At 38.9% G+C, this 288,358-nt stretch overlaps 2 protein-coding genes across 4 annotated transcripts; one reads left to right on the forward strand and one right to left on the reverse strand.

Annotated features, from left to right (window-relative positions):
• The first annotated feature begins 37,186 nt into the window (after positions 1–37,186).
• Positions 37,187–238,415, forward strand: SNX24 (sorting nexin 24). 3 transcript variants are annotated; one of them, XM_037801800.1, is made up of 7 exons: positions 37,187–37,511; positions 122,602–122,685; positions 143,571–143,675; positions 216,886–216,980; positions 218,308–218,340; positions 218,873–218,934; positions 237,737–238,415. In XM_037801800.1, the coding sequence occupies exons 1-7, from the start codon at positions 37,452–37,454 to the stop codon at positions 237,802–237,804; spliced, it is 507 nt and encodes a 168-aa protein (XP_037657728.1). In that variant the 5' UTR covers positions 37,187–37,451; the 3' UTR covers positions 237,805–238,415. The 3 variants fall into 3 exon arrangements, with proteins under 3 accessions (XP_037657728.1, XP_037657727.1, XP_037657729.1); XM_037801799.1 differs by having other exon boundaries at positions 37,191–37,511; positions 218,870–218,934; XM_037801801.1 differs by lacking the exon at positions 37,187–37,511 and adding an exon at positions 106,955–107,118 and having other exon boundaries at positions 218,870–218,934.
• An 11,006-nt stretch (positions 238,416–249,421) lies between these two features.
• PPIC (peptidylprolyl isomerase C) lies at positions 249,422–263,623 on the reverse strand. Its single transcript, XM_037801793.1, has 5 exons — positions 263,444–263,623; positions 255,299–255,412; positions 254,818–254,911; positions 252,625–252,809; positions 249,422–250,061 (listed from the first exon to the last, which is right to left on the reverse strand). Exons 1-5 carry the CDS (start codon positions 263,558–263,560, stop codon positions 249,933–249,935), a joined length of 639 nt encoding a protein of 212 aa, XP_037657721.1. The 5' UTR covers positions 263,561–263,623; the 3' UTR covers positions 249,422–249,932.
• Between the last annotated feature and the right edge of the window lie 24,735 nt (positions 263,624–288,358).

Consider the following 288,358-nt stretch of genomic DNA (forward strand, 5'->3'; position numbering starts at 1 on the left):
AAGAGGAAGGTTACAGTCATATACATCACCAGAAGGAAAGCTAGAGGATAAAAATGAACTGTATGACTTAGTGAAACTTAGAGTGGGCAATGATGGTGGTTAGTTGAGGAAATAAAAGAAAGTCCTTACATGAACTAGAACAAACATACATCACTATTACAAGGTGTTAATAATAGGGTGGTATACAGGAAGAAAAAAAATTAATGTAAACTAAGTTCTATAGTAAACAGTAACATTGTAATATTCTTGAATTAACTGCAATAAAGGCACTATATACCAAGAGTCATTGATTGTACACTTTAGAATAGATTATACAGTGTGTGAATAAAACTTCAAAACAAAAATGAAGAGGGTATAAGGGGTGTGCCAGTTTGAATGTATTATGTCCCCCAAAACATCATCTTTGATGCAATCTTGTGTGGGCAGATGTGTTAGTGTTGATTAGATTGTAATTCTTTGAGTGTTTCCATGGAGACATGACCCACCCAACTTCAGGTGATAACTCTGATTAGATAATTTCCTTGGAGGTGTGGCCCCGCCCATTCACCATGGGCCTTCATTAGTTTACTAGATAACTATACAAGCTCAGACAGGAGTGAGCTTGCTACAGCCAAGAGGGATACTTTGAAGAATGCACAGGAGCTGAGAGAGGAGCTGCAGATGAGAGACAGTTTGAAGATGGCTGCTTAAAGCAGAGGGCAACCACATGCCTTCCAAGCTAACAGGTTTTCCGGATGCCATTGGCCATCCATCAGTGAAGGTAGCCCCTTACCTTGGACACTTTATGGGCTTAAGACTGTAACTTTGTAACCAAATAAGCCCCCTTTATAAAAGCCAATCCATTTCTGGTGTTTTGGTTAATGGGAGCATTAGCAAACTGGAACAGATTTTGGTACCAGAGAAGTGGGGTGCTGCTGAACTTGCAAATAGCAAACATGTTGGAATGGCTTCTTTTTTTTTTTTTTTAATTGAGATTGTTCACATACCATCCAATTATCCAAAGATCCAAAGTGTACAGTTGCCCATGGTACCATCATACAGCTGTGCATCCATCACCACAATTTTTTTTCCAATTTTGAGAACATTGTCATTACTCCAGAAAAGAAACAAAGACAAAAAAAGGAAACTCAAAACCTCCCATACCCCTAACCACCCCCCATCCATTGTTGATTCATAGTTTTGGCATAGTACATTTGTTACTGTTGATGAAAGAATGTTAAAATACTACTAAATGTAGTATATCATTTGCAATAGGTATATTTTTTTCCTATATGCCCCTCTGTTCTAGTTTGCTAATGCTGCCAGAATGCAAAACACCAGAAATGGATTGGCTTTTATAAACAGGGGTTTATTTGGTTACAATGTTATAGTCTTAAGGCCATAAAGTGTCCATCAACAAAGGGTACCTTCACTGAAGGATGGCCAATGGTGCCTGGAAAATCTCTGTTAGGTGGGAAGGCATGCAGCTAGTGTCTTCTCCAAAGTTCTGGGGTCAAAATGGCTTTCTCCCAGGACGTTCCTCTCTAGGCTGCACTTCCTCAAAAATGTTACTCTTAGTTGTTCTTGGGGTGTTTGTCCTCTCGTAGCTTCTCCAGAGCAAGAGTCTGCTTTCAACGGCCATATTCAAAATGTCACTCGCAGCTGCACTGAGTTCCTTCTGTCAGCTCATTTATATGTCTCCAGTGATTTAATTTAGAACCACCCTAAATGGGTGGGGTAACACCTCCATGGAAATTATCCAATCAGAGTCATCACCCACAGTTGGGTGAGGCGCATCTCCAGGGAAACCCTCAAAGAATTACAATCTAATCAACACTGACATGTCTGCCCACACAAGATTACATCAAAGATAATGGCATTTTGGGGGACATAATACATTCAAACCAGCACACCCTCTAATACTAACTTCTAGTTATAGTGTCATACATTTGTTCTAGTTCAGGAGAGAGATTTCTAATATTTGTACAGTTAATCACAGACATTGTCCACAAGATTCACTGTTTTATACATTCCCATCTTTTAACCTCCAACTTTCCTTCTGGTGACATACGTGGCTCTGACCTTATCCTTTCCACCACATTCACTCACCATTCAGCACTGTTAGTTATTCTCACAATGTGCTACCGTCACCTCTGTCCATTTCCAAATGTTTAAGTTCACCCTAGTTGAACACTCTGCTTATAATAAGCAACTGCTCCCCATTCTTTAGCCTTGTTCAGTATCCTCGTAACTTATATTTCATGTCTATGAGTTGACATATTATAATTAGTTCATATCGGTAAGACCCTGCAAAATTTGTGCTCATGTGTCTGACTTATTTCACTCAATATAGTGCCCTCAAGGTTTCTTCATCAACCCATTTTTTTAAGACGGTTTTGTTCACACACCATACATTCCATCCTAAGTAAACAATCGTTGGTTCCCTGTTATAGTCACGTATTTATGTATTCAGCACCATCACCACTATCTAAGGACATCCCCATTTCTTCCACAAAGAAGTGTCAAAGAAGGTAGAGAGACAAATGAAAAAGAAAAAAGGGAGAGAGAAGAAAAAAATAACAGCTAGAAAGCAACAAAAGGAAAGATAGCATTAAACTAAAGTAGAATAAAGAGTCAGACAACATCACCAATGCCAGGAGTCCCATACCCTTCCCCTATGTGCCCCCCCCATATGCATTTAGCTTTGGTATACTGCCTTTGTATATTAAAGGAAGCATAGTACAATGTTTCTGTTAATTATAGTCTCCAGTTTGCATTGATTATATTTTCCCCCCAATCCCACCCTATTTTTAACACCTTGCAATGCTGACATTTATTTGTTCTACCTCATGTAAAAACATATTTGTACCTTTTATTACAATCGTTGAGCCCCCTAGGTTTCACTGAATTATACAGTCACAGTCTTTATCTTTTGTCTTTCGTTCTGGTGTCCCACATGCTCCTAACCTTCCTATTTCAACCATCTCAGAGTCATCTTTGTTCAGTGTACTTACATTGCTGTGCTACTATCTTCCAAAAGTGTGTCCCAAACTTCTCACTCCTGTCTTTTCCCTTCTGTCTGTAGTGCTCCCTTTAGTGTTTCCTGTAGAGCAAGTATCTTCTTCACAAACTCTGTCATTGTCTGTTTGTCAGAGAATATTTTAAGCTCTCCTTCATATTTGAAGGACAGTTTTGCCAGATACAGGAATCTTGGTTGGTGGTTTTTCTCTTTCAATATTTTAAATATATCACCCCACTTCCTTCTTGCCTCCATGGTTTCTATTGAGAAATCCGCACATAGCCTTATTAAGCTTCCTTTGTATGTGATGCATTGCTTTTCTCTTGTTGCTTTCAGGATTCTCTCATTGTCTTTGACATTTGATAATCTGATTATTAAATGTCTTGGCATAGGCCTATTTAGATCTGTTCTGTTTGGGGTATGCTGCGCTTCTTGGAGCCATAATTTTATGTCTTTCATAAGAGATGGGAAATTTTCATTGATTATTTCCTCTATTATTGCTTCTGCCCTTTTTCCCTTCTCTTCTCCTTCTGGGACACCAATGACACATACATTCCTACATTTCGTGTTGTCCTTCAATTCCCAGAGATGTTGCTCATATTTTTCCATTCTTTTCTCTATCTGTTCTTTTGTGTGTAGGCTTTCAGGTGCCTTGTTCTCCAGTTTCTGAGTGTTTTCTTCTGCCTCTTGAGATATGCTGTTATATGTTTCCCTTGTGTCTTTCATCTCTTGTGTTGTGCCTTTCATTTCCATAGATTCTGCCAGTTTTTTCAAACTTTCAATCTCTGCCTTATGTATGCCCAGTGTTTTCATTATAGCCTTTAACTCTTTTGCCATATCTTGCCTAAACTTTCTGAATTGATTTAGCATTAGTTGTTTAAATTCCTGTATCTCAGTTGAAGTGTAAGTTTGTTCCTTTGACTGGGCCATAACTTCATTTTTCTTACTGTAGGTTGTAGTTTTCTGTTGTCCTGGCATCTGGCCTCCTTGGCCACCCCAATCAGGTTTTCCCAGACAAGAAAAGGCTCAGGTCCAAGAAGGAAGAAATATTCTGTATCCGGTTTCCCAGATGGTGTGTCTTGAAGAATTGACACACTCTGTGCTGTTCTGCCAGGCAGGTGGTGCCTGTCAGCCTGTCACTCCAGACTGGTGTAAGGAGGTATGGCCCATGCCTGTTTCCCCCCAGGCTCTGGGATCTGTTTCTGAATGTAAGGCAGGTAGTAGAGTTGGCACCACCTTCTTCCTCTTAGGGAAAATACATCCCCTAGAGAGAGGTCATTTGCATATAAATAGATTTTTTTGTTTCTCTGACTCTGCTATATCCACCCCTGTCTGGGTCAGAGTGCTGTGAGTTTAAAATGGCTGAAGCTTTCTCTACTGCAGAGCACTGCAAGCTGAAAATGCCTGAGGCTCTCTCCACTGAGCTGTCCAGGTTGAGAGAGAGAGAAAGGGACAGAAAGCCCCCTTTCAGGGTCAGTCTACAGCCTCCAGAGTCACAGCTTTGCAGTTCAGGCCTTGTGGGGAGGGAGCTGAAGGCTTGGATCTGCAGTTTTACTTACAGATTTTTTTGCTGTGATCTCGGGCATTCCTCCCAATTCAGGTTGGTGTATGATGAGTGGACAGTCACATTTGTCCCCTCACAGTTACTCCAGATTATTTACTAGTTGTTCCTGGTTATTAGTTGGCCAGAGATAGCACCTGATCCTTTGGGGTCTCCATCTTGAGACAGATACGTTCCCTGACTCTCTCTCAGTCATAACTAAAAGCCTCTGTCTTCTATTTGGGGATTCATAGTTTGTATTGAGCAGTTAACACTTGTTAATTAAAACCCTAGTTGGAGCTGTGCTGATTACATTTCCTTGTTCAGAGAATGCTGCTCTCTATCACAGCAAGGCTTTGCAGTTCAGGCTACCATGAGGGAGGGGCTCTCAGCTCAGTTCCACAGTGTTTACCTTCAGATTTTATGCTGCAATCTCGGGCATTTCTTCCAATCTAGATTGTTGCACGATATGTGGACAGTCACAATTGTCTCCCAGCAGTTATTCCAGATCTTTTACTAGTTGTTCCTGGTTTTTTATTAGTTGCTCTGGGGGGACTAACTAATTTCCACGCCTCTCTATGCTGCTATCTTCTTTGGAAGCCTCTTCCCTAAACTTTTTGAACCAATTTAGCATTAGTTATTTAAATTCCTGTATCTCAGTTGAAGTGTAGTTTGTTCCTTTAACTGGGCCACAGCTTTGTTTTTCTTAGTATAGGTTGTAGTTTTCTGTTGTCTAGGCATCTGGTTTCCTTGGTTACTCCAATCAGGTTTTCCCAGACCAGAAGGGGCTCAGGTCTTGGAAGAATGAAATAATATTCTTAGAAGATTTATACACCCTGTGAGGCCTCAAGGCACTGTCCTTTTCTGCCCAGCAGGTGGAGCCTGTAAGCCTGTAGCTCCTGACTAGTGTAAGGAGTTGTGGCCCGTGCCTATTTTCCCCCAGGCTCTGGGGTCCAGTTCTGAATGGAAGGCAAGTAGTAGAGTTTGGCACCACCTTCTTCCTCTTAAGGAAGATACACCCCTAGGGTATCTACATTTACATTCGAATAGTCTCCTGCCTGTGATATCTCCACCTTGTCTGGGTCAGAGCACTGGGAACTGAAAATGGCTGAGGCTTTCTCCACTGAGCTGAAAAAGGGACAGAAAGCCCCATTCAGGGCCAGTCCATGGCCACCCTCCAGCTCTCCAAGGTCAGTTATCACCAAAAGCCTCTGTCTGCTTTTTGGGGATTCATAACTTATATTGAGCAGTCCACATTTGTTAATTAAAACCCCAGTTGGAGCTCAGCTGAGATATATTCGCTTGCTTGGAGAGAGCTGCTCTCTAGTGCTGCAAGGCTTTGCAGTTCAGGCCTTGTGGGGAGGGGGCTCAAGGCTTGGATCCACAGTTTTACTTACAGATTTTTTGCTGTGATCTCGGGCATTCCTCCCAATTCAGGTTGGTGTATGATGAGCGGACAGTCACATTTGTCCCCTCACAGTTATTCCAGATTATTTACTAGTTGTTTCTGGTTATTAGTTGTTTCCAGGGGACAAACTAGCTTCCACTCCTCTCTATGCCACCATCTACTTCTTCCTGGAACAGCTTTTTAAATGGATAAGGGGAAGATTCTGGAACAATTGTGAGGAACCTGATAGAAAAGGTCTAAACTGCTTTGAAGAGACTGTTTGTGGAAAAATGGACTCTAAAGATACTTTTTATGAGGCCTTGAGCAGAAATGATGAATGTGTTGTTGTGAACTGGAAGAAAGGAAATCCTTGTTTTAAAGTGGCAGAGAATTTGGCAAAATTGAGTCCTGGTGTCGGATGGAAGGAAGAATTTGAGAGCAACAAGCTGGGATACTTGGCTGATGAGGTTTTTTTTTTTTTTTTTTTTTTTTTTCTGTTTTATAGATGCAGTTTATTCAATCAATAAGCATTTAGACATTTCCTGAATTTTACAAATACAAATAATGTAGCAGTGAATAATCTTGTGCATTGTTTTTGTATTATTAGAGGTATATCTTCAGGGTAAATTTCTTTTTGCTGGGTCAAACAGTGAATACTTCTGTAATTTTGTTACATAATACCAAATTCTCCACCTTAACTTGCTGGACCATTTTGCATGCCCCGCAACAATGTGCAAAAGTGGTTGTGACTTTGTAGCCTGCCAAAAGTGTGTGTTGTCACATTGAAAGTTTTTGCCAGTCTGATAGGTGAGGAATGGTGTCTTAGTTTCAATTTGTACTGTTTTAATCTGCATTTCACTTGTAAGCAAAGTTGAACGTGATCTATGTGTAAGGGCCGTTTTTATATCTTCTCAAATAGTTTGTCGATATTTATTGCCCATTTTTCTATTGGATTTTTTTTTTCTGTAGTTGTTGAGAGTTCTTTATATATTGAGGATACTAGCCCTTTATTTGTGATATTTGCTTCACATGTTTCCCTGGTTTGTCTTTTGTCTTTGATTGTGATGTTTTTGCCATGCAAACTTTTTTATTTTTATGTGGTCAGTCTTAGCAATTTTTTCTTTGGTTGTGTCTAGATTTTATCTGTTACATGTATTTTATCATGTTAAGAAACTCCATAAATTCCTATTTTCTTGAGGTTTTTATTAGAAATGTGTATTGAATTTTTCGGTGTCTGTGGAGATAATATGATTTTCCCCCTTCTGTTAAGGGATTTATATTATTGGAATTCTTAATACTGAACTGTCCTTGTGTTCCTTGAATAGCCTCAATTCATTATGATACATTATTTTTTTAATGTGGTGTGGATTCCTGCCTACTAATATTTTATTTAGGATTTTTGGATCAGTAGTCAACCAGGTGGTAGTAGCCTACAGTTTTGTGTTTTGTGCTATCTTTATTAAGCTGTAGTTACAAATGTTATGCTTTGCTGCCTTGGTAAAGTTTAGGTAGTAATGTTACAGATCCTTCATTCTCTGTGCTCTGGGCAATTTTTAGCATTGGGGCCATCTGATCTTTGAAGATTTGGTTGAGTAACCCCCATGAAACCTTTTGGGTCTTGGTACTTTTTTGTAGAGTTAGTTCCTTAATAATTTTCTCTATTTTTCCTATGGAAATGGCTTGTTTAAGCTTCCTATCTCTGTTGGAGTCAGTTTTTGTAAATATTTGTCCTAGGATATTATTCATTTCATCTAGGTTTTCAGCTGTCTTTTTTTTTTTTTTTTTTTTTTTTAAATCATCATTTTATTGAGATATATTCACATACCATGCAGTCATACAAAACAAATTGTACTTTCGATTGTTTACAGTACCATTACATAGTTGTACATTCATCACCTAAATCAATCCCTGACACCTTCATTAGCACACACACAAAAATAACAAGAATAATAATTAGAGTGAAAAAGAGCAATTGAAGTAAAAAAGAACACTGGGTACCTTTGTCTGTTTGTTTCCTTCCCCTACTTTTCTACACATCCATCCATAAACTAGACAAAGTGGTGTTTGGTCCTTATGGCTTTCCCAATCCCATTGTCACCCCTCATAAGCTACATTTTTATACAACTGTCTTCGAGATTCATGGGTTCTGGGTTGTAGTTTGATAGTTTCAGGTATCCACCACCAGCTACCCCAATTCTTTAGAACCTAAAAAGGGTTGTCTAAAGTGTGCATAAGAGTGCCCACCAGAGTGACCTCTCGGCTCCTTTTGGAATCTCTCTGCCACTGAAGCTTATTTCATTTCCTTTCACATCCCCCTTTTGGTCAAGAAGATGTTCTCCATCCCACGGTGCCAGGTCTACATTCCTCCCTGGGAGTCATATTCCACGTTGCCAGGGAGATTCACTTCCCTGGGTGTCTGATCCCACGTAGGGGGGAGGGCAGTGATTTCACCTTTCAAGTTGGCTTAGCCAGAGAGAGAGGGCCACATCTGAGCAACAAAGAGGCATTCAGGAGGAGACTCTTAGGCACAAATACCGGGAGGCCTAGCCTCTCCTTTGCAGCAACCGTCTTCCCAAGGGTAAAACTTATGGTAGAGGGCTCAACCCATCAAACCACCAGTCCCCTATGTCTGTGGTCATGTTAGCAACCATGGAGGTGGGGTAGGCGAATACCCCTGCATTCTCCACAGGCTCCTCAAGGGGGCACTACATCTTTTTTTTTTTTTTTTTTTTCCCCTTGTTTGTCTTTTTTCTTTTTTTTTTTTTTTTTTTAACTTTCCCTTCTTTTTTCAAATCACCTGTATGAAAAAAAAAGTTAAAAAGAAAACAAACATACAATAAAAGAGCATTTCAAAGAGACCATAGCAAGGGAGTAAGAAAAAGACAACTAACCTAAGATAACTGCTTAACTTCCAACATGTTCCTACTTTACCCCAAGAAAGTTACATAATATAGCAACATTTCAGTGAACTTGTTCCTACTACAACTATCAGAAATTAACAGACCATAGTCATTTCTGGGCATCCCCAGAACGTTAAATAGCTTATCTGTTCTTCCTGGATTATTGTTCCCCCTTCCTTAATTGCTCTCTACTGCTAGTTCCCCTACATTCTACATTATAAACCATTTGTTTTACATTTTTCAAAGTTCACATTAGTGGTAGCATATAATATTTCTCTTTTTGTGCCTGGCTTATTTCGCTCAGCATTATGTCTTCAAGGTTCATCCATGTTGTCATATGTTTCACCAGATCGTTCCTTCTTACTGCCGCGTAGTATTCCATCGTGTGTATATACCACATTTTATTTATCCACTCATCTGTTGAAGGACATTTGGGTTGTTTCCATCTCTTGGCAATTGTGAATAATGCTGCTATGAACATTGGCGTGCAGATATCTGTTCGTGTCACTGCTTTCCGATCTTCCGGGTATATACCGAGGAGTGCAATCGCTGGATCGAATGGTAGCTCTATATCTAGTTTTCTAAGGAACTGCCAGACTGACTTCCAGAGTGGCTGAACCATTATACAGTCCCACCAACAATGAATAAGAGTTCCAATTTCTCCACATCCCCTCCAGCATTTGTAGTTTCCTGTTTGTTTAATGGCAGCCATTCTAACCGGTGTTAGATGGTATCTCATTGTGGTCTTAATTTGCATCTCTCTAATAGCTAGTGAAGCTGAACATTTTTTCATGTGTTTCTTGGTCATTTGTATTTCCTCTTCAGAGAACTGTCTTTTCATATCTTTTGCCCATTTTATAATTGGGCTGTCTGTACTATTGTCATTGAGTTGTAGGATTTCTTTGTATATGCAAGATATCAGTCTTTTGTCAGATACATGGTTTCCAAAAATTTTTTCCCATTGAGTTGGCTGCCTCTTTACCTTTTTGAGAAATTCCTTTGAGGTGCAGAAACTTCTAAGCTTGAGGAGTTCCCATTTATCTATTTTCTCTTTTGTTGCTTGTGCTTTGGGTGTAAAGTCTAGGAAGTGGCCTCCTAATACAAGGTCTTGAAGATGTTTTCCTACATTATCTTCTAGGAGTTTTATGGTACTTTCTTTTATATTGAGATCTTTGGTCCATTTTGAGTTAATTTTTGTGTAGGGGGTGAGGTAGGGGTCCTCTTTCATTCTTTTGGATATGGATATCCAACTCTCCCAGCCCCATTTGTTGAAAAGACCATTATGGCTCAGTTCGGTGACTTTGGGGGCCTTATCAAAGATCAGTCGGCCATAGATCTGAGGGTCTATCTCTGAATTCTCAATTCGATTCCATTGATCTATATGTCTATCTTTGTGCCAGTACCATGCTGTCTTGGCAACTGTGGCTTTATAATAAGCTTCAAAGTCAGGGAGTGTAAGTCCTCCCACTTCGTTTTTCTTTTTTAGAGTGTCTTTAGCAATTCGAGGCATCTTCCCTTTCCAAATAAATTTGATAACTAGCTTTTCCAAGTCTGCAAAGTAGGTTGTTGGAATTTTGATTGGGATTGCATTGAATCTGTAGATGAGTTTGGGTAGAATTGACATCTTAATGACATTTAGCCTTCCTATCCATGAACATGGAATATTTTTCCAGGCTGATGAGGTTTTTAAACTAAAAGTTGTGGATATAGCATGGCTTCTCCTTGCAGCTTACAGTAAAATGTGAGCAGAGAGAGATAAACTTAGAACTGAAGTCTTGGGTTCAAAGAAACCAGAAACTGATGGTTTGGAAAATTCTGGGCTTCCAGGGGATGGAATCTCAGAAGCTACAGTCCCACATGAGGATTTAACCAAACATGGAATTCAACTGCCATTTCAGTAGAAGCCAAGATTGGAGATGTTGTTATCCAGAAGGATTTGTAGAAAGTCCTATTGTCTGATGGCTTTGACCCCTGTGTGCTTTATGTGAAGCCAGCAGAATTTTTGCGAGATCTTTATAGATGGAGCTCTTGCTGGTCTGGACTGGAGGAGACAGACAAGGAACAAATTGAAGGAAAAATTTCTTCAAAGACAGAGCCATGGAGGTTGAGGTCTGGATTCAAGAGGTCTCGGGCTGGGAGAGCAGAGTGGCCCACACGCATGGAAAGGGTGTTTGCCCCAGAGTTTGAGGGTGGGCTTTCCATCTCGATGTTCAGGAAGTGCTCTCACCCCAGGCCTCAGATAGAGTGGAGCACATTCCCGGGGAATTGGGGAGATCCTGGCTGCCACCCCTGTTCTGAAGGGGTTGAGCGTGTGCCCTGGAGATTGAAGAAAATTCGGGTGCTGCCCTGAAGTTTGAGGAGGGTGGGGCCAAGAAGGTGGTCTCCCCAATGTGTGGATATGTTGGAGCACTCACCCAAGCATTTGGAGAGAAAAGGGCTGCCACGTAGGCCCTTGGAAAGTGTGGAAAAGCCGATCTCTCAAGCTCTAAGGATAAAAAGTCATTCTGTAAATGACTCTCAGACTTTGAAATCTAATCGAGTTTGCCCTATGGGTTTTAGGAACTGTTTTGGTCCTTTAAACCCCATTTTCTTTACTGTTTCTCCTTCTGGCAATGGGAATGTTTATCCTACGAATGTCCCTCCTTTATACATTGAACCAGATAACTTGTTCTAAGTTTCACAGGTCCAGAGCCAGATGGGAAATTTGCCTTAGGACAGACCATGCCTCTATCTGATTTTGATGGGATTTTGTACTTAACTATTGCTACTGAAATGATTTAAGTTTCTGTGATATTGTGGTGGGATGAATCTATTTTGTATATGAAAAGATCATGTCATTTTGGGGTCCAGGGGGTGGAATATGCCAGTTTGAATGTATTATGTCCCCCAAAACATCATTATCTTTTTTGCAATCTTGTGTGGGCAGACGTATTAGTGTTGATTAGATTATAATTCTTTGAGTGTTTCCTTGGAGATGCAACCCACCCAACTGTAGGTGATAACTCTGATTAGATAATTTCCATGAAAGTGTGGCCCTGCCCATGGGCCTTGATTAGTTTACTAGATCACTATATAAGCTCAGGCAGAAGGAGCAAGCTTGCCACAGCCAAGAGGGATACTTTGAAGAATGCACAGGAGCTGGGAGAGGAGCTGCAGATGAGAGACAGTTTGAAGATGGCTGTTTAAAGCAGACAGCAGCCATGTGCCTTACCAGCTAACAGTGGTTTTCCGGATGCTGTTGGTCATCCTTCAGTGAAGGTAGCCCCTTACCTTGGACACTTTATGGACTTAAGATTGTAACTTTGTAACCAAATAAACCCCCTTTATAAAAGCCAATCCAGTTCTGGTGTTTTGCTTAACGGCAGCATTAGCAAACTGGAACAAGCGTTAAGGAATATTTTGGGTTTTCTTTTTAATTTTTCTTTCTTTCTGTTTTTTTTTTTTTTTTTTTTTTTTTTGAGTAATGAAAATGTTCTAAGGTTGATTGTGGTGATGAATACCCAGCTATGTGATGATGCTGGTAGCCACTGATTATATATTTTGAATGGATTATATGGTGTGTGAATATATCTCAATAAAAATGCATAAAATATACTAGAGGCATACAACAGTGATTTGAACAGGCAAATGGAAGAATCAGCAGACTAGAAGACAGGACTATAGTAATCTAACAGGCAGAAGAAGAGACAGAGTAAAGAATGGAAAAAAAATGAGCAGGGACTCAGGGAATTAAGTGACAGCACAAAACACACAAACATACAAGTCATGGGTATCCCAGAAGGAGAAGAGAAGGGAAAAGAGGCAGAAAGAGTATTTGAGGAAAGTTTAGTCAAAAATTTCCCAATTCTTATGAAAGACACAAATATACATGTCTAAGAAGCACAACATACTCCAAACAAAAAAAATCCTAAGAGACCTACTCTGAGATATATATAAATCATAATATCAAATGCCAAAGATAGAATCCTGAAAGCAGCAAGAGAAAAGTGATTTGTCACATCTAAATGAGGGAACCTCATTAAGACTAAGAGTTGATTTCTCATCAGAAACCATGGAGGTGAAAAGGCATGATATATTTAAAATACTGAAACAGAAAAACTGCCAACCAAGTATTCTTTATCCAGCAAAACTGTCCTTCAAAAATGAGAGTGTATAAATGAAGATTATTGGTAAGAGTAACTAAAAGGTAAAAAGAGAGACAAAAATATGATATGACATATAAAATCCAAAGGATAAAAGGGCTAAAGTAAGTACTGCCTTTACAGTAACAACATTGAATGTTAATGGATTAAACTCCCCAAACAAAAGACACAGATTGGCAAAATGCATAAAAAAAGTATGATCCAACTATTTGCTGACTACAAGAGACTCACCTTATGCCAAAAGACACAAATAGGTTGCAAGTGTAAGGTTGGAAAAAGATATTACACACAAACAATAACCAAAAAAAGAGCAGACGTAACTGTACTAATATCAGAAGAAATATACTTTAAATGCAAAAATCATATAAGAAACAAAGAAGGACATTATTTATTAATAAAAGGAGAAATCCCCCAAGAAGACATAGTGATTAAAATATTTATGCACCTAAACAGGGTGCCAAAAATATATGAGGCAAACAGTGGCAAAACTGAAATGAAGAAATAGATATCACTGCAGAGAAATGATATTTGGAAACTTCAATACATCACTCTGATCAACTGATAGAACATCTAGAGGGAAGATCAATAAGGAAACAGAGAACTTGTATAATATGATAAATGAACTGGATCTAACAGACATATACAGAACACTGCACCCTCAAACAGCAGGATATACATTCTTCTCATGTGCTCATGGATCACTCTCTGGCATGGACCACATGCTAGGTCACAAAATAATTCTCAATAAATACAAATTCATTGAAATTATACAAAGCAGTTTCTCTGACCATATGAAATAAAGCTTGAAATCAATAGCGGGTGGAGAACCAGAAAATTCACATATATATGGACATTAAACAGCACACTCTTAATCAGTGAGTCAAAGAAGAAATTGCAAGAGTATTTAGTAAATAACTTGAGATGAATGAAAATGAGAACAAAACATATCAAAACATATGGGTTGCAGTGAAGGTAGTGCTGAGAGAGAAAAACTAATAATCCTAAATGCATACATTTAAAAAGAACTAAAGTTAAAGACCTAACTGCATACCTGGAGGAAGTAAGAAAAGAACAGAAAACTAGACCAAAGCAAACAGAAAGAAATAAAGAACAAAGATTAGAGAAGAAATAAAGGAAATTGAGAACAACAACAATAAAAAACAGTAGAGAGAATTGACAAAACCAAAAGTTGGTTCTTTGAGAAGATCAATAAAATTGACAAACCCTTAGCTAGACTGACAAAGAAAAAAGCAGAGACGAGGTAAATAAATAAAATCAGAAATGACAAGGGGGCCATTACTATTGACCCCATAGAAATAAAAAGGATCATAAGAAGATACTATGAAGAAGTGTATGACAACAAATTAGAGAACTTAGATGAAATGGACAAATTCCTAGAAATACACAAACATCTACACTGACTCTTCAAGAAATGGAAGACCATAACAGACCAGTTACAAGAGATTGAGTTAGCCATCAAAAACCTCCCCCAAAAGTAAAGCCAAGGACCAGATGGCTTCACAGGTGAATTCTACCAATAATTCCAAGAACAATTAATACCAATCCTGCTATTACTCTTCCAAAAAACTGAAGAGGAGGAAACACTACCTAACACATTCTATGAAACCAACATCATCCTAATGCCAAAGCCAGATAAAGGTACTACAAGAAAAGAAAATTACAGGCCAGTCTCTCTAATGAGTATAGATGCAAAAATCCTCATCAACATACTTGCAAATTGAATCAAACAGCACATTAAAAGAATTATATACCATGACCAAGTGGGTTTTATCCCAGGGATTCAAGGATGGTTCAACAGAAGAAAATCAATTAATGTAATACATCATACTAACAAATCAAAGCAGAAAAAACACATGATCATCTCAATTGGTGCAGAAAAGGCATTTGACAATTTCCAACATCCTTTCATGATAAGAACACTTCAAAAGATAGGAATCGAAGGAAATATCCTCAACATGATAAAGGACATATATGAAAAACCTACAGCTAACATTGTACTCAGTGGTGAAAGACTGAAAGCTTTCCCTCTAAGATCAGGAAGAAGACAAGGATGCCCACTGTCACCACTGTTATTCAACATTGTCCTGGAAGTTCCAGTCAGAGCAATTAGTCAATAAAAAGAAATAAAAGGCATCCAATTGGAAAGGAAGAAGTAAAACTTTAACCATTTGCAGATGACATGATCTTGTATATAGAAAATCCCCCAAAACCTACAACAAAGCTACTAGAGTGATTAAATGAGTTCAGCAAAGGGGCAGGGTACAAGATGAAAATGCAAAAGTCAGTAGTGTTTCTATGCTCAAGTAATGAGCAATCTGAGGAGGAAACCAAGAAAAAAAATTCCTTTTACAATAGCAACTAAAATAATAAAATATCTAGGAATAAATTTAACCATGGATATAAAGGACCTGTACACAGAAAAGTATAAAACATAGCTAAAAGAAATCAAGGAAAAGCTAAATAAATAGAACATTCTAGATTCACGTATTGGAAGACTAAATATAGTTAGGATGTCAATTCTACCAAAATTACTTTACAGATTCAATACAATACTAATTAAGATTCCAGCAGCTTACTTTGCAGAAATGGAAAAACCAAACATTAAATTTATTTGGAAATGCAATGTGCCCCAAATAACCAAAAACATCTTGAGAAAGAAAAAATGAAGTTGGAGGACTCACACTTCCTGACTTTAAAGCATATTATAAGCTACAGTAGTCAAAACAGCATGGTACTTGCATAAGAATTAGATATATTGACCAATAGAATCAAATTCAGTTTCAGAAATAGACTTTCACATCTGTGGTCAACTGATTTTTAACAAGGCAGCCAAGTGCACTCAACTGGAACAGAACAATCTCTTCAACAAATGGTGCTAGAACTGGATATCCATATCCAAAAAAAATGAAAGGGGACCCACATCTCACAGCTTGCAAAAAATTAAATCAAAATGGATCAAAGATCTAAACAGTCAAGTTAGGACCATAAAACTCCTAGAAGAAAATGTAAGGAAGCATCTTCAAGATCTTGTGGCAGAAGGTGATTTCTTTACACTGAAAACACAAGCAATAAAAGAAAAAAAATAGATAATTGAGACCTCCACAAAATTTAATACTTTTGTTCATCAAAGGACTTTGTCAAAAAGGTGCAAACGTAGCCTACTCAATGGGAGAAAATATTTGGAAACCACATATCTGATAAGGGTTTAATATCCAGAGTATCTAAAGAAATCCTACAACTCAAGGCAAATGACCCAATTAAATGACCCAATTAAAAAAGGTAAATGACCCAATTAAAAAATGGGCAGAAGTCTTGAATTTTTCCAAAAGGGAAATACAAATGGCTAATAGACATGAAAAGATGTTCAATTTCTCTAGCTATCAGGGAAATGGAAATAAAAATCACAAGATAACATTTCACACCTACTAGAATCACCACTATTAAAAAAACAGAAATTTACAGGTGTTGGAGAGGATGTGGAGAAATAGGAACACTCGTTCCCTGCTGGTGAGAAGGTAAAATGGTAGCGCCATTGTGGAAGACAGTTTGGCAGTTCCTCAGAAAGCTAAGTATTGAATTGCCACATGATCTGGCAATCCCACTTCTAGGTGTATAACCAGAACTGAAAGCAGGGACTCAAAACAGATATTTTCACACTTGTGTTCATAGCAGCTTTATTTCCAATTTCCAAAAGATGGAAGCAACCCAAGTGTCCATCAACCAATGAATAGAAAAACAAAATGTGGTATATACATACAAGGGGATATTATTCAGTTGTAAAAAGGAATGAAGTCCTGATGCATGTGACAACATGTATGAACCTTCAGGATATTATGTTGAGTGAAATAAGCCAGACACAAAAGGACAACTATTGTATGATCTCACTGATATGAACTAATTATAATAAGCAAACTCAGAGAGTTAAAATCTAGACCATAAGTTACCATGGGATAAAATGGGTGTAGAGAATGGTGGGGTGGTGATTCTTAATTTGTGCAGTATTTATATTTAGGTTGATTTTAAATGTTTGGAAATGGATGGTGGTGATGGTAGCACATAATTGTGAGTGCAATTAACAGTGCTGAATTATGTATGTGAATGTGGTTGAAAGGGGAAATTTTGGGTCCTATCTGTTACTAGAAGGAAAGTTAGAAGATGAAACATGGGACTGTATAACACAGTGAACCCTGTTTGGACTGATGGACGTTGTTTAAAGTACAAATATAAGAATGTTCTTTCATGACTTACAATAAACGTACAACACTATTACAAGATGTTAATAAAGGGTTAGTATATGGCAAAAATACCCCTAATGTAAACTATGGACTATAGTTAACAGTAATATTTTAATATTCTTTTATCAATTGTTACAAAAGTACCACACTAATCAAAGGGTCAACAATGGGAAGGGGGTATATGGGAACACTGTATTTTTTACATGCCTTTTTTGTAAACCTATGACTTCACTAATTAAGAGTAAAAAACAATAATTAAAAAATTATGCTAAATGAAAGAAATAAGATACAACATACTATATATTGTATGAGTCCATTTATATAAAATGTAAATATAAGTGAATCTTTAGAGACAGAATTGGATTAGTGGTTATGTAGGGCTGGGGAAGGAAAGGGATTGAGAGATGATTGCTAAAGGGTATGGTTTTTCTTTTTGGGGTAATGACAGTGTTCTAAAATTGATTAAGGTGATGAATGTACAACTCGGCAATTATGCTAAGAGCCACTGATTGTACACTTTAAACAGATTGTATGGTATGTGAAAATATCTCAATAAAACTTTTATTAAAAAAAAAGGAAAAAGAATGGCTGTAATCCTAGTTTGAATCCTGGCTCAGGAACCTACAGTGTTGACCTGGAGCAAGTTACTTAACTTCTCTAAATCTTAGTTTCCCTTTCCATCAATGGAAAGGGTAATAATTGTATCTGTTCATATGCTCCTTAAGAGGATTAAGATAACTGATGTGAATTTCCTAGTAATACTAAGTGCTTAATAAATATACATTCTTTATTATATCCCCCATAAATGTTTACTGAATACTCAACATCTCAGTTGGAAAAAAGCAACTTCACTTTGATTATTCCACCAGTCTTTATGGCTTCTTTAAAATAGTGGGTGTATTCTTGACTAAGGTATAAATGGCTTACCAGAGTGTTGCCTTCCAGAACAGAGTCTGCCCCTGACATCTGCTCTTGGAGCCCTCAGGCTAAGCATCAAAGATGATGGGCCAGAATTCATGCAGATTAAGTAGTTTAAAACTGTACCCCTACAAAGGTACTCCACTGTAGTTGAGTGTCAGGAGATGAGCTGGAGACCTTAAAGAAGCTTGGGGATGAAGGAAGGAAAGAGTGAGGTACAAATGTAGCAATTGCTTAGTGAAAGAGAAATTTATTTCCACACACAAACACACACAGACAATAGCATTGAATATGTTGTAGTATTCAATGAAGAGAGGAAGGGGAAAGGGACACAGTAGTCAATGAAGAGAAAAGAAGGAGAATAAAAAAATCATGAGAACAATTGATAGAAAAGAAATCATCCAGCCAAGGGATGGTGAAGGCCTGAACCACAGCAGTGGAAATCGGAAAGGAGGCAGCTTGGGGAAATGGAAATAAAAATGGGCACATTTCATTCATTCATTCATTCAATAAATATGTGTTCGGCCTCTACTATGCCAGGTACTGAAGCAACTGGGTATTGGAGGGACAAGAAATAGTTGTCTAGGATGATGCCTGGAGAAGTCAGGACTAGATATTGAAATCAGGGCATAATAAACTTAGAACTGGTGGATAAAACTATGATTGTTAATGAAGACATCTTCAGTGATAAATAGAATGAGATGATCAGCATGCCGAGGACAAAATATCTAAGGGAAGTATGGAAGAGAAGACAAATAAATGGAAAGAGTCTTTTAAATAGGGATATTTCTTCCTCTGGACAAAAGGAAAGGGGAGGATATGTATATTTGGAAATGAAAAAGAAATGTATGAGTTCAAGCCTGAAAGCTTTTATGTTCTTGATGAACTGGGAAGTTAAGCCATCACAGGGAGTGATGCCAGCAGAAATTCAGAGCGTACAGATCAAAGATGAATGGTACATGTTTATAAAAAAGAAATAGAGATGAATAAGAGGACTACTGGACACTGATTTTTGAATGAGTTTGGGAATCATGAATCTACCATTAAGTCAACCAACAAAAGTATCCACTTCTTTAGTCTTCAGGAAGCAGGACCTAAAACAGATAATTGGATTAATTCAGGATTGGAGACTTGTAGTGGGTGTGATAGAACGTCAGGAGGGAAAAGCTTATGAAATAAAGTTAAAGACTTAAGGTTGGATTGAGATAAATAAAGGCAAGAGAGATGACAGGCACAAATTGGATGATTGAGATGTAAGAATGAAGTATAAGACAAATTTGCTTGTAATGAGAGCACAGAAGTCAAAGGAGGAACCTCAGTTTCAGAGATGACGACATTACTTTTTAGTATATTGGCACTTTTTTCATTTTTAAAGAACAACTGCCTAGGGGTCTTTATTTAAAATTCAGTTTTATTGAGATAAATCCACATATCCTATAATCATCCACAGTTTACAATTAATTGTTCACAGTGTCATCATATAGTTGTGCATTCATCACCACAATCAATTTTTGAATATTTTCATTACTCCAAAAAAATAAAAATAAGAATAAAAATACAAGTAAAAAAGAACACCCAAAACATCCCATCCCCCCATTATTCATTTAATTTTTGTTCCCATTTTTCTACTCATCTATCCATGCACTGCACAAAGGGACTGTGAGTCACAAGGTTTTTACAATCACAGTCACACTGTGTAAGCTATATAGGTATATAATCGTCTTCAAGAATCAAGGCTACTTGGTTGCAGTTCAACAATTTCAGGTATTTCCTTCTGGCTATTCCAATACACTAAAAACTAAAAAGGGATAGCTATATAATGCATAAGAATAATCTCCAGAATGACCCTTGACTCCACTTGAAATCTTTCAGCCACTGAAACTTTGTTTTGTTTCTTTTCCCCTTTTCTTCAAGAAGGTATTCTCAGTCCCATGATGCCAGGGCCAGGCTTGTCTCTGGGAGTCAAGTCCCACGTAGGGGAGAGGGTAATGAGTTTACCTGCCAGGTTAGCTTAGAGAGAGAAGCCACATCTGAGCAACAAAAGAGGTTCTCTGGGGGTGACTCTTAGGTACAATTTTAAGTAGGCTTAGCCTCTCCTTTGCAGTAACAAGCTTCATAAGGGCAAGCACCAAGATCGAGGGCTGAGCCTTCTAAACTGGTAGCCCCCAATGCTTGTGAGAATATTATTAATTCCCCATGTGGGGAAATTTAACATTTCCACATTTTCCTCCAGTCCCTCAAGGGGGCTTTGCAAGTACATCTTTACTTTCTGCCCAGATTACTCTGGGATGTATTGGGCTTCACTAACCCATACAATCCAACCAGATCTCAGGAACTATTCAAAGTTCCATGTAATTATGGTGTTTGAATAACTGACCATATAAATTAAACTATATAGTGTGCTACAGAAAATATAGATTTTGCACCAAATAAACATCCCTTCCTTTGGTCCCACACAGAAGTTGAAGTTTTAAAAACTGTTAATATTGTCCTTTACCCTTTAGTCTGATTTGCCTTAGTCCTAACCAGATTTGCTTCATTCATATCGCTAATTGAGGTCTGAAGTCTTTTTCAGCTTTTTAAACTGTTGCTGTATGGGGTAATACTGACATTTACATCTGCTGAACTCTAGCTGAGTCTCAGGTGTCACACAGATACCCAAAGTTCCAGAGACTGACCAGGTTATACACAAAGAACTCAGCATCTCAGAATTTAGAGATAACCATTACAACTCAGGAATAGATGTGACTGCTGTAAGACTCAATCTAGGGACCTTTACAATAAGCCTTTTCCTGATAATCTGTGCCGTAACAATCAATTCTCAGAGTCTGCACATTATAGTTAGTCCATATCAGTAAGGCATTATAATGTTTGTCTTTTCATTTCTGGCTTATTTCACTCAAAATGCTGTCTTCAAGGTCCATTCACCTAGCTGGATGCCTCACAACTTCATTCCTTCCCTAGGGTCCTTTTGTAGTGCCATTCGGTTATTTCTGTGGTATTACTGGAAGTTGTTTTTTTTATTTACCAATATGTCTTAAAATTTTTTGCATGTCAGTACCTAAAAATCTACTTCAGTCTTCTAATTTTTAAATTAATGCTTATTTCATCAAATAATGAGTACACATAGTTTGAAAACTCACCTAGCATTGGGAAGGCTAAAGAACAAAATACATGTCCCACCCATCCTGTTTCCCCAATCCTTTTCCTCAAAGGAGATGTAAAATAACTTAGAATGTTGAAAATCCTTTTCAATCTTGTTGTATTATATCTTTTGGCTCATCAATTTACACATTATCTGTTTCTCTTTTGTGATGATCGTGATAAGGGTTTAGTTCTTTCACACCGCCATACTCTCTGTTTCACCCCACTTCACCCCATCTTACCAATGTAGTTGTATTAAACGTTTTGGTTAAATCAAAACTTGATAATTGCATTATTATGCATATACAAATGTTCACAGGTGAAAGTTTTAGTGTATTTGATGATGATCTTCCTTTTAAAAAAAAACTTTATTTTTAAGAACAGTTATATTTACAGAAAAGTTTCAAAGATAGTACATATAGAGTTCCCATATCTTCTGCACCCAATTTCCCCTATTAACATCTTACATTATCATAATACATTTGTTATACTTAATGAACTAATACTGATACATTATCATTAACTAAACTCATACTTTGTTTAGATTTCCTTAATTTTTATGTAATGTCATTTCTCTGTTCCAAGATCCTATTAAGATACCACGTTACATTTAGTCATGTCTCCATGTCTGTAGTGCTTTCTTGGACTTTGCTTGCTTTCCCTGACCGTACCAGAGTGCTCTTCCTATCTTTCTGTGTGTGTATGTGTGTGATAAAACATGCCTTGATTTTTCATCAGTGTTTTTTCCATGTCTTCTCATGGTCTCTCGGTATATTTTCCCACAAGCCCCTTCACATCAGGTAATCTAGCCATTCCAATTGTTTCCTTGTCACCCTGTCTCCTGAGGACTTCCAGTCTTTTCTCTAGGCCTGTGCTCTTTGGGCCTGCTGCACAGTATTATCCTTGGACTTTACTTGCTCTCAACTTTGGCACTGTCTTTATGTTCTCCAGGGATATATTCCCTGTATCTTGGATCCCATACCTTCCTGTTTCCTGGCTTATTACTTGTTGGTGCAGTATACACTCCAGTAGTTACTTTAGGTTAAAAAGAAGCTATGACAGGAGACCATTGTGAAAACAGCCCTCAAAATTCCTGCCTCCTGAGTCACTGTTCCAGTCTGGATTGGTTACCTTTTATGCCTGGTGCAAAGCAGTGATCCTGAGATTCCCTTTGCTTCTCTCCTAGAGTGAATTTCCTGCCTTCTGTACCCTCTTTCTTTGATTTATTCCTTCATTTTGGTGGACATACCAAGTGGGTTCCCGAGAATGCGTGTATGGAAGGTATATATTTTAGAATTTATTTTATCGTAATACTTGATAGATAATTTGACTGAGTATAAGTTGGAAGTCAGAAATTTGAAGACACTGCTCCATTGTCTGCTTCCATGTTGCTACTGAGAATTCCAAATCCAAATTCTGACCTCTGATCCTTTGTACACAAGCTGTTTTTTCCCTCCACTGTAGAGACTTGCAGGATTTTTTCATTCCCAGTGCTCTGAAATCACATAGAAATGTGCTATGGTGTGTGTGTTTGTTTTCATTATGCGGGCTCTTTCAATCAGGAAAACACGTCATTCAGTTCTAGAAACTGTCTTGAGCTATTTCACTGATGCTTTCCTGTCTTCTGTATTCTCTTTCTGGAAGTTCTACTATTTGGATACTGAATGTCTTGGACTGTTCCTCTAATTTTCTTATATATTTTTTCTCTCTTATTCTCTGTCTCTCACTTTGCTCTACTTTCTGGGAGTTCTCTTCCTGTTTTTAGATTGTTCCTATTTTTTAATAGCTCTCTGTTGTTTCATAGATGCAATGCCTTCCTATATCTCTCTGTGGATATTAGTGATAGTTTACTTGTTAAGACTTTTCCTCCCTGTTTCTGTTTCCTCTAAATTATTTTTCCTATTTTGGTCTTTCTTCCATGTTAGAAATTGTCTTCAGATATCTGTTAATCCTTGGATGTCTACTCATGATTAGCAATGAGAATTGAAAGCTATTGGAAACTCTGAGTGTAGTCGTGGGGCTTGTGAACTTTGAGCGTCACTGAAGAGTGATCTTCCTGGGCTGTTTGTAGGGGACTTCCAATGTTGGTATCTCCATGTTTTTCCTCTTGAGCAGGTCAGATTCCCCAGGAAGTAGGTAGGTGGGTAAGTAAGCACATACATCTGAATGGTGAATGCTGAAACATTCAGTGAGCTCCCAGAGGCTGGCAGCCATACCTTTTCTTTCCCAAGAGGAAACAGGAAAACTACTCCCTGTTTTCATGCCCTTCGCTAGGCCAGTTGACTCCCAATCCAAAGACTCTCTTACCCTATCCAATGGAAAAGTCTTTCAGAATTCTACAGGGTTGGAGGAGGGGATCAAGTGATCATCCTCCTTATTTTAGCCAATTAATTCCACTTTATAGGGACAAGTTCCATGTTGCTGAGCCTTTTGACTATTGTGCTGTGTAAATCAGGTTGGTTTTCAACTTCTCCACTCCTGCTTTAAGATTTGGTTTTCTGATGTTTGCTAAAACAGTAGTCATCCATTTGCTTTCCAGCTTACAAAAACTTGATGCTGTCTCTCCTTTCCTGTTCTTCCTCTTCTGAGTCAAAAAAAAAAAAAAAAAAAAAGAGGAAAACCTCTTGACTTTTAACTGGGGTGTGCCAGTTTGAATGTATCATGTCCCCCCAAATGCCATTATCTTTGATGTAGTCTTGTGTGGGCAGACGTATTAATGGGAATTAAGTTGGAACATTTGGATTAGGTTGTTTACATGGAAATGTGCCCCACCCAACTGTAGGTGATAACTCTGATGAGATATTTCCATGGAGGCGAGGCCCCACCCATTCAGGGTGGGCCTTGATCAGTGGAGCCATATAAATGGGCTGACAAACAGAGGAAATCAATGCAGTGCAGCTGTGAGTGACATTCTGAAGAGGAGCTACAGCCAAGAGGGACACCTTAAAGAAAGCACAGGAGCTACATATGAGAGACAGTTTGAAGATGGCCATTGAAAGCAGACTCTTGCTCCGGAGAAGCTGAGAGAGGACAAATATCCCAAGTGCAACTAAGAGTGACATTTTTGAGGAACTGCAGCCTAGAGAGGAATGTCCTGGGAGAAAGCCATTTTGAAACCAGAACTTTGGAGCAGATGCCAGCCACGTGCCTTCCCAGCTAACAGAGGTTTTCTGGACACCACTAGCCATCCTCCAGTGAAGGTACTCGATTGCTGATGTGTTACCTTGGACACTTTATGGCCTTAAGACTGTAACTATGTAACCAAATAAACCCCCTTTATTAAAGCCGATCCATTTCTGGTGTTTTTGCATTCCGGCAGCATTAGCAAACTAGAACATGGGGGTTGTAAGAAGGGGTGAAATTAGTTACGTACGTTAAATTTGCCGTTTTAACCCAGAAATCCCTTCATTAGTCTTTTTAACTGCATTATAATATTAATAGTATAGATATACCAACACATTTTTATCCATTCCCCATTAATGGAATTTAAGGTCATTTCCAAAATTTGCCATCACAAACAATGCAGTGTTCTTAAACATACCTTCCCCCCAACATCACATATGGAAATCTTTCCAGAAGTGAAATTTCTGGATTGAATATATGCATTTTCATTTGTATTTCCTAGATTACTACTGGATTTGAGCATCTCTGCTCATGGTTATGTGGTAGCTAGCTTCCATGATGGCCCCAGTTAATTCTTCCTCCTGGGAAGAACTGTGCTGTCCCCTACCATGCTGAATAGGGCTATCCTGTGTAACCAACAGGATTTTGCAGAAATAGTGGGGTATGGCTTCTGAGGCTAGGTCATAAGTTATTGTGGCTTCTGCCTTGTGCTCTTTTGCGGAAGCCAGCCTTGATGTCTTCAGGACATTAAAACAGCTCTTTAGAGAAGTTCACATGGCAAGGAACTGAGGTTTCTGTCAAAAACCAGTACTAACTTGCCAGGCATGTGAATGAGCCACCATGGAAGTGGATTCTGCAGCCCCGTTGAGTGTTGAAATGCCTGCAGCTTTGGCTGACATCTTGACTGCAATATAAGCTGCTCCCAGATTTCTGGCCCACAGAAACTGTGGGAGATAAATATTTATTAATTTAAGCAGCTAAGATTTGGGGTAATTTGTGACATAGTAAGAGGTAACTAATACACATTATTTTTGTCCATTTGCATTCCTCTGGGAATTGCTTATTCACACTCAGTTTATTTTCCTATTGGGTCATTCTCTTTTTTAAAAGTTATGTACTGGAGAGGTGGGGCAAGATGGCGGCATGGTGAGGTGTATGATTTAGTTACTTCTCCAGGGAAGAAGGTAGAAAGCCAGGAACTGTGTGGACTGGATACCGCAGAGCAATTTGACTATGGGCATACTTCATACAACACTCATGAACACGTGGAACTGCTGAGATCAGCGAAATCTGTAAGTTTTTGTGGCCAGGGGACCCGCGCCCCTCCCTGCCAGGCTCAGTCCTGTGGGAGGAGGGGCCCTCAGCGCTGGGAACGAGAAGGGAGAACTGCAGTGGTGGCTCGTATCGGAAACTCATTCTACTGATCCAAACTCCAATCACAGATAGACTGAGACCAGACACCAGAAAATCCAGGAGCAGCCAGCCTGGCGGAGAGGAGATAGGGATAGCAAAAACAGCAAGAAAAACCCAAAAATAAAAGCAGAGGCTTTTTGGAGTTCTGGTGAATATAGAAAGGGGAAGGCCCTGAGGCTCATATGCAAATCCAGAAGAAAAACCGTCTCTCTGCCCCCTGGACCTTTCCTTAATGGCCCTAATTGGTTTGTCTCTTAGCATTTCAATAACCCAGTAGATATGCAAGGAGGGCTTTTTTTTTTTTTAATCTTTTTTTCTTTTTCTAAAACAATTACTCTAAGAAGCCCAATACAGAAAGCCTCAAAGAGTTGCAATTTGGGCAGGTCAAGATGAGAGCAGAATTCAGAGAGCTCTGAGACAAAAGGCAATAAACCAGTGGCTGAGAAAATTTACTAAACACAACTTCCCAAGAAAAGGGCGGTGTCCTCTCACAGCCATCATGCTGGTGAACAGGGAACACTCCTGCCCATTGCCAGCCCCATAGCCCAGAGCTGCCCCAGACAACCCAGTGTGACGGAAGTGCTTTCAATAACATGCACACACCACAAAATCAGGTGTGGACATTAGCCTCCCCTGCACCCTCAGCTGGTTGTCCCAGAGTTGGGAAGGTGGAGCAGTGTGAATTAACACCCCCCATTCAGCCATCCTTTCAGCAGACTGGGAGCCTCCCTACACAGCCCTGCAGCCCAGAACCGCCCTGGGGGGATGGCACTCAGCTGTGACATATCAGAGTTATCCCTCAACAGAGGATCTGGGGGTGCACAGCCTGGAAGAGGGAACCACTCGAAGTCTCAGGGGCCATATGGCAGTACCAAGGACTTGTGGGTCAGCGGCAGAGACAAACTGTGGCAGGACTGAACTGAAGGATTAGCCTATTGCAGCAGCTTTAAAACTCCAGGAACACCAGGGAGATTTGATTGTTAGAGCCGCTCCCCCACTCCCTGACCGCCCAGACACACGCCCCATATACAGGGCGGGCAACACCAACTACACACGCAAGGTTGGTACACGAATTGGACCCCACAAGACTCACTCCCCCACTCACCACAAAGACAAAACGGGGAAGAATTGGCTTGAGGGGAACAGGTGGCTCGCGGACGCCACCTGCTGGTTAGAGAAACTATACTCCACGGAGCTGCAGATCTGACAAACTAGAGATAAGGATTTCAATCGGTCTACAAATCCTAAAAGAACCCTATCAAGTTAAGCAAATGCCAAGAGGCCAAAAACAACAGAAAATTTTAAAGCATATGAAAAAAACCAGACGATATGGATAACCCAAGCCCAAGCACCCAAATCAAAAGCTCAGAGGAGACACAGTACCTGGAGCAATTAATCAAAGAACTAAAGATGAACGACAAGACCATGGCACAGGATATAAAGGACATGAAGAAGAGTATGGCACAGGATATCAAGGACATCAAGAAGACCCTAGAAGAGCATAAAGAAGACATTGCAAGAGTAAATAAAAAAACAGATGATCATATGGAAATTAAAGAAACTGTGGACCAAATTAAAAAGATTCTGGATACTCACAGTACAAGACTAGAGGAAGTTGAACAACGAATCAGAGACCTGGAAGATGACAGAACAGAAAATGAAAGAACAAAAGAAAGAATGGGGAAAAAAATTGAAAAAATTGAAATGGACCTCAGGGATATGATAGATAAAATAAAACGTCCAAATATAAGACTCATTGGTGTTCCAGAAAGGGAAGAGAAGGGTAAAGGTCTAGGAAGAGTATGCAAAGAAATTGTTGGGGAAAACTTCCCAAATCTTCTAAACATCATAAATACATAAATCATAAATGCCCAGCGAACTCCAAATAGAATAAATCCAAATAAACCCACTCCAAGACATATTCTGATCACACTATCAAATACAGAAGAGAAGGAGCAAGTTCTGAAAGCAGCAAGAGAAAAGCAATTCCCCACATATAAAGGAAACAGCATAAGACTAAGTAGTGACTACTCAGCAGCCACCATGGAGGTGAGAAGGCAGCGGCATGACATATTTAAAATTCTGAGAGAGAAAAATTGCCAACCAAGAATACTTTATCCAGCAAAGCTCTCCTTCAAATTTGAGGGAAAGCTTAAATTTTTCACAGACAAATAAATGCTGAGAGAATTTGCTAACAAGAGACCTGACCTACTAGAGATACTAAAGGGAGCCCTACAGACAGAGAAACAAAGAAAGGAGAGAGAGACATGGAGAAAGGTTCTGCACTAAAGAGATTCAGTATGGGTACATTAAAGGATATTAATAGAGAGAGGGAAAAAATGTATATGACAAACATAAACCTAAGGATAAGATGGCTGATTCAAGAAATGCCTTCATGGTTATAACGTTGAATGTGAATGGATTAAACTCCCCAATTAAAAGATATAGATTCACAGAATGGATAAAAAAAATGAATCATCAATATGTTGCATACAAGAGACTCATCTTAGACATAGGGACACAAAGAAATTGAAAGTGAAAGGATGGAAAAAAATATTTCATGCAAGCTACAACCAAAAGAAACCACGTGTAGCAATATTAATCTCAGATAAAATAGACTTTAAATGCAAGGATGTTATGAGAGACAAGGAAGACCACTACATAATAATAAAAGGGGCAATTCAACAAGGAGAAATAACAATCATACATGTTTATGCACCCAATCAAGGTGCCACAAAATACATGAGAGAAACACTGGCAAAACTAAAGGAAGCAATTGATGTTTCCACAATAATTGTGGGAGACTCCAACACATCACTCTCTCCTATAGATAGATCAATCAGACAGAAGACCAATAACGAAATTGAAAACCTAAACAATCTGATATATGAATTGGATTTAACAGACATATATAGAACATTACATCCCAAATCACCAGGATACACATTCTTCTCTACTGCTCACGGAACTTTCTCCAGAATAGATCATATGCTGGGACATAAAACAAGGCTTAATACATTTAAAAAGATTGAAATTATACAAAGCACATTCTCTCATCACAACGGAGTACAATTAGAAGTCAATAACAATCAGAGACTTAGTAAATCCACAAATACCTGGAGGTTAAACAACACGCTCCTAAACAATCAGTGGGTTAAAGAAGAAATAGCAAGAGAAACTGCTAAATATACACAGATGAATGAAAATGAGAACACAACATAACAAAACCTATGGGATGCAGCAAAAGCAGTACTGAGGGGGAAATTTATAGCACTAAACTCATATATTAAAATGGAAGAAAGAGCCAAAATCAAAGAACTAATGGATCAACTGAAGAAGCTAGAAAATGAACAGCAAATCAATCCTAAACTAAGTAGAAGAAAAGAAATAACAAGGATTAAAGCAGAAATAAATGACATAGAGAACAAACAAACAATAGAGAGGATAAATATCACCAAAAGTTGGCTCTTGGAGAAGATCCACAAGACTGAGAAGCCCCTAGCTAGACTGACAAAATCAAAAAGAGAGAAGACCCATATAAACAAAATAGTGAATGAAAAAGGTGACATAACTGCAGATCCTGAAGAAATTAAAAAAATTATAAGAGGATACTATGAACAACTGTATGGCAAATAAACTGGATAATGTAGAGGAAATGGACAACTTCCTGGAAACATATGAACAACCTAGACTGACCAGAGAAGAAATAGAAGACCTCAACCAACCAATCACAAGCAAAGAGATCCAATCAGTCATCAAAAAGCTTCCCACAAATAAATGCCCAGGGCCAGATGGCTTCACAGGGGAATTCTACCAAACTTTCCAAAAGGAACTGACACCAATCTTACTTAAAGTCTTTCAAAACATCGAAGAAAATGGAACACTACCTAACTCATTTTATGAAGCTAACATCAATCTAATACCAAAACCAGGCAAAGATGCTACAAAAAAGGAAAACTACTGGCCAATCTCCCTAATGAATATAGATGCAAAATCTTCAACAAAATACTTGCAAATAAAATCCAAAGACACATTAAAAAAATCATACATGATGACCAAGTGGGGTTCATTCCAGGCATGCAAGGATGCTTCAATATAAGAAAATCAATCAATGTACTGCAACACATTAACAAATCAAAAGGGAAAAATCAAATGATCATCTTAATAGATGCTGAAAAAGCCTTCGACAAAACTCAACATCCCTTTTTGATAAAAACACTTCAAAAGATAGGAATTGAAGGAAACTTCCTCAATATGATAAAGAGCATATATAAAAAACCCACAGCCAGCATAGTAGTCAATGGTGAGAGACTGAAAGCCCTCCCTCTAAGATCAGGAACAAGACAAGGAGGCTCGCTATCACCACTGTTATTCAACATTGTGCTGGAAGTGCTAGCCAGGGCAATCCGGCAAGACAAAGAAATAAAAGGCATCCAAATTGGAAAAGAAGAAGTAAAACTGTCATTGTTTGCAGATGATATGATCTTATATCTGGAAAACCCTGAGAAATCGACGATACAGCTACTAGAGCTAATAAACAAATTTAGCAAAGTAGCAGCATACAACCTTAATGCACATAAGTCAGTAATGTTTCTCTATGCTAGAAATGAACAAACTGAAGAGACGCTCAAGAAAAAGATACCATTTTCAATAGCAACTAAAAAAATCAAGTACCCAGGAATAAACTTAACCAAAGATGTAAAAGACCTATAGAAAGAAAACTACATAACTCTACTAAAAGAAATAGAAGGGGACCTTAAAAAATGGAAAAATATTCCATGTTCATGGATAGGAAGGCTAATGTCATTAAGATGTCAATTCTACCCAAACTCATCTACAGATTCAATGCAATCCCAATCAAAATTCCAACAACCTACTTTGCAGACTTGGAAAAGCTAGTTATCAAATTTATTTGGAAAGGGAAGATGCCTCGAATTGTTAAAGACACTCTAAAAAAGAAAAACAAAGTGGGAGAACTTACACTCCCTGACTTTGAAGCTCATTATAAAGCCACAGTTGTCAAAACAGCATGGTACTGGCACAAAGATACACATATTGATCAATGGAATCGAATTGAGAATTCGGAGATAGACCCTCAGATCTATGGCCGACTGATCTTTGATAAGGCCCCCAAAGTCACTGAACTGAGTCATAATGGTCTTTTCAACAAATGGGGCTGGGAGAGTTGGATATCCATATCCAAAAGAATGAAAGAGGACCCCTACCTCACCCCCTACACAAAAATTAACTCAAAATGGATCAAAGATCTCAATATAAAAGAAAGTACCATTAAACTCCTAGAAGATAATGTAGGGAAACATCTTCAAGACCTTGTATTAGGCGGCCACTTCCTAGATTTTACACCCAAAGCACAAGCAACAAAAGAAAAAATAGATAAATGGGAACTCCTCAAGCTTAGAAGTTTCTGTACCTCAAAGGAATTTCTCAAAAAGGTAAAGAGGCAGCCAACTCAATGGGAAAAAATTTTTGGAAACCATGTATCTGACAAAGGACTGATATCTTGCACATATAAAGAAATCCTACAACTCAGTGACGATACTACAGACAGCCCAATTATAAAATGGACAAAAGATACGAAAAGACAGTTCTCTGAAGAGGAAATACAAATGGCCAAGAAACACATGAAAAAATGTTCAGCTTCACTAGCTATTAGAGAGATGCAAATTAAGACCACAATGAGATACCATCTCACACCAATTAGAATGGCTGCCATTAAACAAACAGGAAAGTACAAATGCTGGAGAGGATGTGGAGAAATTGGAACTCTTATTCATTGTTGGTGGGACTGTATAATGGTTCAGCTACTCTGGAAGTTAGTCTGGCACTTCCTCAGAAAACTAGATATAGAGTTACCCTTCGATCCAGCGATTGCACTTCTCGGTATATACCTGGAGGATCAGAAAGCAGTGACATGAACAGATATCTGCACGCCAATGTTCATAGCAGCATTATTCACAATTGCCAAGAGATGGAAACAACCCAAATGTCCTTCAACAGATGAGTGGATAAATAAAATGTGGTATATACACACGATGGAATACTATGCGGCCGTAAAAAGGAACGATGTTGTGAAATTTATGACAACATGGATGAACCTTGAGGACATAATGCTCAGTGAAATAAGCCAGTCAGAAAAAGAGAAATATTATATGCTACCACTAATGTGAACTTTGAAAAATGTAAAACAAATGGTTTATAATGTATAATGTAGGGGAACTAGTGATAGAGAGCAATTAAGGAAGGGGGAACAATAATCCAATAAGAACAGATAAGCTATCGTGGATAAATTTAACATTATGGGAATGCCCAGGAGTGACTATGGTCTGTTAATTTCTGATGGGTATAGAAGGAACAAGTTCATAGAAATGTTGCTACATTAGGTTACTTTCTTGGGGTAGAGTAGGAACATGTTGGAAGTAAAGTAGTTATCTTAGGTGAGTTGTCTTTTTCTTATTCCCTCGTTATGGGCTCTTTGAAATGTTCTTTTATTGTATGTTTTTTTTTTAATTTTTAAAATTTTTTATTTTTTTATACAGCTGATTAAAAAAAAAAAGTTTAAAAAAACAAACAAGGAAAAAATATGCAGGCCCCCTTGAGGAGCTGGTGGAGAATGCAGGGGTATTGGCCTGCCCCACCTCAATGGTTGCTAATGTGCTCACGGACATAGGGAACTGGTGGTTTGATGGGTTGAGTCCTCTACCACAGGACTTGCCCTTGGGAAGACTATTGCTGCAAAGGAGAGGCTAGGCCTCCTTATAACTGTGCCTAAGAGCCTCCTCCCGAATGCCTCTTTGTTGCTCAGATGTGGCCCTCTCTCTCTAGCTAAGCCAACTTGAAAGGTGAAATCACTGCCCTCCCTACTACGTGGGATCAGACACCAGGGGAGTGAATCTCCCTGGCAATGTGGAATATGACTCCCGGGGAGGAATGTAGACCTGGCATCATGGATGGAGAACATCTTCTTGACCAAAAGGGGGAAATGAAAGGAAATGAAATAAGCTTCAGTGGCAGAGAGATTCCAAAAGAAGCCAAGAGGTCACTCTGGTGGGCACTCTTACACACAATACAGACAACCCTTTTTAGGTTCTAATGAATTGGGGTAGCTGGTGGTAGATACCTGAAACTATCAAACTACAGCCCATAACCCTTGAATCTTGAAGATGATTGTATAAAAATGTAGCTTATGAGGGGTGACAATGGGATTGGGAAAGCCATAAGAACCACACTCCCCTTTGTCTAGTTTATGGATGGATGAGTAGAAAAATGGGGGAAGGAAACAAACAAACAAACAGACAAAAGCACCCAGTGTTCTTTTTTACTTTAATTGCTCTTTTTCACTCTAATTATTCTTCTTGTTATTTTTGTGTGTGTGGTAATGAAGGTGTCAGGGGTTGATTTTGGTGATGAATGTACAACTCTGTAATGGTACTGTCAACAATCGAATGTATGATTTGTTTTGAATGACTGTGTGGTATGTGAACATATCTTAATAAAATGAATTTTAAAAAATTATGTACTTATTCTTTATATTTAATATAGGTATGAATCCTTTGTGACATATATTGAAAATTTTTTCTCAGTTATTGAATGTTTTTTAAATTTGATCTTTGGTTTACATTAATTTCAAATCTCATCTAGTGTAAAATATAATCCTTCCTTTAATGTCTTTGTCCTTCTATATTCTATTTCATAAGAAGCCTTTGCCTACCTTAAGTTTATAAAAATACTCCCTTATATTTTATAGCTTTGTTTTTTCATTGACCTTTTTCCTGTATATGGAAATCAGTCTTTCGTGTGGTGTGAAGTAGAAACCTTATTTTACTTTTCTTCCAAATGGATAGCCAGTTACCCCAACACCATTTATTGAATAATCCATTTTTTACACCCACTAATTTGAAATGCCACATTTGTTTTATACTAAATTCCCATATATTCAGCGATATATTTCAAGACTATATGGTTCCCTTGGTCATTTTGTCAAAATCTACTAAAGGATCACACTTATTTAATTACTATGGCTTTATAGAATGTTTTGATAGTCTATAGGGTAGTTATCCCCTCATCCATTTTTGTTCTTATTCAAAATTGCTCTGAATATTCTTGTGCATTTGTTTTTCAAATGAGTTTTAAAACCAGCTTGTCACCTTCCTTAACTTGGTGGGGCTTTGATTGTATTAACCTTACAAATTATTTTGGCAAAAGCTTACAAATTTGAAATATTGATTCCTCCCACCAGGAACATGATATAACTCTCAGGTCTTATTTTATGTCCTTTAGTAAAGTTTTAAAATGTTCATCATATAGGTCTTACACATTTTTAATTACACTTATCCTTAAATATTTTACAGTTTATTTTAATGAAATCTTTTTATTTTCCCTATTTATAGTTGAAATTAGCGATTGTTGGTGTAAAGGCTATTGTATACGAAATTTATTGATTTCTTATGTTGATTTAGTATCTGGAATTTTATAAAACTTTTATCAGTTCTAATAATTTTTAGTTAATTCTGTTCTATGTAGATAATTATTTCATCTACAAATAGTCTTACTAGTTTTTCTTCCTATTCAACATCTGTACTTTTTATTTCTTTTACTTATTGCACTGGCAAGGGCCTCCAGCAAAACGTCAAACATTAGTTGTGATTAAAGTTATTGACTTTATATGATGCTTCCTTGAATAATGTTGAATATGGTTATTTGCTGTGAAGTTATGATAGTTAACTTTTATCACATTAAAGGTGTTTCTTGCTATCTCTAGCCAGTTAAGAATTATTAGCAACAGGTATACTGTTTTATTAAAAAAAAATTTCAGCATCTCTTGAGGTATCTTTTTCTTTTGTAATCTGACAATGTTGATAAATACATCAACAGATTTCCTAATGTTTAACCATCTTCACATCTCCGGAGAAAGTCTTACTTGGCCAAAATGTCATTCTTATAACTGAATGCTGAATGTGTAACACATTCTATATAGTTTTGGACAAAACATCTAAAATAAGATGGTACTTAAAGCAGCTCATTATTCAATTTGCTGGACTATATTCCTATCCAATCATGGATAAATGTGCTATTTTTAGTGTAAGAATTTTATACCCAGATTCCAGAATTTTATTCTCTTGCTTTTGTAAACTATTTGCTTTTATTTACAGAAATTTAACTGTTCAATGTCTTATCTTTCTGTATTTGGTATATATTTTTAATAATGTTCCAGGAAACATATTTAGCTTGTCTGCCACAGGTTGTACAGGTAGACTAAAAGATGTGTAGGAACAACAGAAAAATATATGTCCCTTCTCCATTACTTTGGTGTCGCTCTTTCCTCTCCTTCTTTAGTGGTTGGAGGATGAGCTTTGAAGTGACACATAACTTGATTAGGAATCTGGCTCTTCTAATTATTAGCTAATAATTTCATAGCTACTTACCCTCTCTGAGCTCATTAATACCATCTGTAATGATGGAAATTATAACAACACCCTATCTGGCTGGGTTAATATACCCTCAAGAACACAACACACATTAATGGCTTCTATGTATTTTCAGCAAGGCAAAAGCAAATTATACATAGCTATTAGTGGAATACAGCAAATTAGCTTCATTTGTACCATTTGTCAGCTCTTCATGGACCCATCCATCCCTAACTTTTATATCTAATGAGTTAATAGGTGAGCCATGATAGTACAAAAATATATATGTGAGACTACTGGCAGCATGCTGTTGTGGAGGGATAGTATAAAAATCCTATTAAAAGCTTACTCAGCAATCTGTGGCTCAAGGATTTCATGAGTATATAATCCTGGTTTACATTACCCTCCAGACTTCAACAATCTGTTTCCACTTAATCTTGAAATTGTTTTGGGGGTCTTCTGCTATCATCACTTACTATTATCTTTAAAATTAAAAAATGAAATACTATTTCCCAACCTTGAAAAGTCTTATTACATCTGACTACACATAACACTTCTTCAAGGAGTTGTTCTTTAGATTAAATGAGACAAGGTACATGACAACATCTGACAGAGTACCTACCACAATCCACTGGTTTTGTAAAGATGAGTATTTAAATGTTTATACAAGGCTTTAAAGAAAAATGTGCCAGGCATTATGCTAGAAACGGGATAAAGAGATTTTTTTTTTAAAAAGGTATTTGCTTTAAAACCTTGTGGGCAAGGCAGATGAGTAAATCACAATACAATGTGATAAGTCAGCACAGAGGCTTAAGGAAGCCAACAAGCTGGGCTCTGAGCTCAGCATGGAGGCCACTGGGCTGCTGAGTTAAATCAGGAGTTGCTGACCCGTAGGAAAAAAAGAGGAAGGTATCTCCAGTCACAGGGTACGGCTTATACAAGGCAAGGAATTTTGTGAGGACATATCTTGGAGTCACAAGTGAATGTGTGCAGGTTAAAAAGGATGAGTCCTCAGATGAAACTATTATAGACAGCATTGTAGGACCCACATCAGGCACGTTCTTAAAGGAAGGGGCCTGATTATTCCTTTCCAAGACTTAGGGTCCAGAGCTGGTGAGGCTGAAATGTCCCCTACCCTCAAGGGCAAACAGTTACCAGTGGCTGTTTGCCTACAGCCCAGGAAACTCGGGATTCTACACTTTCTGGGCTGGTCACTTTTTTTTTTTTATCGCTGGCTGAATTCACTTTTCAGTGACCCACAAGTCACCTCCAAGTTTCAACTCGGCTCTGTGCTCTAACCTAGAGAGGAACCTGAATGTTTAAAAGGCAACTTGATAACCGAGTTTCCTTACCTGAGAGATTTAATCTTTCTGATAATGTCAGGCTACTAGGCCCTGATCCTAGGGGCAGGTTCCCGTCCTCACCCTATTTTTTCGTCTTTTATTTTCTCTCAGAGTTAAAAAACCCTTTACAGTTCCCTAGAAGCAGCATTTTAGAACTAGACTAAGACACCGGAGCTTTTATTTCCGCGACTGGCCGACTTTCGGGCTCTGTACTATACTACTATTCTCAGGTTCGACGGATTATGTCAGACCTAGATGCTGACCCTCAAATCGAGGGGAAACAGGAAAGCCTGGTAAAGTAGAGGGGTTCACTGCTGTTAAGACCAGCCAAGAGTAAAAAGGAAAATTTCACCCGACCCAAACAAACCAAAAGCTCCATGCTTTTCTGTTCTTAGCTGTCTTGCAATGTGTTAGGGGTGGCGTCTTGCATAGGGCAAACCAGGCACCAGACCGAGCCCGACAGGCGAGTTTCGCGTCCGGGTGCAGCCCAGTCCCTGGCGCCCGGCGGGGTGGCGCACACCCCTTTTCTGCAGACTCACAGGTTTCCAGGCCCCGCCTCCTTCGGGCTCAGCTGATCACCGCCGCCCATCAGCCCGGAATTGCGGCACGCGGCGCCCTCGGCTCCCGAGCCCCCTCCTAGCGCCCCAGGCCCGCCCTGAGCGCAGTGGGCGTCGGGGTCAGCGCGTGGGTCGGAGTTCCCGCCGCTAGGCCTCTGGAGTCCGCCGGGCGCAGGGCGCTGGGAGGCGGGCCGGGGAGGCGGGGCGGGCCGGGCCGGGGGGCGGAGCGGTGGCCGCAGTCCTGAGCCCACCCCCGCCCGCCTGCCCGCCCTCGGCCCGTCCTCCGCCGGCCGGCTGGCGCGGCCATGGAGGTCTACATCCCTTCCTTTCGCTACGAGGAGAGTGACCTGGAGCGGGGATACACGGTAGGCGCGGGCCACGGCCGAGCAGACCCCCGGGAGCCGGGCCTGCGGCTGCTAAACCCGAGAAGCCCCCGTCGCCGCCGCCGCCCGGGCTCCAGGGGCTCGCCTCGCTCCCCTCCCCTCCCCCGGCCGGGAGGAAGGGCTGCGCTCCGGCGCGGTTGTCAAGGAAACGGGCGCCCCTCCCCCGCGCAGCGGCTGCTGGCGCCGGGATCTGGATGCCAATGCGGCGGTTGTCTTGCTCCCAGAGATCGGCCCTTTCCCCTTCCCGGTCCCGCTCCCGGCTTTGAGGCAGGAGCGCCGGGAACGGAATCCCCGGACTTGGCCCTTTCGTTTCTCCCGTGTTCTGGAGGCCAGAATGGACTGCGTTTCTGGCACTGCTGTCCCCTCTGCCCAGACAGAAGTGGTTTTGCGGCATTCATATTGGCTTTCAAGTTCTGTAGGATTCATTCAGATGGAAAATACGTTAATTTTTAAAAAATCATCGTGTGTAGCTGTTTATTAACCAAAGTTGTTTTAGGTGGTTTCCAGAGTTTTTTCTAGTTCTGCAGTGCCATGAAATGGTAAAATCAGGTACTTACTGAGCACCTGTTCCATTCTTAGGATTGTGGTCACTTAAGTGTGAAACAAGTCCCCTGCTTGAGAAGAGACTGGAATCTTTGGGTAACAGGTTTAGTAAGTAGATGTGTAGATGATTGGCTTCCCAGTGAATCTAAACATCTTTAAGCGCATTGGTAGAGGGAGAAACGCCTCAGGCTGGGTAGACCTTGGAAGAATTTATTTCCAGTTGTTAAAGAACAGGTAGGGTTTGGGAATGATTGCATAGGGCATTCTGAAAGGATTGTTACTTTACTTACTGCGAATCCACTCACATGCTAAACTCCAGTTGCTGTACATTAGTTTAGCAGAGAAGTACTTTAAACTCTCTCCCTTCCTCTAAATATTGTTGGTATTTGACGACAGTCTCTTTGGATCCTTGTGTTTTCATATTGAAGGTTAAATCACTATCACAAAAGAAGATTTAGAATTAAGAACAGTGATTAAAAAAAAAAAAACGGTCCGACGAATATGTGAGCTTTTAGAATTGAGTAGATTGCCAAGTCCAAGCGTCCTAAAACAATACTCACTTCAGGAGACTTCCTTGGAGGGAGGGGGGAGGGACTGCAACCAAGAGGGAGCTTAACTTAATAGTGGCTGTTATTTCTATAAATGATCCTTGCCAGTGCATTAACGTTTTGTTAAACATGCTATATCTTCCTTAAAAAAACAAAAAAACAAAACAAAACAAAAAAAAAACAAAACGATTGAAAAACATTGAATCTAAACTTGAACCTGTGCAACCTCAAGGCTTTTTCAGCTTAAGTTTGTATCCAAGTCTCTTAGGCCTAAAACCTTGGCTGTCTTTCATTCTTTGTGTTAGTTATCTCACCTCTCCCAACAGCATCAACAGTCATGGAGAGCCTACCATCTTCAGGGCATTCTTGTAGGATCTGAAAATTAAAAGGCTGCTTGTTAGGACCTTGTTCTCAGCAGCAGTCTTAGTAGTCCAAGCTAAAGTTAATTACTTGAAGAATAAGCACTTTTACATAGATCAAAATTAAGGTTCATTGCCCATTATTGATTTTCTTCTATTAGAGGATCTGTGTTTTCCTCCCAAAGTTTTTGTTATCTGTATTTATGACCAGGCATGTGCCAGACTCCAAGTTGTTAATTAAACAAATTTGGAAAGTACTCTTTTCTTAGTGAACTTGGTAATTTGAAGCTTGCTTATGTGATAAGAGTTTGTGCACTCTTCAAAAGTTTACTTTTAAAGAAAATCCTAACTCATTTAGATTGGTAACCATGCTGTAAGAGACCTGCTGCAAGTGATTTTTTTCCTTTATCAGTTTTTGAAGCAGCTATTAGATGCTTTACTCCCTCTGAGCAACAATTGTATAATTGTACAGCAATTTATTCATTCAACAAATATTTACTGAGTGCCTGCGGTGTTTCTCATTCAAAGTGCTGGGGATATAGCAGTGAATAATATTTTAGCTTAAAAAAACAGAGTTTTAAAAATAGAATCTCAGTTTTCTAGATAAGAAACTGGTAAAATAATATGCCCTTTAGTATTAAATATTCCTCTTTCACTCTAGTGATTTTGTTTGTGTTTTAGATGATAAAAATTTTGCATCCACTTTCTCACGTAATCAGTGATAGGAAGTTTAAAGTAAAAAAGATGGTTCTTCTTCCCTACTTCTATTCTCATGCCCCCAAAATAACCACTGTTAATGTGTCAGGGTCTGTTCCTAGAGGAGTTGTTACTATGCCATGAAAATGTATGCTTTTTTCAATTTGACTGTAGTTAGTCAAATTTTTCTGTTAGTATGACTACAGAAAGGTCTGCCTCCTTTTAACTATGGATTTGCTGTAATTTGCAGGGGTGTCTTTTGAGAGCCGTTGACGTTTATTTCCAATTTTTATCAACTATCGCTAATGCTGAAATAGACATCCTTGTAAGTGCCTTTTTATGCCGGCTACTAGGATTTCTCTAGGACACTAACTACAGTCCATATTATCTGTATGTTTGTGACTGACTGCCAGGTCTTTTTAAATTTTGATAGCTTTTGTTCTGTTGCTCTTCAAAAAGTTTATGGAATCTCTGGCCAATATAGAAAGTAATTTACCTTAAAAAAGTTTTTCCCTTTTAACACTTAAACATTTGCTGTGGGCTTGCTCTGTCTTTGGTGGGAATTGAAAGGTGGAAGGGTGTTGCTGTGTTCTCCGGAGTTGTCAGTGCATCCAGGAGGGGCTCAGAGTGAGTGAGGTAGAGATAGGGTGCTTGATGGCATTCTGAGCTGTGAATCTTCGGGGCTTGGGAAGGAGAGGTCAGTCCTGCTCTGCCTTAGAGTGTCATGCTTGGAATAGGGGTAGAGATGCCTAGGAATGCTGAATTTGAAATCCAATTAGGTTTTGTTGGGATTGTGCCTTTGAGAAAGAGGAAATGCAGGGTGAAATCTCATTTCAGGGAAAAGGCATTTTAAGCTTACTGATTCACCAAAAACGGTGGAGGGGAGTCACTTATAAATCATTTTAGCTTACAACAGAGTATGGCATAGTCCTGTCATGAAGAGGTAAATGAGGGCGTTATTTTTAAAATACAGATGAACTCAGATATGACTTCGTATGAAGTTATTATCTGACACCCCCCCCATCCCTGCTGCTTAATATCTGTTTCTTCTGAAAGCCAGGGACAGTGTCCATCTCCATTGCTCTATGCTAATGCAGATCCTGTCACATAGTAAAAATTCAGTATGAGTTTGCTGAATAAATAATGAGTGATTGAATCGTCCAGTAGAAGAAGAAAATCAAAAGAGCAATGATCCTGAGGCATGAAGCAGTTCAGTGGGCTGGGTGGGGGTGAGAAGTACAGACTGGAGTTTAGAGTAAGTAACTGAAAGAGAAGTGGTGACGGAGACACCAGCTCACTAGCCTTGAGAGCCAAGCCAGGGAGTATGGACTTTAACGTCAGACAGTGGGGGAATCACTGGAGAGTTTTAAGGAAGGAAATAACATGGTTAATTTTGCATTTTAGAAAGCTGACACTGGCAAATGGGCAGGAAGGAGATGATGAAGGCCTGAACTGAGGCATTAGCCTTGGACATGGAAAGGAAGGGATGACTATAAGAATTTCCAGGGCCTGGAGACCATATGTGCGGCAGCCGGGTGACTCCTGAGGATGTGGATGCTGGTAACCAAATAAGAACCAGAAGGGTCATCAAAGAGATTTCTTTTGGGGACCTACTGAGTTTTTGGTGGTGACTGTGGCTATTTGATTCTGGAGCTCAGGATGGGTAGATGGAGGTTTGGTCTAGAAATAGGGCTCCACGGGTCATTCAGCATAAAAGATGAAAAGCACAGAAGTTGATTCTTCCTTCCCAAGAAGAATATGCAGAGTGAGGAAAGAGGAAGGACTGAAGGTAAAGTTCTAGAACTTGGATGAGCAAAGAAGTTCCAGCACAGTATCCAGAGGGAAGAGGAAAACCAGGGATGTCGAGGCTGGAAGAGAAAGGGCAGGAGATGCTCTTCAAGAAGGAAAGTGCCAGCTGCTGCTGAGTGTTGTGGTTAAGGCGACGACGGACAATAGTCTGTCGAACCCGAGGATTACCAGTCCTGGGTGTCCGTTGCTGCAGTGTCCGTGGAGGAGTGGTGGGTAAAGGACGAGCAGAGGCAAGGAAATAGAGGTGTAAACCATCCTGATTTTTGTATAAGCTAAAATTTTAGATACGTTGTTGGTAAAAGCAACAAAAGTAGAATTACTAGTTAGGGAACAAGGCAAAAGTTTGAATGTATTAGATTTTAGTGTTTGTAGCTGTAAAAATTAAAGTATGAATTAGATGGTTTCTCAGGTTTATGTCTATGACTGGGTGTATTCTGCTATTACAAATATGTATTTTCTTGGGATCTGGAATCCATCATTGTTTTACTTGGTAAATACTTAGAAATGTATCATGCTGTTCAATACATAGGGCAGCTATATCCTAATACTGTGATATATGAAGGAATCATTTAAAATTTTTTTATTATGATTACAATATATGTAGAATAGAGAGAGCAATATAATGAACTATCATTTACCCATCCCTCACTTTCATTATTTTACAGTTCTTGTTTCATTTGCCACCCGCACATTCTCCCCATCTCTTTTTTCTTGGAGTGTTTTAAAGCAGAATCAAGACAAAATTCATCTATAATATCAAAGACTTTTTTACATAACCAAAATGTAAATATTGCCACAAAATTAGCAATAGTACGTTAATGTATTGAAACATTACATTGCAGTGCCCAGTTGTTATTGCTCTTTACATATCCACAATGTACGTATTTCCTCAGAGTTAACAATGATTTGCAGGAACTATTACTGCCATTTTATATTTGTGAGAACTTCAGTTTTCTAGCTTTATTTGTTACATTTGTCTTTTTTTCCCTTCATGATCCATAGCAACTAGTTTTATTTTATTTGAAATAGTATTTTTAGGTAAATGATTACAGTGTATCATAGAGGTCATATGGATACATATTCAGCTTGCCTTGTCCATTCTCTTTCACCCTCCACCTCACTCCTCCAAAATAAAGGTGCTGTAAGGCTCATTCTTAGCATTCTACTAGTTTTCCTAGTAATCACTGAGTTTTTAAATAGAATATCCTGTTCTTCTGCTTATACATGTCTATAGTGTGCTATTTTTCAATTGTTGTCTTGCTCCTTATACCTTTTAAAATTTAACTGTTTTTGTGTGTGTGTGTGTGGAAAATTTCAACTTATACCTCAGTAGAGAGCATAATGACCCCATTACTGTTTTCAAGCTTTTACGTAAGCTCATAGGCAAGTTTGTTCTCTATTCTTAACCATGATTCCCTACATACCCCTTCCCCATTTTAATTTGAAGCAAATCTCAGACATATTTGTAAATATTTCAGTTTGTATATTTAAAAGACTTGAGGTTTCTCTTTTAAAATGTAACTAAAATATCGTTATCACACTGCCTTAAAATGAATAATAATACATTAGTATCATGTCAATTTTTACATTTCCTTAATTTCTCCTTGCATTTTTGTGTTTGTTTGTTATTGTTGTTTTTTTTTTGTTGTTGTTGTTTCTTGATAATAGTTTGCTTAAAATGGGATTGTAACTAGGTCCATATAATATAATTGCTTAATGTTTTCTAAGTGTTTTTACATCTTTAAATTCTCTTTTCACCTTACTTTTATTTTCCATTTACAGTGATTTTGTTGTATAAACTGTGAAACTTGTCCTGTAGAATTTCCCACGCTGGATTTTGCTGATTGTATCCTCCCTTGTGGCATTAATTACACATTTTTTGGTTCCCTGAATTTCTTATAAAAAGGAAGAGACTTGATCATTTTCAGATTTGATTTCTTTTTTGGCAAAACTACTTCATAGGTGTGTGTATGTGTAACGTGTCTTCTTGTCTTTCCTTTTGTGATGTTAGCAGCCATTGACGAATGGTGCCTAAATCCATTAATTCATTAGGGGTTACTAAATGGGGATATTCTAATGTTATCATTTCTTCTGTATGATTTATTGGTTGAAATATAGCTATAAAGAGAAACCTCATAAACCATTTACTCAAAGGTGTAGTTTATTTATGGGAAAGTCAGGATTAATTTTTCTTCTGTTTTTAAAAATTTTTCAAAATAATGAATTGGTTCCCTCCAAAGATGATCACAAACTGAAGATGTTTAAAGAGGCTTTTTAAAACAAAAAAATTAGTATCATTATGGATTTAATGATGTAAGCATATTTGATGTATTTCAAGCCATTGCAGTTATCATTCTTGTATACTCTTTGTCCCATCTTTGGCCACTTTCAAGTCTGGCCTTTTCAAGTTGGGTCCTGCATCCTTAACACAATCTTAGGTAGTCTTTGTTAACTTCCCTACTTTCTAGGAATAAAAAGATATTCATGGTACATCTTTTACATTTAATTTCCTTCCCTGGATCTTGAATTAGCCATTTCTCCAAGGATCTTTGGTTCCATTTCATGGGAAGTGATATTGAGAGACCATGGTCTGGGCACAGGGTTTCTACATTGCCACTGGGTTTGTGAAGGTTTCTAGATCTTTTCAGTGGTCAAAGCTCGGAATTTTTTTTTTTTTTCCTAAGACGATGAATTCAGGAAAACAGGATTTTTTTCTTAGTCTCTTCTATCTTTAACTGTATCTTCTTCCTCCTAAGTTCAGAATCTTGGTTCTTTGGTGCTGAGAATAATAGAATTAGAATATCACATGATTAATAATTTGCTTCATCCCACATTGCACATGTAGTATGCCTTAATTATAATACCAATTATACTACCAGTACTACCTTCACAACATGATTACTGAATACAGTTTAAAACTTTTTTTTTTTTAACATTTCTTTTGTTCTTAGTTATACCTTCCTACTAGGAACGTACAATCAATGATTCTGTTTTTTTTTTTTTTTTTTTAATTCGGTTTTATTGAAATACATTCACACACCATACAATCATCCATGATATACAATCCACTGTCCACAGTATGATAACATAGTTATGCGTTCACCACAATCTATCTCTGAACATTTTCCTTACATCAGAAAGAACCAGAACAAGAATAAAAAATAAAAGTGAAAAAAGAACACCCATATCATCCCCCCATCCCACCCTATTTGTCCTTTAGTTTTTTTTTTTATCATAAAATTGCACATTTATCACCACAATCAGCACTTGAACATATTGATTACTACAAGAAAAATTGTTTGGTTTTTTTTAGCAAAAAGAAAAAAATGATAGAAAAATAACATGTCATACACTACAATATACTAGTAAGGACAGCAAATAATACCACTACCAAGAATCCCATATTCCTCCACTATATCCCCCTCTCATATACATTTAGCATTGGCATATTGCCTTTGTTACATTTAATGGAGGTATATTACAATGTTACTGTTGACCATAGACTCCAGTTTGCTTTATGTTTTTTTCCTGAATACCATCCCCTTTTCAACTCTCTACATGGGTGACATTCATTTGCTTTCCCACATACAAAAACATTTTTACCTTGTATCTTTTTTTTTATCTTCATTTTATTGAGATATATTCACACACCACGCAGTCATACAAAACAAATCGCACTTTCGATTGTTCACAGTACCATTACATAGTTGTACATTCATCACCTAAATCAATCCCTGACACCTTCCTTAGCATGCACACAAAAATAACAAGAATAATAATTAGAGTGAAAAAGAGCAATTGAAGTAAAAAAGAACACTGGGTACCTTTGTCTGTTTGTTTCCTTCCCCTATTTTTCTACTCATCCATCCATAAACTAGACAAAGTGGAGTGTGGTCCTTATGGCTTTCCCAATCCCATTGTCACCCCTCATAAGCTACATTTTTATACAATTGTCTTCGAGATTCATGGGTTCTGGGTTGTAGTTTGATAGTTTCAGGTATCCACCACCAGCTACCCCAATTCTTCAGAACCTAAAAAGGGTTGTCTAAATTGTGCGTAAGAGTGCCCACCAGAGTGACCTCTCGGCTCCTTTTGGAATCTGTCTGCCACTGAAGTTTATTTCATTTCCTTTCACATCCCCCTTTTGGTCAAGAAGATGTTCTCCGTCCCATGATGCCAGGTCTACATTCCTCCCCGGGAGTCATATTCCACGTTGCCAGGGAGATTCACTCCCCTGGGTGTCTGATCCCACGTAGCGGGGAGGGCAGTGATTTCACCTTTCAAGTTGGCTTAGCTAGAGAGAGAGGGCCACATCTGAGCAACAAAGAGGCATTCGGGAGGAGGCTCTTAGGCACAATTATAGGGAGGCCTAGCCTCTCCTTTGCAGCAACCGTCTTCCCAAGGGTAAAACCTATGGTAGAGGGCTCAACCCATCAAACCACCAGTCCCCTATGTCTGTGGTCATGTTAGCAACCATCGAGGTGGGGTAGGCCAATACCCCTGCATTCTCCACAGGCTCCTCAAGGGTAGCCTCTCCTTTGCAGCAACAGTCTTCCCAAGGGCAAGTCCTGTGGTAGAGGGCTCAGCCCATCAAACCACCAGTCCCCTATGTCTGTGAGCACATCAGCGACCATCGAGGTGGGGAAGCCCGACACCCCTGCATAGAAGAATGCATATTAAAGGGAAGATTTCTACCGTGAAGAGTTCTGTATTCGAATCCAGCTTTCATGGAGATTCCTGGGAGGAATCTTAACACAAGTCACCCCATGGGACTGGATAGTCTAGTGACTTACTGATGAAACTAAGCACCCAAAAGGACATTGTGTCCCAGGCTGCTGGTCAGCTGTGGAGTCTCGGGGTTCTTAGTGGAAGCATCGTATGTCTTCAGAAGTAATTTCCATACTTGCACACTCAGGCTTTGGTACTTTTGACCTGAAGCACACAAAACCTTGGGTGGCAGAGGGGAGACTCTTCAGAAAGGAAATGTTGTAGTTTGTGTAGTAGGCAGATGAAAGGGCTGTACTAACCCTAAGGACTGTCTGGAGAATTCGGAGTTGTCTAACTTTGGGATGATGATGCTTGCAGGTGAAATAATAATATTATCACATGTGAGAGATAATGTAGTAAAAATCAAAAGATATGGAGACTTTCAGGTAGCTAATAAATACTCCAAAACATTTCTTGATTGATCTGCATTCTAGGGAAACACAGGGGCAAGGAAGTCTTAACAGTTCACTTGGCAAAATGAAGGCCAGTAGTTGGCTCATGAAAACAAGCAAGTGAACAGGAACAAAGAGATGTCTAACTGGTATATGTATGTAAATTTGTGCTTTGAAAGTAGGCAACCAGGTAAATGCAGAAATAATTAGTAATTACTGTAACTTCCCTGAAGGCAATGACCGTGTCTGTTTCAACAGCTTTGTTTTCCAGATACTGTGCAAGGATTTTGTAGTTGAGTTAATGAATGAATCGTTGAAATGTCTTAACATGAAGGTTAATGTTGAAGGGAAAGGAAAAAATTAACTTGAGGCATGGACTTACCAGTGATGTGCTTTACATGTGTGAGTTCCCTGTGTATAGCACTTCTGATCTCATTGTCCTAGCTCAAAGGCTGTGCTTATTATCTGTGCCTGTTTGGATATATTATGTCCCCCCAAATGCCATACTCTTTAATGCAATCTTGTGGGGGCAGACTGATTAGTCTGTTGATTAGGGTGGAAATGTTTGATTAAAGTATTTCCATGGAGATGTGACTCCGCCCATTCAGGGTGGGTCTTGATTAGTTCACTGCAGTATTTAAGAGAGAAGCTAAGAGCCAACACAGACCCAGATGCTTGCTGATGCTTAGAGATGCTTGGACAGAAGGATGTTTGGGGATGCTAAACTAAGAGATGAAGCCCAGAGTCTGCCCCAGAGAAGCTAAGAGAGGACTCCCAGATGCTTAGAGAGAAAGCCAGTGGAATTAGAAGCTGAAAGCAACACAAGCTGGGAGCAAAGGACCAGCGGATGCCGGCCATGTACCTTCCCAACTGACAGAGGTGTTCTGGACGCCATTGGCCTTTCTTCAGTGAAGGTATCCTGTCATTGATGCCTTAGTTTGGACACTTTTATGGCCTTAGGACTGTAAATTTGTAACCAAATAAACCCCCTTTGTAAAAGCCAGTCCTTTTCTGGTATTTTGCATAACGGCAGCTCTAGCAAACCAGAACATTGTCTTTAGCCTCCTCTAAACTTTGAAGGAATATTACTTTTTTTTTCCTCCTTTCATAGAGCTAGATTAGCCTGGTAGCAGGTGGAGGGGCATTATGACAATGAGAGGTGCATCCAGCATTTTTAACGGTTTGTAAAGAGTAAAGGATATGTGTTTTAAAAGCTGTATTATCTGTGACAGTAGGAAAATGCCATGTCACAGTAACTGAGAGTTAATTTTAGTTTCATTCAGGTGAGCTTTTTCGCTATTTCCCTTTATGTTCCAAAACTAGTAAGTGAATGCAGTTAATGATTTAGGAAAACCCTGAGAGGTAGGAATTATTTCCTTCACCTTTCAGAAAAATCTTAGGAGGAAGTGATAACTTTCTGTAAAGTCAAAAAGCCCTCAGATCCCATGTAGCTTACTGGCTGAAATTTTCATTACTAGATTAGGGATATTTGAAACATGCTACTAGTCTCTTCTAGTTGCTTTTTTTTTTTTTTTTTAATAAATTTTTGAGGGGAGTGGGTCAGTATTTAAAATATGCAATTTTCCTTTTCTTGTTTTTTTTTTTTTTTTCCTGCTATATGCTTTGTATTAGTTTCCCGGCTACTAAAAAAAAAAAGATACCATATAATAGGTTGGCTGAACAACAGGAATTTATTGGCTCACGGTTTGAAGTTAGGAGAAGTCCAAAATCAAGTCGTCAGCAAGGCAATGCCTTCTCCCCAAAGACTGGCATTCTGGGGCTAGCTGTGGGTGATCCTTGGTCCTTGGCTTTTCTGTTACATGACAGTGCACATGACAGCATCTTCTTTCTCTTCCGGATTCTGTGGTTTCCAGCTCTTTGCTCCTCTTGAAGCTTTTTTTTCTTTTTCTTTTTTTTTCCTGTTTGCAATTTTCTTTGCATATGAAGACTTCAGCCATATTGGATCAAGGCTCACCCTCATTCAATTTGGACATACCTTAACTAGTAACATCTTCAAAAGTCCTATTTACAAATGGGTTCACACTTACAGGACCAGGACCAGGAACTGAACATGCCTTTTGTGGGTAACATGATTGAGTCTTCAACCTGCATCAGCAAATGAATCTCAGGAACATAAAGAAAAAAGCAAGTCAAAAGGCAGAATACATAGTTTGATACCTTATATAAAGTTCAAAAGATGAACAACCAAACAAAGTATTACTGAAGGACACATCCAAATGTGATAAAGGAAAAATCATGATTCTGGATTTCTTTTTGGGGATGGGGGAGTGAGGGGGATGCATTGGAGAGAAACGAGAGCCTCAAAAGTATTGTAATATTTGACCTCCAGCTGAGTGGAAGGTAATGGGTATTCATATTTATGGTTTTTCTTTATAACTTACGTATACATTGCTCAAACTCTTAATAGGAAGCTTTACATAATTTTTTTAATATTCATTTTATTGAGATATATTCACATACCATGCAGTCATAAAAAACAAATCATACATTCGATTGTTCACAGTACCATTACATAGTTGTACATTCATCACCAAAATCAATCCCTGACACCTTCATTATCACACACACAAAAATAACAAGAAGAATAATTAATGTGAAAAAGAGCAATTAAAGTAAAAAAGAACACTGGGTGCCTTTGTCTGTTTGTTTGTTTCCTTCCCCTATTTTTCTACTCATCCATCCATAAACTAGACAAAGGGGAGTGTGGTCCTTATGGCTTTCCCAATCCCATTGTCACCCCTCATAAGCTACGTTTTTATACAATTGTCTTCAAGATTCATGGGTTCTGGGTTGTAGTTTGATAGTTTCAGATATCTGCCAACAGCTACCCCAATTCATTAGAACCTTAAAAGGGTTGTCTATATTGTGCGTAAGAGTGCGCACCAGAGTGACCTCTCGGCTCCTTTTGGAATCTCTCTGCCACTGAAGTTTATTTCATTTCCATTCACATCCCCCTTTTGGTCAAGAAGATGTTCTCCATCCCAAGATGCCAGGTCTACATTCCTCCCTGGGAGTCATATTCCACATTGCCAGGGAGATTCACTCCCCTAGGTGTCTGATCCCACGTAGCGGGGAGGGCAGTGATTTCACCTTTCAAGTTGGCTTAGCTAGAGAGAGGGCCACATCTAAGCAACAAAGAGGCATTTGGGAGGAGGCTCTTAGGCACAATTATAGGGAGGCCTAGCCTCTCCTTTGCAGCAACAGTCTTCCCAAGGGCAAGTCCTGTGGTAGAGGGCTCAGCCCATCAAACCACCAGTGCCCTATGTCTGTGGGCATGTTAGCAGCCATCGTGATGGGGCAGGCCAATACCCCTGCATTCTCCCCAGCTCCTCAAGGGGGCTCTGCATATTTTTTTCCTTGTTTGTTTTTTTAACTTTTTTTAAAAAATCAACTGTATGAAAATAAAAAAAATTAAAAATTAAAAAAATGCAATAAAAGAACATTTCAAAGAGATGATAACAAGGGAGTAAGAAAAAGACAACTAACCTAAGCTAACTAATTTACTTCCAACATATTCCTACTCTACCCCAAGAAAGTAACCTAATATAGCAACATTTCTGTGAACTTGTTCCTACTATACGCATCAGAAATTAACAGACCATAGTCATTCCTGGGCATTCCCAGAACATTAAATTTACCCACGATAGCTTATCTGTTCTTATTGGATTATTGTTCCCCCTTCCTTAATTACTCTCTACCGCTAGTTCCCCTACATTCTACATTATAAACCATTTGTTTTACATTTTTCAAAGTTCGCATTAGTGGTAGCATATAATATTTGTCTTTTTCTGCTTGGCTTATTTCACTCAGCATTATGTCCTCAAGGTTCATCCATGTTGTCATAATGTTCACAACATCGTTCCTTCTTACGGCCGCATAGTATTCCATCGTGTGTATGTACCACATTTTATTTATCCACTCATCTGTTGAAGGACATTTGGGTTGTTTCCATCTCTTGGCAATTGTGAATAATGCTGCTATGTACATTGGCGTGCAGATATCTGTTCGTGTCACTGTTTTCCGATCCTCCGGGTATATACCGAGAAGTGCAATCGCTGGATCGAACAGTAACTCTATATCTAGTTTTCTGAGGAACTGCCAGACTGACTTCCAGAGTGGCTGAACCATTATACAGTCCCACCAACAATGAATAAGAGTTCCAATTTCTCCACATCCCCTCCAGCATTTGTAGTTTCCTGTTTGTTTAATGGCAGCCATTCTAATTGGTGTGAGATGGTATCTCATTGTGGTCTTAATTTGCATCTCTCTAATAGCTAGTGAAGCTGAACATTTTTTCATGTGTTTCTTGGCCATTTGTATTTCCTCTTCAGAGAACTCTATTTTTTTTGCTAAAAAAAAATGGGATTCCTTATTTTAAGGAAAAGGCAATATGTAAGTTGAGTATTTCACCAGACGTCTTTCCTCTTTTTTTTTTTTTTTTTTTTTTTTTGGCTATTTATATATCTGTTTTGTATTTTACAAAATTGGTTAACATACAGTTTTGTATTCTCCTCTTCTGACTGAACATTTTATTGTAAGATTTTTCATGTTGAATGTTTTTCAAAGACATGACTTGTTATGCTTCACAATTGTCATTCATGCAGGTGTACTGTAGTTTATTTAAGCATTCACCTATTTTTAGGCATTTTCATTGTTTCCATTTTTCCTTCTTGATTATGTCCTTAGAAGAAATTTCTAAAGTTGAACTCCTAAGTCAAAGAGCTCTTGACACACGTTGTTAAACTGCAATCCAGAAGAAATGTACTGATTTACTGTGCATATTACCATTTCATCTCACTTTTGTGAAATTGGGTATTATCATAAAAAGAAACTTTGCTAATTTTATAGGTATAAAATGTCTTCTCACTACTTTTTAAATTTTACTTGCATTCATTTGATTACTCGTAAAACTAAATATGTTTTCACATGCTTATTGATATTTAAAATCCTTGTATGAGTTATTAGCTTAATTTGTGGTCTTGGTCTTATTTGAATGTTGCTCAGATTTCAGAGGAACTGTACTAAATGGCCCACACAATATTATTGCTCTCAGAATTTATGTTAATCAAACAACATTATGATTACTAATATTATGTTTTTATGTAAGCATCTTTACTCAGTGCTTGCTTCTCTCATGGAGCAGCGATAAACAAAAGGTGTCAGCACAGCTGCTTGTATATTAAAAAATACAGACTTCAATTGCCCTCCATTATCTTCCATGAGACTAGTTGAGCCTAAAAGGATCGTGATACAGAAAATGAGAATTACAGAAGATAAATCTTCATGTTTAGTAGTAAGTGCTCTCTGTAGTAATTAGAATAATTATATTACATGGTTCTGCAAAGGCAGGGAACGAGTCTTTCTATTTCACTGTGTGTGTATGTGTGTGTGTGTCTGTGACCAGGCCAGGAGGCAAGGGGCATATACTCAGCCTTGGGCTGGGAGTTGGAATGTCTGGATCCCAGTCCCAGCTCAACCTCTAAGATCATCTCTAGGCTCACTTATCCTGGAGCTTGAAACAGGCCCTGGATATCTTGCAAATAACCCACTTACTTTACAGATGAGGAAACTGAGGTTCTGGGAGCAGAAGGGTATTGGCCAAGGTTACGAGTTTCTTTTTTATGGAAACAACTATTTTGAAAATGGGCTATTAGTCTATCTGGATTGTTGGTGCAGACAGTGTACTAGAACAACAGTGGATGCAGCCACGGGTCATTTGCTCATACACCCAGGGGTCTACCCAGGTGATCCCTGAGGTTTTTTCCAAGCTCTGATACTCTGTGGGTCATTGATGGGAAGGTTATCTTTGTATTCCAGGCACAGACTAAGTTCCAGTCTTGTATAAGGGTTTCACATACTGTAGTCCCTGGGGGAACTAGTTTGTAGGTAGCTGTTCATCATTACCAGAAAAACAAATGGAACTTTTGTGGAGTTTTTTTTTGTCTCATGGACAAATCAGTGGTGCCACCTTCACAGTGTACAGCAAGCACCTTAAATTTGCTTACAAACTGCCCTGCAACTTTAAAATTTGGATCAAATCAGCAAAGGGAGCCCCTCCAGCTCACCAGAAAATAATGGAGACTGTCCTTCCATGGGCCTTCAGCTTCTGCGGGGGCTGCTGGGACATAAACACCCTCAGTTCAGGAGAACATGTTCTTAGGAAGTGTGTAAAGTGAGAGCTTTGTATCAAACACTGCAGAGGCTGCTTCACTCTGTTACAAGAAAGCATTATTAACATTCAGAGGGGGAAGATAAGACATGTGGAGGAAGGCAATGGCAGTCTTCAACTCTCCGAAGGTCCATGTGGTTCAGGTCAGATTAGGTTTGTTCTGTATGGCCTCAGAGGGCAGGGCCACAACCAAGGGAGGAAGTGGCTGGAAGGCAGAGCTGGGGACACGGCTCTGAATGGCATCCCAGGAAGCTCCTCATGAAGGCAGAGTTCTCTGGGAACTTCCAAAGTTCCAGAGTTCTCTGGAAAAAGAATGCGAAGGCCTCTTCTAAACCTGGAGAAACTGAGTGATATCCTGCTTCCCCCCACTGATGTCCACAGTCTTCAAGCTGATCACAGAATCACAGAGCATCAATCCTGGAAGGAACTTTAGAGACCTGCCAATCCAAGCCCTCATTTTACATATATGGGCACTGGAGTCTTTATGAAGCTCTGTTTTTCCTAAGATGAGAAAATATCCTTGTGGGTTTCTACTTATTGGCTTTGATCAGGCATGTTTGCATCCTAAAAATTTCATAAAGGTTGGAGGCAGGGTATGGAAAATGGACACTGGCAGCCTTATCTTTGCTTCATGTTTCTGGGTGGGATGGGGGTGAAAAATCAACCTCCAACCTCCACAGGGAGATGGCTGGAAATTAGTGTGTCCCTCAGTTCTTTTAATTTAGATGAATTTAGGAATTTAGAAATTGTTTTGAAAATGCAAAACTTCTTTCTCTCCTACACCCTCACCCTTCCTTCTGTTTACCTTGCTAATGGAGAGTCATCTTATTGTCAAGGTTACATAAGACAGGTAGAGCAGAAATTTGTTCTTGTAATCATTTTGTATCTACCCTGTCCTGGACATTGGATTGGGAATGGGGATGTAGGTGACAAGTCAGCATGTTCTTGTTCTCAAATTTATCAGTTTGAGAAAGGCAGGAAAAACATTTCAGGTTCAAGGAAGGGCATGGGGAATAATAAGAAGTATGGGTTGTAGGTAAAGAGAGTGAGTGGTGTTGCTGGTGTTGGGGTTGAAGAGGGTTGGGTTATTTCACTGGGACTGTAAATGCCAGCAAAAATGTTTGCATATTTTCCTAGAAGCAGCTCCAGGTAATGGAAGTAGTGTTTGTTTTGAGAAGAGAGATACATCAGAGATATTCAATCTCAGTAGAAATTAGAGAGAGCAAATTAAAAAATTTTTTTTTTCCATTTGCTAGGGAAAAATGAAAAAGAGTGAGGGAGGATAGTTTCTCTTAAACACTGTCGGTGACACTGTAAATTGGAAGGTCAATTGGAAGTCAATTTGGCAATATTTACTAAATATTTATTTAAACTCAACCTTTCCACCCTTTGGTCTATATCCACAAATACATTGGATATAAATATTAAGTTGTTCATTGTAGCATTGTTTATAATATCAAAAGAAAATGAGAAGAAATCATTCACTTACTTAACAGATATTGACCACTTACTAACTGACAGGCACCCATCTGCATGCTGGGGAAACAAAAGGGAAAAAATCAGTCAAGTGTCTACCCTCAAGGAGGTAGATATAAGCAAGATAAATAAATTATACATAGTAACTCAGTGATAAGCACTGTGGAATAAATAAACAAGGGAAGGGGAATAGGAGTGCTGGGGATCATCACTGAGAAGGTGACAGTAGAACAAAGACCTGAAGGAGATGTGGGGGTGAGGCATGAGATTATCTAGGGGAAGAGTGTAATTGACAGAAGGAACAGCAAGTACAGAGGACCTGAGGTGGGAGTATAGCTGGTGTATTTGGGGTTGGAATGGAGTAAGGGAATAGAGGATGGTAGGAGATGAGGTTACTGGTAGAGCGGTGGGCGGGGGCAGTGTGAGGCGGTGTGAAGAATAGACTATAGGAGGGCTGGGTGTTGGCAGGAAGCTCAGATAGGCAGCTGTTGTAGTGACCCAGGTAAAACACCATAGAGGCTTGGACCAGGACCGTAGGTGGAAATGATGGAAAACAGCTGGATTCTGAATAGATTTTGATAGCAGAACCAATAGGATTCACTAATGGACTGGATTTGAGGTGTGAGGAAAAGTGAAGAGCAAGGATGACTCCAAAGTTTTTAGCCTGAGAAGGCTAATAGCACCATTTACTTGGAGGTTGAAGGATGTGGACGGAGCAAATTTGGGGGAAAAGATCAGAAGTCCCATTTTTGGACATACTTAATTTGAAATGCCTAATGACATCAAGTGGAGATGCTAAATAGGGAGTTATATGTATGATTCTGGAGTTCAGAAGAGGGTCCAAACTGGAGTTAAAATTTTGAGTATCAACACATAAATAGTATTTAAAGCCATGAGACTGGATGAGATCATCAGGAGACTGAGTATCATTTAGCAAAGTAGGTATCTGGGGACATACCCCTGGAGTCTGTCCAGTCTGTCTCCAGTGTTAGAGGTTGGGAAAATGAAATGGAGCAAACAAAGGCAACGTAGAAGTAGTTGCCAGTGAGTTAGGAGGAAAGCCAGGAGACAATGGTGTCTTGGAAGCCAAGTGTAGACTGTGTTTCTGGAAGAAGTGATCACCTGTGTCTAATGTTATGGATAGGAAAGAAAGATGAGGACTGGGAATTGACCATTGGGTTTAGCACTGTGTCCTTGACAGGCAGTTTGGGTGGAGTGGTGAGCAGAAAGCCTGATCAAAATGTCCATCCATAGGAGGTTGTTAAATTTTGTCCCATTGGTATTGTTCAATACTGTGCAACTGCTTCAAAGATTGCGGTAGATCCCTGTGTACTGACTGGGAAATGTGTCCATGGCATGATGTTTTCTCTCATCTTTTTCTATGCCTATTGGGTTGTAGAAGAAGCTCTTTGTGATGATTTAAACCAAAGAACTTTTCTTCCATTTATCTTCACATTACCTATAATAATAATAATAGTGATAATAACCATAAGCACTTGGCATTATCTCAGCTAATCCTCACAGCAGACCTCATGAAAACAGCTACTTTTATGACCGTCATTTTCAAATGAAGAGCCAGGAATAGGCAGGGTGCACAGACTACACAGCTAAGAAGTGGCTTGTTGGGGATTTTTACTTTGATGCTTAAGTATCTGTTCTGCAGACTCTCTTTTGACTCAGCTAATATATTCCTTTCATTCCATGTCTAAAAACCCATGTTGTATTTTTTTTTTGGAGGAAAAGTTCTCTTCAAACATGGTGGCATCGCCTAGTCCTGCGCCTGCCATCTTCACAGATGGCAAGCATTGTCCTTTGAGACTGCATATTGGAAGAGGGAGTTGGGTGGACTATTTTAAATCTAGGTCTTCTTTTCTTTCAGTGAGAAAAAAAAGTTTATTTTAATCCCATTCAAAAAGCAAAATATACTCTTCATTCATAAAGAAACGTACTGTTTCATTCCCTTTGGTTTTATTTTGGATGAACATATCATGAGAAAACAGGCTGTTATATTCTATTATCTTATAATTATTTTAAACTGCATTTCATCCTTCCTGCATTTGGAAGGATTTTCCTCAGATGCCTATCTAAGGAAAGTTTGTGTCCCAGTTTTAAAAAGTGATCATAGTGCAGGGAATAAAAGTTTATAGAAAAGGTTTGTTTTCCTTGTTTATCAGTGAACAATTAGATCTCACTGTCAGTAAAAATTGATGACTGCAGCTTCCAAACTATTGAGCCTGTGCTAATAAATGCAACAGTTGTTCATAATTTGGTGGTAAATGACCTTTAGAAGTAGACGTTTAGGGAGGCTGTCCTTGGGGAACAATTTAACTTCCAAATGACACCCATGAGTACTTGTTATTATTTAAATATGCTTCCTTTTGTCAATAACAGAATAACAAATACTAGTTAGATTTCTAATGTTGATTCAGATACCAGGAAACCTGCAGAATAAATTAGTGTACATTTGATTTATATTGACCAAAATTTTTTACATTGCTGTGTTACAGGTCAGGGTGACATGCATTTAAATGCATTGTAGAACAGAGGTCATGTTTGACTGACGTGAATGCTTATGCTGGTTTTAATTAACTTTTAAATATTATCCTAAAATCCTTTCTCAAATACCATTTATTAGGAACAGGGTTGAAATTAACTTGGGACATTAGTGGGGACCTTATTTTAAAAGTCTATAATCTTGATTTTCCCCATAAAAATTATTGGAGTAAATTATGGCTACATTTTATCTTATAATTTGTGGGAAAATCAGGGCTGCATTTTCCATCCTGGACCCTGAATTCATTCTCTGTGGTTTTTCCACTGATAGTTTTGCAGAAATAATCTGAGACAGCACTGAAGAAGCAAGTAATGAACAAAGTCTTACCTAGTACAGGAAGTACTTTATCAAACAAATGCATTTTCTTAGTACTATGGAGTTTTTCGTTGATGCTTTTGTGTTTGTGGAAGAAGGGAGTTTTGCAGGGTGAGGGTGCAGATTAATTTTGTCAGCCATTCATTAGTAGTCCAAAGTAGTATATGTTTTAGGGAAGCTTTAATCAACCCCTGATTTGCCCTTTGAGAGAATATCTTCACACTTAATGCAGCTTCTTTTGCATCTAGATACTGTTGGATAAAAAGCAGTTTGCTTTCAGTGTAGAATATTTTTCATTTATGCCCATGTAAGAAGGTTTGCATATTTAAAAGTTTAGGGCTGAGATGTTCAAGGGTTTTTATTCTTCTCAACCATGAGGCTCTTTGGTGTTAATAAAAAAAGTGTGCTTTGGGAATGCAGGATAACCTTCTGAACTTTACTTCTGGAGAACTGCATGTAATCAAAAGGTGGCACAAAGCTCCTCTACTTTAAAATTTTGTATTATGAACCTTTGCAAATGCAAGTAGAGCTACCTTCTGGGGCAAAAGGAACATAGACTCTGCCTGCCTCTGGTGAACGGTAGAGATCCCATGTCAGTTTGGTTTCAGCCACACTGTGGTTCCTTAGCCTGTGATTGTGCCTAGATTTAAAATACTTTATGAGCGTCATTAATCCCATATTGTCCATGGGGAGCATAAGAAGTAACAGTTTTGAAAGTGCTAATAAGAGAAAAAAGGAAGTGGAGATAGTAACATTGAAAGTGGTGAGAGAATGACAGATGCTGCATGTGCGTATGGGATGAATCATTCAGCGGGAGGAACCATTCTGAAGGAGAGAGAGGCAAGTCATGCAGCATTTCTCTTAAGTGGACAGACATATGTGCAAGAAGTCAGGGGAAGAGTCTGAGAAAATGGAAGGACACCTGGGTGTCAGCACCAACTTCGGTTGCTTGATACTGGGTGTGAAGGCAGGGAATTTGAGAAAAAGGCTCATTATCAAGGGAAAGCACTGCTGGCCGATACACTGGAACACCATCCCAGCGAGGGCTTGGGCTCTCATGCAGACGGCTAGCTGCTAAAGCCAAGGGGCTCATCCTTGGCTGCACTTTGGAGTCACTTGGAGAGCTTTACAAAATACTGATGCCTGGGTTCTGCCCCCAGGGTGTCTGTGAAGATTCTTGGGTACAGTGTGATCATCAGAATTTTTAAAAGGTTCCTAGGTGATTCTAATGAGCAGTCGAAGTTGAGACCTCTGCACTCAAGATGTCCTCAAAATGATTGTGGAGATCGTTAAGAAGGGTTACTTGTCCCCTAATAATGCCTCTTAATAGTGTAGATTAGTGGTTCTTTGGGAGCATTTGAAAATGCAGATTTTCAGGCCCCTGTCCCAAAGATTCTGATGTAATTGGGGCCCAGGCTTGAAAAAGTAACCCTATAGAGTGTGTATATTCAGCAAGGAGGAAAACTGTCAGCTTTGTTTTACACCTTTAAAGGCCTGGTTCATATTCTGATTCAGCGAAAGTGCATCTGGAGCTTAAACCTCTCTTAACTTTTGGATTCCTAAACAAATGAATTTAAGAAAAGATTTTCTGACCTCAGCCTGTTTGAGGAACTTCTAAGGAGTGATGGTACTGAGCTTTGGGGCCAGACCGACTTGGTTCCACATTCTAGTTCTTTTACTTACTAGCAAGGGAACTGGAGCCTCATTTCCCAAAATGCCGTTTTCATAAGATTCTCACAGTGGTCAAATGTAAGTACCAGGTACATAGTAAGAACTCACTGTGCCTGGCAGCTATTTTTATTTCTAATATTTCTAATTAAATTTTTGCCAGTTGGGATATATATCGTCATATATTTTACCTTTTATCTAGTATGAAATACATGAGATTACAATTTTTTTTTCCTCACCTTTGAATATTTCTGCTTTAAATGAAATCTTTTTAAGAAGGGGTGTCAAAAGACCCTTGCCTTGCTTTCAAATTAGAGAATGACATCTGTGTGTCCCAGTCACCTCATATGTAAGAACAAATTAAGAACTTTGGTTATGTGGCTTAATAGCCAGTTGTTGACAACAGCTATTTATCGATCACCAAATGCTTCAATGGAATTCCAGCCACCTTTCTTTGCTTTAGTCTCCTAAAAGTGTTCCCAGGTAAAACCTTGAATTGGTCTCCTACTTTCTGCAGATTTAACAGGCCAGATTGCCAATCGTAAATTTGTAAGGATTTCAGTGTGTGGCTCTAGCAGAGCAAGGGAGCTGGGGCCAGTCCCTATCCAGACCCCTTCTTGTGTGCTTTGCTCTGAGCAGTAGAACTTCTGACTTCTGACTCCTCAGCATTTGTGTTCAGCTATGGGTGGAGCCAATTTTTACAAGTGTCATTTTAACCTAGAGATTTGCTTTTGAAGCAGTTTGTGCAGTCAGGGTTTACTCCTTCAGCAATTTCAAGGTCTAACAAAGTTCTGGGGTGCTTATCTTTCTATGGCTCAAAGGATTCCCCATGCCTGGTAGGGAGGCTGGCAGTCTGTTTAACTGGAGATTTGGCTCAGAGCTTACACAATCTACTGTGAGCCTGTTTGCGTGCTGGGTGCTTTGAAGCCCTGGCAAGGGAGCATGGCAGGGAGGCTGAAGTGCTAAGCAGATGCCGTGAGAGATGGCAGTGGATGAGGGCTAGGTGAAAGCTCCAAGATGTGTAGTGTGAGGCACAATTATATCCACCCAGATATTTACTTAGATTCATTTATTCAACCAATAGATTTTGAAGGTCTGCAGTACACCAGGCACTGGACTGGGCTCTGGGGATGCCATCACTTTTAGCTGTTTCTCTCCAGGACCCTCATGAAATTACAGAACTCTCTTGAAGGGGAGCTTCCTATCTGTGAATCTAGAGTTAAATCAAGTTAGCTTATATTGCTCCATGGAGAGCTGAACATTAAATACATATATTAGCAAGCTTAAATATGAACAACTATTAACCTCAGTTTCCTTTAAAATCATTTAGCAGTAGGACCTAGTCAGTAAGTCATTGCCAATATCCTATGAAATAATGCATCTGAAATGCCTGGCAAGGTGTTTGCCTCAGATCACAATTAGCTCAGTAAGTATCAGCTGCTATTGTTAGGCCTCTTTCTGCCTTCAGGATCTTGGTGCAATCCCTTCTCTAAAGGCCAGGCACTAAAATATGGGTCAAATAAAGGAGGTGAAAGGCAGGAAGGCAGCTGGATGAGATATCCTGAGAGAGGACCACATAGCATTAGAGCCAGCTGTTGTGAATCAGGCAGAGGTAGAAATATAGATATATTCTATACATATAAAAAAAAATGTATCCCCATATATATATATACATATTATAAAGTTTTAGTCACATACCATACATTTCATCCAAAGTGTACAATCAGTGGCTCTTGGTATAATCACAAAGTTTTGTATTTACCACCACAGTCAATTTGAGAACATTCTCATTTCTCCAAAACAAAACAAAAAAATCCCATATCCCTTATATCCCCCTATTATTGACGCTTAGGTTTGGAATAGAACGTTTGTTACAATTGATGAAAGAACAGTACAATGTTACTGTTAACTATAGACCTTAGTTTACATTAATTGCATTTCCCCATATACCACCCTTATTATTATATTACTATTATTATTAACACCTTGTAATAGTGATGTACATTTGTTCTAGTTCATGTAAGAACTTTCTTATATTTGTACAATTAAGCACAGTCATCATCCACAATAGGTTTTGCTATGTTAAACAGTCCTGTGTTTTATTCTCTAGCTTTCCGTCTAGAGGCATATACAACCCTATACTTCCCCTTTCAAACATACTCACACTCAGCATTGTTAATTACAATTACAGTATTGTGCTACCATTTCGTCTATTTCTGAACATTTATAATCAACCTATTAAACATTCTGTACACCTTAAGCCTTATCTGCCCCTTCCCCTATGCTTTCTTCTCCTTGAAACCTATACTCTAGCTTTTAACTCCCAGAGTTTGCATATTATAATTAATTCAGATAGTGAGATCATACAATATTTGTCCTTTTGTGTTTGACTTATTTCACTCAACATAATGTCCTCAAGGTTCACCCACGTTGTTGCATGCCTCAGGACTTCATTCCTTCTCACAGCTGCATCATATTCCATCATATGTATATACCACAGTTTGTTTATCCACCCATTGGTTGATGGACACTTGGGCTGTTTCCATCTTTTGACAATTGTGAATAATGCCACTATAAACATTGGTGTGTAAATGTCTTCTCATGTCCCCACTTTTAGTTCTCCTCAGTATATTCCTAGTAAGAGGATTGCCAGATCATATGGCAGTTGTATACTTAATTTCTTAAGGGACTAGGATTATATTTATTCTGTAAACTTGAACTCTTTAGGGGGCGGGAGAGGGGGGTGGTGGTTCTGTGAGAAGGGAAGTAGCAACATGGGTAAAGAGTGGACTTTGGCATTGCTGAGACCTGGACAGGCTCCTGGCACTGCTGCTTTCTAACCATGCGCTTAAGGGCAACCAGTTGCTTAAGTGTACTGAGCCTTGGTTCCCTAAATGGGGATAACAAGACCTGCTTCATAACCAATAAGGGTTGTTTTAATCAAATGAAATAATAGGTGTGAAGCTCTTAAAACATGGTTGGTGTATAGTAGCTAGTCTTTGTATTTGTTATAAAATTGAAATTTTTTTTTTTTTTAATTTCTTTGGAGAGTTCCCTGAGGCTTGTGTGGGATTTCTGATCTGAGTACAGATAATACCATCCTACAGAACCACATCACTAAATGCCTCTCCTGTTCCTTTACTTTACCACCAAAGCAAAAGAAAAACAACAAAGATAATATCTTGCAAGTAAACCTTTGACAAATTCAGTATAGCAAAGGAATTTGGGACTCATGAAGTTGTATTTAATAGCATTTGACCTATGTTTATTTTATCCATGAACTGTTTGGAATTGCTCCTTGTGTCCAGTAGAGACACTCTATCAAAACCTATTATTGAAATAGTTTCAACAAATGCAAAATACGATGTCATGAAGAAACATTACCCAGAACTCCAGAGCTCTCGCATATTGAGACTTCAGTTTTAAAAGAGGAAGAAGTATGTAAGTATTATGGATAGCCCATGCAAATATGCACTTCTTAAGAAACTAGTCATCTTTTCATATTTTGCCATCATTTGCTGGAGATTTATGTAGTTAGAGGGAGTGCAGCCGTGTAGAAAGTGTCTGGGTTCCAAGGTCAGCCAGACCTGAGTGCTTGCCCACTTCCCCTCAGCGAGGTGGTGAATGGTGCCACCTGCCGCCGGCTCCTCGTGTTAAGATGTGGGGGCGGCACAATATCCCTGAGAGCTGTGAGAATAGAAACATAATTGAGATAAATGAAAAGTGCAAAACATGTACTAAAAATGGTTGCTGTTATTATCTTTTATCTAAAAAGCTGTGAGAAAAAGGTAAGTTCTCTATTTTGCAGGTCATGAGAAACACTTCTGTTACCTTTTCTTTTTACCCTTTCCTTTGGCCTGGGCACCCCGGCTCTCTTGCTCAGTGACCCCTGCTCAGGAGCCCATGGTCTTTTGGAATTTACACCGTGTAGGAAGAAGGTGCAAGCAGCTTACCTGCCAGGTAGATTGCAAGTGATATACAATCTGGAGATTGTAGTGCGGCCTGCTGTGACTTGGGTGCTGTGGGAGGCCTGGCTGCTGTGCAGAGGTGTCTTTACTGGACCAGAGGAGGTGCCGGCAGCCCCAGTGCCGGGATCCCACCTCAACCAGATGAGTCCCAAGAGCTCTGGCTTTGCTGCTGCTGGAGTGGTCTGGTGGAAGGGTCAGCGTAAGGCCTGATGGGGATGTTCCTATGCATATACAGGACTCAGAAGTATGTGGAAAATGCACCCAATTCAGTGTGGGATAATTCAGGCAGCAAAAGAGAGGTTTCTAGTATTGTCTGTGAACATAAGAGCACTTGAAACAGAAACTTAGTATAAAGGATGATCCATGGTACAGTGCATTTGAGGAGGTGTTTTGTGAGCTTAAATGCCCCAAAAATGTGTCGTGTTAGAATACAGAATATATTTCACATTTCAAGAAAGGGATAAAGAACTTGAAATGCCAGAAACTTACTTATTAAATAATAGTGGTGAAAAATGATTTGAAATCTTGTGTTTTGTTTTAATGTCAGAAATCTTAAAGGCGGCCTTAAACATTTCAGCTGTATTATATGTCCCTTTGTCTACTCTGGGTTTCTGTAAAGGGCACCCATTGTATGACAGAGGATTATAGAACAGTGAACTTTCCTCCTGAATTTATTATGGACACTTTGTTTTTTGCATGTATAAACAGTCCCATTGTTTTCTGCAAGTGCTGTACAGACTATTCCTAAATGAATTTGGGTATGCATTGTGCTTTTGAGTTGGCTACATTACTGTCATCTTGAAAGTGTATATGTATTTACAAGTCTTTAGTTGTGGAAAGTTTCTTTTTTTAAGCAACATTTTCTTTATGTTAGAGATCTATTTTCATTGGCTATTCATAATAGTGTCAGTTTATAAAAATGAGGAAAGTTTAGTCTTTGAAAGCACTTTAACATATTTTGAACCGATTAATTGCTTACTTGATATTTGTGGAGTTAATTTTAAGGGATAGTTTCATAAAAGGATTATTAAAGATCTGTGCTATTTAACCTCTTGTACTGTTGGTCTCAACACGCAATGGAACTAAAGCATTTATCTGTTATAAAGTAGCATAATTAATAAATGTAATTCAGCACTCAAGAATTTGATTGCATGCTTTGTGCCAGTTTTAGGTAGTTGACAACTATAAGGCATGTTTCTTGCCCTCAAGGACTTTGCAAGTTAGCTCTGCACAAAATGACACAGTACCCAGGAAGCAATAATGAGTGCTTTGTAGTAGTATATAGCCAAATGGTAAATGGTTTTAGAAAGGAGATTCTGAGGAGAATCTGGAGTACTTGGAAGACTTCTTGCAAGAGATGGTGCTCAAGCTGCATTTTGAAGGCTAGGTAGGACTTAGATAAGCAGATGGAAAGGATAGGGGCCCCTTCCCAGTAAGGTAGAAAGATATAAATGAGCATTGTATGAGCAGGGATGGGAAGAGAGCAGTGCCCTATGAGTAGGAGGTCAGTGATGGGTTAGAGAATATGGAAACATTTTGGACAGATAGGGCAGAGTCAGACTGCAGAGGTTCCTTTGAAGACTGCCTTTTTTGGAGGGTCAACAGCTACCAGTATTGGAGTTATTACTACTTTAATGAGGGGTGAGAGAAGGAGGCACATTCTAGTAGGTGGAGTGTATGAGGTGCTTTGTGTTGGGAGAGTTGGGGTGGAGAGGAGAGAATGGTCCATCACTGGCACTATTTGAACAGTATCAGTAGGAACCACCATGGGTGTTTTGGGGAATGGTGTCTTAGTAAGAGTAGGACAAGAAACTCTCAAATCTGTTAACTTTGTGCAGAAATAAACAGGACCATATAGAATATTTCTGAACAGCAGAGTGACATGAAAATGAGGAAATCATGTGCTTAACCTTATCCTGGTGTACAGAATGTTTCCAAAGGGGGTTGATTGGAGTCAGGTTTTGGACTGTGGCTGTGGCACAAGAGGATTGACAAAGGGCCAGTGTGAAAGTCTGGACTGGGATTGTAGCATATGATAGAGAGAGGGATGGATGTGGTAGATTCTGAAGGGAACATTGATGAGCTTTAGAAGCTGTCTGGAATTGGTAGAGAAAAGAAAAGGATGAGTAGAAAAGAAAATTTAGTGTCTTCTGTGTCATGTCTTATCTCTCCTGCCCTATGGTCATCAAATGCCCCCCACTGCTGGAGGACCCTCATCTTCCCATGCCTCTGAGTCTTTGCACTTGATTTCCTGCTCATGGGAAGCATATCCCCTGCCCCTTTAGTTGGTTAGGTTGTGTTTGAGGTGCTCTTTATTCCTTTGACTGAGTCTTCAGAGCCTATTAGCCAGTGAGTGATGATTCTCCACTGTACTCTCTTGGAGGAGAGGGTTTGGTGAAGAGGTAGCCGTGCTCCAATAGCCAGGATCCCGCGGGCTGTGCTCTGAAAGGTGTCTGCTACACGTGGCTGGATGTCCTCTCTGTTCACATGGTGCTTGAAACTCAACCTCGTTCTGACTTTTCGTGAATGGAAAGGTGGGGCCCTACACAGCCGAATGATGGCTGGTCTGGGAGGATCTATGACCAACACAGCTGCAGTGAGCCACATCTGCCTTGCACAAAAGAATTTCTAGATAATGAGAGAAATTTTCCTGTCAGGAAAACTTACAGATCTGTGCTGATGCATACAACATTTGGGATTAAGAAATTAGTTTTGAGCAGCATTGCCCAATAGAAATATAATGCGAGCCACAAATACAAGCCACATAGGGATTTTAAATTTTCTAGTAGCCATACTTAAAAAAATAAAAAGGGAAACAGATAAAATTACTTGTAGAATATATTTTATTTAACCCAATATATTAAAAATATTACTATTTCAAAATTAATCAATATGACAATTATTAAGGAGCTATTTTACATTATTTTCGTACTAATTGTAATCTGTTGTGTTTTACACTTACAGCTCATCTTAATTCAGGCTAGCCACATTTCAAATGCTCAGTAGCCACACAGGCTAGTGCTACTGGATTGGGCAGTGCAAGTTTAGAGAACATGAGGGGTCCACCTTATAGCAGAACATGTAGTGAGGCAGGAATAAAGGTATCCAGTTTCAGGAGCTGAATTCTCAAGCTTTGGGGAATAGCTTCTTTAGCTACTGTTGAGAATTCAATCTCACTTTTATTTGTCTACACTGTTAACCAGAGTACTCTTCAGGCTCCTAGTTTCAGCATAGCTGAGGTCTGTTGTGCTTGTGGTTGCTCTGTCCATAAGTAAATGGAGCTGTGGAACCGGGAAGCAGCTGGACTCAAATGGCAGCTCTACCTCTTACTTGCTGTGAGACCTTGAGCAAATTACTGTTCCTTTCTGTGCCTTGGTTTCCTTATATCTGAAGTAGGGATAGTAGTGCTTGTGAGATAATGTAAAGATAAATGATATATATGTAAAAAGAGCTTAGTACATAGTAGACATTCAATGTGGTAACTGCTACCATAGTAATAGTTATCACCATAATAATTATTTAATGTGATTAACGGTATCTACCACTGTTGCAGTTTAGACTTAATAAATATATTAAATTTTAAAAGAAAATGTTTAGATTACCTTTTTTGAATCAAAGTTAATTGTCATGTTAGATTTCTAAAAATAATTTTCCTAAGGACTGAAACTTTATGAAATATTATTTAAAGCCTAAGTTTAAATAAAAAATTGTCTCCTTCAATCTTGTGTTTTCCTTTTAAAAACTTTCAAAACATGAAGTTTCCAATTTACTAAATTAAAATATGTTGAGCAGTAATCAATATGTTGTTCTTAGGAGCTGCCTTCATGTGGGAGAAGTACCCTTTACAATCTTTCACAGATGGAATAGCAAGCATGAATCTGAAAATTCTGGTATTTCTGAGAAGTGTGTCACTGATATAAGGCAGCTTTGTTTTAATTACATATCAAGCTGGAAAAACTTTTTCATTAAGAATTCTGAATGAAGAGACTGTTAGGATGGAGCTGGGATGGGCATAGAAGAGAAGTAGAAGCTTTGTAAAAGCTGTTCCCCATATGCCCTCTATCTGCTAGAGACCAAGTAATCAATGAACCATTTTTCAAATGAGCTTTTACAATAACCAGATAGTTGACTTACATCCCTAAGTGAGGATGCATGAACCTGCTGGCTTATGTCCAACTCAACCCTGCTAACTGAGCCCAAAGTTGGTTTTTGTGTATAAAAGTGGAAAATGGTCCTGATAAAAATGTTAAATCTGTAGGGGCTCATTTTATTTATCACATCAAAAAAGAACAATGTTTTGTTGTGTTGTGGTCAGAATAGAAGCCGACCTTACTTGTTCACAAAAGCTCAAATCCTAGAGATAAGGGGGGCAAAATAATAGAGTACAATGGAGAGAGTAGAGTGTAATTATTTGTAGCTTGTCAAGTGAAGCCCTTTCAAGCCCCAAGTGATTCAAATCTGGGAACTCGGCACAATTCTGTAAACTAACCACCACTAGCATCAGACAAATCTCCTCTGGCCTGCAGACAGTGCTGAAATTGCATCAGTTTGTCATGCACCGAGCATGCCAGCCCCACACAATATCATTTGGTTGCAAATGGGCCTGCCCCCAAAGCCCTGAAACACATTCTGTGGTATCTGACTCTTGGCCTGCGATTTGTCATGTCCCTGCTGCTATCAGTGTACTGTAATTTTAATAGATTCTGATAGTTTCCTTGCAGAAACACAGAATGTATCTGGTTTGGGCATAGGGCACAGAAGTGACTTTCTGGCTGAAGACAACCACCAGAGTATGTGCAGAAAAGTTGGAAATTATTTTTATTTCATTAAAAAACTGGTTATAGAGTTGACTGTAGAATTGTGTTTTCTTATTTTAAAAATTCACTGCACAGTTTGATATATGTAAGACATCATTTGTTTTTATCTTTAAAGTAGTTGCCTATTTGGACGCATATGGCAGCAGTCTGAACTTTTGAGAAGTCACAGCTGTAGGTATGGCATCAGTCCAGTGCGGTGGTTTAGCCCCTTGCCACTCAGCATATGGTCCATGGACCAGGAGCATTGGTGAGAGTTTGTTAGAAATACAGACTCTCAGGTCCCAACCCAGACCTACAGAATTAGAGTTCCATTTTCACAAGGTTCCCAGGGGATTCCCATGCACATTACATTTGAGAAGCTGAGGAGCTCGGGCTTAGAACACAGGCTTTAGAGTCAGAGAGATCTGTGTTTGTTCGTATTACATCTTTATCACTTAGTATGCTTGACATTGGGCAATACCGTCAGTTCTGCTAAGCTTCCAATTCCTCATCTGTAGAGGGGATCAAAATAATTACACCATGTGGTTGTTTTAGTATTAAATTATACATGTATATATGTATGTATGTATTATGTATTCATTTATTGTTGCTTTGCACAGAGAAAGCATACAATAAATGAAAGGTGGTTATAGTGGTAGCCCCATGGACTTTACCTTAAGAGCATTAAAATTTGTGTAATTGTGAAATAATTCATCTGCAAAAATTTCCATGAGAGAGATTGTAGATTTTATAGGTGAACCTGAGGAAACTGGCTGAATTTAGTGTTATGGTGCCTCTACTCTTTCTCCACATAAGCACGTATTTTGTTAACCTTTGTCTTATAGCATCGTTCTGTCTTGATTTCGAGTATATGGTGGAGCCATAGACAATGCCGACTGCATGGAGAAGTGTATAAAGTGTATGTGCCTACTCCCAGTGATTGGACTTGGTAGCCTCACTGGGTTGGCTAAGTTCTGGATCAAGAGCCCTCTCCTTGGCCTCTGAGCCTTGGCCTTCTGCCAAGCTCCTGCCCTGCAATCTAGACCCACTGTGGGTACTTGCGATAGCCACTGGGGCTCTCTGTGTCTCTAAAAGCCCCTGGCTTGTCACAGGCAAGTATGCAAGCACTTTTTCTTAGTATGGACCTGTGGGAAAAAATACAAAGACAAAAATTAAGGACCTAATATAAAACAACTTAGTTTTTTCTTGGAAAATACTATTTCTTGTTTCTTTTTCCTTACCTTCCTCTCTTTCTCACAATTACTCTCTCTCTCTCAGTATCTGCCTGTCTCTCTCTAAAGAGTAAACTATAAAACTTTGAGCTATTGGCTATTAAAATTTTTAATAGTGATAAAAACTTAATTAGGTTATACCAAATTCACAATGTATTTCTATATCTTGACCAGTTAAGGAAATGGAAGTGAGGGAGTCTATAGGAAGAAATGGGAGTGGACGAGGAATTGGGGAAAGCTGGGAAGGGAGGGAAGGAATGGGGTGGAGGAATAGATGGAGCAAATCCAGGGAAAGAGTAACAGAGAAACCCAAAGTGGAAACAGAGCAGGGAAGTGTAGAGGCTGAAAGGAGGAATCAGCTCGGCTACAGAGGTTTGTTCAGTATCTGTAAACAAACTCATCAGTGTTTCAAAAGGTTGGAGGCAGCTGTTCTTCAACAGGGGATCCTAATCTTGAAATTGCATGCAAAATTGTATGTGTTGCCACAGAGCTCTTCAGATTTTCAAATCAGTGATGACCCTGAGAATCACTTACTCCATATCAGTATTACAAATGGCATTCTTGCCACAGCTGAAACTGTTCTCTGAGTTGTATTTCTGTATATTTAAGGGCTTCCTTCTTTGTTAAGCATGGTTATTAATGTAACAGCATTTGCCTGTATTTGTTCATAAATTCTAGACCAATAATTAATTAGTATTTAGTTAAATCTCTTGATTCGTTTTGAAATGGCTAAACATCATATCTTCCTGAATATTACTGTTACACTTTTGTCTTTTCGGATTTTAAATTGACTTGATTAATTGGTTCCTTTTGTTATGGTTAGCTTTTGCCAAAGCTCTGTGAGCATATGCATAATGTTTTTGCATTACCTTAAGGTATTAATGCATCCAGTAAGCTTTCATACCTGTCAGGAATTTATTACTCAAGATTGTCACATCATTGATTCTTACATTAGAATTTTGCTCAGGTGGATTGATAAATATTTTCTGTGTTAATCTCATTGGTCCTCTAGAGGAAGCAGATTCAGTGTCCGGGTGTTAACGAACACTTTGATTTATTCAACTGAATATATAAATGTCCATTTTAACTTACGAAATTAGAATTCAGAAAGTCATATGAAACACATTTTCTAACTTTTCTTTGGAGTTAGAAGGGGTGAGTTGGTCTTCTTTGAATTCTGGATCTTCTCCCTATTTTTTGGTGTATTGAATTGCCCTTGATTGTTTCTCTGACAAAACATATGCCAGACAATCAGTTTCTCTCAGTAAAGTCTGTATTCAATAATTATAGCCCAAACTGCAATTGACTGACCTTGAACTTTAGTAATAGAGAGTGAGCAATAAGAGAGTGTAAATTATGTTGGAGGTGAGTCTGCTAGAAGTATCCTGAAGGGGAACTCTGAGGACTTAGGTTCTGACAGAGGTGTGGGGCGTGCTGTTGAATTCCAGGTGTCAAGGAGTGGGGTGCTCTGTCGTTACCACGGGTGGAGAGCACCTCTCTACTGAGGGGTCTGTGGTCTAGTGGAATGTAAATAGCCTGTCTGAATAAAGATTTGTACACAGCTTCTCGGAAAAATGCATCCACCGTATATGATGTTGGCAAAATGGTGATTTTCTAACACCATTATTCCTTCTCTGCAAGGAAGAGGTTTCCCTTTAGAGGGGATTTTTAAAAATATACTCTTTCATTTATTAGAGAAGTTGTAAGTTTACAGAGAAATCATGAAGAAAATACAGAGTTCCCATATAAACCCTATTATTAACACTTGGCATTAATGTGGTACCTTTGTTACAATTGATGAAAGAATATTACTATAATTGTACTATTAATTGTAGTCTATAGTTTACATTAGGATTTATTGTTTTTTTGGTACCATCCTGTTTTTTAAAAATTGTTATTCTAGTAACATATATACAAACTAAAATTTTCCTTAACAGCATTCAAATATATAGTTAGTTTTGTTAATTACATTCACAATATTGTGCTACCCTCACCACTATTCCCCAAATTTTCCCATCACCCCAAATAGAATTTCTATACCAATTAAGCATCAACTCCCCATTCCCAACCCTACCCCAGCTGGCCCCTGGTTTCTGGCATTATGAATTTCCTTATTCTAATTATTTCATGTCAGTGAGATTATACAATATTTGTCCTTTTGTGTCTGGCTTATTTCATTCTGCATGATGTCTTCACGGTTCATCCATGCTATTGCATGTATCAGAACTTCATTCCTTTTTGTGGCTGAATAATATTCCATTGTATATACCACATTTTGTTTTTATAAGTTGCTTGGGTTTCACTTGGGTTGCTTCCATCTTTTGACAATTGTGAATAATGCCACTATAAATATCAGTGTACAAATACCTGTTTGAGTTCCTGCTTTCAGAGTTTTGGGCTATATACCTAGAAGTAGAATTGCTGGTTCATATGGTAGTTCTATACTTAGCTTTCTGAGGAGCTGCCAAACTGTTTTCCACAGCAGCTACACCATTTTACGTTCCCACCAACAATAAACAAGTGTTCCTATTTCTCCACATCTTCTCCAACACTTGTTATTTATTTATTTTTTTAATAGTAGCCATTCTAGTGGGTATGAAAATAGAGAGGATTTTTAAAGCATGAACTTACAGCCCTACCTTGACCATTACGTCCCCAAAGCTATCTTTTCTCTAAGTACAACTGATTGTTTTTAAGAAAAAGAGCCTTAATTGAGTAGTGGATTTAACATCTATCCTTTTTGTACCTATTCGAAACATTATTATTTAAAACTTTTATTCCTTTGGTAGGTTTCTGCAAAAATTACAAAGCAAAATTTCTCTAACAGAAGTGTATGAAAGTAAAAACCAAAAGTCTCCTTCTCTTCTCTCTCTCTCACTCTCAGAGGTAATAGTTTGGTAGTGCCCTTGTGGCTAAAAATAGAATCATAGTAATTATTGTCCTGAAAATTGCTTTTTTAAATTGAGGATTTACATATCAAATGTTTTTGACTTTATAAAACTTTACTCAACACTTTTTACCTGAGGACATTTTATCTGGTTGAAATTGTTTAAGAGCATTGATTTTACAATAATTGTCTTAATTTATTCTAATATAAACATATTCTATTTTTTATATGGCAGGTAGTATTAAGAACTCTCTAAGGCAGAATGTTAAAAAAAGCAAGTTGCCAAATGGTATGTATAGTATTATAAGACTCTGTGGGGAAAAGCAACAAGTCAATTTTATCAATTTTATTTTTGTATTACACATAAGCAAATTGTATTTGTGGTTATGTGAGGAAGATGGTTTAAGGGAGGTTAAAATGGGGAAATTTTAACTTTGTCGTTTGCATATTTTACAATAATATATTCATTTTTAATGTTTATTAAACAAAACAAATGTGTTTAAAATGAGGTTGCCTCTGGGTAGAGCAGGATACTGTTACTTTAGCTTATAATTACTTGTCTATGCATCTCATCTGGTGTGCTACTATGTGGGTGAATTACATTAATTTAAAAATTTTAAGGAAAGTTTAAAGAAAGTTATGAAAGAGAAGTATAGAGGAGAAAATAATCACATATAATCTCAAAACCTAGGGGATAGGTTTAACTACTATTTGTTCTCTAATTATCCCATTTTTGTTAATTTTAAGTAAAACATCTTAATTTTAATGTGATGTCATCTCTAACCAGTGGAATACAATAGAACCAGGTTTAACAATCAAATAATTTCCTGGTTGAGTGTTCATTCCTGTAGGAGTTAGCCCCCCTGAGATAATTCACACCGTATTGTATCCCATATCCCACACCTTGGCCCGAGGGGGCACAGTGAGTCCTGGTGACTTGACTCAGAGACACCTGTGGGCTGTGTTCTTTTCTAGTGGAAGGTGGGATTATGTTAAAGACCCTTGACAGAGCAGATTGGGGGTCTCTGCTCTCAGGAGAGAGTTCGCCAGGTGTTGTACACGAGTGCCACCAGCCATTCCCTTTCCAGGCCAGCGTGAGCCGCCTCAGCGATCATCCTGCCACCCTGCCATGCTTCTCCAGCTATCCAAAGAAAAGCTCCCTTCCCATTAGTCAAGATAGGGCTGTTTTCAAAATAAATTCACTGGGAAACAAAGAGAAAGTCTAAATACAAAAACAAAAAAATTCAAACAGTATAGACATGAATGAGTTTATGAATATAAGTTTTTCTTCTTATTATTTTTTTTTAATCTTAGGGTAATGAGGTTGTCACTATTTGGCACATGTTGTAATTCCCCTCCAAACCCGCGGCAGACATTGCTAGTTGATCCCAGCACTCTAGTCTCTATTCTGGACTCAGCCTTGGAAACCTGAGCTGTATAGTCTAATCTGGTCTAGTCAGTCAAAGTCTGGCCTGTGAAATGTATACCCTGTTCTTAAGATAATTTAATTCTGTCAATAAGGTGGCTTCACAGGCAGAATTTACCACGTCCGTATTCACGTCATTCTGTCTGGCCTGACTGTGGCAGATTCAGCCGCTGCTGGCTGAGGCTGGGTCTGCACACACACCTTGGTGGCCTCACGGCAGCCTCGATTGCTGTGGTCTCTGAAACCTCCCATTGTGTCTAACTCCAAACCCTTGTATTTTATTTCTATTTTAAAGTTAGCTACCTAGACCACCTATAGATTACCAGATTTCTGATGGATGCTTTACCCACTTGTATATACTTTTTCCCAGTTGCTTCATTTTGAGTGTATTTCTCTCCCTAGGGCCAAATTCAACAATAGCATGCGTACAGTCATGAAGGGGCCTTAGTCTTACCTTGTTTCAGTGATAGACCACAGCTTATTTATAATAGGCCACAGCTTGTTTATAATAGGCCACAGCTTGTTTATAAAACATCTGACTCCTCCCAACTACTATTTTCTTGGTTTATATGGTTTTTAAAAATTATCACATTATGAGACTGCCCTTAACCAAACCTACTGACTTTAGGGAGGTCTGAGGTTTAACTTTAACCATCAAAAATAAATTCTTTCGGCTTTTGAAAAATGTGAACTGAACACAAAAGTAAAGCTTCCAAAACTCTGTGTGTGTCAGTCCCATGGTGCTCAGTAACTTAAAATTGGAAGACAGAAGAGGCTATCCTCTTGTTTGTTTCTAATAGTAGATTAATAGAGCAATTGGGTGTACTTATCTGATGTGTCACTGAGTCAGAGATGCGTGGACATACCTATTTCAGAGGCCTTTGTCTGTGATGAATTTTCCAGTCTTCTCTTCGTTGCCTCATCAGTATGCCAGTAGGTGTCACTGTGTACATTAAGTGGAAATCAAAGATGTCATTAAGTGAATTTCAAAAATTTTCAGTTTTTTCAAAAAGAGAGATCCCAACGGTAAGCAAGAATATTTATACTCCTTTTTTTTTTGATTTTTAAAAATTATCTTCTTAGGCTATTTTAATAAAACATGACAGCATTTATTCTTTGCCCCCAACCTGTTACCTTATGTGTACTTTTATATACATTAAAAAATTGTTTTGAGTATATTCATAGGAATCAGGTGTTAATATGTAGCCCAACATACTGAATTGAAGGAGTGGTTGTTTTGCATGTGAGTACGTCATTCTCCTGGTATAGAAACCTTTTAGGGGTAGGGGGAAGGATTTCTTCACTTAAATATTTAGTGTGACAATACAAGAGCATTTTTAAATAACTACTAACAAGGTGCACGTGAATGTTTGCCACCTGATGATTTTTTTAACAAGTATTTTTAGATACTCTGCATATTTTATTAGACTATCCATTTTCATATGTATTTACATATACACATCTTTTTTTTTTTTTTTTACCCCCCAAAATGGGATTATACTGTATATATTGATCTGCAGCTTATCTTTTCCACTTAATAATATGCCTGAGAGACCTTTCCAGGTCAAGCATGTGGTTCAGTCTCATTCTTCTCATCTTTGCATTTGCACATACCACGCTTTAGCCCCTCCTCTGATGGTCTTGGGAGAACCTGCAGTAAACATACGTGTGCTTATTTTTCTGTTTGCATTTGTGAGAGTTTCCGTAGGAGGGTCCTAGAAGTGGGATTACTGGGCCAAAGGGCACACAGTTTAAATCTGGAAAGTGACTGCCAAATGATCTTCTGGAGAAGGCTCCAGTACTAGGTTGTTTCTGAAACTCTTTCCAACGTGAAGTTTTCTTTGAACCCTTCAGGGTTCAAAGGAAGGAGGGGTGCCTTTAGACAAGTTTTTTTTTTTGTTTGTTTGCTTTTTAACCTCTCTGATCTTTTGTTTGCTTGTCTGTAAAATGGGAAACCTATGGCAATATACATGAAAATGCCTTGGAGGTGGTAAAGTCCTGTTAAATGGGAGGTATTAAAATTGTCTTTAATATTGGGAGGCTCAGCAACTGGACACCCTCACCTCTCCCCATCCCTCTTTCCCACCTTATGCAGAAGCCAGAACAAGAGGCTTGGGAAAAGGGATGCTGTCTTATATAATGTACCTACTGTGTTCCAGGCACATGCACATTAGACCAGTGGTTCTCAACAGGGTCAGAGGGGGCAGGGTAGTGATCCCCCCCACTGATCCCCAGGGATACCTAGCAATGTCTGGAGAAATTTGGGGTGGTCATAACTGGGGAGCAGGGGGTACTACTGGCATCTAGTGGATAGAGTACAGGTGTGATGCTAAACATCCTGCAATCCACTTGACAGTCCCCCCGCCCCCTCCCCCCCCCCACACACAACAAAGAAACATCCATGCTCAAATGTCAATAGTGCTGAAATGGTGAAACCCTGCTTTAGACCTGTTTCATGTCTGATGCCCATCTTCCAACAAACTCCATTCAAAGATGAGAAAACAGACTCAGAGAGGTGAAGGACTTGCCCATGGCTCCCCAGCAGCACCAGGAGTCCGCTTTCAGTTCCATCTGACTTCAGAACTTCAGAGTCTGTGCTGTCCACGCTGTCTCTGGGAAGACGTCACCCTTGTCTCTAACTGGCTGCCAAGTTGTTTGCTGCCTTTGCCCCTGGCAGGAGATTATCTACAGCACAGGTTACCCTATTGCAGCTTGAGTTTCAGCTGTTTCCCCCAACTGAGTCCCCAGGGAAAGAAGCTGGGCTCTGAGCTGCCAGGAATTCGGGGCCAGAGGTAGAGTGCAGGGGCCAAGAGGGAAGGGGCCCCAGAGGGCCAGGCAGGGATGTGATTTCCCACCTGAGGGACTTCAGCATCTGTCTAAAATTCCAGGAGAAAACCCAGCTATGCAGTTGAGGTTCGTGCAGCAGTCTGCTCAGGCATCCTGCAACTGATCTTTTGTGGATCCGTTTGGATTTTGGCAAGATTGGATTTGGTGGTTGGTTCCATGAAAGGATCACATGATGTGCAGACACCAGGAATGGAACCTGCAAGATGGGCTGATGGAGCCTCAGCACTTCAACTGACGAGTGGGGACAGCAGTACCAGGCCATCCAGTGTACCTCTATAGACCAGAGCTAGTACACGGGAACTGCAGCACCCCACTGGCTCTCAAGAGATTGTGGCTGACTTTGCTACCCCTTCGCTGGCTGACCTTGAGCAAGTCTCTTCCCTTCTTTGTGCCTCCATCCTGGCCATTTTTGAGAGCTCCTTTTTCTGGATGATGTTCTCTTGATTTGAAAGCTTTGCTCTTTGCCAGTCCTGTTGAAGTAACTGTCACGACCTGCCTCCATACTCTGCTGAGACCTCTGTCTCACCGGAGGAAGCCCAGTCTTCTCTGCTCTTTCTCTGCTATAGTTTTTGGCATACACCTGGCTGGGGGTGATGTTGACTTTGGGTCTGGAGTAATAAATCCCATACATTTGGTAGGGTTCTGGCAACAGATGTTTTACGGGGAGGGTTGGCGCTGGCTGTGGCAACAGTAGCTTGAGTGAACTTACTGCTTCAGCTATCACGGATTCAATGAAATTTACCATTTGCACCATAAAAAGTTGTTTAACACATAGTCTATCGGCAGTGCTTCTGTTAATATAAAATTCCTTCAACACTCACTTGAGCATTGACTCTGCTACGTGCTTGATACAATGATGATGAAATTCAGTGAAATTTTAGATTTCAAGAGCAACATATGTTCTTTTGTCGGAGTAAATTCTCATAGCAGAGTGTGGGAAAGTTTTTCTTATTAAGAATGATTAGGAGGCGGGGCAAGATGGCAGACTGGTGAGCTGTATGTTTTAGTTACTCCTCCAGGAAAGTAGGTAAAAAGCCAGGAACTGCGTGGACTGGACACCACAGAGCAATCTGTCTTTGGGCATACTTCATACAACACTCATGAAAACGTGGAACTGCTGAGATCAGCGAAATCTGTAAGTTTTTGCGGCCAGGGGACCCGCGCCCCTCCCTGCCAGGCTCAGTCCCGGGGGAGGAGGGGCTGTCAGCTCCAGGAAGGAGAAGGGAGAATTGCAGTGGCTGCTCTTATCGGAAACTCATTCTACTGATTCAAACTCCAACCATAGATAGACTGAGGCCAGACACCAGAGACTCTGAGAGCAGCCAGCCCAGCAGAGAGGAGACAGGCATAGAAAAAAAACAACACGAAAAACTCCAAAATAAAAGCAGAGGATTTTTGGAGTTCTGGTGAACACAGAAAGGGGAAGGGCGGAGATCAGGCCTTGAGGCGCATATGCAAATCCCGAAGCAAGGCTGATCTCTCTGCCCTGTGCACCTTTCCTTAATGGCCCTGGTTGCTTTGTCTATTAGCATTTCAATAACCCATTAGATCTCTGAGGAGGGCCGTTTTTTTTTTTTTTTTTTTTTTAAATACTTTTTGCTTTTTCTAAAACAATTACTCTAAGAAGCTCAATACAGAAAGCTTCAAAGAATTGAAATTTGGGCACGTCAAGTCAAGAGCAGAACTAAGAGAGCTCTGAGACAAAAGGCAATAATCCAGTGGCTGAGAAAATTCACTAAACAACACAACTTCCCAAGAAAAGGGGGGTGTCCGCTCACAGCCACCATCCTGGTGGACAGGAAACACTCCTGCCCATCGCCAGCCCCATAGCCCAGAGCTGCCCCAGACAACCCAGTGTGACGGAAGTGCTTCAAATAACAGGCACACACCACAAAACTGGGCGTGGACATTAGCCTTCCCTGCAACCTCAGCTGAATGTCCCAGAGCTGGGAAGGGGGAGCACTGTGAATTAACAGAGCCCCATTCAGCCATCATTTGAGCAGACTGGGAGCCTCCCAACACAGCCCAGCAGCCCAGAACTGCCCTGGGGGGACGGCACTCACCTGTGACATAGCACAGTCATCCCTCAACAGAGGACCCGGGGTGCACAGCCTGGAAGAGGGGCCCACTTGCAAGTCTCAGGAGCCATACGCCAATACCAAAGACTTGTGGGTCAGTGGCAGAGACAAACTGTGGCAGGACTGAACTGAAGGATTAGACTATTGCAGTAGCTTTAAAACTCTAGGATCATCAGGGAGATTTGATTGTTAGGGCCACCCCCCCTCCCCGACTGCCCAGAAACACGCCCCACATACAGGGCAGGCAACACCAACTACACACGCAAGCTTGGGACACCAATTGGGCCCCACAAGACTCACTCCCCCACTCACCAAAAAGGCTAAGCAGGGGAGATCTGGCTAATGGAGAACAGGTGGCTCGTGGACGCCACCTGCTGGTTAGTTAGAGAAAGTGTACTCCACGAAGCTGTAGATCTGATAAATTAGAGATAAGGACTTCAACTGGTCTACAAACCCTAAAAGAACCCTATCAAGGTCAGCAAATGCCACGAGGCCAAAAACAACAGAAAATTATAAAGCATATGAAAAAACCAGACGATATGGATAACCCAAGCCCAAGCACCCAAATCAAAAGACCAGAAGAGACACACCTAGAGCAGCTACTCAAAGAACTAAAGATGAACAATGAGACCATAGTACGGGATATGAAGGAAATCAAGAAGACCCTAGAAGAGCATAAAGAAGACATTGCAAGACTAAATAAAAAAATGGATGATCTTATGGAAATTAAAGAAACTGTTGACCAAATTAAAAAGATTCTGGACACTCATAGTACAAGACTAGAGGAAGTTGAACAACGAATCAGTGACCTGGAAGATGACAGAATGGAAAATGAAAGCATAAAAGAAAGAATGGGGAAAAAAATTGAAAAACTCGAAATGGACCTCAGGGATATGATAGATAATATGAAACGTCCGAATATAAGACTCATTGGTGTCCCAGAAGGGGAAGAAAAGGGTAAAGGTCTAGGAAGAGTATTCAAAGAAATTGTTGGGGAAAACTTCCCAAATCTTCTAAACAACATAAATACACAAATCATAAATGCTCAGCGAACTCCAAATAGAATAAATCCAAAAAAACCCACTTCGAGACATATACTGATCACACTGTCAAACATAGAAGAGAAGGAGCAAGTTCTGAAAGCAGCAAGAGAAAAGCAATTCACCACATACAAAGGAAACAGCATAAGACTAAGTAGTGACTACTCAGCAGCCACCATGGAGGCGAGAAGGCAGTGGCACGATATATTTAAAATTCTGAGTGAGAGGAATTTCCAGCCAAGAATACTTTATCCAGCAAAGCTCTCCTTCAAATTTGAGGGAGAGCTTAAATTTTTCACAGACAAAGAAATGCTGAGAGAATTTGCTAACAAGAGACCTGCCCTACTGGAGATACTAAAGGGAGCCCTACAGACAGAGAAACAAAGACAGGACAGAGAGACTTGGAGAAAGGTTCAGTACTAAAGAGATTCGGTATGGGTACAATAAAGGATATTAATAGAGAGAGGGAAAAATATGGCAAACATAATCCAAAGGATAAGATGGCCGATTCAAGAAATGCCTTCACGGTTTTAACGTTGAATGTAAATGGATTAAACTCCCCAATTAAAAGATATAGATTCGCAGAATGGATCAAAAAAAATGAACCATCAATATGTTGCATACAAGAGACTCATCTTAGACACAGGGACACAAAGAAACTGAAAGTGAAAGGATGGAAAAAAATATTTCATGCAAGCTACAGCCAAAAGAAAGCAGGTGTAGCAATATTAATCTCAGATAAAATAGACTTCAAATGCAGGGATGTTTTGAGAGACAAAGAAGGCCACTACATACTAATAAAAGGGGCAATTCAGCAAGAAGAAATAACAATCATAAATGTCTATGCACCCAATCAAGGTGCCACAAAATACATGAGAGAAACATTGGCAAAACTAAAGGAAGCAATTGATGTTTCCACAATAATTGTGGGAGACTTCAACACATCACTCTCTCCTATAGATAGATCAACCAGACAGAAGACCAATAAGGAAATTGAAAACCTAAACAATCTGATAAATGAATTAGATTTAACAGACATCTACAGGACATTACATCCCAAATCACCAGGATACACATACTTTTCTAGTGCTCACGGAACTTTCTCCAGAATAGATCATATGCTGGGACATAAAACAAGCCTCAATAAATTTAAAAAGATTGAAATTATTCAAAGCACATTCTCTGACCACAATGGAATACAATTAGAAGTCAATAACCATCAGAGACTTAGAAAATTCACAAATACCTGGAGGTTAAACAACACACTCCTAAACAATCAGTGGGTTAAAGAAGAAATAGCAAGAGAAATTGCTAAATATATAGAGACGAATGAAAATGAGAACACAACATACCAAAACCTATGGGATGCAGCAAAAGCAGTGCTAAGGGGGAAATTTATAGCACTAAACGCATATATTAGAAAGGAAGAAAGAGCCAAAATCAAAGAACTAATGGATCAACTGAAGAAGCTAGAAAATGAACAGCAAACCAATCCTAAACCAAGTACAAGAAAAGAAATAACAAGGATTAAAGCAGAAATAAATGACATAGAGAACAAAAAAACAATAGAAAGGATAAATATCACCAAAAGTTGGTTCTTTGAGAAGATCAACAAGATTGACAAGCCCCTAGCTAGACTGACAAAATCAAAAAGAGAGAAGACCCATATAAACAAAATAATGAATGAAAAAGGTGACATAACTGCAGATCCTGAAGAAATTAAAAAAATTATAAGAGGATATTATGAACAACTGTATGGCAACAAACTGGATAATGTAGAAGAAATGGACAATTTCCTGGAAACATATGAACAACCTAGACTGACCAGAGAAGAAATAGAAGACCTCAACCAACCCATCACAAGCAAAGAGATCCAATCAGTCATCAAAAATCTTCCCACAAATAAATGCCCAGGGCCAGATGGCTTCACAGGGGAATTCTACCAAACTTTCCAGAAAGAACTGACACCAGTCTTACTCAAACTCTTTCAAAACATTGAAGAAAATGGAACACTACCTAACTCATTTTATGAAGCTAACATCAATCTAATACCAAAACCAGGCAAAGATGCTACAATAAAGGAAAACTACCGGCCAATCTCCCTAATGAATATAGATGCAAAAATCCTCAACAAAATACTTGCAAATCGAATCCAAAGACACATTAAAAAAATCATACACCATGACCAAGTGGGGTTCATTCCAGGCATGCAAGGATGGTTCAACATAAGAAAAACAATCAATGTATTACAACACATTAAAAACTCGAAAGGGAAAAATCAATTGATCATCTCAATAGATGCTGAAAAAGCATTTGACAAAATCCAACATCCGTTTTTGATAAAAACACTTCAAAAGGTAGGAATTGAAGGAAACTTCCTCAACATGATAAAGAGCATATATGAAAAACCCACAGCCAGCATAGTACTCAATGGTGAGAGACTGAAAGCCTTCCCTCTAAGATCAGGAACAAGACAAGGATGCCCGCTGTCACCACTGTTATTCAACATTGTGCTGGAAGTGCTAGCCAGGGCAATCCGGCAAGACAAAGAAATAAAAGGCATCCAAATTGGAAAAGAAGAAGTAAAACTGTCATTGTTTGCAGATGATATGATCTTATATCTAGAAAACCCTGAGAAATCAACGATACACCTACTAGAGCTAATAAACAAATTTAGCAAAGTAGCGGGATACAAGATTAATGCACATAAGTCAGTAATGTTTCTATATGCTAGAAATGAACAAACTGAAGAGACACTCAAGAAAAAGATACCATTTTCAATAGCAACTAAAAAAATCAAGTACCTAGGAATAAACTTAACCAAAGATGTAAAAGACCTATACAAAGAAAACTACATAACTCTACTAAAAGAAATAGAAGGGGACCTTAAAAGATGGAAAAATATTCCATGTTCATGGATAGGAAGGCTAAATGTCATTAAGATGTCAATTCTACCCAAACTCATCTACAGATTCAATGCAATCCCAATCAAAATTCCAACAACCTACTTTGCAGACTTGGAAAAGCTAGTTATCAAATTTATTTGGAAAGGGAAGATGCCTCGAATTGCTAAAGACACTCTAAAAAAGAAAAACGAAGTGGGAGGACTTACACTCCCTGACTTTGAAGCTTATTATAAAGCCACAGTTGCCAAAACAGCATGGTACTGGCACAAAGATAGACATATAGATCAATGGAATCGAATTGAGAATTCAGAGATAGACCCTCAGATCTATGGCCGACTGATCTTTGATAAGGCCCCCAGAGTCACCGAACTGAGCCATAATGGTCTTTTCAACAAATGGGGCTGGGAGAGTTGGATATCCATATCCAAAAGAATGAAAGAGGACCCCTACCTCACCCCCTACACAAAAATTAACTCAAAATGGACCAAAGATCTCAATATAAAAGAAAGTACCATAAAACTCCTAGAAGATAATGTAGGAAAACATCTTCAAGACCTTGTATTAGGAGGCCACTTCCTAGACTTTACACCCAAAGCACAAGCAACAAAAGAGAAAATAGATAAATGGGAACTCCTCAAGCTTAGAAGTTTCTGCACCTCAAAGGAATTTCTCAAAAAGGTAAAGAGGCAGCCAACTCAATGGGAAAAAATTTTTGGAAACCATGTATCTGACAAAAGACTGATATCTTGCATATACAAAGAAATCCTACAACTCAATGACAATAGTACAGACAGCCCAATTATAAAATGGGCAAAAGATATGAAAAGACAGTTCTCTGAAGAGGAAATACAAATGGCCAAGAAACACATGAAAAAATGTTCAGCTTCACTAGCTATTAGAGAGATGCAAATTAAGACCACAATGAGATACCATCTAACACCGGTTAGAATGGCTGCCATTAAAGAAACAGGAAACTACAAATGCTGGAGGGGATGTGGAGAAATTGGAACTCTTACTCATTGTTGGTGGGACTGTATAATGGTTCAGCCACTCTGGAAGTCAGTCTGGCAGTTCCTTAGAAAACTAGATATAGAGCTACCATTCGATCCAGCGATTGCACTTCTCGGTATATACCCGGAAGATCGGAAAGCAGTGACACGAACAGATATCTGCACGCCAATGTTCATAGCAGCATTATTCACAATTGCCAAGAGATGGAAACAACCCAAATGTCCTTCAACAGATGAGTGGATAAATAAAATGTGGTATATACACACGATGGAATACTACGCGGCAGTAAGAAGGAACGATCTGGTGAAACATATGACAACATGGATGAACCTTGAAGACATAATGCTGAGCGAAATAAGCCAGGCACAAAAAGAGAAATATTATATGCTACCACTAATGTGAACTTTGAAAAATGTAAAACAAATGGTTTATAATGTAGAATGTAGGGGAACTAGCAGTAGAGAGCAATTAAGGAAGGGGGAACAATAATCCAAGAAGAACAGATAAGCTATTTAACATTCTGGGGATGCCCAGAAATGACTATGGTCTGTTAATTTCTGATGGATGTAGTAGGAACAAGTTCACTGAAATGTTGCTATATTATGTAACTTTCTTGGGGTAAAGTAGGAACATGTTGGAAGTTAAGCAGTTATCTTAGGTTAGTTGTCTTTTTCTTACTCCCTTGCTATGGTCTCTTTGAAATGTTCTTTTATTGTATGTTTGTTTTCTTTTTAACTTTTTTTTTCATACAGTTGATTTGAAAAAAGAAGGGAAAGTTAAAAAAAAAAAAGAAGAAGAAAAAAGACAAACAAGGAAAAAAAAAAAAAAAGATGTAGTGCCCCCTTGAGGAGCCTGTGGAGAATGCAGGGGTATTCGCCTACCCCACCTCCATGGTTGCTAACATGACCACAGACATAGGGGACTGGTGGTTTGATGGGTTGAGCCCTCTACCATAAGTTTTACCCTTGGGAAGACGGTTGCTGCAAAGGAGAGGCTAGGCCTCCCTGTATTTGTGCGTAAGAGTCTCCTCCTGAATGCCTCTTTGTTGCTCAGATGTGGCCCTCTCTCTCTGGCTAAGCCAACTTGAAAGGTGAAATCACTGCCCTCCCCCCTACGTGGGATCAGACACCCAGGGCAGTGAATCTCCCTGGCAACGTGGAATATGACTTCCGGGGAGGAATGTAGACCCGGCATCGTGGGATGGAGAACATCTTCTTGACCAAAAGGGGGATGTGAAAGGAAATGAAATAAGCTTCAGTGGCAGAGAGATTCCAAAAGGAGCCGAGAGATCACTCTGGTGGGCACTCTTACGCACACTTTAGACAACCTTTTTTAGGTTCTAAAGAATTGGGGTAGCTGGTGGTGGATACCTGAAACTATTAAACTACAACCCAGAACCCATGAATCTCGAAGACAGTTGTATAAAAATGTAGCTTATGAGGGGTGACAGTGGGATTGGGAATGCCATAAGGACCAAACTCCACTTTGTCTAGTTTATGGATGGATGTGTAGAAAAGTAGGGGAAGCAAACAAACAGACAAAGGTACCTAGTGTTCTTTTTTACTTCAATTGCTCTTTTTCACTCTAATTATTATTCTTGTTATTTTTGTGTGTGTGCTAATGAAGGTGTCAGGGATTGATTTAGGTGATGAATGTACAACTATGTAATGGTACTGTAAACAATCGAAAGTACAATTTGTTTTGTATGACTGTGTGGTATGTGAATATATCTCAATAAAATGATTAAAAAAAAAAAAAAAAAAAAAGAATGATTAGCTCACTGGGGAAAAACCAAAGACCTTAGTAGAAGCAGTTTTTAAAATGTGAAATATGAAACATGGTTTGAGAAATTAAGGAACAGGGATCATGCAAGTATGTGCATTAGAAAATACGATTAAATTTTAGTTCTGTATGGGTGTTGTGTGGTATTAGAAGACATAACTGGGGGAAGATAAAATCTTACCTGTCAAAGAACTGAGAACCAGAATTTTGTTCCTTTACTAATATAAGTGCTGCTTCTTTTAAAAATGGATTTGATTTTTTTAAAAGACAAATATTGCTAGTATTTATAATGATAAATTATTCCCTTCTACCTAAATTTTGGATTTCTTGAAAGATTGCTTGTTTTCTTTCATTTAGCAAGTATTTATTGAGTTCCTAATTGATGCCTTGTATGGTGGGAACAATAAAGAGACTGTAGAAAAGTTATAAAATGTAGTTTCTTTCCTGTAGGATTATACAGTCTTATTTTTAAGAGGCGGCAATTAAACAACAGTGAAAACTAGCATATGAGTAGGGCCAAAATACGAAGAGATAATTAAATGATCTAGGAGTTTACTAATAGACAGATATGTCCTAAGTTCTCTTCTTTTCCTAATTAATATATATATTAATATATAGTGAAATAAATAATATATAATAAATTTTATATTATTTCTTAATCATTTTAAGTTTAAGTGAATAAATGCTTTTCCACAAATCTATAATTACAGGTTTCTAGGTTTTAAAAGGATTGGCTTATAGTCATAGATAACTATTTTGTAGACTTATTAGTATTAGTCATCAGATAATTTGGCTCAGTGTGGGTCATGCTTAATCCCGTTTAATTTGCTGTTTAGAATGAATTTTGTGACCAAAAGGATACATCAACGAAGAAAGCCGAACATTTCTCATTGATAATAAATCTGAGATTAGGCTTTATTTTGAATTTGACTTAAACTCCATGGAGTTCAACTGGAAAAAATGCCACTGCTTTAGGTCGTGTGCCCAAGTAGAAGGCAGACAGCTGGTACTGTGTTCTGCGCGGCCGCCACACATTTACCTGCCCGTGGGCTGTCACACACAGCTTCTAGCAAGCTTCGCCTGGGGTCTTAGTTTCAGGAGTCATTTCAAGTAAGTGAGTAAGTATATAGATGCTTCTATTCAGAAAAGTTCTTCCAAGTTTTTAATGCTCTCGGTGAAGTGAAGGTATGTGTTAGAAAATCTTGTGTATTTACAGCTCAGACTCCAGCTATGGAGATATGAGACAAGACTAAAGTACACGTTTGTCTTCAGGGACTTTTTTGGCAGGTAAGAATCCTAAATTCATCCTTACTTATTTATCAGCAAGAAATAGAGAGTGAAGGGAGGTTGGAGACGGGGAGGTGGGAAGAGGTGTGTGGAGGGTAAGTTCCTGAGAATTGGGTACATTTGCTGGTGCCTGTTGAAAGGTGCCGTCACCCATGAGGAGAAGCCTGTGACTCTGATCTTCATTGTATTGATCCAGGGGGCCTGGCCTCGCCACGCGTCAGGATTAGTCGTCTCACCACTGTGGGAGGTTCAGTTAACACAGGCACTTATGGTTAACTGCACCCAAAAATATTTATAATAAAGCATGAAGTTTCCTCTTTATTTGGAGATATGCCCAAATTTTCTGAGCACTAGTTTAAAGTCCTTTTCACTTCTCAAACCAGATATTACTCCTATCTGTGACTTTACATTTGTAATTATAGTTAAGAATTCAAGTTTAGATGAATTTCACCTAATAATTCACTGCCTTCCTGGTTAAACTAAGTGATGCTCATTAAATTCTAATCTGTTTGAGTTGTGGATGACTCAGGATTAATCATTCAACCACAATTTATTAAAGTGATAAGTTCTAAAGTAGGCAATAGAGACAGAATTAGAATAACAGCTAATTGTCAAGTGGAGAATAATAACAAATGGACATAAAACAATGAACTACAACACATCAGGTATGTACAGAGTTAAGACCACAGAATCTCCACAGGGTAGGATGTTCCCTCCATACATAGGGTGACCATATAACTTATAATCCAAAGACACACACTTGGAAAGTAAAAAGGGGGTGCTACTGATAATTGTGCTGTGATACCAGCAGTAACCTCGGTTGTATGGGGACAACCAGGGCATATGGTCACTCTCCCCATTTGTCACCCAGCACCTGGCTTGCTCTGGGTGCTACAACACTGCCGGGTCTATTGTTCTGTCATCGTGCACCTTACAAGAGTATATATTTTTAGCAGATGCTGTATGCCTTATTGATTTGAGAGTGGGTCTGATTTGGCTTAATTTTTCTTTCATTGTAGGCCTAGAATACAAAGTGTGTGAAGTCAAAATATTTGGAAAATAACATGTGGCTGTGGTTCTGAACAAGGGATTTACAAGTGCCTAAAGACATACATTTTGGTTGTGTGTTTGAAAAAGAATATTTTATTCTCGTGATCTCAAAATACAAAGAATGTAGCCAAAACATTTTATATGGTGTGATTTGTGAACTAGCAAAATACCTAGTATTTCTTGAAAAATCTTACAAGTTTGAAGCAAGCATTACATTTAACTCCTTTCCGCCTTTATTCTGTTACTTTTTTTTTTTCACTCAAACTGGTGTTTTAAGTAAAAATCAGAATCTATGCCAGAAAATTCCTTACTTAAATCTACAGAAGCCTCTCCAGTGAGGCCTGGGCCAGCATGGCCTCCAAAAGGGAGGGAGGGGGTGGGGCACGGGGGTGGGGTGTGCTTTCTTTCAGCCGACTCCATCCCCACTGTGCCAGGGCTGGGTGCTCTGCTGGGGCCTGGGGACATGAGGGAAGACTTGGCCTCTGTCTTCAAGGAGCTTCGGGTCTGAGCGGGAGGCCCACACAAGAAACATGAAACTGGGGCTTGAACAGAGGACCCAGAGGGGAGCAGTGATCTTTGCCTGGAAGGAGGGAATAGAGCTTGTGTGAGGTGAGGAAAGAAAGCTTCACCACCCAGGAGGCTGTTGGAGCCGGCCTGAAAACCTGCTTTTTGCTCAGACTCAATTTTTTCCCTGGTTATCATATGGATTTTTCTTTCTCTTTATCTTTACTTCTTTGTTTTATTCACCCTCTGCCTCTGGTTTCTTCTGTCCCCTATCCTTTTTTTTTTTTTCAACTGAAGGTGCAAGTAAGGAGATGGGAAGAAATGAGCAATAATAGCTAACACGGTGTCAGATACTGTGCTAAGCACTTTACGTGCGTAATGTCACTCCTCAGAGCAGTTCTCTAAGGTTTGTGTGTTGTTACTATTCCCTTTCATAGATGAGGAGAGTGAGGCATGGAGAGGCTAAGTAACTTGCTGAGGGTCATGTGGTGAGTGGGAGCGTCAGGATTTGAGCCCTGGCAGGGAGACTTGACCGCTTGCTCATTTAACACTGTGCTGGTGCTCCCTGGGCTTGAGATATGAGCCACCTCTGCTCCGGGAGATGATTTAAGTGGTGTCTGGTCATTAAATAACATTTGATTCACAAGGGGAAAGTTAATCTTATTTACCGGTCTTTTATTCCTATGTCATTCCCCTCCCCCTCCCCAAAAAGTTCTCCAGAAGCTTCTCGTCTTTAACTTGGCTTTACTATAATCTCTTTTTCTAAGAACAAGAGAGCAGGCTTCAGGCTCAGATCTTTCAGCAAGTAACATAACTTAATGTTATTTTGATTCCATTGTATTTATTTTTACACTCACCTTCTATATACGTGGAAAGTGATACTGGCTTCCCATGTATAGTCATGACATAAAGTTTTCTTTAAACTTTGTTGAAGTTAAAAAAACAAACAAATGACTATTTAAAGAAGAATATTAAGTCCAAATAGGCAGCAGATGTGGTAGAAATTGTGGAGGTGGGGTGCACGTGCCTAATTTGGGGTAATACTCCTTCCTTAAGGGAAGAATTGTGGAGTCAAGATAAAAGCCAGACAAACATGAGAGTAAAGTTTTAGCATTTTTTCACCTAGTAGGGAGGGCTGGTATTTCTATCCCAATTGCTACATTTTCCTTTCCTGTGCTTGAAGAGTCTTGCTGCAAAATACTAGGACCACATCTGGTGTTATGATCCCTGGTTCAAGCAAGTACTGATTTATAACTATACAGTCATCTATCTGCATTGGCAGTGGGAGTGGAAAGTGGGTTAAAATTGTTATCTTTAAAACTGAAAGGAATGATTTATATGCAGAGGGCCTTAATCTGGTATCTTAGTTCTTAGAGACAACTGAATTTTCTTCCACTTATCAGTAACTTTTGACTGTTTTACATTATCAATTTTGTCTGTTTCCTGACAGTGCCACAAGAATCGAAGAAATACCCATTTAAACTTCTTTAAACAGTGGTATAAGAGTTTTAAGTCACTGAATCCAGAGTAGTTACGGCTCACTATATGATAATTCTGTTTTTTTCTAAAGGACAGCACAATTAGATTTTGGTGAAATTGAGACTTCAGTGTCTCTTGGTATATTTGTCAGGACAGATTCACCAGTAGTTTGCAAGTGTTCATGAACAAATCAGGTTAGTAATACATTGATACCAGCACAAGTAGATTGTCCTCATCACCACATAGACAAAACAGTCAGGAGATCGGTTTAGTGCTGTAAGCACAAGTGGCATGATATAATGAAGTTGTATTCTATTAAGCTCTTGTGTACAGGGGAGCAAAATGTCATCACCTGAATGTGGCTGCATTTCTGTGATACAACCTCATCTGTTCCGTCAACTAGTTTTGCTCTGATCAATAAGCAGTTTTCTGTGGCCTTTCACTGCTGTCAGATGTCATTGAGTGATATAAATGCACGTCAGAAACTAGAAACTTGACAGCTCACCCAGAGAGGGAAAGGAGAGAGGGGAGGGAAATCACTGCAACAGATATAGTTGACAGCTGACCTCTCCTCAGGGTAACTGATTGGATACTGTAGCAGCCAGCACTTTTTCCATATGCACGCCAAGGAAAATGATCCTGTTGTATGTAAAATAAAGAACAGATGTTTTAAGGTAATTTAAGGGAAAATTATTATTGTAAACTGGCATATTGATTGCTATAGATTGCTTATGTGAAATACACCAAAATTAATTAGTTGCTATTAGTTTTTACTAAGAAACGCAAATAAAAATATTATAGTCCCATCCATTTTCTCCATCAGCCACTGCCAAAACTATAATTAGGAAAGCTTCTGTCAGGGCAAAAAGAAATGTAGTCAAAAAGACATTTATTATAACAGTATTCATGTAATAGAATGTTATGTAACAATAAAAGGAGGAAGAGGAAGCTGTTGATGTCCTGATGCAGGAAGATGGCCAAGATCCATTGCTAAGTGAAGTAAGCAAGAGGTATGACAGTGTGTAATGTGTTGCCTTTTGTGTGGAAGAGAAGGAAGTAAGTCTCTGTTCAAGTGTTCATGTAGCAAGGCGGAAAGAATCCGTGAGAGATGGTCAACAGTGAGGGTAGTGAATGGGTGCGACCTGTTCGAAGAGTGGGCAGGACAGTGTGGGAGACTTTTCAGTGTATATTTTTTTTCTTTTTTAAGCCATATGAATATATATTATAATTTTATAATTATAAAAGGACATTTATTTATTCCACGTGTGAAACTGGCTTAAATACTCAAAAAGATATTCAGTAGTTACTGTGTTAACAAAATGTATTAGACATGTATTCTAAGAGCACTCTGGCTAGAGTCTTCATTACCAAAGCTAGAAATTGGCATTCATATATATTAGAATGAGGGGTTATGAAAACTCATTAAATGCTGGTTAAAATGGCTTTAATGTTGAGTAACACATAAACTAAAATTTAGGGACACTGAGGTAATAAAAATAATAATAGCTGTTATTTATTGTGTGCTTACTATATGCTAGACACCATGTTACATGCTGTATAAATATTAATATATTTAAATCCTCACAAAGAAAGTATTATTATCTCTGTTTAATAGATGAAAAGGGCTGATATTCAGAGAGGTTAAGTAACTTACTGCAGATCACACAGCCAGTAAATGGTAAAGCTGAAATCTGAATCTAGGTTTTCTGTCTCTGAAGATGAACCCAGGTCTGAGTATTAGAGTGGAAGTTCTACAAGCATGTGTATGTCCACGAGGACAGTTACTTAGCTTCACCAGGTCAAAAGGAGTAGAACACAGTCTTGAATCTCTGGGGCAGCCTTCAATGCCCAGATGACTTCTTGGCACCATTCACATTTTCTTCCAGCTCTTGCTTCAGTCATAATCATGTACTTAAAACTGGTTAATCTCCAACTCTTCCCTCAGTCCTGTGGGAAAGGGAACACTTCTCTTTTGCTACCCATTGTACCACAGCTCAAAGCCTGACCCACAGAAAGTACTTAAATATTTGCTGAAGGAATGAATCCATTTTGAGGAGCAGATCCTATAGTAATGGCAAGGTTACATTACACTGGTGTGGTTATCTTTCTAGTGAATGCTTTTCACTAATGAGGAATGTAGCAATGAAGCCAAGTGTATTGAAAGTTTGTAGGTCAAAGCAGAAAGATATCAGTTTATTCTATAAATAGGGCTCATCACTTTATTATTAGGGGCTAACAACTATAAAGGAAGAAGATTAGGGAGTTAAGAAAATTATCCGAGATAAAGTTTACTTTAAGAATAGGAAACTTAATTGAAAAAATACAGTAGAACAAAGTTGCATTACAACTTTCATCTTACCATTCTGACATTCAGGATTGAAGGTACTCTTTGCCTTGTGTCTGGGTATTTGGGACCTTCCCTTTCCTAGGCTGATCCTTTAGCAGAGCCCAGGCTGCCTCTCTGTTCATTACCAACCCCTTCTCAATTCCCTTTTGTTTTCATTTTTATTTTGGAGGTTCTTTTCCTGTTCATTTCAGGAAGAAGGTTATCGGAATGTGAACAGGGATTTGAAATTAGGGCCATCTCTACTGATCCTCCAAGGCCCAGCCTGAGGGAAGACAGGCTTTGTTGAGTGAGTGAGTGAAGACAGAAGGAAGTTAGAGGGTGTGGCTCTGTGCCGGTTTGAATGTGTTGTGTCCCCCAAATGCCATTGTCTTTGTAGTCTTGTGGGGCAGACGTTTTGGTGCTGGTTAGATTTGCTTGGAATGTGCCCCACCCAGCTGTGGGTGATGATTTTGATGGGATGTTCCCATGGAGTCATGGCCCCACCCATTCAGGGTGGGCCTTGATCGGTGGAGCCATATAAATGAGCTGACTCAAAGAGAGGGAACTGAGTGCAGCTGTGAGTGATGTTTTGAAGAGGAGCAAGCTTGCTAGAGAGGAACGTCCTGGGAGAAAGCCATTTTGAGGCCAGAACTTTGGAGCAGATGCCAGCTGCCTTCCCAGCTAGCAGAGGTTTTCCGGACGCCATTGGCTATCCTCCGGTGAAGGTACCCGATTGCTGAGGTGTTACCTTGGACGTTTTGTGGCCTTAAGACTGTAACTGTGTAGCGAAATAAACCCCCGTTTTATAAAAGCCTATCCATCTCTGGTGTTTTGCATTCTGTAGCATTAGCAAACTAGAACAGGTTCTGTTGAAGATGGCAGCACCAGAGTGGATGGTTCCTGACCGTGTTATCAGATTGAGGTGGGGTAGGTGGGAATGCTGCTAATAGATAAATGGAAAGCTGTGCTTTGGATAGTGTCAGTCCATTACCCACCCATCCCTTTACAACTGACTTATATAGTACCATCTCTGCCCTCATGTACACCTCCAGGGTGTTTTCCATAAGGGATGAATGGGCTGCGATACATATACTCCTTTATAATCTTGTTACCCTTTTCTGCTGATGTGCTAGCTAGGGAACCAGGCCTTTGTTAGTTTTGCCTTCGTCTACTTCAAAATCATGTCAAAATCATGTTCTCTCAACTGTGTTATCTCAATACTGAGTCTTGTATTCCTGTATCAATCTTCTTTGTTCTCTTTTTTTATTTGACCTAAGGTAGCTGCTGACTTCACCTTGGTCCATCACTCATATGGCCCTGTAGATGCCTTCTGCCTTTCTCCTTTCTCCTTAGGCCAGCGTTTATAGCAGCCCCTTCTCTCCCCACCACCTCTGCCATCTACTTCCCACCTCCTCACCTCCCTGTATCCACTTTTCTCCTTTCATTTCCTCTGGGTACACCTAACCATGCTGGAGTTGCACTGCTTTCTTTGCCCAAAGGGGTCTCCATATACTGCATGTGGGTGGAAGACCATGAGAAGGCTTTCTTTTCTTCCTTACACCAGTGGTGTGCAGTTCTGTAGTGGTTTTCTCTTTCATCTTAGCCAGTGGTGCAGCCTTCTCTTGGTCTTGCGTGGACAGGGAAGGAAGAATAACCTTTGACAAGAGGTATTTACAAGTTCCTGGTGACTTTATTTTTAAATGCCAGCCATCCACTTTCTTTTAACTTTTAAAGGCCGAGCTTTCTAATTCTTACTTGACTAACTTTATAATTGTTACTTGACTGAATAATTTTTTTGGTTGATACAGTGAAATTATAAAATGCATTTTTGAAAACATTGGAAACAAAATTTTTGTTATGGAAGGGAAGTTTGGAGAAGAGGTTCAGCCTCTTCATTTTAGCCTTCTGCCATGTTTCTTGCTCTGTAAAAGCCACCATTATACATCCAGCTTTCTATTCCCAAACTTGGGAGTCACCCTCAGCTCCTCCCTTTCTTTCACTCTCCATGTCTGAACTCCCAGTGCCAGGTCCTATTGATTCTACCTCTTAAATTAACATCTGTTAAAATCTCCCTACTTCCTTCTACCCAATCCCTATCATCACTCTCCCTGACTTTCCCACGTCATCTCTCCCTGGACTACAACCTCCTGCTGATCTTCCCATCCACTTTGAGCCCTCTAGAGTCCATTATTTTGCAGTCAGAATGGTTTTTCACCATACACCTGACAATGTCAGCTCCTGCTTACAACTCTTGAGTGGCTTCTTACTACTCATAAGGTAAAGGCCAGTCCTTAGTGTGTGGCTTACGAGATCCATTGTGGTCTGGCCCCTGCCTACCTTAGCAGGTATCCTTGGCCCCCAGCCTCCAGCTCCAGTATGATACTCTCAGTTCCTCAGATGAATCTTTCTTCTGTTAAACTGGCCGTCTCCCTTCACCTTGGCCTCACTTCCACCCTCAAATCCCCCTTAGGCTTGAGGACTCAGTTACATCATCACTTTCTCAGCAACTATTCCCTGAGTAGGTTTTCCTGTTTTATACTCCCTCAGTAGCCTAGTTTTCCCCTCATAGCATTTATAAAATTGTTAATTGTGCCATTAATTCACTGCATCCAGCACATGTTTACAAACAGAAGTGATCAGTAAATTTTTACTGACTAAATAAATGAACAGACTGGACCAGAAGTGAGAGTAAATGGGCAAGGTTACTTAATATCAGGATTAGGACAAAACCCACAGCATTTCCACTGGATTTGCTTTTTTGTTTCTGTATTAGAAGTTTACGTCCGCACTTGTGACTGGCTTATTCTTACTATGTGAGGAAAAGGTGCTTCTGGCTGTGTTTCCAGGAAGACTTGTATCTCTGCTTCTTTTTAGCTCTTCCTGGGCAGGGAGTCCCTTCTGGTGAATTTACTAGGCCTTCTTCATAAGTTCTTCACAGGGGGTCTACTTTGTTCTCTTGATGTTATAAAGCTAGAAGTTGAGTATTCACTTATTTTTCTTAATTATTTAATGTGACTCTTTCAGAATTTGTGTTTATAGTTATCCATGCTTTTGTATTTTAGAAGCTTTTATTCTAAGTCTTGAATTTGATACTTCCAGTAAAACACTTTATCTTTGAATAGTAGATTTTGGACCTTTATCTTTAACATTCTGCATCTCAGATTCTGTGTTAGTTATTTCTAGTAAAACACTTTATCTTTGAATAGTAGATTTTGGACCTTTATCTTTAACATTCTGCATCTCAGATTCTGTGTTAGTTATTTCTATGGTTTAATGACACCCCTTCCCTCATTGACTCACTTTAAATCAAGAGAGTATTTACTTAACGGTGGTATCTAGTCTGTTTTGCCAAAATGCAATCTCTTACCAGAAACTAAGTTGAATAGTATGTCCTTCCTCATGTAAACTGCCTGGGTGATTTGGGATGTGGGCTGGTTGTGTTTGCATGGCAAACTCTAAGTCATGATCCTTTTTCTTAGCTCTAGGTTGTACCGAAAGTTTACTAGCTGGCGTTAATTCTGTTATCAGCATCTATAAAACTTCAATATGATCTCTCCATTCAAAGACTGCTCCTCTGGAGTAAACATCTCTCTTTTTTTTTTTTTTTTTAATCTTCATTTTATTGAGATATATTCACATACCACGCAGTCATACAAAACAAATTGTACATTCGATTGTTCACAGTACCATTACATAGTTGTACATTCATCACCTAAATCAATCCCTGACACCTTCATTAGCACACACACAAAAATAATAAGAATAATAATTAAAGTGAAAAAGAGCAATTGAAGTAAAAAAGAACACTGAGTACCTTTGTCTGTTTGTTTGTTTGTTTTCTTCCCCTATTTTTCTACTCATCCATCCATAAACTAGACAAAGTGGAGTGTGGTCCTTATGGCTTTCCCAATCCCATTGTCACTCCTCATAAGCTACATTTTTATACAATTGTCTTCAAGATTCATGGGTTCTGGGTTGTAGTTTGATAGTTTCAGGTATCCACCACCAGCTACCCCAATTCTTTAGAACCTAAAAAGGGTTGTCTAAATTGTGCGTAAGAGTGCCCACCAGAGTGACCTCTCGGCTCCTTTTGGAATCTCTCTGCTACTGAAGCTTATTTCATTTCCTTTCACATCCCCCTTTTGGTCAAGAAGATGTTCTCCGTCCCACAATGCCGGGTCTACATTCCTCCCCAGGAGTCATATTCCACGTTGCCAGGGAGATTCACTCCTCTGGGTGTCTGATCCCACGTAGCGGGGAGGGCAGTGATTTCACCTTTCAAGTTGGCTTAGCTAGAGAGAGAGGGCCACATCTGAGCAACAAAGAGGCATTCGGGAGGAGGCTCTTAGGCACAATTATAGGGAGGCCTAGCCTCTCCTTTGCAGCAAGCTAAACATCTCTTTTTACTCCTAAAATGCCAAAGGGATATACCTCTGGTCCTGCTGTTGCTTCTTCATGAAAAAAGCTTCGTCTTGTTTGACAAAGATCTTCTTAAAATGCTCCATCTTGTTTGACAATGACCTATCGTGCTCACCCAGATCTGAGCATGCTACTCCTTAGAGTATTCCATAGGGACCAAGTATACAGGCTTTCGGCTTTGTTATGGTAAGTGTTTTGTTTTTTATTTTATTTTTTTTGTTTGACTTCAGATTTGGTTGTCAGACCTTCACGAAGGAAGATGTGAAGAAAAGCGTTAAGGTGTGGTTTTAAGTTTGCAGAATTATCTTCAGATTATGGTGGTGGTGATGATACTCATAAATTTTTAGGCCTTTGTGTAAGGAACCTGCTCAAAATCCAGTTGCACAGATTCTAGAAATCATGAAAGAAGGTTTCTCACATATCAACTAAATTAATGTAAGGTAGAGTTAGAAATGGTTGCTGTGGCTTTATGATCTTCAGGATAAATAATCAGTGCTATTTTGAATGGAGAGACAAATCAGGGGACATTAAGGACAGTGAAGATTATTAAATGATTACCACCTGACTATTAAATGTCTCAGAGGCACCTTGATTAGAGGACACTGGGTTTGTTATTTGTCCGAGACCAGTGTTGTGACCACATAATGAGTACTCTGCTATTTGTCTATAGTTGGGAAGCCAAATTATGATAATTTAGCTGACTTCTGAAGAAGTTGCATCCCCCACTAATATGTACTATTAGTCCTTAGGATTTGGGGGAAAGTAATTAGCTTGTATCATTTGGATCACACTTTTATATAATGATTTGCATTAATTATATTTATTTGTCATTTCTTCTTTACTAAATTTTGAAGCTGAAGATTATGATTTATATAATATCTTATTCCATCCTGTATCTTGTACAAAGTTAAGCATAGATTAGGAATTTAATAAATATTTCATAGATTTTAGAGCTCAAAGAGTACTTGGTGGCTATCAAGTTTACCATTCTTATTTATTTAGAGATGGAAGGAAAAAGGAGATCCAGAGGAGTTAGATGGCTTACCAAAGTCACACAGTCATGGAGAAAGAACAGGAGAATGTGGCCTTTCTGAAATATAGTTTCCTATTCTTTACAACTTATTGCACTGCATTTGAATAAAGTTTAAATGAGGGTTAACACTTGTGGCTTAAGAGGGGACAAATAATATACTGTTTTTAAGTGTGTCTACACATCTACAAATTCAAAGGTGTATATGTCTAATCTATAGAAAAATTTCTTTTATATTCTTAGTGGAGTTACAACTTTTTGCCACTTATTAAGACTTCAGAGATACAGACTAGTAGCTCAGTAATTGCTTTCTTGAATCTGCCTTTAATAATTACATTTAGTAAAGCTGTATTGAAAATTAGAAAGGCAGAGACTAATGGAAAACTAGATTTTTCACTGAATTAGAAAGCAAGACAATCCATATATTGACAACACTTCAAGTTGAAACGGATCAGGAAAACTGTTTTGGACTGTTTGTGCAAGAAGCAAACCTGCTCCTGATGGGCAGTGGCATCCACATTTTATGGAAGCACAGAAACTCTAAGAGATTTCATGTAAATCAGCATGTTGACAGGAGAGAGTCCAGGTCTGATTTAGACACAACTCATTTGAATCTCTTAAAGCCTGAAATTTCTCCTTGGCACTAACAAAGAAGTGGAAAATAAAGAATTCTGTTAATGAAGTGGAAATATCTTTAAATTAAAAAAGTACAAAACTCATTTGAGGGTCATATCTTGCAAGCAGAAAGATAGGTTGAGCAGGAAAATGGCAGGAAGGCTTCATTTGACTTGCTTCCATGGTATTTGCGCTGATGTTTTGTGAAGTGCTTTGACTTCATGGTCAGAAAAATTATTCATTTTAGTTTTATTGTATTTCAGAAAGCATCTTAAAGATATCCCAACAGTAGATTAATCTAAATCAGGGTTGTTAAGATACTATAAAAATAATTAAAACTGAGATGTAATTGATGATTGATGTTACTTTAAAAAAAAAAAAAGAGATTATCAATACCTGCTAGAGGGACAATAGGTTTTTGCACAATAACCAAGAGACAGGCCAAGTAACCTGCTGATGCATGGACCAGCGCTCCTTCCGCCACCAGACTTGTGCTACACAGTTCACACGCCTCAGGACCTAACAACCCTCCCCATTACTGTAGAGGCACAAGGGTTATAACAACTTTAGAAAATTGCCTTTAAACAGGTTTTATTTTCTGTGTCAAATTATTGTGGCTATCTAGCTGATGATTCTTACTAACCACTTGCTGACCAAGTCTGTTCCTTCCTAAGAACAAATGGGACATTGCATGTGTCCGTCCCAGGCAAGAGGTAATGACTGGGTATTAGAGATCTCAGGTAAATAGTCATGCACAGGCTTTATTGCATCCCCTTTGGGTGGAGGAAGAGAGAGGGGTAAGCATTTTGGAGAAGAAACAGAAGCCAGTGGGATAAGAAGGTATGAGAAGTGAGCAGAGGATGGGAGGCCGAGCCTTTTTGAGAACCACTGTCTGGCCCAGATTAGCCTGGTCTTAGGTTTGATAGAACTGTCTGATTTCACAGCCAGAGAATTGCACACAGGGTAGAGGAGTGAGGGGTCGACCTGCCCTGAGAACTGAATTCTCTGGAAATAGAGATACAGACTAAGACAACGAACAACAGAATCTGATTCTGAAAATAGCAATATTCAATGGTAAGGTAAGCATGCATGTTTAGCTGTGTATGAGGTAACATTTGTTTGCCCTACACAGTGTGTAAAGCATGGTAGGATATATATGTCCTACAGTGTTATATATATCACACAGTCTCTACCTTAGAATGCACTTAAGAGAGAAATATATATGACAAAGCAAAGCAAAGCAATACACAGTTGTTATATATAGGTAAAATATATATTTTATATATAGATATGTTATATATAGGTAAAATAGGAAAGCATCTGATTAGCCCGTGTTGTGGATGATGAAGAGGCATAAAGCTCATAAGTGATTTTCCTAAGTTTATATTGCTAATAAGTGTCAAAAAGAAGCCTAGAACCCAGAATTTGTGATTCAGAGCTTTTCTGTTCACATTATAGGATGTTTTCACTTAAAATTTTTTTTAAAAGATATAAGATACATGTGTGCAATACAGAAAAATTAAAGAAAAAACCTGAAAAGTTCAAAGAACACAATTTCCTATAACTCCTATAAAACATTTGGCGTGTTTTCCCTTCATCTTCTTTGTAAAGTATGATATATATATATATGTATACACAACATACACACTATTATGTAAATATGTATACTTAAACACAAAACAAAATGAAAATTAAATAGTACACTCTATAGCCTGCTTTTAATTTTTTTATTTTAACAAGATTAATATTTCACATTACTAAATCTTCTGTGACATGCTATGAATGTGGCATCATTTATTAATCAGTCCTCTACTTAAATATTAGGTTGTTCGTAATTTTTCATTACTTTAAATATGATTTTTTCACTTTTAAAAATCAGATTTCAGTTTGGTGTGCTGCCACCATGTTAAACAAATAATTCATCTTGGTGCATTATATGTCCACATATTAATTGAGAAATAATTATCCTTATACATTTTTGTTCTCATTCCATTCTTCTTAAGATATATCTTTTCAGGTTATTTTATTTTTATGATACCATGAAAAACTACATACTAAAACTAGTAGAACTCTTTTTTCCTACTTGCATCTATATTTATTCCTGAGAGGCAGCCAGCTCACCTCTTTTGAAATCTTTTTATGTGTTTATATTAGACAGATAATGAGAAGTTAGTTTGTAAAAGGATAAGCTTGGAAAAACCACGGGTTCCAGATAGGTAAAGAGCAGACACTTGGACACTTACGAGAGCCAGTGTTTTGAAAGCAAATTAACTAATTGTGATGGGAGGTATTAGTTTCCTGTCTGGTAAACCGTTTCCACCCGGGAAAGGACTTCATCAGAAAGTTTCTTTTAAATCTGTGCAATGTGCCCTGGGAATTCACGGTTGTACTGTCTCAGAGAGAGAGAAAATAATGTTCAGGTTGAGATGATGGAGGGGATGTTGGTGTTTTAATTGTGAATGTGTAATACATCAAATCTAGAGGTACGGTTTGAAGAAAAGGTTTGTCCTTCCTATTTGAGTTTTCAGATGCTGGCTGCTTTAGATTTGTTTCAGGCTTTCTGTGAATAGCATAACTTACAGCTCTGCAGTTTTGTTTCTTCTCTGTAGAGGCAACATATGTCGTATTACTAAGGGAAAACAACCATGCAACATAACAACAAAAAACTTGCAAAATGATATTTTTGCCAGTCAACACCTTTCTTGGATCCATTGTTCTTTCTTTGAAGAAGTCAGACAAATTAAGTGATTATGATAGATCATGTAACTAGAAGAATCTCTTTGTTTGGAGTAAAAGAAATCAATACAAGAAATTCTTGGAATGGCCTGTTCCCCTCTTTTGCAAGGCTCCTTATATATGGGGTTTAGAAATGCTGATTCTACCTGAAGAATGACAGTGATTCATGCTGAAACCTTTCCTTGTTAAATTCCAAACTTCTCTCTGTGAGTCTTTGACACTGATGTTTGTTACGAAGATTTAGAAAAGGTGATAATTGTTATGATATAGAAATTAAGTTGTAATTTTTTCATTAGGTAAACTTAATATTTAAACAGTCTTGAATCAATGCATTTTTTTTATTTTTAAATTTTTATTGAGATTGTTCAGATACCATACAACTATCCAGAGATCCAAAGTGTACAATCAGTTGCTCACGGCACCACCATACAGCTGTGCATCCATCAACACAATTATTTTTTTTCAATTTTTAGAACATTTTCACTACTCCAGAAAAGAAACAAAGACAAAAAAAGGAAACTCAGATCCTCCCATACCCCTAACCACGCCCCCCCTCCATTATTGATTCATAGTTTTGGTATAGTACATTTGTTACTGTTGATGAAAGAATGTTCAAATACTACTAAATGTAGTATATAGTTTGCAATAGGTATATATTTTTTCCCTATATGCCTCTCTATTATTAACCTCTAGTTATAGTGGAATACATTTGTTCTAGTTCGTGAGAGAGATTTCTAATATTTGTACAGTTAATCACGGACATTGTCCACCACAAGATTCACTGTTTTATACATTCCCATCTTTTAACCTTCAACTTTTCTTCTGGTGACATGCATGACTCTGAGCTTACCCTTTCCACCACCTTCACACACCTTTTAACACTGTTATTTATTCTCATTACATGCTACCATCACCTCTGTCTATTTCCAAGTATTTAAGTTCACCCTAGTTGAACATTCTGCTCATGATAAGCAACCGCTCCCCATTCTTTAGCCTCATTCTATGCCCTGGTAACTTATATTTCATGTCTATGAGTTTACATATTACAATTCATTCATATCAGTGAGACCCTGCAATATTTGCCTTTATGTGTCTGTCTTATTTCACTCAATATAGTGCCCTCAAGGTTTCTTCATCAACCCGTTTCTTTTAAGATGGTTTTGTTCGAACACTATACATTCCATCCTAAGTAAACAATCGTTGGTTTCCCGTATAGTCATGTATTTATGTATTGAGCACCATTGCCACTCACTATATAAGGACATTTCTTCCACAAAGACGGAGGAAGAGTCAAAGAAGACAGAGAGGCAAAAGAAAAAGGCAAGAGAAAGAGAGAAAACAAACAAACAAAAAAACTTGATAGCTAGAAGGTGACAAAGGAAAGATAGCATTAACCTAAAGTAGAATAAAGAGTCAGACATCATCATCAATGCCTGGAGTCTCATACCCTTCCCCTATTCCCCACCCCCCCATATGCATTTAGCTTTGGTATATTGCTTTTGTTACATTAAAGGAAGCATAATACAATGTTTCTGTTAATTCTAGCCTCTAGTTTGCATTGATTGTATTTTCCCCCCAATCCCACCCTATTTTTAACACCTTGCAGTGTTGACATTCATTTGTTCTACCTCATGTAAAAACATATTTGTACCTTTTATTACAATCGTTGAGCGTCCTAGGTTTCCCTGACTTACACAGTCCCAGTCTTTATTGTTTGTCTTTTGTTCTGGTGTCCCACATGATCCCAGCCTTCCTCTTTCAACCGTATTCACAGTCATCTTTGTTCAGTTTACTTATATTGCTATGCTAATATCTCCTAAAATTGTTTTCCAAACCTCTCACTCCTGTCTTTTCCTTTCTGTCTGCAGTGCTTCCTTTGGTGTTTCCTGTAGAGCAGGTTTCTTGTTCACAAACTCTCTGTTTGTCAGAGAATATTTTAAGCTTTCCCTCATATCTGAAGGATAGTTTTGCTGGATATAGGATTCTTGGTTGGTGGTTTTTCTCTTTCAGTATCTTAAATATATCACCCCACTTCCTTCTTGCCTCCATGGTTTCTATTGAGAAATCCACACATAGTCTTATCAAGCTTCCTTTGTATGTGATAGATCATTTCTCTCTTGTTGCTTTCAGGATTCTCTCTTTATCTTTGATGTTTGATAATCTGATTATTAAGTGTCTTGGTGTAGGCCTATTCAGATCTATTCTGTTTGGGGTACGCTGTGCTTCTTGGATCCATAATTTTATATCGTTCATAAGAGATGGGAAATTTTCAATGATTATTTCCTCTATTATTGCTTCTGCCCCTTTTCCCTTCTCTTCTCCTTCTGGGACACCAATGACACGTAAATCCTTGCTTTTCGTTTTGTCTTTAAGTTCCCGGAGATGTTGCTCATATTTTTCCATTCTTTTCTCGATCTGTTCTTTTGTGTGTAGGCTTTCAGGTGCCTTGTTCTCCAGTTCCTGAGTGTTTTCTTCTGCCTCTTGAGATCTGCTGTTGTATGTTTCCAGTGTGTCTTTTATCTCTTGTGCTGTGCCTTTCATTTCCATAGATTCTTCCAGTTGGTTTTTTGAGCTTTCAGTTTCTACCTTATGTACGTCCTGTGTTTTCATTATACGGTTCATCTCTTTTGCCATATCTTCCCTAAACTTTTTGAATCCACTTATTATTAGTTGTTTCAATTCCTGCATCACAGTTGAAATGCAAGTTTGTTCCCCTGACTGGGCCATAACCTCATTTTTCTTGGTGTAGGTTGTAGTTTTCTATTGTCTAGGCATGGTTTCCTTGGTTACCCCAGTCAGGCGTCCCCAGATCAGAATGGGCTCAGGTCCCAGAAGGAAGAAATATTCAGTATCCGATTTCCCTGAGGGTGTGTCTTAGAAAATTGGTACACCCTGTGATGCCTCCGGTCACTGTGCTTTTCTGCCCAGCAGGTGGTGCCTGTTAGCTTATAATTCTTGACTGGTGTTAAGTTCTGAATGAAAAGCAGGTAGTAGATCTGGGCCCCACCCCTTTCCTCTTAGAGAAGATAGACCCCCTAGGGGGAGGTCATTAGCATTTCAGTGGTCTCTCTCTGCCTGTGCTGTACCCTTGTCTGGGTCACAGAACTGGGAACTGAAAATGGCTGAGGCTTTCTCCACTGAGTCGAAAAAGGAACAGAGCTAGTCCAAGGTGACCCTCCGGCTCTCCAAGGTCAGTCGTCACCCAAAGCCTCTGTCTGCTTGTTGGGGATTTGTGCCTCGTAGTGAGCAGTTCACACTCGCTAGTTAAAACCCCAGTTGGAGCTTAGCGGAGCTGTATTCGGTTGCTGGGAGAAAGCTTCTCTCTGGCACCACGAGGCTTTGCAGCTTGGGCTGTGGGGGAGGGGTCTCCCAATTTGGATCCGCAGTTCTTACTTACAGATTTTATGCTGTGATCTCGGGCAAGTCTCCCAATTCAGGTTGGTGTATGATGAGTGGACGGTCACGTTTGTCCCCCTGCAGTTATTCCGGATTATTTACTAGTAGTTTCTGTTTTTATTTTAGTTGTTCCAGGGGGACTACTTAGCTTCCACTCCTCTCTATGCCGCCATTTTAGATCCTCCCCCAATGCATGTTTTTTAAAGTAGGTTCACAACTTAATTTTTTTATTAAGATTTATTCACATACCATACAATCATCCAAAGTATATAATCAGTTGATCACATTAGTATCTTAAAGTTGTTCATTCATCACCTCGATCCTTTTTTTTTTAACATTTTCCTTGTAACAGAAAAAGTAAAAGTAAGAATAAAAAATAAGAGTAAAAAAAGAACACCCAAATTGTCCCACCCCCCTGCCCTATTTTTCCTTTAGTTTTTTTGCCCCTGTTTTTCTACTCATCCATCCAAATGCTGGAAAAAGGGAGTGTGATCCACAAGGCTTTCACAATCACACGGTCACCCCTTGTAAGCTACATTGTTATGCAATTGTCTTCGAGATTCAAGGCTATTGGGTTGTAGTTTTATAGTTTCAGGTATTTACTACTAGCTATTCCAATTCATTAAAACCTAAAAAGAATTATCTATATTGTGTGTAAGAATGTCCACCAGAGTGACCTTTCAGCTCCTTTTGGAATCTCACAACTTAAATTTAACATTAAAAATAAATAAAGTCCAGTACTACCTGTTCTGACCAGTCTGTTTAAAATTGCAGCCCTTCCCTTGACACTCCCACTTTCCTTTACCTGGCTCCATCCTCCTCCCCCCATACCATGTGGTCACTTTCTAAAATGTCCTATATAATTTACTTGTTTAGTATATTTATTGTTAATTGTGTCTTTCTTGCTAGAATGTGAATTTCACTAGGGCAGAGCTTTTTGTCACTTTACTTCACTGATGAACTTCAGAATACCTTGAACAGAACCCAGCACGTGATAGGCTTTCAATAAATATTTGATAAATAAAAGAATATAATTATCATTTTTAAATTGTAATAAATTTTAAACCAAGAATATCCTAGGGGAGTAAAATTTCTGATAATTATTTTTTCTTAAGAGGGATTAAAATTCTGAGTTTCGAAAGAAGGCTGAGTATTCTAAGATCTTTAAGAGCTTACTTTTTTCTAATAAATGGATATTTTAAAACCATGGGTGAATGCCACCTAACACCTGGCAGTAGAAAGGAAGAAGTTTCTTTCCCCTAAACAGGAACAGTGTGCTTTTTCATGAGGAGGGTCCTCAATTATAGTTACCACATTTTTTGTCATTTAGCAAGAATCCAAACAGTATTACCTATTACGATACTTTTAATATCTAACTATTGGTGCAAGTGTTTCTTTAGCAATCAAGGAGGTTTATTGGTAGATGGAGGGGAAAAAGTTGATTCCAGGTGTCTCAGGGTTTTTGCACGTTTGGTCACAATGCTTGGCTCTCTCTTATTTGCTGGCTGTCGCAGCCCATGAGGGCCATGCCAGTCTAAAGGCCAAAGAAGACAATGAGCATTTTCTGATACATGAACTTTTATTCAGGGCTTGCTTACAGGGTGAGAAGTCGTGGAGACATCGTGACGGCTCTCTCAGGCTGGGCAGGCATCACATTTGCAGGGAAGACGACCGAGCAATGCCAAAAAGGGCAGAAAGCCTTTTATAAGGGTTTAAGACAAAGGCCCTCCTAAGGGTAGAGGGAGCATAGATGCGGGAACAGGTCACTCTGACCTGGGGGGTGGTGCAGGAAGGACTACAATGACACTTGAACAATTACATTTTGCTCTTTTTATGAGACTAAGAGCCTCTCACTTCCTGCCTGCTTGCATAAAGTTACATTTTAAGGTCAATTTACCCTTTTTCTCTTCACTGGCTTGGAAAGACAATAGGTTAAACATTTAGCTGCCTAGGTCATGCAGAGTGCTATGCACCAAAGATCTGCAGGCCTGTTTTGCTCAGGCCAGGGGTTGCCACACTGGCTTTTGCTGTAGATCTCAGCTCTTGAGGGAAACATTCCCAACCTTGAGAGCAAATCTTGTTCTCTCTTATATACTCAGCTTTTCTTAAATAAGCATTTTTTACTGGGTATAACTCACGTAGCTTTTTATACTTTTCTTTTATAATATTTATCACACCATGTAATTATTTTATTACTTCATTAATATGTCATTATTTTTATTCTGTAAGCTCCATAAAGGCTAGGATGATGGGGTTGCTCAACATTGTAGCTATAGCTGTATTTTACAGGGCTTATGATTGTGGAATTTGAACCCATACAATCTGGGTTATAAATCAACTCCTGGTTTTGTGCCCTTAAGTTATGTAACTCTGGGACTTGATTTCATAATTTATAAAATGGGAGTAACAGTTCCTACCTCATAGGATGTTGGTCAGATCAAATGAGTTAATAAGTGAAAGTCTTTGAATAGTTCCTAGTACATAGTAAACACTCAAAAAATGTTAGCTGCTGCTGTTGTTGTTATTAAGACAGTATAACAAAGTGGCTGGCACATAGAAGATGCTCAATAAATATCTATGGAAATAAATAATTGTATTTCATTTCCTAAGGATGTGATAGTTATATTAGAAAATGAATAATCATCATATGAAGAGCTATTATATTCACTGCAGTATAACTTTAGAAGGCAGAAATTTCATTAAATCTTTTAATTATAAGAATAATACATTCTGTAGTGAAAATTTTAGGTTATAGAGAGAAATATAATAATTTGTAATCCTACCACTTGGACCTTATTTTGATCTTTTTCCCTTATCTTTCTATGCATATTTTATACAGTTGCATATTTTATACTATAGCATACTAAGGATAATATATTTTATTCTGCTTTGAAATTAGTACTTTATTGTAAATACTTTTCTCACATCATTGTGGGCTCCTCTTGATTATTTTTCCCTGCAAATTTCTCCTAAAAATTACAGTATATTTGTGGGGTCTATTAAATATAAAAGAGTCAGTAGGAATAAAGTTGCTAATGCTGAAAACTGGAGATTGTAACTACTCTTTAAATAATATGATTATACCATTTAAAGGCTCTCTTTAAATGGGAGGTAAAGAAGATAGTGATGCATGAAGTTGTCAGAAAAGGCTCAGGAATGAAGGTGGAATTTCTTTTGAATCCTGGAAGGAGGGAAGGATAAGACTCTGTATTAGTTTCCTAGGGCTGCTGTAACATATTACCACAACCCGGGGGGCTTTTAACAACAGAAATTTATTCTCTCACAGCTCTGGAGGTCAGTAGTCCAAAATCAAGGTGTTGGCAGGCCGTGCTCCTTCCAGAGGTCTAGGGAGAACCCTTCCTTGCCTCTTCCAGCGTCTGGGGGCTCCAGGTGTTCCCCGTCTTGTGACTGAATGACTCTGATTTCTGCCCCTATCTTCACATGACCTTCTCCACAGGTTTGTGTCTTTTATATTTCTTGTAAGGACACCTGTCACTGGAGTTAGGGTCACCCAGATAATCTGTGATGATCTCATCTCAAGGTCCTTAACTTAATTACATCTGTAAAGACTTTTTTCCAAATGAGGTCACATACACAGGTTCCAGGGGTGAGAGTGTGAACATCTTTCTTGGGGTCACTATTCAACCCACTACAGATCCCTTGGCCTAGAAAGGCTCCCAGGTGAGCAGGAGCACTGAGGTGGGTGAGCATGCCCTGTATAGTGGTAGCCAGGGTGTGGAAGGATTTAGGAAAAAGTCTGCTCTGATTGGCTTCTTCGGGGGATGGGTTGGGGCAGATTCCAAAGACTTGGGAAGCAGATAGTAGAAAAGGTACTCCTTTCTGCTGAATACATAGGCTTGTCATTAGAAGGGGAAATTTCTCCCAAACTACTTGAGTAGTTTGGGAGAAGAACAATGGATACTTTTGTTTTTCCATGCGATGGAGCTATTTCAGCCTCAAATCCATTCTTTGAGTAGCTGTGAGGAAGGCTGTCTCCTGATGGCCATGAAAACCATCTGTGCTTCCTGCTGGAAACTTTGTTAACTTCTTCGTAATTAATAATATTCCTTCCATTTCAAAGCATCTTACAGAGCACCAAGATATTTATTTTCTAACAAGTACAGTAGACATTGTTTTGTCATTCTTATTTTATTAATGAAGATACTATGACTCAAAGATATTTAGAGATTTGTCCAAGTTAGTAAGTAGTGGAGATAAAATTTATCTATTTTTGTTCTTTCAAACCAGGCTGTAAACGAGAATAGTAGAGCTCATATGGCATCTGTCTTCCAGAATGTTCAGTTGTTTAGTATAATATATGATTTACTGTCACAACAACTCAGGTAAGCAATGAAACAGTAGTAATTATTCACGTTTCAAAGAAAATCTCGGTCAAAGTTACCTGATACTGAAAGTAATGAAAAATTATGTAACCAGTCAACATGTAAGACTTGTTATATTTGAGTGCATTTTTCTCTTACACTGAATTGATTAATTGGCTTTGTGTCATATAGATATAGCCCTAAGAGGAGAAGGAAAAGGAGGACTTTTCATGATTAAACAGTCAAGGAGCTGCAGCAAAAATTAGTCTGTACTAGGGTCTAGACTGAAAACATGTAATCCTATAAGTATCAGTAAACTCAAGAAAATATTTCCCTTATAACCAGAGAGATTAAAAACATTAGCAGGTATAACATTAGAATTAGAATGTGTTAAAGTGAGACGTATACATGGAAAAAAATTTGATGCCACATAAACAGGTAAAAGGAAGAATCAAATTTATATAGTACCTTCTAGAACCAGAAGTTAATTGAACATTCCTGATTTCTCTCTCTGAAGGCCCATGACTCTAATAACACATTTGTATCTCCATTTCTTGATGTCTGAATTTTTAAAATAAACTTTTAATTTTGAAATAATTTCCAACTTACAGGACAGTTGCAAAAATAATACAAAACCCATACAGAGGAATTCAACGGACACCCCCCACCACCACCACCACCCAGATTCACAATCTACCAACTTTTAACCTTTTGCCTTGTTGTATGGATCTTAGAAAATCTTTATTGTCTCTCCACTTTGAAAAATAAATTTCAGTAGACTGAAAACTCATTTCCCCACCCACCCATACACACTCAATTTTCACTATGTGTATGATTTAATTTCATCTATATTTTAAAGAGTAACTTCATAACTTTTTCTGTTAGCTGCTTTGTTACTTGAACCTCTTTCTCGACTCACCAATTTTCAACAGTATCCTTTGATAATCAGTGAATCAATTAGTAAGATAAGTAAATGTGTACCCATTAGCTTTCTCCCCCCATCTCCTGTCTTCTGTTAGTTGTGCCATTATTTTTTTACACTGACAAGGTTTAAAATATTTATAATCTGTTGTATAAAAATAGATTTCTATGCTTTGTAGATTAATTCTAAATACTGAGCACAATAATTAATGTTTACAAAATTATAATTATGTACTTATTTATATTTTCATTGTATAATTAAGTATGTTTGGAACTGTAAAGAAGGTAGTATAGCTTCACAAATTAATAAATCTGTACTGCTCACTGAGGAATATTTAAAGCATTGTGTCAGATTCTCTTATTCTGTAAACTGCTTCAAATCATGTTACATTTAGTTTGCTTTGTATATGAACCTTTACATTGTATACAGTTTTGTTTGTTTTTATTGGAATTTTTAAGTACCTTTTTTCCTGACAGCAAAAGATAAATGCTTTAAGCCTATTACTAAAACCATCCACCTTGTTAATTATAATTGGTATTAATCATACCTGTTTTCTCTTTGAAGGCATTCTTCTTGGGGCCCTATGGCTTCTTATTCTAATTTGAGTGCTTTTTAGGCTGTAAAATTTTTTTTCCCATTTTATTTTTAGATTAGGTCTGTAGTTTCTTGGCTTCTTGTTAAAGTGGAATAAAAATGTTCTTTATTTTACCTCTATTGCTTATTCCTACTCAAGAAGGAGAATAAGCCATGTTATGTTGATTTCAAGTTTGGAGTTAATATTTAGTGTATCTTGTTCTTATTGAACAAATATTAAAACACATATAAAAGTAATGTTTTAAGCTGATAGTTCTTCATGTGTATCCCAGATTCTTGGCCCAGTGATTTAAACTGCTTAGAACAGTAGACCGAAAACTTTTTTTGTATAGAAAATTCCCAACCCTACTTGGCTGGCACTTGAGTTATTTATTGCAGATTAGCCTATTATAGAAAAACCACTTTTTTTTTTTGTTTTGGTTGGAAGTGAATAGCATTGTAAGGTGTAAGCTTCTGTAAGGCAGGAGCCATTTCAACCTGGAATATGAGTTAAATCCTTTTTCAGCTTAAATTTATTTTATGTCTCAGGCACATTTCTGAAAATGTGACTATAAACCCAAATTAAAAAAAATTTTATCATTGACTTCCAGTACAATTTCAGAGATACCATTGCAAAGGAAAAAAACTGACTCTGAAACATTTAAGAACTTAGTCCCCCCCCCCCCCGCCCCCAATCAAGACAGTGGAGTGAGATGCTTCAGGGCTCCATCTCCCTGAACGAACAGCAGGAACTGGCAGAAACATCTTTTCCAAAGCTGCAGGAAACAGTTCAAGGACTGCAGTAACAAGGCAAGTACTGAATCAAGATAAAGGCTATTTAAAAGCGGTAGGATCTCATGACACCCTGGCTTGCCCCTCCTGCATACCTCACTGGCTCAGCGTGGAGCCAGCCCACACTCCCAAGTGCAGATCCCTGGATCTGGTTCCAGAGAGAGCAGAGTCACCCTTGTGCACATAGAGGGAGTATGCAGGTCTGGCCCAATCTGTCTGGTCTTGGCCTGAAGGATTTGCTATCCCAGAACTTGACCTATGTATAGATGGCAGCTCACAAAGCTGTCTTACAGAATGCTGTGGGAGAGCAGTCCAGTGGCTGCCTGGGGCAAGGGACTTCTGACTAGTACATACAGTGCAGTGCCTGGGACCATGAAGAAACTGTTTCCTAAGGAAGAGGAGAAGTTTGTATCCATGTAACAGGAATTCCTTGGATTCCATGTGCATGCCTAAGCCAAGAAACATGCAGAAAGGATCAGGGTGTACCTACCTACATTTTGGCCTCAATCTATCATCTAAACTCATTGTATGGATAATATGCTCTGAAGGAGAGCACTCACGCAGATTAATCTTCAAAGATGGGAAAGATGTTCTCTTTTGTTGTTGTTGTTGTTGTTGGCTCTTGGTATTTAAGGAAAACTCTGTTGTAACACTAACTGGATACAATTTTTTTTTTAATTCAGTTTTATTGAGATATATTCACATACCATATAATCATCCATGGTGTACAATCAGCTGTTCACAGTACCATCATATAGTTGTGCTTTCGTCACCCCAGTCTATTTTTGAACATTTTCTTTACACCAGAAAGAATAAAAATAAGAATAAAAAATAAAAGTAAAAAAGAACACCCAAATCATCCCCCATCCCACCCTATTTTTTCATTTAGTTTTGTCCCCATTTTTCTACTCATCCATCCATACACTGGATAAAGGGATAAACCACAAGGTTTTCACAATCACACTGTCACCTCTTGAAAGTTACATGGTTATACAGTTGTCTTCAAGAGTCAAGGCTACTGGGTTGGAGTTTGATAGTTTCATGTATTTACTTCTGGTTATTCTAGTACATTAAAACCTAAAAACAGTTATCTATATGGTGCATAAGAATGTCCACCAGAGAGACCTCTCTACTCTCTTTGAAATCTCTCAGCCAGTGAAACTTTATTATATTGTTTCATTTCACATCCCCCTTTTGGTCAAGAAGATGTTCTCAATTCCATGATGCTGGGTCCAGATTCATCCTTGAGAGTCATTTCCTGCATCGCCAGGGAGATTTACACCCCTGGGAGTCAAGTCCCACATAGAGGGGAGTTGGCTTAGCTAAAGAGAGAGGGCCACATCTGAGCAACAAAGAGGTACTCAGGGGGAGACTCTTAAGCACAATTACAAGCAGGTTTAGCCTCTTCTTTGCAGTAACGAGCTTCGTAAGGGTGAGCCCCAAGATAGAGGGCTCAGCATACCAAACCTTCAGTCCTCAATATTTGTGAGAACATCAGCAACAATCCAGGTGAGGATGTCCAACACTTCTGCATTTTCTCCCAGCTCCTCAGGGGGGCCCTGCATATAATTTTTTATTCTCTGCCCAAATTACTTTGGGATGTGTTACTATTTCACACTAACCTATACAAACCTACCATATCTCATTTCCTAGTCACAGTTCCATGTAGTTATGGTGTTTGAATAAAGTGACTATACTAGTTAAATTGTTTTGGAAATATAGATCCTGCACCAAATAAACATCTCTTCCCTTGGTTTCACATGGAAGTTGAAGTTTTAAAGCACAGTCAGTATCGCCCTTTACCTTTTGGCCCTATTTGCCCTAGTCCTAACCAGATATGCTTCATTCATATCTGTAATTGAAGTCCAGACTCTTTTTCAGCTTTTTTAACGGTTGCTGTATGAGCTAATACTGACATTGATATCTGCTGAACTCTAACTCTGAGTTTCAGGTGTCACACAGATACCCAGAGAGACCAATCAGGTTATAAACAAAGGGATCAGCATCTCAGAATTTGGAGATAGCCATTACAATTCAGGAATAGATGTGACTGCTGTAGGAGCTTACAATCTAGGAACCATTTCAATAAGCATTCCCCTGATAAGCTGTGCTTTAAGATTCAGTTCTGAGTTTACACATTGTTGTTAGTCCATATTGGTGAGGCATTATAGTGTCTGCCTTTGTTTCTGGCGTACTTCACAATGGAATATTGAGCAGCTGCAAGAAGGAGTGAAGCTGTGAGACACTCAGTGAGGTGAATGGATCCTGTAGATGGCTGGATACAATGTTAAGGAACAGATGCCTCAGAATCAAGTGTACCAATATACACCAAGTGGGAGTTCCAGAAGGAGAAAAGAGAATGGGGCAGAGAGAACATTCCAAGAAATAGTGGCTGAAAACTTCCAAAATTGAACAAAAGAGATGAATACACGCATTCAGTTGCTCAGTGAACTTCAAAAAGGATACAACCCAAATAGAGCCACACCAATACATATCATCATCCAATTGTCAAATGCCAGAGATAAAGAGACAATTCTGAACACTGTAAGAGAGAACCAACTTGTCACATGCAAGGGAGTCTCAATAAGATTGAATGCTGATTTCTCATTGGAAACTGTGGAGGCAAGAAGGCAGTGGGATGACATATTTAAAGTGCTGAAAGAAAAAAAATACAAACCAATCAAGAGTTCTGTATCCAGCAAAACTGTCTTTCAAAAATGAGGGAGAGATTAAGGCACTGCCAGATAAACAAAATCGGAGGGAATTTGTCACCACTAGAACAGCCCTACAAGAGATATTAAAGAGAGTTCTGCAGGTTAAAAGGAAAGGACACTTTGATCTAGACAGTAGACCAAAGCTGTATGAATAAATAAGAACATCCAGTGAGGAAAATGAAATGCCAGTTGTTCCGGTTTGCTAATGCTGCCATTTTGCAGAACACCAGAAATGGATTGGCTTTTATAAAGGGGCTTTATTTGGTTATGAAGTTACAGTCTTAAGGCCATTAAGTGTCCAAGATAAGACCTCAACAATAGGATACCTTCACTGGAGAAAGGCCATTGGCATCCGGAAAACCTCTGTTAGCTGGGAAGGCATGTGGCTGGCGTCTGCTTGCTCTCAGGTTTGTGTTTCAAAATGGCATTCTCCAAAATGTCAGCATCAGCTTTCAACAGCCATCATCAAAATATCTGTCTCACCTGCAGCTGTTCTGGCATCTGGGCCTGTGTGGCTCTTTTTAAAGTACTCTAGTAAATTAATCAAGACCCATGCTGAATGGGCGGGCCACACCTCCATGGAAGCATTCAGTCAGAGGTCACATCCTAACCAAAGGTGTCACAGTTGGGTGGGTCACGTCTCCATGGAATTAACCTAATCCCAATATCCCATGAGATTTGATTAAAAGATCATGGCTTTTTCTTGGGAGACATAATATATCCAAACTGGCACACCAGTACTGTTGTATTTTATGTTTTTAACTCCACTTTTTACTTCCTGTAGGATCTAAAAAGGCAAATGCATGAAATGTAATGACAAATCAGTAGTTTGGAACTCATAATGTATGAACATGCAATTTGTGACAAGAACTACTGAAGACAGGGGACATAGGGGTATAGGAATATAGTTTATGTATACCATTAAAGATAAGTTAGTTTCTAAGCAAATGAGAGTGTTATAAATTTAGGATGTTAAATTTAAGTCCTATGGAAACTACAAAGAAAATATCAGAGAATATGCGAAGCTCATAGAGACAAAAATTAGAGTACTAGTTGCCAGTGCTGGGGGGGTGGGCAGGGGAATAAGGAGTTAATGCATAATGAGCTTCTGTTTGGGAAGGTGAGAAAGTTTTGATAATGATAGGTGGTGAGGGAACTGCAATATTGTGAATGTGATTAATCCCACTGAATGGTATGCTTGGGAGTGGTTGAGATGGGAAAGTTTATGTTGTATGTATGTTCCCACAATTAAATTTTTAAAAATAATAAGCAACTAAAGAGACAATGACAATTATAATATACGATCCTGGATGGGATGTAATAATGGAAGAGAAAAGGCCCAAAAGGACATTTCTGGGACATATGAAAAAATGTGAACATGGAATGTAAGCTTTATATCAATGTTAAACTTGTTGAACTTGATAACTTCACTTCAGGTGGTTACGTAAGTGAATATCCCTGTTCTTCAGATATGTACATGGCAGTATTAAGTGTTCAGGAATGTGATATGTACGAACTACACTCACGTTCAGGAAATGGATTTACAGATGGACAAATGGATTGATAGATGAACTGATAGATTAATGGATAGATAGACTGGTATGGCAAATGTCGCAAAATGTTAAAATTGTGGATCTGGGTATTTGGGAAAATAGTGCTATGTTGGGATTCTCTGTGTGGGGTTTCTATTATTTCTGTAACTGTCCTGTAAGTTTAAAAGTATTTCAGAATAAAAAGTTTTTTAAAAATCACATATAAGAGTCTGAAAATTCCCTTTTGAAAAGCACTTTTTCTCCTTTCAATTTGAATTCTAATGACCTAATAATGTTTCTAGAAGTTAGTGAAATGAACTTTTATGTTTTTTAAGCTAATCTAACTGGAAGCCTTAGTGCATTCAGTTAGTTACATGAATTTTCCCTTGCTTTGTAGAGAGGGATGTATGTAAAATTTTGAAGGCAAAAATGTGTCTAGGAGTGCTAAACACTAGGTTGAGTCTCTATTGCAATTTTATAAATTAGAATTAAAACATCTGCCACCACACACTTGTCAACATATACCCACCTAATTCTCATTCCACTCAACAGATTGGCCAAAATGTCTATTAGCCAGTGTTGATAAGGATAAACCAGGCAGTCTCAGTTTGGTACACTTGAGGGGAAAATTTGGCAAAATGTTTGGTAGTTTGTCCTGTGGACATGTGTACATAGCAACAAGGATGGTAATTACATTTTTTTTTTAATATTTGTGCAGAAGTGAATGATTATAAATAACCTAATGTCCACTATAGGGACCAGATTAAATAAATTATAATGCATTCATACATAGGAGTACTATGGATCCAAGAATGGGGGAATCAAAATGAGCTGATAAGTCAAGAAGTCCAAAATGTAATAAAATAAAAATACTGTAAAATGATAGGACTGTATGGTCTGATTCCCCTTGTGTAAAAAAGTAAAATAACTTTTATATACATATGTACATACAAAGCTTAATATATGTAGACAGTTTCTGAAAGGATATTTAAGATGCCTCTTGAGTTAGCGAGGACTTTCACAAATCTCTTATGCAAAAGATTTTCAGTTTTCAGTTTATGTTCTTTTGTACTATGTGAATTTTTTTTCCATAAGCACATATTATTTTTATGGTAAAATAATCCAAACTAAGATTTGGAACCACTGATACAAGGATAGTCGGGAGGTGGTGGTAGAGCACAGACCCTGTTAAGAAGAGGTAATGTATACCCTTCTGCTCTTAAGAGTTGGATACTTTTGATATAGATTAGTGTTCTGATTCTAAATGTTCTCCTGGCCCTTCTCGGGGGGGGGGGGGGAAGCTATACAGGCTGCACGTAGCTGCACGGAAAGACATAAAGTAATTTCCAAGAAACAGAACTCTGGGAGGAGAATGGATAGAAGATACTGTTATTACTCCAAAATATTTCTGGGTTTCTCCACTTCCAAGAGTTTAGTTTCACTACTGAATAGGCTATATAAGGGGTCCATTCATTGGGAGTCAGTGTTGTGTAATGGTTAAGAAGGACAGATTCTGGAGCCAAATCTCTAGGTTTAAAATGTTGCTCTGCCAAGGGCAAGTTATTTCGTCTCTCCATGCCTCAGTTTCTTTACCTGTAAAATGGGGGAAATAGTGCCTTCCTCATAAGGTTCTTATGAGGATTAACTGAGTTACTGTATGTAAAGAATTCAGAACAGTGCCTGCACATACGTGCTATAGAAATGTTTGTTGTTGCTATTGTTTCACTGGGAAGAATAATCTAAATGTTTTAAAAATAATGATTAAGAAATTTAACTGGTCTTAAGTTGTTCATTTTTATCTTATATGTGATAATTTAAATAGAACATATTTCCTTAATAAGTTAAAAAATAACTGAAGTATATAGCATTGGATCATTTTATAAGTATATTATCTATAGAAATAGATATATTTGGTATCAAAATTATCTTTGTTACTTTTATATGTAATGTCTCTTTTCTCTCTCTTACTGGTTTTAAGCAATTTGATTATGTTATGCTTGGGTCCACCCCACCCCTCTACTTCATTTTTCTTATGTTTAGTTCACTGACCTTGGATCTGTAGCTTTATAGTCCGATCAATTTTGGAAAACTTTCAGCTATGATTTCTTCAACTATGTTTTTCTCTCTTCAGCCTCCCTCCCACTCCATGTCTCCTTTCCTCTGGGGACTCCAATTTCACAAAAATTTTCTCTATTTTAAGTTGTCACATAGTTCACTGATGCTCTATTTTTTTAATTTATTTGAATCTTTTTTCCTCTATATATTTCATTTTGTATAATTTCTATTACTAAGTCTTCAAATTCCCAAATCTTTTCTTCTGCAGTGTCTAATCTAATGTTAATCCCATCCAGTGTATTTTTCATCATAGACATTGTTGATTTAATCAACAGGACCCAGACCTGTTATTCAGGTCTTTTTTATATCCTCCAAGTGTCTACTTAACGTGGTCAACCTTTCTTCTGGGTTCTTGAACATAAGAAATTACAATATAAGAACTGTTTCTATGCTTTTGTGTACTGATTTTATTCTCTGTATCATTTATGGATCATTTTCAATTGATTGATTTTTTTCTTCTCAGTGTGTGTGGTCTCTTGCCACTGCTGTGTCCTCTTCCTCCCCTCCCCCTCCCTCCTCCTCTTCTTCCTGTTTTAAAACAACAGAAATGTATTGTCCAACAGTTCTAGAGCTTAGAAGTCTGAAATCAAGGTGTCAGCCGGGCCATGCTCTCTCTGAATGCTCTAGGGGAGGATCCTTCTTTGCCTTTTCCCAACTTTTGGTGGCTGCCATCAATCCTTGGCCTTTCCTTGACTTATAGATGCATGATTCCAATTTCCATCTCCATCTTCACATGGCCATCTTCCCTCTGTGTAACTGTATCCAAATCCCCCCTCCCTTTTTTTTGTAAGGATACCAGTCATTGGCTTTATGCCTACCCTAAATCTAGTTGGACTTCATCTTAACTTGATTCCATCTGCAAAGACTCTATTTCCAAATGTCACATTCACAAGTACCAGGGATTAGGACTTCAACATACCTTTTTGGGGAACACAAATCAACCTACAACAGTTGCTAAAAACAGTTAAATTTACCTCCTGTGAAAAGTTTAATTTTTCTCCCAAGAACCACCCCAGAGTTAAGCTTTGTATCATCTTCTCACCCTAAATGTGTCATTTATTTCTATTGTTTGTGGAACCCTAATTCTATAGTGTTCTGTCTGTCTTTTGAGGTTATTATGTTAAGTGGTGGAAAAGTGACTGTATACATAGCTGTCTGACGTCATCGAACATATAATATTCACTTTCTGTGTTTATGTTCTCTGAAGTCCAAGTGTTAAACTTTCCCTGATGAAACTTTTGTTTTTAAAATAAGAATTATTAAAATCATGTAAAAGTAAGTGGATGAAGATTAGTAATTTCTCAAATCAACCTAAATGGGTATAAAATTTACATACAGAAAAAGAAGTAACTTTTAAATACAGAAGTCTGTATGAACTAGTATAGCAGTCATATTGTGGTCTGTGGACTCTTGGGAGACCCTGAGACTCTTTCCAGTTTGCTAATACTGCCGTTACGCAAAACATCAGAAAGGGATTGGCTTTTATAAAGGCGCTTTATTTGGTTATGAAATTACAGTCTTAAGGCCATTAAGTGTCCAAGATAAGGCATCAACAATAGGGTAACTTTACTGGAGAAAGGCCATTGGCATCTGAAAAACCTCTGTTAGCCGGGAAGGCATGTAGCTGGTGTCTGCTTGCTCCCAGGTTGTGTTTCAAAGTGACGTTCTCCAAAATGTCAGCATCAGCTTTCAACAGCTGCCTTCAAAATGTCTCTCCAAGCTTCAGCAACAGTGAGCTCCTTCTGTCTGAGCTCTTATATAGGACTTATATATAAGACCCATGCTGAATGGGCAGGGCCACACCTCCATGGAAATAATCTGATCAAAGGTATTACCCACAGTTGGGTGGTTCACATCTCCATGGAAACAACCTAATCCAAAGATGCCAACCTAATCAACACTAATACCTCTGCCCCCACAAGATTGCATTAAAGAATGTGGCATTTGGAGGGACATAATTCATCCTACCTGGCACAGAGGGCAAAACTATTTTGACAATAATAAGACATTCATGCATTTTTCACTGTCTTGGTATTTACATCAGTAACGTGAATGTAATGGCAGGTAAAACTTTAGCATGACTCAAGGTCAGACTGTATTAATAGTCATTGTATTCTTTGCCTCCTCCCACTCATAATTATAAAGAAAATGCCAATTTTACATAAGAATGTCTTTATGTGAAATTATTTATTGAAATCTTTTTTAAAAAAAGTTTTATTCATAAACCATACAGTCCATCCAAAGGTTATAATCAGTGGCTCTCAGTATACTCACAGAGTTGTTTACTCATTGCCATAATCAATTTGAGAACATTTTCATTGCTCCAGGAAAAAAAAAATCCCATACCCCTTTACTCTCCCTGTTATTGACACTTAACATTGGTATGGTACCTTTGTTACAACTGAAGAAAGAATGTTACAATATTACTGTTAACTATAGTCCATAGCTTCCATTAGTTGTATTTTTTTTTCCCATATGCCACCCTAGTATTAACACCTTGTAATAATGATATACATTTGTTCTAGTTCATGGGGGAGCATTCTTATATTTGTACTATTAACCACAGTCATCATCCACAACAGGATTCACTATGTTATATGGTCCCATGTTTTATCCTCCAGCTTTCCTTCTAGTGACATACACGACCCTAAACTTCTCCTTTCAACCACAGTCACACTCTGAGTACCCCAAATAATGCCATGTGAATTATGCGATTTTCTACTCTGACTTTTGGTAACAGACACTACTCCCAGTCCCTGTGTGAGCTCTGGGCACTGTTTTCTTTATTCCTTTCCTTGCCCTCAGGTAGTTTCTCCTTCCCTTCCTGCTGATCAGTACTCAGCTGAGTATTCCAGGGTTGTCCTTGGCAGATCTCAGTTCTCTCTGTGTGCTGCTCACTCTTCTCCAATATCCTGCTCTGCAACCTCTAACCACCTGGCTTCCCCCCATTTATAGCTCCATCTCCTTAACTTAGGTGATCACTGGACTCTGCCTGGGTTCCTCTCCTGAGGCAGGGGCCTAGAAACTCCCAAGGCAGTAAGCTGGTATAGGCATAGGGCTCAGTTTGTGTCCTGGTTCTCAGGGATCACTGTTCTTTGTTGCCTGATGTCCAACACTTTGAGAACCATTTTTTTACAAATTTTTGTCCAGGTTTTTAGTTGTTTCACATGGGAGGGTAAATCCACTCCCTGTTACTCCATCTTGGCCAGAAGCAGAAATCTCCTGGCTTCAGCCTTTAACTTTAAAATCATTTTTTAAAAATAGGAATGGAAACAGTCCTTGTTTACCCTCTCTCAGTCTCAAATCCCAAAGGCAACCATTTTCAACTCTTGTACATCTTTTTCCTGGTATTTACCTCTGGATTCTATACTTTTTACCATCTTTGTGCTAAGGGAAGCCCTGTCTGATTCCACTGTCTAAAGCCAGCAGCCTTGGTAATCTACCTCCTTACTGTGAAGCATTATTCTTCAGAGCACTTGTTTCTTGACATCATGTTATTTGTTTATGTATTTATAGTCTGCCTCACTCATTAGATAGGATGGCAGCTCCACGAAGACCAGGCTGTTGTCTCCTTTGTTCGCTGCTGAATCTCAGAGCCTAGACCAGCTCCTGGGCACACTGTCGGCCCTCAATAAATATTTTTTGAATGAATGAATGAATGAATGTCCTATACTGTACTGAGTGCTTTCCAGCCATCATCCCTGTGATGCTCCCACCCTATGAGTTAGATAAGAACTACTACAAGTTTGCCCAGAGAGAAAGGTAGGAAAAGGGTATTCCAGGCATCAGGGCCAACATGTGTCAGAAAATCAGAAAGACCAAAACAAAACAAAAAAAGTCTGGTATGAGGGAAATAGAATCTGTAAAATCGACTCCATTTCTTGCTTCACTTTGCCCTGGCAAAGTGAAAAGGTGAACTTCCTGATTAACCAAGTCAATCAGTGAACTTCCTGATTAACCAGGTTCCTTTCCAAGATGTTTTCCTGGAATTCACAAGAAAAAATCTTAACAATGTTAGATATGTTGTGTATTTTTTACATGGCAACATAATAAACATATTAGAATTAAAATTTCTAAAAATCTTTCCTTAGTTAAGAATATAATGTGTGTGAGCGTGTGTGTGTGAACCCTGCTCCCCTCCCTCCTTCACTCACCCAGTGAACTCAGTGCTTGTGAAAAGTAGCTGTGGCACTTGGTAATGGAGCTGCCTGGTCAGTAGAAGGGGTGGCATCCCCCGAGGCACCCGCTGGGTACTGTGTCTTATCCCTGGCCTTCCAGAGGGGGCAGTTTGAGGTCGGTGACCCATTAGGCAGAGCATTCTGAGTCTTTAGCTTTCTTCTCCTATCTATTCTGCAGCAAACATGCCAATTAAGGTGGTGGCTTTTGTGATGAAGCCTCCAGGAACTGGATCCAGATCATAAATTCATTTTTTTCATATAGCTCAGCATATGGTAACTACTTTCATTGTCACCATATTGTCCTGATTTAAATCTGGGACCTGACCCTTAAAAGGCAGCTCTGTGTTTCTCAGGATATTTTTCTGATTCTATTTTTTGGCAAAGTCATTAAAGAAGAAGAATATTCTTTGATGAATTAGTAAACAGAATTGTTGTCTAAAAAATAATATACATGTATCTGAGTGTTTGAAGCATATGCATAAATTTTTAGAAGAAAATGCTTTTTCTGATTCACCAAAGAAAAGTATTTATTTACGAGTATTTCATGTAAAACTAAATGTTAATGTAAGATAATTATTAAATTAGTAAAAATTTATTACTTATTTGATGGAAGCAGGTTTCTTCTTAAACTAAGTCATGGCAACAGAAAATGTTGTTTCTGATTTTAAGCACAAAAATTGTAGTCATCTTTTATATTTGATGACAAGTTCTGGTTTTCTGAAGTAGTCATATTTACATATGTCAGAAATATAGAGCCATAGGGATGTGTTTTCAGAATGAAAGTATGTAACCTTATATCTTCTATGCTAAAATTAGTAGCTCTTATTTTTAGGGTTAAAGTAAGCATGCCTTTTATGCTTTTAGTGTCATATGACGTCAACTTTAGTTTTTATTCAGAGGGCAAATGAAACAGGAAATCAGGCTTAATAAGTAATTGAATTTGGTGATTTCCAGACTCTTACTCGGCAAAACAGGAGTCAAATACAAACTCTTAGAAATAACCAAGCACCTTTTCTTTAGTTCCTGCCAAGCATCCCTTCCCCACCCCACCTTAACATTGTATTTTCATGAGCATATCACATTATTTCTTCTCCCTTGTTCTCAGTCTTGACCCACTGACCTAAGAATCAAGAAAATGTCATGTTAGTGCCTACTAATTAGTGCACCCAGAGAGCCTTTTTATCTGGCCTTTCAACCTTCTGGAGGTAGGGGCACAAGCTGTCACTTGTATCATGCAGGGAAAATGAACCTTTACTACATTTTCTCTGTTTTGCAAACAGCAGAATAAGCCCAGCTGAGACTAGAGATGAATATGTAGGTTAGGAAGAAATTAACCTAAAATGCACTGCTGCTTGCATGATTGTCTTATGGATGACACAGTGCTGCTGCTGTCATTGAAACACCCATAATGGAATGCCCATGTACCTGAGATTTTTCCCAGAGTACCGCGTTGTCTCACTCTCTTATTTCAGTATCATCCCATTCAGTAGGCGAAATAATAATTTTAAGTGAGAAATATTCTTTGATCAAAAGATTAAGGAACATTTTAACACATTTAAGTTTCTGTTGCTCTTAGACACATTTGCTGACAACACAGTAGTTCGTTCGTGAGCATTTGGTTCGAGTGCTCATTAATCAGTGCTGTTGGACCAGGGTCTCCTGAGCCTGCTGGGTTTTGGGGGATCAGCTACTGTAATTAAAGGGCTGAAATATATCATGGTCACTAACTTACCACATAAGACAATACAGGTTTTTGAACTGGTGGAATTAATCTTTTAAATTTTTTCCTTAGGTGTTTAAGATAGAAGTGCTAATGAACGGAAGAAAACATTTTGTTGAAAAAAGGTACAGCGAGTTTCATGCCTTGCACAAAAAGGTAACTTTTTTTTTTTTTTCTTTTCTGTATATGGCAGCTGGTATAATGTTAAGACGGCTTTCTGTGGTTCTTAAGAGCACTAGTATTTCTTGAAGCAATATAGTTCCTTTTTTCTGTGTGGTAAATTTTCTTAAAAATTTTTTTTTTCTATCCTTTAAAGATGTGCTTTCTGGTTAGGTCAGTTTTTGTGGAAATCTTTTATAAATATGTCAGACATGAGGCTGCAGGCTCTTTAGCGTGTACCACATTGGGTGTTAGGGGTTCAGAAAGAATAAGATTAGATATTTGTTTTATTGATGAAATATACTTAGTGTTCTTTCAAAAAGAAAAAAACCCCACAAATGATCATTTTATAAGAAAGAATTTATTAAACTCAACTTATACTTCCATGTACCTGGAAAAGATAAGATGCTTGAACCACATATATTCAAGGGCTGTTTGGGGAACACATGAAAAAGGAGATTTTTAGTCTTTTGAATTGTAAAGAGCCACTTTACAAGACTAATGTTCCAGTTCTTGGATCCATTTAATTAAAAGTCTTAGATAAAAATAACAGGAATGAGAAAGGAATAGCTGTTTGAACATTTTGGGAGAAATGGTCAGTGAAGAGTAGGAGAGTGGATTTTTAAAATTTTCCACCAAAATTTAATTTTTTATAGGTTAGAAATCATTATTGGAGTGCTGCAGTTATCTTAATAACAAGAAATACTTCATAAAATTACCCAGAAAAGTCACCAGGTCAATATACTTTCACTGCTTTTTCTTTCATATCTCTCTATGAAATATATGATATAATGTATAATGTATGACATAATTGAATTTCTTCACTTACTTTGTTAGGTAAGAAATTAGATGGGAAGAAAATAAGTTTGTTAAGAAAGATATACTGTATTTTATAATTTCATTATAGTCCTCTTAAATTTTCTGGGAAATTTAAGTGCAAAAATGATGTGATAGTGTGCTCAGTCCAAAGTTCTTTAGCATTTTTTTAAAATTAAGTTTTCCCATTTTTTTTAGTCAGGAGACTAGAGAATTGAATATAAATTTAACAAAATATTGAGAAACTAGTGAAGCTGTTTTCCCTGTTTTTCTTTTAACGCTCTTCTATTAGAATGGCAGGGGATAATTTACATTTCATTTCCCAATTAAAATTTTGTTAATTCCAAGTTTTACTTCTGAAAGATGTCATACAGATGAATATAAATTTTTTATCTTTTTTATCACAGTGTTGGCCACCACGCTTTACAAGAGCACAAACCTGGGGTCCTCAAAGAGGTCTGGGGAACTGGGAACTGGGTCTCATTTTCTTCTCGTGGAATCCCATGTTTGCTTGCTTGTTTGGGTAGAAAATTCAGATTCTAGGGAGGTTTCAGCTGGATACCTGATGAAATCAAGTCCCTACTGGGCGTCAAAAGCCAGAACTCTACCCTCCCCAACACCACCCCACTCCACCCCCCATCCGCCTCTGATAACCGGGGTCTGGACTTGGCAGCCTGTCACATGAAAGCCTCCTTCCTAACCTCCCAGGTCAGCACCCAGCACTCCATGACCCCAGATACAGCCCAGCTGTTCCCTCCAAGTACTCAGGGACCAACTCGAGGCGAGGCACAGCTGGGTGACTACCAGTTAGGCCCATTGGACCAAGAGGCTGCCTGTGCTACTTACTAGTCGAGGGTCATTCACCCTGTTTTCTTCTCTAATACAATTTATTTTCTTCTATAAAAGACGACCCTCTTCCCAATGATTATAGGCCAGTTTTTTTAGATATTCAAAGGCAGAAAAAAATTCTGAGATTTTCTGGGACTCACTCTTCTTTCAGTTTCTGCAGTTCTGGTATGTTTTAGGTAGTCTTATGATTTTATAATCAGGTTTACCAGGGTTAATAGAGTAAAATTTATCAAATCTCTCAATTTTGCTTACTTGTATCAGCCTTGTTAAAATATTTGAAACATCCTTACAGGAATGTAGAGGTAAAAATAGCCTTCTGGGGCAGTTTTTTAGTTGGGATATGGTATCTAATCTTAAATATCATGGAGTGGAAAGTGGGTGCTAAAAGTCTTCTTTTCTTGCCCCATGGCAGTTGTATCAGAACTGGGGGGAAAACAAAACAAAACAAAACAAAAAAACAAAAAAACAAAAAAACTAGGAAAGGCAGTTACATACAAGTAATGGCCAGGTATAAAAATAAGATATAAAATTGTAATCTTAACTGTAGATTTGTATTAAGAAGGAGGGAAATGGGTAAAATTTTAATCAGAATGTATAAGCTTTACTGATTGCTGCCACCACATCTTGCAACCATAACCTTTAATTACCATTTCAGTACCCTGAGTTTCCATATTTGAATTTTGCGAATTCCTTGGAATGCTATATATTTAATAGAATATTTTTCTTTTAAATCCAGTTAAATATATGCTCATTTAATCTTCTTGAAATTTTCAACTGTGGGGTATCCATTTTCTGTGTTACCAGTGTCCTGATTTTTCTTATAGTTTGCATTATATTTTCTCACTTGTTAAAAGTGTTTAGCAAATGTCCCCATGTTAACTCTAAAATAATATATGAACTATTATCAAGTGCTTTTCACCTTTAGAATAATAAATGCATAGCACCACACAAAAATGCCTCCTAGCTGATAGTCAAGCTTATTTTGAAGTAGAAACTAAAATAATTGCCCATTTTAACAGTTTCTTTGTCTGAAGAAACTTTTTTTTTATGATTATTATTTCTTCCAAACTTTTGTAATTATTGGTATTAAAATAGGAAAACAATATTCTAATTGTTTACACTTTTCTTAGGATTTTTTTTCTGCATTTCGGAAAAATTAAGTTTTTTTTCCTCATATATGCATTATTTTCCTCCCTTCAAGTTATTTTTAAATTATAAAACTAAGCCTTACAGAAAGTTTGTTATCCACACATATTTCTACTATCCTAATACAATTGTTATCTTCCTTTAATTTCTTTTCTTGTGTTTTGTTTTTGTTTTCTTTTAAAAGCAAATGCTGCCATAATAACTATGTTCCCACGTGGTAGAAACTGTGGTTTAGAAGTTAAAACGTATCGACTCTGGAACCAGCATGTAATTGAGCCTGCCTTTGCCTTTTCCTAGCTCTAAGTTTATAGAGCAAGTTACATGTCTTTCTGTGCATCAAATTTCTCATCTGAAGCCTTGGAATAGAGTACTAATTTTGCAGAATTGTTTCACGGGCTAAAGAGATCACATGCATCACATGGTAAACTTTCAGTAATTGATAGTCTTGCTTACATATGCATTTTTCTCCATACTCACAACTGTTTCCTTAAACCAGATTACAAAAAAGAAGCATTCCTCTGTCAAAAGATAGGGATATTTTTACAGTTCCTGATATGTTTTGCCAAATAACTTTCCAAAATGGTTATAGCAGATTTACATTGCAAACTAATGAGTTAAAAAGTATAAGCCTCCAGCATCTCATCAGCTTTGGATAGTACAAAAAACACTCATATTTGTTTATTTAGCAAGCAATATATATTACCTTGTTGTGTTAGCTGGTATTTCTTAAGTTTGTTTAGGAGTTGTAGTCCCTCTTTTGTGTGAGTGTGTTTGCTAATCACATTTATTTTTCTTCTTGATTTTTTCGTAATTAAAAAGCAGTAACAGGTACATGATTATCAAAATATTCAAATATCACACAACTGTATAAAGCAAAAAGTGAAAGTTTTCTTATCTTCTCCAGGGTCACCAATCCTAGGCTGCTGCTGCAGATGTAACCACTGTTGGCTCTTTAAGTACCTCTTTTTAAAATTACCTGTTTGTGGGCTTTCTCATTTATCTGTTGGGTTTCAAATGCTTTTGCTTGTCAGTTTGTGTGGCCTGTTTATCTAATGAAATATTTGCTGAAAGTATTTTTCACCATAAAGTTAGCCTTTTTATTTGGCAATGATTTTTATTTCAGTTTACAAAAGTTTTAAATGTTATGTAGTCTAATATGTCAATTTTAACTCTTTAAGATTTCATCTAATGTTAATAATTTCATCCGGAGTATGGTGAAAAGTATTTGATGCCATTTTCTTTTAGTTTCTCTGTATTGGTATTTTTCAAAATGTGAGCTTCAGATCATCTGAATCAGAACAGAATGTTTATTGAAGTGCAGATTCCTGGGCTCCACCCCAGATCTACTGAATCAGAATGTTTATGATGGAGTCCAGTAATCTTCATTTAATATAAGCATCCAAGTGATCTTATTGCCTGTTGAAGTTTGAGCATTCCTATTGTGTGGCTATATTTTTAGAAGGCATCACTTAGACATTACACTTCAACCTTACTCCCATCACATGCACTGAAGCCATGAGGTTTAAAACCATGCGTTCCAAGGTTCTAAACCTTGGAGGGCTTTTCTACCTTTCTTTTATCAAGGTCACCACTTCCTGTTTATTTATTCTTCCACATTTCTGTAGTGTGTACCTTTTTTTTTTCATTTTCTACTCCTACCATCCCAGTCCAGATTCTTACTACTTATGTAAGTATTGCGCTAACCATTTCTAATCCTTATCTTCTTATCCATTCTCTATTGCAAACCAGTTTTCTTAAGCACCGTTTTCATCTTCATTCTCTTTTCAAATACGCTAAAATAGATCTGTGTTGTCTACCACATGGACATTGGCTTTCAAGGCCAATAATCATAAACTCTGTCTTAGTTTCCTACTGATGCTATAACAAATGAGCAAAAGCTTAGTGTCTTAAATTAACACAAATTTATTATCTTTAAGTTCTGGTTCCTTCTAGAACTTAAGGGAGAATCAGTTTCCTTGCCTTTTCCGGCTTCTAGAGGCTGCCCACATTGCTTGGCTTGTGACCCTTGTCCATCTTGAAGCCAGCAGTCACGTCTTTCCAGCCTTTGCTTCCATCATCCCTCTGACTTTGACCCTTCTCCCTCCTGTAAGGACCTGTGATTACATTGGACCCACAGGGATCCCACAGGATAATCATCCTATCTCAGTGTTCTTAACTTAATTGCATCTGCAGAGTGTCTTTTGTCCTGTAAGGAAACATATCCACAGGTTCCAGGGATTAATATGTGGACATCTTTGAAGGGCCATTATTCTATCTCCCACAGACCCCTTTACTGGCTTGATCTTATTTCTTACTGCTTCTTCTAAGAATACTTCAGTGGCAACTAAATCAGTGTGACATTTTACCCCAGTTCATACTATGTAAATTGCTACCCCTCTGTCTTTGCCATGCTGAGTGTCCTTTCCTCTGCATTCTGATCTATTTAAACCAAACCAAGACATTTCAAGTTCCCCTTCTGTGTGAGCTTACTTTATTCCCGAATCTCTTTGTCTTGAACTGCTGTCCATTTAGTTAGAGATTTTGTCTTTATTATCTCTTAAATATTTCTAATGTTTAAAAGTTAATTATCCCTAAGTTTTGTCTAATAGAAGATACGTATTTTTTAAAATGGGGACCATGTCTTATCTTGTGTCTCTCGCACTGTCTTATAGAGTGTTGGGCACATATTAGACATTAAATAAGTAATTGGAAAATGGAATCTTTGGAGAACATCATGCATATTTATAAATTACTGGAGGAATGTGTTTGGTTGTGAAGAACAGTGTCTGTTGTGGGTTTATGCTAACTGTAAATTTGACCCCAGGTTACACTTATCCTGATTCCTTTGTAGCTTCTACTCTGCTAGTATTAGATGGAAAAACTCCACACCACACTGAAACAAAAACAAAACCGCAAACTGTTCTTTGTTCCTTCTTACCATAGTACCCTTTTTTTGAAAAAAGTTACAGGGTGCCTTCTCTACAGCTCAGGCCCAGGCTGTTGTGACAGGGTGAGCCTCAGGCTTGTGAGTGCTCCCCCCTGCCCCCCAACCACATGTGCTCATGCCCCACGACAGTCAAATAATTTACCATTCTCAACGGTGGTCCTTGCAAAGAGTGTTAGCTCTGTAGGCCCAAAATCATGTGTGTAGGGAAGCACCTTCTTGCATTGCAAACTGCTGGACATAGTTTACTTATCTTCCCAGCGGTTTTCAGTTGGTTACAGCCTGTCGACTTAATTCACAGAGGTTTCAGTGAAATATGGTGCTGGTTCATATTTAAGTTAACTGTCCTCATTTTTGTTAATGCCTACTTTTGGCTTGAAATTGCTTTCCCTTACATTTAACTTAGTGACGCAGAAGAACCAACAAAACTACCATATGGAGTCAAATCAGGAATACGGCACCCTATGTTCTGTCTCTAATGGGGACCCAAAAGGAATACAGGTGACACTCCTGGGCAAAAGGTAGGATTTTAGTCATAGGCCCCTGACTTATTTCTTTAACTTATTTTTTTCTTTTTCTTTATTTTTTATTCTTGTGCTTGGGGAAAGTATTTCTGATCCTGTCTGTGGAAAATGGTTCTTATAACCAATGTATATTCTTCCAGGTCTGTACAGAATAAGTTCTGTGTAAACTCTTCTAACAGTATAAAAAGAAAAGGGGAGTGGTCACTCCAGGAAAGGGTGATTGTGTTTGTGGGTATCGTGGAATCTGGTAGCTATCTGCATGGATCAGAAGGGCTGGCTGGCTGGTCACTGTGTGGCCAGGACAGTTAATCATCGGATGAAGTGGCAGAGGAGTTTTTATCTTGTAAGCAGCTGAGCCCTGCTGGAAACATATTGTCTCAGGTTTGTCTCTCCTCATCTAAAGCAATTCATTACTCACCTACAAATGCTGTCACAGATCCAGCAGCTGTAAGGATCCCTTTCCTCAGAACTCCCGGCATGAATAAAAAGAGAAAATGTTTTCAGTGCTATGTCTTTAAGATTAATAAAAAAGGAGAGAGAGACAGATAATGGAGTTGATTTTCTATTCTGAAATAAAAGAACTGTTTATAACTAATTCAGTATTTAATAGGAAATTTCTTTAGGTTTAAATTGAAACTTAATAAGCTTGTTACCTCAGAATAACCTATGATTCTTGGTCTTGTTCTTGTTTGAGAAATACCTCACATAGTATAGAGAAAAGATATAGATCTTCCCTCACAGGCAATCATGTATTTTTCCTCTTTCTGTTTTGCCATTACCAATTTTCCCCTCAATGCTGGATCATTCTCATTAATGAATGAACATGTGGTAATATTTCCTATTTAAAAAAATAAAACCTTCCCTTCACCCTGTGGTCCCCTGTGTTCATCCTTTTACTCTCCTTCTCATTCATTATGACTCCTCAAAGGAGGACCCTCTACTTTCTCACTTCCATTCTCTCTTTACCCAGTATTTTTGACTTCCTACCAGCATTTGGTAAAGTCTGATCATGTCCCTCTTCTTGAAACACTTTTCTAACTGAACTTATCCTTTTACCTCCTACCTCACAGATTACCCTGCTTTTCTTCTCTACCTCTCAGAGTTTGGTGTCTTGGACCTTGGCCCTTGTATTCATTTTTGCTGCTGTGTAAGAAATTGCCACACGCTTAGTGACTTAACACAATGCAGATTTATCTCTCAGTTTCTAAGGGTCAGAGGTCTGGACCCCAGTTAACTGGGTCCTCTGCTCAGGGTCTCACCCAGCTGAAATCAAGGTGTCAGCCAGGGCTGTGATCTCATTGGAGGTTCCGAGTCCAATTCCAAGTTCATTCAGACAGAATTCCATTCCTTGCAGTGGTAGGCGCAGGGTCCCTGTGTTCTTGGTAGCTGTTGGCCAGGGCTAGTGCTCAGCTCCTAGGGCCACCCTCAGTCTTCAGCCATTATTTCCTTGAACATTCTCTCTGCTCCTTTTTCTCTTCTCCTGGGATATATGTATACTCCAAGGCATATATTAGTATACTTGATGATGTCACTCAAGTTCTGTTGTCTTATCTTCAAGTTCACTGATTCTTTCTTCTTCCAGTTCACACTAGGAAATTTTTAATTTCTGTTACTGTGATCCACAGCTATTTGGGTGCTTTTCATAATTTCCATCTCACTGTTGATACTCTTTTTATGTTTATCTCATTTTCCTGTATTCCTTTAGTTCTTTATTCATGTTTTCCTTCAGCATTTTGAACATTTTAGGACCATTTTTTTATTAGAGAAGTTGGGTTTTACAGAATAATCATGCATAAATTACAGGATTCTAGTTCTATGTAAGAAAATTACTCAATGTAATACAACATATTAATAGAATGAGGGGAAAAAACATATCATCATCTCAGTTGACACAGAAAAGGCATTTGAAACAATCCAGTACCTTTCTTGATAAAAACACTCAAAAAGAAAAGAAAAGAAAAAAAGAAATACAGTGATAATTCCTCAACCTGAAGAAGGGCATATGTTAAAAACCCACAGCTAACATCATACTAAACAGTGAAAGACCAAAAGCTTTTCCCTTAAGATAAGGAATAAGACAATGATGCCTAATTTCACCATTGCTATTCAAAATTTTACTGTAAGTTCTAGTGAGAACAGTTGGTTCAAAAAAAGAAATAAAATGCATTCAGATTGGAAATGAAGAAGTAAAACTATCCCTATTCACACATGACATGATCCTTTATACAGAGAGAAAATCTAGAAGAGTCTACAATGAAGCAACTACAGCTAATAAATTCAGAATGGTTCAAAGATATATGGTACAAGGATAGACATATAAACGAATGGCATAAAATTCAGAGTTCAGGAATAAACCTTCATGTTGATGGTCAACTGATTTTGGACAGGTTTCCTAAGTCCATTTAGTGGGGAAAGATTAGTCTCTCTAATAAATGGTGTTGTGAAAATTGGGTACCATGTACAAAAGAGTGAAAGTGTGCCTCTAGTCACACCTATACAAAATTAACTTAAAGTGGTTTATTGACCTAATTATTAGTTAAAACTGTAAAACTTTCAGAAGAAAACATAGGAAAATATCTTCAAAATCTTGTATTAGGCAATGGAGTCTTAAACTTTATATCAATAGCACAAGCAGCAAAAGAAAAGTAGGTAAATGGGACTTCATCAAAATTAAAAACATTTGTGCATCAAAGGACTTTATCATGAAAGTAAAATGAAAACCTACAGAATGGGAGAAAATGTATGGAAACCATATGTTTGAGAGGGTTTTAACATCCACAGTATATAAAGAATTCCTGAAATTCAATGACAAAATGATTGAAAGAAACAAAAAATGAGCAAAGGAATTGAATAGACATTTCTCTAAAGAAGGTATGTAAATGGCCAATAAACACATGAAAAGATGTTCAACATCATTAGCCATTAGGGAATTGCAGATCAAAACCATAATGAGATACCACCTCACACCCATTAGAATGACTGTTATTTAAAAAAATAAAAATAAAAAGGAGAAAAGTATATTGAGGATGTGGAACAATAGGAACTTCAGTGCATTATTGGAAATGTGAAATTGTGTAAGCACTATGGAAAACAGTTTATTGTTTCTTCAGAAAGTTAAGTATGGAATTACCATATGATTTTGCAATTCCACTTCTATGTGTATACCTGAAAGAATTTAAAGCAGGGATTGGAACAGATATTTTTAGACCAATATTCATGATAGCATCATCACAATAGCCAAGAGGGGGAAAATCCCTATAGCAGATGATTGATTCAACAAAATGTGGAAATGTATACAATGGAATATTATTTGGCTGTTAAAAAGGAATGTAGTTCTGACATATGTGACAGCATCATGTTGAGTGAAATCAGCCAGACCCAAAGGACACATATTGTTTGATTTCATTTATATGAAATAACTAGAATATGCAAATTCACAGAGACAGAAAATTGATTATGGGTTACGAAGGGTGAGGGGAGAGGGAATGGGTCGTTAATTGATTAATTGGTTTCTGTTTGGGGTGATGTAAAAGTTTTGATAATGGCTGTTGGTGATGGTATCACAACAGTTTGCATATAATTAATACCACTGAAATGTATACTTGAAAATGCTTAAAATGGGAAATTTTATGTTATATATATGTTAACACAATTGAAAAACAATAGCAGCAACAAAAACAGAAAACAAAAGAAACTTCTGCCCTAGAGATGCTCAGGTGAGAATGATCACTGAGGGTTTTTTTCCCTTTGTTTTTTTAATTTTTATTCTAGTGACATATGTACAACCTAAATTTCCCTTTTAACCACTTTCAAAGATAAGATACAGTGTTATTAATTACATTCAAAGTGTTGTGCTACCATATCCGCACCCATAACCAAAACTTTTGCATCTTCCCAAGTGCAAACTATATTCAATTTAAGCATTAACTCCCCATTCTAACTCCCACCCTTGCCCCTAGTAACTTGTATTCTAGTTTCTGACTATATGAATATGCTTATTCTAACTATTTCATATTAGTGAGATCATACAGTATTTGTCCCTTTGTGTCTGGCTTATTTCATTAAACATATCTTCACGATCCATCTGTGTTGTTGCGTGGATCAGAACTTCATACCTTTTTTTACAGCTAAATGATATTCCAATGTGTGTATATACCACATTTTGTTTATCCTCATAAGTTGATGGACACTTGGTTTGCTTCCATCTTTTGACAATTGTGAATAATGCCACTTTAAATATTAGTGTGCAAATATCTGAGTCCCTGCTTTTGATACTTTTGGTTATATAACTAGAAGTGGGATTGCTGGGTCATGTGGTAATTCTGTGCTTAACTATCTAAGGAATGGCCAAACTGTTTTGCACAGCAGGTGTACCATTTTGCTTTCCCCCAACAATGAATGAGTATTCCTATTTCTCTACATCCTCTCCAATATCATTTTCCGTTTTTAAAATAGTCATTCTAGTAGGTGTGAAATGGTATCTCACTGTTGTTTTTATTTGCATTTCCCTAATTGTTGATGAGGTTGAATGGCTTTTAATGTGACTTTTGACCATTTGGATATCCATTACATGTAAAATAACTACTGATTATTTTGCTCTTTTGTCTTTGTAGGTCTTATACCTTTTTTGACCCTCAATTCTTCCACTGATGACTACTTTCATATTTATTTGATTTTCTGTATTGTGCCATTTTGAGTGTCTTCTCATATCTTTCTATATATATTTTTCAGATGTTTTTTGTGGTTACCATGGGTCTAAAATTTGACATCCTAAATCTATAGCAATCACTTTTGATTTGATACAACTTAATTTCAATAGCACATCCATATCCATAAGCTGTCCCTACACCCTCACCCACACCTTTTTCATTGTACTTTTTACTATGTCTTTATACATTGTAGTCTAAAATATAGATTTTTTTATTTAAAATTTTTTTTTATTTATTGAGCTTGTTCACATACCACACCCAAAATATAGATTTATCATTACTTTTTATGCATTTATATTTTAGAACCTGTAAGAATTAAAATGTAGAGTTACATAACAAAAGATAAAATGCAATAGTACTGGCATTTGTAATTATCCATATCATTACCTTTACTGGGGATCTTTATTTCTTTATGCCACTTCAATCTGTAGTCTAGTGTCCTTTCCTTTCAGTCTGAAGAACTCCCATTAGCATTGCTTGTAGGGCAGGTCTAGTGGTGACAAACTCTCTCAGCTTTTGTCTATTCGGGAATGTTTTAATGAGTAATTGGTACTTAATCTATTGGAATTTCCTTGTACTATAATTTTTTGCTTTTCTGCTGCAGCTTTCAGAACTCTCTCCTTGTCCTTGGCATTGGACAGTTTGTTTACTGTGTGTCTGGTTATGGTTCTCTTTGAGTTTATCCTGTTGGGGTTTGTTGGGCTTCTTGAAAACATATATTCATGTCTTTTGTTAAATTGGAAAGTTTTCTGCCATTATTACTTTGAATATTTCTTCTGTCCTTTTCTCTCTTTTTCTCTCCTTCTGAGACTACTATAATGCATATATTAATATGATTGATTTTTCCCCTACAGGTCTCCTAGGCTTTGTTCACATTTTTAAATTCCTTTTTCTTTCTGCTCCTCCCTGAATCATGTCATTTGTCTTGTCTTTGAGATCACTGATTCTTTCTTCTGCCAGCTCCAATTTGCTGTGGTAACCCCTGAGAGAATTTTTCATTTCAGTTATTGTGTTCTTCAGCTCCAGTATTTCAGTTTGGTTGCTTTTTTTCTTTTTTTTTTTTAATTAAGATTTATTTACACACCATACAGTCATCCAAAGTATACAATCAGTTGATCACATTACCATCATATAGTTGTTCATTCATCACCCCAATCTATTTTTTTTAACATTTTCCTTGTACCAGAAAAAGTGAAAATAAGAATAAGAAAATAAGAGTAAAAAATGAACACCCAAATCATCTCCTCCTCATGACCTATTTTTCCTTTAGTCTTTTGCCCCCATTTTTCTACTCATCCATCCATATGCTGGATAAAGGGGAGTGTTATCCACAAGGCTTTCACAGTCACATTGTCACCCCTTGTAAGCTACTATGTTACACAGTTGTCTTCAAGATTCAAGGCTACTGAGTTGCAGTTTGTTAGTTTCAGGTATTTACTACTATCTATTCCAATTCAATAAAACCTAAAAAAAGTTGTCTATGTAGCACATAAGAGTGCCCGCCAGGGTGACCTCTCAATTCCATTTGGAGTGTCTCAGCCACTGGAACTTTATTTCATTTTCGTTTCACTTACCCTTTTTGGTCAAGGAGATGTTCTCCATCCCATAATGTTGGGTCCATATTCCTCCCCTAGAGTTGGGGGTCAGGTCCCACGTAGTGGGGAGGGCAATGAGATCACCTGCCAAGGTGGCTTAGTTAGAGAGAGAGGGCCACATCTGAGCAACAAAGAGGCACTCAGGGGGAGACTCTTAGGCACAATTATAAGCAGGCCTAACCTCTCCTTTGTAGTAACAGGCTTCTTTTTTTTTTTTTTTGCATTTTTTAAAATTCAGTTTTATTGAGATATATTCACATACCACACAGTCATCCATGGTGTACAATCAGCTGTTCACATACCATCATATAGTTGTACATTCATCACCCCCAATCTATTTTTGAACATTTTCCTTATACCAGAAAGAATCAGAATAAAAAATAAAGAAGAACACCCAAATCAACCCCCCCATCCCACCCTATTTTTCATTTAGTTTTTGTCCCCATTTTTCTACTCATCCATCCATACACTGGATAAAGGGAGTGTGATACACAAGGTTTTCACAATCACACTGTCACCCCTTGTAAGCTACATTGTTATGCAATCATCTTCAAGAGTCAAGGCTACTGGGTTGGACTTCAGTAGTTTCAGGTATTTACTTCTAGCTATTCCAATACATTAAAACCTATAAAGTGTTATGTATATAGTGCATAAGAATGTCCACCAGAGTGACCTCTCAACTCCATTTGAAATCTCTCAGCCACTGAAGCTTTATTTCATTTCATTTCATATCCCCCTTTTGGTCAAGAAGATGCTGTAAATCCCATGATGCCAGGTCCAGATTCATCCCCGGGAGTCATATCCTGCATTGCCAGGGAAATTTACACCCCTGGGAGTCAGGTCCCATGTAGCAGGGAGGGCAGTGAGATCACCTGCCAAGGTGGCTTAGTTAGAAAGAGAGGGCCACATCAGAGTAACAAAAAGGCACTCGGGGAGACTCTTAGGCACAATTATAAGCAGGTTTAGCCTCTCCTTTGCAGTAACAAGCTTCATAGGGGCAATCCCCAAGACAGGGGGGTCAGCATGTCAAGCCTTCAGCCTCCAATGTTTGTGAGAACATCAGCAACAATCCAGGTGAGGAAGTCCAACACTTCGGCATCCTCCCCCAGCTCCCCAGGGTGCCCGAATATATATTTTTATTCTCCACCCAAATTACTTTGGAATGTGAGTAACAGGCTTCTTAAGGGCAAGTCCCGTGATAGAGGGTTCGGCACATCAACCTGCTAGCCCTCAGTGTTTGTGAGTACTCAGCCACCATCCAGGTGAGGAAGCCCAACACCTCGGCATTTTCCCCCAGCTCCTCAGGGGGGCTCGGCATATTTTTTTTTTCATTTTTTTTCAAAAAATGAAAAAAAAAACCAGACGATTAAAAAAACATTTCAAACAAAACCAAAACAAAAAATAAGAAAAAAATAAGATAACTACATTACTTCCAACATGTTCCTATTCTGCCCCAAGGAAATATACAGACTATAGTTTGGGTTGCTTTTTAAAGTATCTAGCTCTTTACTGAGATTCATTTTTTTTTCCCTCATATCCTTTAGTTCTTTCTCCATGTTTTCTTTTATCTCCTTGAGCATTTTGAGGATCATTGTTTTAAAGTCTTTTTTTCAGCATGTCCAAAGTCCTTGTTGATGGTTTCCGGATTACTGTCTTCTTCTTTTGGATGGACCATAATTTCCTGTTTCTTTGTTTGTCTTGTAATCGTCTGTTGCACACTGTACATTTGAACATTTTAAAGTGTTAACTCTTATATTTAGTCCCTGAACTGTTTCTTAAGTTTGTATCCATCTAGTGATATGAAAAAGATTTTCTTGTGTGCCAGGCGCTAACAAAAACAAACCAAAGCAAAAAGCACCTTTACCAGTCTTTGCAAATTTATTCTGCTTTAGCTTGTGGTCTCCTTCAAAGCTTAGCCCTCCTATGAAGAAGATCAAACTGAGACAAGTGCAAAGTGGGAGGTTTTCTCTGTCTTACCTGAGCCTTTGTGGAGCCTGCTTCTTTTCCTGTGCTTTAACTTGCTTGTGGCCTTAGGAATTCCCCCATTCTAAGGAATTTTAATGCCCCTTCTGCTCCCTTTCAATCAGATTTTCACTACCTGGTGGGTGCTTTATTGTACCACTTACTGCAGATAGCCCTTTGCCCCAGGCCACTTCAACTTGATTATTTCTTAATAGTGCTTTAGCTGTCTGCAAGCTGCTTTCCTGCCTTCAGGACAAATTCTAGGAGGGCAAACCCAAGACAGGTTTCCTGGTTCAGTCTTCAGGCTTCATTTGATAGATTGGCACTGACATACAGACACGACAGTGTGTGCATAAAGGTTACTCTGCTCCCCTAGAACAGGGTCTCATTTTCATGAATAGAATTTAAACCTATATCTTAGAAATGTTGGAAGGTTCAGCCCCTTTTATTTTTAGTTCATTCTATTATAGAACTTTCAAGAAGCTTTTTCAGTGGTGTGGGACAATGGTTATAAACAGTTGCATTTTGGTTTGCTCTTTTAATGTGAAAAAATATGTAGGAAGACTTTCTGTTTCTGTGCAATTTTATTGAGATATAGTCACATACCATACAGTCATCCAAAGCGTATAATCAGTTGTTCACAGTACCAGCATATAGTTGTGCATTCATCACCACATTCAATTTTTGAACATTTTGATTACTCCAAAAAAATAAATAAATAAAAATAATAAAAACAAAAGTAAAAAGGAACACCTAAGATGACCCATATCCCCCATCCCCTACTATTATTCATTTGCTTTTTTGTCACCAGTTTTCTACTCCTCTGTCCATACCCTGGATGAAGGGAGTGTCAGCCACAAGGTTTTCACAATCACATGGTCATACCCTATAAACTATATACTTACACACTTATCTTCAAGAAACAAGGCTATTGGGTTGTAGTTCAACAGTTTCGGGTATTTCCTTCTAGCCATTCTAATACTCTAAAAGCTAAAAAGGAGTATCTATATAATGCATAAGAATAACCTCCAGAATGACCTCTTGACTCCATTTGAAATCTCTCAGCCCTGAAACTTTATTTTGTTTCATTTCTCTTTCCTCTTTTCATCCAAGAAGCCTTTCTTAATCCCATGATGCTGGGTCCAGACTCATCACCGTGAGTCATGTCTCACATTGCTAGGGAGATTTATACCCCTGGGAGTCATGTCCCACATAGGGGGGAGGGCAATGAGTTTACCTGCTGAGTTGGCTTAGAGAGAGGCCACATCTGAGCAACAAAAGAGGTTCTCTGGAGGTGACTCTTACACACAATTATAAGTAGGCTTAGCCTTTCCTTTGTAGTAACATGCTTCATCAGGGTAAGCCCAAAGATTGATGGCTTGGCCTACTAAATTGGTAGTCCCCAGTGTTTGTGAGAACATAAGGAATATAAGGAATTCCCCTTATATTTCCACCTTATTCCCAGTCCCTCAAGGGGACTTTTCAAATACTTCTTTATCCTCTGCCCAAATTACTCCAGGATATATTGGGGCATCATTCTAACCTGTACAAACAAACCAGATCTTACTGCCTGTTCAAGGTTCCGTGTAATTATGTTTTTTTAATTAACTGACCATACAAGTTAAATTATATAATATGCTACAGGAAATAAAGATTTTCCACCAAATAAACATCTCTACCTTTAGTCTTACACTGAAGTTTTAAAAAATAGTCAATATCATCCTTTACCCTTTAGTCTGATTTATCTCAGTCCTAACCAAGGCTGTTTGTTCATAACTTTAATTGAAGTCTAATCTCTTTTTCAACTTCTGAAACATTTGCTATATGGGGTAATGTTGACATTCATAGCTGCTGAACTCTAGCTCTAGGTCTCAGGTGTCACCCAGATACCTGAAGTTCCAGGGACAGACCAGGTTATACACAGGACCTGAGCATATTGGAATCTAAAAATAACTATTACAACTCAGAAACAGAGATAACTGCTGTATGAGCGTACAGTCTAGGAACCATTACAATAAGCCTTCCCCTGATAGCCTATGCTCTTAGATTAAATTCTCAGAGTTTGCCTATTATATTTAGTCAATATTAATGAAGTGTTATAATGTCTTTCTTTTCATTTCTGGTTTATTTCACATAATATATTTTCCTCAAGGTAAATTTACCTAGTTGCGTACCTCACAACTTCATTTCTTCTTGCAACCACTCAATATTCCATTGTATGTGTACACCACAGTTCACCATTCCGTTCATCAGGCGATGTACCCTTAGGCCACCTCCATCCATTGTGAATCATGAATACTGCTGCCATAAACACCAGTGTGCAAATGTCCATTCATGTCTCTGCTCTCTGCTCTTCCAAGTATTTACCCAATAATGGGGTTGCAGGACCATATGGCAATCCTGTACATACTTCCCATGGAGCTGCCACACTGCCCTCTAGATGGGCTGCACCATTCTACTTCCTCACCAGCAGTGAATTAGGTACATCCCTTTCTCCACATTTTCTCCAGCTCTTATACCCCTTTTTTTATTTTTTAAACCTTCAATCCTAGGTAAACATTCAGTGGTTCCTGGTATAATCACATGGTCATGTATTCACCACCACAATCTACTTTTGGACATTTCCATTTCTTCTGCAAAAAAAAGAGGAAAAGAAGAAGAAAAGACAAAAGAAAAAAATAAAAGAAAATAAAATGATGAGTAAAAAATAAAAGAAAAAATAAATAAAATGCATTAAAAAATTCAAACACCACCACCACCACCAAAAATCCCATATCCCTCCCTTATAGCCCCCTCTTATAGACATTTAGCTTTGGTATATTACCTTTGCTACAATTAGTGGAGGCATATTACATTGTTACTCTTAAGTATAGACTCTAGTTTGCATTGACTGTATTTTCCCCCCAATACCATCCCATTCTCAACACCCTGCAAAGTTGACATTCATTGTTCTCCTGCATGTAAAAACATTCTTGTAGTTGTACATTTAATCACCATCATTGACCTCTCTAATTTTCACCAAGTTATACAGTCCCAGTCTTTATCTTCTGTCTTTCCTTCTGGTGTCATACATGCCCCAGCCTTCCTCTTTCAACCATACTCACAGTTATCTTTGTTCAGAGTACTTTCAGTATTGTGCTACCATCACACATATTCTGCTATCCATTTCTGGATCTATACAACCAATTTTGTTAAACCTTCTGTGCTCCTTCAGCATCAAATGCCCGATCTCTAACCTCTTTCTATCTCCCAATAAACTGTATTCTCAACTTTAACTCTCAAAGTTTGCTCATTAATGTTGGTTCATATTAGTGAGACCATACAGTATTTGTCCTTTTGTTTCTGGCTAATTTTGCTCAGTGTAAAGTCCTCAAGGTTCATCCATGTTGTTATATGCATTGTGACTTTATTCTGTCTTACAGCTGCATGGTATTTCATTGTATGTCTGTATCACAGTTTGTTTATTTACTCATCTGTTGATGGACATTTGGGCTGTTTCCTTCTCTTGGCAATCGTAAATAATGCCACTATAAACATTCATGAGCAAATGTCCATTTGTGTCCCTGCCTTCACTTCCTCCGAATATATATCCAGTAATGGGATTGCTGGATCATAAGGCAGTTCTATGCTTAACTTCCTGAGGAGCCACCACACTGCCTTCCAGAGTGGTTATACCATTCTACATTCCCACCAACAGTGAATAAATATGTCTCTTTCTACACATTCTCTCCAGCACTTGTAATTTTTTGTTGTTTTTTTTTTATAGTGGCCACTCTAGTAGGTGTGAGATGCTATCTCATTGTGGTTTTGATTTGCCTTTCCCTAATAGCCAGTGAAGTTGAGCATCTTTTCATATGTTTTTGAGCAATTTATATTTCCTCTTTGGGAAAAGTGTCTGTCCATGACTTTTGCCCTTTTTTAAATTGTTTTTTTTTTTTTTTTTTTTTTTGATGTTGTTGAGTTGTAGGATCTCTTTATATATTCTGGATATTAAACCCTTATCTGATATGTGGTTTCCAATTATTGTCTCCCATTGCATGGGCTGCCTTTTTGCTTTTCTGGCAAAGTCCTTTGATGCACAACAGTTGTTCAATTTTGAGGAGATTCCATTTATTTTCTTTCACTGCTTGTGCTTTGATGTAAGGTTTAGGAAACTACCTCCTATCACAAGATTTTTAAGGGATTTCCCTACATTTTATTCTAAAACTTTTATCGTCTTATCTCTAGTATTTAGGTCTTCGATCCATTTCAAATTAATTTTTATATAAAATGTGAGATAGGAATCCTCTTTCATTCTTTTGGATATGACTATCTAGTTCTCCAAACACCATTTATTGAAGAGGCTGCTCTGTCCCAGTTGTGTTGGCTTGACTGCCTTATCAAAGATCAATTGTCTGTAGATGAGAGGGTCTATTTCTGAACACTCAGTTCGATTCCATTGGTTAGTGTGTCTGTCTTTATGCATACCATGCTGTTTTGACTACTGTAGCTTTGTAATATGCTTCAAAGTCAGGTGGTGTGAGACCTCCCACTTCATTCTTTCTCAAGATATTTTTGGCTATCAGAGTGCCTTGCCCTTCCAAATAAATTTGGTTATTGGTTTTTCTATTTCTGCAAAGTAAGTTTTTGGGATTTTAATTGGTGTTGTGTTGAATCTATAAATCAATTTAGGTAGAGTTGACATCTCAGCTATATTTAGTCTTCCAATCCATGAACACTGTATGGCCTTCCATTTATTCAGGTCCTCTGTGATTTCTTTTAGCAATTTCTTGTAGTTTTCTGTGTTTAGGTCTGTTGGGTCCTTGGTTAAATTTATTCCTAAATATCTGATTTTTTTGGTTGCTATTGTAAATGGAATTTTTTTCTTGATTTCCTCCTCACGTTGCTCCTTACTAATGTATGGAAACACTACAGTTTTTTGCATGTTGATCTCGTGCCCTGCTACTTTGCGGTATTCATTTATTAGTTCTTGTAGCCTTGCTGTAGATTTTTCAGGATTTTCTACATATAGGATCATGTCATATGCAAACAGTGAAAGTTTTACTTCTTCTTCAATTTGAATGCTTTCTATTTATTTTTCTTGCCTAATTGCTATAGATAGAACTTCTAGCCCAATGTTCAGTAACAATAGTGATAGTGAGCATCCTTGTCTTGTTCCTGATCTTAGAAGGAAAGCTTTCAGTCTTTCCCCATTGAGTATGATGTTAGCTGTGGGTTTTTCATATATTGCCTTTATCATATTGAGGATGGTCCCTTCTATTCCTATCCTTCTGAGTGTTTTTTATCAAGAAAGGATGTTGAATTCTATCAAATGCCTTTTCTGCATTAATCGAGATGATCATGTGGTTTTCTGCTTTGATTTATTGATATGGTGTATTATGTTAATTGATTTTCTTGTGTTGAACCAGCCTGGAATAATCCCACCTGGTCATGGTGTATAATTCTTTCAATATGCTGCTGGATTCAATTTGAAAGTATTTTGTTGAGGATTTTTTGTACCCATATTCATTAAAAAGATTGGTCTATAATTTTATTTTCTTGTATTTTTGTCTGATTTTGGTATTAGGGTGATGTTGGCTTCATAGAATGAGTTAGGTAGCTTTCCCTCCTCTTCAATTTTTTTGATGAGTGTGAGCAGGATTGGTATTAATTCTTTGTTGAATGCTTGGTAGAATTCACATGTGAAGTCATCTGGTCCTGGACTTTTCTTTTTTGGGAGCTTTTTGATGACTGATTCAGTCTCTTTACTTGTGACTGATATGTTGAGGTTGTTTGTTTCTTCTCAGGTCACTGTTGGTTGGTCATGCTTTTCTAGGAAGTTGTCCATTTCAAATAGGTTGTCTAGTTTATTAGCATATAGTTGCTCATAGTACCTCTCATTATCTCCTTTATTTCTGCGGGGTCCATGGTTATGTCCCTATGTAGGAAGACTTTTAAAATCAGAAAAGTATTTCTCCCAAGCAGAATTTTATTGCATTAATTGATTTAAGAAACCATAATGTCTTTATTTCTTTATAACTCGTTTTTGCACTTTTAATTTTTCAGAAAAGGTTATTGAATTAAGTAATTCCCAGTGAAATGCTGGTTGATACACAACAATAAAAACAGCTACCAATGACAAAAAATGCCCTTCTTCAGAAACCTAAACATTTAGAAAATCTGAGGTTTTTGTTTTCTTTTTTGGACAAAATTTCAGTATAATATTTTCTTTGGTCTTATTTTTGGAAATAGCAGTGTATCACTTTCTTCTTTTTGCTTTTTTCTCCAAACAATGTCTTAATATAATTAAGAAACATTTTCTTTTTTTTTTTTTTTTTTTTTATTTCTGTCTTTATAGCTTAAGAAATCTATAAAAACTCCAGAAATTCCTTCTAAACATGTTAGAAACTGGGTCCCAAAAGTCCTGGAACAACGACGACAAGGTTTGGAAACATATTTACAGGTAAGATGTGTTTAGATTTTGAATATAATATAATATAACTGAAGTAATCATGTCTCAAATTTTTCTCTCACTACTTATGGGTGGAATCTAAAATATATCAAGGAGTCAGTCTAGACTAAAATGAAATTAGTTTAAAAATTATAAACATGTTCTTTGTTGCTTTTTTCTCTTTATAGGTTCTATTTAAAATTGAATGCTGGTCAGGGAAGTGAAAATTTAGTATAAAGATAAAAATTGATAGGGAGAGGGTCCGTCTGTTTTAAATTCATCTCTGCAAATTCCTTTTCTCCAATAAGAAATTTTTTGCTTTCTTTAGCAATCCCAGTCTTTAGTGGGAAAGGGGTGGGGAGAGGTGGAGGGTGAAAGACATTGAATCTTCAATGGGACTGGCTAGTATATTTATAGAATCAAATTGAGAGTGAGTGTGTAAAAGGTACTTATAATGAAATGCCAACTTTTTTGAAAATTAGAATACATGTTTTAAATAGAATTCACTAGCATGCTCTTCTCTGTAGCTCAGAGGAACAAGCAGTACTACTCTAATCCTGTGCCTAGTGACAGTAAAAACAAAAGGCAAGTGAGGAGCAGTGGCAGCTTCTCTGAATTTGAAACAAGAAGGACTTAGAGGTCTCAAGCTGACCATTTAATGTACTCATCATTAAATCTAAAAAGTGCTACGTAGGGCAAGGGGTGAGATGGGGCAAGCCTTGTGCTCAGCCATTACACCTGTGCACCTGAATCCACTTGAGAGGCTAAAGGATGAGAATGAATAGGTGGGCAAGGACTAGGGAATATCGTGGCCCTCAAAACAGGAGAGCTGGATTTCACTTAAAGTTACGAATTTATCACGATGAGTTGTCCATTCAAGTGCACATTACATTAAAGGAATAGGTAGTCATGACTGTTCTTTCTTTGATATCTACTTGTACACATTAGACAGTAACTCTAGCAGAGATTCTATTTAGGAGGAAAACCACAGACTCTGTGACATCAAATACCATTTCTTCTACAGAGCTTTTCCAGGTGGTTGTGCCTGAATCCATGGTGATTAGAAGCTAAGGAAAGGCTGCCGCCGCAGATTTGTATTTAATGCTAAATTCAAAGGGCTCTCTTCCAGTAAAAAGATGCCAAGAGCTCATTCCTGGCCTCCTCATATAGCTCATGTTAGAGTACCTTGAGGATATCTGTGAGAGGGGTGCCTCTTTTCTGTTTTTGCTCTTCTGCTCTTGGGCATGATGGAAGGAAAGATCCCTTACTGTCTCTCCCTGGAGGTGGGAGCTGAAGGTTAATGGGGATCTCAAATCACAGGAATGTGTGTGGCCATGTTCCTTGAGACTTGGTATGTGTAACACTAAACTGTAGCTTCAGGCAACACTACAGAACAAATTTTTTAAAAACAACACTTTAGAAATTGTTTTCAAAGGGTAAAAATGCATGTTCTCTATAATTAAATTGAATAGGTAAATAGTACATCCTTGTAGGTAAGCCATATTTTCCATAGATATGGTATGTGTATCTTCAAGCTTTAGTTTTGAAGAAAGCTTTGCTCTTTCCTGCTCACCTATTGTATTTGACACATGACTTTCATTACTACTCAATGTAAACATTTTAAGCTGTTTGCACTTTGCTTATAAATATGTGAATATAAATCATTTGGCTTAGAGAGGAGTTTATAGTGACCCTAAAATTGAGCTTAGAATTTTCAGCCCTCAGAACTGGAGATTGAAAGATGTAGTTGAAGGGCTCAGAGGGCTTGCTTTCTGTTGTGCATTTACTATTCAATTTGTCTCTTAATTCTCCAAGGAATTGAAGGGAACCTCTCTTCTTTCTTTTTTCCACCTGATTCTATTTGCTGGCAAAGGGAGCTTGACAGATGTAAAATGTGTTTGAGCAGTTTATCAATCCCAAGTGAAATGAAAATACTGGCCTGGGTGCAGTTTCTTGATAACTTGGTATTTAAATTTCGTTAGAAGTAACATGGTATTACTGTTCCTTCTGCTTGCCTTGCGAACTCCAGTTAGAATCCCACTCACTCTCCTCACTGGTCTGAACCCAGTGAGTAGATGCTGCTACCACTTCTCAGCAGGCAACATCCTGCAACTGAACAAATTGTCATCAGGCAAGATAGCCCCTGTTCTACCCATAAATCTAAGAAAGTATTAATACCTCAAAGCCTTAATCTAAAACTCACAGGAAATGTAGTCATTTTGTCCACCTTGCCTTGTCCCATTCAGCTATGCTGACAACTATCCCTCTGGCCCCAGTTGCCGACCTATAAAACAGGCAGATTGACTCTTGGAAGAATCAGAAAAAACAACTCTTCCTCTTGTCCAAGAGGCAACTAGTACATTTTGAACTGTGGATAAGTGCAAGCCCACAAATTTCCCAAATTAGCATATACTACTCTTTTATTTTATTGATAGAGAAACTGAGGCTCTCCAGTGGGATTAAGAAACTTTCCTTTGTGCTTTAATAAAGAACTTTAAAAACTAGTAGAAATTTAGTTTCCTAACTCCCCTCCCTACCCACGTACCTCAAGGAAAAGCCTCCCAGAAGCCTCCCAGAACACTTGCTCCACTCACACACTCAGTCACAGGGAGAGGCCTGCGGCGATCACTCCTACTGACATTCATGCAAAGAAAGCCCACACAAACCACCCAGGCTACTTTCTTCAGTATGGTCCAGTCACCAAGAATTGCCAGTCATTTGAAGAAAACAGTCTGCATCAACAAAAAAGACTGAGATGAACTGAAATACTGACTCTTTAGGAAACAGAAAATTAAAGACACAAAGTATGTCTTAAAATTTTATTTAATAATTTCAGAGAGCTTCACAAATTCATGCTATCCAAAAAATGACAATAGCGTGCTATAGAAAAGGAACAATCTGAAGACACTTGGAAAGCTTAGAATTTAATGTGTTATCATCCAATTGAAAATGTTCCATAAATGCTCTTTCTGGTTAGGAAATTGTTTCATAAAGTACGGATAAAAAGCTATCAAGCAGAAGATGAGACATAGAGGGCCAATCCAAGTCTAATGCCCTACTTCTTTCTAGAGTACTAGAAATAACAAAGAGGAAAATTAAAAAGTACGAAAGGGCACAGGGACCCATGGCAAGATTCAAGCTGCTGGAGAAGGTGGAATAAAAAAAGATGACCAAGGAGGAGCTTCCAAAAGAGAGGATTAGGAGGGGACAGCAAAATCTTCTTCTTTCCCCAAAGCAGCAAGTAGCCAGCCAGAAACTGTCCATATCAACTCTTTGGGCACCTGGGGAACAGGAGAGGGCATTTCAATGCCCAGTTCAGTGCGGGATGAAGGAACTGAGAAAATGGGCAGAGACTGCAATTCTGGCTGTGGCTTCTGGTGTCCATCCCCAACCCTTGGGGGAAGCAGTAGCAGGAGATCCAGTCCTTGCCTGGGGGGCTGAAGGAGTTCTCTCTCCCAGGTACAGAGAGGGACAGAGCCCAACACTGAGCCAGATATTGGCCAATGAAGTGGGATCTCCGCAGTTTCAGCTCTGCCCAGTCAGCTTCTGCTCAGCTTCTGAGGTCAGATAAGTAACTGAAGAGCACCGTCTGCTGGACAGGCCAGAAAGTGTAGAAAAAAAAGGCAGGGTTTTTCAGAATCTCTCCAGATCCTATTTCAGGCCCTTCGGAGCTGGTGCACACCCCCTGCACAGGTGCCTAGCCCTGTTTTGGCTGGGAAATACTGATGAGTCAACCATTAATGAAGTGCTCTAATACAATCCCAGGCAACATCTAAATCCTAGAAAAGAAAGAGAAACCGACCTTCGGAACAGATCCATTAGGATAATCAGATGACCAAATATCAGCAAAAAATCCAGGGCATACTTAAAGACAGGAAGAAATGGCCCAGTCAAAGGAACAAACCAAAAAAGTTGGAGGAGGCAAGAATCTGGAACAAATAATCAAAGGTGTTCAAACAGATCTCCTGATTCAATTCAAAGAAATGAAGGTAAATATGCATAAAGAGATAAAGGATATTAAGAAGACACTAGGGGAGCATAAAGAAGAATTTGAAGAATACATTGGAAAAATAACAGACATTGTGGAAATGAAAGACACTGTAGATGACATTTAAAATATGCTGGAGACACAACACCGCAGATTTAAAGAGGCAGAAGAAAGAATCAGTGAGTTAAAAGACAGAGCAACTGAAATCAAACAGACAACAAATGGAGGGAAAAAATGGAAAAATGTGAACAGAGTCTCAGGGAAATTTTTCATAACGCAAGGCATGGAAACATACAAATCGTGTGTCCCAGAAGGAGAAGAGAATGGAAAAGAGCCAGGAAGAATATTCAAGGAAATAATGGCTACAAATTTCCAAACCATTATAAAAGACATAAATATGCAAATTCAAGAAGCCCAGCATATTCCAAACAGAATAAATCCAAATAGACCCACTCAAAGACACACATTAATCAGACTGTCAAATGCCAAAGAGCAAGAGAAAATTCTGAAAGCAACAAGAGAAAAGCAATTCACCATAGACAAGGGAAGCCAAATAAAACTAAGTGCTGATTTTTCATCAGACACTATGGAGGTTAGGAGGCAGTGGTACGATATATTTAAGATACTGAAAGAGAAAAATTACCAGCCAAGAATTCTCTATCCAGCAAAAATGTACGTCAAAAATGAGGGAGAGTTTAAAATATTCACAGATAAACAGAAGCTGAGAGACTTTAACATGAGACCAGCATTACAAGAACTACTAAAGGGAGTTCTGCTGGCCAAAAAGAAAAGATAGGAGAGAGAGGCCTGGAAGAGGGTACAGAAAGAAAGAGTATTAGTAAAAGGTAACTAAAAAGATAACGAGAAAAAAAAAAAAAAAAAAAGATCTGACCAATAAAATCAAAGGATAAAATGGTTGCAGTAAGTACGGCCTTTACATTGAATGTTAATGGCTTAGGCTCCCCAAACAAAAGACACAGATTGGCAGAATGGCTTTAAAAATATGAACCATATATATACTTTTTGTTTGTTTTTGTTTTTGTTTTTGTTTTTGTTTTTTATCTTCATTTTATTGAGATATATTCACATACCACGCAGTCATACAAAACAAATCGTACATTCGATTGTTCACAGTACCATTACATAGTTGTACATTCATTACCTTAATCAATCCCTGACACCTTCATTAGCACACACACAAAAATAACGATAATAATAATTAAAGTGAAAAAGAGCAATTGAAGTAAAAAAGAACACTGGGTACCTTTGTCTGTTTGTTTGTTTGTTTCCTTCCCCTATTTTTCTACTCATCCATCCATAAACTAGACCAAGTGGAGTGTGGTCCTTATGTATTTCCCAATCCCATTGTCACCCCTCATAAGCTACATTTTTATACAATTGTCTTCGAGATTCATGGGTTCTGGGTTATAGTTTGATAGTTTCAGGTATCCACCACCAGCTACCCCAATTCTTTAGAACCTAAAAAGGGTTGTCTTTGTAAATACTTTTTATTCTCTGCTCAAATTACTCTGTGCTTTATTGGAGCTTTACACTAGCCTGTACAAAACAATTAGATCTCACCACCTATTCAAGGTTCCATGTAATTATGGTGTTTGAATAAACTGACCATACAAATTAAATTATATAGTGTGCTACAGAAAATATAGATTTTGAACCAAATAAACATCTCTTCCTTTGATCTCACATAGAACTTGAGGTTTTAAAACACTCAATATCATTTACCCTTTCATCTGATTTACCTTAGTCCCAACCAAGTCCATTTCATTCATATCTCTAATTGAAGTCCTATCTCTTTAACAGCTATTTTAAAAATTGCTATATGGGGTAATGTTGACATTCATAGCTGCCAAACTCTGGCTCTGAGTCTCAGGTGTCACACAGATACCTGAAGTTGTAAGTACTGCCTAGGTTATTCACAAATGGCCCAGCATATCAGAATTTAGAAATAATCGTTACAACTCATGAATCGATGTGGCTGCTGTACGAGCTTACGATCTAGGAACCTTTACAATAAGCCTTCCCCTGATGACCTATGCTGTCAGATTCAATTCTTAGAGTTTGCAGATTATATTTAGTCCATATTAGTGAGATGTTATAATGTTTGTCTTTTTGATTTTGGCTTATTTCACTCAACGTACTGTCCTCGAAGTCCATTAACTTTACTGAATACCTCACAACTTTATTGCTTCTTGTAGCCACTCAATATTCCATTCTATATACACCACAGTTCACCATTCCATTGATCAGTCAATGTGCCCTTAGGCCATCTCCATGCGTTGAAAATTGTGGGTACTGCTGCCATGGACACTGGTGTGCAAATGTCTATTCAAAAGTGTCCCTGCTCTCAGTTCTTCCAAATATATACCCAATAATAGCATTGCAGGACCTTATGGCAACCCCATTCTTAGCTTCCTCTGGAACCAACGTACTGCCTTCCATATGTGCTACACCATTCTACTTCCCCACCAATAGGGAATAGGTACATTCCTATCTCCATGTTTTCTCCAGAACTTGTATCCCTCTGTTTATTTTTTAAACAGTTTTATTACTCACACCCTGTGCAATCCATCCTAAGTAAGCAATCAGTGATTCCTAGTATAATCACATAGTTATGCATTCGTACCACAATTTATATGAGGACATTTCCATCTCTTCTGCAAAGAGAGAGGAAGAGGAGAAAAAAATGAAGAATAAAAAAATAAAAGATAGGTGGAATATAAAATAAAATACAATGAAAAGATCAGACAACAGCACCACCACCAAGAATACCATACAACTCCCTTATATCCCCTCTTAACAGACATTTAGCTTTGGTATATTGCCTTTGTTACAATTAATGAAAACATCTTACAATGTTACCCTAGTTTGCATTGATTGTATTTTTCCCCTGTACAATCCGATTTTCAACATCTTGCAATGTTGACATTCATTTGTTCTCCCTAACGTAAAAACATTCTTATTTTTGTACATTCAGTCACCATCGTTGCCCCTCAAGGTTTTTCTAAGTTACACAATCCCAGTCTTTATCTTCTATCTTTCCTTCTGGTGTCAGACATGCCCCAGCCTTCCTCTTTCAACCATACTCACACTTATCTTTCTTCAGAGTACTTTCAGTATTGTTCTACCATCACACATATTCTGCTATCCATTTCTGGATCTATACAACCAATTTTGTTAAACCTTCTGTGCTCCTTCAGCATCAAATGCCTGATCTCTAGCCTGTTTTTATCTCCTGATAACCTGTGTTCTCAACTTTAACTCTCAAAGTTTGCTCATCAGTGTTAGTCCATATTAGTGAGAGCATACAGTGTTTGTCCTTTTGTTTCTGGCTATTTTCACTCAACATAAAGTCTACTGTCTACCATTTTGTCTTTTGTATTTTATATGTCATATTTTATTTTATTTTTATTTTCCTCCCTCTGTCTTTTTACCCTTACTGATATTCTTCATGTCTACACTCTTCTCCAAACCTCTCTCTCCTTGCTTTTCCTGTCTTCCTTTAGTGCTCCCTTTATTTCTGGTAGAGCAGGTATCTTGTTCACAATCTCTCTCAGTGTCTGCCTGAAAATATTTTAAACTCCTCCTCATTTTTGAAGGACAGTTGCTGTATATAGAATTATTGGGTGGTAGTTTTTCTCTTTCAGTATCTTCAGTATATCATACCAATGCCTTCTTGCCTTCATGCTTTCTACTGAGAAATCCACATATACTCTTATCAAGCTTTCCTTGTATGTGATGGATTCCTTTTCTCTTGCTGCTTTTAGAATTCTCTCTGTCTTTGACATTTGATAATCTATTAAGTGTTTTGGAGTAGGTCTATTTGGAGTTATTCTGTTTGGGGTACTCTGCGCTTCTTGGATCTGTAATTTTGTCTGTAATTTCATAAGAGATGGGAAATTTTCAGTGATTATTTCTTCTATTATTCTTTCTGTCCCCTTTCCCTGCTTTTCTCCTTCTGGGACACCCATGACACATATATTCATGTGCTTCCTGTTATCCTTCAGTTCCCTGAAACCCTGCTCATATTTTTCCATTCTTTCCCCTATCTGTTCTTTTGTTTGCAGGATTTCTAATGGTCTGTCCTCTAGTTCATGAATTCTTTCTTCTGCCTTTTCAAATCTGCTGTTGTATGTCTCCATTGTGGTTTTCATCTCTTCTATTTTGTCTTTCATTCCCATAAGTTCTCCCCTTTGTTTTTTCAAGCTTACAAATTCTTCTTTATGGTCATCCAGTGTCTTTATATCATTCATATCTTTTGCCACATTTTCCTTCAGCTCATTGATTTGATTTAGAAGATTTGTTTGAACTTCTTTAATAAGTCGTTTCAACTCCTTTATCTCACTTGAAGTGTAAGTTTGTTCCTCTGACTGGACCATATCTTCATTTTCGCTTGTGTGAATCATTTTTTGTTGTTTAGGCATCTGGTTTCCTTGTTTTCCCTAATCAGAATTTCCTAGACAAGACAGGTCCAGGTCTCGGGATGAGTTGTGATTAGTATCAAGTTTCCCTGAGGATGAGCCCCAGCAGATTGTCAGACTTTCCTGTGAGGCCTCTGGACTTTTCTGTACTGCCCAGCAGGTGGTGCTTGTCAGCCCGCAGCTCCCATCTGGCATAAAGGATTGCAGTGTCTCTAATTCTCAGCAAACCCTGTCCCTGCCAGTGGCCAAGGGTGAATCAGAAGCCAAGCTTAAGATGTTATTGTTTTTTTGTTGTTGTTGTTGTTCTTTTTTCCCAGGCCCTGTGATCTGCGTTCTCTGAGGGAGGGCAGCACACAGCCACTTGAGCTGGGCCCCACCCTCCTTTTCTTAGGAAAGATAAGCCCTTTGAGGAAGTTTTTTCCTCCACTTGACTTCTTCCTTTGTCTACCTTAACTCCACCCTTGCCTCAATCTGCACTGACAATTGTAGATTCCTGAGACTTTCTCTGAGGTACTCAGAATGAGAGAAAAAAAGAAAAAAGTAAGAAATCACCTTTTCAGAGGCAGTCCCTAACCTTCCAGTTTCACTGGTTGTGCCAGTTTGAATGTATTGTGTCCCCCAAACGCCATTATCTTTGATGTAGTCTTGTGGGGCAGACATTTTAGTGCTGATTAGATTTGCTTGGAATGTGCCCCACCCAGCTGTGGGTGATGACTCTGATGAGATATTCCCATGGAAGCATGGCCCCACCCATTAAGGGTAGGCCTTGATCAGTGGAGCCATATAAATGAGCTGACTCAAAGAGAAGGAACTCAGTGTATCTGTGAGTGATGTTTTGAAGAGGAGCAAGCCTGCTAGAGAGGAGCGTCCTGGGAGAGAGCCATTTTGAAACCAGAACTTTGGAGCAGACGCCAGCCACGTGCCTTCCCAGCTAACAGAGGTTTTCCGGATGCCATTGGCCATCCTCCAGTGAAGGTACCCGATTACTGATGTGTTACCTTGGACACTTTATGGCCTTAAGACTGTAACTGTGTAGCCAAATAAACCCCCTTTTTATAAAAGCCAATCCATCTCTGGTGTTTTGCATTCTGCAGCATTAGCAAACTAGAACACTGGTTGACCAGAGTTGGGACCCTGTTGTACTGTTCCCCTTTTCTTGGGACACAGCCCTTTTCCAGTATTCTAAGCTCGGCTGACTCCAAAAGTCTCTGTTTTTATTTTTTATTTTTTTCCTGTCAGCTCCACCTCCTCTCTTCCAGGAGAGACCTCAGGGTTCCTTTCCTGCTTGTTCCAGGCTTATCTGTGCTCATAGCTTGTATTCAGTAGTCCAGATTTGTTCATTAAAACCGTGACTGGAGCTTGATTTAACTACCTTCCCTTGCTCCCAGCAGAGATCTCTTCTTTTTCCCACAGGGAAGTGTTCCAACTCAGCCTGCCATGCTGGTCGGTGAGGGACACCAGCTCTGCAGTTTGGGGAGCTTTATTTACAGTTCTATAATGCAATCTCAGCTGTTCCACCCTTCCAGGCTGGTGTGCAGTATTGTCTGGTCATGGATGTCTCCCAAATGGTTGTTCCAGACTAGTTCCTAGTTATCACTGGCTAGTTACTAGTTGCTTTAGGGGACTAACTAAATTCCACACCTCCCTATGCCACCATCTTGCCCTGCCCACCTCTATATGCTTTTTTCACAAGAGATTCATTTAAGACCCCAAATTACAAACAGGTTGAAAGTGAAATGATGGAAAAAGATATTCCACACAAGTAGTAGCCAATTTGCTATAGCCAATTAGCTATACTACTATCAGACAAAGTAGACTTTAAATGCAAAAATGTTTTAAGGGATAAAGTAGGACACTATATGTTAATATATAGGGGTGGTTCACCAAGAACAAATAACAGTCGTAAATATTTATGCACCTTATCAAGGTGCCCCAAAGTACACGAGGGAGACACTGGCAAAACTGAAGGGAGTAATAGATGTCTTTACCATAGTAGTGGGATAGTTTAACACACCACTGTCTTGAATAGAGAGAACATCTAAACAGAGGATCAATAAGGAAACAGAGAATCTAAATAATAATGTAAGTGTGCTGGTTTGAATGTATTATGTCCCCCAGAAAAAGCCATATTCTTTGATGCAATCTTGTGGGGCAGACATATTAGTGGGGATAAAGTTGGAATGTTTGGTTTAGGTTGTTTGCATGTGAAATGTGCCCCACCCATCTGTAGGTGAAAACTGATGAGATATTTCCATGGAGGCATGGCCCCACCCATTCAGGGTGGGCCTTGATCAGTGGAGCCATATAAATGGGCTGACAGGCAGAGGGAACTCAATGCAGCTGCGAGTGATGTTTTGCAGAGGAGCTACAGCCTGGAGGGACACTTTGAAGAAAGCACAGGAGCTGCAGATTAGAGACAGTTTGAAGATGGCTGTTGAAAGCAGACTCTTGCTCTGGAGAAGCTAAGAGAGGACAAACACCCCAAGGGCGACTAAGAGTGACATTTTTGAGGAACTGCATCCTATAGAGGAACATCAGGGGAGAGAGCCATTTTGAAACCAGAACTTTGGCCCAGATGCCAGCCATGTGCCTTCCCAGCTAACAGAGGTTTTCTGGACGCCATTGGCCATCCTCCAGTGAAGGTACCCAGTTGTTGATGTGTTGCCTTTGACACTTTATGACCTTAAGACAGTAACTGTGTAATGAAATACACCCACTTTATAAAAGCCAATCCATTTCTGGTGTTTTGCCTTCCGGCAGCATTAGCAAACTAGAACAGATTTTGGTACCAGAGAAGTGGGGTGCTTTTGCTGCTGGGTTTGCAAATACCAAACATGTTGGAACGGCTTTTTAAATGGATAAGGGGAAGGTTCTGGAAGAATTGTGAAGAGCTTGATAGAAAAGGCCTAAACTGCTTTGAAGAGACTGTGGAAATTTGGACTCCAAAGATTCTTCTGATGAGGCCTTGTACAGAAATGATGAATGTATTGTTGCAAACTGGAAGAAAGGCGATCCTTGTTTTAAAGTGGCAGAAAATTTGGCAAAATTGAGTCTTGGTGTTGGATGGAAGGAAGAATTTGAAAGTGACAACCTGGAATATTTAGCTGATGAGATCTCCAAGCAAAATATAGAAGAAGTAGCCTGGCTTCTACTGGTGATGAAGTCCCTCAGCTTTTGATTATCCAGGAATGTTTTCTTCTCTCCCTCATTTTTAACCTCCAGGTGTTTGTGAATTTTCTGAGTCTCTGATGATTATTGACTTCTATTTGTATTCCATTGTGATCAGAGAATGTGCTTTGAATAATTTCAATTTTTTTTAAATTTATTGAGGCTTGTTTTATGTCCCAGCCTATGGTCTATTCTGGAGAAAGTTCCATGATCACTAGAGAAGAATGTGTATCCTGGTGATTTGGGATGTAATGTTCTATATATGTCTGTTAAATTTCTCTATATCTCTCTCCTTACTTTGTTTCTCTGTCAGTAGGGCTCCCTTTAGTATCTGAAGTAGGGCAGGTCTTTTATTAGCAAAATCTCTCAGCATTTGTTTGTCTGTGAAAAATTTAAGCTCTTCTTCAAATTTGAAGGAGAGTTTTGCTGGATAAAGTATTCTTGGTTGGAAATTTTCCTCTCTCAGAATTTTAAATATGTCATGCCACTGCCTTCCCACCTCCATGGTGGCTGCTGAGTAGTCACTACTTAGTCATATGTTGTTTCCTTTGTATGTGGTGAATTGCTTTTCTCTTGCTGCTTTCAGAACTTGCCCCTTCTCTTCAATATTTGGCAGTCTGATCAGAATATGTCTTGGAGTGGGTTTATTTGGATTTATTCTATTAGGAGTTTGCTGGACATTTATGCTTTGTGTATTTATATTGTTTAGAAGGTTTGGAAAGTTTTCCCCAACAATTTCTTGAATACTCTTTCTAGACCTTTACCCTTCTCTTCCCCTTCTGGGACACCAATGAGTCTTACATTTGGATCCTGAGATCCATTTTTATTTTTTCGATTTTTTTTCCCCATTCTTTCTTTTGTTCTTTCATTCTCCGTTCTATGGTTCTCAAGAGGTCACTGAGTCATTGTTCAGCTTCCTCTAGTCTTGTACGATGAGTATCCAGAATCTTTTTAATTGGTCAACAGTTTCTTTTATTTCCATAAGGTTATCTATTTTTTTATTTACTCTTGCAATTTCTTCTGTATGGTTTTCTAGGGTCTTCTTCAAGTCCTTTATATCTTGTGCCATGCTCTTCTTCATGTCCTTTATATCCTGTGTCATGCTATCGTTGTTTGTCTTTAGTTCTTTGATCAGTTGCTCCAAGTACTGTATCTCCTCTGATCTTTTGAATTGGGTGTTTGGGTTTGGATCATCCATATTGTCTGGTTTTTTCATTTGCTTTAAAATATTCTGTTGTTTTGGGGCTCTTGGCATTTGCTTTACTTGATAGGGTTGTTTTCAGATGTGAAGGATTATTCAGACACCAATCTCTAATTTGTCAGATCTACAGCTTGGTGGCGTACACTTTCTCTAACTAACCAGCAGATTGCGTCCACAAGTCACCTATTCCCCTCAAGTCAGTTCTCCCTAACTTTGTCTTTGTAGTGTGTGGGGGTCTGGTTCTTGTGGGGTCCAATTGGCGCCCCAAGTTTGGGTGTGTTGTTGGTGCTGTCCACCCTGAATGTAGAGCATGTGTCTGAGTAATTAGGGAGGGAGGGCAGCTTTAATAATCAAACCTCCCAGGTGTTCCTGGAGATTTAAGGCTGTTGCTAGAGTCTAAACCTTCATTTCATTCTCGCCACAGATTGTCTCTGCCACTGACCCACAAGTCCTTGGTAATGGCATAGGGTCCCTGGGATTTCTGGGTGGGTTCCTCTTCCCAGCCATGCCTTTCTAGGGCCTTTGGTGAGGGAAGGCTGTGCTGCATCCCAAGTGTGTGCTGTTCCCCAAGGGAAGCCCTGGGCTGCCGGGCCGTCCAGGGGTTTTCCCAGACTGCTGTAAAGATGGCTGAATGGGGCGTGTTAGTTTTCCCCTTTTTGCACAGCTCCACCTTCCCAGCTCCGGGACAGTTAGCTGTGGGTGTGCGAAAGGCTATTGTCCACGCCTGATATCGTTGCGTGTGCGCAGTGTTGCCAGAAACACTTCCCGTCACGCTAGGTCCCTTGGCACGCCTCTGAGCTGTGGCTCCGGCGCCGGGCAGGAGCGTTCCCAGCCCGCTGGGAAGATGACTGCAAGGGGCATCGTTTTTTTCCCCTTTTGGCTCACCTCTGCCCTCCTCGCTCCGAGACAACTAGCAGTGGGTGCACGAAAGGCTATCTTCCACACCAGATATTGAGGTGTTCGCACAGCCCTTTCCTGCTGCACTTCACTGTGTTATTATCCCTACTGTATCTGCAGCCACTTTTGGGTGTTTTAAAAAGAACTAGTCTGCCTCCAAACACCAACCCATGGTTTCTCCACACCGCAGTGTGGCTGCCAGACATTCAGCAGGCTCACTCCCTCATTTCAGAATGCAGACTCCCGGTTTCACCAAGTGCACGGTCCCTGTGGATTTAGCAGACCTTGTCCAGCTGGTGCATCGCTGGAACTGGTGTTCTGGGTCACTTTCTTGCCTCTATCTAGTATTTTTCACGGAGGTGTTTTTTTGCCCTGTCTCTCCTAGGCACCATCTTAGGTTCTCCCCTAAAATAATTTTAAAGAATAAAACAGTTCCACTGCTGGGGTGGGCTGGTTTGTTATACAGTAGCTGCTGGGTACTATTTTCAGAAAACCCTATTACCCAAGGAGCCTGCCCCTCTTTAGTTCTTCAAATTATGTAACACAGAATAATGTTTTTGAATGTGAAGAGTCCACAATTTATTTATCTGTCTTAGCACATATTTGGGGTGTTTATAGTTTTTGCAAAAGTCTAGGATACATTTGCAAGTGTAGAATTGCCGAGTCAAAGAATATGTCTGTTTTCAGTTTTTCTAAGTACTACATGAAATATTTACTAAAATTTACCTTGAAAATGTTGTGTGTTTTCTAATTTTTGAGTGTGGTGAGCTTTGTATAAACAGATAAACCTTGTTAAGTGTACTTTTCAAGTCTCCTATATCTTAATTTATAGAGCTGCTTGCTCTATAAGAAGAAAGGTGGATTAAAATTTCCTGCTAAGGATAGTGGATTTGTCAGTCACTCCTTGTTGTTTTGCCCATTGTTCCTAGAAGTATTTTGAAAAATGTTATTCAGGTTTAGAATTTTTCTATCTTCCTAGTAACTTGAAAATTTTATCATTATGTAGTATTTATAATACTGCTTTCTTCTGAAATTGCTTTGGTTATACTCCTGTTTTATTTTCTTCATGCTTGCCTGATAAAACTTTTTCTAACTTTTCACTTTCAAATTTTTGATATCCTTTACATTTTAGATGTGTCTCTTATAGACAATTTATAGTTGGATTATTTTTAACCCAGTCTGATACTTACTGTCTTTTGATTTTAGGTTCATTCCATTTGCACTTATATGATTACTAATATAACTGTTTTTATTTCAGTCATCCGTGCTTTCTGTTAGTCCCCCTTTTTCTCTGTGTGTGTATTTTTTTTTTTTTTTGTCTGCTTTTGGAATTGCTGCAGTTTTTTTCTTTCTTTTTTCTCTATCCCCCATCCTACCCTTTGTTTATATCTGTTCTTTTAGCGGTTACCTATTATCTTTACTTTCCTCTCTAACACTAAAAAGACCTTAGAATCTTTTCAACTCTGATCGCCCTACTCCCAAAATACATGCTGTTTATGTCCTGTATTTGACTTGTGCCTTATTTTTCTTAACCCCACAAATTAGATATTATTATTGTTTTATATGGTTAATATTTGTTTACTTTTGGCCGCATATTTGTTAATAATTGTGTTCAAAATTTCTTCTTGCATTTTTAATTTTCCAGCCTTTCTTGTGCTTGAATTTGGCTTGAATTATGTCCTTTATAATTTGTTTTAATGAGGATCAGTTGATGGTAAACTCTCTCAGCTTTATTTTCTTTGTTTTCAAAGGTAATTGTGCTAGTCATATTAGCACATTGCAATTACTGTTCTACACTTTCCAGCTTGCCTTATTGATGTCAGATTAATTTTCTTCCTTTTGAAGGTAATCCATCATTTCTCTTATTTTTTTTTAGGATTTTATTTTGATCTTTACTGCTCTTTACATTTTTGATTCTGCAGCTAGGTGTAAATTTCCTCTTATTTATATTTTTGGGAATTTGCTGGGCTCCCTGCATCTGAATATAGGCACTCTTCAACATTTCTGGAAATTGCTAAGGTATCATTTCTTTAAATGCTGCCTCTTTCCCATTCTGCTTATTATTTTTTTCTAGAACTCCAGTTAGGTATAAGTTAGATCTTCTCAATTTGTCTCCATAACTCTCAAACTTTGTTTTATACTTTTTCTCATCTCTATCTACTTTGCTTCATTCTGGATACTTGCTCCAGATCTGTCTTCCAGTTCATTTATTCTCCCTTCAGTTGAGTCTAAATAACTCTTAATCCATCCATCGACATTTCATAATTGAACTTTTAATTTTGCAAGCATTGTAGATTCACATGTAAGTGTAAGAAATAATAGAGATTCTGTATATCCTTTACCCAGTTTCCTTGAATGTGAATATATTACAAAACTATATACAATGTTGCACACAGATATTTACATTAGTGTAGTCAAGATAAAGAACATTTCCATCACCACAAGGATCCCTCATATTGCCCTTTTATATACACACCCAGTCCCACCTTCTTAATTCCTGCCAACTACTGATCTCTTCCCAATTCTATGATTTTGTCATTTCACAAATTTTATATAAATGGAATCATGTAGTATGTAGTCTTTTGAAATTCTCTTTTCACTCAGCATAATTCTCTGGAGATTCAACCAGGCTTTTCAGGTTTCAATAGATCCCCCCCCCTTTTTATTGCTGAGTAGTATTTCATGATATCAGTGTTCCATATATTCAGTCAGTAGTGATAGTTTGTTTTTTGTGGAATTGGTCCATTTCATCTAAGTTGCCAAATTGTGTATACGGTTGTTATAATCTCTTATAATCTCTCCAATGTCTGCAGTATCTGTAGTGATATCTCCTGTTTCACTCCTGATATTGGTGATTTGTGTGTTCTATTTTTTCTTTGTCATTCTTGCTAGAGGTTTGTTGATTTTATTGGTCTTTTCAAAGAACCAGCTTTTTGTTTCTTTAATTTTCTCTGTGTTTTTCTGTTTTCAATTTCACTGATTTCTGACCTTATCTTTATGATTTCCTTCCTTCTTGCTTTGGGCTTCTTTTGCTCTCTTTTCCTAGGTTTTTGAGGTTGGAGCTTAGATTATTGATTGAAACTTTTCCTTTTTTCCTAGTATATTCTTGTAGTGCTATAAATTTCCATCTCAGCACTGCTAAAGTATGTCCCCAAATTTTGGTCTGTTGTGTTTTCTTTTTTGTTCTGTTAGATACATTTTTTAATTTCTCTTGAGAATTTCTCTTTGATCCATCTGTTGATTGATGATGCTTTTGGGTTTTCTATGTCCTTGCTGATTTTGTGTCTACTTGTTCTATCAGTTGTTGAGAAGGAGGTGTTGAAGTCCCAACTATAATTGTAGAATGTGTCTATTTCTCCTTTCAGTTCTGTCAGTTTTTGCACCAATGATTTGGCATTCCTGTTGTCTGGGGCATACACATTTAGGATTGTTATGTCTTTTTGGTGGATTGACCCTTTTATGATTATATAATATCCCCTACCCCAAATTTTTTTTTGCTCTGAAGTCAACTTTATCTGATATTAATATGGAAAATCCTGCTTCCTTTTGATTATTATTTGCATGATAGATCTTTTCCTTACTTTTACTTTCAACCTGCCTATATGATTACATTTGAATTATATGATTAATTTCTTGTACACAACATAGTCATGTTATGATTTCTAATTCAGTCTGCCAGTGTCTTTTAATTGCTGTATTTAGACCATTTACATTTAATGTAAATATTGATATGTTAGGGCTTAAGTCTGAGATTCTACTTTTTGTTTTTTCTTTGTTCTATTTTTCATTTCTGTTTGTTTTTTCCTGTCTTTTTGTGGGTTTCTTGAACAATTTTTAGAATTTCATTTTGATATAGCTAGAGTGTTTTTGCCTATATCTCGCTGTATAGCTCTTTTAGTGGTTGCTTTAGGTACTGCATTTTATATATATATATATATATCACATATAATACATATAATATACATATTCATATATACATATATATATATCACAATCTAGTTATGTCGTCATTTTATCACTTTGAGTGAAGTACAGAAAGCTTACCTCCTTTATCCCTCCCTGTTCTAATTGACTTAAACATTTCTTCTACATACATTCAGAAAGACATCAGTTAAATATTTGCTTCAGCTGTCAGACATAATTTAGGAAACTCAAAAGGAAAAAGAAAGCCTATTTCTTGTATTTACCCATATTTTTGCTTACCATGTTTTTCTTCTTAATGTTCTGAAGTTCCTTCTTTTATCATTTCTTTTTTGTTTAGAGAACTTCCTTTAGTCATTCTTTCCAGGTAGGTCTGATTGCAAAAATTATCTTAATTTTCCTTAATTTGAGAATGCCTTGATTTCCCTTCATTCCTGAAGGATATTTTCACTGAATATATCTGGGTTGACAGTTCTTTCATCACTTGAAAAATAATTGTGCCACTTCCTCCTGACCTTCATGGGTTTTGATGAGAAATGCACTGTCATTCCAATTGTTTTTATACCATAGGTATGATGTGATTCTTTAAAAGCCTGCTTTCAAGATTTTATCTTTGTCTTTAGTTTTCAGAAGTTGAATTGTTATGTGTCTTGGTGTATATTTCTTTGGGTTTCACTTGTTTGGAGTTCTCTCAGCTTCATGAATCTGTAGGTTTTATCTCCTGCCAGATTTAGAAGTTTTCAGCCATTATTTCTTTGAGTACTTTCAAGCCCTTCTCTTTCTCCTCTCCTTCAGGGACTCTGATAACATCAATGTTACATTGTTGGTTATAGTCCCACAGATCTCTGAGGTTCTGTTCTTTTTTTTTTTTTAGGTCTGTTTTCTCTGTTAATAAGACTGGGTAATTTCTGTTGTTCTATCCACCACTTCACTGTTAAATTCTTTCGCTGTTCATTCTTTTCTGCTTTTGAGCCCATCCACTAAACTTTTGATTTTGGTTCTTACATATTTCAGTTCTAAAATTTCCATTTGATTCTTCTTTTTGTGTTCTTTTTCTATCCTGAGAGTTTCTATTTCTATGCTGAGGATTTCTGTTTTTTCATTTGTTTCAAGCATTTTAATATTTAATCATTGAAAGATTTTTATCAGGTCTGCCCTAAAATCTTTGTCAGATTAACTTCTTTTGGCATCTGTTGTCTTTTTTCATTCAGCTTGAGATCCTCCTCCTTCTCAGTATGATGAGTGATTTTCATTGACTCCTGGGCAATTTTAATATTATGTTATGGTACTCTGGATCTTTTTTAACCTTATGTTATAGCTGGCTTTCTCTGACCCTGGTCCAGCAGGGAAAAGTAGGAAAGAGGCACCACCTCGTCACTTCTGGTGAAGGTAGAAGACTGGGTTCTCCTCTTTGCCTTTATTTACACCCAGGTGGGAGTGCTTCTCATTACTGCTGGGAGGAGTTGGTAGTTCTGGCTTTCCACATGGTCTCCACTGACACTGCAATAGAGGTTGCCTCATTACTGCTGGGCCATAGTAAAAGTCCTTACTTTTCACCAGGCTTTGTCTGACACCACCCTCCCAGAGATGGGGAGAAGTGCCTCATTACTTCCAGCTAGGGGTGGAAATTCAGGATCCCCATGTGGTTTCCACTAACAACATGGGAGGAAGCACATTACCAACTGGTGGGGATGAAACTGTTGGCTTCTCACTTGGCTTGCTCTAATACCACCCTGGCATTGGGCACCTCAGTATGGCCGCATAGGAGTGGAAATTGAGGCTCTCTACTTGACCTTTGCTGGTATGAGTAGAAGTGAGGCCACATCTTTTCTGTGGCATTTGGCTGGTGTGCTGGTTTGGATGTTTTATGTCCCCCAAAATGCTATTATCTTTGATGCAGTCTTGTGGGGGCAGACGTATCAGTGTTGAGTAGATTGGAATCCTTTGATAAAATGTTTCCATGGAGATGTGACTCAATCAACTGTGGGTGAAAAGTTTGATTGGATAATTTCCATGGAGGTATTACCCTGCCCGTTCAGGGTGGGTGTCAGTTGGATCACTGGAGTTGTATAAAGGAATTCACAGAAGGACTTCAGAGCAACTGAGAGTGACATTTTGGAAGAACTGCAGCTAAGAGAGGACAAAACCCCCCAAGAGCAACATTTGGAGAATGCCATTTTGAAACGCAACCTGGGAGCAAGTGGACACCAGCCATGTGCCTTCCCAGCTAATAGAGGTTGGTTGGACACCAATGGCCTTTCTCCAGTGAAGGTACCCTATTGTTGATGCCTTACCTTGGATGCTTTATGGCCTTAAGACTGTAACTTTATAACCAAATAAACCCCCTTTATAAAAGCCAATCCGTTTCTGGTACTTTGCTTAACAGCAGCGTTAGCAAACTGGAACAGCTGGGTAGAGGGGTTCATGTCTAAAAGTTTTCTGTCTTGCTAGGCTGCCACTTTCCTGTCCTTATTCTAGAGAAACAGGCTTTTGTTGAGGCTTAATTTGCCTGCATCTGTTGGCATTTCCTTGTTGCTGTTTTTTCTTTTTTCAGCTACATATCTGGGGTAAAAGTAGAAAAAAGAAAACCCAGGGAACTCAACTACTGTGTTGTTCCTCAGGTTCTGATGATATTAGCAGGACTGTCTTTGTCTCTTCATCTTTCAGAATGCTTGTATGTTTGTTTTATATATAATTTCAAAGGTTTTAATTGTACTTGACAGGAGGAATCTGGAAAAGTTTATCTACTTCATCTTGCTGGAAGGGAAAGTTCATCCATTGACTTTTAAATGTTAATGTTGTGCTTTTTGTTTCTAGGAGTTCTATTTGCTCCTCCCCCCACCTGCCTGAGTGTGTATGTGTTGTTAATAGTCTCTTGTTTTTTGCTCATAACACTTTATATGTCTTAACCCTGTTTCTCAGGAAACATAGTCATCATTATCTATGATCTGAATCCATTAGGTCATTTTTATTTTTTGTAATTTTAAGATATTTTATGATTAATTTCCAGATATTCAATAAACGAATAATGAAAACTTCATTAGAATTTTAAACAGAATTTAAACATAGCAAACCCAAATTTTTAGTTCATATTTTCCTGGTTCTTAAATGAGCAACATCCTTTGGACAATGCTCATTGGTTGTCATGCATGAACCTGAAATATATCCATTTTATAAATGCTGATTCTAGATTTCAAATACATCTCGTATAGGTTCTAGCTTATCATTACTTCTGGTTCTTGTTGTACTTGCATTTTCAAAATCTAATATTTTTGAAAACTTTGGTAGCTCTTAATTTTGTTGAATAGTGAGTGGCTATCTTTTCTCCATAATTACAAAATATTTTCATTTTTTGATTTACAAACCAATTAGAATGACTAAATCAGGAATTCTTTCACTTCTACATTATGTTTCCTTCCAGTCACCTTTGTAGATACACCTGCTTTTAGCATTTGTCAAATAAATTTTGGTGAATAAACATAAAAATTGAAAGAATATTGTTCCACATTCTGCAAATCAGGATGGTCCGAATTCTTGGCGCAAAATCAAGTGTAATAAAGTTTTTCCTGTTGAATGACTAGCTTCATGTGAATACCACATTTCCTTTTTCCTCATTGATTCCTGAATTTGAGAAAATTGAGACTCATGAGCTGAGATTTTGATTATATAATCAATTTCATTGTACTTAATGGTAGCCACCAGCCACATGTAACTATTGAACATTTGAAATGTGAGTAGTCTGAATTAAGACATTCCGTAAATGCAAAATTCACACATATTTTAAAAACAATACTAAAGAGAATGTAACTATCTCAATAATTTTAATTGATTACATGTTAAAATAATATTTTGGATATATTGTATTAAAATATATTATTAGTTTGATGGGTTGAGCCCTCTACCATAGGTTTTACCCTTGGGAAGACGGTTGCTGCAAAGGAGAGGCTAGGCCTCCCTATAACTGCCTAAGAGCCTCCTCCCGAATGCCTCTTTGTTGCTCAGATGTGGCCCTCTCTCTCTAGCTAAGCTAACTTGAAAGGTGAAATCACTGCCCTCCCCCCTACATGGGATCAGACACCCAGGGGAGTGAATCTCCCTGGCAACGTGGAATATGACTCCCGGGGAGGAATGTATACCTGGCATCGTGGGACGGAGAACATCTTCTTGACCAAAAAGGGGATGTGAAAGGAAATGAAATAAGCTTCAGTGGCAGAGAGATTCCAAAAGGAGCCGAGAGGTCACTCTGGTGGGCACTCTTACGCACACTTTAGACAACCCTTTTTAGGTTCTAAAGAATTGGGGTAGCTGGTGGTGGATACCTGAAACTATCAAACCACAACCCAGAACCCATGAATCTTGAAGACAGTTGTATAAAAATGTAGCTTATGAGGGGTGACAATGGGATTGGGAAAGCCATGAGGACCACACTCCACTTTGTCTAGTTTATGGATGGATGAGTAGAAAAATAGGGAAAGGAAACAAACAGACAAAGGTACCCAGTGTTCTTTTTTACTTCAATTGCTCTTTTTCACTCTAATTATTATTCTTGTTATTTTTGTGTGTGTGCTAATGAAGGTGCCAGGGATTCATTTAGGTGATGAATGTACAACTATGTAATGGTACTGTGAACAATCGAAAGTGCGATTTGTTTTGTATGACTGCATGGTATGTGAATATATCTCAATAAAATGAAGAAAAAATATATATATATTATTAAAATTACTTTTGTTTGTTTCTTTTTACTTTTTATTTGACTACTAAAAGTTTTAAATTTACATTTAAAATTATTAAAAATTACCTGTGTGGCCTGTATTATGTTTCTCTTGGATAGTGGTGAGTCTAGAGTGTTACTGTCTCTTTACAGTCATCTGCTTCATCTAATAACTGAAAAACCTTTGTCAATTTTTTCTCTTCGTTATTTTGGGCAGAAAATGAACATTTCTGAGTTCTCAAGTTCAATGAAAACTAAAAAAAAAACTTCAAAAACGGTGTCTCCAGAAGTTTTAAAATATCTTTTTGAAAGATGAGTGCTTTGGGCAACACAATTAGAAAACTGAGCGATAATGTAATAATGGCGATTTATTTCTCTAGACAAGTACATCATTTTTTCATTTTCCTCTTATTATTATTATTTCTTACATAGTTGGGAATAATTGGTGAGTAATGATGAAATAGTACTCAGGATGATGAGATAGCAAAATATTTCAAGGTATAGGAAATTAAGATAACCAAGACCTATAATGTGTCTTTAAAGAGATTCCAATGGATCCATTTGGCAATTGTAAGGCAGAATGCATTTTATTCTATTTTTAAAAGAAAAGAAAATTTTTTCTTTGTTCCTGGAAGACATCAAAGAAAGTATAAAAAACAAAAGATATGAATTACTCCAAATAATTAGAACTGCCTAATGTTCTGCCTTTTTATTTTATTTTATTTGCATTTTTTTTATTTTCAAATAAATTCAAAGTTAGAGGAACAGTTGCAAAAACAATACTAACCTCATACACAGAATTCCGTCATACCCTGACCCCCCTACCCCAATAGGTCAATCCGCCAACTTTAACATGCTGTCACATCGCTATTTTTTCCCTCCCTATCTATAATCCATCATCTATTGCTCTGTCTTCTGAACATATGAGAGCTAGTGCACACATCCTTGAACAAACACTACAATTCACGTATACACTTCCCATGAACAAGAACATTCTTTTGTGCAATCCCATTAAGCGCAGCTAAGAAGTACAAGAGATTCAACAATGATACGAAGCTTACATTCTGTATTTCCTTTTCCTTATGTCTCAACTGTGTCTCTTTGAGCCACCTGTCCTCTATCCTCCAATCCCATCCAAGTTCATTCTTGGCATTCAATTGTCATCTATTTAGACTGTCTTTTTTTTTTTTTTGAATTGTGGAAACATATATACAGCCTAAATCTTCCCATTCCACCCCCTCCCTAGCCTTCCAGTAGTGGGATTAATCACATTTAGAATGTTGTAATGCTCTTTCCCACCATCCATTACTAGAAATTTCCCTTCACCTCAGACAGCAACCCTACACTCATTTCTTAACTCCCCATTGCCCCTTCCCCTGTTTCTCTTAAGCCAAACTCTACTTTTCATCTCTATGGTTATATTCTCTGAAAATTTCTTTGTGTTTACTGTGGGGCTTAAAATTAACCTCTTAAATCCATATCAATCTTGTTTTTCTTTGATACCACCTTCACTTCAATAGGACACATAAATCATGTTCCTATACTCCTCCATTCCCCCACCTTTATGTAGTTGTCTCAAATTACATATTTTATACTGAGTTCAAAACCACTGATTTGTCATTAGAGTTTATGTATTTTATATCATGTAGGAAGTAAATAGTGGAGTTACAGTTCAAAAATCATTGACTTCTATTTGTATTCCAATGTGGTTGGAGAATGTGCTTTGAGTATATTCAACTTTTTTTTTTTTTAATTTCTTGAGGCTTGTTTTATGTGCCAGCTTATGGTCCCTTCTGAAGAAAGATCCGTGATCACAGGAGAAAAATGAGTGTCCTGGTGATTTGGGATGAAAGGTACTATATATGTCTGTTAAAATTCTCTGTATCTCTTTCTCCTTTCTTTGTGTCTTTGTTGGTAGGGCTCCCTTTAGTATCTGAAGTAAGGCAGGTCTTTTATTGGCAAAGTCTCTCAGCATTTGTTTGTGAAAAATTTAAGCTCTCCTTCAAAAATTCTTTTCTGTGTAAAGAATTCTTGGTTGGAAATTTTTCTAAGAATTTTAAATATGTCATGCCACTGCCTTCTCGCCTCCATGGTGGCCGCTGAGTAGTCACAACTTAGTCTTATGTTGTTTCCTTTGTATGTGGTGAATTGCTTTTCTCTTGCTGCTTTCAGAACTTGCTCCTTCTCTTCAGTATTTGAGAGTCTGATCAGAATATGTCTCAGAGTGGGTTTATTTGGATTTATTCTATTTGGAATTCACTGGGCATTTATGCTTTGTGTATTTATATTGTGTATAAGGTTGGGGAAGTTTTCCCCAACAATTTCTTTGAATACTCTTTCTAGACCTTTACCCTTCTCTTCCCCTTCTGGGACACCAATGAGTCTTAAGTTTAGACATTTTATTTTATTGATCATATCCCTGAGATCCATTTCGATTTTTTCAGTTTTTTTCTCCATTCTTTCTTTTGTTCTTTCATTTTCTGTTCTGTGGACTTCTAGGACACTGAGACGTTCAGCTTCCTCTAGTCTTGTATTGTGAATATCCAGAGTCTTTTTAATTTGGCTAACAGTTTCTTTTATTTCCATAACATCTTCTATTTTTTTATTTACTCTTGCAATGTCTTCTTTATGCTCTTCTAGGGTCTTCTTTATGTCGCTTATATCCTGTTCCATGGTCTTCCTGATGTCCTTTAAATCCTTTGCCATGTTTTCGTTCCTCGTTTGTAGTTCTTTGATTAATTGTGCAAGGTACTGGGCCTCTTCAGATATCTTGATTTGTGTGTTTGGAGTTGGATTCTCCGTATCATCTGGTTTTATCATATGCATTAAGATTTTCTGTTGTTTTTGGCCTCTTGGCATTTGCTTTGCTTCATAGGGTTCTTTCAAGTTGTGAAAAAAAAAATACCTATCTAATTTTTCAGAAGCACAGTTTGGTGGCATACACTTTCTCTAACTAACCTGCAGATGGCATCTGTGAGTCACCTATACCCCTCAAGTCACTTCTCCACTTTGTCCCTGTGGTGTGTGGGGAAATGATTCTTGTGGGGTTCATTTGGAGAACTCAGTTTGGGTGTGTTGCTGGAGCCGTCCGCCCTGAATGTGGGGCATGTGTACGGGTGGCCAGGGAGGAAGGACAGCTTTAATATTCAAATCCCCCAAGTTCCCGGAGATTCAAGGCCGCCGCAAGAGTCTAAGCCTTCATTTCATTTCAGCCCCAGACCCTCTCTCTCGCTATCCCACAAACCACTGAACTTGGTGTAGTGTCCCTGGGTTCTCCGAGCGGGTCCCCCCGCCCAGCCGCGATCCTCCAGGACCTTTGGTGAGGGAATGCCATGCTACGTCACCAGTGCGTGCCGTCCCTCAAGGGAAGCCCCAGGCCGCCATGCCTTGCCGGGACGCTTTCAGCCTGATGCAAAGATGGCCGAACGGGGCGTCTCCACACCCCTCTCCTCTCATAGTTCCTTCTCAGCTCCGGGACAACTGGTTGGGCTCTGGGCTGTGGGCATGGCCCTGGGCAGGAGTTTATCCAGCTGCTAGCCACGGGGTTTCTTTCTGCTTCCGGCTCTCCCCTCCGTTTCCCCGGCCCCAAGGGTATCTGCAGCGGGCTATCTTCCAGGCCAGACACCGAGAAGCCAGCCCAGCCCCCTCTTGCTGTGTTTTACTGTGTGGTTTCCACCATTGCACCTGCAGCCACTCCTGGGTTTTTCCTTTTTTTTTTTTTTCTCAAAAAGAGCCCGTCGATCTCCAAATGCCAAACCCTGGCTTCCCCAGACCGCTGTGTGGCTGTGGGTCTTCCAGCCAGCTTACTCACTCGTTTCAGAATGCAGACTCCCGGTTTCACCAAGTATATGACCCCTGTGGAACTAGGAGACATCGTCTAGCTGGCGCATCGCCGTAACCGGGATTCTGGGTCACTTTCTGGTTTTTGTCTAGTGTTCTTCACGGAGGTGCTTTTTTGCCCTGTCTCACCTAGCCGCCATCTTAGTTTCTCAGCCTGTTCTGCCTTTTTAAAGTATTTTTCATTTTTCTCTGATTCCTTTAGTTTCTCCTTTTATCTTTTTTTTAATCTTCATTTTATTGAGATATATTCACATACCACGCAGTCATACAAAACAAATCGTACTTTCGATTGTTTAGAGTACCATTACATAGTTGTACATTCATCACCTAAATCAATCCCTGACACCTTCATTAGCACACACACAAAAATAACAAGAATAATAATTAGAGTGAAAAAGAACAATTGAAGTAAAAAAGAACACTGGGTACCTTTGTCTGTTTGTTTCCTTCCCCTATTTTTCTACTCATCCATCCATAAACTAGACAAAGTGCAGTGTGGTCCTTATGGCTTTCCCAATCCCATCGTCACCCCTCATAAGCTACAGTTTTATACAACTGTCTTCGAGATTCATGGGTTCTGGGTTGTAGTTTGATAGTTTCAGGTATCCACCACCAGCTACCCCAATTCTTTAGAACCTGAAAAGGGTTGTCTAAAGCGTGCGTAAGAGTGCCCACCAGAGTGACCTCTCGGCTCCTTTTGGAATCTCTCTGCCACTGAAGCTTATTTCATTTCCTTTCACATCCCCCTTTTGGTCAAGAAGATGCTCTCCATCCCACGATGCCGGGTCTGCATTCCTCCCCGGGAGTCATATTCCACGTTGCCAGGGAGATTCACTCCCCTTGGCGTCTGATCCCACGTAGGGGGGAGGGCAGTGATTTCACCTTTCAAGTTGGCTTAGCCAGAGAGAGAGGGCCACATCTGAGCAACAAAGAGGCATTCGGGAGGAGGCTCTTAGGCACAACCATAGGGAGGCCTAGCCTCTCCTTTGCAGCAACCGTCTTTCCAAGGGTAAAACCTATGGTAGAGAGCTCAACCCATCAAACCACCAGTCCCCTATGTCTGTGGTCATGTTAGCAACCATGGAGGTGGGGTAGGCGAATACCCCTGCATTCTCTACAGGCTCCTCAAGGGGGCACTACATCTTCTTTTTTTCCTTGTTTTTCTTTCTTTTTTTTTTTTGTTTTAACTTTCCCTTTATTAAATCAAGTGTATGAACAAAAAGTTTAAAAGAAAACAAACATACAATAAAAGAACATTTCAAAGAGACCATAACAAGGGAGTAAGAAAAAGACAACTAACCTAAGATAACTGCTTAACTTCCAACATGTTCCTACTTTACCCCAAGAAAGTTACCAAATATAGCAACATTTATGTGAACTTGTTCCTACTATATCCATCAGAAATTAACAGACCATAGTCATTCCTGGGCATCCCCAGAACGTTAAATAGCTTATCTGTTCTTCTTGGATTATTGTTCCCCCTTCCTTAATTGCTCTCTATTGCTAGTTCCCCTACATTCTACATTATAAACCGTTTGTTTTACATTTTTCAAAGTTCACATTAGTGGTAGCATATAATATTTCTCTTTTTGTGCCTGGCTTATTTCGCTCAGCATTATGTCTTCAAGGTTCATCCATGTTGTCATATGTTTCACGAGATCGTTCCTTCTTACTGCCGCGTAGTATTCCATCGTGTGTATATACCACATTTTATTTATCCACTCATCTGTTGAAGGACATTTGGATTGTTTCCATCTCTTGGCAATTGTGAATAATGCTGCTATGAACATTGGCGTGCAGATATCTGTTCGTGTCACTGCTTTCCGATCTTCCGGGTATATACCGAGAACTGCAATCGCTGGATCGAATGGTAACTCTATATCTAGTTTTCTAAGGAAGTGCCAGACTGACTTCCAGAGTGGCTGAACCATTATACAGTCCCACCAACAATGAATAAGAGTTCCAATTTCTCCACATCCCCTCCAGCATTTGTAGTTTCCTGTTTGTTTAATGGCAGCCATTCTAACCGGTGTTAGATGGTATCTCATTGTGGTCTTAATTTGCATCTCTCTAATAGCTAGTGAAGCTGAACATTTTTTCATGTGTTTCTTGGCCATTTGTATTTCCTCTTCAGAGAACTGTCTTTTCATATCTTTTGCCCATTTTATAATTGGGCTGTCTGTACTATTGTCATTGAGTTGTAGGATTTCTTTATATATGCAAGATATCAATCTTTTGTCAGATACATGGTTTCCAAAAATTTTTTCCCATTGAGTTGGCTGCCTCTTTACCTTTTTGAGAAATTCCTTTGAGGTGCAGAAACTTCTAAGCTTGAGGAGTTCCCATTTATCTATTTTCTCTTTTGTTGCTTGTGCTTTGGTTGTAAAGTCTAGGAAGTGGCCGCCTAATACAAGCTCTTGAAGATGTTTTCCTTCATCATCTTCTAGGAGTTTTATGGTACTTTCTTTTATATTGAGATCTTTGGTCCATTTTGAGTTAATTTTTGTGTAGGGTGTGAGGTAGGGGTCCTCTTTCATTCTTTTGGATATGGATATCCAACTCTCCCAGCCCCATTTGTTGAAAAGACCATTATGACTCAGTTCAGTGACTTTGGGGGCCTTATCAAAAATCAGTCGGCCATAGATCTGAGGGTCTATCTCTGAATTCTCAATTCGATTCCATTGATCTATATGTCTATCTTTCTGCCAGTACCATGCTGTTTTGGCAACTGTGGCTTTATGATAAGCTTCAAAGTCAGGGAGTGTAAGTCCTCCCACTTCGCTTTTCTTTTTTAGAGTGTCTTTAGCAATTCGAGGCATCTTCCTTTTCCAAGTCTGCAAAGTAGGTTGTTGGAATTTTGATTGGGATTGCATTGAATCTGTAGATGAATTTGGGTAGAATTGACATCTTAATGACATTTAGCCTTCCTATCCATGAACATGGAATACCTTTCCATCTTTTAAGGTCCCCTTCTATTTCTTTTAGTAGAGTTACGTAGTTTTCTTTGTATAGGTCTTTTACATCTTTGGTTAAGTTTATTCCTAGGTACTTGATTTTTTTAGTTGCTATTGAAAATGGTATCTTTTTCTTGAGTGTCTCTTCAGTTTGTTCATTTCTAGCATATAGAAACATTACTGACTTATGTGCATTAATCTTGTATCCCGCTACTTTGCTAAATCTGTTTGTTAGTTCTAGTAGCTGTATCGTCGATTTCTCAGGGTTTTCTAGATATAAGATCATATCATCTGCAAACAATGACAGTTTTACTTCTTCTTTTCCAATTTGGATGCCTTTTATTTCTTTGTCTTGCCGGATTGCCCTAGCTAGCACTTCCAGCACAATGTTGAATAACAGTGGTGACAGCGGGCATCCTTGTCTTGTTCCTGATCTTAGAGGGAAGGCTTTCAGTCTCTCACCATTGAGTACTATGCTGGCTGTGGGTTTTTCATATATGCTCTTTATCATGTTGAGGAAGTTTCCTTCAATTCCTACCTTTTGAAGTGTTTTTATCAAAAATGGATGTTGGATTTTGTCAAATGCTTTTTCAGCATCTATTGAGATGATCAATTGATTTTTCCCTTTTGACTTGTTAATGTGTTGTAATACATTGATTGATTTTCTTATGTTGAACCATCCTTGCATGCCTGGAATGAATCCCACTTGGTCATGGTGTATGATTTTTTTAATGTGTCTTTGGATTCGATTTGCAAAGATTTTGTTGAGGATTTTTGGATCTGTATTCATTAGGGAAATTGGCCGGTAGTTTTCCTTTTTTATAGCATCTTTGCCTGGTTTTGGTATTAGATTGATGTTAGCTTCATAAAATGAGTTAGGTAGTGTTCCATTTTCTTCAATGTTTTGAAAGAGTTTGAGTAAGATTGGTGTCAGATCTTTCTGGAAAGTTTGGTAGAATTCCCCTGTGAAGCCATCTGGCCCTGGGCATTTATTTGTGGGAAGATTTTTGATGACTGATTGGATCTCTTTGCTTGTGATGGATTGGTTGAGGTCTTCTGTTTCTTCTCTGGTCAGTCTAGGTTGTTCATATGTTTCCAGGAAATTGTCCATTTCTTCTACATTATCCAGTTTGTTGCCATACAGTTGTTCATAGTATCCTCTTATAATTTTTTTAATTTCTTCAGGATCTGCAGTTATGTCACCTTTTTCATTCATTATTTTGTTTATATGGGTCTTCTCTCTTTTTGATTTTGTCAGTCTAGCTAGGGGCTTGTCAATCTTGTTGCTCTTCTCAAAGAACCAACTTTTGGTGATATTTATCCTCTCTATTGTTTTTTTGTTCTCTATGTCATTTATTTTTGCTTTAATCCTTGTTATTTCTTTTCGTGTACTTGGTTTAGGATTGGTTTGCTGTTCATTTTCTAGCTTCTTCAGTTGATCCATTAGTTCTTTGATTTTGGCTCTTTCTTCCTTTTTAATATATGCGTTTAGTGGTATAAATTTCCCCCTTAGCACTGCTTTTGCTGCATCCCATAGGTTTTGGTATGTTGTGTTCTCATTTTCATTCGTCTCTATATATTTAGCAATTTCTCTTGCTATTTCTTCTTTAACCCACTGATTGTTTAGGAGTGTGTTGTTTAACCTCCAGGTATTTGTGAATTTTCTAAGTCTCTGATGGTTATTGACTTCTAATTGTATTCCATTGTGGTCAGAGAATGTGCTTTGAATAATTTCAATCTTTTTAAATTTATTGAGGCTTGTTTTATGTCCCAGCATATGATCTTTTCTGGAGAAAGTTCCGTGAGCACTAGAAAAGTATGTGTATCCTGGTGATTTGGGATGTAATGTCCTGTATATGTCTGTTAAATCTAATTCATTTATCAGATTGTTTAGGTTTTCAGTTTCCTTATTGGTCTTCTGTCTGGTTGATCTATCTATAGGAGAGAGTGATGTGTTGAAGTCTCCCACAATTATTGTGGAAACATCAATTGCTTCCTTTAGTTTTGCCAGTGTTTCTCTCATGTATTTTGTGGCACCTTGATTGGGTGCATAGACATTTACGATTGTTATTTCTTCTTGCTGAATTGCCCCTTTTATTGGTATGTAGTGGCCTTCTTTGTCTCTCAAAACATCCCTGCATTTGAAGTCTATTTTATCTGAGATAAATATTGCTACACCTGCTTTCTTTTGGCTGTAGCTTGCATGAAATATTTTTTTCCATCCTTTCACTTTCAGTTTCTTTGTGTCCCTGTGTCTAAGATGAGTCTCTTGTATGCAACATATTGATGGTTCATTTTCTTGATCCATTCTGTCAATCTGTATCTTTTAATTGGGGAGTTTAATCCATTTACATTCAACGTTATAACCGTGAAGGCATTTCTTGAATCAGCCATCTTATCCTTTGGTTTATGTTTGTCATATTTTTCCCCTCTGTCTATTAATATCCTTTATTTTACCCATACCGAATCTCTTTAGTACTGAACCTTTCTCCAAGTCTCTCTGTCCTTTCTTTGTTTCTCTGTCTGTAGGGCTCCCTTTAGTATCTGCAGTAGGGCAGGTCTCTTGTTAGCAAATTCTCTCAGCATTTGTTTTTCTGTGAAAAATTTAAGCTCTCCTTCAAATTTGAGCTTTGCTGGATAAAGTATTCTTGGCTGGAAATTTTTCTCACTCAGAATTTTAAATATATCGTGCCACTGCCTTCTTGCCTCCATGGTGGCTGCTGAGTAGTCACTACTTAGTCTTATGCTGTTTCCTTTGTATGTGGTGAATTGCTTTTCTCTTGCTGCTTTCAGTACTTGCTCCATCTCTTCTGTGTTTGACAGTGTGATCAGTATATGTCTCGCAGTAGGTTTATTTGGATTTATTCTATTTGGAGTTCGCTGAGCATTTATGATTTGTGTATTTATGTTGTTTAGTAGATTTGGGAAGTTTTCCCCAACAATTTCTTTGAATACTCTTCCTAGACCTTTACCCTTTTCTTCCCCTTCTGGGACACCAATGAGTCTTATATTCGGACGTTTCATAATATCTATCATATTCCTGAGGTCCATTTCGATTTTTTCAAATTTTTTTCCCCATTCTTTCTTTTATGGTTTCATTTTCCATTCTGTCATCTTCCAGGTCACTGATTCGTTGTTCAACTTCCTCTTGTCTTGTACTATGAGTGTCCAGAATCTTTTTAATTTGGTCAACAGTTTCTTTAATTTCCATAAGATCATCCATTTTTTTATTCAGTCTTGCAATGTCTTCTTTATGCTCTTCTAGGGTCTTCTTGATTTCCTTTGTATCCCGTACTATGGTCTCATTGTTCATGTTTAGTTATTTGAGTAGCTGCTCTAGGTGCTGTGTCTCTTCTGCTCTTTTGATTTGGGTGCTTGGGCTTGGGTTATCCATAGCGTCTGTTTTTTTCATATGCTTTATAATTTTCTGTTGTTTTTGGCCTCGTGGCATTTGCTGAACTTGATAGGGTTCTTTTAGGATTTGTAGACCAATTGAAGTCCTTATCTCTAATTTATCAGATCTACAGCTTCGTGGAGTACACTTTCTCTAACTAACCAGCAGGTGGCGTCCACGAGCCACCTGTTCTCCACAAGCCACCTGTTCTCCACAAGCCAGTTCTCCCCTGCTTAGCCTTTTTGGTGAGTGGGGGAGTGAGTCTTGTGCGGTCCAATTGGTGTACCAAGCTTGCGTGTGTAGTTGGTGTTGCCTGCCCTGTATATGGGGCGTGTTTCTTGGCAGTCAGGGAGGGGGGGGTGGCTCTAACAATCAAATGTCCCTGGTGATCCTAGAGTTTTAAAACTGCTGCAATAGTCTAATCCTTCAGTTCAGTCCTGCCACAGTTTGTCTCTACCTCTGACCCTTGGTATTGGCGTATGGCTCCCGAGACTTGCAAGTGGGCCCCTCTTCCAGGCCGTGCACCCCGGGTCCTCTGTTGAGGGATGACTGTGCTATGTCACAGGTGAGTGCCGTCCCCCTTGGGCAGTTCTGGGCTGCTGGACTGTGTAGGGAGGCTCCCAGTCTGCTGAAATGATGGCTGAATGGGGCTTTGTTAATTCACGCTGCTCCACCTTCCCAACTCTGGGACAATCATCTGAGCTTGCAGGGAAGGCTAATGTCCATGCCCAGTTTTGTGGTGTGTGCCTGTTATTTGAAGCACTTCCGTCACACTGGGTTGTCTGGGGCAGCTCTGGGCTATGGGGCTGGCGATGGGCAGGAGTGTTTCCTGTCCACCAGGATGATGGCTGTGAGCGGACACCCCCTTTTTCTTGGGAAGTTGTGGTGTTTAGTGAAATTTCTCAGCCACTGGATTATTGCCTTTTGTCTCAGAGCTCTCTTAGTTCTGCTCTTGACTTGACCTGCCCAAATTGCAAGTCTTTGAAGCTTTCTGTATTGGGCTTCTTAGAGTAATTGTTTTAGAAAAAGAAAAAAGGATTTAAAAAAAAAAAAAAAGTGGGGGGGCCCTCCTCAGAGATCTAATGGGTTATTGAAATGCTAAGAGACAAAGCAACCAGGGCCCTTAAGGAAAGGTCCACAGGGCAGAGAGATCAGCTTTTCGTCAGGATTTGCATATGTGCCTCAGGGCCTGAGCTCTGCCCTTCCCCTTTCTATGTTCACCAGAACTCCAAAAATCCTCCACTTTTATTTTGGAGTTTTTTGTGTTGTTTTTTTTCTATGCCTGTCTCCTCTCTGCTGGGCTGGCTGCTCTCAGATTCTCTGGTGTCTGGTCTCAGTCTATCTATGGTTGGAGTTTGGATCAGTAGAATGAGTTTCTGATAAGGGCTGCCACTGCAGTTCTCCCTTCTCCTTCCCGGAGCTGACAGCCCCTCCTCCCACGGGACTGAGCCTGGCAGGGAGGGGCGTGGGTCCCCTGGCCGCAAAAACTTACATATTTCGCTGATCTCAGCAGTTCCACATTTTCATGAGTGTTGTATGAAGTATGCCCAAGGTCAGATTGCTCTGTATTGTCCAGTCCACGCAGTTCCTGGCTTTCTACCTACTTTCCTGGAGGAGTAACTAAAACATACAGCTCACCAGTCCGCCATGTTGCCCCGCCTCCTTTTATCTTTTATATTCTTTAGTATTTCTATTCTGTAAGTAAGTGTAGGTTTCTTTTTATTTATATTTTTGGGAATTTTTTTTGTGTTTCCTGATTCTGAAAGTATTTTCTGGAAAATTCTCAGGTATCGTATCTTTGAATGTTGTCTCTTTCCCATTTCATATTCTGTTTTTTTTATTTTGAGTCTGATAATTATAATAACTGATGTTTTCAGAGGTCTGATTCAGCTGTCTATTGTTTCTTCTGGCTCTTGCTCATGGTGCTTTATTTTCTCATTATGCTTTTGTTTATATGTTTGGCTTTGTGACTATGACCCTTGGGCTTTTATCTTTCAGATTCTTTTATGGCCAGGTTTGAATCGAATTTACACAGAGAGGATTTTTATTTGCTTTTGCCAATCACCTGATAACTCTACCAATTGAGACTTTAAATTCTCAGCTCCATATATTTTTTTTTTTTAACCACAGATGACACTAATTTATCTTACAAGCCTGTGAAGGGGCCAATGTGTTATGAGTTCTCAAAGGACATTTGTCCCTCTATAGCTCACCCCACAGTGCCAAGCTCAGGACCATTCTCCACATTGGATTTATTCCTCATTCTCTCTTCCTTTGCAGATGTATCAGTTTCAGTCCTCAGCTTTATATGGAGATTTCCTTTTTGATCCCACCTCAAACATACTCTTAAGTTTTATCCTCATTTCCTATGCTCATGTAGCCCCCAAGTGAATGCTCAAGGTTACATTTTTCACAACATACAGGAGGACAGAGCCAGCTTTGATGCTTGCTTATTTATCAGGATTTCTTTTTACAGTTTAAGCCCTCTCTAGATTCTTTACTTTCTTACTAGCTCAATGATGCATTTTTTATTCTTTTTTCATTTTTAAAAATATCCATCATTTTTAGGATTATAAGGATTCTTTATCAAGATAGTTTGAGCCCTACTGAGTATTCAAGAGCAGAATCCCTCTTCAGAGTTACCCAAACATTATCAGGACCTACGACGGAGACTTCTCTGAGCAATGCCATTTGTTCTCCTACTTTCCTATTATACATTCTTCAAACATAGAGAGGTTTGAAAAGCAAGTTTAATTTTGTTAATCATTATAAGACTTAACTTGACAATGTTTGTTTCCCAAATAAAATTCCAGGAGATCATTTGTCCACCATGTGAAATGAACTCCACTTCATGTTCATTCAGAGATGGTAATATGGGAGACAGGTTATGTAGAAACCTCTGGCAGGATCCATCTGCAGCAGCAAGTGAATGCTCCTGCATATAGTGCATTTTCAACCCTGGCCAAACTGGAGCACTCACCTATATAAAATGTAACCTTATACTCACATACATGTGGTGTAAAATAGACCTTCAACATTCAAAGATAGTCCAAAAAGAGATTGTGTCAGAATCTAGATTTTTAACAATAACAGCTATATGTAGGCTTAATGCCATGGGGTTCACAGAAAAATGGAGTCTTTGTCTGCCTTTGTCCATTTTCAACCACCTTCAGTGCTTAAGAAGATAGTTTCTTCTGATGTAGGCTGCTGTGCTTATTTGAATGTATTATGTCCCCCAAAACGCCATTATCTTTGATGCAATCTCATCTGGGCAGATGTATTAGTGTTGATTAGGTTTTAATTCTTTGACTGAATGTTCCCATGAAGATGAGACCCACCCAACTGTAGGTGATAACTCTGATTAGATAGTTTCCATGGAAGTGTGGCCCTGCCCATTCAGCATGGGCCTTGATTAGTTTACTAGAGCACTATATGAGCTCAGACATAAGGAGTGAGCTTGCTACAGCCAAGAGGGACACTTTGAAGAATGCACAGGAGCTGAGAGAGATGCTGCGGCTTACAGAGACATTTTGGAGATGGCCTTTGAAAGCAGACTTTTGCTTTGGAGAAGCCAAGAGAGGACAAATGCCTCAAGAGCAACTAAGAGTGACATTTTTGAAGAATTGCAGCCTGGAGAGAAACGTCCTGGGAGAAAGCCATTTTGAAACCAGAACTCTGGAGCAGTTGCCAGCCACGTGCCTTCCCAGCTAACAGAGGTTTTCCGGACGCCATTGGCCATCATCCAGTGAAGGTACCTGATTGTTGACGCCTTATCTTGGACACCTTATGGCGTTAAGACTGTAACTGTGTAACCAAATAAACCCCTTTATAAAAGCCAATCTATGAGTTTTAAAACGACTAGCTTTTTTAGTGAGGTTCACTTTTAGCTTGATGACTCGAACTTAATCAAAGGAACAGCTCCCTTCCCAATGTTGGACATGTTTTCCAACATGTTGTCTTTTTCTTCCATTGGCTTCCTTACTATCCTAAAGAAAATATTCTGTCCTTTTACCCATGATGCAGTGAAAACTGCCTCAGAGCTGCTGCAATCAGTGTTTTATTTTGAAAATTTGGGGTTCATAGCTGCTCTGCTGCCTTTATCACCTGTTATTTGATGAAAATGCTTGAATAAGGGACCATCTGCCTCCAGAATCATATGGTCACCAAGCATCAGGCGGGGGGGGGGGGTATTGCCTCGTGCCACCTTGTCATTTCATTCCCTGAAGTTTTCTCTTTTACTTGATAAGCAGTTTTTGTACCAGTTGGAGCCCTTAAAACAGTTTTGTGAACCACATTTTCTTACTTCCACATTTGAATATGTGTGTGCATTTATTTTTCATGAGTATAAACCACTTCTAAATTTGATGTTTTACTTTAAATTACCTAAAATGTCTGTTTTATGGCCAAAACATTTTTAGGTATATATTTTACCTTTTTTTTTTTTAAACTACTTTAAATAGCACTAGCAATTAGTGTTCTTTGGGGACCTTTTCTACAGATCCTATGCAGAACCACCCAAGTTTTTGTTTTGTTTTATTTTAGTCACTTCCTGAGAGTTGTACAGTAGGCATAATTGAGGTGAGAACAACAGACTAAATTAAACTGAAGTGTTTTCAAGGCTCACTTGCCAGAGAAGAGGCTCCCTCTTGCTTATCAGAGCAAAATTGAAAACCATTATATATCATAAACTGCTGGAATTGTCAGGTTTCTAATTAACAGCTTAGAATTCTAATTATCTCTAGGTTAATTGTTCTTATGAAATGAATTTTCTCACTAGTGTCATTAATGAAATCATAAATATCTATATAGGTAAAGAATTTCTTATGTAAAATATTTTTACCCTTTCTCTCATTTTCCCCATCTTCCATCTTTGTGGTCTAAAGTCATGCCACGTGCTTTTCCATTCCTAGCCATCTAACTAGCTGAGGATTAATTGAAAATTTCTCTTTTAACCACCCCTAACAGAGTAAAGGCATTGTGAAGCTGAGTAAACTCTAAATGCGGCAAGGAAGCCCTGTGCTAGCTTTTTGGCTACCCTAACCCTTATAGCTCAGGTTTTTAGAAATTTGAGTTTAATTCACGGGTTAGGAAGTGGTTTGTACTGGCAGCTTCAGTTCTTACAAAGGGTTTCCTTTAAACTGTAACTGAAATGAAGAACAAGCCCCTGTATATTGGGGGTGGGGGTGAAAGTAGGATGTATAGTTTGAATCTCACGAAATGACCATCGAAGCCTATGGAGGGGACTGCATTTATGAAGGTCCTGCTTATAAAATGAGACAAACTGTTCTTTGTTCTCGTTAAAGATTGTGAACAGTGTGTTAAATAATATTAATGGCTGGAATTGTCAGTACTTAACAGTACTTTCCTTGTACAAGTGATTTTATTGATCGATACAGGCTCAATGTAACAGAAGCAGATTATTTTTACTGATTTTATCGAAACCTTAACCAAGTTTGTTAGTGCACCACATATCTTTAAATAGATCTAGATGATGATGTAGATTAAGAAAAGCAAACCACCATCCATCTCTTTTTGATCTGTTAATAACTTAAATCCATCATTGCTAGCAACTGTGTCCAGATTCTTTTGTGCATACATGTTTCTGTTGTGCCTGGTTAGAAATCCTATAACTTTGTTTCAATGGTTGGTTTTTCATTCAGGAAAACCTTAACCACTTATCTAGGATCTGGCAGGGAAGTTTGTCATCATAATTGGTGAAATAATTGACGGTACATAAGGAAGGAAAAAATTTAGAATCCTCTTTCCTAAATTTAGTATTTTGTATGGGTAGTGACTTTCTAGACTCTTGGGTTTTATGGTAGTTCTGTAACACTTTTTTCTACTAAGTTGAAAACACTTAATGAAGGCTACAAATAATTACTTAAGACATATATGGCATTTCTTTTCATGATGTATTTTCTAAAGTTTGCATTTTATAGAAACATTGTGCTGCTTTGTTTCAGATGCATTTTATTTTTCTCAGTGATTTTCAGGCTTTCCATTGATTGCAAAAAGACATATGCTTTATTTAAAATAATTTTTAGTACAGAACAGTTTTTTAAATATCTGAAGCCAGCCATATGGATTATTTCGTTAAAGGAAAACCATACGCTCTCTTCTCAAGGAAATAAACCATTATTTTAAAAATTTGAGTAATACATTCTTCCATTCTTGCTTATCTTGTGTATACAAGCCTGGTGGAAGCCAGTCCTACAGATTTATGATAATGAGCCTTTAGAGGTAATATGGGTCAGTGAGGTGGGACCCATAACAGCAATTTGAGTTTCAAAAATTTGCATCATTTTATGGAGAGAGAAGGGAAAGGAATGGAAATGTGAACTCCAGAACACTGTGGTCCCAAAGTTTTGATCAGGCTTAAAATTTGGGGAGTTTTCAATCTATGAATTATGAAATATTGACCACCTGCTTTGGCAATCTGTGTTGATAAAAGATACTCTTAATAGTCATTAACTGAAGTTCATTGCCTAAGCTAGAGTCCCTGTTAGTAAGAGGAATGTTTTGTATTAAATTCTCCTTTACAGAGTTGCATTAAATCCTCCTCTATAGAACTGGTGATGATTGCTGGTGAGCTCACAGCTGTTTGCTGTTTCTAGAAGGAGGGCTGGTGATACGGGGTGATATCACACATACCCCTTCTAGTAACAGGAGTAGGTGATACCTTTCATATGTATATGCAGAGAAAGAGCAAGCACATACTGCTTTTTCTTTACATTCAGACTTTCTTAAGAAGATGGGTTTTGTCCAATAAAAACTTATGAGCTAGCATTATATTTGTGTGAGTAACAGTTCCTTTAAGGTGGTGAAAAGGGGCTTTAATCTCTTTTCAGTTCTGCCTTTTTCAATTCATGTACTTTTGATATATATATTTTATCAGATTTATGTGTGAGAGGCTCATGAGTTTTAAAAGGACTAGCTTTTTTAGTGAGATTCACTTTTAGCTTGATGACTTCAACTTAATCAAAGGAAGATCATTATATTTCTATATCATAGTCATTTATTTTCTTATATAAGTAGTCTGTTTCTTCACGGATATCAACAAATTCTCTCCTTAAAGGATAATATTTTTAATAATAGTATTTTTGTTATTGTTCTGATTTATACATATACACAGTCAAGACTCTTAAAAACATAAAGAACAAAAATAATTTTCTGTACTGCTTCCACATAGGCCAGTGCTTTTCTACTGTGGGCAATTTTGCCACCACCACCACTGCCCTGGAGGACATTTGGCAATATCTGGAGATATTTTTGGTTGTTATGACTGGCAATGAGGGTGCTGTTGGCAACTAATGAATAGAAGTCAGAGATGCTGCTAAAATACAGTAAAGCCCCACCACAAACAGATATTCAGCCCCAAATGTCAGTACCAGTGGGATTGAGAAACCTTGACTTAAATCTCCAAATTGTGTTTTCCTTCTTTATCTTTTTCCAATGCATTTTTATAATCATATATTAAAAATATTTATGTCATCTAAAAGTTTTACAAATGTCTCTTGTAATTTGAAAATATATCAAAAACGTTTATTATGTATTAAATATTCCTCTAAGGCATGATTTTTTTCAATTTCTTAATTTTTTATTATGGAAATTTTTGACATATACAAGAGTAAACAGAAGAATATATTAAAACCCCAGGTACCCATCATCCAGCTCCAACAGTTACCCCCTCAGGAGCAGTCTTACCTCATCTACATTCCTACACTCACTGTCCTCCATATTATTTTGAAGCAACTTCCGTAAATTATATTTTCATCCATAAATGTTTCAACACATATCTCTAAAAGATAAAGATTCTTTTGTAAAACATGATTTTGATAAAGGTTTTCTGATATTCTAGCCTATGGATACATTGTAATTTATTTTAAAAAGAGCCTACTGTTGGATTTGAGGGACGTTTCCAGTTCTTCTCCTAGAGGGTTTTCTTTTTCTTAATCTTCATATGACATAGTCTTGTTGTTCTACAGGTGAAGTCGACAGTGTGCAAACTAAGCAAGGCAAGAATGAGCACAAGGCCCTTAATTTCATTAAACACTGTGTAACTGGTAAAGATTAATGTACATATCTCTTGCTAATTCTTTCCAATTACTTAGTTCATATAAATTCCCAAGCCTGGTTAATTATGCTGAAGTCAGGTAGTAATTTTGAGCAGTGTTCCGACAACAAGGGAATTTTCCTGGTGTAACCTTGCCCTCTCACACAGACTCTCAGCAGATTAGGCCCTCAGCCTGGAGTCCATTCATTTTCTGCTCAGGCCTAATTGCTGCCGACTGGCTGCCACAGGTACCTGGATAGACTGTGTTTAAGAAGGCAGGGGCTTCTGAGAACAAATAAGGAAAGATTAATTGTTTGTTTTGTTCCATCCCAAGAGAAATGTGGGTGCTTAATCAAGAAAAATAATTTCTTCTAGTGATTTGGCTTATTTGAAGAAAAGATAATTGTGTAAAGGTAGATGCAAAATGATGCCTTTTATAAGAAGTATTGCCACTTACCTACACAAGAGACAAGGATACGGGGAAATAAATGTGAAACACTGACGAAATGGATGAGGATGGTTCACATTTCTCATAGTAAGTAATCTGGCTGTTGGGCTTTTATTTGTACCAATAGTGCTAGCTGGTATTGTTATTTGTTTTGTCTGGATCTTCGGAAATCTAATCAAGGAGACAATAGTGTAAAAAAATCAACAACACTTTTCTAAATTGTTCTTAATTACTAGAGTACAAAGTAAGCTAAGTGCTGTGATGTTTCCAATTAAAGAACCTGTTTCAAGCAAGCACTGTTAAATTTATCCTTCCACATCTGATAAATAAGCTATTAAAGAGCAGAACAGATTAACTGAGAGCAATTAGTTCCAGATTTCTTATAATGGGTAGCACGAACCAACATTTTTAATGAGTCCGGCAAATTTTGATATAGTAACTGTGCCACCTGTACCTTCTAGCTAACTGAAAAAGAAAACTGATAAAATGTTATATTGCTTATAATTTTTAGTACCAAAAACGATTTGTGTTCCAAAACCACAAGTATATGAGAAGGACTTTTGATAGGTTCTAAATCAAAGTTGACCCTTTAATTTGGAAAGGAGAAAGTGATTAAATGGAAAGAGAATGAAGTGTGTATTGTCCCCCTAGAGGAAGAGAGAGAGAGTTGCTAACATAAGAGTGTCTAGACTAGGCAGTTCTCTGTAAAGGGCCAGGTAGCAAATACTTCAGGCTTCACAGGCCATGCAGTCTCTGTTGCAGCTGTTCAACTCTGCCATTGTAGTTTGAAAACTGCCAGAGGCAGTGCTTATATGAATGAGAGTGGCGGTGTTGCAGTAAAATGTTATTCATAAAAACAGGCAACAGGCTGGAGGTGGCCTTTGGGCAGTAGTTGATCAGCCCCTGGACCAGAGGCTGATGGCAGGTGGGGTGGACAGGTGAGCACAGAGTGATGCAATGGAAGAGCGTGGCATGGTTCAGAGCCCTGCGCCTCCACTCACTGCCTTATAAACTAGGGTGGTTGCTTAACCTCTCAGAACTCTAGTCACCTTTTCTGTTAAAGGGTGATAAAAACACATACCACATAGACTTGTTATGAGGACTAAATGAGCTCAAATACATGAAGCACCATCCAGTTCCTGAAACATGCCTATTATGTGGCTATCAATTTTCATAATAATTAGTAGCTACCAATTTTTTCTCAGATCTGAGCTGTTTTGACATGTATATTTGTCCTCAACTTCCCCAAATCCTGGACTATCCCTAGGACTCCAAGGAGTCACAGGGATTCATGCCTAATCCTAATTATTTGTCCATGAAAATTAAATTAGAAAATGTTCTTTCAGGAACCATTCCACCAGTTGAGCTAAAACTATGAATTTGGACCACACAAGGTAGAAATTTTAAAGGTGACAAAATTCTGTGTAGGAAGTTATGATAGAATCTTCTATTCATTCATTCACGTATTCATTCATTCATAAAATCCGCATCTCCTAAGGGCCTATTACTGGACTAGACATTCTGCGAGGTGCTTCACACTTATTACCTTGTAGCCCTCACCACCAAACTAGCTCATTGGCAGCATCCCGCTGACTCAGTTGTTTGAAGCCAGCCTGCCTAAAATTGGACAGGTCTGTGTAGGAGGCCATGAGTAAGCCTGTGTGTAAAGTACCTCAGTTTCCCTCAGTAGACAAAATAGTAGCAACCTGCAGGTAAATCAGTTTGAACTTCTGTAAGAACCTGGTGGTCAGCGGAGACAGTGTGAGGAGTGTCTGTCATTGGAATCTTGTACACACAGCCATCTTACCACAAGGTCTCCAAGGTAGAACGTGCATGATGATGCACTGGGCAGCAGGAAGCAGTACTGATATTTGTGATTAATTTTTATTTTTTATCCAGAAAAAAAAAGAATTAAGCTTTATTAATATTATTGTCAGACTGAGACCGGCACTTCCAGGAGTCCCAGTGTCAGACAGTCACATGCTGTGGGAGTCTCCACAACCAGGGCCCTGACTGTGGTGCCCTCACTTGTTTGTTCCGTGTAGCCTATTGCAATTTGAAGAGCCCGAGCAGGTGGGATTATGAGCGACAGCATCTGTTTTCAGCTAAACCTCACAGCAGGCACAAGTGGCTTAAAAGAATCCTGCAAAGAAACCACCAATTGAAGATATACTAGGAAATAGAAGCGCAGGTGAGCAGTGAACAGCAGGATATAGGCAGGGCAGACACTGTGCTCCTCCTGCAAGTTCTTTGTCGCCCTTGCTTAATCTGACCCTTTGGAGTAAGGGCCCTTTGAACACCAAGTAGGAAAGTAACTGGGTTTTGGAAGCCTGGAAAAGAATATTTGGAAAGGAATATTTGGAAAAGTTTCCATCATTATAGGATTTTCTTCCAAAATTAATGTTTGTAACCTATACAACTCCCTCTATCTCCTCTAAGATTGGAAACAATTTTTTAGCCTGTTCAGAAATCTTTCATAAGAAGTGCTTTAGTGGTGTCTCCTAGTTCTGAAGAAAAACTATGTGACATCAAGAAAGTTGGGGAATTTCCTGGCTAAATGTCATCAAAAGTCTTTGCATTATTGGTGGATAGAATTGAAAAAATGAGGATTATAATTTTTTAGTAAGTGCAGCCTTTGCATCTGCTTGTCTTTGTGAAAAACTCTTTGAAAATACTGGGAGCTATTAGAGCCAAGTAATTATTATGAAATTATTGTTATGAAATAAACTGAATTTACAGTCCACCCTTGAGCACGATGAAGGACAATCACTGTGTTCAAACGTAATGAAGCATGTTCAGTTCTCTCACGTTAAAATATCATTCCTTTTAAGTTTTTAGTAAGAACAGAAAGGTTTTTTTGTAAGAAAAAAAATGTATTTATTTTATTTAAAATATTATTTATTTATTAAATAAAGTGCTCTGTTTCTAGTTTTTATTTTAAAAAGCTTTTCCCAACTCAGAAATTAGCAGACTTCCAGCTTGCCTTGTGGAGTACAAGTGGTGACCTACCTCTACACTTGAATCCAGAATGAATTTTAATTGTGACAATGAAATGAAAGACTTAAGAAAGTCTAATACTGTTTAGAATGTTCCCTGGCAATGCCTTCTCTACTTTTTCTCGTCTCCATTTACAGAATGTGTATTGGGTTTTCAAAAATATTTCTTTACTTTTTCCCAGAGGGTGCTTGCTTCTTGGTGAGATTTGTTAGTTTAATCCCATTTTCTTGGTTCCCTGGCCCTCTCAGGATCTTGGGATGACTTGTCACTATCACTTGCCAGAGTGCTTTTCATGTAGCAGATACACAAATAAATTGATTTTTCTCCTTTTCTCCTTCATACTCCTGGGCAGAGTACGGCAATGGCATGAGAACAGTTTGGATATGTTGTTGGAACTCTGATAATCTGTCTCCATTATAATTTAAACCATTCACAATAGGAAAGTAACCCTGGATTCCTCATTCCCCACTGCGACCTTCTTTATTTCCACGTGCCTAACCAAATTCCATTGTTATTCCCGGGGCTACTCTTTGGGCTTACCCTTCTGTTGGAGTCTTTCTCCACAAAATCTCTCTTGTACTATATTGAAAAAATCTTGGGCCATTCTTAGGTCCCTTTATAAAATCACTCTCATCACTAAAATAGTCCTATGATGTGCTTTGGAAACTGTTCATGATTGGTCAAAGGAGCACTTTCCCTTTGGGTCATTCTTCCTGCTTTTATCATTGTTTAGTGTTTGGTTGCTTTTCTCAGAAGATGACCATGGTAATTTCCTCACTAGTTTTGGCTTCTCTAGATCACCTGCTTAGATTCTAGGAGATTATTCTTCCTCAGCCTCATCTCTGACCACAATACCCACCCACCTAAAAACTCTTTCGTGCTCCTTATTAACTACCAAATTGTGATATTCCTAGGCTAGGCACACAGATGCCAGCCCTATTCAGCATGTATCTTCTTTGCCAGCCGTACTCGTTTACTAACTATACTCTTGGCTGGGTATTTATTGTGACCAGTACCTGGTACCAAAGCATCACACAAGGCTCATATCCAGTTGCCCCTCTTTCATTGGACCTTTCTTGATTCTCCACACCTGGATGTGGTGATCTTTTGCACCCTGAAGCATTTTAGTTGGCCATGATTGCATCACATTTTTCCTTCTGTTATAGCTGTTAGGATACTATCTTGTCCTCCAAACCAGGTTACCAATCCTGTATGCTACCCATGTGGGCTCCCCCCAGCATCTCCTATCTTTAGCTCAGCCCACCGTGACCACTGTTCCAAGACTGCCAGGTAGTTTGTTTTAATGACATTTACTATTATTTTAACCCTTTCTTTTGTTTGCTGAGAATGAATTTATATATCCTCTCTGATAACTTGGAACGTAATCTTAGATTCCGATATAAGTAATATCTACTTCCTTTATGCAGATTTCATTGCATCATATACTCTGAGTTGTTAGTGGTATTTCTGTATTCCTCGACATGTGCAACTTTTAAAATTTGGCTGCATAAAAAATTTTTAAATTTTTTGCAACAAAAAGTCACCATAAATTCATATGAGAAGACAGTGAGGCTATGAGAAACTGTGCAATACATGTGACAAAGGTCTAACTCCCATGGTATGCAAAGTGATTTTACAAATCACTAGGAGAAAGACAATCTGATAGGAAAATGGGCAGAATCCATTTGTTTAAAAATAAACGTAAATTTGTCCATAAACAAGAGAAAAGATACTTCATTGTTAATCAGAAAACTGTAAGAAAACTGTAAATTAAAACAAGATAACTTATAGGTTTGCCCAGATTTTTTTTTTAAATTGTACCCATTGTTGGTAAGGGTACAAAAAAAAAAGCTTTTCCATGTACTTTTAAGGAGATTGCAAATTGCTGCAATGTTTTGGGAAGGCAGTTTGGCAGTTCCCTCTCTATTAATTTATCTTATTCTTGCATAATTGGGCTATGCTGTATGTAAGGGATTTTCATTGCAGTATAATTTATAATTATAAACGTTGTCCAACAAGAGAGGGATTGGTTAAAAGTGTATTGGAGTATCCATATGTGCAAAGCTATACAATGTATTCCATAATAAGTTAAAAAAAAAAAAAGAGTGCTATAAATTTATACAGACTGGTATGTGAAGATGTCCAAGATCTATGGACTGACAGAAATAAATATGGGAAGTTCTCCAGAGACAAAATGTTTTCAAAATAATGCTTTGTTTTATGAACCAGTGGCATTCATAATTAGAGCTCTGTGAATACCATAACTCAGGAAAGTCTTCAGTCTTAGAAAACAGGAAAATGGAAGATCTTATCTTTTTATCTTTCCATGGTCAGAGTTTTTTAAGCCTTCCTATCCTTGTAAAAAGTCTATGTTATTTATTCTCATAACCACAACTTTCTATTGTTATTTTACCTATTGGCAAGACAAATCACATGAGCTTAATAATGCGGCTGTATTATCATTAGCCAAATAAGAAAATTTACTATAGTAGTACAGAGATGAAAGTCACACTTCCAGATTGACATTATTTCTTTTTCATTGGCACAAAAAAGGTTGCTAAGCATCCCCGGTCAGGTTCTGCCAGCCCGTTACACCAGTAATTGCGTTGTTCCATGTCTTTATTCAGGAATCCCTTGCCAGTGAGTTTTTGGAAGGAACAAGTGTCAAAGAAAAGAAGCCACAACGAAGTACCTGTGATTGAGCAAAGATTACACCGCTCAGGTCATTCTACAAAAACTTGTCAGTTTGCTGCCCAAATAAATGCCTAGAGTGCGTAAAACATGGAGCACAGTGACCCCAGGAAGAAAAATCAATTGCAATTCATATTTCATATGTCTGTAATTGCTTGTGAAAGCATGGCAGCGATTTGTTTGCAGGGCAACTTTTCCTCTCCCATTGTTTCCTTTCTTTTGTCATTTCTAATGGTCATGTCTTTCACATGCTCTGATTTACAGTGAAGCAAAATTTGGGCTTTATTCTTGTCCATGTTACCCTTCTTATTACTGTAGCCCCGTACTGGATTTGATCAGTGCATTGAACTGTAGACAGACATAGACAATGCACTAAAAATAGCTATTTTGCTTTGAAGATTCTTGAAGGTTTGGGTGATATACTTTGTTTGTTTTACTTTAAGGTGAGAGAGGGGGGTATATGAAAGGAATGATTTTTCATCAAGAAAGTTATTCATTTATTAGGGTTCTAAGCATCAAAACTGCATTTTATTGGGGGTTGTTATCTTAAATGCCTTGTCATCAGGGCAGGAGACCCATAATACATGAAAATTTTGAAAATAGCCAAATCTGCCTATCCTATTAACCCTCTCTCTCCCTCCAAGCCCTCAAACTCTTTCTCATATGAAACTACATTTGGATTCGTAGCCCTTCTGCGGACTGAGATGTCATAGGGATGGAGAAAATGCTTCTGGCTTTATGGATTACTGTTAGGTCAACAAAACTTTGGCAGCATTGATTAACTTGACAGTGAGTACAGCAGTACATTTATCACTTATGGCTGTGCTGTAGAAAATCTAATAAGAGGCAAACAATTCCCTTTAGAGCAGTAACAGGTTCACTGCGGCTAACGGTGCATGCACTGGAAATTTCTGTCTTTAAATTATACCCTTGCTGTTGGTTGGGTCATTGACTCAAAGCTACTGCACTTTTATAGTCATGCTGTTGTTATTAATTTTATCACAATTATTTGACATAAATAAATATTTAAATCATTATATAATTGTAGTGTTTTTAAATCTAAGTATGAATTAGATACAGTTCCAGATTAATGATTTTAAAATAATAGCTTGAGAGAGAGAGTTCTGTTGTTTGAGCTCTGATGAAGCTACGAATGTCACAAGGAAATTACTTCCCACAATCAATGCTATAAAACTTAGCTTATTTTATAATGGAGAACTTTGGGAAAATCTTAGTCTTAGCTAAACACTTTGTAAAGAAAAATATTTATAATAGTCTTTGATAATATGAAATGGCATACAAACATGTCAGGAATTTGGTGGAATTTTTCATTGCTTTTTTTCTTCCTATTAATTTATCCCATTAAGACTTTATCCCATTGTTTACTTTCCTTCCACATATTAAATAGCATTACTAATTTTTCCAACCTATTTTTTAGATTTTTAAGTTTAACAGTGTACTTAGATGCTGTTTTCATGTAGGTGAAACAATAGGACAAAATACGTTTCTTGACTAACATATAATGTTGAGAGGTATGTGTGAATGTGATGAACTCAGGAATTCAAGGCAAAGAACAAAAAGAATATGTTTTTGAATGGTCTTGTCATAGTTTTCTGGAAAACTAAAGAGTGTTTGATTAACATATGCTTGTCACTTGTATAGCATACAGAAAATCTGAAAATGTACTGAAAGAAAAGCCATCTTCTCAGGGGCAATTCTTATTTCACGTGGCAGTGTTTTTCTTCCTACTAAACTGCTTGTTAGATTTTCTAGAAAGATATCTAATTTACTTTAATTTATTCCTGTGCTGCCTTAAAATTCACAATTCAGCTGGAGAGATCTGGTTGAAATGGATAGTTTTCCTTTTTTTTTTAGTGCTATATGTTTTGCTAGAAAACAGCCTTTAACTGAGGACTTTCATACAGTAGCATCTGTGAGATGATATAGTTTTCTTTGTTGGGAGAAAAGTGTTCTGCCAGAATCAATTGTCAAGAGGTTTAATATAATAAGGCAGCTTGTGGTATGACTAAAAGAAACACCATGCACAAGAAATTCCCACAGCAGTTTGTTTTTAGAAGAAAAACTGGGTTCACCTGAAACATGAATGTATTGAAAACCAGTACTTAATAAGACAGAGCTTAGAAAGAACCGAAAGGGTTGCTGTCCAAAGGTCTGTCAGTGATCTCATCCAATATGTCTTTCTGATTCTAAAAGGCATACATATAAACCAAAATTACTTTTTTGAGCTTTGAGAAAGTATTGGCTTGAATCAGTAACATTCATGCCTGTTGATGTTAGCGTTTTGATTTAATTCAATGAGAATGTATTTGCCTATTTAATCTATATAGCAACATAATGTATCTCCCTTTTAAAATGTTCTTTTCTGAAAGAGCTACATCTACCACTCTAAATTTCACAGGTTACAATAGGAGAACCCCCACTACTTGCCCTAGTGAGCAGAGACCGGGTATTGATTAACTATCACGCTGGCATCAGAACTACTCTTAGGATTCAATTTTTTTGTTGTTTTGCATATTTTATTGATCAAAGTGGTAAATGAGCATCAAGCGTGCAAGAAGACGATGAATTGTTTACTTGCATAAAATAACCTTTCAATAAGGGAAGATGCATGGCTTACACTTTGGTTCTGTTCTGTGGCCCGAAGCAGATGGCATTCAGCTGCTATTGATTTGCCTCCGTAGTTAAGGAGCAGCCTGCAACCCAGCATGCCCACTGCATTGTGAAAAGAGGTGTAGATTTGGGGATCAGGATGGAAGCCAGGAAGGACTGATGAACCCTCCCCAAAATCCTAATGAAAAAAAAAATTCTGTTTGGAAATCATGCATATCTGCTTAAACGGAGACTTGAATTAATGATAATCAGATGTGATGGGGGACCACTTTGTGTGCTGGGGCTTTTAAAGAAAGAATATTTGTGGTCATCACTAATGCAGATGTCTCCAGTGAATAACAAATAGAGTAATAATCAGGCATACTAATTTTAAGCATGTTACATTCAAAGAAAACTAAATAAAACCATTTCCCCACTCCAAGGTAAAATTAGATAATCCTCAGATATACCCATGGCTGTGCCTTCTGGTCTGGAACATAAGTGCAATATAAGTTGTGCTGATAGCTCATCTCTTATTTACCAGTTGTGACATCTCCATTTATACCATCTTCCCATAACCTTTGTCAACAGTCACATTTGGTTTTGAAAGGTCTTTCCATGATAGGTAGTTACAGATATTTTCCCTTGAAGCTGTGTCCAACAATGACTCAAAAACCTAGGATAGGCTAACCTACCTAGTTTGGTCTTGGGTTTTCCTTCCAGGCTCTTAAAGTAGCACACACCACTTGTCAAAAATAATGTGAACACTGAAAGCAGAGACATGAACAGATATCTGCACACTGATATTCATAGTGACGTTATTCACAATTTACAAGAGATGGAAACAATCCAAATGACCTTCAGCAGATGAGTGGATAAACAAAACGTAGTATGTACACATGATGGAATATTACACAGCAATAAGAAGGAATGAGGTCATGAAACATATGACAACATGGATGAACCTTGAAGAAATAATGCTGAGTGAAATAAGCCAGACACAAAAGGAGAGATATTGTATGTTACCACTAATGTGAACTCTGTGAAAAATGTAAAATAAGTGTCTTAAATATATTGTAGAATGTAGGAGACCTAGAAATAGACAGCAACTAGCGAAGGAGGAATGATAATCTAATAAAAACAGGTAAGATATTGAGGGTAATCTTAATGATATGGGAATGCTCAGGAATGACTACAGTTTTTTAATTTTCTTAGGGTATGGTAGGAACATGTTGGAAGCAATGTAGTTATTTTAGATTATTTGTTTTTCTTATTCCTTTGTTTTGTTTTGTTGAAAATGTTTTTTTTTTAATTTTTTGATGAATAACGTTTAACGAAATGAAATGAACAAATACTAAATAAAAATATATATTTGTTATTTAATAGCAGACACATTAGTCAAGCTTAGCAAGATAATTTATATAATTTTATAGGTTGGTCAAATACTCTTTAATAAAATACTTATAATAAAGCTGATTACCTATTAGAACATTATGGATCTACTTCTCTGGGTTCTCTCTCATAGGTAAACTCTTATTACAAATGATTTTTCTAAAATCATTGCTATAACTGCCTTATAATGGAAATATTTTAATATATGTAGTTTTCCTTATTAGTGGCAGAGAGCAAGTTTGCTTTGCTTGGTCCCAAGTGAGCCTAAGTAAGTAATAGCCCTGTCTTTTCCCTACCTTTACCCCTATCCTTGCAAAAAAGATTTTTTGAAGGTGAAATTTAATGTGTTTCTTGTAACAAAAACAGTTGCCTTTCACCTTTCTCTTCTCTTCTTCAAAAATCCCAGTGCCAGAAAGCCCGACTAATTTCTCCTACCTTTCACAGAAAAGAGACGAGCATGGAGAGCAAAAGGGGTTTAAGGAGAAGGGGAGCATACCTGAGATGCTGGTGTGTTCCCTTAACGGTCATAACCATGTTTTACTCACTTCGTGTCCCTGCCAGTGTCTAGTCTGATGCAGAGAATATACCCATATGTCTACTTGGGGCTTTTTCCATGAAATACAAACTCTCATTTCCAAAGCTGGAAGAGAAGTTTAGTGGCATCAGGTTTGTCAAACTTGAAAGAAAGTTAAAAGAGAAGCTCTTTCCTCCACTGTTCACTGTGGATGGGGTTGCAGGGCATCGGGAATGGCAGGGCCTTGTGACAGGTGGGGTCTTGTTGCTCCAGTATTGGCAGTGCTTACACCTCATTCCAAACAGACCAGAGCTGTGTCCATGAGGTCAAAAGGTCATCAGAAGCTGAAGGCGCAGCTGATATTGTAGGGAAAATATTAGACTGCTTCAAAACCAAGCTACTAGCACTCCAACTGCGTAAAAATGTGTTCATTGTGAAATAAATTAAAGCAAGATTATTAAGGTTAGTTTTGGCTCATTTAGGTATGTAGAGGTCAAGTTCTTGAATCTACCTTTAAAAGTCTTCATTTTAGCCTTGTCTTAATTCAGGCAAAACTTATCTCATTTATCCTGATTTAATGTTTTTGTCTTGACAATATATATTTCTTATATTGTATATCTTATATATATTTTATGTATATTGATATATTTCCCTCTTGACATACTATAACTGATATGTTTAATTAGTTTTTCACTGAAAAAACAAATATCCCTCTGTATTCTCTTGGAAATATCTGACACCGAGTGTCAGCTATATTAACAGTCTTTGCCGACCCATGGAATGCTTGATCAGCATATTATAGGATCTGCCACACACTGGATTCCAAATCAACTGATCATTAGAATCTGAATATTAGCTACAGGAGACTGAAAAGATAGAAAAGATGCACTTTTTTTTAAATTCAGTTTTATTGAGATATATACATTCATCCATGGTGTACAATCAGCTGTTCACGGTACCATCGTATAGTTGTGCATTCATCACCCCAATCTATTTTTGAACATTTTCCTTATACCAGAAAGAATCAGAATAAGAATAAAAAATAAAAAAGAACACCCAAATCATCCTCCCATCCCACCCTATTTTTCATTTAGTTTTTGTCCCCATTTATCTACTCATCCATCCACACACTGGATAAAGGGAGTGCGATCCACAAGGTTTTCACAATCACACTGTCACCCCTTGTAATATACATTGTTATACAATCATCTTCAGGAGTCAAGGCTACTGGGTTGGAGTTTGGTAGTTTCAGGTATTTACTTCTAGCTATTCCAATACACTGAAACCTAAAAAGTGTTATCTATTATAGTGCATAAGAATGTCCACCAGAGTGACCTCTCAAGTCCGTTTGAAATCTCTCAGCCACTGAAGCTTTATTTTGTTTCATTTCGCATCCCCCTTTTGGTCAAGAAGATGTTCTCACTCCCAGTTTTACTGAGATATAGTCACATACCATAAAGTCATCCACAGCATACAATCAGTTCACAGTACCATCATATAGTTGTGCATTCATCACCCCGATCTATTTTTGACCATTTTCCTTACACCAGAAAGAATAAAAATAAGAATAAAAATAAACATAACACCAAAAACATCCCATACCTCATATCCCCCCCTATTATTTATTTATTGTCTTTGTATTCTTATTCATCTGTCTATACACTGGAAAAAGGGAGTGTCGATCTCAAGGTTTTCACAATCACACAGTCATACCGTGTAAGCTATGTAGTTATACAATCGTCTTCAAGAATCAAGGCTACTGGATTGCAGTTCAACAGTTTTAGGTATTTCCTTCTAGCTATTCTAATACACTAAAAACTATAAAGGGTTATCTATATAATGCATAAGAATAATTTTCAGAATGACCTCTTAACTCCATTTGAAATCTCTCACCCAGTGAAACTTTATTTTGTTTAATTTCTCTTCCCCCTTTTGGTCAAGAAGGCTTTCTCAATCCCACAATACCAGGTCCAGGCTCATCCCCGGGAGTCATGTCCCATGAAAAACAGCTTTTTGAAGGTGTAATTTACACACCATGTAATTCACACATTAAAAGGGTACAATTAAATAATTCTTAGTAAATATATAGAGTTGTGCAACCATCAGCACAACCCAGATTTAGAACATTCTTAACACCCCCAAAAGTTCCCTCGTGCCTATAGGAACTACTTATTTTGCCTATATAGTTTGAGCAGTATTTATTAAATACTTAAAATTAAAAAATCAAATACACGTTAACAATCGGTGGTGTCTCCTTTTTCTTATTCATTAATCTTTGAATCTCTACTCAGTATTTCACTGCAGACTTGGAAATTGACTCCTTCTTGAAATTTAGATCACTTTGCAACATCATAGCTTTATCTTAAAATGGAGCTTTTGGAATCTGCACTCCAAACAGGAGAAAGAGACAGAAGATAGAACTGGGAGAAAAGGAGGGGCAAGAAGATAGTAATTTAACTTTCATTTTCTTTTTGCTTTAGTCATTTCCTTTGGCACACACATTTGTTTTCCAGGGAAGAATGGTGTTCTGTTTGCTAATGCTGCCGTTTATGCAGAATACCAGAAATGGATTGGCTTTTATAAAGGGGGTTTATTTGGTTGCAAATTTACAGTCCTAAGGTCATAAAAGTGTCCAAACTAAGGCATCAATAAGAAGATACCTTCACTGAAGAACGGCCGATGGCATCCAGAACACCTCTGTCAGCTAGGAAGGCACATGGCTGACATCTGCTGGTCCTTTGCTCCTGGGTTGTGTTTCAGAAATGGGGTTCTCCAAAATGTCTCTAGGTTTATCTTAGCTTAGCATCTCCAAATGTCCTTCTGTCTGCATCTCCAAGCATCAGCAAGCATCTCGGTCTCTCCAAAAGTCTCTCAGCTGCTCCTGGGGTGTTTTGTTCTTTCTTAGCTTCTCTGGAGCAAACTCTGGGCTAGCATCTCAAAAGTGTCAGCAGCATTTGGGTCTGCTCCTTTTAAAGAACTCCACTAAACTAATCAAGACCCATGCTGAATGGATGGGGCCACACCTCCATGGAAATATCTAATCAAAGTATCACCTACAGTTGGGCAAGTCACATCTCCATGGAAACAACATAATCCAAATATCCCACAAGGTTGGATTAAAACATGGCTTTTGGGGGGACATAATATATCCAAACCGGCACAAATGGCCAGTAGAGAGCAGAGACCTTTTCTGTGTTCTCATCCTTAATGCCTCAGTAATAGTGCATGCCAGGGGGAAAGGGAAGGAAAGTTTAAATTTGTTGAGCGCTGTTCTCAGGGCAGTGTTAGTGTTTCTTCCCATTTGTTCAAATTGAAGTGAAGAAGGTGTTTTATCATATTCCACTGCAGCTTATCTGCTTGTTGAAGACTAATTCTCTTGCTTTGAGCGGTTCTTTTAGCACATATTTAATCATATTTCATTTCACATTGAAAGGTATTCTGCAGCAATTTAACCACTTCCTGTGTCAGAAAAATTTAGAAGTAGAGGCTACTTAATTATTTGTGCTACTAGAGGAATGCAGACCTTTGGGTGATCTAAAGTGAGAGCTCATTCCAAAAGTATTCCTCATGGAAGGAAATTTTTAAGTTATCACAATATGGGGCATGCTTGTCAACAAACTAGGAGAAAGATGCTAATGTTCAACAGATATTTACTGAACAACTACTATAGGAGTTCCCTAGTACAGAGAAAGTTACTAACACATAATCTTTACCTTCAAAGAATTTAATTTAACCATTTTGATATGTAAGTAGACTATCTACAATGTAATATGGATGTTTGAAAGAAATGTATACAATGATATGTGAATGCTAAAAGGGAGCTAATTTGGTTTGTTTTGTGGGTGATTCAGACAAGTTACCTAGCCTTCAACAAAGTGCTTTAGTAGAATAAAAGCTGGTGTTAAATTTAAAAGAGGTAACAAAAGTTAAGTCCATCCACAGGAGATTTTCCTGTATGATCCACAATGGTTACTATATTAGGTATTGCCTAAGCATTAGACATTTTAATTTGGAAAAATATGAACTTGGCTTTTTTTAAGCTATTTCCATAGTGATGATGATGAAGACAATGGTGATACAAGATATCACTAGTTATTGATCAGCTACTCCCAAAAAAAATTTTGAATAATTTACTTCCTAAGCTTGCCTGTCTGCTTCATTTAGAAATCAGAGTAAAGTTTTTATTTTCGGTAAGTAATATTGTCTTCTCAATATTTAAAAATATTATGAAATTAGTCCCAAAGACAGAAGTAAATGAGAATCATATCCATCCTTAATGAGGAGCTCAAGTAAACTTTTCTGACATTATTTGCATGTGCAATAATTTAGGTTGCATTTTGATTATTCTTTAGTTTCCATTCCCTTCTTTTTTCCCTTAAATGGAATATTATTTTAATTTTGCATCCTTGTTGATTTTTGCATAACTAAAAGGCACTTTCAGTCTCTGCTCTTTTTTTTCTTTGCCTGCCTTAAGGAATTAAAACCTTTCAAATGTGATTTGTAAACATTTTTGAATTTTGACTATGCCATATCTGAAAAACACATAAAATATAAACCATTTACTTTAGGTACTGTTCACCTCAAAATCAAATCCATTTCTGTCACTGATGGCAAACTTTCAGGCGAAGACCAGAAGTTAGGTTATAGTGTTGGTATGACGGACCATTCCAACTTCAAGACCCTTCAAATACAAGCAGCACAGTAAATGAGCAATTCTTTTACAGCTGCATTGTATTGCTTCTTTTATGTTAGAGTGTGGTTGGTATATTTGAAAAGGTATACTTTTGAGTTTGCCAACTATTCATATTGATTTATAGTAGTCATTCATCAAATTAATCAGATGCCACTGAAAAATCATTGAGATCCATTGGTTTGGAATAATGTCAGCATCAGTGTTTTTCCCAGAGTAAACCCTGTTTGCATTAATTAGTGAATAATTGCCTAAGATCTCAAAACTGGTTTACTGGTAGAGAGTTCAAATGCATACACAGATCCATTGTCCTATTCTCTGCAGCCTGTTCCCCACTTACACACACATATATATATGATCATCTCAGAAATCTATTTAAAGTCAACTTGAATAGTTTTTCCCCTGAAAATATGATTAGCCAATTAGTTTTTAAGCACTTAAAGCATTTTAATGTGCATTTTTAGAGCAGCTACTGTAGACCAAAAGTATGTATTTTATAACTTAGTTTTTATTTCAGTTTATCAGATTGATCCTTCTTTTATTTCTGCACAAATGACACATTTAGTGGAGCTGGGTTGTCTACACTTAAAGAAGCTCCTAAAAAATGAGAGCATTAACCCCAAGTGCACTGAATTCCCTGAATGTCTTACATTCTCCTGCTCAGACTTGAAGTGGGCACCTGCTGTTTAATGTAATTAGTTTCAAAGGGAATGTCAGATCATTCCTCAGGAGTTTACTCTGACCCAGAAACCCTCATAAGAAAATATCAGTGAGACAACACAGGAGAAGTTATCACAGTGGGGAAGCTTCTTCTTACTGCATTATTGGAGGGGGGGGGGGTGCTATAAAGAGTCCTATTTGATTTCTGACTTATTTTCTGATTACAAAATTGTATTCTAGAAGACTGTTCTAGTAAGTAGTTGTTTTTCTCTTCTAAAAATGACATGGTGAGCTTGTAAAAAGAAAAAAATTAGAAAATGTGAAAATTTAACATTAATTTTTAGCACTTATAAGATTTAAAAATTAAAGCCAAATTAAGCTAGCCTTCATCCTGCCTTTTTCCATGTGCATTAAAATGTGCGCTAAGCAAGGCTATTGCCAATTTCCCTTTTTATCCTTACTGAAGTTCGGATTATGATGAGGTGTGAGAAAGGGGTTCAAATGGGGCTCCTTTGAGTAGCAGGGTAAGTTTGACACAGGATGGCAGCATCACTGTTTTGTTTGGTTTATTTTCCCCAAAACTTAGGTGAGTAATCACTTATTTTGTTGGTTACTTGTGAGCCATGACCCTCTTTGTTTATTTCCTCTGTCATCCTCTTTGGTTGAGTCTTGTTTAAATATTCAGCCACGACTTGGCTGTGCTCCAGAACTTAAGTTAGTGGTTGTGGCCCACATCGGCCAGAGGGTGGGAGGGGAGCACCTGAGGCAGGTGGTGCAGCCGAAGAAATAGTGCAGGATCTGGATCCTCAACTCTTCCTAGGGGCAGACATTGCTGACTTGAAGGATCTGCTCTTGACTTTATTAAGAAGGGCCCTGGCTTCTTTTCGAACAAGACATTTAACGTCTCATAGTCAGTTTTCTCATCCATAAAATGTTCTTGATCTTTTCTACCTCAAAGGTGGTTGTGAGGCCCACATAGCAAGCCGTAACAAATTATGCAGATATTAGATGTTACTATCATTTCCTAGGAAATCCCTTGCTTAGTCTCCTACCTACTTATAAGTCCTTTCTACAGCATTCCTATGAGCTGGGCCTCCAGCTGCTTTTGCTCACATTCCTATTGCAGTGGTACTTGTTACCTTCCAAAGCAGAACATCATATCAGAAGACTCCTCAGTATTCACCACTGTGGTCTCAGGTGCCCCTAGAATAACTGTCTTGCACTGAAAGTTCTGTCTTGGATGCAGAGGCTCAGTGGTGAATGAGGCAAACCCAATCCAGCCATCTTGGAGCTGGAGTTGAACGGACAAAATCCAAGAAAGCATATAAATGAAATAATTGCAGGTTCTAGAAAGTAAACAAGAGAGTGAGAGAAAAGTTATTAGGGAGTGAGAGCCAGTGCTTGAGTTTGGGTGGTCAGGGAATGCTTCTGCAAGGAGACCTTTAGGCTGAGTCCTAAGAGTGAGGGGAGTTAACCATGTCAAGGGTGAGAAGAAGCTGAGGGAACAGCACACACACAGGTTGTGGGTAGAAGGAGCACAGCACGTTTGTGAATCTGAAGACCAGTGTGGCTGCAGCTCGGTGAGCCAGGGAGAGAGTAGCTTGAGATGATGCTGTTGATAGACTGGATGTAGAGGACGAGGGAAGGAAAGGTTTCACGTTTTGGCAGCTGAGAAGGTTGCTACCATTTCTGGAGATGAGGAGGGTAATTGGGGAAAGAGACAGAATACTTTTAGGAAATACTTAATTCTGCTTTGGATGTTGTGATGGGTAAATTCATGTGTTAACTTGACTAGATTATGGTGTCCAGTTTTTTGGTCAAGCAAGCACTGGCCTGGTTATTACTGTGAGGATATTTTGTGGATTTTAAATCATCAGTAAGTTGATTGCACCTATAGCTGATTTATCTACAAGTAACTGAGGAGATTGCTTTCAACAGTAAGTCTCATCCAATCAGTTGAAGGTCTTGAAAGAGAAGTGATGATTTCAGCAGTCAAAGGGAAGAATTTCTACCTCTACTTCAGCCAGCCAATTTCTCCTGGGAATTAATCAAAAACCTCCATTGGAGTTCCAGCTTGCAGCCCGCCCTACGGAATTTGAAATTGCCCATCCCCATAGTCTCATGAGCCAATCTCTATTTTAAAAAAATCAAATAATATTTACTTTATATATATAAAGCATATATAAAGTATACTATATATTTTATATATATGTGTGTGTATATATATGTGTGTGTGTATATATATATCCTGTTGGTTCTCTTTCCCTGGAGAACTCTTACTAAAACAGATATTTTGAATTAAAGATGTCTGTGAGAAATTCTCATGGAGATGTTAAGTAGGTAGTTAGCTCTTTGAGTCTGGAGCTTAGAAAAGAGGTCCTGGCTGGAGATGTGAATTGCACCTCATCTACCTAAAGGTGTTAAAATCCACGGTAACTGGTGCAATAACATCCGGAGAGCATGTGGAGAGAAAGGAGAGCCTCAAAAAAACCCAGCATCCTGAGGTTGGGTAGAAAAGAAAGAGATAACAAAAAGAGGGTAAGAATGAGCTAAGAAAAAAACAGAAGAGTCACAGAAACCAAGAAAAGAGAGTACTCCAAGAAGTGGGAAAATGGTTTTCTGATGAATGCTGGCTGCTCAGAAGTTGAGTGAAGTGAGGAAGAGTGGCTATTGAATTTAGCAACATGGAAGAGATCTGCGGTCTTGACAAGCTGAGCAGTGGAAGCCAAAGCCACTTTAGAACACTTTCTTGAGAAACGGGCTGTAGCTCTTGAGGGGTTTTTTGACTTGTTTATTTAATTCTGTTGTTTAATACCAGACTCATGTTTATATGCTGTAGGAATGAGTCAGTAAAGAGATAGAGATGTTAGATAGATAGATAAATTTAGTTAGATATTCAACGTTGAATAAGGAGGAGAAAGTCAAGGAGTGGTTGAGAGCCAAGGCATAGCTTAGAGGGTTGGTGTGCTGGTTTGAAACTGTTATGGACCCCAGAAGAGCCGTGATCTTTTAATCCAGTCTTGTTAGGTGGAACCTTTTGATTGTTTCCATGAAGATGTGACTCACCCAAGTGTGGACAAGACCTTTTGATTAGATTAATTCTATGGAGGTGTGATGCCACCCATTCCGGGTAGGTCTTAATTAGTTCACTGGAGTACTTAAGAGAGCTCAAGAGCTAACACAGACACTGATACTTGGAGATGCTTAGAGATGAAGACAGAAAGATATTTGGAGATGCTAAGAGATGAAGCCCAGAGTTTACCTCAGAGAAACTAAGAGAGGACCCCCAGATGCTTAGAGAGAAATGCGCTGGGAAAAGGAAGCAAGGACTCACAAGAGCTGAGAGAGAGGAGCAAAAAACAGAAGCCCAGAGACATTTTGGAAAAAGCCATTTTGAAGCACAACCCAGGAGCAAAGGACCAGCAGATGCTAGCCAAGTGCCTTCCCACCTGACAGAAGTATTCCGGTTGCCATCAGCCATTCTTCAGTGAAGGTATCCTCTTGTTGATGTCTTAGTCTGGACAATTCTGTGGCCTTAGAACTGTAACTTTGTAACCAAATAAATCCCCTTTATAAAAGCCAATCCATTTCTAGTATTTTGCATAACGGCAGCGTTAGCAAACCGGAACAGTTGGCCTCTGATAAAGAAGGGGAACTTCTTCCACTATAATAGGGAAGGAGGAGAAGGTCAGTGGGTATGGAGGTAGAGTTACTAGGTGAAGATGAGGAAGATCACATCAGGTGGCTTGTGTTTTCTCATTGAACGGTGCAAGCAAAGAGTTGAATAACTGAGTTGTTTGTCAGCCAATAACAGAAATTAGAGGAAAGTTATTGGCTGAGAAAATGGAGGAAAGAGTGAGGGTGATTTAGGAAGAGAAGTATGAAAATGGATAGAGGTTATTCTTTTAGAGTGGTGGTTCTCACAGTGTGGTTCCTGGACCAGCGACACCAACATTACCTGGGAACTTCTTTGAAATGCAAATTTTATTCCCCACCCAGGACTTACACAGGACAGAAACTCTCAGGACACGGTCCAGTAATCCATTTTAACAAGTCCTCAAGTGATTGTGATGCTGACTAACGTTTTAGAGTCACTGTTCTTGAGAAAAATAGCTAGAATACTGGATGATATTTTGAGGGTAAGAGCTTGAATTTAAAGTGAAATCAGTTTGCTTGGACTGTGTGCTTTTCCCACCATGTTTAGCATCTTGGGTAAAACATGCTGGGATTCGGCCAGAACTGGGCTGTCCTGAGTACAGCACAGGGAGAGGTGCTGATGAGGTTGGAGGTGTTTCAGGGGACTGACTATGATGGTAGAGGATGGAATCCAAAACAGCTCAAGGAGGGCAGAACAGTCAGAGGGGGCTGATGGAAGTGAGACCATGCCGGGTGGTTGGATTGGAGGTCGCATTGACAGAAGAGGGGCTACCACCATTGCAAAGAAGGGCTCTGCCTAGCAGAGCAAGTTCATGTTGAAGCCTGCTGGCCTGCAGTAGTGTTTAGAAGATCTGCCTAAATGAGTTTTGTGTAAAAATTCTGTAGAACAAATTTTATTTTTGCATTTTGTTCTTTTATTGGGAGGAAGATTCAGGGCACACTACAGAGTGGGAATTTTTTTTCTTTTTTTCTTTTTTTTTTTTTTTTCCGGATGGGAAAATAACTTTATTTCTGTTGAGCTGGGGGCCGGTTTTCTTTGGCTTGTGTATTTGTGATAGTGCATGAAGAGGCCAGGAAGTTTCAATGTATTAGAGTTAGATAAAAGCACAAACTTTTAAAAAGTTGATAATGACACAAATAAAACCATACAAAAAATGTTCCCTTCTTTAAATTGGCTAGTTAAATTATTCAATTTCTATAAGAGATTATTTTTGTTCATCTAATAATACCAAGAATAACTTATATTTATTAGGTATGTACTATCTACCAGGCACTCAAGCAAGTTCTTTGTATGTATGAATCTATTTCATCATCACAGTAACTTGCAGCAGATACCGTTATTGGCTCAGAGGTCATGCCCATGTTCCAGGAAAGGGGTCGAGGGGGAGAGGGTCTGGAGGAGATGGGCAAAAGAGAGTCTGACATTTACTTTTAGGGCACTTTCTTGGAGCCTTCCCACCCAGTAACTTCCACTGATATCTTATCTTGCCAGATTTGTAGTGCATGGCAAGGAAGTCTGGGAGATGTCAGAGGGTTTATTGTTGTTACTGGTTTTGTTATTGTTTATGTTTTTTGGCTTAGCAACTTGCCACACCCCAGCCCCCAAACAAAATTGGTGTTCTGTTAATAAGGAAGTATGGGAAAATGGATCTTGGGTAGTCAGCTGGTGATCTATGCCGCCGCCTCCAGTGGCAGGAGGCAGGCAGAGAATCCAGCTGTTTCCGCATGAGTGGGAGCCATTTCAATGCAATCATTCTGTTCTTCCTTCCTGGGGGTGCCTGGGGAGCCTGTCAGAAAAAGGCTGATGTAATCTGGAAGGTCCCCAGAAAGAATCCATGTTTATTGCTGAGTATAAGCCCCTAAATAAACATCTGCAATTTAACTCCAAATTATGGGAAGATTTACTCAGAGTTAGATTTGGGAGAAGGGCAGAAGCAAATATATTCTTCTTTCCATGGACTCAGAGAACAAGTTCCAACTTGGCCTTATTATGAAATCATTGCCAGCTCATATACAGATAGGCTTAATTTCTCATCTTCCTTGCTGTCGTGTTCCATTTCCCTTGATATTGCCCCCTCTGGTTACTATTAACCCACCTATGTGTTTTATGTGAACCATTTTATTGACTGTGAGTTTGTTGTTGCAGCCAAGAGGTCAAGGGCCTCCTCCCACCTCTTTGTTGTTATCTATATGGATTAACTTTAAACCTATACACTATCTCTACAAGGGCCATATTGCGTTCTTTGTATTGTTTCCCTGAGGACTTGTTACTGCATCTTGAAATAAGTCTCTTCTCTCAGGCTAGCCATTTCCCACCTCCATGTGTTCCCACTGAGTATGGTGTGCTGTGAGCTTGGGTTCTCCAGAGTTCTTAAAGTTATGTAAAACTTTATTTGCTTAAACTGTAGCATTTAAGCAGGAGACTCAATGCAGTGCTCATAATTGGACAAATATGTAATGATGACAGAGGTCTTCATTTAAACAAAATGTTAGCCCAGTAGAATATGTTTTTAGCTATAGTGCAGTTAAGAATGTCTGTACCCAGGAAGACCTAGTCAATCCAAACTGTGCCACTTGAAACCCAGCCGGGCTGGAGGTGGGTCAAAGTAGGTAACATGTAAAGAAAGAGAATGCTCGGTAAACCAGAGGAATAAACTAGGTAGTTGGGAAAATGTTTAAGGGACTTGAGAGAGCAAATTGTTTTCAAGCACCTTGAACACTTTAAAAACATCAATTCATCAACACTATAGGCTATGCTAATTGTAAATCTTTCATTAAAACCAGTCTCCTGAGGCTATCTCCAGGCAACATTTTACAAGCCTAATTCTGATTGCTATTTCTTCTTTAAAGTAACAAGACAGCACTTCCATAAGCATATTCTATAATTTGTATTTAAATTAGTGCCTTACCACATTATCTGAATTACTAAACTAGCTTTGGTTTACTTTGTAATACACTGTTTTATTCAAACGCTTTAGCCCCTTGATCTTAGTTTTGACTTACAGATAAGTAGCTAGTTTGTAATTGCTATTGGAATTTTTTTTTTCCTATTGGATCATCCAGAAAAAAATGCTTCATAAATTATAATGTTATCTATAATGTATAATTGTGTCACATTTTTATTCAGTGCAGTTAGGTAATTAAAATGGATTGAAACCAGTCATTTGTTGCTCATTTGCTGTTAAACAGCTTTTGAAATGTTATGAGGCTAGATCTTTTTGTTTTTTGGTTTTGGTTTGTTTTCAGTTATTTTGATACAGGAGAGAGACTAATGGACTTTATTGCCTTTTTTCTTCTGGGAATCTTTATACACTTGTAAGAATTAGTTGAGATATTAAGGTAAATTTAAAATCCAAGGAATATCAGGAATGAATTTTAATAGTGCCAATTTCAATAGCTCCCTTAGATTTATTCAGATTATAAAAGCAGTAGAAAAGATATGTTGGGAAAGATAAGGGATTCAAAGAACAGTAAGAACTATAGTAGGTAGCATAGTACTGTTGTGAATATGTCAATAAATGTTTAGGGAATGAATGAATGAATGACTCAGAATCAATCCATCATTTGGTTGGTTAGTCAGTCAGTAGTTTTAGAGCTAGAGACATCTGGGTTCAGATTCTGACTGTGCCCCTTCCTTCTGAAAAACCTTCAGATGACAGTTTCTCCTCTCTGAGCCTCAAATTCCTCATACATAGAATTTGGGTAATGGTAATTGTGAGAGTTAAGTAAAATAAACAGCCTGGCACAGAGTAGGCATATAACAAATATAGTTGTTGTTATGAACCACATGAAACTGTCATATTTGGTAGGTTACAATGGTTGAAAATTAATATGACTCAACCCAATATTAATCATCATATCACTTAAAGTGATTCTGTTAGTTCCCAAGAAAGGTAACTTGGCCGAACCTGAGGTGTTTGGGGAAAGTTTCCTAAGGAAGGTAACACTTGAGCTGAGTGTTGAAGGTTAAGTGAGAATTGGACAGTTGAAAAGAGGTGGGAAGGGCATTTCTAACAGTGGAGTTGTACCGTCAGTGAAAGGGTAAACTGAGTAAGGTAAAATATTTCCAGTAGTGTTGTTTGGATGGATTGCACCTTCCTGGCTATTATAAACTCTTTAATGCCCTAAAATCAGAGACACAGTGTACTGACCTAGGAGTAAACATCCTTTTCAATGAAAAATTTTTTAACAAAATACTCCTATATATGAATATTTAATAATAAATAATATACATGTATTACTGTCAATACATAGATTAAACTTTAGAAAAGATACATTTCTTTATTTTTAAAATAAAAATGAATAGAAATGGAAGTTCTGATACTTTCTCCTGAATCCCAGTTAATGATCCTGTTTAACTCCTGCATGTCTGCAACCCTCTTTGGAGACTGCTGGGCTGTGAAAATTCTACCGAGCACAAAGTTTTCTCCTAATGGTTCCTAACCATGTTACATGAGAGTTTGGGGGTTCATATTTTCAGCACCTACATGGTCTATGAACCCTTAATCTGGAAAACTAGCATAAAGCATTGGTTCCAGGCTTAAGATATCCTAGGGTCCCAGTCAGGAGCAGAAGCAAAACTGCTCAGGAAAGACATACCCTCAACTTAGGCTGCAGTGGATTCCCCCAGACAAAGCCCTGCTAAAGATGAGCTTATAAACCAAAACTACAAAACACAGAAGAAAATAAACAACCGTGAGTGAGTCAACAGACACAAATGAACAGCAGGATTAGATCGTAAGAACTTTAAGTAAAAGAACAATTTAATGGTGTGCCAGTTTGAATGTATTTTGTTCCCCAAAACACCATTATCTTTGATACAATCTTGTGTGGACAGATGTATTAGTGTTGATTAGATTGTAATTCTTTGTTCCATGGAGGTGCGACCCACCCAACTGTAGGTGATAACTCTAATTAGATAATTTCCATGGACGTGTGGCCCTGCGCATTCAGCGTGGGCCTTAGTTTACTGGAACACTTTATAAGCTCAGACAGAAGGAGTGAGCTTGCTACAGCCAAGAGCGTCACTTTGAAGAACTCACAGGAGCTGAGAGAGGAGCTGCAGCTTACGGAGACATTTTGGAGATGGCCTTTGAAAGCAGACTTTTGCTCCTGAGAAGCTAAGAGAGCACAAAAGCCCCAAGAGCTTCTGAGAGTGATATTTTGGAGGAGCTGCAGCTTACAGAGACATTTTGGAGAACGCAACCCAGGAGGAAGCAGACGCCTAGAGAGGAACATTGTGGGAGAAAGCCGTTTTGAAACCAGAACTCCAGAGCAGACGCTAGCCATGTGCCTTCCCAGCTAACAGAGGTTTTCTCAGCGCCATTGGCCATCCTCCAGTGAAGGTACCTGATTGACTGTTGATGCATTACCTTGGACATTTTATGGCCTTAAGACTGTAACTGTGTAACCAAATAAACCCCCTTTTATAAAAGCCAATCCATCTCTGGTGTTTTGCAAAAGGCAGCATTAGCAAATGGGAACAAATGGAAAACAGAAAGTAAATATGTTTTAAATAATTGAAGACTTAAAATCAAGAAACTAAGAGAAATAGAAGTGAGATTTGGAAAAAGAACGAAATATGACATGAAAAATATAGTCATTGATAGTAACTCAATGGATTAAGTGAAGTTTAGAGACAGCCCAAGAGAGGATTCAATGTGAGGTCACTGGATATGAGGAATACACACTCTCCCCAATGCAGCATCAAGAATAATCAAGGTAGGGAGCTAATGCTACTCCAGTTGCAGTCAAAATACAGATCAGATCAGGTCACATACTCCCAGGTACCCCACTCACCACCCACCCGTGTAAACTATGCGGTGACCCACAAATTCACAGAGAACGAACACAATCCTTGGTGAGACACAGAAGCCCCTGCCTCATCTTTCCAGCTCAGGGTCTCCTCTTTCATTGCTCAGCTTCACTGTTTTTTCAGCTGCAGCCACACTGGCCTTCTTTCAGTTTTACTAATGCCATGCTTCCACCCTCCACAGCCTTTGAATGAGCTGTGTTTTATGTCTAGAATATCCTGCTCCCTTTACCCTAATTGTTCCTTCAATTCCCAGTTCCAGGATTGCTTCCCCAAAGAAGCTTTCCTTCACCCCACAGGTTAATAGGGTCCTTTGTTATTGGTGTTCAAAGAAACTAGCTACTTTCCTTTGAGATACTTATTTTGGTCTGTTAATTGTATATTCATTAGTGTGATTATTTGAACACTACCCATCTTCCCCACTAGACCATAAGTTCCAGGGCAGGGTGATGTTTGTTTTGCTAACCATTGTGTCCCCATGCTCCATGCTTGCACTTACTAGATGCTACATAAATATTTTTGTATGAATAGATGTTATAGAAACACACAGAAAATAAATTTTGATATTAAAATAGCTCAAAGTTTCTGATGTTCCATTGCTGGTTTTGACCTGCTAACCATATCATCAGGAAGGATATTCCTTTTCTAAATTTTTTTTTTCTTAGGCCAAATTATGTTACTTCTTTGCCCAGATTTTTTTGCTATTTTAAATAGGCCCTTTTCAACACTGAGATGTTAATGTGTGTTCTCAGATTTCTTGCAAGATAGTTTATAAAGCAAATGTCTATTTGAATTCCATGATCAGTGAGATCTTTACCAAGACACCTGGTAGTCACATCTTGGGGATGGTGGTTATCTCATGCAAAAAGAGGACGCATGGTGTGCTGAGGTCTTCAGAAGCACATATGATTTTTATGTTTTAGGTGGTCATGATCCTTTTTAGATCTACTTACTGCCTGGTATTTTCAGAGTGTTCCTTTGCCAACCTTACTGTGGCTCATTTTGTGAAATTGTGAGCAAGTGCTGGGAAGTGAGTAAATAGAAAACTGAGAACTGCAAAGCCTCTGTGAGCTGGTAGGTTTCGGTCCCCAAGGACGGTGACATTGAAGCTCTTCTATTGCAGTGAAGAGGTATTGATTTCTCTCCCTCTCTGTTCTTAGCCGCACCTCTGAAGTAGGTATGGTATGAAGCGTCTTTCCTAGTGAAGAGAGGAAAAACTGTCATGAACTTTGTCACTGCAACAATCGGACATTTCAAACCAAGCTAGATAGAGTGGGAAAAGGTCTTTAAGGACTCTTAGAAACCTCCTGACTTAGTTCCATAGCCTGGTTTTTGTGACAAAAAGGTTCCCTGTAGTTTATAACAAACTGTGATGGACAATGGGGAGAAATGTATTTTTTTAATGTTTCGAAAAGAGAATAAAAGGATCAAAGCAGTGAAAACAACACGGCTTTGTGTGGCAGTCTTGGAAGGTTAGCAAAGTGGTCTTGTCCAAGTTTTCAACAAGATGTTCTGTTCCTGTTATAATTGGCTGCTGGGTAGGTTTGGACCTAACTAGAATAACAGCGTTCGATTTCCCCATGTCCTCGGTGGAGATGTGTCACCGTTTATGCTCGCCTTAGTGACAATTTTCTAAAATGGAAACTCGTGGGAAATCATTACAGTGTTTATACGTCTCCCTTGTCGGACGGTGTTATCCTGTGATATTTTACCAGTGTTTTCCACTGCATGATGGCATCTAGCGAAGGTTAAGGCAGAACAAGTCCCTCTGTAATTTTGTGACTATATTTTACTTACTGAAGAAGAAAAGATAACTGACAATTAAGTATTTGGGCTGTCACAGAAAGAACATGTGCAACTAATCAATGGTATCCTTTGGGAGCATGATTTTATAAAGCTGATAAGGTAGAAAAATTGGGATTTTGTGATTTGTGTTACATGATGATAATTGCACCTTTTCAATAAAAAGGATATTTCTTCTGGAGTAAACACTGAACCTGCAGGGCCGGCTGGTAGCCATGCTGTTGTTTTGCTGCTCCATTCAGGCAGTTTTTTATTAATGCTCTTCAAGAGTATGAGATTTTTCCATTTGCCTTTTTTTTAAGAGTGATATTTCTGAAGAAACTTTAAGGAAAGTAATTTATTCTTATGAAAATGAATAAAGTGTAAAGAATTTTTTTTTCTTTTTTGCTTCTTTCATGGTATACTCAATTGCCCAGTTTTACTATTTATTTATCAGTTGGCTATAGCAATATCAAAGTCTGTCACATAGTGTATCACACAGTTGTTACAGTTCTATGATTTAACCCCATTTCTTAAGTGCATCTTAATAATAGCCTCCTTTTTAGTCTGTGTACTTCCTAGGTGATAAATTGGATGGAAATTTCTTTACTGAATCTTTCTTTCAACTCTGTTGTTTCTCAAACCTGCATGTGTATCGAAGAATGATTGAAAGACATTCAGAACCCAAAATATTTAGATGCTCTTACAATCTGTAATCTGTATTACATGTGCTACTTTAGCTGGAGAAAGACTCCTCCTCTGCTGGTTTTGATGATTCTGTCTTGTTGTTTCAGCAGCTTTGAAAATGGTGGCTAACTACTTGCCACCCTCCTTAACAGAATGGTTCGTTGCTTAAAGAACATTATCCCCTTGACCCTCCACTGCCTCATTTTCATGCTTGGTACCCACTATTGGATGAACTTTTCTTGTGGAAGCAATTTTGAAATCTTTTAGTTATGTTCATTGCTTGCTTCTAGCTCTTCCTAAGTTTATTCTTATTTCTCTTTCTTTGGGGACTAGGTAATATTGCATTAAGTGGAAGGAGAGGATTGCTCTGCTCATTTTACACCTTATGGAAGGAGCACTTCTTGCTGACCTACCACCTAAGACCCACAGCACTTGTACATAAATAGCTTCTCTCCTTCTTTTTTTCTGAGTAATTAAATTCTGTCTCTTATAGTATTTCACTCAATACTTATATCTGAAAAATTTAATTTGATGGGGTTTATTTCTAACTTTTTCTTCAGTTGGCACATTTATTTTGAATTCTGATGTTTTACCATGTGTATTAGTTGCCCAGCCACACATCCCAACTTGCATCCAGGAATGGAATGAGCAGCATCAGAACTTGAACACCAGAGTCACTAGCCAGTCAGTTAGATTGCACAGGGCCTGGGACCCATCACTGACCAATAGCTCAAGATGCCATAGCAGATACTAGTACTTCACCAGCTGTACACTGAAAGACAGCATTACTAGAGTTTTAAAACCATATTTTCCGTAATTTTTTGTTAACTTTGGGAACCCTCTACACCACTGATTGTTGCATTCCAGGGTTATTTGTGGAAAACACAGAAACCATGAATTATGAGCTATTTTCTAGAATTGGTGCAGCAGTGGCATTTTGGTCTATCAGAAAGAATACTTTGCCAGGGAAGCCTCACTGCTAGACAAAGATTTCAGTTGCAGCACAGAGCTGAAAGCATTAACGAATTCTAATAGCAAGGCAGCACACACTCCAGTGGGCTTCTAATTGACAGAGACGTAGAAAACTGAAACAAGAAGGCCAGCGTGTTCGTTAGGGAACCAGCATAGAGCGCAGGCCTAACAGTGCTTCAGGCTCAGGCCAAATGTAGTTTGCCCAGCAGTATTACTGCCACATCTGAGCTAAAAGCAGGCATCCTTCGCTTGGCTTTCAGGGTCTGTGGAACCCCTGCCACTGTATGTATAATCTTAAGTGTCTGTATTTTTCAGCAATGGGGAAATTCAGCTTTCATTGGATTTTCAAAGGGATCCATAACTCGTAGAGGGATAAAACCCTCTGTTGACTAGATGGACAATAACTCTAACTTTCAAAATCAATAAAAAGGGTTATTGAAAACTGGTACACCAAAAAGACTCAAAGGAGGGAGAATTAGCTTTTATTGAATGCCCATTGTGTGCCAGGGGCTCTTGGAGATATTTCATTTAATTCTCACAACAACACTTTAAGGCAGGAATTATTACCATTTTACAGAAGAAATGGCAACCCAGAAAGAATAAAACACTTGTCCAGACCACATGCCTAGCAAGTGGCAGAGCAGGGCTTCAAACCCAGCAGTGTCTTGCTCCCAAACCCACATATCTCCTACTATACCACACTGTGTCTCTAAAGAACAAAATACTAAGCATTGAAGGTTGATCAAAAATAAAGATAACTAATCTTAAACTATGAGGAAATATTATTTGTTATGCAAAAACCTGATTTATAGAAAAAAAATTTTAGGAGCTTATCTGCTGAATAAAATCGTGTAGTTTAGACCACCAGACTGAGGTCCCCAAGCATATGGGATTGCCGAGGTTGCAGTTTTGAGAAGGGCTTATTCCTCCTAATAAAACTTGTCAGGAAACTGAGAAAGCTGTGTATAGAACAGCCCCAGTTCACTATTTGTTGTCTCATGGAATGAGATCATGTGTTTATGAACCAAAAAAATGGACTAAACATTTAATTTCTCTTTCTTATCTCTGTACTAATGAATGGCAATTATTTCACCCCTACATATTATATTAGGTAAATTCTACCATGTTGCCACTTTATCTTTGGGCTTAAATATTGATTCTTTTCTTACAAGCCTTCTTGACAGAGTTTAGGAAATATCCCTACCTATGTAACTGAATACTTAACTAACTCCCCAATGCTGCCTTCTTTATAACTGTAAATACTGAAATTCATGTTACTGTTTTGTGGAAAATATTATTTGAGAATATTCAGTGAACATTTAACAAAAATACGTGCACACAGATTTCTGGAGTTTTCTGTATTCCTTTTTGTCCATGTAGCTTCCCTAAAACAATGTGATCATCTGTTTGGAGTTCTCTGTTTGGGGAGACAGAGCAGGATTAATTCTGTCCTGGTGCTGCAGTGTAAACAGCTTTTTGCCTGTCTTTTGTCATTAATGATCATGCCATAGATGTAGCCAGTGCATTGTAAGCCAATCTGTCAAGGCAAACAAACAGTTCACCTTGTTAAAATTCCCTAAATCTTGCATTAATAAAACCAAAGTAACCCCTGAACACTCAAGAGATGTCTTCCTCCATACTGCAGTGATGGATGACATGTCTAAAGATCCTGGAAATTAAGTAGTTCAGGTCATTAGAAGTGTCCCACACTTGTTATTGATTTAATTTATTTTAAAACGTGGGGGTGTAGATAAGAATGTTACCCCCTCCCCATTGTTTCTAAATCTAAGAGCTACCACTTATACACATAATTAAACCTATTGCCTAGGAGAACAGCACTGTGTTTATTACATCATCAAGTTTCATTATTCACATAGGTATCATATCATCCTCTAAAATAGATGTTTAGAAACTACAACTCGACAATCATTGCGACTTCTGTTATGTCAGAAATTCCTTGCAGTTTCATAAGTAGGACAATTCCTAGAAACTTTGGCTTCTAGGAAATAATGACCCACTAGGCAACCAAAAATTTCTCTTGGGTAGGTAAAAATTTAGATGAAGGTCAAATGATTTGAAGGAAATGAACTGAAATAGTAATGAGATTTTTAATAAATTTTTCTGTTTATTTTCTCTTTTTTTCTACCTTTATAATCAGGAAAAAAGTAAACATTTTATATCTATTTCTGTATTTGTGGATGAATGGATAGATGGATGGATGGGTAAATGGAGAATCAAGGTTAGGGAAAGCATTTACAGAATGGTACAATATTTCAATTCTATATCACTACATTCTAAGGCAAGCTTAGGTTTTGTTATATGTGTCTTTGTTTTCTTGTTTCTGCTAGTCTTTTCCACTAGCCCACATTCCCTTGGACCCATATTATTCACTGCCACATCCCAGTGCTTAATATAAAAGATGCCCAGTAAATATTTGTTTAATGAATAAAGTGTTACCTCACGTGCTTTTTTTCTCTCTTCTATTTTGTAAGTGTCATTGGGGACAGTGGGCTGGTAAGGAATGGTAACAGCTCCAGACAGGGCTGGCTCTCCAGATGACCTCCAGGGGGCTGAGCTGAGGAGTGTTGAACACTAGAGAACACAGATCAGCCTGGGCAGGGCTGGCAACCTGTGCGGTCCCTCACTCCAGGTACACATCCTGGAATAGGAAACAGTATTCCAAAGTCCCTCAAGAAATAGGGCAACTCATATCTAAAGGCTAAGTTGTACCTTATGCAACTGCTCACATGGCTGTTTCTGATGAGCTGTGTGAACGATATTTCAACCTCAGTTCTCATTGTTCTTTCAACATACATGCTTATTGGAAAAAAATTTAGCCATGGTAAATGATAAAAATGATCCTTATGAATAGTTACATTAATTTCAGAGGTTATTATACAGTTGTGATGCTCTGCTCTTATGTTCTTTATCATAAAGGGGAGAAGGGCAAATGCACAATCAATTCGCATACTTGGGCAGGCTATTTTAAAAATACGTTTATATGAAAATGCACTCTACAGTTAACTCCATCAGATTTATCCTTGAAATTGCCTAATTTGGATATTTGAGTACTGACATGGTTATGCCATTATGCAAGCTATTTAGCAGAGCTCCCTAAATGGAAGAACTCTATAGATTTTTTTAAGTATACACGCTGATTTACACTTGAGTGGTAAAATTGTGACTGAACCTGTAAGTGGAGCTGTCCAAATAGCAATAAATGTCAGCTGATCCTAAAGCCAAAACAGGTGATATCTGAAGGGTTGTGACTAAATCTTCCAGTTAATAAAGACCATTTATAGAATTTCCTAAACAGCAGTAGTCTTTTATGGAGCTATATATGTACATCAGTCACTTTATCACTCAGTAAGGAAAGATTAATTTACATATCTTAGCGTATTGCTGATATTGTGAGGTTTTGAAATATTTGTTCTGGATTAGAAGCTCGATAAAGTCAGAGACTATGGAGCTTGTCCCTAACTCAGTGTCTGGAGTATATTTGGTGCTCCATAAATGCTGGTTGAATGGAGGAGTAGATGAAATGTGGCATTTGCTGACATTGAATAGCACGTTTATCAGCTTGAATTCTTGGTGGGTGAAATGGGGACCACTCCTCATACTGATTGTGAGTAGTGATGCTGGTAAGAACTTTGATGGACGGTTATGACTTTTTGAAATAGTTCATTTGATTGATCGCCTAGCAGACTTCACTTCAATTTCTAATTCTGTTTTCTGCTTTCACAGGCTGTCATTTTAGAAAATGAAGAACTTCCCAAACTGTTTCTTGATTTCCTAAACGTGCGACACTTGCCCTCTCTGCCAAAGACAGAAAGTTGTGGGTAAGAATTGTTGTTTACATGTTAAACATGTATTTTAGGTTATTCTTCAATAACATAATGACCTAACAAATATCTCAAAGTCGTGCCAGAAAGGCCAGTTGGGCCATGCCCACTCTCTTGGCTTGGGACAGCACTCACTTGCCCCCTGCGTATGGCCAAAGGAATTCCTCCAAAGTCCTCGCCCCCATTTTGTGGCCAAATAGTCAGGGCTTGGTAACTCATGCTTAAATGTCTGCTATTACATACAGTGAAGTTGCATGGTGGGAATTATCAATATAGGTAGCCTGCTTTTATTTGTCTATACCCATATCCCTTTGGCACATACACTCGTATAATTCTAAAGCTATTAATAACTTTAGAGATGATCTGACCCAACTCTCCTCATTTAGTTGAGCAAACTGAGACACAAGAAATAAGTGCCTTTCTTCAGTTTGCTCTACTTGAACCTGGCAGAGCCCAGGCCTTCTAGCATAAGGGCCAGTGCTCATCTCCCAGTGTCCTGCTGCCTCTCCCTCAGGAATTTCTAAAGACAGGATTGGAAATCCTCCTTCCTGCATACCATGGAACCAGCAATTGGACAAATATCAAATTGCTTGCTATCATCAGCAATTAGACAAAGTCCTTCTAAAACTTAAGCCACTGGCCCAGCTCTGTGCATGCGTCTTGGGGACAGTTAGCCTCAAGAGGTAGTCAGCAACATCCCCACATAGTAAATCCATTTATAAGGAAACGGACCATCACAAATTCTGCAAATCCAAGCCGGGGAAAGGATTTTATTCATTTTCCCACGGATTCCAGACCTGCCTGAAGGAACCACAGTCAAAGTCATGTTAGACCCCAGCCGTCTGCGATCCCTGTCACAGCTTCCTCAGCAGCAGCATTTACTCAGGGCCACGTTCCTCTTACGCACCCACCCGCTCACGCCGGAGCAAGAACGAGACGCCACTCTTAGCAGATGATCTGTGTTCTCAGTGCATGCTGTTCTATCTCGTTTGCGTTTACTGGGAGGTTAGGCTTTGTGTGTGTTTGAAGTAGAGACATTGGCAACGGCAGTGAGTGAGATTTTTCTACATTATATATGCCCCAAAATAGTAATAAAACTATGTATTTTTAAGCAATCTTCAGGAAATTTGAAATTCAAGAATATTCCAGTCCTAAGGTTCATTGAGCATCTGCCATGTGATGTCCTATGAAAACTCATAACTCGTCTTTTCAAAGTGTCTCCCAGTTCAGTGTTCTAAGAATATGACTGTTTTTTCTTTATTGGCATAAACAACTGATCCATCTTATATGGTCTTTTTCTTTCTTTCCCTTCTAAAAATTTTAGATCTTTTGATGAGACAGAATCTGAAGAATCAAGGTAAGAGCTAATACTAGTCAATCAGGAGTTATACAGACCAAGAATAGGACTGTGGTTTTGTTAAGTGTCTAATTACCCATGGCATAAGTGTTTAAGTCGTACTTTTTTAAAAACCTTTGTTAGGAAACTAGTTTTAAGATTATAAACATTTGATAGGAAATTACAGCAATAACTAATGACATTTAGGAATGAAGGAATAAGAGAACTATGTTATTTCATACAAGTAATGAGAATACTGCTTTATCAATAGTCATACTACTATAAGATTTTTTTAAAAAGAACACTTTCAGCAGTGGTTTATTGTATAGATTATAATTCTGCTTCGGATTCCACAAAGCAGTGTTTAGAAGACGAGTGCACCATAATTTTGTTCCCCGTGACCCTGTTTGCTATTATTCACCCACGCCCTTAGATACAGAAACCTTGAGATGTTCCCGCACTGCAGTTTGATCCCCTCAAAGCTAGTTTGTAGTGTTTTCTGTTTACCGTCCTCCCCTGATGCTGACATGCCTGTTCTTGACCTTTCCAGCAGACTGTCCCACCAGCCGGTGCTCCTGTTCCTCAGGGATCCATACGTCTTGCCTGCAGCCAGCGGTAATCAGACCTGTCATCTGCTAACAGCTCTTTACTGATCTGACCCTGCACCACATAAACCACATTTTTAATACAGGTCTAACAGGGTGGCATTGGTCCAGGGCTTAATAATCTGCCAATAAACCAGTGCTCTCCGTGTAAGAGACATTTAGAATTTTAATTGGGGCAAGCCTTTCAGTAGGAAATGTAATTTTTCTTTTTCTCTTCCCAGGCTACTTTGAATTAGAGTAGTAAGGGGGAAAGGAATTTATTGTCTTTAATTTGGGGGAGGTATTATTTTGGCCTCTGCTTACATTTATCCAGGTTTGAGCCCAAGGTTCTCGTCCTTTTTAAAAATGCTTCTTCCCAAAAACTGTGTATATACCTTGCATGTGATTTCCATTTCCATTTAGATTACAGCATCTTTGATGGCCCTTTAGTGTATATATATATATAGAGAGAGAGAAGTTATACATTTAAATATAATTAACTAATTAAATGTAATCAATGTTTTAGCCAGTCTTTTCTTTAAAGTGCCAAGAAATTTAAATTTCTCAGAGTCCCCCTCAGTGGTTCCATTATGCAGCTCTTAATGAGTATATTCTCAGATATTATCCATTTAGTTTCCTTAACAACCTTATGAAATATGTAGGGCACGTATTATCACCTTCAGTGGCTAAATGAGATCACTGAGGCTCCGGGAGTCCCTGACTGGCCCACTCTCTGATGGATGAGGGGTAGACCCCTGCTGCCCAAGTTCTCCTTCTGTGCTCTTTGTGTATTGTGAATTTTCAGCCTTTGTTCCTGAGAGTAACTAAATAGCACAGTGACCTAACAGCAATAGATAAATTACCCATTGAAACCATGCCTAGTACCTGACAGATTAAAGCCTTATCACCAGTAAGAGAAAGAGGACCGTCCTCTGGAGCCAGGATAGGTGTGCTTCGACCAACCACCCACTTAGCTGTCAGTTTGGAGAAGGGTGGCTGGGACACCGCCTTCTCCCGGTGTCTCTGCTGTCCTGAGGGACTGTTACTTGGCTCCTGGCCAGTGCTGCCTTTGATTTATAAGAACATTGACCCATGATGTCTTTCCTATAAAAACACTTCAGTTGAGAAATGCTTTACTCTAGCATTTGCTTTCCATGTTTAACAAATTTGCATGTTATGTTAGTTGATGTTATGTTAACGAAGCCTTATATTTAACAAATATTCATAAGGCCACCTAGTCTAGCTTAGATAGGGAGCATTTTATAAAGTATTCTTATTGTTTTTTAAAAACGGTTCCACAACTACTCTTTCTAGGTATTGTTTTTGCTCAGATATGTCACACATCTGAAAATCTTGTAGTAGTACAAGTGAGAGGAATGATTACTGTGGCCTAGAATAGCGAGGGATGTTCTATTGAAGAGGAAAGATATTTTATGACCCTTAAATGCAATCCATCCAGCTTATTGAGAAGTACCTACCGTGTGCTGTGCACGAGGCTTGACAACAAAAACAGGAGGAATGTTCTGGGAAAGAACATCAGGGGCAAATGCCTGGAGCTAGAAGGGGTGAGAAGTGTGCGTGGTTGGGAGAATGGTGGTGAGAATGAATGACTTTTGCACAAAAGGCAATTCGTGTTCGAGAGTAAATGGGAATCACAGGATCAATGGATAGGATGGAACCAGATAATGAGGACCGGTCACAAGATCTACTTTCATGAAATTTTGGCCAACCCAAAATTTCTTATGCTAGTGATATCACTATTTTTTACAAATCTTTAGCATTTAATTTAAACAGAAACTCTACTTTCATCACATTTTTTTTTTAATTCAGTTTTATTGAAATATATTCACAAACCATACAGTCATCCATGGTATACAATCAGCTGTTCACAGTATGATCATATAGTTAGGCGTTCATCACCACAATCTATTTCTGAACATTTTCCTTACATCAGAAAGAATCAGAATAAGAATAAAAAATAAAAGTGAAAAGAGAATACCCAAACCATCCCCCCATCCCACCCTATTTGTCATTTAGTTTTTACTCCCATTTTTCTACTGATTTTTTTCAATTTTTTAACTTTGTTTATCAAAAAATTAAAAACAAACAGGCAAACATCAACCAAAAAAACCCCACAACATTTCAAACAAAGCAATGGATTAAGGAAAACAAATAACCTAAAATAACTACTTTGCTTCCAATATGTTCCTACCATACCCCAAGAAAATTAATAAACCAGGTCCAAACAGAGGAGTAAGAATAACAAATAATCTAAAATAGCTACATTGCTTCCAACATGTTCCTACCATACCCCAAGAAAATTAACAACCCCTAAGAAAACAAAGGAATAAGAGAAAAAAAAACCTAAAATAACTCTATTGCTTCCAACATGATCTTACTATATCCAAGAAAGTTTACAAACCATAATCATTCCTGAGCATTCCCATAACATTGAGATTACCCTCCATAGTTTATCTGTTCTTATTAGATTATCATTCCCCCTCCCCTAATTGGTATCTCTAGGTCCCCTACATTCTACAGTATAAAACATTGTACATTTTTCACAGAATTCACATTAGTGGTAACATACAATATCTCTCTTTTTGTGCCTGGCTTATTTTGCTCAGCATTATGTCTTTTTTTTTTTTTTTTTTTTTTTAATCTTCATTTTATTGAGATATATTCATATACCACGCAGTCATACAAAACAAATCGTACTTTCGATTGTTCACAGTACCATTACATAGTTGTACATTCATCACCCAAATCAATCCCTGACACCTTCATTAGCACACACACAAGAATAACAAGATTAATAATTAGACTGAAAAAGAGCAATTGAAGTAAAAAAGAACACTGGGTACCTTTGTCTGTTTGTTTCCTTCCCCTATTTTTCTACTCATCCATCCATAAACTAGACAAAGTGGAGTGTGGTCCTTATGGCTTTCCCAATCCCCTTGTCACCCCACATAAGCTACATTTTTATACAACTGTCTTCAAGATTCATGGGTTCTGGGTTGTAGTTTGATAGTATCAGGTATCCACCACCAGCTACCCCAATTCTTTAGAACCTAAAAAGGGTTGTCTAAAGTGTGCGTAAGAGTGCCCACCAGAGTGACCTCTCGGCTCCATTTGGATTCTCTCTGCCACTGAAGCTTATTTCATTTCCTTTCACATCCCCCTTTTGGTCAAGAAGATGTTTTCCGTCCCACGATGCCAGGACTACTTTCCTCCCCGGGAGTCATATTCCACGTTGCCAGGGAGATTCACTCCCCTGGGTGTCTGATCCCACGTAGGGGGGAGGGCAGTGATTTCACCTTTCAAGTTGGCTTAGCTAGAGAGACAGGGCCACATCTGAGCAACAAAGAGGCATTCGGGAGGAGGCTCTTAGGCACAACCATAGGGAGACCTAGCCTCTCCTTTGCAGCAACCATCTTCCCAAGGGTAAAACCTGTGGTAGAGGGCTCAACCCATCAAACCACCAGTCCCCTATGTCTGTGGTCATGTTAGCAACCATGGAGGTGGGGTAGGCGAATACCCCTACATTCTCCACAGGCTCAAGGGGGCACTGCATCTTTTTTTTTTCTCCTTGTTTTTTTTTTTTTTTTTTTTTTAACTTTCCCTTCTTTTTTAAATCAACTGTATGAAAAAAAAGTTAAAAAGAAAACAAACATACAATAAAAGAACATTTCAAAGAGACCATAACAAGGGAGTAAGAAAAAGACAACTAACCTAATATAACTGCTTAACTTCCAACATGTTCCTACTTTACCCCAAGAAAGTTACCTAATATAGCAACATTTCTGTGAACTTGCTCCTACTATATCCATCAGAAATTAACAGACCATAGTCATTCCTGGGCATCCCCAGAACGTTAAATAGCTTATCTGTTCTTCTTGGATTATTGTTCCCCCTTCCTTAATTGCTCTCTATTGCTAGTTCCCCTACATTCTACATTATAAGCCATTTGTTTTACATTTTTCAAAGTTCACATTAGTGGTAGCATATAATATTTCTCTTTTTGTGCCTGGCTTATTTCGCTTAGCATTATGTCTTCAAGGTTCACCCATGTTGTCATATGTTTCACGAGATCGTTCTTTCTTACTGCCGCGTAGTATTCCATCGTGTGTATATACCACATTTTATTTATCCACTCATCTGTTGAAGGACATTTGGGTTGTTTCCATCTTTTGGCAATTGTGAATAATGCTGCTATGAACATTGGCGTGCAGATATCTGTTCGTGTCACTGCTTTCCGATCTTCCGGGTATATACCGAGAAGTGCAATCGCTGGATCGAATGGTAACTCTATATCTAGTTTTCTAAGGAAGTGCCAGACTGACTTCTAGAGTGGCTGAACCATTATACAGTCCCACCAACAGTGAATAAGAGTTCCAATTTCTCCACATCCCCTCCAGCATTTGTAGTTTCCTGTTTGTTTAATGGCAGCCATTCTAACCGGTGTTAGATGGTATCTCATTGTGGTCTTAATTTGCATCTCTCTAATAGCTAGTGAAGCTGAACATTTTTTCATGTGTTTCTTGGCCATTTGTATTTCCTCTTCAGAGAACTGTCTTTTCATATCTTTTGCCCATTTTATAATTGGGCCGACTGTACTATTGTCATTGAGTTGTAGGATTTCTTTATATATGCAAGATATCAGTCTTTTGTCAGATACATGGTTTCCAAAAATTTTTTCCCATTGAGTTGGCTGCCTCTTTACCTTTTTGAGAAATTCCTTTGAGGTGCAGAAACTTTGAAGCTTGAGGAGTTCCCATTTATCTATTTTCTCTTTTGTTGCTTGTGCTTTGGGTGTAAAGTCTAGGAAGTGGCCGCCTAATACAAGGTCTTGAAGATGTTTTCCTACATTATCTTCTAGGAGTTTTATGGTACTTTCTTTTATATTGAGATCTTTGGTCCATTTTGAGTTAATTTTTGTGTAGGGTGTGAGGTAGGGGTCCTCTTTCATTCTTTTGGATATGGATATCCAACTCTCCCAGCCCCATTTGTTGAAAAGACCATTATGACTCAGTTCAGTGACTTTGGGGGCCTTATCAAAGATCAGTCGGCCATAGATCTGAGGGTCTATCTCTGAATTCTCAATTCGATTCCATTGATCTATATGTCTGTCTTTGTGCCAGTACAATGCTGTTTTGGCAACTGTGGCTTTATAATAAGCTTCAAAGTCAGGGAGTGTAAGTCCTCCCACTTTGTTTTTCTTTTTTAGAGTGTCTTTAGCAATTCGAGGCATCTTCCCTTTCCAAATAAATTTGATAACTAGCTTTTCCAAGTCTGCAAAGTAGGTTGTTGGAATTTTGATTGGGATTGCATTGAATCTGTAGATGAGGTTGGGTAGAATTGACATCTTAATGACATTTAGTCTTCCTATCCATGAACATGGAATATTTTTCCATCTTTTAAGGTCCCCTTCTATTTCTTTTAGTAGAGTTATGTAGTTTTCTTTGTATAGGTCTTTTACATCTTTGGTTAAGTTTATTCCTAGGTACTTGATTTTTTTAGTTGCTATTGAAAATGGTATCTTTTTCTTGAGTGTCTCTTCAGTTTGTTCATTTCTAGCATATAGAAACATTACTGACTTATGTGCATTAACCTTGTATCCCGCTACTTTGCTAAATTTGTTTATTAGCTCTAGTAGCTGTATCGTCGATTTCTCAGGGTTTTCTAGATATAAGATCATATCATCTGCAAACAATGACAGTTTTACTTCTTTTCCAATTTGGATGCCTTTTATTTCTTTGTCTTGCCGGATTGCCCTGGCTAGCACTTCCAGCACAATGTTGAATAACAGTGGTGACAGCGGGCATCCTTGTCTTGTTCCTGATCTTAGAGGGAAGGCTTTCAGTCTCTCACCATTGAGTACTATGCTGGCTGTGGGTTTTCATATATGCTCTTTATCATGTTGAGGAAGTTTCCTTCAATTCCTATCTTTTGAAGTGTTTTTATCAAAAAGGGATGTTGGATTTTGTCAAATGCTTTTTCAGCATCTATTGAGATGATCAATTGATTTTTCCCTTTTGACTTGTTAATGTGTTGTAATACATTGATTGATTTTCTTATATTGAACCATCCTTGCATGCCTGGAATAAACCCCACTTGGTCATGGTGTATGATTTTTTTAATGTGTCTTTGGATTCGATTTGCAAGTATTTTGTTGAGGATTTTTGCATCTATATTCATTAGGGAGATTGGCCGGTAGTTTTCCTTTTTTGTAACATCTTTGCCTGGTTTTGGTATTAGATTGATGTTAGCTTCATAAAATGAGTTAGGTAGTGTTCCATTTTCTTCAATGTTTTGAAAGAGTTTGAGTAAGATTGGTGTCAGTTCTTTCTGGAAAGTTTGGTAGAATTCCCCTGTGAAGCCATCTGGCCCTGGGCATTTATTTGTGGGAAGATTTTTGATGACTGATTGGATCTCTTTGCTTGTGATCGGTTGGTTGAGGTCTTCTATTTCTTCTCTGGTCAGTCTAGGTTGTTCATATGTTTCCAGGAAATTGTCCATTTCCTCTACATTATCCAATTTGTTGCCATACAGTTGTTCATAGTATCCTCTTATAATTTTTTTAATTTCTTCAGGATCTGCAGTTATGTCACCTTTTTCATTCATTATTTTGTTTATATGGGTCTTCTCTCTTTTTGATTTTGTCAGTCTAGCTAGGGGCTTGTCAATCTTGTTGATCTTCTCAAAGAACCAAGTTTTGGTGATATTTATCCTCTCTATTGTTTTTTTGTTCTCTATGTCATTTATTTCTGCTTTAATCCTTGTTATTTCTTTTCTTGTACTTGGTTTAGGATTGGTTTGCTGTTCATTTTCTAGCTTCTTCAGTTGATCCATTAGTTCTTTGATTTTGGCTCTTTCTTCCTTTTTAATATATGCGTTTAGTGCTATAAATTTCCCCCTTAGCACTGCTTTTGCTGCATCCCATAGGTTTTGGTATGTTGTGTTCTCATTTTCATTCGTCTCTATATATTTAGCAATTTCTCTTGCTATTTCTTCTTTAACCCACTGATTGTTTAGGAGTGTGTTGTTTAACCTCCAGGTATTTGTGAATTTTCTAAGTCTCTGATGGTTATTGACTTCTAATTGTATTCCATTGTGGTCAGAGAATGTGCTTTGAATAATTTCAATCTTTTTAAATTTATTGAGGCTTGTTTTATGTCCCAGCATATGATCTATTCTGGAGAAAGTTCCATGAGCACTAGAAAAGTATGTGTATCCTGGTGATTTGGGATGTAATGTCCTGTATATGTCTGTTAAATCTAATTCATTTATCAGATTGTTTAGGTTTTCAATTTCCTTATTGGTCTTCTGTCTGGTTGATCTATCTATAGGAGAGAGTGATGTGTTGAAGTCTCCCACAATTATTGTGGAAACATCAATTGCTTCCTTTAGTTTTGCCAGTGTTTCTCTCATGTATTTTGTGGCACCTTGGTTGGGTGCATAGACATTTATGATTGTTATTTCTTCTTGCTGAATTGCCCCTTTTATTAGTATGTAGTGGCCTTCTTTGTCTCTCAAAACATCCCTGCATTTGAAGTCTATTTTATCTGAGATTAATATTGCTACACCTGCTTTCTTTTGGCTGTAGCTTGCATGAAATATTTTTTTCCATCCTTTCACTTTCAGTTTCTTTGTGTCCCTGTGTCTAAGATGAGTCTCTTGTATGCAACATATTGATGGTTCATTTTTTTTGATCCATTCTGCGAATCTATATCTTTTAATTGGGGAGTTTAATCCATTTACATTCAACGTTATAACCGTGAAGGCATTTCTTGAATCAGCCATCTTATCCTTTGGTTTATGTTTGTCATATTTTCCCCCTCTGTCTATTAATATCCTTTATTGTACCCATACCGAATCTCTTTAGTATTGAACCTTTCTCCAAGTCTCTCTGTCCTTTCTTTGTTTCTCTGTCTGTAGGGCTCCCTTGAGTATCTCCAGTAGGGCAGGTCTCTTGTTAGCAAATTCTCTCAGCATTTGTTTGTCTGTGAAAAATTTAAGCTCTCCCTCAAATTTGAAGGAGAGCTTTGCTGGATAAAGTATTCTTGGCTGGAAATTTTTCTCACTCAGAATTTTAAATATATCGTGCCACTGCCTTCTCGCCTCCATGGTGGCTGCTGAGTAGTCACTACTTAGTCTTACGCTGTTTCCTTTGTATGTGGTGAATTGCTTTTCTCTTGCTGCTTTCAGAACTTGCTCCTTCTCTTCTGTGTTTGATAGTGTGATCAGTATATGTCTCGGAGTGGGTTTATTTGGATTTATTCTATTTGGAGTTCGCTGAGCATTTATGATTTGTATATTTATGTTGTTTAGAAGATTTGGGAAGTTTTCCCCAACAATTTCTTTGAATACTCTTCCTAGACCTTTACCCTTTTCTTCCCCTTCTGGGACACCAATGAGTCTTATATTTGGACGTTTCATATTATCCATCATATCCCTGAGGTCCATTTCGATTTTTTCAATTTTTTTCCCCATTCTTTCTTTTATGCTTTCATTTTCCATTCTGTCATCTTCCAGGTCACTGATTCGTTGTTCAGCTTCCTCTAGTCTTGTACTATGAGTGTCCAGAATCTTTTTAATTTGGTCAACAGTTTCTTTAATTTCCATAAGATCATCCATTTTTTTATTTAGTCTTGCAATGTCTTCTTTATGCTCTTCTAGGGTCTTCTTGATTTCCTTTATCTCCCGTACTATGGTCTCATTGTTCATCTTTAGTTCTTTGAGTAGCTGCTCTAGGTGCTGTGTCTCTTCTGGTCTTTTGATTTGGGTGCTTGGGCTTGGGTTATCCATATCGTCTGGTTTTTTCATATGCTTTATAATTTTCTGTTGTTTTTGGCCTCGTGGCATTTGCTGAACTTGATAGGGTTCTTTTAGGATGTGTAGACCAATTGAAGTCCTTATCTCTGATTTATCAGATCTACAGCTTCGTGGAGTACACTTTCTCTAACTAACCAGCAGGTGGCGTCCACGAGCCACCTGTTCTCCACAAGCCAGTTCTCCCCTGCTTAGCCTTTTTGGTGAGTGGGGGAGTGAGTCTTGTGGGGTCCAATTTGTGTACCAAGCTTGCGTGTGTAGTTGGTGTTGCCTGCCCTGTATATGGAGCGTGTTTCTGGGCAGTCAGGGGGTGGGGGGTGGCTCTAACAATCAAATCTCCCTGGTGATCCTAGAGTTTTAAGGCTGCTGCAATAGTCTAATCCTTCAGTTCAGTCCCAGCACAGTTTGTCTCTGCCACTGACCCACAAGTCCTTGGTATTGGCGTATGGCTCCTGAGACTTGCAAGTGGTCCCCTCTTCCAGGCTGTGCACCCCGGGTCTTCTGTTGAGGGATGACTGTGCTATGTCACAGGTGAGTGCCGTTCCCCCAAGGCAGTTCTGGGCTGCTAGGCTGTGTAGGGAGGCTCCCAGTCTGCTGAAATGATGGCTGAATGGGGCTTTGTTAATTCACACTGCTCTACCTCCCAACTCTGGGACAGTCAGCTGAGGTTGCAGGGAAGGCTAATGTCCACGCCCAGTTTTGTGGAGTGTGCCTGTTATTTGAAGCACTTCCGTCACACTGGGTTGTCTGGGGCAGCTCTGGGCTATGGGGCTGGAGATGGGCAGGAGTGTTTCCTGTCCACCAGGATGATGGCTGTGAGCGGACACCCCCCTTTTCTTGGGAAGTTGTGGTGTTTAGTGAATTTTCTCAGCCACTGGATTATTGCGTTTTGTCTCAGAGCTCTCCTAGTTCTGCTCTTGACTTGACCTGCCCAAATTGCAAGTCTTTGAAGCTTTCTGTATTGGGCTTCTTAGAGTAATTGTTTTAGAAAAAGAAAAAAGGATTAAAAAAAAAAAAACAAACAAAAATAAAAATGGGCTCTCCTCAGAGATCTAATGGCTTATTGAAATGCTAAGAGACAAAGCAACCAGGGCCATTAAGGAAAGGTCCACAGGGCAGAGAGATCAGCTTTTCTTCAGGATTTGCATATGCGCCTCAGGGCCCTTCCCCTTTCTATGTTCACCAGAACTCCAAAAATCCTCCGCTTTTATTTTGGAGTTTTTCGTGTTGTTTTTTTTCTATGCCTGTTTCCTTTCTGCTGGGCTGGCTGCTCTCAGATTCTCTGGTGTCTGGTCTCAGTCTATCTATGGTTGGAGTCTGGATCAGTAGAATGAGTTTCCGATAAGAGCAGCCACTGCAGTTCTCCCTTCTCCTTCCCGGAGCTGACAGCCCCTCCTCCCCCGGGACTGAGCCTTGCAGGGAGGGGCGTGGGTCCCCTGGCCGCAAAAACTTACAGATTTTGCTGGTCTCAGCAGTTCGACGTTTTCATGAGTGTTGTATGAAGTATGCCCAAAGTCAGATTGCTCTGTGGTGTCCAGTCCACGCAGTTCCTGGCTTTCTACCTACTTTCCTGGAGGAGTAACTAAAACATACAGCTCACCAGTCTGCCATCTTGCCCCGCCTCCCTCATCACATTTTTTTTTATGATGCCTCTTAGCAAGATTTTGAGGTTATTATTCCAAGGATACTGAGAATGGAAATATCTTCACAGACTTACTGATCCTACGAAATCAGAAAAGTGCAGTCTTTAAAGCTCAGACAATCAAACATTATCCCTTAGCTTCTAACAGCAGAAGTCAAAAGAGTATCTTCCTAATGGATTGAAAAATGGGTACTTTTTGGCCTTTGTTTTGATTTTTCTGGGAAATTTAAAACAACTCTAGACCAAGTCCCCAATGATTTTCTGTGTCTTACCCCATGGACATTTGCAGTCCTCTTCTTACTTGACATGTCATCAGTTTTGGATACTGTTGACCACTTTCTCATTCTTCAGATTGTGTCTGCCTTGGCTTTCCCACTTTTCTATTTTTCTTCCAGTCTCTGACGGTTTACCTGAAGGCCACCATAGATCCTCTCCTCCACCACCCTCTCCTTCGAATAATCTCATCCTTGCTTGTGGGCTTGGTTACCCTGTGCACAGCTAAGTCACAGAATCGTATTTCCATCCCACTCCTCTCCTCCAAAATGTTTACTATAGCTATGGGCCCTCCATGGTCTGGCCCTTGCCCCTGTTTCCCTGGGACCTCCTCAGACTCTCTGCCCTAGGCACACCAGAATTCTTTCCGGGCCTCAAATGTGCTGAACTCCTTTACAGGTCCGGGCGCTGCTGCTCCTCCCTCCCGGAACTTTCTTCCAGTCTCCACACCTGGTTGGTTCTCTCTCATCTTGCAGGTCTCGTGTCAGATTATCACAGCCTCAGAGAGGCCTTCGCTGCCTCCCTCTAAAGTAGCCCTCATGAGTTACCCCATTTACTTTTTATCAGTGCACCCTATGCTGCTTCCTTCAACGCAGTGATCACCATCTGAATCGATTTTTTCTTTGTTCCCTTTTTTCCTTCTGTTGTGTTCACAGTCTTAAGTCCTCAGCATTTAGCATATGCTCAGCACTTGGTAGACAATAAACACAGGGCCTTGACATTCACTGTTCCCTCTGCTGAGAATGTCCTTTTCCCGACCCCCTCACAGCAATGAGGGAACTGCTTCATCCAAGTCTGTTCAGACGGCTCCTCGCACAGGGTCTTCCCTGACCTTCCCATCCCGTCACTCTCTAGCCCTCTGCACTGCTCCTTAGCACTTAAAAAACTTTTTTTTTTACCATATTGTAATATGGTAAAATTGTCCATAGTATTTAATGTTATTTTCTTTTTTTTTGTCCTTTTTTTGCTGAAATCATTTAGTTGAATTCATTTAAGCTAATTATGCTTATGATATGACCCTTCTGACCTTCAAATAAACTTCTGTATTTTGGGTGGCAAAGAATAAAGGCATATATGCTGCTTATATGTAATATGCCCTACTTAGGCATTTCATCAGAAATTAATTAACACTTGTATTTATAACTATTGGTTTTAATACACTTCCACATAGGAAAAATACTTTTAGAATTAAAACTAATTAGCTCAATCATTGCTTTTGATTAGGGTATAAATAAATAGGTTTAGGGCCTACTACAAACTTTTAAAGATATATTTTATGAAAAATTATATTACTTCATGTTGGAGAAAAGCAAACACTAAGAAATCAAGTGTTAGCAACCAAAAATAATTGGATATTCATTACTGGAGATATTTTTAAACCTCTTTGTTTGTTTGTTTGTTTGTTCATTCATTTGCTTGTCTGCCCAACTAGCATTTAAGTTCAGTTAGGGCAGAGACTGTTACTTATAACCCCAGTTATTAAAACAGTACTTGGTGCTTAATAATGGCTGCTACTTACTGTGTGGCAAGCTCAAGCCTAAGAACTTTGTTTCATTCATCAGTTTTTAAATACAGTTTTATTGAGATGTATTCACACACCCTACAGTCATCCACAGTGTACAATCAGTTATTCACAGCACCATCATATAGTTGTGTGTTCATCACCAGAATCAATTTTTGAACCTTTTCGTTACTCCAAAATAAAAGTAAAAGCAAAAAGAACACCTTAATGTTTCCATCCTCTCCATCCCACCCTATTCTTCATCTAATTTTTGTCCCCATTTCTCCACTCATCTGTCCAAACACTAGGTAATGGGAGTGCGAGCCACAAGGTTTTCATAATCACACAGTCACACTGTGCAAGCTACATTGTTATACAATCATCTTCAAGAATCGAGGTCAGTGGGTTGCAGTTCAACAGCATCAGGTGTTTTCCTCTAGCCATTCCAACACACTAAAGACTAAAAGGTGATATCTATGTAGCGCGTAAGAATACCCTCCAGAGTGACCTCTCGACTCCATTTGAAATCTCTCAGCCACTGGAACCTTGTTTTGTTTCATCTCTCTTCCCCCTTTTGGTCAAAAGATCCTCTCAAACCCACAGTGCTGGGTTTAGGCTCATCCCCAAGAGTCATTTCCTGTGTTGCCAGGGGAATTTACACTCCAGGGTTTCATGTCCCACCTAGGGGGGAGGGGGTAGTGTGTTTATCTGCCGAGTGGGCTTAGAGAGAAGAGGGGGCCACATCTGAACAACAAAGAGGCTTTCTGGGGGGGGACTCCTAGGCACAATTATAAGTGGGCTTAGCCTCTCCCTTGCAGCAACTAGCCTCACAAGGGAAAGCCCCCAGATTGAGGGCTTGGCCCACTAAATTGGTAGTCCTCAGTGTTTGTGGGAAAATTAGCAATAGCCCAGGTGGGGAAGTCCAACATTTCCGTATTTCTCCCCAGTTCCTCAGGGGGGCCTTGCAAATACACTTTTTTTTTAAATTTAATTTTTTTGAGATTGTTCACACACCATACAATTATCCAAAGATCCAAAGTGCACAATCAGTTGCCCACGGTACCATTATACAGCTGGGCATCCATCACCACAATTGATTTTTTTCAATTTTAGAACATTTTCATTATTCCAGAAAAGAAATAAAGACAAAAAAAGAAAATTCAAATCCTCCCATACCCTAACCACCCATCCCCTCCATTACTGACTCATAGTATTGGTATGGTACGTTTGTTACTGTTGATGAAAGAATGTAAAAATGCTACTAACTGTAGTACCCAGTTTGCAACAGGTATATTTTTCCCTATATACCCCTCTATTATTAACTTCTAGTTATGGTGTCATACATTTGTTCTAGTTCATGAAAGAGATCTCTAATACTTGTACAGTTAATCATGGACATTTTCCGCCACAAGATTCACTGTATTGTACATTCCCATCTTTTAACTTCCAACTTTCCTTCTGGTGGCATACATGACTCTAAGCTTCCCCTTTCCACCACATTCACACACCATTCAGTACTGTTAGTTTTTCTCACAATAACGTGCTACCATCACCTCTGTCCATTTCCAAACACTTAAGTTCAACCTATTTGAACATTCTGCTCATACTAAGCAACCGCTCCCCATTCTTTAGCATTGTTCTATATTCTGGTAACTTATATTTCATGTCTATGAGTTTACATATTATAATTAGTTCATATCCGTGAGACCCTGCAATATTTGTCCTTTTGTGTCTGACTTATTTCACTGAATATAGTGCCCTCAGGGTTTCTTCATCAACCTGTTTTTTCTTTTTTTTTAAGATGGTTTTGTTCACCCATCATACTTTTCATCCTAAGTAAACAATTGATGGTTCCCTATATACGTATTTATGTATTCACTACCATCACCACTATCTATATAAGGACATCTCCATTTCTTCCGAAAAGAAGGAGGAAGAGTCAAAGAAGGTAGAGAGACAAAAGAAAAAGAAAGAAAAAAAAAATGGCAGCTAAAAAGCAACAAAAGGAAAGATAGAATTAAACTAAAATAGAATAAAAGAGTCAGACAACATCACCAATGCTAAGAGTCCCATTCCCCTCCCTTATGTCCACCTCTTATAGGCATTTAGCTTTGGTATATTGCCTTTGTTACAATAAAGGAAGCATAATACAATGTTTCTGTTAACTGTAGTGTCTAGTTTGCATTGACTGTATTTTTTCTCCAATATCACCCTATTTTTAACACCTTGCGAGGTTGACATTCATTTGTTCTCCCTCGTGAAAAAACATATTTGTACATTTTATCACAATTATTGAGCACTCTATGTTTCACTGAGTTATACAGTGACAGTCTTTGTCTTTCCTCTTTCTTTCTGGTGTCCCACATGCTCCTAACTTTCCTCTTTCAACCATACTCACAGTCATCTTTGTTCAGTGTACTTAACATTGCTGTATTACCATCACCCAAAATTGTGTTCCAAACCTCTCACTCTTGTCTTTTTCTATCAGTCTGTAGTGCTTCCTTTAGTATTTCCTATAGTGCAGATATCTTGTTCATAAGCTCTCTCATTGTCTGTTTGTCAGAGAATATTTTAAACTCTCCCTCATATTTGAAAGACAGTTTTGCTGGATATAAGATTCTTGGTTGGCGGTTTTTTCTTTCAGTATCTTAAATATATCACATCACTTCCTCTTTGCCTCAATGGTTTCTACTGAGAAATCCTCACGTAGTCTTATCAAGCTTCCTTTATATATTATGGATCACTTTTCTCTTGCTGCTTTCAGGATTCTCTCTTTGTCTTTGACCCTTGATAATCTGATTATTAAGTGTCTTGGCATAGGTCTAGTCAGATCTGTTCTGTTCAGGGTACTCAGTGCTTCTTGGATCTGTAATTTTATGTCTTTCGTAAGAGATGGGAAGTTTTCATTGAGTATCTCTTCTATTATTGCTTCTGCCCCTTTTCCCTTCTCTTCTCCTTCTAAGGGCACCCATGACACATACATTCATGCACTTCATGTTGTCACTCAATTCCCAGAGACGTTGCTCATATCTTTCCATTCTTTTCCCTCTCTCTTCTTCTGTGTGTAGGATTTCTGGTGTCTTGTTCTCCAGTTCCTGAGTGTTTTCCTCTCCCTCTTGAGACCTGCTGTTGTATGTCTCCATTGTGTTTTTCATCTCTTGTGTTGTGCCTGTCATTTCCATAGATTCTGCCAGTTGTTTTTTCAAACTTCTGATTTGTACCTTATGTTCGCCTGCTGTTTTCTTAATAGCCTTCATCTCTTTTGCCATATCTTCCCCTAACTCACTGATTTGGTTTTTTATTAGATTTAGCACATTTCTTTGAAAATCTTTGATTGTTTCATTAAAGTGAGACAATATCTCAACTGTATCTTAATTGTGGTGTAAGTTTGTTCCTTTGACTGGGCCATATCTTTGTTTTTCCTAGTGTAGATTATAGTTTTCTGTTGTCTAAACGTCTGGTTTCCTTGGTTACCCCAATCAGATTTTCCCAGACCAGAATGGGTTCAGATCTGAGAATGGGGTTATATGCAGTTTCAAGTCTCCCTGGGGGTGAGAATTAGAGATTGAAGACTTTCCCGTGAGGTCTCTAGATGTTGTACTTTTCCTAACTTGTGCAGCAGGTGGCACCTGTCAGCCTGTCGATCCTGATTGGTATAAGGAGGTGTGGCCCCTTTAGTGGCTCTTTTGGCTGTTTTCCCCCAGGCTCTGGGGTCTGGTTCTGAAGGGAAAGCTGGGGTCCACCTCCTTACTTTTAGGGAAGATACTCCCTAGGGAGTTATCATCTGCATTTGAATTGTTGTCTGTCTGACTTTGTCTCCACCCCTGACCTGGGTCAGAGTGCTGCGAACTGAAAATAGCTGAGGCTCTCTCCAGTGGGCTCCTCCAGTTGAGAGAGAGAGAAAGGGACAGAAAGCCACCTTTTAGAGCCAGTACATGGCCCCCCAGTTTCACTTGTCAGCCAGAGGTAATGCCTGGTCTTCTGGGCTCCCCTCCTGGGACAGATGAGTATTCTGGTTCTTTAAGGTCAGTCATCCCTAAAAGCCTCTGTCTGCTTGTTGGGGGTTTGTAGCTTGTATTCAGCAGTCCACATTTGTTAATTAAAACTGCAATTGGAACCTGGTTGCGCTGTATTCACTTGCTGGTAGAGTGCTGCTGAGCAAGATTTTGCAGCTCAGCCTGCCATTGGGGGAAGGGCTCCTGGCACAGTTCCTCAGTCTTTACTTACAGATTTTATGCTGCGATTTCAGGCATTCATCCCAATCCAGGTTGGTGTACAATGTGTGAACAGTCATGGTTGTCCCCCAGCAGTTATTCCAAATTATTTACTAGTTGTTCCTGGTTGTTTATTAGTTGTTCCAGGGGACTAACTAAATTCCACTCCTCTCTATGCTGCCATCTTGCCTCCTCCTCCTTCCTGCAAATACACTTTTACTCTCTGCCAATATCACTCTGGGATGTATCAAATTTCAGCCCAGCTTATACAAACTCGCCAAATCCCACTTCCCATTCACAGCTCCATGCACTTATAGTGTTCAAACAAACTGATCATACAACTTAAATTATCTAATGTGCTACAGAAAATATAGTTCCTGCACCAAATAAACATCTCCTCCCTTGATCTCGCATAAAAGTTGTAGTTTTAAAACCCAGTCCGTATCGTCCTTTACCCTTGGGCCTGATTTGCATTAGTCCTAACCAGATCCATATGATTAGACAATCATAACTCTAATTGAAGTCTGAACTCTTTTTCAGCTCTTTCAACAGTTGCCATATGGGGTAATACTGACATTCATAGCTGCCAAGCTCTAGCTCCAAGTCTCAGGTGTCACACAGATACCAAAGTTCTAGAGACCAACCAGGTTATACACAAGGTCACTCATCAATTTTTGTAAGAATCTTTGAGGTAGATACTATTATGAATTCCATGTCACAGATGGGGAAACTGAGGCACGGAGGAATTAAATAATTCACTTAAGGTCATGCAGCTATTAAGTGGCTGAGCCAGGACACAGAAGCTTCTCAATAAATATTTTTTGAGATGAGCTTACCTCTATATTCACCTCCTTATTGGGGATTTGCCAAGTTTCAAGGGCATCTCAAACTTAACAGGTTCAAAACTGAATTGATCGTCTTCTGCTTAACTCTCACTCCGGATCTTGTGGCTGGTCTTCTCCCACCACCAATTGTGTTTATGCGAGCCGGAATCCTCAGAGGTGTCCCTGACTTCTCCTTTTCCCTCACCAGTCACATCCAGTCCAGGTCATGTCCTTATTTCTCTGGAATCCATCCTCTTTCTCTGTCCTTCTCCCACTTGCACTACTGCAATAGGCCTGAACTCATCTCCCCATGCCCACTTTAACTTGCTCCAGTCCAGCCTCAGAATGGTAGCCAGGGTCATATTTTCAAATCACAATTTGATTATGTCTCACTCTGCTTAAACTCTTCAATAGCTTCTCACTGCTTTTCAGATAAAGTCAGGATCCCCATTCATTGTTACCAGGCATGAGTTGGCCCCTCCCTGTCTTCCAGCCTCCTCCTGTCTTTCTCTTCTTGCCACACTTGCCTCTTCTCAGGTCTTCAGACCCACTAAGCTCCCTCAAGCCACAACTTTCCCTTATGCTATTCCTTGTTCCTGGACCCACTTCTCTTCCATTTCCACCTGCTTAAATTCCCTCATCCCAGTCCTTTCCTTCAAGAGTCTTCCTGCCCTCCCTGGTGAGTTCCAGTCCCCTTTTAAGTGGTTTCACATAATAAGCACTCCACAGAAGTTGAATTAATAAAGGAACACATTTATTTTTTTTTTCTTAAGGTGCCAGACCACTTCATTTCCTTAAATAGTAACTTAATTTAAAGTGGTTGGCTTTAGCATAGTTTCTGGGTAGAATTATGTACAGATTGAAGTTTAGAAATCAGACTTCTGAACCATGTGATTCATTGGTTCCCTTGCTCAAGGAATCCATTCATATTTTACCTGCTGTGATAACTGGAATGTGGCAAAATATAACATCCACCTCTTGGTCTCCTTTGTTACCTCCTCTAAAAATGTAGCTGATTTTCCAGTTTGACAAGACAGCTTTTGTAGGAAATTTGCCCTTTTAAGTTAGGAAGCCAGGCCTCATCTTACTCCTCCCCAGAAGCTGGTATAATAGTACAAGCATACTTAAGACAACTTGGACTGAATGCTGCTGTAAACCACAACGTAAAAACTGCAGCAAAGTATTCCCAGTAGAAATCTTGGAATTCCTTCAAGTATATTGAGATTTTGTTAGAAATTGAATTGCCAGTGCAATCCATCTTCCTTGTGAGAAAACATTCGGATAAAGAGCTGGGGACTAGCAGCATTAACCATTCGAGCATCCCTTAAATCAATAAGCTACAAATCTGGCCCTGCATTCCTGCAGTGCCTGGTGCTTCTCTAAAGTGGCTTTAGACTGAAGCAGCATGACGGACAGTACATCCTAAACAAGGGCAGACTGCACGGTGATTCTTAAGTTATAGTAGGCCTTACCTCGTGAGATTGTGCAAAACGCAATTATATTTCATCAGTGCACATAAGAAAAGCAGTTTTCCTTTTGTTTTTCAGATTTTCCAAATGTGGTTATTGAAGGAGTCCTCCATGGGATATTTTACTCTCAACTGCAGCCCAGGTAGAAATCCTACATGGCTGAAAGAAGCTGAAGCAAGTTTCGAGGTTGTAGTCAAGAAAATCGATACCTACCAAATTAATCTAAACTCTATGACATAACAGCTCTAGCTAGTGGTAAAATGCCCAATCCGAGCTTAATTCAGGGCAGGGATGTTTCCATTAGAATGGTGCTTTTAAAAATAGAAATGGAACCAGGGCAATGGTCAGGTTAAGCCCAAGTGTTTAAGAAGTAGAATGTAGCTGCCAACTTAGAAACCCAGGAAAAGGAGGCTCCAAAGTTCCCTGGGAGCACTGCGTGTAACAAAACGAAGTTACTCTCTGCTTCAGTAGCACCATTTGCTAATTGAAAATCATATCCTGAATCCTACTAAGACTGATCAACTGTGGTAGCTTTTTTGTTCACGTTTTATCACACACTAATCTTTTCACAGGGAACTTTTCTCTGTTACTGATAGATACATTCTGAAGTGCTGGCACCAGGAAAGTATCACGGAAACACACTGTGCTAAATGTGAGGAAGTGACTGAACTGGAATTTAATTGTACTGACAATATCATGGCTTTTAAAAAAAAAAAAAAATCATGGCATTTTTATTTACATTACAGTGGAGTTGCATCATGCCCAGGGGTTATTTCTAATGTGAGTACATAAGATAAAATGGGGCATTATTAAGATTTCCCTTGTAAACCCTTTAAAAGATGCCATATTGGAAATCTGTGCGTATACCACAAACATTTTTTCCATGTTGTTGGAAGAAAGAAATGACTTTCCTTGGTTGAACACCAGATGAAGTTGTTGGTGTTTGTTTAGGGCCCATTTTATATAAAAAGTGCATTCCTGTAAACACTAGACTCACACTCAACCCTGCCAGATGCTTGCACACCTGGCTGTGACCTGAGGGACTGCCAGAGGGACAGCAACCATCCTGGGTTACTCCAGGCACACCTTCCTGGAATGGGTGGTAGTACAGCAGTGTTTAAAGGTCCTCTCCTTATTGTTTTCTTTTCACTGACCTCATATATTGAATTAGTGTAAGTTAAATGTATTTGTGGTATTGGTCCATTGTACATCAAACATTCATTCATATTTTGAATGGGAAAGAATAAAAACATATATGCTACTTGTATGTGTGTGCTGAATTTGGGCATTTCATTGAAAACTAATTAATAGCTAGCCCATTTATGGTTATTAGTTTTAATAAGCTTCTGTGTGGAGAACAATGTTTAGAATCAAAACTAATAACTAAGTCATGGTTTTTGATTAGGATCTAAATATACAGGTTTAAAGCTGCAAGCTTTTAAAGATATGTTTTATGATAGATTATGTTACTACATGTTGGAAACAAGCAAGAACTAAGTAATCAAATGTCATCAACCAAAAATAACTGAATAATCATATATCAGAGATATTTTTTAATGTTTTTATGTAGTTAGTTATTTTGAGTTAAATAAAAACAAAGAATTGAAAAGTATTTGAATTCATCTTATGCTGCTAGGATTTTATTTGAAATATGAATTGTGTCTCTTCCTTTACATACACGTACACACACCAAAAAAAAATCTCATATATTTACATAAACATTTATTTCTAATCTGACAGTATAAATGTTAAATTACCTCACTTATTATTAAACCAATAGGTACTTGTTAAATTGTTTATTATTTACCAATATATCAAGAATTTAAAAAAATAAAGACCAAACATATATAATGACATACTGCTCAAGGAATCTTTTTTGAGAGTTAAATTCTTTCTTGGTGATGTATTTCATTTCTTTTATTTTCATTTGAATTTTTAATATGCAATTTTGCCAGTCAGGGTCTTTGCAGGAAGTAGACACCACTGTAGGTATCTTAAGCAGAAAGGGAACAGGAAACCAAATGGTTACATCTGGAAGGATGGGTGTGAAAATTCCTGCTGGTTCAGGACACCGCAGCAGCCACTGCACTGACCTGCCAGGGGAGCCATCACCTGTGCCTGAGGAGGGATTCAGCGGGTCAGGAGGCCGCTGCTGGAGCTATTAGGGTAAAAAACATCACTGTAGCTGCAATCCAGGGATCGATAAATAGGGATCCGGAAGTAACTATCGCCACTGTAACTGCCTCTTAGTAGCCCCAGGAAGCTGGTGCCTGGGCACTGGAACAGTCTCGCTGCCACCACCCACCCCACCCCTACCTCTCAACACTCGTGGCTGTGCTCTCCAGTAACCACAGCCCAAAGCAGCAGCGAGTGCTCTTCACCCACTTCCATCTTCCACTCCACATTTCGTAAAGTGCAACCAGTTGGCAGAACTCTGTTTTCATTGAGCCCCCAGCTGCAGGGGAGTCTGGGAAGGAGGCAGTAGCTTGTTCTGCAGCTCAGGGATTCATGTTGGAGAGATGATGGGATTTATTTCCCGTGGTTGAAAATTTAATAAAAATGTGTAAAGAATATATAAAGAAGAAAAGTCTTCACACACCTTGTCTCTTAAATCCCCAGCTCCCCTCCCATAGACCACCTTTTATGCCTCCTTCAGAATCTACTACCAAGAGGACATCTATTAAAGGCCCAAGGTATTGCATGTGGCCACAGGAAGGGACTCTTTGAAGGAGACTGCATTGAGTAGTTGTCTCAATCAACACCCAGTATGCAGTGGGCACATCATATATTCATCTGTTCAGTCGATGAAATGCCTTTGAGTTCCCCCACTAGGCTAAGGCACTATGTCAGGCACTGAAACAATATAGACATAAATACTTTTTCTCTGAAGTTTTCACCTATCATATTTACTAGAGTGTCTTTCCATTTTATTGAGTTGAATATAAAGTTCAGTGGATAAGGCTGTTTTCTTGGGTCTCTCTGCTCTCCTGAGAAATAAGCATTTTCATCTTGGCTTTGTTTTGGGTTTTCATCTTTGATAATGATTTTTTTGCCAGTCAGGGTTCAGTAGCAGAATCCCGGGGGAACGTGGCAGACTCTGATTCCGAACTATGAAATTTTTGCAGCATTTCTGTCTTTTGTCCATGTAGATATGTAGTAACAGACTAGATTCTGATGAGAGTGAGGGGGCATTTATTTTTGTGTGAGGGGAAGGAGAGTATATTAAATATGTCAAGCCACTGGAGATATAATTACTGAAGAAAATTTTGTTTTGTATCCTAAGAATATGATTGTAAATCTGACCTATAAAGGGGGAACCATTTTCTTTCTCCATTACTCTAATAGCAGCCATGGTGACATCCATGGTGTCCCCACCTCTGATATTCCATGCCATTTAGATGCATCTATGTACTGAGCGTCTGCTGTCTGCCATGTGTTTTTGGCCTAGGGCTTTACATATTTTATTCCATTATGAAGTATTTTTAGTGTCCCTGTTTTATTGAAGAAAATCTTGAATATCACAGAGATTAATAATAATTTTTAAAAAATAGCTAACAGTTGTTGAGCACTAATTTGGGGCCAAGAGTTACTGGCCTAAATGCTGTTCACAAATGATCTCATTTAATCCTTAGAGCATGCTTATGAAGTATGTATTCTTATTGTCCCACTTTACAGTGAAAAAAATTTAGCCCAGAGAGGGGAAATAACTTGTCCAAAGCCACCTGTTAATAAAGGGACTCAGGATTTCAACCTCTCATGTACAAAAGCTCAAGCTCATCTCCTTCCCAGTCAGGCTCACACTACAACTATTTGTATTTGTGTGCATCTCTGAACCTCACATGAATACTCCAACCACAAAGAGCTAGTAGTATAATAGCTGATGACATTTTGCACTACATTATAATCTATAATGTGCTTTCCCATCTTACTTTATTAAACCAAGCTCCATGCTCTCATCAGCAGCCTCCTTCCAAGTCTCCCTGCTCCCATTCTTACTAGTCTGTTCTCAACATTCCAGCCAGAGTGATCTTTGTAAAATGTCCATCAGATCATGTCACTCTCTTGCTCAAAATCCTTGAGTAGCTTCTCTTTTGACTTAGAATAAAATTTAAACTCCTTGTCATAGCCTCTGCTGCCCTCTCCAAGTTCCCTTTGCACCCTCACTGGAAACACTGACCGTTCAGTTCCCAGGACGTGCCAACCTAGGTGCCCCTTGAGCCCTCTGGACCTGCTGGTCTCTGACTGGAACACCCCTTCTGCCTCTCTTCAGAAGGCTTCTCATCTTTCAGGCTCAGCTTAAATGTCACCTCCTCAGAGATGCCCTCCGTGGCCACTCATTTAATGTGGCCCCCAAGCCCCACTCTGCACCATTATTCCATCGTAGCAAACCTTCATAAGCTTCCTTCATAGCACTTACCACTCTGTAATCATCCTCTTTATTTGTTTACTTGTTTACTGTCCTTCTCCTCCCAAAGAATGCAAACTCTGTGAGAGCAGGGGCAGTGTTTGACTTGATTTTATTGTTTCTCCGGTGCGGGGCCCAGAGTAAATCTCAAAAACCACTGTTGAACCAGTGGACGGACAGCAGCCTGTGTTCCAGGTCCCAGCCCATACTTCCTAGCAAGGCTTGATGCATGTGTGATGAGTAAATGACCTCAAAACCAAGATTTGCTAACGTGTGCCAGAGTCCCATAATGATTCACTATGTCATGATTGTTCTGAAAACAGTGATTTTCTAGTTTGCTCACCAATTTGATACACAGAGGGTTACTGGGTTCAGGAACTGTATACTTGGATGATCTTTTAAATATCAGTCATCCTTTACAAACGAATAAGCTCATTCAGAGCCCTGATTTTGTGACAGTGGTACTCACAGTGTGGCCCCTGGAACGGAAGCACGAACATCACCAAAGAACTAGTTTAAAATACAAAGTCTGAGGCCCTACCCCAAACCTATGAAACTAGATACTCTCAGAGTGGGGCCCAGAAATCTGACAAGCCCTGTAGGTGATTCTGATGCACAAATAAAGTTTGAGAACCACAACCCTAGGGTATTTCCAAATACTTCCATGTTATCATGGGGGAAGAGACACAAAATCAAATAGAATGCTAGAATTCTACTCCAAAAGGCTGGTGATACTAAGACATCAGCCCCTCACATCAGCAACTCAAGTGAGTATCAGGATGATTGAACAAAACCAATAAGGTATTTTAAGTGTAGTAAAAGAGAAAAGTTATTATACATTTACAAAATTGTCATCTTTTACATGAAGCTGGTTGTGTTGGTAATTTTTGCTCATCCCAGAAGGCAACATGGTGTCTTTCGAAATCCTTTCTGTCTTTCTGAATTTGATTTTCAGTAAACTAGAATCCTTACCCTCATGAAACTTACAGCATAATGAGAAAGAATACTTGGACAGATGATTCTATAAACAAGTTTTATTATAAAGGGTCTTAGGTGCTGTGAAGGAAAAATAAAAGGGTTTATTTATGTGCGGGGAAGGTACATAACTTAGATTTGAGCAATTCAGGAATCTTCTCCAAGGTAATAGCATTGAGGTTGAGACCTAAAGGATGCAGAGGAATCAGCCAGGCAAAGCAGTACGGAAGGGGTAGGGAAGGGGAAGAGTGTTCCAGCATGTTCCAGAGGCATCAGCAGGCTCCAAAGCTCTTGAGGCAGGAGAGAGCCTCAATTCCAGGTTCTGCAGGAAACCCCAGGAGTTTGGAGGATAGGGAAGGGCATGGGGCTGGTGAAGGGGGCAGTGGATTCCATAGCACCCTCCTGAGGGGATGGCGTTGAAGAATTTGGCTCCTAGCCTGGTCGATGGGAAGCCGTTGAAAGGTTTTACTCAGGAGAGAAATGATGTGATTTAAAAATATCACTCTGGCTCCTGGTGGAGTGGGGATTGGAGAGATGCAGGATTTGAAGCCGAAAGACTGTTAGGAGGCCACTTGAGTAATTTGGGCGGGAGGTGACTTCCTGGTTTAGGGGGGGTAGCAGTGGAGAGGATGAGACATGGATATTCCAGATGTATTGTAGAGCTACCAGGGTACTTGCTGATGGACAGGAAGGGAGAGCAAAGTCCAGGATGAACTGGGTTTTTGGCTTGAACAACTGGGTGGATGGTGGCACTATTCATCGATGGGGTTTGGGAGTGGGAGGTTGGGACCCCTGCCCTCAGGATCTTCCCTGCTGCTAGATAAATCCTTTTCTTGGCCTTGCTCTCTTCTTCAGTTCAGGCACTTTGACGACTCATTTGCTAGTTATGTCTGCAGCTGCTTGAAAGCAAAACTAAATAGAACACTGATTCACCAGCGGAGGAAATGCGTCTAGATTTTTACCATTGTGATGATAATATTTCTGCTGAACTGTCTTCAACTTCTTACCCAGTTCCCAGGGTGAGGAACATGCAACGTAGCTAAGAATGAAGCAATACAAAGTTCAAACCCGTGACTTTGACCTCAATAGCACATCTTGCAACCCACCTGACTTACAGGCGGTGAGCCGTGTGTTTGCTCACAATTCCCTCACAGAGCCCCAGGAGGGCTACAGAAGTCACCTAACAAATGAGGATTCAAATGTAAAGATTTCTAAGGTGGACTCCATGACTTCCACAGTACCTACCACTCTATAGAGTGTGGTTCTCATCACCCCTCAGGTCAAATCTAACTGCTCAGCTCAGGGCCAGGCCTCCAGCAAATGCCAGCAGCAGGCCACACACACGACCAAGGCGTGACCTCCATCCAAGCCAGCACTGTCCATCCAGGCACCGCCACTGCCACCGAAAGCTCACCATGCCCATCCCCGGCTTTCCTCATTTGCACTAATCCCCTTCCTTCATGCCCTTCAAACCTCAACTCAGAAAATAGAGGGGAAGAAAAACTTTTTTGTAGAGCTAACAGTCTTTGAAAAAACAATAGAAACAGCTGAAAGACAACAATGTTCAGTAATCTGTATGGTCTTGAGAGATTTTAAGTACCTCAGCATAATTTAGGCATATTCCTTTTGCTCATTCATTCTAAACATACTTATTGAGCATCGATTATGTGTGAAACACTTTGGGAGCAGGTTAGGAATAAAATCTCATCCTTGTGCTAGAGGACCTTTCAGTCCAAGGGGAAGATGGGAGACACCAAGAAGGAAGTAGTTACGACACTGTGCGAGGAAGTTTCCAGGGAAGGCTGCCTGAGGAAGGCACGTGCGGAGTCCCGAAGGCTGGCTGGGGGCGGAGAGGGGCTGGGGGTGCTGGGAGGCAGACAAGGCAGCTTGCTCAAGGCTTGGAGCCAATTCAGAAGTTCCCAGGTCTTCAAGGCAGACGAGGTTAAATCGAGTCTTGAGTTTCTCACTCTAGGCTGACCGATTCTCTCCCCCGACATTCTGTCAGTGTAGCTCCTGGAGTCCAGAAGAGGCACAGGAAGGGGGCCTGTCTTTTGCGGCTCAGTGGAAGAAAAAAAGGTTCAAGTTTTCAAACCGAGAGATCTACTCCAATAACAAGACATAATATTTACCACCTAGACAGATGGTGACATTAGTGTTTTTTGTTTTTTCTTTCTTAGTTTAAAATTTTTGTTGTGGTAACATGTATAACACATCTCCCATATTAACCACTTTCATGGGTACAATTCACTGCTATTAATTGCATTCACAGTGTCATGCTACCATCACCACTATCAATTTCCAAAACTATTTCTTTGCCCCAAACAGAATCTCTGTACCCATTAAGCAGTAACTCCCCGTTTCACTCCACTCCAAGCCCCCAACTCCTGGTAATCTGTAATCTACTTTCTGTCTCTGCAAATTTGCTTATTCTAGGTATTTCATATAAGTGAGATCATACAATATTTGTCCTTTTGTGTTTCTGGCACATTTCGCTTGTGTCTTCAAGGCTCATCCATGTTGTGGCATCTATCAGAATTGCATTCCTTTTTATGGACAAATAATATTCCTTTGTAGGTATACACATGACCTTGGTTTTAATAGCACTTTAAAAGCCCGGTGTGCTTCGGGAGTGTGGAACCTTACATGACACCTAATAAAACTTTAAAAATACATAATAGAAGGGATTTGGGCAGAAAACTGAGTCCTGTCTCTCCAAAGCATCCAAATTTGTGACTCCCAGACATGTTGATCTAACTAGTGCTGGAATTAAAATTCCTTTTATGGATTGTGTAATGCACTTTGCCTTAACTCTTTCTATGTGTTAGATGGACCTGGGATTTTTTTTCAGATGTAACTCCTATAGCTCATCACCCAAAATCTGCATTAATGCCAATTGTCTTTCCACTGCTCTAGAATATTAGTAACACTAGCAAATCTCAAGAGTAGGTTATATCACACATAAAACTTACTTTTGACCAAAATCTCAAGTGCACAAGATTAATTACAGACTTAAATAAAAGCTGTAATGTACTTAAGGGCTCCAAAATTTTCCATTAGAAATACTGTTTTGCTCTTCTTTAATTTAAAAAGAAAAAGTGCCTTGAGGGGGCTTTTGAATTTCCAAGCCTTCTAGATCAAAGATTTCTTCAGCTGTCGAAATTATAAGAATGTTGAAAAACAAAAACAAATCCTTCTACTGCTACAAAAACCTCCCCCATGTTTTTGTCTCTATGTAACTCAAAACGGCTGAACTGAGAAATGAGGTTGGTGAGTTCTGTTCAAAATCTAAAAATTCGTCTGAAATGAAATCATTGGTAATTCCAAAAGTGCCATTCTAATTAACCTGACCCAAGAATAAATTTTACCAAATTCCTATTTGATGATCTAGAAAATTGCTACAAAGCACTAGAATAAAACAGACTATAGTTAAGGATACCAAAATGTTTTAAATTGTTTATTAAAATAATTCGAGACTAACTAGTACTAATTTAGATATGGTGGTGGTGTCCAATGTAAATTTACCTCTCATTCTACACATGCTCATGGCTACATACAGCAACACAACTGGCAAAATAGTGAACTGTTTTCTTGTTTTAAAAGCTTTTGCAGAGAACACAGACTATAAAAGGCAACAGTTACTATTTTTGTAGTTGTTTGCTGTCTTCTGTATGAGGCCCAGTCCTCAGTGTATAAACACAAACTGCTCTTGTAAAGGGGGTATCATTAGCCTATTGGTCATCTGAGGATAATCGATAATCTGACAGTTTACACACATTCACTAATGGTCTCAAAATTTTGGCACTTCCAAAATAAACCACTTTTTGCTTTGCCACCAGAGAGATGTCAGTTATGCTCACACTAGTGAAAAAACTAGATGGCAAATGTGGTGTAAAGTACGTGCCCTTATGCATAAAAAATAGCAATGTCGTGCTCAATGGCATTTGAGACTTAAGGCATGTCTACATGCATAAAAGGCCATTTGTTTTCAATTTTCTCTCATGTTACCATTATTCAAAAACAAAAAAATGAGTTTTCTTTTCTGATTATTAAAAAAGAAAGGCACCCTACAGAAAAACCAGATAACTGAAAAAAGTAAAAAAAAAAAAAAAGTTATAAAAAAATTCCCACCACTTGAATTTGCTCTGAATTTATTTACATAATTAAGATCATGCTGCACACATAATTTCTATTCTACTTTTATCCTTAAAAACCACTATTTTCTTATGTTTCTCTAAGTTATGTAGCATCTGTCTTAAGGAATGCATACTATTCTATTATGCTTTATAACCATTTATAACCATTTGGGGACATTCAAGTTGCTTCCAGTATTTTACTATTATAAGTAATTCTGCAATCCAGATCTTTATAAATAAAACTTCCTTGATATTTCTGTATTAGGCAAAAACTTTAGGTTGCAAGTCACAGGAAAGCAATTTTCCCTGGCTTCAGCTGAAAAGGAAATCTACTGGCTTGCATAACTGAAAAGCTAGGGGTGGGTATGTCTTCAGGAACAGCTGGAGGCTGAAACATGATGTCTTTAGGAATCTGTCTTTCCATCTCCTGGACCAGCATCCCTCTTTGGTGGCTTCATTCTCAAGCTGCTCCTTTAGGTCCTCCAAGAAGAAAGACAGCTGTGCACTCTTTCCCAAAATTTCCAGCAGAAAGCCCACATGACTGGAATTAAACACCCTTCCCTGAACCAGTCACGGGCCAGGAGGAGGGACCATTCTGGTTATTCTACAGGACAGCCCTGCTCCTTCTCATTTCCCCCCTTGCTCTGCCCCACCTGGATGCTTTGCTGTCTTGAACCCACATGGCCAGCCCTTCCCTGAGAGCCACTGCCCTTGTCCCCATTGCCTCTCACACCCCCACCACCACATCCCCATGACTTCTGCCCCCTCACTTCATTCAGTCCCCAAATGGGAGGCTTCCATGATCACCCTCTTTCTGTCCTCCCTCCCTGTTCTAGTTTTCCTCATAGACTTATCAATACCTGAGGTTCTGTTATACATTCCTGTGGTATCTCTTTCTATTATTTATCTCCTTCCACAGGAATCACAAGGGCTAACAGTTTGCAGCTACATCCAACACTCAATATTTATCAAATCAGTTAATGAATGAGTTTGCCAAGAATGGGTTGGGGAATGGTGCGATGCCCCAAAGTAAAAATACGAAAGTTGGACGCCATTACCAGAACAGAGGGGACTGGACACTGGGCTGGCCAAAACAGTGGATACTTTGCAATTTCAGATCATTTTCTAAAGCAAATTCCCAGGTGTGCAAGTTCAAAGAATATGAGTGTTTGAGGCTGTTGATACATCCTGCTTCCACTTCAGCCTCCCTATAAAAATTCTCCTAGCAGACAAAATAATCTTTTTAAAATGAAGCTCCCCATTGCACTTAGAATAAAATAAGAATCCTCACCCTCTCCCTCCAAGCCTGAAATGATCCAGTCTCAGCCTTACTCCTCTAACCATACCCCTGTCACTGTCTACATCACTCACCAGGCTCCAGCATGCTGGCTTTCTTTTCTGCCCCGGAATCCACTCATTCTCACCTCAGGAACCCTGCCCTTTCTTTTCTTTTCCCTGGAAGACCTTCTCACAGATTCTGCCTGCCTTGCCGACACCTCTTCCTGCAGGCCTTGGCTCCAACGTCACCCTTACTCTTGTGCGCCTCGCCCAGGCCTCACTAGCAGGGAGCATTTTCTTTTTATTTGCTTACTATCTTTACTTGTCTTTACTCTGTTTTCCTCACCAGGATATAAGCTTCATGAGGCCCTTATCTCACTGTTGACTGCTGTATCCCCAAAACTCAATCTGGCACTGGGAATATCAGAGACCATCAATCAATATTCACTGAAAAAAATGAACAAATTGCTAAGAGGATTTATAGTAATTTACACCATCAGCAGCAAGACTGTCCATTTCATCTCTCAGTGAAGCAATTTCCTTAAAGTACACCTCAAAAGAGGGATTCTTTCTGGATCCTCACTGCATGCTTTCCTTAAGTAGAAACACTGGGAACATTTTCTAACAGAATTCAAAACAGACTGTGTTCTGGACAGGTTTGTTACAAGGCTCCAATAGCATTTTACTTTCCCATTAAGTTGAAACAGAGCTTGAATATTAATATTCATCATGTAAATAAAAAAAGATTCCTTTCTATTCCGACTGCATGAAAATGTTGCATTGGGTAAAAACTGGTGAATAATCAGCTTAAGTATTCGGGATGTGGATGGGCACAGCTTCTGTGCATTCCCATCCCAAATTAAGCAGTTGTGCTATCTCTTTAATCTGTTCACTGTTAACATTAGAGTGCATGCATTTTAGTATGTTAACTTTTAAAAGAACATTAAGTTAAAAAACACTTGCAAAAAGAGCTGATTCATATAAAAAGTATTTAATATGGAAAACACCAAAGCACCTTCTATCAAGTTGAAACCCTATGACATGTATCAGATTACACCAATCAATTTGTCCTTTACCTGAAAAGAATTTTTGTTTGAATACAGAATAATAAACTTCATGTCCTCTTCTTTTTTTGGACAGATTTTTAACATAGTCCAACATGAGGATCCCAATGAATTAAGTAAAATAATGAATGTGTTCTTAGAAATAGTCAATAAAAAGTTTTCTGCTTTAAAAATAGCACCACTGGGGGGAAGAGATATATCTTGTTAAAGGGCAAAGACCCTAAACAAGTGATTTACCAAATTCATGCAAACCAAACTTTGAGTTGGTTGATTTTTGTAACTTTCCTATGATCTGGATGGGAAATTAAAGTAAAGAAAAACAAAGCAAGACAGTAACTTTGAAGAATTGAAAGATGCATGTGCACACATGCATAAACACACACATGCTAGATTATGTTTCCCTTTTTCAGTCAGTCATATCACCAGTCATTGACTTCAACCACAAAGGGTGTTTTCACATCTATCTTGCCACTGTTGACGATCTGGCAGTCTGTGAGTGGACGGTCATGCCCATCAGTTGCTTGAAGTTCTATAGAGTGCACCACTGTCTGGTGAAAGAAAAGTTGACACAGGTTCAATTTAGACCAGCAGCTATGAAAGGTAAAATCAGTGCCACAACAGAAAACCCAAGTGGAAATGAAATGCTTTGTTTTATTATTTTTATGATTATAAAAACTGTGCAAGCTCACTATAAAAAAATTAAATATCCTGATAATTTATACATAACAGAATAAAATTCACTAATAATCCTGCTGCTAAGAGAATACTGTTGTATGTCCTCACTTTTTTTTTAATTAAATTCACTTTTATTGAAATATATTCACATACCATACAATCATCCATAGTGTACAATCAACTGTTCACAGTACCATCATATAGTCATGCATTCATCACCCCAATCTATTTTTGAACATTTTCCTTACATCAGAAAGAATCAGAATAAGAATAAAAATAAAAATGAACATCCAAATCACCCCCCATCCCACCCTATTTTTCATTCAGTGTTTGTCCCCATTTATCTACTCATCCATCCATACACTAGATAAAAGGAGTGCAATCTACAAGATTTTCACAATCACACTGTCATCCCTTGTAAGCTACACTGTTGTACAATCATCTCCAAGAATCCAGACTACTGGGTTGGAGTTTGATAGTTTCCAGTATTTACTTCTAGCTATTCCAATACATTAAAACGTAAAATGTGTTATCTATATAGTGCATAAGAATGTCCACCACAGTGACCTCTCGACTCCATTTGGAATCTCTAAGCCACTGAAACTTTGTTTCATTTCATATCCACATTTCTTTTTTAAATAAGCATTTTATATTATAAAAGAAATACTAGCCTAAGAACATAGGCTTTTAATGTGTTTCCCAAGCAGCATTCAAATAAAAACAGCAACAGGGTCCAGGTGCCTTGGACATGGGGCCAACTAGCTCAGTCTTAGGCTGGACTTGGGTTAATGAAGGATAAAGATAAGCACTCTTCTAATAATGCATATTTCTAAATAGGTTGTGTGTATGTGTGTAAATGAGTGCACCTAAAGCAGTGGCTACTCATCTGAGTTACTGTGGTGTTTCTTTACAAATTCCTACTTGTGGACCCACCTCTGGAAGTTCTGATTCTGTAAGGCTGAGGTGAAACCCAGAAAGCAGAAGTGGTAAAAACATACAAACAAACAAACAAACCTGAAGATCTCTGGAAGACAGAAGATCAAATGAAGGAATTCCAGAGATTCTGCAAACTCCTTAACACCGTATGAAAAACATATACTTTTTTTCTCTCAGAAAAAGTCTACAGCTTTCATTAGTTTCTCAAAGGAGTGTATGACCTATAAGAGGGTAAGGCCTGCTCCTCTAAGACCAGGCAGCCGTCTCCCACCATGTGAGCCAATGGGTGGAAGGAACCTGGTGCAGTTAGGGCAATAAGACACAAGATCAAGAGAACTAGACAGAGAAAATCCTTAGCCACAAGAGGAAAATCAAAAACTTCTCTTGATTTTTCTGACAACTTAGCAAGATGTTGTATTTTTAAATACTCGTTACATGAATAAATGAATGGATCAGTTTACATTTAGACTATTTAGAACTGGTCAGGCCCAGTGGTCAAGAATCTGGACTGTTTAATACATACATGTCTATCTTTAGCTCATTTCAAATGCAAAGTTCAATAAGAGATTAGGGGTGTGCTGAAATTAGTTATTATTTAAGAACAGTTTCTTCAGAGGACAATTATGGCTCCTGAAAACACAGGTATGACCTTTATTGTGATGGATTAAAGAGATATGAACTGATACTTATTTGTCCATTTCCCTCTCATCCCACTTGTTAAAGAGAATTCTCTTTGGTGGCTCATTCTAAATAATTCCTTACTTTGTAAGGGAGGTTCTGAGTCTTCTGGCTCAGATCCTGACCTTTTGTTGAGTAGACTTGGAATAGTAGGTAGAAGGTGATGAAGAAATGCAAGGCATGGGATTGGTTTGTTTGGATGAGCAAAGCAGTACAACTCACATAAATACAAAACAAAAAGAAATTCAAAAGAGGGTAAGGAGGTCAAGGTTAGTCCAGGGCTGGGTTGGGCAGATTTTATAGTTGTCAGTTGTTAGTTTAGGAATTGAGAGAACCATGTTGAACAGTTTCTAAGGAGGAGAAATGTTGAGAGTGAAACAGAATGAGGATTTTAAGAAGTATTCTCATGGGTTATAAGTTGAACCCCTTTGATCTTTTTTGAGACCTGCCAGCCTAGATTTATCTTTTAATAATTTTTGGTTGCTAGAGTGTGCATCTTTGAATGTGACATGTCTGGACGGAATCCCATGGGGCTCTGGTTTTATTTGGATATATTAAAAAGGACTTTCCATTTATATTCAGGTAGTGAGATAATTAACTTAAGTACTCAACTTCTCTACATCAAGTCCTTAGTTTCCACTTCAACACCCCTAACAATTAAAATATCATTCCATATATAATAATTTATTCAACTTTGATGAGACCAGTCAGGGTATAATAATGGATCTCTAGCAAGCTCATTTTAAGATTAAAATAAATCACTGAGGTTACTTTCATCATAAATATAATGCTTTGAAAGAGAAAAAAAAATATCAAAGTTACCATCCCATCGAGGACTTTCCCAAATACCACATGTTTGCCATCTAACCAGGTGGGCTTGGTCAAGGTGATAAAGAACTGAGATCCATTGGTGTCAGGCCCAGCATTGGCCATGCTGACCCACCCAATGCCATAATGCTTTAGCTTGAAGTTCTCATCTGGAAATGTTTCACCATAAATGCTAATACCTGGTAAGACAAAACAAAGAGGAGAGTCAGCAGATTCATATGAAAGCAAACTATTCAAAGGGATATATCAGGTTCTAGTGGAATCTGTTACTAGAACCAGGTAGAAGGGGAGGATGGGGAAAATATGGGCAAACATAAGGAGAAGCAAAGGAGAGGATAAGATTAAAGAAACAGGGCACTAGAGCCTGAAACAAACAAACAAACAAAAGAGCCTAAAATATGGCACAAGATAGCAGGATGCCTTCCGCCCTCAAACCAGGGGCCAAGCCCTGACAAAGCACGTCAATGGTTTCACTCTGAAATGGGAAGGAATTGAGGACAGGATGCTATCTTAAATCCAGATGGGAAGATGGATGAGCCATCCCAGTGGCTCCATCTCTGTCCTGCGGGGCAGGTCACTTGGACATGTGCTGAGTTCGGGGGTGGTGGCTCACTCCCACATCAGCACCCAACCAGGATGCACCAGGCACTCAGTATACTCCCTTAGCTAATTCCCACAACAAGCCTAGAGAATTGGTATTCTCAATCTCATTTTCAATAACAAACAGAGGGTACAAAACTTCAAAATAGCTGAGCTGAGAATTTGAAGAAATCAAGAGTCTGACTTTCTGACTCTGAAGCCGGTGCTCCTTCCTGCCTTGATAGTACAATAGCAGCTAGCCTGGAAGCCACTGGGCACAAAGACTTCAGAGCCCACTGGGACAGGATGATGGCAGCTGGGAGCACCCAGTGATCCAACCTTGAACGGAAGAACCAAAGGGAGGCATGTGGTCTGGAGTTCTAGCAAAGCAGCAGGTAGAAGAGAACAGGTTTTTCCCGTAAAACAACAGTTTAGACCCTGAGCAGTATCTGCCCCATTCTTCGAGTGTCCATCCTGCCCACCTCCCCTTCTGAGGGGCTCCTTATCCATGAGGTGCCAATCTCAAAACCTTGGCTCAGCTGGAAGGAACAGAAGTGGGTATCAAAGGCAGGAGATTTTTAAAAGGTGGTTGTCAAGGACATGTGAGGTGGCCTGGCAGGAGAGCTCTGCCCCAAAGAGGGGTCTAAATGTAAATGGTCCAAAAGGTCCTCTCCAAAACTCAGAGAATTTTAGCAAACACATACACAGGGCAGGGATGGTAGGAGGAGAAAGAAACAACATAAACATGTTTGTTATAAATAAACAGACCATTGCAATAAACACAAAATTAGAAATAGTGCTTGTTTTTAAAAGTTAGCAATTTAATATCCTCCCAAACAAGTAATTGCTGAATTAAAAATCTTAAACTGAAGTAAATTGAAATTCTGTATAGTTACATAAATAATGTGTGCTCAGTCCAAGTCCATGAAGACTATAATCCTCAACAAGAAGTAATAAGCTAAGGGAGATTTGAAACTCTATAAAGTTAACTATTTGTACTTTATAGAACTCTGTTTATTGAAAGCCATCTAGTCAATTGAAAGTGAATGTTTATATTAGAATTTTGACAACTATTACTTCTTAAACTTTTAAAAAGTGTATTTAAGAGGCTGACAATCAAATGCAAGGCACTTATGAAAGAAGGGAAAATCCGCCTGTAATCCTGCTACCTGTGTACCAGTCTTGCCTTTCTAGCATGACATCCCCACCCCTGCTCCACCCATAGCCACATTTCTAGTTAACTGCTTTTCCAGTGTACACAGTTTTATATTCTACCTTTTTCTTCCAATGACTTTTGTCTGTTTTACTACATGTAGTAGTCTAGCACTTTAATAACTGCAAAATATTCTACCATGAATATATCTCCACAAAAGAAACACGATGAACCCCAAAACACCACCATTTAAAATTAGGAAGGCTCACTCATTCATACCTACCAAGATTTTGGTAGATGAGGTCCCCAAACTCTATCCTTCCTAAAGAATTAGTTTAGTTGTTTTTATGATTTTGTTCCTTAAATCTGGGGATTCAATTTGGGTTAATATATTGCCTTAATCTTAGATTTCAGTTTGGTAAGAGGGGAAGGAGAAATACAGAAGATAATGTTACCTCCAGTGCCATCTCCAGCAGTGAAGTCTCCTCCTTGAATCATGAAATCTTTGATGACACGATGAAATTTGCTTCCTTTATATCCATATCCTTTCTAAAGAGATTATTTCAATTGAATATACAAGTAGATATAACCCATACTGAAAAATAAACCCCAGTGTTTATCTGGAAATGACAAAATGAGAGAATTAAGCAAAATATCTACAGAACTTGATTAGGTCCCAGCAAGATTTTGACATTCCTCCAAGCATCCCAAAAACTGTGGAAGTAAGGAATCAACAAAATAAGGAAAAAGAGAGTAATCTGCATTCTCATTTGATGATTGTTTCCACCTAAAGAAGCCTAAGGGCACTGGGGCCTGAAGAATTCAGATTTTATCAGAAAATAAAGTGAAATAAAATAAGACTCCACAGGGTTCATCTGAACTATGAGGGAAGATCTGATTTGAGGCATGGTTAAAGGAAATAAAACCAAGACTTACTTCTCCAGTTGCCAGAGCAACGAAATTTTCCACAGTCTTAGGCACAACTTTTCCAAACAGGCCAATCACAATTCTGCCAATCTCTTTGTCTCCAATTCTCACATCAAAAAAGACCTGCACATGGTTGAAAGGCACAGTGAAAGGTTATAATATGGAAAAGCCACATACACAAGATATGTCAAAATTAAAATCTCAAAAATTGAACCACATGCAGAAGACTTGCACAGCAGTATTTTGTAGAGAAATCATGAAGGAACAAAATATAAATGAAGGAGCTCTGAAATCATATTGTGAGTATATTTCAGTCACAAATATTCATTCAACAAATATTTCTTGAGCACCACCTATGAGCCAGGCACTATACTAGATACCGGATTTAAAGTCTGAGTCATTACTGTCAGAGACAGCCAATCAACTCCACGAATTCCACTTCCCCACCATCCTAGATGAACACTTTGCTCCTTCCAGTCTTCCAGCTTTGTGGATGAGGTTAGAGTGGAAATTGTTGCTCTTGTGAAAGGTAAGGCTTTCTAATCTTGGCAGGAGAAAAAATTGTTGAGGAGGAAAATAGGCTAACCATCCAGATTAATTTTTTTGTAAGTTCGAACAATGACAAATTCCCAGTGAGTTCTCAATAGATGTCTGCTGTCAAGAGGACCACAAAAGATTAAAACACACAATGGTCCTTCAGAAGGCCTGACACTCACTTCAAAGCACAGTAAGGCACCAGGTCCCCCACCTCGTCCAAAGTACAGCAAATGTTACACTGGGGCCCTGACAAAAACCATTTACCCTGTAAATCTAGACACTGAGTTCAGTCATCATGTTTCCAAAGAACAAAAGTAGACATTGCTCTTTCTCTGTCACATTTTAGTTGTTTCTTTTTTCAGCACAGAAAAAAGAGAACACATATCCAGAAGTGAGTGTGAGTTACTTTTTTGCAGATAAACCTTAGAAGTTCTCTTTCGACATTTTTTAAGTGTTTCATCTGAAAAGAAGTTATACACATTTTGCTTCACAAATCACGATGTTAAGCTGATCTGAGAGAACATTTGAAAAGGCCATGGAGTCAAAGGGCATTCTATTAGCGAGTTTAGATTATATGAACCAATTTATTGTTTGAATGGGTAAAAAAAAAAAAAAACCAGACATTCAAGAGATGGCTTAAAGAAATATAAGAAGGGTTGTCAAAGAAAAAAGATGTCTCACAGTTTAGAAAAATCACTAAGTAAAGACTGTCAAGCTTTAGTTCAAGACAAGAGCTTCTGCCAATACATCAGTACGCCTGTCACAGGGTGATGTGATATTTAGTGTTCTCTGTGGCATTTTACAATTTTTGCTGCTTTGGCCACGTATTATTATTTACTTGGTAGAGCTTTACAGAATGCAAAAAGACCCTCCTCCTGAGATGAGGCAATCCAGTAGAGAAGAGCTTGGCAGTGGTTTGGGATAGTAAGCTGCATCAACACAGCAAGCCTGTGGAGCTGCATCACAGGGAAGCCAGCTCTCCAGAGGGTGGCCCCAGCCAAGGTGTAACTTCAATAACAGGCAATAATGAAGCAGCGCCAGGAAAGAGAATCAGGGTTGTACTCTTAAAGGGTCATTGTCTAAGACACCAGAAAACTCTTCCTAACTTTTAAAATAAAGAAGAGAGAGTGACTTGGAGCAGTGTGAAGAAATGAAGGTCTCCAGTAAGAGTAAATAAAAGGGTAAATGCAAAACCCAATAGTACTGTATCCTTAATATAGAATTCTATTCTTTAATTCCTATAAGGGTGAGAATACAATTGAACAAGAAAAATTCATATTTCCTGATAATGGCCATGGAAAATATAAAGAGGTGATGTGGGACAAAAACAACATACAGAAGGGAAACAGAGGTATGTGGGATCAGAGAACATCAGGAGGGGTATGGGATGTTTTGAGTGCTCTTTTCACTTTTATTTTTATTTCCATTTTTATTTTTTGCTATGATGAAAATGTTCAAAAATTGATTGTGGTGTTGAATGCACAACTATATGATAAAACTGTGAACAATTGTTGTATACTTTGGGTGACTGGTATGTGGCTATATATCAATAAAATTAATTAAAAAAAGAAAAATAAATAAAATAAAATAAAATAAAGAAGAGAAAATAAAGCCTGTGAATTTTTAGAAGGCAAGGAGAATAAAATTTGGGAGAGCAGCATGAGAACATGAAGAAAAAGTGCCTCTCACTTGGCACAACTCTGTAATAAAAATCGTATTTCTTTACACAGAGCCTACCGTGCATATTTGTATGATTTTTTCCAAGCTGCAGTGTCCTGATATGTGAACCTTCAACTCCATGTGTGAATATAAGAAAATATAGCTGCTCCTCGGTTTTCCCAACTTTAATGGGAATAAGATCAAATCTTTAATCACCAAGTATATATCAAAGACCTATGTAAAAGGCAATGTGAGGGGCACAAGTTATACAAGAGAGTACCTGTGCTCAGGTGGCTTAAAATAAAGAGATAGGACATATCAGCAAATAGCCACTGTCCAAGACAGCACATGGCAAGTGCCCCAAGGACACCGTATACACAGGCCTGGAGAGATGTTAAGGGGTGAGAGAAGGCCTCATGGAGGTGTGACGTGACCAGGCCTGGAAGGATGGGAGCAGTCTCCAGGGACAAGCACGGCACAGTTCCTTCTGGAACCAAAGCATCAAGGCAGGAAATAGGGTCTGTGTGCAGAGAAGCAAAGTGACCCCTCTGGCAACAACCTAGGGAGAGGGAGATGAGGCTGGGAAGAGACTCCCAGCAGTTCCAGAAGGCAGAAGGATGCCAACCTAAGAGGTCCATGTTTTGCTAGACAACAAAGAGCAGGAAGAGTACAGGACCCAAGTAAAGTTTTGGGAATATTACTCAAATGGGGGAGAAAAAGAATCTGGAGGCTCTTATGCAAGTTCAAGAATGAGGTCATGATGGCCTGCACTGGGGAGGCAGCGGGGGTGGGGGTGGTGGGAAGAAGGGGTGGAGGGGAAAGGCATTGCAAGGAAGGGGGAGAAACTAGAGGAGGAAAAGCAGAGAAGGAGGGAAAAACACTCGAATTAATGATATCTCAATGTGCTTTACCTACATTATCTTATATAGTTAATTCTCACCACATCCTCGGAGGGCAGATACTATTATCCCCAATTTATGGATAAGGAAAGTGGGGATTAGGGAGGTTAACTGATTTGCCAAGGTTTCCCACCTTGGTGTATGGAAGCCAGAATTTCAACCCAAGGCCACCGCCACTTAAACTGTGATTTATCATTAATGTGGACTTCCCAGTCTAGGCAGGGAGCCTCCGAGGGACAGAAAATGTGTTTTTAGATCCCCAGTGCCCAGCACAATGTTGGCACAAGCAGCTAATAAATGTCAAATGGTTCAATGTCAGTTGATACTTAAGTGAGAATTAAGGCAGACTTACCTAGACAGGAGGTGAGAGTGGGCCCAACGTGGTTGCCAGGCAAACCCTCTCACTCCCACCCCCTTGCCATGAGATTCTCTTCTGGGTGCTCCTGTGGTTCAGGCCCTGTGCGAGAGCAAGGGGAGGGGCTACAGAGCTCCCTATCCTCATGGAGCTTACAGATCCATGAAGAAAAAACACAGGTATGTGAACAGCTATAATATGAGGGGAAACCAAGTTATGAGAAGAGAAGGACAGATAAGGTGCCGTGGTTAGAGGTGGGGATCAGGGTAGGCTTCCTAGGAGTGGCGATACTTAGATTCCATGGTGCACTTTGGGGTTGGGGGTGGGTTACTTCTTTTTGCCTCAAGGCTGCCCTTAAAAGTCATTTGAAAATTATGGGGTTGGGAGAGACAGGGAGAAGAGATAAGAGGTACACACACTGATCCAAAAGCCTGTAAAGTTAATCCTACTTCCATTTCCCAAGTAGTTAAGGAAGACACAAAGTGCAGGAGCTGTGAGCTTAAGGAAACCTCTCAAACCCAGCTCCACCATTTATTGGCTACGGGACTGTCCTAGTTTGCTAATGCTGCAGAATGCAAAACACCAGAGATGGATAAGCTTTTATAAAACGGGGGTTTATTTCACTACACAATTACAGTCTTAAGGCCACAAAGCGTCCAAGGTAACACATCAGCAATCGGGTACCCTCACCGGAGGATGGCCAATGGCCTCCGGAAAACCTCTGTTAGCTAGGAAGGCAGCTGGCATCTGCTCCAAAGCTCCGGCCTCAAAACGGCTTTCTCCCAGGACGTTCCTCTCTAGCAAGCTTGCTCCTCTTCAAAACATCACTCCCAGCTGCACTCTCTTTTCTCCCCCCCCCCCCCCAGTCAGCTCATTTATATAGCTCCACCGATAAAGGCCCCACCCGAATGGGTGGGGCCACGCCTCCATGGGAACATCTCATCAGAATCATTGCCCACAGCTGGGTGGGGCACATTCCAAGCAAATCCAACCATCACCAAAACTTCTGCCCCACACAAGACTACAAAGATAATGGCATTTGGGGGACACAATACACTCAAACTGGCACAGGGACCTTGGGCAAGATATTTAAACTCTGAGCTCCAGCTTCTCTTCTGTAAAATGAAGATGAGGGTTTCTTTCAGGCTGGGTTGTAACAATAGGATTAGATTAATTGAAAGATTAATTAACACTACTATTGACCTCTTAAATCTAGGACTGCGGGCTGAGCACTTTACCTGCTTGATCACATCTAATGTGCACAACCTGCGTGCATAGGTCGAGATTATGTCTGTCTCCATTTTACAGAAGAGGAAACTGAGCCTCAGACACCACATAACTTTCCAAGGTCACTGAGGTATGGGTTCCCGACCACTCCACATAGAAATTACTCCAAAACCATCATGGGCGCAAAGGGAAAGATGGCAGGGTTATTTCATACACTCTCACTGTGTGACCCTGCGTCGAACCCATGATATTTACTGGAAAACATGGGGCCTCAAACACCAATTCACTGTATTCTGAGACTAATGAACCTAAGCCTCTGGCTGGGGCAGGGGGCTGCGGGGCTGGCTAGGCAGTGAGATCTGTGGGTGAGGTTGGAGAACAGCACCTCATACCTCTCTCATTTACAGATACTTATTTTCAAGCAGAAATCAGAGGTGGAGAAAAGACTGCTAGGGAAAACAATGTTAATTGGCAATGGCCAATTAACCTGCTTTTCTGCACTCACAGAAATCATTTTTAATGTCTTCCTATTCCAATACATTAGTTGTTCAAAAGTTCACCAAAAAGTAATTCAATAGAGCTGAATCTGTAGAAGGCTCGCCTACACAACTAGCTTTCATAACCTAATGATAAATTAAATGGAAAAAAGGAGATACGTTAGGTGAGTAGAGCACAGGTAAACGCTTTTGGAAGCTAGGTATCGGGATGCTCCAACCCTTTTCCAGGCCCTTTCCCATCCCGCAGCATCCAAACCAGCCCCTAGCTTCCTCCTCTCTCAGCTCACTCTTCCAGTGGTTCCTAACCCTGGCTCTACATTAGAATCTCCCAGAAAACTTTTGAAAGATAAGTTACTGTACCTTTTCCTCCCTGGTTCCTGAGGATCAACTGTGATCATGAACTATCTGCAAGGAAGCTCATGACCAACCAACTACTTCAGCAGAAACAAGTGATCATTGATGTCATTCACCCTGGGAAGGCAACAGTACCTAAGAGAGAAATTCGAGGAAAACTAGCCAAAAGTACAAGACTACACCAGATGTCATCTCTGTATTTGGATATGAACCCATTTTGGTGGTGACAAGACAACTGAATTCAGCATGACTTACAATTCCTTGGATTATGCAAAGAAAAATGAACCTAAACACAGACTTGCAAGATATGGCCCGTATAAGAAGAAAAAGACCTCAAGAAAACAGCAAAAAGAATGCAAGAATAGAGCGAACAAAATCAGAGAGACTGCAAAGGCCAATGATGGTGTAGGCAAAAAGCAGTAATAAAGATTCTGCAGTGACTTCTCAGTGATTGCACAGATTTTTCACAAGAGGATTAATAAAATTATAAAAACCTAAAAAAAAAGCTACTGGGCCCCATCCCAAAGATTTGTGATTTAATTGCTCTGGGGTGGGTTTCTGCATTGGTATAGTTAAAAAGCTTCCCAGGTGAAGCTTGTGCACAAATATTGTAGGGGACATACTTACATTAAAAATTTATTGTTTATCTGAAATTGGCATTACTGTATTCATCTTGCAACCCGACTTGCTTTCCCTCACCCCCATCTAAATCAACAGTAAGTCTTCTCAGTTCTACCCCTAAGATCTCTTTCACATCCATCCCCCACTTCCCATCTCCACATTACCATCCAAATCCAAGTCACCACCATCTGGATTCTGCAGTGAAGCCCTGAATGGCCTCCATTCCACTCTCCACTGAGCAACCATACTAACCTTTTAAAAGCATAAATGAGATCATGTCATTCCCATGCTTAAAGCCTGCTCTAACTGCACTTAGAATAAGACCTCAAATTATAAGAATAATTGCCTCAAAACCCCTTCTCACAATGGTGGCCTCCAAGGCCCTGGACAATCTTGCTGCTGCCTCACCTCTCCAACCTCATCTCCAACCACAACACCCTTTCATCCCGGTGCTGAAGTCACATGAGCCTCTGTCTGTTCTCTGAACTTACCCATAACTTTCCTGTCTGGACGTCTTTGCACATGCAGTTCCTTTTGCCTCCTAATCTTTGCTTTTCTCGTCTTTCAGGAGTTTTTAAATGTCACCCAATTTATAGAATTTATTTTCTCATCATACTTGAAACGTTTGCAACCATTTCTTTAGTTACTGTTTATTTTTACTCCACCCCCAGCCACCCCACCCCCCAGACTGTAAGCTACATAAGGGCGTGAACCCTGTGCATCTTGTTCGTGGCTCTATCCCAAGAGACCCAAATAGTACCTGCCTACTGAGAAGTCCCGGTTCAGCTCTGTGACCTTGTGCAAGCCATTTCCCAAAGCCAGATGCGTCCAAAGATCGAGAGACTAGGAGTAGAGTCAATCCGTGCTTCTCTAAAACGGTCAGCCAGTGTAATGCCCCACCCCGCCTCCGCCTCCTGGCCTGGCCCTTCCGCTGTCTCTTCTGCAACGTTGGATGTGGGACTGAACCTCCTTCTACCCACCCCCATTGTTCCCCTCTCTCCTCGGGTGTGTCTGCGGCGGGGGATTTAGGCCTTCTACTAATTCATCGGTACCATTTCCACTGGCCAACACTGAACCGGTTAAGACCACTTTCAGCCGCGCCCCCGCCCCCTTCCGTGACCCAACGCCAGACACTACTGCCAGTGGGTTTTCCAGAAGTGGTAATCATGGGCACCGAATCATTACCTCCCTCATTCTCCCTGCACCCTGCCATTACCTTCTAACTTGGGTAAATAAACTGAAGAACCGAAGTGGTACAAGTACGAAGCTGTAACCATGGTAAGGTTTTTTGTTTTTTGCTTTTTCCTGATCCAGATTACAAGACTGGCCCAAGTAATACAGGTGCCACCTTTGGGTGCCTAGCACCACCCAATACCAGGGCCGGTCCACAGTCACATAAGTCTGAGCGCCTCTTGGGAAAGGACCACGGTTCCTAAATATAGGAAGAGGACAGCCGCCCGTTCCAGCCAGAGGTTCGAACCTCTGTCCCGACACCAGCGTGGCTGGGACTGAACCTGGGCTCCTCCAGGTCCTGCGACATCCGCAGCAGACCACCCAGCTGCAAGCCCACGGCTCAGAGCGCATCGCTTTGGCGCGTCCCCCTCTCCCCCACCCTTACTACTCCCCCGCCCCGGCACTCTTCCCGCGGAGGTTCCCGAGTGCCCGCCACGCCGAAGGAAGTACTTGGACTGTCTCCTTCCTGGAGAAAAGGCCCGCCGGTCCGGAAGCCTCTCCTATCCCCTTAGCTAGTCACGCTGGACCCAATCCCGAAGACTAAGTCCAAACAGGCGGCGGCGGGGACAGGCTAGGATTCAGTCTCCGCAAAGACCGTCGCCCCTCCGCGCGCGGGGAACCCCCCTCCCACACAGTCCCGCGGCCGCCTCCCGTCCCCCTGCGCCCTAGGAAACCCCCTGCTCGCCGACTCTGAGATAGGGTCCTAGTCCCCAAAGCATCCCCATCCCCCCAGGCTGAAGGAGGGGCAAACTGGTACGCGCCGTTCGGTCACCTTGTCCGTCACCGAGGGGCCTCGCTTGCGGACGCCCGAGGCACCAGAACAAGACACGAGCACACCGAGCCCCGCGCAGAGCACCAGAGGTAGCCACAGCTGGGGACCCGGGCCCATGGTGAGCGCTGGCGGCAGCGGCTTGGACGCGACCGAAGTCCCTGGCGGGACGCCCGGCTGGCTGCGCCTGCGCGCTCCCGAACGTTGGGGGTAGGGAGTGGTATTGGGCGGCCGGGGCAGGGCGGGTCCCGGGACGCGCTCCTCCCAAGTTCAGCCCTGCGGCCCGAACCCGGTTTTCCGAGAGGCAAGCGCAGAGAGAGCAGCCCAGGTCCGACCGCCGCACCTGCGGAGAGTGCGTTAGGCGCCAGGGCCTGCAGGGAGTCCCTGCTTGGGCGCGGCGCCCGGGAGAAGCGCGGACCTGGGGCACTGGGCGCAGCAGACTCACCTCTCAAACTGAGCGGTGGCGCGTGGGGCTCTCCAGGAAGTTACCACGTTCGCGCTTCTAAACAGAAATGGAAAGTCAGGGACTCTCGCGAGTCCGGATCCTCCCTGCAACTTGCGCGCCGCGGGGCAGGGGCCTCTTGAGAACCGGTCCGAGCCTGTGACCGCCGCCGCCGACCGAGCAGCCGCAGCTGCCGCTCCCATTCCAGTGTTCCAGGGTTGCAACGGAATCTTTAGTTACGCTTTGGACACTTTTCAGAACTTTGGGACACCTTGGATGGTTGCGCTCAGTTTCACAAGATGAATGACTTTTCATTGAGATGATTCCCGTTTGAGGAGAATTGAAAACTGTTGGATTCACAGTCCCTTTGCACTGGAAAAACTTTTAACTTGGTTTTAAGTACTTGGAGGATGATTCTGTTATCACTGTTCACCACACAGGGCATCTCTTCACCTACACAGGCCCAGAATGATGGCCAAATAGAATTTTTGTGTGAAAACCAAATAGACTTTTAGGTATATGCGTAGGATGGAATTTTTACAAACTTAAGAATGATGTTTAAGAAGATTATGTAGTGGCATAGGGAAGTGCCATTATATTTTTAAATGGAAAACTCGGGCTTGCAAAATCTGCATAAAAATTCTGGATCTCAACGGTGGGAAAATAGATATTTAAATGCATTTTAAAAATTTGAAGGAAATGCGCCAAAAACATTTACAATAGCTATCATGATACAATTATAGATTTTTGTTTTCTTTGTAGTTTTCTGATTCCCCAGATGTTCTACAAAGAACATGTTCTACAAAGAATTCTATAACCAGAAAAATATTTAAAACTCATTGCTTTTTAAATTCAGACCTCAAAAGAACATTTTTAAAGTAATATCCTTTAAATTAACTAAAAATTAATAATAATATTCTCTTGATTTTGTTAGGTGTGGTTCTAAGACTTTCAAGCCACGACTTTCCCTGGGTACGCAGATAGGATTCCTAGCTTTGTGTAGATCTAAAATTACACTGGAACCATTTATTCTAGATAAAAGGAGGAACTGCCATGTCCTAGGGGTGGGCCATAACGCTTCTGAACTATTTTGACATTTAAGCCTAGTGAAGGATCTAATGGCTTTCCCCCTCACTGCCACCCCTATAAAGAGTTTTCCTCTTGTAGCTAGCTAAATGTATTTCTCAGAGCACTTACCCCGCTGGGTGATTGTCTTCTTTTATCTGTGTTCATTACTATAATTGTTTTTGTCTGGCTCCACTATCAAAGTGTTATGTACCACCAGAGCAGGGATCATGCCTGTATGTATTGCTATTTGAGTACCCAGATCTAGTACAATATCTGATATAGAGTGATTTCTCGATAAATACCCATTGGATAAATGAACATGTCTGTCCAAATTTTTTTTTAATATTTTTTATTGAGAAGGTTACTACAAATAAAGAAAATTGCACATGAAAATGGACAAATCAATGAATTTTTACAAAGTAAACTCCTACCCAGGTAAAGAAATGAAATATCCATCAGCTCTTCAGAAACTCCTCTTAGAGCCCCTCCCAATTACTACCGATTTTATCCTTCAAATTAACCACAATCCTAACTTCTTATAAAGGGGTATAGCATAAGATAGGGGTCAAATTCATTTTTTTTTTTTCCCATATAAATCTCCACTTGACCCAATACAAAAGCCTTTCATTTACCCACTGCTCTGTAGCGCTGCTTCTGTCATGGATCAAGTGTCCATATATGCACGGGACTGTTTGTGGGCACTCTATTCTGTTCCCATTAGTTTATTTGTCTTTCTACTAATACCACACTGTCTCACTTACAATAGCTTTACAGTAAATAATCATATTCAGTAGCGCAAGTCCTCTCACTTTGTTGTTCCTCCACAGGTTCTTAGCTGTTCTCAATCTTTTCCATGTCCATATAAATTTTAGAATCAGTTTATCAGTTTTCACAAACTGAGATTTTCATGGAGATTGCATTGAATCTATAGATAATTTTGGAGAGATTTGGCATATTTATAATACCCAGTCTTCCAAGTCATGGACATGGCATATTCTTCTACTTATTAGATCTTCTTTAATTTCTCTCAGTAAGATTTTATAGCTTCTTGCCTAGAGGTCTTACATTTATTTTGTTAGACTGATTCCAAGGCATTTGATTTTTTACGCTATTGTAAATTGTATCTTTTTAAACATATAATTTCCTCTTTGTTGCTGTTATCTTGTAGTAAAATTAATTTGAATATTGACCTTATATATATATAATTTGCTGTGCTTTATTAATTCTCATAGTATGTGGGTTATTTAGAATTTTCTACAAAGAAAATTATATCATCTGTGAATAATGACAGTACTAGTTCTTCCTTTCCAATTGTTATGCCTTCTATTTATTTTTCTTGACTTATTGCACTGGCTAGGACCTGCAGTATAAAAGAAGTGGCGATAGTGGGAATCCTAACCCATACATCAACAGCCAGTTGATTTTTGACAAGTACCAAATTCACTCAATGGGGAAGAGAGTCTCTTCAACAAATGGTGCTGGGAAAACTGGATGTCTACATTCCCCTACCTCACACCAAATGCAAAACTAACTCAAAATGGATGATTGACCAAAGTTTAAGAGCTAACACTATAAAATTCTTAAAAGAAAACATAAATATCTTCAAGACCTAGCCTTGGGCAATAGATCTTACACTTGACACCAAAAGCGTGAGCAACAGAAGAAAACATAGATATATTTGACTTGGTCAAAATAAAAATTTTGTGCATCAAAGGATTATCAAGAAAGTAAAAACACAATCTACAAAATAGGAGAACATATTTGGAAACCATATATATCTGATAAGGATTTAATATCCACAATATATAAAGAATTCCTACAAATCAACAAGAAAAGATCAAAATTTCAGTTTAAAAATGGGCAAAGGGCAGTTCTGGCCAGGTTCTGAGGAGAAAGCCTTGGCGGTTTGGCAGTGGGAGCTGTGCCCAAACCTGGGGAGGCATGCAAGGGTCAGCATTCTGGTTAGCCCGCTTGTGGGGGGCAAGCATGAATGTGCGACTCGATGGTTGTCTGGTTGACAGTGCCTGGTGTGATGACTGTGTGAATGTGTGACTGAGTGTATGTGGGACTGTGGGTGAGGTGAGGGTGCCTGTGTGAGGTGTGACTTGCTGGAGGGTGCGCAGGGATGTGGGTGGCTGTGGTGAGTCTCTGTGCCTGGCAGCATGTGGGAGACAGTGTCTGTTGAAACGAGTGAAGGGTCATAAGTGGCTGAGAAGCTGGAAACTCCTGAGGACAGCTCCCACCCCATCCCCAACCACCAAGAGCCCGGTGTGGATCAAGTCCTGGGAAGGAGCCTGGGTAGAGTTGTTGCACTCAAGATTTCTTGCCTGCCCTGCCTGGAGGGGACAAAGCTCAGGAGACATCTACACATCCACAGGACAATAAGGAGTGGAGACCATGGGGCCTGAGTACAGAGCTCTGCCCTCACAGGGCAAAGCCGTTCTCCAGAAGAGGAGCCAGGAAGAAGTGGAGGTAACAGGAATTCAAATTTTTGAAGCCATGTTTCAGGGTTTAGTGACTCATGGATATGACCACAGATTTCTCCCAAGATGAGTGGGAACGGCTGAACATTGCTCAGAGGAGTTTGTACAGGAATGTGATGCTGGAGAACTACAGGAACCTGGTCTCCCCCTGGGTCTTTGTATTTCTTATCCAGATGTGATTTCCTTATTGGAGCAAGGGAAAGAGCCCTGGATGGTGGAAAGAGAGATGACAAGAGGCCTGTGCCCAGTTTGGAAAGTTGAATGCTCAGTTATGCCTGGACCTGCAGCAGCCACCTTGTGGCCATGAGGTAAGAAGCAGGTGTGTCACAATCACACTGATATTTCTCACTGATGACACCTTGACTCAAAGCCAGCAGCCACCTCTCTCCTGCCTTCGTGGTATGTGGGAAAGATAACCCCTCTCTGGTTAAGGCACTCCAAGTCAGGTTTTACTTGCAGTTGAACACATCTTAATGCTGCCATTACTCTGGTACTTAATTGGGGGGGGGGGGGACAAGAAGAGGCCCCAAAGTCCCACCAAACCCACTCTACACATTTTCCAAAAGGGCTGCACAAATTTCATGCCTATTCTAGATATTTCATGTGAATGGAATCATACAATATTTGTCCTTTTGTATCTGGCTCTTTTCAGTCAACATGATGTCTTCAAGGTTCATCCATGTGTAGTAGCATGGATCAGAACTTCATTCCATTTATGGCTCAATAATATTCCATTGTATGTATATACCACACTTTGCTTGTCCATTCACTTGTTGATAGGCACCTGGGTTGTTTCCACTTTTTGGCTACTGTGAATGCTGCTGCTGTGAACATCAGTATACAAGTGTCTGTTTGACCCCCTGAAATAGATTCTTAATTCTTTGATTTTTTAGCCTTTCTTCTTTATAATACTCTCTATGCAATTAGAATGATAACATTATCCTCAAGAAGCACAGCTTCAGTTGCTTCCCACAAGTTTTGATATCTAGTATTTTCATTATAATTTCATTTAAAATATATCCAAATTGATGTTTATTTCTTCTTGGACCTCTGTGTTATCTAGAAGTGTTGTACTGTCTTAGTTTGCCAGGATGGCTGTAACGAATACTACAGACTAGTTGGCTTAAACAGGAACTTATCATCTCACAGTCTTGGAGACTACAAGTCCAAACCAAGGTGTCGGCAGGATGGTGCTTTCTCTGAAGTCTGTAGCTTTCTGGTGGTGGCTTGTCGGCATCCATAGCCCAGTCTCTGTCTCTGTCTCATGGCCATCTCTCTCCCCATTTGTCTTCTAATCCGGTGTCCAAATTTCCTCTGCTTATAAGGACTCCAGTCATATTGGATTAAGGCCCACTCACCATCCTTCAGTTTGGCCTCTCTTTAATAACAACTTCCAAGGTCCTATTTACAAATGGGTTCTCATGCACAGGATGGGGCAGGGGCGCAGGGTAGGGCCTTGAACACATCTTTGTGGGGGACCTAATTCAATCCATAACAAGTACTTTATTTCCAAATCATGACTTGAAAAAAATATTTTTATTGCCAATTTCTAATTTAGTTACATTGTGATTAGCGAGCATACTTTGTATTGTTTCATTGTTTTAAACTATGTAGAGACTTGCTTATGATATAGTAGGTGATCAAGTTTATCAATCATGAGTTTCATATTGCTATCCTCATTGACTTTTTATCTATTTGTTATAAAAGTACTGAGAGAAGTATATTAAAATCTTCCCTTATGACCGTAGATTTTTATCTCTTTGTAGTTCTGTCAACTTTTTTCTTTATATATTTTTCTTTATGTATTTCAAGGCAACATTATTGGGTCCAAACAAAACTAGAAAAATCTTCTTGACCAATTGAATTTTTAATCATTTTATGAAGTGTCTGTCTTTAAGTAATGATTTTTACCTTAAAGTCTGGTATTAATATAACTCACCTTTCTTTTTGTTATTGTGTGCATGGTTTGTTACTGCACACATGGTTTATCTTTTTCTATGATTCCTTTAATTCATTTCTGTGTTCAATACATCTCGTTTAAAAAGCATAAATTGTTTTTCTTAATGATGTTTGATAATCTTTATCTTAAATGGAATATGCAGCCCAATTACACTTAATGTATTCATTTATATATTTGGGTTTAATATTAACATCTTTTTTTTTATTTGAAATACTTTCAAACTTACAGGACGCTTATAAAAATAATACAAAACCCATACAAAGAACTCCAACATATCCCTAACAATCCCCTCTCCCAGATGCCCATAGCTCTAGGAAATTTTAACTTTTGGCCAATTTATTGCATCATTCTATCAATCTATGTGTCTCCATCTATGTACACCTATCTATCTAACTATCTTATGTATCTGTCTGTCTATCCATCTACCTACCTCCCTACCTTTATATCAACTATAAATCCATTTTCTGAACACTTGAATGTAGGTTGAATATATCATGCTCCTTGAATACTTGATACTGCCATGTACATTTCCTAAGAACAAGGATATTCACTGATATAACCACCTTAAGTACAGTTATCAAGTTCAAGGAACTTCATGCTGATATAAAACTTACATTATGTAATTCAAATTTTCATATGTTCCAATAATGTCCCTTTGAGCCTTTCTTCCTCCCTTGCTATATCCCATCCAGAATCAGGTATTGCATTTAATTGTTATTGTCTCTTTAGCTGTTCTTTCTTTTTTTTTCTTAATTGTGGAAACATATATACAATACAAACTTTTCCCATCAACCACTCCCAAGCATAGCATTTGTGGTAGTTTGAAGCTGTTGTGTGCCCCAGAAAGGATCATGTTCTTTTAATCCATTCCTTTGGGTATAGACCTATTGTAGGTGGAACCTTTTGGTTAGGTTATTTGGATTGAGATGTGACCCACCTTGAATGAATCCGGGATACGAGGATAAAACACATAGAGATGAAATTAAGAGAAGCTCACAGAAAAAGCCCCAGAGAAGTTTAGAGAAAAAGCCACAGACAGAGAAGACAGAGGCTGAAGCAATAAAACCCAGGAGAGAAGGACTAGCAGACATTGCCATGTGCCCTTGCTGCTTGACAGAGTAGCCCAAGCCTACTGGTAACCAGTCTTCAGAGAAGGTATCGTCCTGTTGATGCCTTAATTGGGACATTTTCATGGCCTTACAACTGTAAGTTTGTAAGCTAATAAATCCTTATTGTAAAGGCCAGTCCATTTCTGGTATATTGCATTTTGTCAGCTTTAAGAAACCAAAACACCATTCAGTGGGATTAATCACATTCACAATATTGCAGGAACCCCACTACCTTCCATTACTAAAACCTTCTCATCTTCCCAAACAGAAACTCATTATGCACTAACTCTCCAATCCCCTGGTCCCCTGCCGGTGACAACCTGTACTCTAATAATTCTGTCTCTGTGAGCTTGCATATTCTGTGATATTTTCTTTGTAGTTACCATGGGGCTTAAAATTAACATCCTAAATCTCTGATACCAACTTAACTTCAAGAGTATACATAAATTGTGTTCCTTTACCCGTCCCTCCACATTTATGTTGTTCTTGTCACGTTACATGTTTTTTACATTGTGAGTCCCAAACCACTTAATATCATTACATTTTACACATTTGCCTTTTAGATCCTCAGGAGGGAAAAAATGGAGTTAAAAAATAAAAGTACATTAGTACTGGCATTTATAATTACCCTCTTCATGCAGCTTTGATCTCTTATCTAGTGTCTTTTCCTTTCAACCTGCAGAACTCTCCAGCATCTTCTGTAGGGCCAGTCTAGTGGTGACAAACTCACTCAGCTTTTGTTTATAAGGAAATGTCTTAATCTGCCCCTCAATTTTGAAAGATAGTTTTGCCACATATAGAATTCTTGGGTGGCAACATGTTGCTTTCTGCACTTTAAATATGTCCTCCACCTGCCTTCTTTTCCCCATGGTTTCCAATGAGATATTGGCACTTAATTTTATTGAGGCTTCCTTGTATGCAATGTGTTGCTTCTCTCTTTACCTTTGGTATTCAATTATAATTATAATTGAATTATAATATGATTATAATATGCCACAACATGGATCTATTCAGGTTTATCCTATTTGTAGTTCGTTGAGCATCTTGGATGTGTATATTCATGTCTTTCATTAAATTTGGGAAAGTTTCAGCCATTATTTCTTTAAATAGTCTCTCTGCCACTTTCCCTCTTTCTTCTCCTTCTGGGGTTCCCACAGGGTGTACACTGGTACACCTGAAGGTATTCCACAGCTTTCTCAGGCTTTGTTCACTTCTCTTCATTCTTTCTTCTTCCTGCTCCTGAGACTGAATGATTTCAATTTTCTTATCTTCAAATTCAGTGATTCTTTCTTCTGCCAGTTCCAATCCTTTGTTGAACCCCTCTAGGAAATTTTTAATTTCTGTTATTGTGGGCTTCGGCTCAGTTTATTTCCTTTTCATAATTTCCATCTCTATATTGACATTCAATTTTTAGCCAACTATCATTTTCCTAATTTCTTTAGTTCTTTGCCCTTTTTTCCTTGAGCTCTTTGAGCATATTTAGTACCATTTTTTAAAAGTCTTTACCTGGTGTTCTAGTTTGCTAATGCTGCCATGAAGCAAAATACCAGAAATGGATTGGCTTTTATAAAAGGGGGTTTATTTGGTTACAAAGATACAGTCTTAAGTCCATAAAGTGTCCAAGGTAACACTTCAACAATAGGGTACCTTCACTGGAGGATGGCCAATGGCATCTGGAAAATCTCTGTTAGCTGGGAAGGAATGTGGCTGGCATCTGCTCCAAGTTCTGGTTTCAAAACGGCTTTCTCCCAAGACTTACCTCTCTAGGCCTAAGCTCCTCTTCAAAATGTCACTCTCAGTTGCTCCTGGGGCATATGTCCTCTCTTAGCTTCTCTGGAGCAAAAGTCTGCTTTCAAAGGCCATCTCCAAACTGTCTCTCTAAACTGCAGTTCCTCTCAGTTCCTGTGCATTCTTCAAAGTGTCCCTCTTGGCTGTGGCAAGCTCGCTCCTTCTGTCTGAGCTTTTATAGGGTTCCAATGAACTAATCAAGGCCCACGCTGAATGGGCAGGGCCACACCTCCAAGGAAATTATCCAATGAAAGATCTCACCCACAGTTAAGTGATCACATCTCCATGGGAACATCTAATCAAAAGTCTCCAACCCAATCAATACCAATATGTTTCCTGCCCACACAAGATTGCATCAAAGATAACAGCGTTTTGGGGGACATAATACATCCAAACCAGCACACCTGGTATACCCCATATCTGATTTTCCTCATGATTTCTAATGCTTTATTCATCTTCTTTGCCTGGGCCATTACTTCATATTTCTTTGTATATTTTGTAACCTTTTGTTGAAACCTAGACATTTTGATACTTTAACGTTATTGCTGAAATTTAGACTCTGAAGCATCTCTTCTTTAAGCTTGTATTGGTTGGTGTTATGACAGAGCTTTTCTTGAATGCCAGGATGTAAAAGAAAAAGAAAAAGAAAAAAGACCTTTCCCAGTCTTTGCAGATAGACCTGTGTAAGCACTCTCCTTCAGTGCTTATCCATACAATGGGTTGTATGAGAATAGCTCCAGGTCAAAGCATAGACGCCTCCTTGATTCTTTCTGTGCATGCATCTTGTCTGGTACATGCACATGTGACCCCAGGAATTCCCCCCATTTACATGGTTACAAATGTCCCATCTTCCCTAGTAAACCGTTTTCTTCCTGTCCTGGACTCTACTCTGTACATCCAACAACCAGCAATCCCTCACCCCATGCAGCACAACTTGACTGCTTTTCCACAGTGTTCTGTAGGAGAATTCTCTGAACTGCCTTCTGCATACCTGGCAAATTTCTGGGCCTGCAAATACCTCAGGCCACCAGCAGACAGACAGGGCCAGACATATATGCTCCCCTCATGTACACAAGGGCTACTCTGCTCCCTCCAGAACCAGAGCCAGAGATCCACTCTAGGAGCTTGGGTTGGCTCCAAACCTGTGAGGGTGAGGGTGGGGCCAGCTAGGGTGCCACAACATCCTACAGCTTTTAAGAAGGCTTTTTCTCGATTGGGTGCTTGTCATGTTACTGCAGTCCTTTAACTGTTCTCTGGAGCTTTCAAAAGGATGCTTCTGTCAGTTCTTGCTGCTTGTTCAAGGTTTCTATGGGTGGACAGAGCCCTGAGTCATCTCATTCCACCATCCTGAATGGGAATTCTGACACCTTAATATTTTCTTTCAATTTATGTTCTTTCTCTCCTTACCAGCCATATTCTGATTGAATCAAAAAGATTTTAGTATTCTGTATGCCCCCTCTGCTAGCTTGACTGTTACACATGCTTTTATTATTCTCTTAGTAGTTAAACTGGGGATTACAACATACATTCTTGATTTTTCTATTATTACCTGGTACTTTTACTTTTTCTGGGCAATGCAAGTACCTCAGTATACCTCACCTCCATTTGCCCTCCTCTGGAATTTTATGCAATTGTTGTCAGACATTTCATTTTTACTTTCACAATATATAATCATTACTGTCTAATAAAATCATATGCATTCAAATTTATTTACATATTTACCATTTTCATGTATTTCTGACTTTATATGCATGATCATTTGCCTTCTGCTTGAAAAATTCCATTTGGTATTTACTTAAATGCTGGTGTGCTGGTGAGAAATTATTTCATTTTTGCTTGCCTGAAAATGTCTTTATTTGACCTTCATTCTGGAAGGCTATTTTTGCCCAGTATAAAATTATTTTCTTTCCACAGGATGAATATGGCATTTCTTTTACCTTTGGCTGCCATAGTTTCTGTTGAGAAATCCACTATTCATCTAATTGTTGCTCCTTGAAGGTAATCTGTCTTTTTTACCAGGTTGATTTTACTATTTTTCTCTATATACTTTGTTTTTAGCAGTTTTGTTAGCATTTTCTTAAGGGTAGATTTATTTATCCAACTTGGGATTCATAGGGCTTTTTCACTCTATGGCTGATCATTTATCAATTTTGGAAAATTCTCAGTCACTAACTCTTCAATAGTCATTTATAATCACCTCACTCCCCTAATACAATTATTTTCATTTGAGCTCATTCCTGTATAGTCTCTTTCACATTCAAAAATATTTGAAGTGATATAATCATAGTGTAAGATTGTACAATTAAAATTACAGATAAAATGTAAGACTACATATTAAATGAACCTAAGTATTGCACATATGAATTATAAAAAGAGGATTAGCTAATCTGTCGATGGTTGTCTTCTGTGGTATCAAAAATAAACAATGGTGGAAAATTCCCTGGTGTAATATTTTAGTAGCTTGTCTCTTTTATTGATGTAATTCTGGTTCATCACAAAGAAAGACTACTTGTGTTTACTTTCCTAATCATTTATGTGTACAGTTTATCACGTTTAGTGTTTTTTCCTAACATATCTGAAACAAGTTTTAGATTTCTGCTACTTACAAAATAAGTGTAGCTTTCAAAGCTTTTGGTGTCTTTTAAAACCCTTTAATTAATTTGTCCACACCATTAAAATATTTCCCTCTTTATGTAAATAAATTCTTTATTGAGGCAAATATTACTTCCCCCTCCCCAACTACCACAAAACTGTCACAAATGCCTTCATGTAATTAAATTCACTTTTAGCAGAAAAATGCCTAAAGCCTTTATTAATTACTAGCTGATTTAATGGTGAGTTTTTTGCCTGGGAAATTTCTTTCATGTGTTATGGTGAGGAAAGCAGAAGCATGCTGTCATCCAAGATCATCAGGAGGTTCCAAGGTCTACTGACTAGGACCTGGGATCAGGGTGAGATTACTGGAAGTCTCATATTGCCCTTGTCTTGTGCACAACATATTTTTCTGGAGCTAATCATTTACCTCAATGTTCTCGCCTTCATGGGATGCCCCTGCAAATTTTCAGTGACAAAATCTTCAAGGGATTACAGAGTCATCTTGCTTTTATTTACCAAATTGGACAAAACTGAGCAACATTCTTCATGACAGGTGGACAGGTGATGCCTGCCCTTCTCACCCTCCCCGAGCTCCTTCACCAACCAGCCAGAACAGAGGCAGCAGCAGTCACATTTGTTGACATTTATCCAGCTTGGGCACTGGAGTACAAATATGAAGATGTGTGGTTCCTGCCCTCAAGAAGTTTCAAAGTCAGGATGTTGCAGATGAAAAGGATTCATAACTATGTAAAGTAGCATTTCTTGCATGCCAAGTGTGATGATTAATTTCATGTGTTAACTTGGCTAGGTTATGGTGTCCAGGTGTTTGGTCAAGCAAGTTCTAGCCGGATTGTTACTGTGAGGGTATTTTGTAGACGGGTTTACATCATTAGCAAATTGACTGCACCTATGGTCGATTGCATCTAGGAAATCAGCAAAGGAGGCTGCCCTCAGCAATGAGGGAGTCTCCCCATCCAATCAGTTGGAGTTCTTAAAGCGAGAACTGAGGATTTCAGAAGTCAGAAAGAAGAATTTTTGCCTCTTCTTCAGCCAGCAGCTTTTCCTGGGGAATACAATTTCACCTTCATCAGAGTTTCCAGCTTGCAGCCTGCTCCATGGAATTCAGACTTGCCAATTCCTATGGCTATGTAAGCCAATTCCTATAATAAATCTTTTAATATATATAGCTATATATTTGCATATATTACATCTGTGTTTATATAATATGAATTTATATATAGACATCTCTCTATATATAACAAGCTTCATAAGGGCAAGCCCAAGATTGAAGACTTGGCCTACTACACTGGTAGTCCCCAACATTTGTGAGAATTTAAGGAATTCCCCAGGTGGGGAAGTTTAATGTTTCCATATTTTTTTCCCAGGCCCTCAAGGGGGATTTGCAAACACTTTTTATTCTCTGCCCAAATTACTCTGGGATGTATTGGGGTTTCGCACCAACCTGTACAAACCAACTAGATCTCACCCCCTATTCAAGGTGCCATGTAATTATGGTGTTTGAATAAACTGACCATTCAAGTTAACTTATAGAGCATGCTACAGAAAATATAGATTTTGTACCAAATAAACATCTCTTCCTTTGGTCTTACACAGAGCTAAGGTTTTAAAACACAGTCAATATCAGCCTTTTCCCTTTAGTCTGGTTTACCTTAGTTCTAACCAAGTCCATTTTGTTCATATCTCTAATTGAAGTCTGATCTCTTTTTCAGCTTCTTTAACATTTGCTGTACGGGGTAATGCTGACATTTATGGCTGCTGAACTCTGGCTCTGAGTCTCAGGTGTCACACAGATACCCAAAGTTCCAGGAACTGACCAGGTTATACACAAACAGCTCAGCATCTCAGAATTTAGAGACAACCATTTCAACTCTTGAATAGATGGGACTGCTGTAAGACCTTGTAATCTAGGAACCTTTACCATAAGCCTCCCCCTGATAGCCTATGCTCTCAGATTCAATTCTCAGAGTTTTCAGATTATAGTTAGTCCATATTAGTGAGGCATTATAATGTTTGTCTTTTCGATTCTGGCTTATTTCATTCAACATATTGTCCTCAAGGTCCATTCACCTAGTTGCATACCTCATGACTTCATTTCTTCTTGCCACCACTCAGTATTCCATTGTATGTATGTACAACAGTTCACCATTCAATTTACCCTTAGGCCACCTCCATCCATTGCAAATCATGAATTCTACTGCCATAAACACCAGTGTGCAATGTCCACTCATGTCCCTGTTCTAAGTTCTTCCAAGTATATTCCCAATTATGGGGTTGCAGGACCATATAGCAAACCCATAGTTAGCTTCCTCTGAAACCACGAAACTGCCCTCCAGCTGGGCTGTGCCATTCTACCTCCCTACCAACAAGGAATAGGTACATCCCTCTCTCCATGTTTTCTCCAGCACTTGTATCCCTCTGTTTATTTTTTAAACAGTTTATTCACACACCATATAATACACCCTAAGTAAACAATCAATGATTCCCAGTATAATCACATAATAATGCATTCACCATCACAATCTATATGAGGACATTTCCATTTCTTCCCCAAAGAAAGAGGAAAAGGATTTTAAGACAATGAAGTATAAAAGTACAAAGAATAGAAGAAAAATAAAAACAAAATACAATGAAAAGGTCAGACAACACCACCACCACCAAGAATCCCATATTATCACTCCCTTATATTCCCCTCTTATAGACATTTAGTTTTGGTATATTGCCTTTGTTTCAATTAGTGGAAGCATCTCACAATGTTATCATGAACTATAGACTTGCATTGGTATTTTTCCCCTGTACCATCCAATTTTCAACACCTTGCAATGCTGAGATTCATTTGTTCTCCCTCATTTAAAAACATTCTTATATTTGTACATTTAATCACCATCACTGACCACTCTAGGTTTCACTAAGTTATATAATCCCAGTCTTTATCTTCTGTCATTCTTTCTCATGTCATACATGCTCTTAGCCTTCCTCTTTCAACTGTACTCACACTCATCTTTGTTCAGAGTACTTACAATATTGTATTACCATCACACACTATTATGCTATCCATTTCATTTCTGGATCTATACAATCAATCCTGTTAAACCTTATGTACTTCTTTGGCATCAAATGCCGGATCTCTAACCTCTTTCTACCTCCTGATAACCTGTGTTCTCAACTCTCAAATTTCACTCATCAATGTTAGTCCATGTTAGTGAGACCATATAGTACACTTACTGATAGTCTTCATTTCTACACTCTTCTCCAAACCTCTCTCCTGTATTTTCCTATCTGCCTGTAGTGCTTCCTTTAGTATTTCTTGTAGAGCAGGTATATTGTTCATAAACTCTATCAGTGTCTGTTTGTCTGAAAATATTTTAAACTCTCCCTCATTTTTGAAGGACAGTTTTGCTGGATATAGAATTCTTGATTGGCAGTTTTTCTCTTTCAGTATTTTAAATGTATCTTGCCACAGTCTTCTCAACTCCCTGGTTTCTACTGAGAAATCTGCATATAGTCTTATTGAGCTTCCTTTGTATGTGATGGATTGCTGTTTTCATAGTTCTCTCTTTGTCTTTGACATTTGATAATCTGATTATTAAGTGTCTTGAAGTCAGTCTACTCCGATCTATTCTGTTTGGGTACGCTGAGCTTCTTGGATCTCTAATTTTATGTCTTTCATAAGAGATGGGAAATTGTCAGTGATTACTTCCTCCATTATTGCTTCTGCCCCTTTTTCCTTCTCTTCTCCTTCTAGGACACCCATGACACATATATTCATGCACTTCATGTTGTCATTCAATTCCCTGAGACCCTGCTTGTATTTTTCCATTCTTTTTCCTATCTGTACTTTTGTGTGTAGGATTTCAGATGTCCTGTCCTCTAGTTCCTGAATCCTTTCTTCTGCCTCTTCAAATCTGCTGTTGTAGGTCTCCACTGTATGTCTCTATTGTGCCTTTCATTCCCATAAGTTCTGCCAATTGTTTTTCAAACTTTCGAGTTCTTCCTTATGTTTGCCCAATGTCTTCTTTATATCCTTCATCTGTTTTGCCAAATCTTCCCTCAACTCATTGATTTGATTTTTTAATTGATTTAGCATATTTGTTTGAAGATCTTTAATTAGTTGTTTCAACTCCTGTATCTCATTTGAAGTGTAAGTTTGTTCCTATGACTGGGACATATCTTTGTTTTTTCTAGTATGATTCTTAATTCTTTGCTGTATAGGCATCTGGTTTCCTTGATTACCCTGATCAGATTTTCCTAGACCAGATGGGCCCAGGTCTCAGGAGGAGGCTGTATTCAGTATCAGGTTTCCCTGAGGGTGAGACCCAGAATATTGTCAGATTTTCCTGTGAGGCCACTAGACTCTTGTTTTCCTATCCTGCACAGCAGGTGGCACTTGTCAGTCCACAGCTTCCCACCAGCATAAAGAGGTGCAGTGCATTTAATTCTTAGTGGACCCTGTCCTGGCCAGGGACTGAGAGTGTGAGAAGCCAAGCTCAAGCTGTTTCTATTCCTCAGCCCCCCTCCCCCAGGCCCTGGGATCTGAGTTCTCTGAGGGAGGGTTGCCACTTCAGTTGGGCCCCACCCCCCCTTTTCTTAGAGAAGATAAGCCCTTTAGGGAATTATCTTCTACACTTGAGTTTTTCCTTTGACTCTCTATCTCAATTCCATCATTGCCTGGGTCAGTTCTGACAATTGAAAATGCCTGAGGCTTTCTCTAGTGAGCTACTTAGAATGAGAGAAAAAAAAAGAAAAAAGGAGTCCTGTTCTCAGAGCTAGTCCCCAGCTCTCCAGTTCACCAGGCAAGAACCGCAGTTGGTACCTGGTTCTGTGTGCCCCTTTTCTTGGGACACAGCCCTTTTCCAGTATTCTGAGCTCAGTGGACTCCAGAAGCCTCTGTTTTTATTTATGTATTTTTTTCCCATCAGCACCGCCTTACTCTCTGTCAAGAGAAAACTCCAGGTTCCTTTCCAAATTTGTTAATTAAAACTGCAATTGGAGCTTGGTTGAGCTACATTCCCTTGCTCCCAGCAGGGACTGCTTCTTGTTCCCACAGTGAAATTCTGCAACTCATCCTGCCATGCAGGTGGGTATGGGTGCCCGCTTCACAATTTGGGGAGCTTTACTTACAGTTCTATGCTGTGATCTCAGCCATTCCACCCATTCCAGACTTGTATACAATGTGTGTTCAGTCACAGATGCCCCCCATCAGTTGTTCCAGACTATTTTCTAGTTATTCCTGGCTATTTACTAGTTGTTCTAGGGAACTAACTAAATTCCACACCTCCCTATGCTGCCATCTTGCCCTGCTTCTCATGAATATGGTTCTTACAATATAAAGTGAAGTCATAAATTGATTAAACATTGATTATATTCCAAAATTTAAAGAGAATTTATTTATGCAAGGAAACGAAGATCAAGTGCTGTGAAATTTTAATGATCCTTGCTTCATGAAACATTGATTTGAGCTGGATTGTCTACCTTGACAGTTTTGGCAATCCTTTTTAGAAATTCTTTGGAGATGACCTGTTATTAAATTGATCTGTATATTTATGTTCTGTCCTATTTAATGCTATTTACTATTCATCAAGGCTGCTAACTTTTAAACAGTCATGGTATAAATGTTTGTTCCTAAACCTTTGCCGATACATGTGCTTTATGTAACAGTTAGTTAAGGAGTCCATTACCATGAAGCACTAAAATGCAAAAAAAAACTAAAGAGATTTATAAGCATATGAAATGCCCTCACCACAGGTAAAAAAATAAATCCAAAGTAAAGGAACATTTGTGAAGTTACCATGAGCTGATTTATCTACTTCAAAACATGTTTTTGGAACTGAATCATATTACATATTATGTCTAAGTTAAAAGGTAAAATACAAATCAACCCTCATTCATTGTAATGTCTTATTGTGTCTGAGGAAACCTACTACTGTTAGGAAGAGAGGGAACTCTCACTTTAAACACAACTGTGTCATTTGCATTCTTAAGAGAAATTGCCCAAATAATTTTTCTTTAAGGATTGGAAATTTGGGAAAGCTCAAATAATTAGTATTAAGTGTTATTAAATGACTCCCAGCATTACTGTTTAACAAAAATACCCAGTTCAGAGCCCATTTGCTGGTAGCAACAGTAGCTTAGAGCACAAATTTTTATTGACTGCAACTTGAGTTATAACTAATATCTTTAGAAACAAACATCCTCCTTGCCCCACCCCCATCCCCCCAACTGGCAAAGCAAAATGGTGGCATCTATCTCCTCATTAAAACTTCAGATGTTTCAAAAAGTTCCAGCTTTTTTAAACATTGGCATTGTTATCATTTTGTGCATTAGGTGCTGGCCACTAGCTAAGAGCATCTGTGTGGATTTCCCCTTGAATATCTTTTCTCCCATCAACTGATAAGCAAGCCCCTCTTGCTCAAGAAAGAAAGCTGATAGTGCATAGTTGAAATTGTTGCAGAAAATATTTCTTCTCTTCTTGGTGTTTTTGTTTGTTTGTTTTTTCCTATGTGCAGGTAGGTCTAGAGGCTTTCTGAGCTTTCTCAACTTGAGTTTTCAGTTTTGAGATGGCCTGAGCACTAGAGGGTCAGTTTAATATGCTTTTCTTGGCGAGAGGAGACACTGGAATTGTAAATCTATACTCTATTCACTGTCATAGGACTAATCCATGGCCATAAAATTAGACTCAAATATAAGAGAAATTGCAAGCCACTGCTTTCACATCAATTTACAAAAAGCAATACATTATTTAGGAGTAAAAATAAAACGCCTAATTGCTCCTTAAACACGTGAGTCTTGGCCCTTTGCGACAAATATTTTTGAGTAAATGTTTTTTTCCTGTATGCAATCTTTTTTACAGTAGAAAATGTTTAAAATTCATAAAAATAAAACAGAAAATATTTGAAATCCCAATACCCTAAAGTAATTTTGGTGTTCTTTTCCTTTCAGTATTTTTATCATTCTGCTCATTCAACTTTGCATTCCTTTTTTTTTTCATTGAATTCAATTAATATAATGCTTTGTAATATCTTTTATGATTATGTATAAATTATGAGCTTAAAACAAGTTTTTGGAAGATTTAAAATGATTTAGAGAAATGGAAAATAATTAACTGTCATCTCTCCTGCAACAAAATTACTGGTTAAAAAGAAAAGACTTTCAAACTTTGTAAGCACCATACGGTAGTTTTCACATTTAGGTACTAAAGATAGAATATGAGAAGTAAAAACATGGAGATGTAAAAAGAATCCTGCGCTGGTGGGAATAGAGTGGAGACTCACTCACCTCTTGGGCTCAACTCACCTCTCAAGCTCAACTCCTCTTAGAGCCACACCTGCTCCTTGTAAATCTCTGCTCTCCTCTCTGTGTTGTCTTGCACAGGGATACCGCCTCCGCCAGCAGGCCTGGGGAGGAATGTGCAGGGTCGTGGCTGAAATGCCCAGCCCCATCTAGAGTGCTTTCAGAGCCCAACAGTATCAGAACAGGAAGGTCTTTTTGTCTAGCACTTCTCACTTGACAGATAAGAATGTTGGGTCCACTGAAGTGAAGTAACTCTGGGCAGAGCTGGCTTTGTCAATGGGCATGGATTCTCCCTCCCACAAGTCTGACAGGCCTCGGGGGCTCCTTCTCCAGCTTTCTGCACAGAGGGCTTCCTGCAGAGGACTTCCAGTGCTGGGCCAGAGTTTGCCTGGTTTGCGGTGCACTTGATGATTTTTAAATAGGGTGAAAGGGAGGTCCCCTCCCCCACCTCTACCTCCCCACCCCTGGGCCTTAAATCAAGGGCACATCATAAACTGATCTGAATGATTCTGAAAAGCCTCTATACTTTCCATTCCATGAGGGAACACACAAGAAAAACTTGGAAACTGGAAAGTTTTCAATATCAGGACCCACTTGATGTAAAGCCTGGAATTCTAGACTCTCAAAGCTGGAAGGGACTTTATATGAGTGACATTTTGTTAGAGTGGATGTCTGTCTTTTAAGCTAGGAGGTCATTGATTCCATCATCTAGAGGTTACTAAAAACTCCCTGCCTTCATAAATAGTTAACTGTAGAAATAGCTTTCAATTGTTCTGAACTCCAAAAAATACCAGTGAGAGAAGTTATTGGTCACAATGATGGCTGTATTTGCCTTGTTAAGAAGATGAGTATCGAATGTGGAATTTCTGTGTCATCCCTGAATGCTTCAGTGTATCAGCTCTGAATTACCCATGTGTGATAGATTACTTAATAACTGCAAATCCCCCCATCCCAGTACACACTCTTTTCTAATGAGATTTTGACTGCTCATCCCATCCAGAGGTGGAGTCTATCTGGGCTGGCCTTGTTTGCCTTGACCAATAGAATGTTGCAGAAGTGAGGTCATCTGAGTTCCTGAGTATATTAGTTAGGGTTCTCTAGGGAGACAGAGCCAACAAGAGATATCTGTAAATATAAGATTTTATAAAAGTGTCTCATGCAACTGTGGGGATGCACAAGTCCAAATTCCATAGGGCAGGAAGCAAACTGGCAACTCTGATGAAGATGTCTGATGAACTCCTGAGGAAATGCTTTGCTGGCTAGCTGAATAAGTGAAGGTTGTCTCTCTTTCTCCCTTAAAAGTCTTCAACTGATTGAATTAAATCCAGCTGACTGAATTCTCTCATTGTAGAAGACACATCCTTTGTTGATGTAATCAGCCCCAGGTGCAGTCGACTGACTGATGATTTAATAAACCAGCCTTCTGGTTTATTAACCAACCACAAATGTCTTTGCAGTAATGTTTAGGCCAGTGCTTGCTTGACCAGACACCTGGACACCATCACCTGGCCAAGTTGACACATGAACCTAACCATCACACTGAGCATAGGCCTCAAGTGACCTTCCTGCACCGCCTTTGCCCTCTTGGTGTAAGATCTGGCTTATAGGAGAATGAGGGGCCACCTGGAGGAGAATCTAGGCACCCAGGCCAGCACCACTAGGCAGACTTGTGAGACAGGTCATCTTAGACCTTCCAGCCCAGCCAACCCCCCAGCTGCATGCAGCTGTGTGAGCGAGCACAGGCGAAAGCAGCAGAGGCAGTGCCCAGCAACCCAAGAGTTGTGAGGAATAAGAAATTACTGTTGTTTTAAGACACTATGTTTTGGGGTGATTTGATACACCACAATAATAGATAGCTGACATACCCTGTCACAATCTTTTAATCTGTAATTATGATATAGGATCTTATTTGCTTAAGGGAATCCTTTGTAATTCCTCTGCAATGTTCCACTCTTCCTCACATGGAGAGACAGATTCTGTAGGGAAAGCTATTCATTTTTTTAATAAGTCTTCTAAGGTTAGTAGTGCAGGGAGAATTTCTTATGGGAGAATGCTGCTCCTTCCTTTCTCTCTCCCCACCATTACCACCTGTTCTAGTTTGCTAATGCTGCCGGAATGCAAAACACCAGAGATGGATTGGCTTTTATAATTATAAGAGGGTTTATTTGGTCACATAGTTACAGTCTTAAGGCCATAAAGTGTCCAAGGTAACACATCAGCAATCAAGTATCTTCACTGGAGGATGGCTAATGGTGTCCAGAAAACCTCTGTTAGCTGGGAAGGCATGTGGCTGGCGTCTGCTCCAAAGTTCTGGTTTCAAAATAGCTTTCTCCCAGGATGTTCCTCTCTAGGCTGCAGTTCCTCAAAAATGTCACTCTTAGTTGCACTTGGGATATTTGTCCTCTCTCAGCTTCTCCGGAGCAAGAGTCTGCTTTCAACTGCCGTCTTCAAACTTTCTCTCAACTGCAGCTCCTGTGCTTTCTTCAAAGTATCCCTCTTGGCTGTAGCTCCTCTTCAAAATGTCACTCTCAGCTGCACTGAGTTCCTTCTGTTGTGTCAGCTCATTTATATGGCTCCAGTGATCAACTTAGACACACCCCAAATGGCAGAGCAACACCTCCATGGAAATTATCCAATCAGAGTCACCACCCACAACTGGGTGGGGCACATCTCCATGGAAACACTCAAAGAATTACAATCTAATTAACACTGATAGGTCCAGTCACACAAGATTACATCAAAGATAATGGTGTTTGGGGGGACATACTACATTCAAACTGGCACACCACCCTAGCTTGGATATATACCCATCCCCAGATGAAGTTGGACCCACCACCAAAGACTTGGGCATAAGTAAATTCACACAGCTAGTAAGGGTGAAACCACTACACAGATCCAGTGGTCTGACTCCAGATACTGTGCTCTTAACAGCTACACTCCACTGCCACAAGGAGACACCTACAGCAGCTTCTAGAGGTGACTATCTTAGGCGCCCTCATGTACCAACCCATTCTAGTGGGATTTCCTACTGCCCTGGCTCGTTACCTAAGTCCCAGCCTCCCTTGCTGGGTCAGAGACCCCTAGAGTCCAGGTCCAAGGTTGGAAGCCTCCTCATCCCGGATGAGTAACCCTTTTCTACACCACACAGGCTCCAATGCTTATGCAGACTTCAAGGATATTTTAGGAGAAGAGGATGAGTCCTCAGGAGATTCTGCAGGTCCAGGGTTGGGAACTTCCTCATCTCACCTTTAAGGTGGTGAAATGTTCTTACTAATTTTTCTAAATGATTCTACTAGCAGTTCAGGAACAGCTGTTACTAGCACAGATTTGGGGACTCTCGAAAATAAAAACTTCAGTGAAGATTCCCTGATTCCTTGTAAATGGGCAACCCCCCACCCACTGACTTCCACACCCCCCTCCCAACCCTGAACAAATGCAGGGACTTCTTGGCAGAATCAACACATTCAGGACAAGAGGAGGAGGCCAATGGCAGGGGATAACTTTCTTACTCTGACACCAGCTTTCTTTCTATTGCATTTTCCACTTTGTTCAGGCAGAATGGAGCCGCCTACAGGATTAGGTCTTTATTCTTTATTCTAGGCAGTGACTGCATGGCCAGGCTAAAGAGGAGTGGATTATGATTTATGGACATACCAAGTATTTATTTCCTTTTTTTTTTTTTTTTTTTCCTTATGTCCCATCTGTGTCCCTTTCAGCCTCCTCTTCTCCATCCTCAGATCCCATTCAGGATCATCCTTGGCATTTAATTGTCATCTATTTAGACTGTCTTTTTTTTTTTTCAATTGTGGAAACATATACTCAGCCTAAATCTTCCCATTCCACCCCCTCCCTAGCATTCCATTAAAGAGATTAATCACATTTAGAATGTTACAGTGCTATCACGTTCCCACCATCCATTTCTAGAAGTTTCCCTTCACCCCAAACAGAAACCCTACACTCATTCTTAACTCCCCATTGCCCCTTCCCCCACTACTCAGAACCCCTACTCTACTTTTCATCTCTATGGTCATATTCTCTGATACTTTCTTTGTGTTTACCGTGGGGCTTAAATTTAACATCTTAAATCTATAACAATCTTGTTTTTCTTTGATACCAACTTAACTTCAATATGACACATAAACTATGTTCCTATACTCCCTCATTCCCCCAACTTTATGTAGTTCTTGTCAAAAATTACATATTTTACATTGAGTCCAAAACCACTGATAAATCATTACAGTTTATGTATTTTAGATCCTGTAGGAAGTAAATAGTGGAGTTACAAATCAAAAATACAGTAGTATTGGTATTTATATTTACCATGTGATCTTTACTGGTAATCTTTATTTCTTCATGTAGTTTCAGTCAATTGTTTAGTGTCCCTTCCTTTCAGCCTGCTCAACTCCCTTTAGCTTTTCTTATAGGACTGATCTACTGGTGGTGAAGTCCCTCAGCTTTTGATTATCTGGGAATGTTTTCATCTCCCCCTCATTTTTACCCTCCAGGTGTTTGTGATTTCTCCAAGTCTCTCACAGTTATTGACTTCTATTTGTATTCCATTGTGGTCAGAGAATGTGCTCTGAACAAATTAATTTTTTTTTTTAATTTATTGAGGCTTGTTTTATGTCCCAGCATATGGTCCATTCTGGAGAAAGATCTGTGATCACTAGAGAAGAATGTGTGTCCCAGTGACCTGGGATGTAATGTTCTATATATGTCTGTTAAAATTCTCTATATCTCTCTATCCTTTCTTTGTTTCTCTGTCGGTAGGGCTCCCTTTAGTATCTCAAGTAGGGCAGGTCTTTTATTGGCAAAATCTCTCAGCATTTGTTTGTCTGTGAAAAATTCAAGCTCTCCCTCAAATCTGAAGGAGAGTTTTGCTGGATAAAGTATTCTTGGTTGGAAATTTTTCTCTCTCAGAATTTTAAATATGTCATGCCACTGCCTTCTCGCCTCCATTGTGGCCGCTGAGTAGTCACTACTTAGTCTTATTGTGAAGGTTTGAGTGTATTGTGTCCCCCAAATGCCATTATCTTTGTAGTCTTGTGTGGGGCAGAAGTTTTGGTGTTGGTTAGATTTGCTTGGAGTGTGCCCCACCCAGCTGTGGGAGATAATTTTGATGAGATGTTCCCATGGAGGCGTGGCCCCACCCATTCGGGGTGGGCCTTGATTGGTGGAGCTATATAAAACTGAATGCAGTGCAGCTGTGAGTGATGTTTTGAAGAAGAGCAAGCTTGTTAGAGAGGAATGTCCTGGGAGAAAGCCATTTTGAAACCAGAACTTTGGAGCAGATGCCAGCCACGTGCCTTCCCAGCTAACAGAGGTTTTCTGGACACCATTTGCCATCCTCCAGTGAAGGTACCTGATTAACCAGAACTTTGGAGCAGACGCCAGCCACGTGCCTTCCCAGCTAACAGAGGTTTTCCGGACACCATTTGCCATCCTCCAGTGAAGGTACCTGATTACTGATGTGTTACCTTGGACACTTTATGGCCTTAAGACTGTAACTGTATAGCCAAATAAACCCCCTTTTTATAAAAGCCAGTCCATCTCTGGTGTTTTGCATTCTGCAGCATTAGCAAACTAGAACAGATTTTGGTACCAGAGAAGTGGGGTGCTTTTGCTGCTGAGTCTGCAAATACCAAACATGTTGGAATGGATTTTCAAATGGATAAGGGGAAGATTCTGGAAGAATTGTGAGGAGCTTGATAGAAATGGCCAAAACTGCTTTAAAGAGACTGTTTATGGAAACATGGACTCTAAAGATACTTCTGATGAGGCCTTGAACAGAAATGATGAATATGTTGTTGTAAATTGGAAGAAAGGTGATCCTTGTTTTAAAGTGGCACAGAATTTGGCAAAATTGAGCCCTGGTGTCAGATGGAAGGAAGAATTTGAAAGTGACAACCTGGAATACTTAGCTGAGGAGATCTCCAGACTACGTGTGGAGGACGTACCCTGGCTTCTCCTTGCAGCTTATAGGAAAATGCGAGTGGAAAGAGATAAACTTAGAACTGAACTCTTGGGTTCAAAGAAACCAGAAGCTGATGGCTTGGAAAATTACGAGCTTCCAGGGGGTGGAATCCCAGAAGCTACAGCCCAACGTGAGGACGTAACCAAACATGGAACCCAGCCGCCATTTCAGTACAAGCCAAGATTGGAGAA

This window comes from Choloepus didactylus, chromosome 13 (genome assembly GCF_015220235.1).
Source record: "Choloepus didactylus isolate mChoDid1 chromosome 13, mChoDid1.pri, whole genome shotgun sequence".
Classification (NCBI taxonomy): Eukaryota; Metazoa; Chordata; class Mammalia; order Pilosa; family Megalonychidae; genus Choloepus; species Choloepus didactylus.

Coding starts and splice junctions, on each gene's coding strand:
- SNX24 (XM_037801799.1), top strand. CDS start 37,452: ATGGAGGTCTACATCCCTTCCTTTCGCTACGAGGAGAGTGACCTGGAG. Junction 122,686..143,570: donor TTCATGCCTTGCACAAAAAG/GTAACTTTTTTT, acceptor CTGTCTTTATAG/CTTAAGAAATCTATAAAAAC. Junction 218,935..237,736: donor CGTCTTGCCTGCAGCCAGCG/GTAATCAGACCT, acceptor TTTGTTTTTCAG/ATTTTCCAAATGTGGTTATT.
- PPIC (XM_037801793.1), bottom strand. CDS start 263,560: ATGGGCCCGGGTCCCCAGCTGTGGCTACCTCTGGTGCTCTGCGCGGGG. Junction 254,912..255,298: donor TTGCTCTGGCAACTGGAGAA/GTAAGTCTTGGT, acceptor TAATCTCTTTAG/AAAGGATATGGATATAAAGG. Junction 252,810..254,817: donor TGCTGGAGATGGCACTGGAG/GTAACATTATCT, acceptor TTGTCTTACCAG/GTATTAGCATTTATGGTGAA.